Source organism: Tripterygium wilfordii, chromosome 14, assembly GCF_013401445.1.
Source record: "Tripterygium wilfordii isolate XIE 37 chromosome 14, ASM1340144v1, whole genome shotgun sequence".
Taxonomy (NCBI): Eukaryota; Viridiplantae; Streptophyta; class Magnoliopsida; order Celastrales; family Celastraceae; genus Tripterygium; species Tripterygium wilfordii.
In genome coordinates this window covers 747,892-969,559 of record NC_052245.1, presented here as the reverse complement: position 1 = coordinate 969,559, position 221,668 = coordinate 747,892, and the positions used below count along the sequence as shown (strand labels likewise).

At 38.1% G+C, this 221,668-nt stretch overlaps 38 protein-coding genes, 3 long non-coding RNA genes and 1 pseudogene across 59 annotated transcripts; 24 read left to right on the top strand and 18 right to left on the bottom strand.

Moving 5' to 3' along the window:
• The first annotated feature begins 6,152 nt into the window (after nt 1–6,152).
• On the top strand, nt 6,153–8,974 carry LOC120014339 (probable NAD(P)H dehydrogenase (quinone) FQR1-like 2). The gene is made up of 2 exons (XM_038866258.1): nt 6,153–6,846; nt 8,502–8,974. Exons 1-2 carry the CDS (start codon nt 6,305–6,307, stop codon nt 8,731–8,733), a joined length of 774 nt encoding a protein of 257 aa, XP_038722186.1. The 5' UTR covers nt 6,153–6,304; the 3' UTR covers nt 8,734–8,974.
• Nucleotides 8,975–10,579: 1,605 nt separating this feature from the next.
• LOC120015697 (UDP-glycosyltransferase 72E1-like) lies at nt 10,580–12,305 on the bottom strand. The gene has a single exon (XM_038868227.1). It carries the CDS (start codon nt 12,272–12,274, stop codon nt 10,757–10,759), a length of 1,518 nt encoding a protein of 505 aa, XP_038724155.1. The 5' UTR covers nt 12,275–12,305; the 3' UTR covers nt 10,580–10,756.
• A 5,677-nt stretch (nt 12,306–17,982) lies between these two features.
• LOC120014439 (BES1/BZR1 homolog protein 2-like) lies at nt 17,983–19,797 on the bottom strand. Its single transcript, XM_038866393.1, has 2 exons — nt 19,396–19,797; nt 17,983–19,299 (listed from the first exon to the last, which is right to left on the bottom strand). The coding sequence occupies exons 1-2, from the start codon at nt 19,618–19,620 to the stop codon at nt 18,613–18,615; spliced, it is 912 nt and encodes a 303-aa protein (XP_038722321.1). The 5' UTR covers nt 19,621–19,797; the 3' UTR covers nt 17,983–18,612.
• Nucleotides 19,798–21,055: 1,258 nt separating this feature from the next.
• LOC120014999 (multidrug resistance protein 2-like) lies at nt 21,056–24,766 on the top strand. The gene is made up of 4 exons (XM_038867163.1): nt 21,056–21,534; nt 22,578–23,201; nt 23,426–23,601; nt 23,924–24,766. The coding sequence occupies exons 1-4, from the start codon at nt 21,506–21,508 to the stop codon at nt 24,520–24,522; spliced, it is 1,428 nt and encodes a 475-aa protein (XP_038723091.1). The 5' UTR covers nt 21,056–21,505; the 3' UTR covers nt 24,523–24,766.
• A 546-nt stretch (nt 24,767–25,312) lies between these two features.
• LOC120015000 (NEDD8-conjugating enzyme Ubc12-like) lies at nt 25,313–28,579 on the bottom strand. Of its 2 annotated transcripts, none has more exons than XM_038867166.1 (6): nt 28,421–28,579; nt 27,270–27,376; nt 26,358–26,466; nt 26,081–26,159; nt 25,850–25,966; nt 25,313–25,770 (listed from the first exon to the last, which is right to left on the bottom strand). In XM_038867166.1, the coding sequence occupies exons 2-6, from the start codon at nt 27,370–27,372 to the stop codon at nt 25,633–25,635; spliced, it is 546 nt and encodes a 181-aa protein (XP_038723094.1). In that variant the 5' UTR covers nt 27,373–27,376; nt 28,421–28,579; the 3' UTR covers nt 25,313–25,632. The 2 variants fall into 2 exon arrangements, with proteins under 2 accessions (XP_038723094.1, XP_038723093.1); XM_038867165.1 differs by lacking the exon at nt 28,421–28,579 and adding an exon at nt 27,495–27,589.
• A 1,755-nt stretch (nt 28,580–30,334) lies between these two features.
• LOC120015486 lies at nt 30,335–33,604 on the top strand. 2 transcript variants are annotated; one of them, XM_038867939.1, is made up of 3 exons: nt 30,335–30,470; nt 32,111–33,229; nt 33,344–33,604. In XM_038867939.1, exon 2 carries the CDS (start codon nt 32,135–32,137, stop codon nt 33,224–33,226), a length of 1,092 nt encoding a protein of 363 aa, XP_038723867.1. In that variant the 5' UTR covers nt 30,335–30,470; nt 32,111–32,134; the 3' UTR covers nt 33,227–33,229; nt 33,344–33,604. The 2 variants fall into 2 exon arrangements, with proteins under 2 accessions (XP_038723867.1, XP_038723866.1); XM_038867938.1 differs by having other exon boundaries at nt 32,111–33,604.
• Nucleotides 33,605–34,212: 608 nt separating this feature from the next.
• Nucleotides 34,213–38,972, bottom strand: LOC120015171 (acidic leucine-rich nuclear phosphoprotein 32-related protein-like). The gene is made up of 2 exons (XM_038867408.1): nt 36,503–38,972; nt 34,213–34,897 (listed from the first exon to the last, which is right to left on the bottom strand). Exons 1-2 carry the CDS (start codon nt 37,613–37,615, stop codon nt 34,628–34,630), a joined length of 1,383 nt encoding a protein of 460 aa, XP_038723336.1. The 5' UTR covers nt 37,616–38,972; the 3' UTR covers nt 34,213–34,627.
• Nucleotides 38,973–46,162: 7,190 nt separating this feature from the next.
• LOC120014876 (U1 small nuclear ribonucleoprotein 70 kDa-like) lies at nt 46,163–52,079 on the top strand. Of its 2 annotated transcripts, XM_038866982.1 has the most exons (10): nt 46,163–46,352; nt 46,818–46,932; nt 47,029–47,108; nt 48,104–48,179; nt 48,262–48,326; nt 48,407–48,469; nt 50,111–50,192; nt 50,274–50,436; nt 50,726–50,785; nt 51,070–52,079. In XM_038866982.1, exons 1-10 carry the CDS (start codon nt 46,260–46,262, stop codon nt 51,776–51,778), a joined length of 1,506 nt encoding a protein of 501 aa, XP_038722910.1. In that variant the 5' UTR covers nt 46,163–46,259; the 3' UTR covers nt 51,779–52,079. The 2 variants fall into 2 exon arrangements, with proteins under 2 accessions (XP_038722910.1, XP_038722911.1); XM_038866983.1 differs by lacking the exons at nt 48,104–48,179; nt 48,262–48,326; nt 48,407–48,469 and having other exon boundaries at nt 46,164–46,352.
• Nucleotides 52,080–54,375: 2,296 nt separating this feature from the next.
• On the top strand, nt 54,376–59,405 carry LOC120014697 (sulfite exporter TauE/SafE family protein 3-like). The gene is made up of 12 exons (XM_038866730.1): nt 54,376–54,744; nt 54,870–55,029; nt 55,284–55,484; nt 55,842–55,906; nt 55,981–56,020; nt 56,578–56,639; nt 56,746–56,832; nt 57,071–57,121; nt 57,979–58,200; nt 58,525–58,618; nt 58,798–58,938; nt 59,038–59,405. The coding sequence occupies exons 1-12, from the start codon at nt 54,523–54,525 to the stop codon at nt 59,118–59,120; spliced, it is 1,428 nt and encodes a 475-aa protein (XP_038722658.1). The 5' UTR covers nt 54,376–54,522; the 3' UTR covers nt 59,121–59,405.
• A 1,456-nt stretch (nt 59,406–60,861) lies between these two features.
• LOC120015463 (protein LIKE COV 3) lies at nt 60,862–63,640 on the bottom strand. The gene is made up of 6 exons (XM_038867907.1): nt 63,425–63,640; nt 62,685–62,737; nt 62,339–62,448; nt 61,684–61,851; nt 61,387–61,611; nt 60,862–61,300 (listed from the first exon to the last, which is right to left on the bottom strand). The coding sequence occupies exons 1-6, from the start codon at nt 63,569–63,571 to the stop codon at nt 61,197–61,199; spliced, it is 807 nt and encodes a 268-aa protein (XP_038723835.1). The 5' UTR covers nt 63,572–63,640; the 3' UTR covers nt 60,862–61,196.
• Nucleotides 63,641–64,188: 548 nt separating this feature from the next.
• LOC120014726 lies at nt 64,189–69,771 on the top strand. The gene is made up of 3 exons (XR_005471615.1): nt 64,189–64,592; nt 66,328–66,677; nt 69,458–69,771. It is a non-coding gene; the product is annotated as an uncharacterized LOC120014726 (long non-coding RNA).
• Nucleotides 69,772–74,724: 4,953 nt separating this feature from the next.
• On the top strand, nt 74,725–77,889 carry LOC120014527 (cytochrome P450 90B1-like). Of its 2 annotated transcripts, none has more exons than XM_038866497.1 (8): nt 74,725–75,127; nt 75,226–75,550; nt 75,626–75,778; nt 75,864–76,118; nt 76,181–76,273; nt 76,352–76,430; nt 76,506–76,612; nt 77,254–77,889. In XM_038866497.1, exons 1-8 carry the CDS (start codon nt 74,925–74,927, stop codon nt 77,479–77,481), a joined length of 1,443 nt encoding a protein of 480 aa, XP_038722425.1. In that variant the 5' UTR covers nt 74,725–74,924; the 3' UTR covers nt 77,482–77,889. The 2 variants fall into 2 exon arrangements, with proteins under 2 accessions (XP_038722425.1, XP_038722427.1); XM_038866499.1 differs by lacking the exon at nt 77,254–77,889 and adding an exon at nt 76,769–77,247 and having other exon boundaries at nt 74,925–75,127.
• A 2,842-nt stretch (nt 77,890–80,731) lies between these two features.
• Nucleotides 80,732–86,770, top strand: LOC120015359 (succinate dehydrogenase [ubiquinone] flavoprotein subunit 1, mitochondrial). The gene is made up of 16 exons (XM_038867761.1): nt 80,732–80,988; nt 81,518–81,685; nt 82,091–82,178; nt 82,523–82,669; nt 82,780–82,920; nt 83,377–83,462; nt 83,546–83,638; nt 83,736–83,799; nt 83,954–84,097; nt 84,610–84,797; nt 85,160–85,334; nt 85,414–85,584; nt 85,725–85,794; nt 85,897–86,017; nt 86,100–86,137; nt 86,291–86,770. The coding sequence occupies exons 1-16, from the start codon at nt 80,878–80,880 to the stop codon at nt 86,391–86,393; spliced, it is 1,908 nt and encodes a 635-aa protein (XP_038723689.1). The 5' UTR covers nt 80,732–80,877; the 3' UTR covers nt 86,394–86,770.
• A 5,044-nt stretch (nt 86,771–91,814) lies between these two features.
• On the top strand, nt 91,815–94,367 carry LOC120015005 (SCARECROW-LIKE protein 7). The gene is made up of 2 exons (XM_038867177.1): nt 91,815–91,975; nt 92,093–94,367. Exon 2 carries the CDS (start codon nt 92,119–92,121, stop codon nt 93,943–93,945), a length of 1,827 nt encoding a protein of 608 aa, XP_038723105.1. The 5' UTR covers nt 91,815–91,975; nt 92,093–92,118; the 3' UTR covers nt 93,946–94,367.
• A 1,949-nt stretch (nt 94,368–96,316) lies between these two features.
• On the top strand, nt 96,317–97,094 carry LOC120015678. The gene is made up of 3 exons (XM_038868203.1): nt 96,317–96,498; nt 96,594–96,727; nt 96,822–97,094. Exons 1-3 carry the CDS (start codon nt 96,332–96,334, stop codon nt 96,893–96,895), a joined length of 375 nt encoding a protein of 124 aa, XP_038724131.1. The 5' UTR covers nt 96,317–96,331; the 3' UTR covers nt 96,896–97,094.
• A 771-nt stretch (nt 97,095–97,865) lies between these two features.
• LOC120014762 lies at nt 97,866–99,896 on the top strand. The gene is made up of 2 exons (XR_005471627.1): nt 97,866–98,282; nt 98,452–99,896. It is a non-coding gene; the product is annotated as an uncharacterized LOC120014762 (long non-coding RNA).
• A 4,230-nt stretch (nt 99,897–104,126) lies between these two features.
• On the top strand, nt 104,127–107,707 carry LOC120014761 (phosphatidylinositol transfer protein 3-like). 2 transcript variants are annotated; one of them, XM_038866813.1, is made up of 7 exons: nt 104,127–104,363; nt 104,997–105,068; nt 105,671–105,759; nt 105,867–106,043; nt 106,669–106,767; nt 106,848–107,093; nt 107,269–107,707. In XM_038866813.1, exons 3-7 carry the CDS (start codon nt 105,694–105,696, stop codon nt 107,491–107,493), a joined length of 813 nt encoding a protein of 270 aa, XP_038722741.1. In that variant the 5' UTR covers nt 104,127–104,363; nt 104,997–105,068; nt 105,671–105,693; the 3' UTR covers nt 107,494–107,707. The 2 variants fall into 2 exon arrangements, with proteins under 2 accessions (XP_038722741.1, XP_038722742.1); XM_038866814.1 differs by lacking the exon at nt 104,997–105,068.
• Nucleotides 107,708–108,405: 698 nt separating this feature from the next.
• LOC120014567 (60S ribosomal protein L6, mitochondrial) lies at nt 108,406–110,023 on the top strand. Of its 2 annotated transcripts, none has more exons than XM_038866549.1 (2): nt 108,406–108,563; nt 109,512–110,023. In XM_038866549.1, exon 2 carries the CDS (start codon nt 109,546–109,548, stop codon nt 109,852–109,854), a length of 309 nt encoding a protein of 102 aa, XP_038722477.1. In that variant the 5' UTR covers nt 108,406–108,563; nt 109,512–109,545; the 3' UTR covers nt 109,855–110,023. The 2 variants fall into 2 exon arrangements, with proteins under 2 accessions (XP_038722477.1, XP_038722478.1); XM_038866550.1 differs by having other exon boundaries at nt 108,427–108,563; nt 109,515–110,023.
• A 139-nt stretch (nt 110,024–110,162) lies between these two features.
• LOC120014566 (ADP-ribosylation factor-like protein 2) lies at nt 110,163–112,083 on the bottom strand. The gene is made up of 5 exons (XM_038866548.1): nt 111,934–112,083; nt 111,723–111,833; nt 111,242–111,404; nt 110,733–110,813; nt 110,163–110,402 (listed from the first exon to the last, which is right to left on the bottom strand). The coding sequence occupies exons 1-5, from the start codon at nt 111,996–111,998 to the stop codon at nt 110,265–110,267; spliced, it is 558 nt and encodes a 185-aa protein (XP_038722476.1). The 5' UTR covers nt 111,999–112,083; the 3' UTR covers nt 110,163–110,264.
• Nucleotides 112,084–117,598: 5,515 nt separating this feature from the next.
• Nucleotides 117,599–119,077, top strand: LOC120015663 (GATA transcription factor 18-like). Its single transcript, XM_038868187.1, has 2 exons — nt 117,599–118,266; nt 118,522–119,077. Exons 1-2 carry the CDS (start codon nt 117,820–117,822, stop codon nt 118,843–118,845), a joined length of 771 nt encoding a protein of 256 aa, XP_038724115.1. The 5' UTR covers nt 117,599–117,819; the 3' UTR covers nt 118,846–119,077.
• Nucleotides 119,078–121,248: 2,171 nt separating this feature from the next.
• Nucleotides 121,249–123,074, top strand: LOC120014066 (epoxide hydrolase 3). Its single transcript, XM_038865995.1, has 4 exons — nt 121,249–122,063; nt 122,507–122,596; nt 122,685–122,752; nt 122,841–123,074. The coding sequence occupies exons 1-4, from the start codon at nt 121,410–121,412 to the stop codon at nt 122,956–122,958; spliced, it is 930 nt and encodes a 309-aa protein (XP_038721923.1). The 5' UTR covers nt 121,249–121,409; the 3' UTR covers nt 122,959–123,074.
• On the bottom strand, nt 123,072–127,887 carry LOC120014065 (sugar transporter ERD6-like 6). The gene is made up of 18 exons (XM_038865994.1): nt 127,472–127,887; nt 127,323–127,385; nt 127,150–127,239; nt 126,899–126,958; nt 126,746–126,811; nt 126,577–126,642; nt 126,406–126,481; nt 126,250–126,314; nt 126,023–126,115; nt 125,798–125,878; nt 125,583–125,667; nt 125,101–125,147; nt 124,922–124,984; nt 124,733–124,792; nt 124,493–124,558; nt 124,340–124,399; nt 123,532–123,646; nt 123,072–123,432 (listed from the first exon to the last, which is right to left on the bottom strand). Exons 1-18 carry the CDS (start codon nt 127,652–127,654, stop codon nt 123,320–123,322), a joined length of 1,452 nt encoding a protein of 483 aa, XP_038721922.1. The 5' UTR covers nt 127,655–127,887; the 3' UTR covers nt 123,072–123,319.
• A 4,606-nt stretch (nt 127,888–132,493) lies between these two features.
• LOC120014587 (zinc-finger homeodomain protein 6-like) lies at nt 132,494–134,213 on the top strand. The gene has a single exon (XM_038866577.1). The coding sequence runs from the start codon at nt 133,307–133,309 to the stop codon at nt 134,144–134,146; it is 840 nt and encodes a 279-aa protein (XP_038722505.1). The 5' UTR covers nt 132,494–133,306; the 3' UTR covers nt 134,147–134,213.
• Nucleotides 134,214–136,681: 2,468 nt separating this feature from the next.
• On the bottom strand, nt 136,682–138,890 carry LOC120015704 (late embryogenesis abundant protein D-29-like). The gene is made up of 3 exons (XM_038868239.1): nt 138,479–138,890; nt 138,295–138,356; nt 136,682–137,682 (listed from the first exon to the last, which is right to left on the bottom strand). The coding sequence occupies exons 1-3, from the start codon at nt 138,676–138,678 to the stop codon at nt 136,877–136,879; spliced, it is 1,068 nt and encodes a 355-aa protein (XP_038724167.1). The 5' UTR covers nt 138,679–138,890; the 3' UTR covers nt 136,682–136,876.
• Nucleotides 138,891–139,431: 541 nt separating this feature from the next.
• On the bottom strand, nt 139,432–145,996 carry LOC120014825 (ATPase family AAA domain-containing protein 3C). The gene is made up of 8 exons (XM_038866899.1): nt 145,606–145,996; nt 145,387–145,482; nt 144,431–144,541; nt 143,435–143,744; nt 142,971–143,061; nt 141,638–141,980; nt 140,936–141,084; nt 139,432–140,235 (listed from the first exon to the last, which is right to left on the bottom strand). Exons 1-8 carry the CDS (start codon nt 145,882–145,884, stop codon nt 139,713–139,715), a joined length of 1,902 nt encoding a protein of 633 aa, XP_038722827.1. The 5' UTR covers nt 145,885–145,996; the 3' UTR covers nt 139,432–139,712.
• Nucleotides 145,997–146,773: 777 nt separating this feature from the next.
• On the top strand, nt 146,774–154,713 carry LOC120014827 (anaphase-promoting complex subunit 10-like). 4 transcript variants are annotated; one of them, XR_005471639.1, is made up of 8 exons: nt 146,774–147,056; nt 150,626–152,885; nt 152,972–153,032; nt 153,169–153,261; nt 153,391–153,461; nt 153,805–153,909; nt 154,000–154,203; nt 154,351–154,713. XR_005471639.1 is itself a non-coding variant. In XM_038866903.1 (8 exons), the coding sequence occupies exons 3-8, from the start codon at nt 152,707–152,709 to the stop codon at nt 154,067–154,069; spliced, it is 579 nt and encodes a 192-aa protein (XP_038722831.1). In that variant the 5' UTR covers nt 146,774–147,056; nt 150,626–150,726; nt 152,664–152,706; the 3' UTR covers nt 154,070–154,597. The 4 variants fall into 4 exon arrangements, 3 of the variants coding, with proteins under 3 accessions (XP_038722831.1, XP_038722832.1, XP_038722830.1); XM_038866903.1 differs by having other exon boundaries at nt 150,626–150,726; nt 152,664–152,885; nt 154,000–154,597; XM_038866904.1 differs by having other exon boundaries at nt 146,774–147,049; nt 154,000–154,597.
• On the bottom strand, nt 147,417–149,314 carry LOC120014830 (protein RADIALIS-like 3). The gene is made up of 2 exons (XM_038866905.1): nt 148,299–149,314; nt 147,417–147,545 (listed from the first exon to the last, which is right to left on the bottom strand). The coding sequence occupies exon 1, from the start codon at nt 148,574–148,576 to the stop codon at nt 148,319–148,321; it is 258 nt and encodes an 85-aa protein (XP_038722833.1). The 5' UTR covers nt 148,577–149,314; the 3' UTR covers nt 147,417–147,545; nt 148,299–148,318.
• A 149-nt stretch (nt 154,714–154,862) lies between the features above and the next one.
• On the bottom strand, nt 154,863–157,652 carry LOC120014826 (tubby-like F-box protein 5). Of its 2 annotated transcripts, none has more exons than XM_038866901.1 (5): nt 157,016–157,652; nt 156,299–156,683; nt 156,104–156,191; nt 155,826–155,955; nt 154,863–155,730 (listed from the first exon to the last, which is right to left on the bottom strand). In XM_038866901.1, the coding sequence occupies exons 2-5, from the start codon at nt 156,656–156,658 to the stop codon at nt 155,058–155,060; spliced, it is 1,251 nt and encodes a 416-aa protein (XP_038722829.1). In that variant the 5' UTR covers nt 156,659–156,683; nt 157,016–157,652; the 3' UTR covers nt 154,863–155,057. The 2 variants fall into 2 exon arrangements, with proteins under 2 accessions (XP_038722829.1, XP_038722828.1); XM_038866900.1 differs by having other exon boundaries at nt 157,054–157,649.
• Nucleotides 157,653–159,026: 1,374 nt separating this feature from the next.
• On the bottom strand, nt 159,027–161,201 carry LOC120014739 (pentatricopeptide repeat-containing protein At5g66520). The gene has a single exon (XM_038866779.1). The coding sequence runs from the start codon at nt 161,132–161,134 to the stop codon at nt 159,272–159,274; it is 1,863 nt and encodes a 620-aa protein (XP_038722707.1). The 5' UTR covers nt 161,135–161,201; the 3' UTR covers nt 159,027–159,271.
• Nucleotides 161,202–161,410: 209 nt separating this feature from the next.
• LOC120015607 (syntaxin-112-like) lies at nt 161,411–162,381 on the bottom strand. The gene has a single exon (XM_038868102.1). The coding sequence runs from the start codon at nt 162,348–162,350 to the stop codon at nt 161,460–161,462; it is 891 nt and encodes a 296-aa protein (XP_038724030.1). The 5' UTR covers nt 162,351–162,381; the 3' UTR covers nt 161,411–161,459.
• Nucleotides 162,382–162,445: 64 nt separating this feature from the next.
• Nucleotides 162,446–163,952, bottom strand: LOC120015608. Its single transcript, XR_005471793.1, has 2 exons — nt 162,851–163,952; nt 162,446–162,742 (listed from the first exon to the last, which is right to left on the bottom strand). It is a non-coding gene; the product is annotated as an uncharacterized LOC120015608 (long non-coding RNA).
• A 204-nt stretch (nt 163,953–164,156) lies between these two features.
• Nucleotides 164,157–166,832, bottom strand: LOC120015606 (transmembrane protein 53-like). Its single transcript, XM_038868101.1, has 4 exons — nt 166,143–166,832; nt 165,962–166,061; nt 164,934–165,124; nt 164,157–164,763 (listed from the first exon to the last, which is right to left on the bottom strand). The coding sequence occupies exons 1-4, from the start codon at nt 166,793–166,795 to the stop codon at nt 164,490–164,492; spliced, it is 1,218 nt and encodes a 405-aa protein (XP_038724029.1). The 5' UTR covers nt 166,796–166,832; the 3' UTR covers nt 164,157–164,489.
• A 239-nt stretch (nt 166,833–167,071) lies between these two features.
• LOC120014060 (pheophytinase, chloroplastic) lies at nt 167,072–170,009 on the top strand. The gene is made up of 7 exons (XM_038865987.1): nt 167,072–167,278; nt 167,354–167,458; nt 167,601–167,739; nt 168,355–168,525; nt 168,931–169,171; nt 169,342–169,433; nt 169,659–170,009. Exons 1-7 carry the CDS (start codon nt 167,173–167,175, stop codon nt 169,930–169,932), a joined length of 1,128 nt encoding a protein of 375 aa, XP_038721915.1. The 5' UTR covers nt 167,072–167,172; the 3' UTR covers nt 169,933–170,009.
• Nucleotides 170,010–170,175: 166 nt separating this feature from the next.
• LOC120014061 (protein RER1B-like) lies at nt 170,176–172,731 on the bottom strand. The gene is made up of 4 exons (XM_038865988.1): nt 172,584–172,731; nt 171,856–172,233; nt 170,679–170,859; nt 170,176–170,558 (listed from the first exon to the last, which is right to left on the bottom strand). The coding sequence occupies exons 2-4, from the start codon at nt 172,194–172,196 to the stop codon at nt 170,517–170,519; spliced, it is 564 nt and encodes a 187-aa protein (XP_038721916.1). The 5' UTR covers nt 172,197–172,233; nt 172,584–172,731; the 3' UTR covers nt 170,176–170,516.
• Nucleotides 172,732–177,254: 4,523 nt separating this feature from the next.
• Nucleotides 177,255–181,103, top strand: LOC120014524 (soluble inorganic pyrophosphatase-like). 2 transcript variants are annotated; one of them, XM_038866493.1, is made up of 9 exons: nt 177,255–177,409; nt 178,173–178,314; nt 178,537–178,565; nt 178,947–179,012; nt 179,494–179,601; nt 179,699–179,764; nt 180,279–180,399; nt 180,607–180,688; nt 180,813–181,103. In XM_038866493.1, exons 2-9 carry the CDS (start codon nt 178,185–178,187, stop codon nt 180,853–180,855), a joined length of 645 nt encoding a protein of 214 aa, XP_038722421.1. In that variant the 5' UTR covers nt 177,255–177,409; nt 178,173–178,184; the 3' UTR covers nt 180,856–181,103. The 2 variants fall into 2 exon arrangements, with proteins under 2 accessions (XP_038722421.1, XP_038722422.1); XM_038866494.1 differs by having other exon boundaries at nt 177,260–177,409; nt 178,167–178,314.
• A 6,037-nt stretch (nt 181,104–187,140) lies between these two features.
• On the top strand, nt 187,141–193,393 carry LOC120014831 (auxilin-like protein 1). The gene is made up of 8 exons (XM_038866906.1): nt 187,141–187,696; nt 188,117–191,777; nt 191,848–191,920; nt 192,027–192,100; nt 192,182–192,247; nt 192,342–192,431; nt 192,743–192,919; nt 193,254–193,393. The coding sequence occupies exons 1-8, from the start codon at nt 187,302–187,304 to the stop codon at nt 193,287–193,289; spliced, it is 4,572 nt and encodes a 1,523-aa protein (XP_038722834.1). The 5' UTR covers nt 187,141–187,301; the 3' UTR covers nt 193,290–193,393.
• A 300-nt stretch (nt 193,394–193,693) lies between these two features.
• Nucleotides 193,694–195,340, top strand: LOC120014832 (annotated as a pseudogene).
• A 178-nt stretch (nt 195,341–195,518) lies between these two features.
• Nucleotides 195,519–196,094, top strand: LOC120014833. The gene has a single exon (XM_038866908.1). It carries the CDS (start codon nt 195,665–195,667, stop codon nt 196,022–196,024), a length of 360 nt encoding a protein of 119 aa, XP_038722836.1. The 5' UTR covers nt 195,519–195,664; the 3' UTR covers nt 196,025–196,094.
• Nucleotides 196,095–197,007: 913 nt separating this feature from the next.
• LOC120015556 lies at nt 197,008–201,139 on the top strand. 4 transcript variants are annotated; one of them, XM_038868035.1, is made up of 5 exons: nt 197,008–197,334; nt 197,749–197,822; nt 198,207–199,012; nt 199,552–199,983; nt 200,703–201,139. In XM_038868035.1, the coding sequence occupies exons 3-5, from the start codon at nt 198,211–198,213 to the stop codon at nt 200,882–200,884; spliced, it is 1,416 nt and encodes a 471-aa protein (XP_038723963.1). In that variant the 5' UTR covers nt 197,008–197,334; nt 197,749–197,822; nt 198,207–198,210; the 3' UTR covers nt 200,885–201,139. The 4 variants fall into 4 exon arrangements, with proteins under 4 accessions (XP_038723963.1, XP_038723961.1, XP_038723964.1 ...); XM_038868033.1 differs by having other exon boundaries at nt 197,683–197,822; XM_038868036.1 differs by lacking the exon at nt 197,749–197,822 and having other exon boundaries at nt 197,008–197,226.
• Nucleotides 201,140–201,773: 634 nt separating this feature from the next.
• Nucleotides 201,774–206,494, top strand: LOC120014614 (GTPase ERA-like, chloroplastic). Its single transcript, XM_038866618.1, has 9 exons — nt 201,774–202,277; nt 203,149–203,294; nt 203,976–204,116; nt 204,190–204,303; nt 204,591–204,716; nt 205,120–205,218; nt 205,716–205,817; nt 206,017–206,097; nt 206,254–206,494. The coding sequence occupies exons 1-9, from the start codon at nt 201,902–201,904 to the stop codon at nt 206,338–206,340; spliced, it is 1,272 nt and encodes a 423-aa protein (XP_038722546.1). The 5' UTR covers nt 201,774–201,901; the 3' UTR covers nt 206,341–206,494.
• Nucleotides 206,495–207,644: 1,150 nt separating this feature from the next.
• LOC120014531 (lipid phosphate phosphatase epsilon 2, chloroplastic-like) lies at nt 207,645–210,434 on the bottom strand. Of its 5 annotated transcripts, XM_038866508.1 has the most exons (6): nt 210,039–210,434; nt 209,265–209,490; nt 208,597–208,670; nt 208,048–208,099; nt 207,849–207,939; nt 207,650–207,770 (listed from the first exon to the last, which is right to left on the bottom strand). In XM_038866508.1, the coding sequence occupies exons 1-5, from the start codon at nt 210,330–210,332 to the stop codon at nt 207,872–207,874; spliced, it is 714 nt and encodes a 237-aa protein (XP_038722436.1). In that variant the 5' UTR covers nt 210,333–210,434; the 3' UTR covers nt 207,650–207,770; nt 207,849–207,871. The 5 variants fall into 5 exon arrangements, with proteins under 5 accessions (XP_038722434.1, XP_038722436.1, XP_038722433.1 ...); XM_038866506.1 differs by lacking the exon at nt 207,849–207,939 and having other exon boundaries at nt 207,645–207,770; XM_038866505.1 differs by having other exon boundaries at nt 207,651–207,770; nt 207,849–208,099; nt 210,039–210,433.
• Nucleotides 210,435–213,760: 3,326 nt separating this feature from the next.
• LOC120015550 (lipid phosphate phosphatase epsilon 2, chloroplastic) lies at nt 213,761–216,058 on the bottom strand. Its single transcript, XM_038868025.1, has 4 exons — nt 215,870–216,058; nt 214,993–215,218; nt 214,496–214,569; nt 213,761–214,088 (listed from the first exon to the last, which is right to left on the bottom strand). The coding sequence occupies exons 1-4, from the start codon at nt 215,981–215,983 to the stop codon at nt 213,831–213,833; spliced, it is 672 nt and encodes a 223-aa protein (XP_038723953.1). The 5' UTR covers nt 215,984–216,058; the 3' UTR covers nt 213,761–213,830.
• Between the last annotated feature and the right edge of the window lie 5,610 nt (nt 216,059–221,668).

Here is a 221,668-nt window from a genome sequence, read left to right as displayed (position 1 = left end):
CGAGAATCGGATAATTTAAAGTGAACAACATTATTAATGTGTATCGGGGTGGATTTACAACAATTGCTATCTTTCCTTTTCTTCTTTCTTCTTCTTAATTAGTTTGGCTTTTGAGTTACTATGTAGAGTACTAGAACACAAGGCCAGGGTTAGGTAAGGGCCAAGTTGTATTGATTAGAGTTGCAGCAAGTCTTGTCAAGGGCCTATATGGTTCAGTTTATGTTTATCCACCTGCCACAACATGGTACGGAGGGAGGGGTATCAATGGAATCACTGGCTAGGACAAACAAGATAAAACCCAATAGGAACAGTGTAAAGATATACTTTCCTTTTCAACGGTTCAAATCATTTCTACGAGTACTATGAGTGATTGATTAGAAGTGAAGTGGGTCTTTCGATAGGAGGGAAAAAAAGAGAGGATATTTCATATTTGTTTCCATGGCATGGCTAGCTCCTTTGGAAAAAAACCAGTCATCAACTTAAAAGGAGGGAAAATAACTAAGTAGCAAACAAATTAGACTTTGACCACGGTATTGCATGCCCAACGTATGGTTTTTTGACCTTGGAAAATGAGTTTAATAGTAAGCAATAACTTTCATGGAGTATAAAATCAGAACTCATGCAAAGCAATCAAAGTTAATTACGTGAAAAACTTAACAAACCGACCGGTTTGACATTAGGGCTTTGGAAGATTGAGCAATTATATAATATTTTAAGCAAGTTAGGCATAAAAACGCTACTCACAAGTAGTTTTATTTATATGCATGCGTGTTAGTGTATATATCCATTATTATTTTTTCTGAATAACCGAGAAAGACATTATACAAACTTGTCATTTAGATATTCGATATGAAATAAATCTTGAGCCATTAGGACCGCACATGGTAAAGTTTGGTAAAAACTCAACACATGAAGTATTATTGTAAGGACAAATTTTGGCCGAAACAAACTCCTTGACATTCCTTCCAACCCTTTACAACAATGATATTGTCTGTTATGGGGCCATTAAACCAGGATTAACAGGGACAATACCCCACCTCCGTGGCTCGAGCCCCTTAACCTCGGTGGAGAGAGCCAGTACACAAAGCCATTCCTTCGTGGCTTAATTTATACATATAATTAGCTAATTATCCGATTCCAAGCAACTTCTCCGGCTAAAGCCATGGCTCCAGCTGAAGCCCTGGCCGAATAACAAGCCAAAAAGCTTGGCACAAAGCTTGACGAGGACAACTTCCACTCCAAAGAAAATGCACATGGGGTGCAACCACAGCTTCTTACGCGTGTCACAACCCGCCAATCACTTCAAATGGGACCACAATATTCTATCCATACACGTGTAAGCTTTCCAATAGATGTCGACAGTTTGACAGGCCCTGCCATCCAATCAGGACTCATCTGTTGACGTTTATCCAGTTAACGGTAGCCGCCAAAGACCACCAACACTCCCATTTAAGCTCAAGTCTTATTTTACACGTTAACCCCTCGGTTTCTGTCACTAACCCTAGTTATAGTAACCAAACACTTCTTTACTTGAAATATCCTCTTCTTTACAATTCTTATCTTCAAAAATCTGTGTACATTTGATTCAACATATACATTCATGCGTAAAAATCTTTCCTGCTACCTTCTTCTAGTGCATGAACTTCCAAGTGTTCTTTATTACAAGTTTCCTTAAAATGGCTAAGGAAAGGTGGCATACTTGTAGTGTCTTTTGTCTAAATGGGTATATTTTGGAGTGGATAAAGATAAACCTTGTGTGTTGTCAAGAGGAGGTGGCTAGCTAGCTAGCATTGATTGGGGTTTGAGATTTGTGAACATAATTAATCAACTTTCTTTGAGCAAATTTATCTTATTTTGTGTGGGAGTGCTGTGACAGCTTTCTCTACTTGCTTAATGAGGTTGTTTGTCTAGAAGAATGGGTAATCTAGTAATCAAAGCTTAATTTGTGTGCTTTTTTAAGGAAGCTAGAAAGGATAAGCATGTGATGATGAGTACTTAATTTGGGTTTACTATCACAACTAGGATTAAAGTAAACCCAAAGATGGTAATAAGGGATAAGGATGAAACTCTAGAGAGAGAAAATGTGAGAGAGAGAGAGTTAAGCTGGCAAACTTAACTTTACTTTGTCCTACATCTTTTTTTTATTTATTATTGAACCAGAAGTAGTAATGAAGATCATAAGCTGAAAAGATCGATGCGCATGGTGTGAAGTGGATTCTCTTTGGCTTTTGAGTTGTTTATGATTAATGGGGTTAATGAAAACTTTGATTCTTTGACTAATTAAAAGAAAAAAAAATTACAGGTCTTAGTTAAAATATTGGCTGTCATGTTTATCCCGACATGTTTCCCCATTTTCCAACCATTCATTAGATGCTAAACAACTATATATTTGCTCATCGGATTCTCTTTCTTTTTCTCTTTTGATTTAGCCAACTAATATTGTTCAATATTTAAGCAAATCCAACCAATTAAGTTCCAATTACAAGGGCTATACTTGGATCTCTGGAACCATCTCCTTTGCCATACGTCAAGAAAAAGGAGAATATACAGTACTGGTCCCAAACTGCTGGGGTTAGTGGCATGAATCTTATATATATATAGTACAATATTCTTCATCATGTTAAGTACCATTGAACACCTAATATCTCCACTAATCTGGTGGATCACTTTTTCTTTTGTAGTTTTAGCGAGATGTTTGTGTACGTTGTATCTCCCTCCGGACAAATGAACATCGATTATGGTATATTCCACTATCTTCTGTCAATTTTATAAATTTAGGGAAAAAGTAGTGCATGAAGTGGTGTTAATCTACATAATTTGTTTTCTAAATTTCTTTGTTAGTCATGATGCAAAGCCAACATAATATTTCTTCTCTGTTCTTCACACTTCACAGTGATGACATGATTACTACCCACCCATATCAACTTCACACCAAAAGGTGTTATCCAACAAGCCCGTGCATGCACCCTCCTAGCCTCCTTGTGCCCCCCCCACCAAATCCCCAAAACAATTTCAAATATCCTATCTAGCTAGCTATGTGTACATACTAAAGGCTATGACCTATATATATAGACCCTGCAGCCCTAAGAGACCATAAAGTTGTACTGAGACAGGGGTATATATGTGGGTGCCTCTAGATTTTTTTGATTACCAATCAATGTATTTAGCCAAATTTTGTATGTGTTGCATAAACCACTCTCACCATCCACCCTTGTTTCCCTCCTTGCCTGCGAAATCCTTCTCGGTTTGATCTTTAAGTGCGTGCCACATTATATTATAGCTAGCACAAGATTCTTGGTCACGCTTGGCTCTTTAATTACTCAACCCAATAGAAACCCTAGCTAATACTACTTTTTTATCCTATTAGGTTTCAACAACCCTTGAAATCCGCCTTGAATTGGGCCAATACATAAAGTGGATAACGACTCAATAGTCCCTCCATTTAAAACATTTAATTATATATTAATTAATTAATAAGCTCTAAATTCAAGGTGGTGTTAAAAAGTAATAGCTTGTAGAAAACGAACCTAATCCATATGTTTTTTAATCAATAACGATATCGTATAAGTTTGTCATTTGAACATCTGATATTGGCCTAAACTTTGGCTATCAAGATCGCGTGTACATCAATTTTTCACTTGACGACAATGTAAATTAGGCCAAAGTTCGGCACGTGATCACAATGATATTATTCTCAATGAAAATTGATCTCAAGCTCTTCCGAGACCATACAATCAATTTAATCTCAGAGATATTTTCAACTAAACTCCCACCCACGTGATTGTTAACCGGCAACTTACTAATTGGTGAAAAAGATGTAGTCAAATACTTTAAAAGAAAGGCCATGAAATGAAAGTGGGGGGATTTTTTTTCTGGTTTTGTGGGTTGAAACTTGAAAGTGAGCCTTTCTACTTTTCTATTGGAAGCCAAACACCTAGGCTTGTCACTTTCTATTGAAAACCAATCAACCTATAGCTTGTCACTTTCAGTCTTTCAATAAAGTTGAAAGTCACATACACTTACGCATATAGCATAGCATAGCATAACAAAACACTAGCAATTAAAGTGAGATTATTCGCCACACTTAAAAGCATGAAATCTCTCTTAACAGCTGATTGAGTTGTGCTCTTTTTAGGGTTTGAAATTATATAATAATCAAAAGATTCGATGCTTGATTAAAGGGTTAATTAATTAACGCCAAGACTATATATTCTATGACTAAAACGTACAAAACGTGTAGGGTAGACAATCAAGTGGGTATGTGGCGTTAATTGGACCATAAATCCAAGCTGTTTGAGTTAATCACTCTAGCTTTAGCACATGCTTAGCACAGATTTCTTTGGTTAGAAGTTCTATCACCTTCTATTCGATCGATCTTGAGTTTGATTATGTACAACATGTGTCTGCCCGCTACGGTGGCCGTGTGGGTGTATGTGGTAAGTAGGGATTTTCGCAGAGCATTTAGGGTGGCGTGGCTTCTCAGGTGTACCAAGATCCAGAGACAGTGGCATATGACACCTTTTATGTGCCAGTCTCTCATGGTGGTCCATGCCGTGGCATCACGAAGAAAGGAATCGAACTCCAAAATGGAATCTTGATATCTTGAATTTTTAATGAATGGTAGTTGGAAACAACTTTCAATTTCTTCATTGCTAAAAATGATGTAGGACTACTAGTCACGAATAACGTCATGCAAGATGAGATCAAAAGTTACCAGCTCGTTATCGTGCGATATTTTACAGGGTGACTCGAATCGACGTGGTAGCCGATCAAGATTAGCCTCACGTCATTTTTGTCAAATTTCATTGTTTAAACATTTAAATTAGAGGCATTTTAGTTCTAAGGCTTAAACCTAGCTTTAGTCTCAATCTTACGGTTTTGATTGCGTCAAAAAGAATCGAAATGACATTGCTTCTAATGACTAGATGTTTTGCGAACAAAAAAGGAGGAAAAAATATTTTGTGGAAATAATCATAGAAGGTAAACAAAAATCTGTCATGTTACTGCTTAATTAAGTAGCAGACCAGCAATAGCTACTAATACTATTAACCAAAACAACTACCTGTTGCCTGTCCTCTGTATAATAATAAAAGTGAAAAGTTAGTCTCTACAATCAAGATTCAAGAGGGACTCATCTTACTAATTTCAATGGTCAGGCCGCTGGTAGTAAAAATTAAGTAGCATGTGAAGGCTAGGGAGCTTTTGTGTCAGTTCCAACTCATTCTACATACAGCTATGCGCAATCACTCCCGTACGTGACAGTTCCTGGACAAAGAGAAATAGAGATCCTTGCACCCAATCCTTCTCTGCCTCCGTAAAAACTTGGAATATTCTCATGGGATCAAACCCATCACACCTGAAGGCTTGGACCAGTGATTCGGTATGCTGTTGAAGAATTGGGCTAAAAGCCTTGTAGTTTAAGCCCATTGTAGGGTCGGCCCGGCCTAGTTTCAGATTGGATTAATTCTGAATACTGGGTCAAACGCCTCTTTAGCCCGTTATTGTAGTACTAGTATGGTGGCCTTATAAATTTAAGCCCATCTAGGGCCCGGCTCGCCCTAGTTTCAGTTACGATTTTTTAGCCCAATCCAATAGGAGATCGAGCCCTTTTAAAAGAGACAAATTCCAATTAAATTTTGACATAGTAATAGCTTATTACTTAAAAGTTAAAACTTGATTCAGGCTACGATGCTGATGCTGATGCTGTTCGAACCTCTTCTCATTGTAAAAGAGGTAGTTTTATAGTTGAGGTCTTTGAAAAGGGAGGAAAAATAAGACAAAAGGGAGGAAAAGGGGACGGAACTTAATGTAACAAAGTCCAATGCATAAATGAACAAAAATGTTAGAAAAATTAAATATAAAGAGAGTTACAATTTCTCATTTTACTACCAATCTAAGAAAAAAGGGAAAAGGTAAAAACAAATTTAAAAGAAAAATAAAGAAGGGGAAGGAGAAGGGGAAGGGAAAGGAAGGGAAAAAAAAAGGAAAAAGAAAAAGGTGAGACAAGAAGTTAGTAGTAGGTGAATGCAACAAATCTCAAGTGTCAACGCATCCAGACTTCTTACGAGTTGCTTAATCGGCGTCGTTTTACTGGTTGAGTACACGCGTCATAGACCTTTATCTACCGAACCCGGTTTCCGTCTAAATCCATTTCAAAATGCCAGTTCATACTCCATCCTACTTGGACTTACTAAACTTCGATTGAAACCCCCGTAGACGCCAACAAACGAAGAAAATTCTCTCCATTTCATCTGCAATTCACAGTCCGGAGCCCAATTCTAGTCAGGAATTGGGAATAATTTCGATGGGGAAAGGCGGTGGCTGCGTCCCGAGCAAGAAGAAACAACCCTCAGGAGCTTCCAAGGACCCCCAACACAGCACCAGCAACGCCCCGATCCCTCACGATGACCGTTCCGATGCAGCGAATGCTGCCACTGATTCAGCAGCTACGCCAACGGTAATTTCGAAATTGAAGATATTTATCGTGTTCTACTCGATGTACGGTCACGTGGAAAGCCTGGCCAGGAGGATGAAGAAAGGCGTGGACGGCGTGGACGGGATTGAGGCAGTGCTGTACCGTGTTCCGGAGACGCTTTCAAGCGAGGTCCTGGAGCAAATGAAGGCTCCGCCTAAGGACTCTGCGATTCCGGAGATTACGGCGGCAGAGCTGGTGGAGGCTGACGGTGTCCTGTTTGGGTTCCCGACAAGGTATGGGTGCATGGCGGGACAGATGAAGGCGTTTTTCGACTCCACTGGGCAGCTGTGGAAGGAGCAGAAGCTGGCCGGAAAGCCGGCTGGGTTCTTTGTCAGTACTGGCACGCAAGGAGGTGGCCAAGAGACCACTGCGTAAGCTTACTTTTCGATTCTATACTTGTTTAATTTGATTCAATTTTACTGGTTTACATGATATGAACATTTAGTAAATGGAAGCTGGATTACTACAATTTGTTGTCATCCGTTTCACTTCCTTGGGAGTTGGGGTATTTGATTCCCAAATGACAGTGGTTAACAATTGAATGGATAAATATACAATGGATTGAGGGTGTCACTTAGCTGCATTTTTTTGTGCCGTTGCACATGCAATCGTCAATAATCATCTAGTATAGGTGAGTAGAGAAGGTGGATCACTATAGTACTTCCAGAGAAAGACTAAATTATGTCTTGCTGCATATGGAAATATATATGTGAATTGACGTGACAAATGCGTGTCACTTACGTGTTGAGGAAAATATAAGCAACATCAACATGGAGGATTATATTTCTCGTAACCATGGAAATGTATTCTACTTAATTGTTGCCTAAAGTCAGTCTTCGATAGAGATATAAGCTGGTGTATGGTCTATTACTTATGGTTGATGATGCTTAGTTTCAAAATGACTAAAAACACTTACGTGATACTTTTAAGATGTCAATTTTTGACAACTTATGTAAGCAAAAATGCTTGATGATTGGTGGTTGAATGGAATTAGCTATGGCTTGACACCTCTTCAACTTTGAACACTTGATCCTAAACCCTTTCTAGCTTTCATTTTTGTTAAATTACTTTCCTCTGACAAGACTAATGATTCTAACAGGTATTTCCATTCAGATTTCTTTTAAATCTATGACAATGACATGACTGGTTCAAATTTCAAACCCAAAACAATTCTCTCCTTTCAGTTTTCTGCCTCCTCTATCTCTACATTGGCCTCTCATATCTCAAGTTGTTCATTTCTTCAACATTCATGTGTTATCTTCATGTCTACAACTGCATGGACATCTTAGTCTTCATCGCTATTAATATCAAGAACTTGAATAGGTCTTGAATCTGTTGTTCTGTCCCTTTGCTGTATGCCGGCAGCAGAATGGCTAGTTTCCTGTGACCTCCTCCTTTTTGATATTATAATATAAACTAATATTTCTTGGTTTAAGGTTAAGACGCTGTGTCATTCCCAGCACACATGACCTTTTTTTAGTAATATCTGTAGCATGGACATCATTTCTAGTGTAACTGTCTGGGGCTAGATTTATCCAATTTACCAATATTGTTGTGGAACTTTTTCTTTCTACTGTGAATGAAAGAATGATTTGCAGCCAATACTGTTGACCCTTCTTCATATGAGGTCATATTGCCAGACAATATGAATTGTACCGAATAAATACACCTCTCTTTCGACTTTGACATTTCAAGAACTTATGCACTAAGTTGAGAAAAGAAGCTACTCCAAAAGAGAAAAAGACACTTTGAGCTTCAAATGAGCTATTCAACCCAAAGTGATAATTTATTTTGAAAATAAAATGTCATGTTGTGTAGTTAGGTACTTAGGTGCATCTTCTGCTGGGAGAACTGGGAACTAGAGCTTTTGTGATGAGGCGCTGGATAAGGGTGATGAGGCGCTGGATAAGGATGATTAGGCGTTCTTATGCTAGACTAAATATTTAAAGATCGGCACAATCTTCGTTCTTGAAAAATGGAACTCATTGAACATTTCTCATTTAGTTCTTTCTTTTTTCCATTGCAGTTGGACAGCAATCACCCAGTTGGCTCATCATGGAATGCTATTTGTTCCCATTGGCTACACCTTTGGTGCTGGTATGTTTAAGATGGACTCCATAAGAGGGGGATCTCCGTATGGTGCTGGTGTTTTTGCTGGTGATGGCTTGAGAGAGGCAAGTGAAACAGAGCTGTCATTGGCAGAACATCAGGGCCAATATATGGCTGCAGTTGTGAAGAGGCTAGCCCAGCAGCCTTGATGATGTGTTCCTGATCTTCAAAATACACCTTTCATGCCTCTCTATTTGTTCTCTATGTTTTGTGATTGGTCTTGGGCATTTCATCTGTTGCTGTCGAATATGAAGAATATTTCCGTCTGAAATACTGTTCATTCTTTTTTTCATTTTTTCTTCAGTCGATTCTGATTGCAAAAGATGTACGTGATTGAAATCCTTCTAAATCGTGAAATAAGATGATAATATGAGTTTGTTTTCTTTGTCACTTTCAAGTTGGGACTCAAGGTTAATGTTACTGTTTATTTTTTTACTGAGTTGCTTTGTTATGACTAGTGGGTGTTGTACCACACCAATCTCATCAAATTCTACAATGATGCTCTCTTAATAGTAACAATGGCTCTGTTTGATGAAGTGGGTCGCGAAGCGGGCCCACTTCACCAAACACCCCTATACCATTGGGCGGTATCAACAGCAAAATGTGGCGGTATCACCCTCCTAGAAAAAGCTCTGAAAATGGAGTTTTTTTTGGGCCATTTGGTGTTTAGGCGAGTGTCCCATGCCTTTTTGCATGGCTCTCATGCTAAAAGATATTCTCTTTATTTTTAAAAATTTTTGCTGTGGCCTGTGGGTTCCATACTTTTTGCATGGGTCCAACGCCAAAACATGCTATTTCTTTTTCTTTTTCTTTATAATTTTACTGTGGGTCGATAACTATTTATTAAATATATTTATATATTGTATATTTATATTATACATATTAATATTAAATATATTTATATTTATATTAAATAGATTAATTTATTAAAATGAAATAAATATAATAATTTATATTAAATAAATAAAATTAAAAAAAATACAAACAACATATATTTTACATAACTTAACCGTTAACAACACTTAATAGCTTTATCAAACACCTCACAACTTATTTCACAACTTTAAGCTCAGTATTTTCCTCACGGCTTAACAGCTAACGTTAAAAATCAACACAACCCCTCTATCAAACTCATACAGTAACTCATAACTGGTCTATAGATCCAATTGTTCTTGATCCTTGCACTCTCGGGTGGACTCTTGGACATGCTAGCCTGGGCCAATGACCAGCCCATGCTAAAGTCCATTGTGTGGCGGAGATGGGGAGATTGAGAAATAAAGGGTAGAGTTTTACTTGTTATGAAATCTAATTCATTTTTATGTGGGTGTGGGAGCGTGCGTGCACATGCAGGTGTTTGACTTTTCTGACGTGAGGGGAAATTTCTTTATAGGAAGGGCGAATCTTTATCATCAAATGATTACTCTAACATTTCCCTTCATGTGTGGCCATTCGTACCCAAAGATGCAATGTCACAGCATTAACTTAGTTGGAATGACTTCATATATAAAGCCAGTGAAACTGGTTTATTCTTAATAATGAAAAATACTAATTGAAATTCGATGACAGTAGACTGAGCCACATGCATCTCACTGTCTTCAAAAAGATTCGAGCTTTTTGTAATTCTTTGTTATCTTTAAAATCAATGCACCAGAATTCTATTTACTCGACTATAGCAATTATCTCTATCAGAGTAATTTTGGGTAGGACTAGGGAGGTTTATGTAGGTGGGTTGGAGTAAATGAGTATCTCCCCTAGTTCATTACTTTCTTGCACTCATAGGTTAGATCCATGTTCAAACTCATCCTAATAACTCATGTTGTGTTCTTTTCGTATTAAGTGACATTTATTCCCTCTACTATTCAATGTCGGACTTTAATTTTCCATTGAATTTGAAAGATTACATTTAACAAGATGATTGTAGTAATGAATAAACTAATGAATTACATTAACAAATATAATTTATTCTTTATTATTTAAAATACACAAACGCTTCCTTCACATGCTTAACAAGCAACACTAAAGCAAACTAACACAAATTACTACAATATCACTGAACCTTGAGAAGATTAACAAATCTATTCAAGCCAAATGAAAGAAACTAATACCAAACCAAATTATTATTTAAAAGCTCACATTACTCTTTAATTTTACTAATTAATATAACTCATGACACTAATAAGCTGCGTCGATTGCTTGTGCACGTATCATGTGCATGGCTCGAGTATCCCAGGCACCATGATCATTTGCTCTATTTCCAGACTGCAAGCTAATCACACAGTCCTCAGCCACTCGAGACAGTGATTCATCAGACGAACCACCTTTGCTCACCGCCTCAAGAGCTTTGCCTTTTGCTTCCTTCATTCTCTTCCTTATCACATATCCTTCTTTATCCACCATTATCCTTCTCACCATCTTACTTATCTCCTCCCTCCTCACAACTCCGTCTGGTCGTGCCAGCGGTCGGACAGCTAAGCCGAGATCTTCGGACAGTAGAGTAGCATTCATTTTCTGCTCTGCGTACAATGGCCATGTTATCATTGGCACCCCATTGAGAATACTCTCTAGGGTTGAATTCCAACCACAATGAGATAAAAATCCACCGACAGCTGGATGGGCCAAAATCTCCACCTGTTGGGCCCACATATGGACGATCCGGCCCAATTTCTTGGTGCGGGTCATGAACCCATCAGGCAAGAAACTGGCCGAGCCGTCTGGGCCATTACCCGCATTAAAAAATGACCCGGATACATCTTTATCCACGGGTGGGCGTAGCACCCAAATAAACCTCTGCCGGCTCAGCTCCAACCCGTAAGCCAGCTCGATTGTTTGCTCGGCTGAGAGGGTCCCACCACTGCCAAACGAGACATATATCACTGACTCAGACGGTTGCACGTCCAGCCAATTCAAAACTTGGTTATCCAAAACAGGAGGTCCGATCTGTCTTGCCAATGGACCGATTGGATAAACTGGAACCCTAGTGACCCGACCCAATAAGTTCTGATCTCTCAAGGCCTCGAATGTTTTGGGCTCCAGATCTTCCCACGTGTTCAACAAAATCCCATCAGCCATGCAAATCTCACGGCCAATTCGAATATACTCCTCATAAACTTGATCAGTCCGGTCCAAATACGCATCCAAGGTATCATCGAACCGGACCGGTTCACAACCTGGAATCTTCAGAGGTTTCTGACCGTTGATGTGCTCATCTTCCACTCTTTTATCAAGAGTTGGCACATATATCGTGATCGCAAGAAACCACGCATTAGAAGCAATGAACACGTACTTCAACATCTCGAACTCATCAGCAATAGTCAACGCTTCGGTTCCGAACAAGTCAGCGATGAGAACCGTCGGGCGATACTCCATTGAAAAAATCGTTGACCGAAGTCCTGCTAAGGATTCGCGCATCATGACTATAATCTTCGTTACTATTGATGCCGCAGGATCCACTAGGCCTGTAATATCAACGAGTGGGAGTGAGATAATGTCGAGGAAATTAAGGTTTGGCGAATTGAGAAGTTGGGTTTGTGCAGAAGATGAAGAATCAGTTGAGACAACAAAGATGGTGACGTGGAAGCCATGATGGGTTACTAAGCGCTTTCCGAGCTCTATAACAGGGATCAGGTGTCCCATGCCGGGACTAGCAAGTATTGCTGCGTGTGGTTTTGTGTTTTGCATGATTAGAGACATAGAAGAGAACAAGTAGAAAATAATAGGGACCTTAAACTTTGCAGTGTTTGTGTTATGTGTAGAGCTTGCTTTGAATGGGTATATATAAGGGACTGAGGGGTCCTTTTGAAGCCATTGGGTTGTGAGAAATTAATTATAGACATGATGTAATTTACTCTTGATTTCCTTTTTTAATTAACATGAATATTTGAATTTTAATTTGCTCCTTAATTATAGACATTAAATAATTGACTTTCATTTACTCTAATTAAAAGCATTTATACACTTGAAAATATGGAATAATTGCCTATTAGTATAAGCAACATTTTTATTTGGCTGTTAATGACTATTAATTGCTCATAAATAACGAATTAAACACAATTTTCAAATCGGTCTGACCACGGTTTTCACAAAAACCGCACGTCCAACCTGGTCTAACGCGGTTCAATGCATATTTCGGGTCAATAAGAAAATCGAGCCGTCAGATTTTAAAATCACGCTTCAATCTAGTCCGTCCAGTGGGCTGGGCCGGGTTTAATAACACTGGTATCAGACTCACCCCAATGAAAAATATGAGGTCACATAAGTAATGTATTAGGCGAGTCAAAATAAAACTATGTACCAAACGCTCAGGCCCCATAAAAATGTATCAGGCTCAGTGTTTGAGCTTAATATTGACTCTTGTCAAGAAGGCAGATTTTGTTAAAATCCAAATCACTTTAGTTCTAAAAACACTTTGAATTTTGACTCCTTTTCCTAAGAATCTCTCGCTTAGCAATTGAGCTCCCTTTCGTGCCTTAAATTCGAAGGCAAAATTCATGCATCTCCATGTCTTTACTAATGATGTTGTGATAGAACGTTTTAATAATATAAAAACTCATAGATAGTGGTGGACCCAGGAATTTGATTTAGTGGGGTACAAAAGTATTGCAGGGGTTCTTGGGCAGTGCCCCCAGAATTTTGTTGTTGGGTTCTATATGTAATCGATTTATAATTATTGATTGCAAATACAAAAACACATTAATAATAGTTTAAAGCAATAAGAAAATACATTGTAATTATGACAATATCATTCAACATGTCTCCATTTTTTATTTGTAAAGCCAATGATAATTCATATGTAATCTCCAACATAGTCAACATTAATTGCAAATTGAAAACAAAATCAAATGATTACAAGTATCTCAAAATGCCATGTGTTTGAACTTTTTTTGTTGAATCTGTAGCTTGAAACAATTTCTAGGATTTATGAGGTTGGGTTGGGTCTAAACTAGTTAGTGGATTGAGTAAAAATTAATAGATTGAGGGCATCAATTTTTTGATTGGGGGCCTTACACTTTATTTGACATATAATTAACTAATTATAGAATATTTAGTATTAAAATTATTTTTTTTCACTGGGGGCACGTGCCCCCAGTCCCTTCCACGTCGGTCCGCCTCTGCTCATAGAAAATAATTTGATAAATAAAGATGCAGTGTTTTATTACTTAAAATTATTATTAGTGATTATTTTTTTACCATATAAATTATCCAAAAAATTTTTATGAGGGCACAACTCTCGGACCCCGCTATTTAGTTGTGCCTCTAGCTAGTTTGGATCTGAATTTGCCACGTCATGTGCCGAGCAGTTGTCGATAATGCTTCGGACCTAAAATATGACAACATTATTTCATGCAGATTTTTTATTATGCAATTATACTTCATATCAGTCAACGCCCAAGCAAAGAAGACAGCCAACCAACCACGTGAGCACGAGCAGTTTACCGCAATTCGATGCATGGTCTTGTGGGCCCTGCTTAATTGTTTGATTTAAATTATGATAGATCCAATGTTTTTCACCTCATAGTTCAATTCAATGTTTGATGTCAGTAAGTAAATTTGGTTATCTGTTGCATTATTTCAGATTTTACTTGCTACGTCACATATTACGACAACCAAGGATAACCAAATTGGTCTATGAATTTAGGGCGTAAAAAATCTCATTTGTGATTGAAAGTTTGATTCCAAATTGACATAGTTATTTTCAAATGGTTTGCACTGAATCTTAACCCAACTAACCTCTTGAACGGGTTTACACTTGCCTAACAATCATGAATTTGATCTTACTAGCTTGTTGAAAAGACACGTATGCTGAATTGTTATATGCTACCAAAAAGAATCATATATTATTACGTATGAATCAACAAATTCTCGAAAGTATTCATTCGGCCCTATCTAGATCATTTTCTTTGTTGTTATCTCGATCTCATAAATCACAACAATGCAAAACGTATATGAAGGGAGATAACATTATCTATGATTCCATATATATGATGCAATATTGCTTTATGTATATCAATACATTCTACTCAAATCAAACGCGTGTAACATGATATTGTATGGTTCACGTTATTGAGTAGACACACACAAGGATGCTAATGTCTATATATATATAGTCAGAACTAATGTACGTCAATTTAGGGGATGAGGTCGGTTGGCAATGAAGCAGATTCTATGGAGGTCATGTGCATTATTAACTGGCGGCTTATGTTGTCTTGGAGCCCTTGGTGTGGATCATGTACAAGTCATATTATAATTTGGACTTTACTGGAAGGTCCAGTATTAATTTGCTTTTGATATTCTATATTTATGTTGTGAGAAATATTATAAAAAAAACATTATTAATCTATTTAATTTGACAGCTGAGCTTGCATGGGCTAGTAAATAATTAATCGCATGCAAGTTGCACCTGATCGACATGCTCGTATGCTACGGCCTACGACCTTGAAAGAAAGGAAAATATCTAGATCTTGATTTATTTTATCTTAATATTCTTGGATCTAGACCTCCATTATTTATATATGCATTATTAATTTAATATTTAATTGACGATCGAAGTTCATTGAACAAAACTCACTGATATTAAAGAACCCTGTTGAGTTTTACATGACCATTGACCAAGACCTTCGAGATGCAAGCGAGTCTCGGGACCGTCGGCCGTCGGGACCATTATGCAATACCCCACAAATTATGTCAATTTATATCTCTGCCTCCCTGGTAGGTTTTGCACCTTGATGATGGGAGAGAGTACTGAGTTTTACTTGACCGAGACCTTGATAATGGGAAAGAGTATTATTGAGTTCTACATGACCAAGACCTTTGAGATGCAAGCGAGTCTAATTAAATCAAGTTTAGGTCCACATTAGATGTACAAAGGACAAATTTGTATGGCGTCACTAGAGGACCACGTAGAGATCAATTATTAGGAGAGTAAATGTTGATTCCTCTAACCCACGCTCTCACCCACGATATAACTTATTAGTAAGGAAAGACCCATGATCTCTCGTAATTGACATCTCTAAACTCATATAAAAGCGTCGGACCCTCCACCATAAGATAAGCGATTTCAACTATTGCACTCATGCATACTTAATAACAATTTGAGAGAAGAGAGCTCCGATCGAGCACTCTTTCTTTTTGACTGTTATATTTACTTGAGCGTCGGAGAAGTTTCCCCTAGCACACCCTCGGGGCCCCCACAGTTTATGTATTTCCTGGTGCAGGCCAGTTCTTAGCTTAAACAAGATCATCATACCTTCAGTCTCAACTCTTGTGACGTCCTCAGAATCAGAGTTAGTTTTGAACGACATCAACTCCTTAGTCCTTACCATTAGGTCACCCCATCACTGGCAAATAATTATATTTTTTAATTAGCCTTGAAGCCGCCAATTAGGAAATGAAATTTACAAGTCTACTAATGTTGGTTTTCCTTGATGGAAAAGATGACTGATAGAGAGATGAATATGGCACAATGAAAAAAAAAAACGCGAGGAAGAAGATATTACGAATAGAATTCCACTTCGGTTGGGTGTGACCCAACCTCACCTCCTTACTATAATGAGATAATTTTTTAGAGTTTAAGAACCATTAAGTGAGACAAAGAAATAACAAAGCCATGCTGACTCGATATATTTATGAGAATTATATAACTTAAAGTGGATAATATTGTTGGTATGTATGGGGGTGTGAATTTATGACAAAAGAAAGATTGGAGAAGAAAACTGAAAAAGAAAAGTTATTGCTTTTTTTTAAAAAAAAAATTTATTCAAGTTTCAACTTTTGTTGTTTGGTAACAAGAAGTTGGATCTCTTATTCTCGTTACAAAATGTAAAGAACTCGTAAATTTAGGCATTTTAGAAAAAAGGTCAAAGTCAATGACCACTTATTCATAAATACCTTTTTTTGGGCCGCTAAACTAAAATTATTTTTTTTGAGTCAATAAATAAAAGCCCATAACACGAATCATAGAAGGCAAGCCTAATAATTTTGGGCCAGCGTGACTATTTGCACGATCCATAAACAGATTACAGGCCCACAGCTCTTCTTCGACCTTTGGGCCTTGACTAAAGCTTTGATCAAAGCCCAATAAATCCGATACGGTTTTTTTATTTATTTATAATCATAATAAGTCCTATGTATTAAATTATGCCCGGTGTGATTGAATTGGTCAAGAACGAAGCCAGGAGTTGGAGGGTCTCCTTGGTGTGTGTTTTTTTTTTTAATTTTTTTAAATACCACTTAATATTATGTTTGCGATTGGAATCGAATATTGAACACATATGTTTAATCCAATCGATTACCATTGGCTTGGCAACAAGAAGTAGGCCCTCCCTGGTTTGAACTGCCATTGGTTCCAGTTACATATGAATGTTCAATAACCAAAATTTGGGTCAAGATGTCTTGACCAAAATTCAATGAAAGGGAATCTAACATCAGGATATTTTACCATTATTCATTGCATTACAGACAAATTGCAATAATACAAAGACCAAAAAACAGAAGTTCATGACAAATCCAAGAACGAAAAGTTTATAAAATATGTAGGAAAGATGAAAGTACTAGTCGACGATAACCCTAGTATATAGCAGAGCTATGAATAATTGAGAAATAAAGTGAAGAAGACATTAGTTCAATGCCCCCATTAAACACATCACATGGGAAGAGCCCCCTTCACAGAGTTTTCATTCCAAGATGCTCTTTTGACCCACAAAAGCCAACAAATACAGAAAGCTTAGTCAGTTCTACATTAATAGGTACCACCTAAGAAACCCAGCCATCAGACATATAAAGGAAATTTGCTGATAATTGTAATCTGCATTCTTTCTTCTTTCCTTTTTGGTGTTTTTTTTATTTTTTTTGTGAAGAAAATTCGTTTATGGGGTTATTGTAATGAGCTAAAGAAGTTGAACCTAATCCAACGGTCGCAACACTTTTTTTTTTTTAATTGAGATCGACATCATAAAGACTTGCACTTTAGACATCTGATATGGGTCTTAACTCGGATTGTCAGGTCTACGCGCACAAAAGTTTCTCACATGATGACAGAGAAAGTTAGGCCAAAGTAAAATGTGTGGCCACAAATATATTACTTCCAGTGATAATCGAATTGGTCTTTCAAGTCCATACGATTTGACCCAAAGAGATTTACCACTAGACGATAGCCCAAGTGGCTCCCAACCATCTCAACACAACACCTAATATATTACCTGTTTCTGCGAAAATCATAAGAAACCTAGCCAGTTGCAAAAGTCAACTGAAATTAGTATTTAATAGGAGGCGCAAACGGACCTCCCAGAAAGTAGCTGATATGATGGACCACAGCAAACACACTCGTGTAAGTTACCAAAGGAGTTCAATTAAGAAACCTAAACAAAATTCTAAACAGTCTCATCCTCAAGGCTTTAATCATATGTTCGGCATGGCCATGGCTATATGAATCACATAATAATATAAACTTCAGGATTGATGATCACATCAGAATACTCTCTAACCAGACTAGGAACGGGCTACGTTACAATCTCTTGTGCACAAGATGAAAATGATATGTCAAAGTATAAGAACTACATTGAAATAATTTTAGTTTGCATTACCCAGAATGAAAAAACAGAACCTTAGAATTTGAGATCACAAGACCAGATAGTCACGATACTTGAAGAGATTCCGACGATTAATGAGGAATTCAAGACATTACTCTCCAACGTAAGCAAGGGAAGGGAGAAAGAAAACTCCAATCACCTGCTTCATGCTGATCTTCATATGAAAATTTGGGAAATGTGGTCCTTCCATGAAGATTTGTCTTGCTCATGAGCAATATTATCTAGTAGCTTCAAGATCCTAAAATGGCTCCAGAAAACAAAACACTGTACATATGAAAACCAAATATTCACTGCATCAAATATAAAAGTAAATCAGAGCCTCCAATAGCAGAAATAGCAAGAGACCCATCATGAAATGCTACGCAATTGGCACTGTTAAGCCCACAGAATGAATTGCATGGGTTTTTATCTCCTTAATTCCCAAGCAGTTTCAGCACCAGAACCTCAACTCCCCGTCTTTCTACTCCCGAGTGTAAGCTCCAGATCATCAACACCAATTTCATGAATTCTCTCACCCTCCCATGGCTTCATCCTACCATTTTCAAACTCGAACTCTGGGCCCCTCCCCTTCTCTGCAGCAACATCCCGGAAATCACTCTCCAGAACCAAAGGTTTGACAAGATTAAATGTCGGTGAAGGCGGAGCAGCCAGAGGCGCTACCGTCTGAAAACTCATCCAGCGACCGGAGTCAACGGTGGACGTATCAGATTCGTCGCACTCCGGTATCGTGGCCGGCTTGAGATGGAGACGGCGTGAAGGACTCGAAGGAGCAGAGGCGTTGAAAAGAGGATTTAGATAATCATTTGAAAGCGATTCCCAGTCAATTTTTCGCTTCGAACCCGAAGTAGGGGAAGAAAGCGGAGGAGTTACAGGGGCACTATTGGAAATTCGAAGAGGAGGGAGATTATTCGGAATGGAAGCAATGTTACGAAGAAATGGTAGAAGGTACATAGACGGGTTGGCATCGAATCGGGTCGGGCTGGGAAATGAAGATGATGTCGGACTGGCATGGTAGGAAGGTACAGGGCTAGGGAACGACGAGGATTGTGGACTTGGTTGAACAGAAGAGCAAGCGCTGATGTTCACCGAAGTTCCTGTCATCTCTGCCGGAGATAAAGATGGCTTGTATGCCTAATTGACAAAGCATCACCGGAAAATTAAACTCACCAGAAAACAGAAAACAGAGATCGAGATGAGAAATCAAGCACAGAGAGTGAGAAAGCAAACCTTTCGATAAGTGGTGCCGTCTTGTTCAACGATCCAACCAGCCTCGGAGCAGAGAGCCTTCAAGACCTCGTTATTGTCGCAGTGCTTAGGAAGCTTGTAGTTTCCTTGAGCTCTAAGACCTGAGTAGATCTTAGCAGCTATGGCTCTTCTCCTCCGCTCCCTCCTCTTGTTGTTCTCTCTTTCCTTCCATGTTGGCATCCTCCCCGAAGATCCACCGCTGGTCATCTTGCTGCCACCACCAGTAACGCCTCTCCTATCAGCGGAGTCTTCGTCTTGTTCTATGTAGAGAGGAGGCGTTACATAGACTTCATTTTTGTGCTGCTTCTGATCAGTTTTTGTTCGTGATGCAGTTGAGAGAGCGCGGATCGTGTGACAAGAGGTTTTGGTTCCCACGCAAATGGACGTGTCTACTGGGGCCGTATCCTGTATGGGTAGCCCTGGGCCCCTGTGCGAGGACTTCAGTTACGGTAAAGGTAGGGTGGCAAAAAAAATGGTTCTAAGTTGAACAACACTACATATCTATGAAATATTTACATGATCAAACCTAAAATCATAAATATTTATATATTCAAACCTTAAATCGATTGGATTTTGAACGTTCTCAATTGATCAAATTTAGATTGATTTTCAAATAGGACAACATCCACATCAAAGTTAAAGTTCGGACAAATAAATCAGACAAGATTTTCATATTTGAATTCAAATTCGTTTTTAAATTAGAAGAAAATTTTGTATTTAAACTCAGAGATTTTGAACATATAATTTATGTCCAAACTTATTTAATTTAAATCTGACAAATTTCATCATTCAGATCGAACAGTGTTTAGTGTTTTGCCATCCCTAATTAGATGTCCAAACAACGAGCCCAAATATTGGGCCCCACAGAAACATTTCTCAGTTCTTGTCCCTCTTTTTAGTTTTACTAGGTCAGTCGGCTCCACACGTGCGAAACGGAATCCCACAATAAAACAACACACAACAGCCCACCTGCATGCCTTGAAAGTTGAAATATCGTTGCACGTGATTGTGGTCCCGATCAAAGGAAAAAAAGTGCACGATTGGGCTCAGCCACGGCCCATAATGACTCCAGCCAGCAAGGTCATGGTCTTCAACTTCAAGCAAAATAATTAATTAATGAAAAGACTTCCTACACGTGCGAAACCGAGGCGTGCTTGCCTGCAGCTTAAGCGGGGTCCACTGCCCTTGTAGTCTCACTGGTGCAAGAAAACCAAGCACGTGGAGTGCACAAGTATGGGTAGGAGGCCTGAAAGTGAGGCCAACGCTGTTGGGCCTAGATATGCAAAAGGCCTGACACTTTAATTGGCGGTCCGGCATAAGCTCTTTGGGCTGTAACTCTAAACTTTAAGACCTAGGAAAGCCCATCTACTTGTGTCGTTTTCTGCGCGGAGCCGAAGCCCGAAGGTGATTGTCTTATTGGATCTTCTCGGAACTAAACTGGGCTGTCTCAAGCAGGTCCATTGAAGCCAGCCCAGGTATATGGAATGGATCAGGCCCATCAGGGGTTGTATAATCTAAATAAAACGCAGCCGTTTCAGACATTTGTAGACTTGCAGTTCCCCATCACACAATCACGTGCACTAATCTCCAAAAGCGGAAAGTCAGCAGAAGACATATGACAAATAGAAATTGCCAACGCAGGATTCGCCGGAGTTTCCATGTTTAATTAATCTTGTCATTTGAATCTGCCCTTGCAAGACAGATCTGATGATTCAAACCCCAGAAAAAAAGCTCTCACCTTTCTATGTCAGCCGTTGAAGCCAATACCGCGGCGCGCATATTTTGGAAGTACCTCCCACACTGTCACACAGATACTCCAGTAGTCCAGTTCTTCTAAGGCGTTTCGTTGAATTATTCGACAGTTTTGTTTTTTCTCATTACGTTTCCTCCAATAGAATAAATTTCCACACTGATATTTATTGTTTAAATATTCATTTGGGTCAATTCCTAATGAGTCCCTAGCATTTTGGGTACCACGACGAGGCAAGTGGGGGTCCTAGATCCGCCATAGATATTAAGAAAACGTTATCGATTGATGGGTAGTAATCCGAACCACTTCAAATTCTGATCTGCTCATCAATTCAAGTCTTCTATGTTTCCCAGTAATCTAAAAGCTATGAAGTAAGTTGTTTTCTTCTTCTTTCTGGTACTTTTTCGTTGCTATGTCTTCTAGCTTTTCGAAGTGTGTATAAAACATTCCTAGTTCAGATGAATGGTATGTGGAGGGGTTTCAGTATTGAAAGTCTTGGAAGATATGTTTAACTCTTCGATGAATATTAATCTCTGGGAAACTTTGGCTTGGTTGCTAATCGATGTGGCTGTTATTTGTATCATTGATTTCAATTAGGTCGTTAATTTGTCTTTTTGAATGACTCTTTGTTGCTCTTACTTATATTTATATACTTAATCTGCTGCTAGGAGCTTAAGTATGTTTCAGTCGTGTAACTATTCTTTTCAAAGCTAAACCACTTCCAAATAGAGGATATGAAAGTTGGGTGTCCATGATTGTGATTGAAATGGCCATTTTTCTTGATTCGAATCCATCTTAGAGGTTCAGATTGATTGGATTTATACAACTCTGCATCATGAACTTTGAAATAAGGCTATATTTTGTTGCTTGAAGAGATAGCATAGTCTCGTGTACAATTGCAGACCACACCACGACTAGTATATCCATGAGAATTTTGTCATTCTTAGAGGGGATATATCTGGCACTCTTGAGCATGATTTTTTTTGTGCTGAAGGTACCTCGTTCAGCTTATATGGTACCCAGTGGCCACTAAAATGTCTGTAGGTTTCTGTTTGCACCTCCTTGGTGAAATAAAATTTTACCCTTTCAAAAAACAAAAAACAACAGCAGTAGTTTAATCACGTCAGTACTTTCCCCCCGATAACGTTATTTTGTTTTTGGATACACAATTTTCTTGAATTTGTTGAGCTTCATTCTCATTCATATTAGATGATGAGTTACAAAGCCTGCAATGAGCTTTTATATTGCTTCAGATGCTTCTTGTATCAGATTATTGTGTCTGATGCATGGGTTGTTTATTCCAGAGGATGGTGATATTATTAATTTATTCACGCTGTTAAGTTTCCTGATTCTAAGTGCTTCTCTCAGTGCATTGATTTTCGTCTCTCTGTTGGTAATATTTCGCCTCCTGCAGAACAGCGAAGGTTTTTGGAGTTTCTCTTTCCCTCATTCTTATCAACATGGCTGCTATAATGGAGCGTGCTGATGAAAACCTCCTTCCTTCTGTTTACAAAGAAGTTAGTGAAGCTTTCAATGCTGGGCCATCTGATTTGGGTTATCTGACATTCATAAGGAATTTTGTTCAGGGACTGGCATCACCCTTGGCAGGGGTTCTGGTAATTAACCATGATCGCCCTACTATTCTTGCACTGGGCACTTTTTGCTGGGCATTATCAACAGCTGCAGTTGGTGCCAGCCAGTATTTTTTGCAAGTTGCGTTCTGGAGAGCAGTAAATGGTTTTGGACTCGCAATTGTGATACCAGTTCTGCAGTCTTTCATCGCTGATAGCTATATGGATGGTGTGAGGGGCACCGGATTTGGACTGCTAAGCTTGATTGGTACCTTGGGTGGCATAGGAGGTGGTGTTCTGGCAACATTAATGGCGGGCCAGCAGTATTGGGGCATACCAGGATGGCGTTGTGCCTTCATCTTGATGGCAGCATTGAGTGCACTAATTGGGTTTCTTGTTCTGATATTCGTCACAGACCCAAGGAAAGCAATCAGTGTCAGCCATGCTTCCGGTGAGGACTCTGATAGGTATACTTGCTCACTTGAGATGCCCCAGTATTGCTATGTCTTTCAATGCTTACTGCTACCTACATCTCTTGATATTATTGCTTCAACCTCATGTATCAGTTATTTTATCTTGTTGCTTTCTGTTTTCCATTTTCATCTGTTAATAGGACCTATTGAGCTTAGAAGTACTTGGCTGCTTATCTTTTCATTTTCCAGTTTTGTTGACTTGATGTTTTTGGCTTCAGGGATTTGTTGATTGAGAAAAGCAAAGCTAGTGCATCATCCATCTGGTTGGAGTCCTGGACGGCTACAAAGGCTGTTATGAAAGTGAAAACATTTCAGATAATTGTTTTGCAGGGCATTGTCGGTTCTCTACCATGGACTGCTATGGTGTTCTTTACAATGTGGTTTGAACTAATTGGTAAGCACCCATATGATCTCTAATGCCCTCATTAATGGATTGATTGGGAACACATTTACATTAGAGACATTGCATCTTTAGACCTGATGTTAATATGGAACACGGTGACAGAACACCCATATTCCCAATATGCTCAATGGAAGGCAGATACAGATTATTCATTCTTTCCCTATATTATTCCTTATTCATACTTCATCGCTTAAGTACAGTAGACTAGTAGATGAAACATGGTACGAATTACAAAACACTAGATAATATACATTTGGTGATGCTGATGGGTTTATCTACTTGTATAAGGATGTCTTTCGAGTATTTTTTGCAGGTTTTGATCATAACGGTGCAGCGGCCCTCCTAAGTCTTTTTGCAATTGGATGTGCAATGGGTTCCCTCGTTGGTGGATTAATAGCAGATCGATTATCACAACTTTACCCATACAAAGGCCGGATCATGTGTGCGCAGTTCAGTGCTTTCATGGGCATCCCATTCTCATGGTTCCTTCTAAGAGTGATCCCGCAGTCGGTAAGCAGTTACTATACATTTGCCACAACTGTATTTTTTATGGGCCTGACAATCAGCTGGAATGCGACTGCTGCAAATGGCCCCATGTTTGCTGAAGTGGTGCCTGCTAAACACCGAACAATGATCTACGCATTTGATCGTGCTTTTGAAGGATCATTCTCTTCTTTTGCTGCTCCTTTAGTAGGAATTCTTTCAGAGCAGATATTTGGCTATGATTCCAAGTCTATTGATCCAGTTAAAGGGTCTGTGCGCGAGGCTTTTGCATTGTCTAAGGGCCTTCTTTCGATGATGGCAGTTCCATTTGGTTTATGTTGCTTGTTTTATACTCCACTATATAAACTTCTTAGGCAGGATTGTGAAAATGCTAAAATGGCTGGCTCGAAAGAGACAGAGATGATATAAGTAAGTCATAAGAGACCTTTTTCTTCTGAAGAATTGAGCCTGGGAATGGTAGTTTTGTCGGGCATTTTCGATTGTCTTCAGCTACTAACACTTGATTCAGACAACAGAGATTACCAGAATGGATTTGTTACATCTGTAAACATAATAACTAAGATTATTTACAAATTGACAAAATGTTTGTTAGTTGATACTATAACTTATTGCATACAAGATGCAAGACCAACTGATGTGGTCGTTATTCTAATTGTTCAATTCCACATACTGCTCTGCATTTTTTGTCTGACTGCACAAAACCTATGTTTATCAACCAGAAAGAAAAAAAGGTCGAGTTTACAAAGACATTACTCTTCAGATGCTCATTCCTTTTGATGATCTGTATGGAGGATGTATAAGATCTCCTAAATGCCAAAAAAGCAGCAGTGACTAAAGAGCTCTATTATGAGATCAGAAAAAAGAATGAGAAACAGGTCACGAAGGGAAATCTGTTGCAAAGCCAGCTATGAGCCATCTATATAATTGCACCCGTTTCTGAAGTCAGTCATTATTGTATACCTGCTTCCCTATCCAACTTGTTCACCACCAATACAGATTGAGAATCAGTCGAGGGCACCACGTTTCAACTGTGTCTCAAGTGTAACCGTACATGCACCCGAGAGGGACTCAAAATCTCGAAACATTGTCAAGAGTGCTCAACATTATGGTAGTAGTTGACAGCGTTGAGCAGGCAACATACTCTAACGTGAGGGATTATGAGCGCAAGCTATGTTCAAACGAGTAAATTGAATGCACATTCATGCACACATACAGGGAGAATATCATTCTGTAAGCAAATGCCGAGAGTCCAGTGCAGTCTATCCTGAACTGACAAAGATAGTATTGAAATGCCAGCATACAGGGGCAGCCACAGAAGCACAGGTACTGTCATTTGGCTTTCATTTGCCTAGTCCTTAGGAATATATTCCCCGACCAACAACCAGAAAATAATAAATAAAAAAAAAAGGATGGAATGCAATTTGCAGATTAGTTTTACAGGCATCTCAGCAAAACGACAAATGTTGATCTCAGCACGACGACAAATGTCAATGGGCACTTAGTGCCATCATGCGAAACCTACATACAACGGGGGAAAAAGGTTTGCCCCACATAACCTCCAGCCATAGCTCTTCTCACATTCGCTTCAAACGTCTTTGGGGTGTCCCTCAACACTGCAGCAGCATCATGATTAAGGGGATCCTCATGATTTGGTTCCTGCATACAATTAAACAAAAATTTCAAGAATTGCAGCCACTAATTCGAGAGATCTACCTGACTAAGCAGCAAATAATACCGTGAAAAGATGATACAATCCATAGATAACAGTATTTATATTGAGAACAGGTTTCCAATCTTCCCGTAAGATGTTGAGGCACACGTTCCCTTCCAAATCAATATTTGGATGGTAAACCTGCAAGTATGAAGCATGTGTGCCCAAGAATAAGAGAAAACCAATCTATAACATGTATGCATAAAAGCAAGGAAAAGGGATTTCAAGAAAAATAAATATGATCGGGCGCTCTACCTTGGTCTTGCACTTAACTTTTGGAGCCTCATGTGGGTAGATAGGAGAAACCTGGAAAGAGAACAAAAATGTTCCCCCTCTGAAAAATTAAAGAATATCAAGCCAGATTTCAATTGCTCTCATTCTACAGATATATTGCATGAAGCACTAATGAGAACAGAAAAACCTATCTTCTGTGTAAAAAGGAGGCAAATGCCAACGTTTTAAATCTGCCAAATTTGAACATGGTAGTTTTAAATATCAAAAGGGAAAGAATCATGAAAGGAGAGTTCCTCACAGATAATATCCTTCATCTGGCCGAATTGAGACCTCAAAGTTCATCAGGTCATCCTTGCCATTGGGGAAAGATATGGTGCATGAATTAGGTAGGTTCAGCTCAGTAATATCTGTAACATATCAGAAATGCGACGAGGTCACAAAGATTTTATAAAAGACTTGGATATCGAAAACACACCCACATATGTATATAATACAAAAGCTTCTCGCCTTGTAAAGTATTAAACCTCTTGCATGAAGGCTTATTTTCCTTAAACCTCTATCACCCTTCAAAGAAGTATCAACTCACTTTGATTTCACAATAGAACTTGGATGTCATGATCCATAATAAAAAATTGGCATACTAAACAAAGAGACAAGTGATAAAACAAAAAAAAGGATAAAAGATTATATTATCTGCAGAGCCATTTTTACATTAATTTCATATTAAACTTCCTAAATGCATCAAGATCACCATTAAATGGCTTGTTCAAAAATATATAAGTATTATTGAAAAATCTATTAGTATCCTACAAATACATAAATCAAGACTACCAATATCCAAGCACACAATGCACCGGAGGCCTAGAGAAAGGGTAAATAGACCAATCGAAGCAACATGCATTTCAGCTTGGTTTGAACTTCTTTATTGACTCTCTTCCGTGTAATTTAGACAAAACCAAATTCTCTTAGATCCAAAAATGAAACCAGAGAAATCTAAATCGCTTAACAAATCGTCTCACTCTTTTCAATCCATCCTTCAACATTTTCATCTCCATCCATATCCCTTCTTACAAAATTCCCCTCACCATAACTGGCTCTTATTTCTCAGCATAGACTTCAGACACGAAAATTTCATCACGTAAACATCAAAACCTAGCGGGAAAATCCTTTAGCAAAAAAATATGCAATGCAGAAAAAGTACACGTTGTACCCCTATGAAGACGCAATTCTCCCGCAGTTTGCTTTTTCACAGGTGGTCCTCCATTGGCTCGTTCAGCACGTTCTCTTTCCTTTACTTTGAACAACTTGATCATCGTCCTAAAAAATAGAAAGAAATGGAAATTTTCCATATGGTCAGAAAGAAACTTAAAGCATTTTCTAGTCATTAATTAAACAAACAATAACATCCAAGGCATATCAGATGAATTAAAAAGACCTGAGCAGCAAGGAAGGTCTATCCCTTGTATTTATCCCAAGTTCAAATCTCTCTTCTCTTGCTTTTAAGGTCTTATCCATAAAGAAAATTAATAAACAATTCAAAACACAGTTGCCACTCCACATAATAAACAAATAAGCAACAAATGAAAGAAACCGTTTCTCCTTCAGTCGCCGATCAAATACCTTAATAGATTAATGATGGAAAATCTTGACCAATATTACTAATAATCGGATGGTCAACCATCAGCTTCCCATTTTGGGAAATAAGATTATCAAAAACGAGACACCTAAGTACCATTTAATCAGCATTTTGTCCCCCAACTGTTTTGAGGGTGAACTGGTGAAGACACAAAGAATCAAAGATTGAACACGATCAATTAAATCAAGGAAACAAAAGAGAAATCTTAACTCCTTTTATATTCTTTTGACTCCACTCTCCTCTCTTAACAATACATACAACTATTCGTTCACAAGCTAATTCCGGTTTTTTAAAAGAACGTCTTAATCGGAAGTGCTCGATCATCAAACCCCTCCATTCATCACTGAGCAGCTCACGCAAGAAGATTAATCTCGAAATTAGCGTAAAGCTAGTTCACCAGAACACGATTAAGCTTCGTTACCTTGTACCAAAATTTTCCAGAAAACGTTTATGAATCATATTGATGGGGCCAATAATTCATTTTAAATGATTCTCTCATAACTAGAACCGAAAAAGAGTGGATTTTCCCCAAACTATTCACTGACTCGACTTCTTCCCAACAACAAACCGTGAAACTTTCTCACAATCAGTTCAACAAAACAAACCACAACATATCGCAACGACGAATCAAAGCATCTGAACTATAAGAAGCCAAATACGAAAGATGAAATTAAAATTTAGGTCAAAAAAAGGAAATCGAAGGTATATATGTAGAGAAAACCAACCTGTTCGAAGAAAAGCCCGGATAGAGATTACGATTGTGGATAAAACCGATATTGGTGGAGATAGTAATAAAGAGGAGGAGTACGCAGATTTGGAAAGCGGAGGACGGTAACGTGGACCCGCTTTGAGGTTTTGCGGCTTGTCAAGTGAAGGAAACCCCAAAAGGCAAAAATGTTGCTTTTGTGGTATGCTACACAAGATAAACGCTCTTCAACCGTTATAAATTGGCTCCGTTTGGTAGGGCGGTTGTGTTGATTTTCAACACTAACTGTTAAGCTGTGAAAAATAAACTGAGCTTAAAGCTATGAAATAAGTTGTGAGGTGTTTGGTGAAATCAAAAGTTGTTTAAAGTTTATAAGCTGTATTGAATTGTGCATTGTTTGGTTATTTGCCAAATAAAATAGTTGTCATTTTTAGAACACCACATAAGAATAAATTGACAATTTTTTCGATACAAATAAACCTACATGTACACATTTAAATTAAGTACTACAACATTAATTAAATACCACTCTAAGCACTCATTGTCTCTACCTCTGCCTCCCACGTACAAGTTTATCTGTAATCTTATCCCGAACAGAGGACATGGTCCTGTCATCGTTCAAATCATCAACACCAATAACAACATCTTCAGTAGTTGGTTCTTGAGATGAACTACTTGCCCCTTCATCCGTTTCCGTAAATTATTCATCATTTGTCACTCTCAATCGAATGAAGTTGTGAAGTATCATGCACGCAATTACAATTTGAACCTGGGTTTCATAAGTGTTAGATGACATCTTCCTCAATATAGGAAACCTATTTTTGATAACCCCAAAAATTCTTTAAATTACACTTCGGAGTGACGAGTGTGTATAAGAAAACAAGAGAAACTACGAACCATGATTACTTATTTTAGCTACTGAAACCTTAAAATTGATTTGTGCAAGTTAAAGAAACCAAGGAACCAGATTGTTGTGTTGAAGATCAATCAATTGTTAATCACCAACTTCAAAACCATAAAAGTCATCACAAGTCAGATAAGACAAACCAATAACAAATCGAAAATCTATAAATTGATCAACGTCACTATCAGGTGCCAAACACGAACTTTGACAAATAAGGCTTTTACCAATCCGCTCTGAAATAATCTTCATTTTGAAGATTATTTTCTACAGCGATAAAACTAGCGGTATGAGAACGTTACCGCTAGCTTAATTAAGTCGTTTGGTGAAGCGTTGTCCCAAAGCGGGACCGCTAGATGTTAAGCTCTCCTCAACGCTTCACCAAACACAATTGTTTCTTTGTGCAGAGATTCTATGTATACGGGCCTAACCGTCTGAGTTTAAATTGATATTATAGGGAAGTGAGATAAATAACGGGGCCATTATGAAGAAGTTTTGGGAGTTACGAAGGAAACCTCAAAGCTCATATTGCTCGTGGATTGAGAACGGGAGTTGAACTCTATGAATCTAATCTCCCGTTGCCATTGTTCCTCACTGGCTCAGTGATAGAGCGATCGGCTATTAACTGACTGATTGTAGATTCAAATCCTATCTGGAGAGATTTGATTCCGTCCATTCGATTATAAAAAATTCGTAGAAACCGAACCAATTGATTGGTCAATTATATTAAAAAAAAATTTTACTAAGAATTGAAGGATTGATCATTGAAATTCATGTCAAACAACCGACACCGTTGTCCGTTTACACGCCTGCATTATAGTAAGTTTCATACTTCTACCACGGCCAAGAGGACCTCTTATTTTTATGGACCTATCTGGGCCGAGCCGTCAAGCAATGGTAAGCGACTTTAACAATAGCCACTCATATGGGCTTTAGCCCAAAAGACTGTAGAAAGTAGAAACCTAATCGTACGAATACGGATAGGCCCAAAATTAAAAAAAGAACAAAAGGGCAAAAGTTGAAGTAGGTCACAAGCATTCGAAGTCCTTGTAGATTGTAGACTAAAGAGAGCAGAGACGACCCTCTGCAAGTCAAAAGCCTTATTTCTCTTTCGAGGTCCAGATCAATCGCTTGTCTAACATTATCAACCGATTCCAAATCCACAGAGGTAAGACTTCTCACCTGTTCTGTTATTCTGTAATTATCTGTAATTCTGGCTTTGATATTGTCTACACTGTTATGCGTTTCTTCTCTCCATAAAAATTTGTACGATTGATTGGTCTAATTATCCTGCTCGTGCTTTTTATCTTGCATAGTTTATGTCTTAGTGTATGATTGGGTTATGGTGTGATTAGTCTCTGAGAGACTGTAAGGAAAGGTAAGAAACAAAATTTATCAGTGAATTGATTGTTAAGACAGACTAACCTAGATATTTTGCAGTCGGGGTCTTGGTGATTGCTAATCGTAAAAATTTTTAAGGTTCAAAGTCCTTTTCTTTTTCGATTTTCTTGGTAACTAAAGCTTTTGAGTGTATAAATTTTGATCAGAATTGGGGGGTCAAACTATTGTGATTGTGGTTGTGTCCCTCTTCCTTTTGAGGTACTAATCTTAATCGGTGATATACTGACATTGTTCAGTGGGACTTACAGCTGTGGTTAATGTTATTGGTTTTGGTCAGAACTCAGAATTGGGACTCGGACTATTATTGTGGTCGTGTTCCTCTTCCTTTTGAGGTGCTAACTTAATCGGTGATATACTGACATTGTTCAGTGGGACTTATGGCTGTGGTCAATGTTGTTTATTTTTATATGCTGCTGATGAATGCCATTATTAATATATGCATGATGTGCATGTGTACATCTATGTCTGTGAAGTCAACACATATCCGCACATGCTGGCAGCTTGGCACAGACACAGCATGTGCCACATATTGGCTTGGACGGTTCTCTGTAAATTTGTTATGCAAATCTACTGAGGGAGTCCTGTCTTGATGGTGCAGTTTCTTGACAATTCTCATTAGTGGTTTAGTACTTGGTAATTCTAATTGTTCGAAAATGTGATTTGAGCCAATGGTGATGAATGTCGATGCTTATAAGACATTGATGAAATTCTCTTAAAAACAATTGTTTCTATATAACATTCTCATTGTTGTAATTATTTGAACTCAAGTATTTAGTTGTCTTACATGTTTCTACGAGAGTATCACTTGTGCTATGAAGGAAAAGTTGAAAAGTGATTTCTCCAATTCGAAACCGTCCCAAATAACCATCTTGGAGCTTTTATTTCGAGAATTAAAAAATACCATAATATGTTGAGCATATTTTCCTTTTTAGTGGTTACTCGATGTGCATAATAATTTTTTGTTGGTACCTGGTTAGTTATTAGTTCTCATTACATGATGCAACTGTTGACAACCATGTATCCTAAGCTTTCCATCTGGATCAAAATAATGCTAGAAAGGGTTCTTTGAAGTTCCGGTTATTTAAGTTTTTGATACAGCTGTTTCCTCGATCTTTGTAATAGTAAGTACGTTGTTGGTTTTTATTTGGCATGTATATTGAGTTTTTGTTTGTATATCTGGACTGAAAGCACACCGGTTAAAAACCTCAAAGTTAATTCTTCCAAGATAAATGAAACCATTCATCAAAAAAGATAAATGGGAAACTGAATGCAATTAATCTCAAATAAGGTTTTTATGTGTTTCTTGCATTGTCATGGGAACAATTATGGAATTTTCTCACTGAATAATGCTTATATTTTTTCTCATTGATGCTTGCTTGTAAGTTGTAACTTGAGGCATGGTTGCAGTGAGAAGTTTCTCTGGATTCGAAAATGGATTGGGGAAAGAGACCTAGCAAGTTTCTAGCAAACAAAAACAGCAAAATTTACATGGACCTCAAAGACATCATACGGGAAAACGCACTTCCTTTCCTTCCTGCGAAATGTCTATTCCGTTGCACTTCGGTTTGTCGAGAGTGGCAGCTCCTGATCAGGACACCTTTCTTTGTCCACCAGCAGTCAAATTCTTTCCATGACTTCTCGGGTTTCTTTTGTCAATCCCAATCTAGCTCAGCAGCATTTTTCATTCCCCTGGATCCAATGGCCTATGGTGTTCCAGACCCCTCTTTGAAATTTTTGCCCGAACCAGTGGACATCAGGTATTCTTCAAATGGTCTACTTTGCTGCCAGGGTCGTACGGGTTACAAAGCCTACTACATCTGCAATCCTGTTACCCGGAAGTGGAAGATGCTTCCCAAACATACTTCTGACCATGGGTCTGACCCTGCTGTTGTTCTCATCTTTGAACCATCATTGCTGAACTTTGTGGCCGAGTACAAGCTGGTTTGCGCTTTTCCATCTGAGCTAGATGGATATGAGTTTGAGATTTATTCTTCTGCAGATGGATCTTGGAGAGTCTCTGGTGAGATTTTGTTCGGTACAAGAAAGATCCAGCCCAGATCTGGTGTTCATGTGGGCGACATTGTTTATTGGCGGTGCGGCTATAATATTATTGCTTTTGATCTTAAGATGGAGCGATCATCACTCCTCTATGGCAGTGGTGGGGCTCTGGCTGCAATGAATGGGAAGCTTTGTTCGGCTTCCACACGTGGTCAAGTACTAGTTATTAATGTGCTCTCCAATGCCTACACTAATACAATGCAAATGCACAGCGAAGTGAGGACCTGGGAAGAGAGACATAGAATACAGTTGGATAATTCAGGGATCATTGCAGTTCCAAACTATGATCCACAACATGAAAATAATGGTGTGGTTTTCATATCATTAAATGGCGTGGTAGTGATGCGATCTAATGAGTCTCTTTATACCCATGACTTGAAGACTAAAAGCACAGCTCGTGTGGCCGGAGAAGTTGCTGCCAATGCAAGGGTTTTTCCGTACGTGAATAGCCTTGTGGAGATATAGTTGGTACCCCTTTCTCATATATATATATTTTCCTCAGCCACAATGCTTTCTTTCCTAGCTATATAAGTTTGATACAATCTTGGTAATATCTTATTACTTTTTATTTCGGCTTTATAGGTTGTGTTGATTCAGGTTTTGCTGTTGGCATGCTCGATAGCTTACAGCTTACGTATTAGATATTCTACATATAGACTCTTTGGACATTTAGTGAAGAATGGTATTCTAGCATAATGTGGATAATTGAAGTGGCTGTTATTTGATATTTCTGTGAGACTGTCAGTAGCTATTACTTATTAAGTAGTTTTCTTTTTGAATGAGCGTGGTTTGTAATAACTTTTTCTTTTCCAACTTCGCAAGTTGCCTGCAGTTTAGGTTGAATTTATTCACTAGTGAATTTCAGCATTAGTGGCGAACTGGTTTGTTTTCAGATTGAAATTTTGCTAAGCAAAGGTTGAGCGTTAGCCGTGTGAATATAATAAAATCAAAACTAATATGCACGGCGAGGCAACCAAACTGGGCCACAGCCCCCCAGCGGGGATTCATTGACTGAAAACTAAAAAGTGAAAAGCGATCCACTATAGAGCCTAAGCTAGCCCAGGCCTCAAAGCGAGTTGAAGGGCTTTCTCCCTCAATCAACCTGCAAAAAGGCCCAGGCCTGGTAATCCCAAGTTCCCAATGCGTGATGCGTCGACGTGTATCTTTGTATCCAATAGTTCAGGAGGCAGGAGCATGAAGGCATGCTCAAAAAAATCAACCGTCGGATTCAATCTGCGAGGGCAAAGAAGCCTCTTCTCAGATCGGATGAGACATGACTGGAGCTCTCATCACTTCAACCCGGCAAAACCGTACTAGATTATTTCCTACCACGTTCTCTACCGACACTGCAGAGCTATAAATAAAGTGGCAACCAATAATTCCGTGACAAGTAGGATCACAAAGCACTAAATAGGTGAAACGCTGACTTGATTCGAGGATAAGAAGAAGACCACACCTATAAGATACTCCATCCACAAAGCGTTTTACAAAGCCATTTAAAAATTAAAAACAACTCGGACAAATCAAAACTAAACAAAGGTTTGAGTTTCTTTTTCCCTCCAATTCAGTTCTCTTTAGAAAACAGACCCCCCGCAAGCAGGAGATGAGCGGTAAAAACCCCTTCATAACTGCCATTTGAATATTACAAAGAGTAACGGCTAAGGAGGAAAGGGCAGGGGCAGCAGAAAAAAAAAAGAAAGACTAACGACATTTTGAACTGAAAAAGAAGATACAGTTTCTTTACCTACACCTTGTCCAAAAAGATCATCCAAAATCACTACCAGACTACCAACCAACCTACCTAAAAACACGTTCCCTTTTTTCCAGGCTTGAAGAAGTTCTCCCGCTTAGATCACTGACAAAGATTCAATGATGTTTCTTGGAAGAATTTGGATTTCCACCATCATCATCTTCATCATCATCAACATCATCATCCTCCTCATCACTCTCATCATCTCTCTTTCTCTTTCGCTGTGAGGAAGAGGAGGGCAGGACCATCACTTCATCGTCATCCTCAACATCTTCCTCTTCAACTTCTTCTTCTTCATTACCTGGTTCCATGTCACTGCCACCAGCATCATGAACTTCAGATTGCCCTACTGGTTGAACCAGGTAACCTGCCCCATTGTCTTCGTCCTGCAATGTAAGAAATTCTCTGATTAGTCTACCAGAAAGTGGGCCATATAGTTTGCAGGAGTAATAAAATAACAGTATGGCATCTACTCGGAACACATAATTAAGCCCAAAAAACTCCAAGAAATTAAACAAACTTTTAAAAACAGAATAAATCATCGGCCAAATGCCTAACAGCTACTGGAACAATAAAACACCAAATGGTAGTAATTACCTTGCAAGAAAATATCATGACAGCAGACAAACAAACACTCATTACAACACCCCCCACACCCCTGGGGAAATACTACCAAAGATGAAATCCAGAACAAAAAAAAATAAAAAACCTAAAACAATTGAGAATTGACCACAATCAAATATTCAAATCTTCCATTTTTTTTTTCTTTTTTTTTGGACTTCTAGAATCCAAAGAGACAAATGAATGATCAGGAACCAAAATCAATAACTGCTACAACAATCAAGTCATAAAATATATGGCACTTAATGATCAAAGGTCAAAAATTTCCACATCAACCGGCAACCTTAAAACTTTTAAGATACTCTACAATCCAATTTAAAAACAAATCATGAAAGCAGAACTGGAAAGCTGACCAGCAACCTGCATGCCTACCAATTTGGTACTGATATTCATATGTATCATGCAATTTGTACTTCTTTTTATCATATATAGCAAGACACAAAAGTTCAAGAGAAAGAAAGAAAAAAGATAGATTCAAGAACAAAAGGAAAACATCAGATATTAAGTGTCAAAAACCCAAAGTCCCAAACACACTGATCAAGCTCAAAATGCAGCATCTATGAAAAATATGGAAAGTGAAAGTGTCAATCAGAAGGGGGAAAAAGTGTGGACAAGTAATTAACAGAATATGCACCAAAATCCAACAATATTTCTAAAACACTTAACAAGAAGATATATACAATTTGCATCCTTTTTTTCTATCAAAACTTTAGCTTAAAGAAACAAAAAGAAATTCACATGACAAACATAAGAACTGAAGAGTTTTAAAATAATTTTATCCTCACCAACCACAGAAAAAGTGTTGATGACACATAACCAAAAAATTAGATAATAATATGTTACTTTTGAAGAAATAAAACCCATAAATGCAGCCTGTATGTACCCTTTCACCCTGTAAACTATGATAGTGCCTTTAAATTAGTACATATTACCGTTCCGGTATGATATGCACCCCTTCATAAAACAATTTGTCTCTTCCAAATATACTGCCGTTGGCAAGCCAATGGAAAAACCAGCACTCATCAATAGCAGGCTCATAGATAAAAATTGAGCAAACACAAGACATTAGAGCATATAAATGACGCAGAAACTGCTAGTAAAAATTAAGACACAAATATCCAAAGCGTCACCTGCAACCAACTAGTGAGGACCAACAAGATTAATGGCCTTCATCTTGCCCTTCCAATGACAAATCATGTATGTCCAACAGTATGCAAACTATGGGTTTAACTTAACCAATAACTTAAAAGGTTCGGTAAGATTAACAATAAAAGACAAACCACAATTATGCCAAAAAACAATAAACCATAAAGAACCGGAAGAGCAATAAATCAATATCAGTATGTCAGCTGTGTTAAAGAGAATCTCACCTCCTCTTCACCATCTTCTTCATCTTCAAAAACACCATCATCATCGACCCCCTGCTCTTCCTCTCCAATCTCCCCGTTATCATCCTCATACACATCATCTTCCCCTTGCTCATGGCCATCAATCTCCCCTTCCGTGCTAGTCAACCGCCCTGTACTCCTTGGTTCCCCGAAATCACCCTCCTCATTATCCACCTCTTCCTCTTCATCCTCCCCGTCATCATCTTCATCCCCGTCATCATCCTCATCTTCAACCCCATCTTCATTGTCGCTGTCATCAATCTCATGAACCTCAACTACATCTTCATCATCCCCATCCCCCTCCTCGTCGATCTCCTCCCCAGAATAATCTTCATCCCCATCTGCCTCCTCATCCTCATCACTCCTGTCCACAGCTGCAACATGGAATCCATTTGCCTGATGGCTGGCTCCATTACTCCGTCTTGCCGTCTCTGTCTCCTCTTCATCTGCATCGCTCTCTTCATCATCATCTACATCAACAATCCCATCAACACCTTCTCTGCGGCCGTTAATCATCCTGTACGGCCTATCTTCTCCATCAATCTCACCACTGCCAGGATCATCCTCATCGTCCTCGTCCTCTTCCTCCTCATCTTCATCATCCGATTCCGGCCTTTCATTCTCCTCCGCATCCATTTTGTCCAAATATTTCAAGGATTTAATCAACCCGAAAACCCTAGATCGGTAATCCTTTACTCTTGTAACCGGGCACTCGTAAAGATCGAGTGAAACAAGCCTTAACTGTGCGAGGGGAGCGAGATCTTCAATATACTGGATGCGATTATTGGAGAGGTCAAGATCACGAAGAGACTCTAGACCAGCCTCAACCAGGAATTCAAGTCCACCAGCGATGCGATTGTCAGAAAGAATGAGTTTCTGTAGGTTCCGGAGCCGAGGGAACTGCTCGAGCGACGAGACCCCGATGTTAGCGATGGAGAAGTGTTGAAGGTTCTGGAATCTCTCGAAAAAGCTCGGTGGAGGCAACCGGCCCTGTGCACACTTCACTGCACCATCCAAAGTCAGGCTTCGCGCGGCGGCATGGTCTGTTTGGCCGTCAAGCGCTGCCTCCACGGCCCTCTCCCAGATCTCATCCATCAATACAAAACCTATATATACTTGTGCGTTTAATGGATAAACCGATTCAACTCATGCAGCCCGAGGTTCTTAATTTGTGCTCTACCAAACACAGGACTGTACTAATTTCATGGCAAACGTCGAAGTCAGAAAACTAAACCCTAACCCTAGATTTGGCGATCGAAAGCAGACTTTGAATGGCTTAAAACCCTAATTTTCCAGAAGTATGTACGCTTTCTCTCTCTAAATTATTATATAATTAAAGTCCTACTCTTTCTCAGTTTCTCTCGCTGCGATAAGTTTTGACAGGGCGGATAGGGATGAACCTGAAAAGCAAGCTGCTTGGCGGTTCGTGCCTAAGTAATCTAGGGGGGCGTAGTGGTGATAATTTGGGCCGTTAGATTCTGCAGTTTTTGATCGATGACGTGGAAAGACGGACGGTCTAGATGGGTGGTAGGTGTGTTTTGTTTCAGAGGAATATACCATTGTAGTTTCAAACAATCACGTAGATGCCAAATAAATATCGTCCGCCGAAGCTTCTCCACACAAACCCCTCTCGGTTTTCACTCGTCAAATTCCCAGTCACGGCGGTTCAAAATCCAAACATGCAAATTCAGCCGAATCAGGAAACCATATTTCGTCGACCGATGGAACTCGCCGGGAAAAGTGTGCTCTTGATTGCAGCCACGGCAATCTCTGAATCTGAACTTGCATATGCCATGGCTTTTTTCATTCCTGTTGAGTAAAAGGAGAAACATTAGACGAGAGAGTAGGTAAATGAACATGATCAGCCGATCGAACTGTAAATTTCCCATTTACAGGAGCCCAAACCAATCGATCATCAGTAGACCAACTCCCAATTGGAATTTTCATGATGTTCTGTTCTCCACTATGTTTTGAATTGGGCTATTGAGATTAGGAGATTGACGATCTGGATTTCGAATAGGCAGGAACTCTGGTTGGTTTGGCACCCAAGGTTGGGTCCAGACCAGGACAGAGATCGACTCCAAAGAGATTGATCGCCAAGAGCCATCTTCCAAGCAAGTTTTTGACGCCAGAACTCTATTGAAAAGCTCCATCTGTCGAGTGCCAGGACCACCATAGTGCTTAGGTTTACGAAGGTCATCCCAAGCCCTCAAATAAAGATTATGTGATTTATCATTATCAAAGCCCCCACCAGAAATCTCCTATCCATCTGCTTCCAAACCTTTTTTGGTAAAATAAAGGATGACATGGTGTATGAAGGAATAACAGCTGCGACATGCTTTATGATGCCGTCCTTCCATGTTTAAAGGCAGCTATCTTACCAGAATCTCTTTCAAGAGAGCCTCCGATTTCGAATGATGCCGTCCTTCCATGTTTAAAGGCAACCCTGAATGTTTAGGAGAACTTTCTTTATACTTCAAAACCTCTCTAATGTTGAATAGAGTGTTAGAAGAGTCAAAGATTTTATTGAATAGAGTGTTAGAAGATTTACCTAAGATTTAGTTATGGAGTCAAAGATTTATGTTGAATAGAGTGTTAGAAGATTTATCCAAGATTTAGTTAGGGAGTCAAAGATTTACCCAAGATTTACTTCTTTTTCTTGTGTTTAAGAGATATGTACATGTTATATATACCTCCGATTGAGAGAAGAATAATATTGTAAAATTCACTCTCCTAAAATTAAGTTGGTATCGGAGCAGGTTCTCTTAACATACTACCTCACCATCACCGTAGCTACTAGGGGCCGACTGCTCCAACCAGGTCTGACTATCCGACAGAAGCCGATTGCTTCTTCCATAACAGGTGCCGATTGCACCATTGAACCAGAATCTCATCCAGAAATTACAAACAACTCATGACTGAATCCGGTGCTCTTATAGTTCCACCTGTGGTGACGCCAACTCAAGAACCAACCTCTATTCCTTATGGGATCAAACTGAATGGCTCAAATTTCACTCTTTGGTCTTAGGTGGTTACTATGTTCGTTGCTGGACGGGGAAAGATGGAATATCTCAAAGGTACGACCTCGAAACCTACTGTTAGTGACTCTACATATAACAAGTGGATGATGGAGGATGCTACTGTAAAAGGCTGGCTTATTGGCTCTATGGAGGCCGATATAATGAATCTTTTTATTCGTTTACCCACTGCGAATGATGTTTGGGATGCTATGTCTCAAACATATTTTGAGGGTGTTGATAGATCTATTTTGTATGATCTGTCTCGAAAAGCTATGGCAACTAAGCAGGCAGGGCGACCTGTGGCTGCATACTATTCCAATCTTAAGGTTATTTGGCAGGAGCTTGATCATTGTCGTCCAATTACCTTTACTCAGCCAGATGTGATTAAGACTCGAATGGCTGAAATTGATGAAGATCGAGTCTATTCTTTTTTGGCTGGGCTTGATGATATATATGATTATGTTCGAGGAGATATTCTTCGTACTAATCCTCTACCTGGACCTGATAATGCTTTCTCAACTGTGAGACGTGAAGAACTTCGTCGGAATACAATGATGTCTTCAGAAGTTCCTCAGATGGCTATGGCAGTTCGAAAATATGGAACTCCAACAAGTTCTTTGTCACTTTCAGTACCTACTGGTGGTAAATGTACTCATTGCGGCAGCACCAAACATACTGTAGATACTTGCTTCAAAAAGCATGGATATCCCGAGTGGTGGCAGGCTCACAAAGAGCGATTACAGGCTCGAAAAGGTGGTAAAGTTGTGCTATGCACCTCACTGTCTCCCGTAACTGTTTCATCCTCATCTACAGTCCCAGTGGCACCGACTCCTTCTTCAATGGATACCATGGATTCCACTACCCCAGTTGATATCACTCACTCTGTGGTAGATCCTACTCTTCTCCAACAGTCAGGTAGTGTTGGTCTAGCCCTTCTTGCAACAAATTCTGAAAAAGATCCCGGTTGGATTCTTGACTCTGGTGCGACTAATCATATGACCTTTGATGCGTCCTTATTACATGATACTTGTTTACCAAATTGCTCTACTGTCACCAATGCCAATGGTGTCTCATATCCGGTTACGGGCGCTGGAAGGGTTAACTTAACTCCTTCATTATCCTTGGAGCACACTTTATTGATTCCTGCTCTTTCCAATAATCTTTTATCTGTGCCACAAGTTACTACACATTAGTATTAATATATCCTACTTTTTGTTTCCTTCAGGATCTCTGCAGCGGGGAGATAATTGGGCGTGGTACTAAGAGAGAGGGATTATATTATGTGGAAGATGTCAATATGGGACGATCTCTATCAGCAAAAGGGTCATCTCGGGCATCAGAAGATCAGATTCGGTTATGGCATCATCGTTTGGGTCATGTCTCCTTTGGTTGCTTGAAATATTTATTTCCTACTTTATTTTCTACATGTGAACCTTCCAATTTTCAGTGTGATACATGTGCTTTGGCCAATAGTCATCGTGCTACTTATTCTGATAGTTCTAATAACAGAGTTGTGCCTTTTGCGTTGGTTCATTCGGATGTTTGGGGACCTGCCCCTGTTACTACTTCTACTGGCTTTAGATGGTTTGTATTATTTATTGATGATTGCACTCGTATGACTTGGCTTTACCTTATGCGTCATAAGAGTGATGTGGCTGCTTGCTTCCGCACGTTTCATACCATGATCAAAACACAATTCTCTGCTAATTTACAAGTTCTTCGATCTGATAATGGTGGTGAATTTGTAAATCAGGAGTTACAAGCTTATTTTCAGACTCATGGAATTTTGCATGAAACCACTTGTCCTTATACACCACAACAGAATGGTGTTGCTGAGCGTCGAAACAGACAAATTTTGGAGATTACACGTGCTGCCCTTATTGGAGCCCACATGGCACCACGTTTTTGGGAAGAAGTTGTTACCACAGCTGTATATCTTTTGAATAGGGTACCCACTCGAGTTCTACAATTTCAGACACCACTTGATAAATTGGCATCCTATGTAACACTGCCATCCCACCTCACACTTCCTCCCCGGGTGTTTAGTTGCGTTGTGTTTGTACATTTACAGAAACATCTCCGCACGAAACTTGATCCTTGTGCCCTCAAGTGTGTATTTGTCGGTTATCATCCTTCACAAAAGGGTTACCGGTGTTTTCATCCTCCTACAAGTAAGTTCTATGTTACTATGGATGTCACCTTTTCTGAACATGAAATGTTTTTTTCTTCACCCAATTCCACGCTTCCGGGCCCGAGTGGTGATACTGTTGCTGAAGCTCCGAATTGGATGGAGTTGTTTCCTGATCCACTGTGTGTTGAAGTTCCTAATTCTAAAATTCCCGATACTGTTGCTGAAGCTCCCTCTCTCTCATCTTCGCTAGTACCCACTCCCGATACTCCTCGTACAGATCCTCCTGAGGTAAGCATTGAGTCTGATGTTAATACTAACAATATTTGTGATAATACTTGTGTCTCGATTGAAACTGGCAGATACGTACTCCCACCAAGAAGTACTCGTGGTGTACCACCAGATAGATTTTCACCAGAGGTTGTGCGAAAAGTGAAATATCCTATTGCTCAGTATGCATCCACTCACCGACTGTCAAAGGAATGCCGAAGCTTTGTCAGTAATATGACTGCCATAGATATTCCTACTAAAGTGCAAGAGGCGTTGTTGGATCCAAAATGGGCAAGTGCAATGACTGAGGAGATGACAACACTTGAGAAAAATCAAACTTGGGAATTGGTGGAGTTGCCGAAAGGAAAAAAAGCTGTTGGTTGTAGGTAGGTGTACACCGTCAAGTGCAAGCCTGACGGTTCGGTTGATAGGTATAAAGCTAGGCTTGTGGCTAAAGGATTCACCCAGACGTATGGGGTTGATTATCAGGAAACGTTTGCTCCTGTTGCAAAAATTAATACGGTTCGAGTCCTAATATCCCTAACTGCAAATTTTGATTGGCCTCTACAACAATATGATGTAAAAAATGTTTTTTTACATGATGACCTACAAGAAGAAGTTTATATGTCTCTGCCCCCGGGATATGAAGCTCCAGGTGATCAAAGTGTCGTGTGTAAACTGAAGAAAGCCTTATATGGGTTGAAACAATCTCCTCGAGCTTGGTTTGGTCGATTCCGACTTGCTATGAGAAGATTCGGCTATAAGCAAAGTGATGCAGATCACACTTTATTTTTGAAAAGAGTTGGTGATAAATTAACAGCTCTCATTATTTATGTTGACGACATGGTAGTGACAGACAATGATTCTGAAGAAATGCGTAAACTGAGAGACTATTTGTCAACTGAATTTGATATGAAGGATTTGGGAGGATTAAAATATTTTTTGGGCATTGAAGTTGTTCGTTCTGAGCAAGACATATTTTTTTCCCAACAAAAGTATGTGCTTGACTTATTAACAGAAACTGGTATGCTTGGATGTCAGCCAATTGGATCTCCTATGGAACAAAATCATGGATTGGAAGAGTCTTCGAATGAAACTTCAATAGACAAATTACGATATCAAAGGTTAGTTGGGCGTTTAATCTATTTGTCTCATACGAGGCCAGATATTGCATATGTGGTCAGTGTTGTGAGTAGATTTATGCACAATCCTGGTAAACAACGTATGGATGCAGTTATTAGAATTCTGAGATATTTAAAATCTGCACCGGGAAAAGGCTTACTCTTTTCTAAGAATGGGCATGCAGACGTATGGGGCTATACCGACTCAGATTGGGCAGGTAAAGGAGATCGAAGAAGATCAACCACCGGGTATTTAACTTTTGTTGGAGGAAATCTGGTTACTTGGAGAAGTAAAAGGCAAAAAGTTGTCTCATTGTCTAGTGCAGAAGCCGAATACAGAGCAATGGTGAAAGGTATTTGTGAGTTGTTATGGCTCAAACGGCTTATGGGGGAGCTGAGTTTGTCCATTAAAAGACCAATGAAATTGTATTGTGATAATCAGTCAGCAATTAAAATTGTTGAGAACCCAGTGCAACATAATCGGACTAAACATGTGGAAATTGATAAGAATTTCGTGTATGAAAAGCTAGAAGAAAAAAAATTGAAGTTCCGTATATGAAGACTAAAGATCAGTTGGCTGATGTGTTAACCAAAGCAGTGTCAAATTCAGTGTTTGCTGATTCACTTGTCAAGCTGGGCATGTACGATGTCTATGCACCACCTTGAGGGGGAGTGTTGAATAGAGTGTTAGAAGAGTCAAAGATTTTATTGAATAGAGTGTTAGAAGATTTACCCAAGATTTAGTTAGGGAGTCAAAGATTTATGTTGAATAGAGTGTTAGAAGATTTATCCAAGATTTAGTTAGGGAGTCAAAGATTTACCCAAGATTTACTTCTTTTTCTTGTGTTTAAGAGATATGTACATGTTATATATACCTCCGATTGAGAGAAGAATAATATTGTAAAATTCATTCTCCTAAAATTAAGTTCTAATTGCTTGCTTGACTCTGACTTGGGAATTTTTGGTAAAGAAAAGTGAGTATTTCTCCCATTGATCTCCTGTCCAGACCAGTCTTGATATTTATCCAAACAAGCTTTCATAGCAGAAACTAACTTCTAAGACTTCCTTGGCCATGTCAAGTTTTACTCACCAAGCTCGCTCCTTTATGCTTGGGAATTAGAGCAACATCAGTATGATTCTGCTGCTTCAAAAGCTTGAAAAAAGTTTGCGCCATTGCCGCTATATCGATCAGCATGGATAATGCTTGTAAAACAAGGCTATTTAGACCACAGGTCCTGACCGGGGGCTTGTTGGAGCCTATACTGTGAGAGCTTTTGTAGTTGTAACCAAAATACGATTGGTCGACTCGCCAGTCTCCAAACACATGGACTCCAGCCGAATACATTTAAGCAAGTGCACAAAGGTTTAAGGCCCTTGGCCATCAACCTTGAAGACATGTGCTCAAGCCTAATATCCTTTATTTATTTTGTAGGTCCATCAAGATCAGGGTCCATAGACCATCAACCGCTCATATCATGTGTCATACAATCTAACATTCCTCAAACGTCGTTGCAACTTACGTCATGCCTCTTGTCCACAACAAGAGGCATCACACCAACTTACAAACTGACATTTCTCATCATAGTCTCACAACCGCTCAACATAGCACCAATCATCAACCCGTTAGGCGTCATTCCAACTTGTGCTTGTCCCATCTATTTTAACTGTTGGACGTGTAGGGAATTTACATTCGTTTTTAAAATTAATGGATATCTCCCTTGTCATATCATCAATCATCAATCAATCATCAATTTATATATATAAAATGGAGGCCTCAAGGATACTTCCCCTTGAATTGTGGAGAATAGCAAAGAGAGGGGTAAAAAGCTACCCCTTAATTGTGGGAAAATCATCAATGCTAATAATAAAGACCCACCAAATATTAAATAAACATAATATTAAATATGTTAATTATGAGAAAATCAATGCTAATAATTGTGGAAAAGTATTACAAAATGCTGAAGTACTTTAGAAGCTGTCACATTTGCTTCTGTATAGCTCAAACTTTTGTTACATGTAATAAAATAAAATAAAAGTTGTGTCAATAAACGTTTTCAATCATCACGTCTTTTCCACCTCATGTGATCAATCATATGTTACAATTCAATAATGTCATGTTATATATAGCAGTGTTATTATCTTGCTACTAAATGTACTCGCACTATAATTAAAATCTTTGTGAAGTGTATTGCACTTCAAACTTAACCACTTTTAGAAACCTTTTAGTCGCATGAATATATGGGGACACATATTTTCGCTCTGTTGACGCTACTGAGTACTCAGGTTTAGAATGAGATTCATGATCTGTCAATTTACTATTTTGCATAGAATGTTGTCCATACACATGTTCTTGATAATCTTTGCCACTTTGGAGAAAAAAGCAACACAAACAAGAATTGCTAAACTCTTAACATATTTTTTCCTTATGCATCAAATTTCTTGCTCCCTTTTAGAAAATTATTTCTTAGAATATTAAGAAAAATGTATTGTAGTTATTTGTTCATCTCACAATTATCTCTATTTTCTACAATTCAAACTCTGTTGTTCATTATGATAACAAAACATCGAAAAATTGTCAAAAATCTTTATTTTCTAATTATGTGCCGCGCTTCGCACGGGCACGCAACTAGTTTGTGATATATTGAGGGTTAAAATGGGCACAACATTTAGAGTGTGTTTGGATTGAGGGATTTGGGGGGAAGGGAAGGGAAGGGAAGAGAAGAGAGGGGAGGGGGAGAGAAAGGAAGAGAGCAGAAGAGAGGGGAAGGGAGAATATTTTTCCCTCTTCCATGTTTGGATAGATAAAAAAGAAAGAAAAGAAAATCTGTTTAATTTACTAATTTATCCTTATTTTTATGTTAAAATATTATGTACAAGGGTAAAATAGATATTTAACTTACAAATGACTTAATTAGTAATCTCTTCCCTCCAAATGACTCCATTTTGGAGAGAAAGAGTTTTAACAAAAATTCAACGAAATCTTCCTCCCAAATCTCCTCAAATCCCTCCCCTTAAGTTTTAATAAACTATCCAAACAAAGAATTATCTCCCTTCTAAATCCCTCAATCCAAACACACTTTTAGTCAAATCCCTCAATCCAAACACACTGTTAGAGTTACATTGCTCTCTTCATAAATCATAACCTGGTCGCCCAAACCCTGATTCCACCAAAACCGTAGCTCATCTCCGATCTATTCACGATGGGGGACGACGCGTTCATGCGCAACCAAAACCCCGCTGTCCAGGCTCGGACCAAGGCCCAGAACCGCGCCAATGTTCTCCAGCTCAAGCTGGTAGGTTCCGTATCTCTATTTTTGTTTTGTTTTTGTGTTGATCAAACTAGGATTGATTATTTTGTGATTAGATTTGTAATCAGATAATGTGAATTTTCTCGTGTGAGCTGGAGATTGTTTCCGTTTGTATGACAGTTAATGGTTCGAGTCCAGTTTGATCTAGCGATTGTTCTATCTTTGATTTACACAGTTTAGATTTTGTTTAATAAGTTCGGACTATATTTTTATCTTTGTTATTGGGGCTTTTCTCCCTTGGTTTTGAATGGATGATTAGGTGTGGTTGGTTGTGAATGATTTTGTGCTTTTTATTTTGTTGAATAAGTGACTTCAGGCTGTGATGGCTCTCTGTTTGTTCAATGTGTTGCCTTGCCTGATTGAGCCTATGAATGAAAGAAGCAACTGCACTCACTTTCGTGTTCTAGGTTGCGTATTAAGAAGATTTTAATCTTTCTGTTTGTTGTGCAGATTGGGCAAAGTCATCCAACTGGTTTAACGAACAACCTCTTGAAGCTCTTTGAGCCTCGACCTCCATTGGAATACAAACCACCTCCAGAGAAGAGAAAATGCCCACCGTACACAGGTTTTTTTCTAAATTTTAGGATGAAGTTTATTTCAGTTTGGCGTTTTTTAGTTTCATATCAGATCTCTAATTTTTTTGTTATTTATTTTTGGACAGGAATGGCTCAATTTGTGAGTAAATTCGCCGAGCCAGGGGATCCTGAATATGCTCCACCAGTACCTGAAGTTGAAACCCCTGTATGATTGCTCTTCAAGGACTCTGCTTCTTTCAAGTGCTTTATACTCAGATTGTTTTTTTTTCCCTTTCTTTTTGGCGGTTGAAGATGCTGATGGTGCTGCTATTAATAGTCTGTGATTTGTGTTTCATATTCTATCATGCAAAGTTGATGATGGCTGAAGAATCCACATGGACGACACATCGTACATTTATTATTTTGCATTAATTCATTTTAATATGATCCCAGTCCCTTTGTTTTGTTTAGGTGGTACATAAAAACTTTCCCTCAGTTATGCTCTGCAACATTGACATCTATGAGCGTGTACCATATGCCGAGATGTGCTAGCCTTAGCAATAATGGTCTTTGTCTATTGAAAATGGTTGGAAATTTTACTGCAAATGTGCTAGTGCTCGTTTTTTTGGTTGACTTTCAGTGCTGTTGAAGCAATACTGAAAGCACTAATCTTATGCTTAGGCTTCTTCTATTGTCTGTTCTATTTCTTTATTAGATCATTAAGTGCGTGAAGGAGATAGTGCCATCTAAAGGACATTAAGAGAGACCTCAACGTGCGAACCTGTGTTATTCCTAAACTAACGCATCGCTTTACATTTTGTGTCCACTAATCTTGGGAAAGATTTATTTTGAAAGATTGCATATCTTATGTTGATAATATATCCTTGCTTATCCTTCTACCTCATTATGTCTATGAAATTCAATGTAGTGGATTCTGCTTTTACAATCCATTATTTAAGGTTTAACATCATTCTCATGATTTTGCGCTAGACGTCTGCACCTTTTAAAGGTTGATCTCTGCCACTCTACATGGGTAAAAGGTGCTAGTTAGTCTTAGAGTTAGTAGTATTTTGGTACTTGATATTTAAATGTTGGGAATTTGAGATGCCACGTGGCTGGACTTGTTTGAATTTCAGAGTATCCATATGGTGAACTGCATTGTTTTATCAAGAAATGGCTTCAGGTTGTGCTCTGTGATTTTATCTCATTATCTGTATCCAGGCTCAAAGAAGGGCTAGAATTCACAAGATACGTCTTGAGAAGGGTGCTGAGAAGGCTGCTGAGGAGTTTAAGACATGTAACTTGCCATGCATTCTGTAATTATTAGTGTACCCGCAGAGTTTAGGTGCGGACTAACTTTGTCTTGATTTCCTGTGTAGATAATGCAAACAATGATCCTAATATTTCAGGAGATCCATACAAGACATTGTTTGTTGCTAGACTTGTAAGTGAGATTTTCTCATATCACTTTTGATGTTTCAAGATATATTTTACTGTGCTGACTTATTGCTGTTCCGCTTGCAGAACTATGAGACAACTGAAAGTAGAATCAAAAGGGAGTTTGAATCTTATGGACCAATAAAGCGGGTAGGTATTTTTGAGCACCTCAAGAGGTATTTGGTAAGAGGTTTATGTGGCAGTTTGCTCTCGTCTCTTTCTCTTTTTAAGGAACTTTTGGTTCTATATCTCACATTTTTTCGTGCTTTAAAATTGATTTGTAAGTTACACGATTTTTGTTAATTCAACGGAATAAGTTGACTAGTTGGGTTGGGGCATTTCACATCATCTATACATAATCTAACACTCCCTCTCACGTGTGGGTTGGGCAATTCAACGGCCCAACAAACGAGGCCCAACACTAGGGCTACTCTCAAACAAGACCCTCACTTGGGGTAATAACAAACACACACAAAGACCCACACTTGGGGTTTATATTGTGGAAGCTAAGATTTGAACGCAGGATCTCCTGCTTCGATACCATTTTAAGATTAGTTATTTTGTCATTTAACTCAATAAGTTAACTTGTTGGGTTAGGGCATTTCATATCATTTATACATTTTCTAACAATTTTATTTCTAAATTTCAAATCATTGTATAGCTTTTCAGGCACTACACTTTTTGTGACATAATTTGCTAAGCTTCATCTATGTGGAATTGCAATAAAAAAAGTACGCAGATATTTGTTTTCTGGAAAGTTATTGTTCAATTCGATTTTCTGCAAAACATAATGTGGCGATGTGTCTTTATGAAGTTCTGTATTTAAATGCATGGGTAATTAGCGATGCATGCTGGATCTTTTGTTCTGCATCTATGTGAACCATGAAAGGCCCACATTTTAGCATCTCCCTTTCTATAATATGATTGGTGGTGTCTATGAGGGATGGAAATATTAGCCCGGGTAAAACTGCTTGTTTGCTGGTAAGGGTATCTAGGTTTATTTCATGATCTTCCATAGCTTTACCTTTAATATAATTGGGTTAAAAAGCCATAATGGGCCAGGATGTTGCTCCAGTTTCGGGGATTGTTTCACATTAAGATTTATCAGGTTAAGAACTATCTGGTAAGGGGGCTGATACTCTATCCACCAAAGGTACTTTTAGTTTTCAATTATCATACAATTAATTCCAAAGAAGATGCCTCATCCTGCACAGCAAAGCTGAAACTTAAGTTGAGCAGAGCAGTGATGTGCTGTGGCTTTTTTGGCGTCTTTATTTTCAAGCAACAAAAGGAGATTGACATCTGTTCTTCTCCCTGCACGGGGTAAAACTTGTTGGGCGTATTAGTATCTCTTCCTCTTCTATTTGAATTTTCCGTACATGCATTTCTTGCTACTGAAATTTTGTATTTTTGACTTCAAAGGCAATCAAAATATATCAGCAGTGTTGAAGATGTTCTGGTATTTTTCTATTTTTAAAATTCTAATCCCTGGTAAGGGGATATTAGTCTGTCAACAAGTGGTAAATTTTCCACGATACATCCATTTTTCTCCAACTCTAGCAATGGTGGTGATGCATCTCGCGATGGGAGTCCTGTCATTAAAAGGTGAGCACGGCTAATGAGGCGTACCGCCTTTCTGCCGTGCCATTTAGGATTTATTTAATTTTATTTATGTAGAGTTGTCAGTTGTGGAGAATGAGCAGCATCTTTTATGAAGATTCTTTGTAGAAGAGCTGTCTTATCTGTAATTATAATTTATTCATTTGTATTTTCTGTTCTGAGGTTTTGCAGGTTCGACTGATCACGGATAGAGAGACCAATAAGCCCAGAGGCTATGCTTTCATCGAGTTTGTTCATACTCGAGATATGAAAGGTAGGTTGAATGATAATGGATCATTTGCGTCCACTTTTTTATTACAAGTAATTCTAACAATTCTTTTAATATTTTATGCAGCTGCATACAAGCAAGCTGATGGGAGGAAAATTGATGGCAGGAGGGTGCTCGTGGATGTGGAACGTGGTCGAACTGTCCCTAACTGGCGTCCGCGCAGACTAGGTGGGGGACTTGGAACGACCAGAGTTGGAGGTGAAGAAGTTAATCAGAGAAATTCTGGGAGGTAGTTACACAGTTACTTGTGAGAATGCTTGATGGTTTTGTATTTATAATTTTTTGCTAAAGAGAATGTAAATTGAAACAAACCTTTTTCCTGATAGAAAAGAAGTTTGAAATTCACGCCCAAATAGTTCTAAATTCGAGAGTACTACTCTTGCATTTAATTTTAATGTACTGTGGAGAACTGGAGATACTCTTTCTTCTGCTTTTCTGGTTAAACTGTAAATACTCTCAAAATTAGTGTGATGTTAGTTGGGTTGAGCTGTAAATAGTTTTTATTCATCTTTTGTCAGGGAGCAACTTCAATCTGGGGGTCCATCTCAGACTGAGGAGCCTAAGATACGAGATGATAGGTAAGATTCACTAATATTCTTGTTTATGGTTTAAGTTAGTTGGTAATGCTCGTATTTAGATTTAGATACATTTTGTCTTGAAATAATTAAGTTAGCATGATTATTCATCTGTTTAATTGGAATGGTCGCGTAATTGTTCATTTGTTTCGCTTAAGAAACACAGACAGGTAAACGGTTGAAGTCATTGAGTGATGAAACTATATTATGAAAGTACTGTAACTGTCTCTAGTTTAACACTCTAATGGCATGTGATTGTGTTTGTGATTGACATAAATCAATGTCAGGGATAGAGAGAAATCACGTGAGAGGGGAAGGGAGCGAGACAGGGAACATGAGAAGTCCCGTGAGCGCTCCAATGACAGGCCAAGAGATCGTGATTATAGAGAGGATAGGCATCACAAAGACAGAGACAAGGAGAGAGAACGGGGTCGTGATCGTGATCGGGTACGTGACCGTGACCGTGACCGTGATCGAGATAGAGACCGCGGTCGAGAGCGGGATCGTGCTCGTGATCGAGATAGAGACCATGGACGAGAGCGTGACCGTGATCGTACTCGAGATAGGGAGAGGGATTATGAAGCTGGTGAAATGGACCGCGGTCTTTCTCGTGATGGAGAGCCTGAACATGATCGTGTTGAGTCAAAACATGAACGTGACCGGCATGGTGAAAAAGAGTATGATCATGCTGAGCCAGAGGATGATCATGGGTGGTATGAACATGCTGACTATGGGCACAGGAGGTCAGATCTGGAACAGGACAAGCACTATGATCGCTATGAGCATCGAAGTCGGGGACATTATGACCGCATGGAAGTTCAGAGTGATGATGATCGTTATGCCAACGAGGATCATAATCGATATGATCAAATGGAGGAGGATGATTACCATTATGACCATGCAGCACCTGAATCACGTGTAAGGGATAGGACTCGGGAATTGGGACGTGAAAATCAGCGCTCAGAGAGATCACTTTCCAGAGAATATGATCACTGATGTTGCTTTTGAGCTTGCAACTGTGCTGGCTACGTTATTGAAGATACTTTATATTTAATGGATTTGAACTCGTGTTTTACAAGGTGTGCAGGGAGTGGGGTGTGGTCTCTGCCCAAGGTATTATTAGCTTTGGATTTGCCTTCATTCATGGTTTGCTTTCTGGGTCAAACTTATCTCGTTTGTTTGAAGTTTTTTCAAGACGTCTGTTTGAGAGTATTCGCTCTCAATTTGGTTATTGTTTTTGATCTTTAATGAATTGCAGTTTATTATATATATATGATGTGGAAGACTAACTTGGCAAGGTACAAATTCTTGATTGGATATGAGGCTCAAAGGTGTAAACTCCAACTGTGTGGCATTTTAAGGGCTCAATCATCCAAGCTATACCATATCTGGTGGTTTTTGAGAAGCTACTATATGTGTTGGATTTTGATTATTTTCATGGACCTTGGAGTCTAAATTAAGGGCCTCGCTTTAATATCGATGCACCATACTGGTCTTGATTGCTTGTTTGTGTTAATTTTTTTGCTCCTTTTTGTTTAGTTATGAGAATTTGTGATGCCGCAGTTGCTCACTCTTTAGGTTCTGTGATTACGTTTATCTGAACAATGTTCTAACCTTTTTTTTTCTTTTTTTTTTTCTCAATTTTAAGTGTTTATGCAATCGATAACTTATTTTGATTCTCAGGTTCTCTCCCCCCTTAGACGGTAATTTTAGATCGTGGGCTTGGAGCAACTCCATCGGCCCCCAAAAAATGGAGGAAATGCTATTTGGGGACTATTTTTTTGCACCCAATGGGTGCCTAAAATGAGGGAAATCATTCTCCCCCAAATCTTGAGAATCTCCCGAACCTCCCCCGGACTTTTTGATTAAATCAGCGGGATGAGATGCTCCTATTTTGGGGGCAAGGTTGGAGATGATGTGATAATGGCCTAGTTTGGTAAAGCTTTTTAAAAATAACAGATATATTAGCAGAAATGACGATAGCAGAAATGTTGGACAATTTTAGTAGTAGATATATCTGTTTGAAATAGATTGAGGGAGATCCTGTGCACTATGAACCAAACCTCCAACCGTGCACCTTTTTGGGCACAAATAATTAAATATTTTAATAAATCATGATATTAGCAAAATATGGATGAATTTACCGTTTGATTCTACATTTATTTTTAAATAAATTTGTTATCTAGCACTCATCCTATTGTTTGTATTAACACATATTATCAATTTTCTTTAATAAATTTATTTGTTTTCAAAGGGAAAAAATTACCATAGCATTCATCATGATAAATACTACCACTCATTAATTTATAAAATAATTATTTTGTGCACTGGTTGGAGGTAAATTCAAATAGGTTACTCAAAGATAGGTCACTTTTGTATTTAACCATTTGCTATTGATATTAGTTCCAAGATTGGTAGGTAACCCAAAATCCATAGAGGTATCAATATGGTACATGAACACATAAGCAAACACCGCAATTGAGATCACCTTCAAATCATTCACTTAAGAGGATATTGTTATGTGTTGTTTGGAAATGGATGCCATAAAAGATAGAAGCAGCCAAGAAACAATGAAATAACCATGAAGTTTCAACTTTTGCCATTTTTCATCCCGAGAGCGCAACCACTGCTACCGACTCCCGTACTCGAACAAAAACCGTTTGCTATTTCCACGAAGTTTCTTACAAGGCGTGTTGGTGTCCAAAGAAAAACTAGTTTTCTTCTAATGCACGACTTATCGGATTATGGATATCAAAATTGGAAGTATGTTATATATATCACCTGCAACAGACTAGTGCACCTAGTGAGGATGTAAACGTGTTCAATCCTAAAATTTCCAATCAAGGATATTCAACTGTTTCAGTAGTAAATACAATTTCATGTTCATGTCTTCGAAACGTGCATAGAAAAATTAAATAACCGGCATTGTGCAAGTGGTAAATGGGCTGTAGAAGAAGGCTAAGCAGAACAACTTTCAAGTGATGGAAGTCACATGTAATAGGAGCAGTTGTTTGCTACTTCAGCTTCCACGAAATTGCAAGGAGCATATAAAGTATAACAATGCAGACAAAACTCATATATAATTCTCATCCATAAGACCATAATATAATGGACAAGATTAGAAACTTGGAAGCATTGAAGGAAAGGAAAGCCCATATAATACTACTCTTCAGACTTCAATACCAGCTTGGGTTAGTGAAAGAAATTTCCTAATTACTTTATTATCAGGAAAGTACTTCTAAGCACTTTCAAGAATATTTTAAAAATCTAAATGCTGATTTTCAAAAGGAAATGATGGTCTGGGGTTTGGTCCAAATTCATCAACTCAAAAGTCAAATCTACAGTATCTATCATTCCACTGCTACGGATGCAGGCTAAAGGGCCACTTGTCATCATCACTAAAGTGAATAAAAATTTGTACATGTTTGTTTTTTTTTTACATTCACCAAATGCAGAAAAATCAATAGTAAATAAGATTTGGAGCCACATTCAATAAACACTTCAAGGTAAATGTAAAAGAAAAATGCAGTCAAATAGCATCATTGAAGCTTCTGACACTTGGGACAAAAGAATTATAAATGCACAGCACTAGGCAGATAGAAGAGAGCACTCCTTCAAGGCCAGCATATAAGCACAATAGATTGAAAGGAAAGCTAACCTTTTATAGCTAGACCATTGAAGACCACAACTAGTTCTCCCTCCTACTCTCCTAGCTTATAGATTCCCAAAGACCACACACAATGGCTCAACTGGGGATGAACCAGAGAACTTTAGCAACAGCTGCAGTATGCATGGTGTTACTATGTCTACTCGTGATGAATGATGTGGCCAGTGCAGAGAGATCACTAAAAGATAAGGAACCAGAAGTAGTTTTCAAAAGAGAAATGAAACCGGGAGTTCTAGCAAGAATATCTCATTTCTTATGGCAGAGTGGGGAGTCTTCTTATGAACCTGTTTGGCCAGTAAGTTTTCTATGATCTTCCAAATGTGTGCCATTACTGCCTTAATAATCAGCAGTACTCTGCTTGTTTTCTAATTTTGCAATAACAACATACCTCTTCTGATATATGATTTATTGGTTGAGCAGGACATGAAATTTGACTGGCGGATCATAGTAGGATCAATAGTTGGATTCTTCGGCGCAGCATTGGGTAGTGTTGGAGGTGTTGGAGGTGGTGGAATTTTTGTTCCAATGCTCACACTGATCATTGGTTTCGATCCCAAGAGTTCTACTGCCATTTCCAAGTGTCAGTATTAAGCCATCCTAAATCGCAAATTCCATTCTAGTTGAACCTGAATATGAATTTTTCACTCAGCATATGGGGAGAACTATGTAGTTTACATTAACATTCCTGTGTTACTGTAAATCTCAATGCACGTAACAAGACAAGGCAAAAAAAAGGGCTATGCATATAGTATTTATATGAACAGGTGTATCTGATTCTTTAGAGTTAGCATATCTTATTATATGCAATATTTAAACTTTGATATCTTATCACAGGTATGATAATGGGTGCGGCAGGATCTACGGTCTATTACAACCTGAGACTTAGGCACCCAACACTGGACATGCCTCTTATAGATTATGACCTAGCTCTGCTCTTCCAGCCTATGCTCATGCTGGGAATCAGTATTGGAGTTGCCTTCAACGTTATGTTTGCTGACTGGATGGTCACCATTCTGCTTATCATACTCTTTATAGGTAAAACAATACTGACATATCCTCATTAGTCAGTTGCCATGACGAATTTTACAGTAAAGAGACAGAACTCTATTGACATAAAATATGGACTCCCTATTTCGTTATGTTTAAGGCATGCCATCAGAGAGTTTCATACTTTCAAATTTATTTATTCATGTAAAAGGGGATTATCATAAAATCTACGTCACACTCGTTGCAAATGGTTTTGAAGCAAGTTTTTAAGTTGCAGAATCAATGAAATCGTTCAGCTAAGTTGATATTTTTCACAAGACGCACTAAGTGTTCCATACGTGATTTAAGTTTTTTTCTTGCGATTTTTTAAAGCAGTGAACTGACTCAAAACATCACTAACGACAGGTACATCAACCAAAGCATTATTCAAAGGCATAGATACATGGAAGAAAGAGACAATGATGAAGAAGGTAAGTGTTGCTCATGCTTAAGTTTTCAATTATTAATCACAAGTGAGACATCTGAAATTATGTCTGACTTTCAGGAAGCAGCCAAGCAGTTAGAATCAGAAACCAAACCAGTAGGTAAGTGCCTAAATAGCAAAATTTTCACTTATAAGCAATAAATTGAACCTTACAAAAAACTATATATAGATGTTCATAGGAAGGAACATCTATGGTTTCATTTCAACTTTATTCAACTGATTTTTCCTCATCCTTGAATAAGTTTACGATAGAGTTCTTAAACTTCATGTGTTTCAGACAGGCAATCAAACATCAACTTAAAATGAAGCCTTACAACATAACATAGAGTAGCACATAATACACTTAAACCTTCATCGAGATAAATAAATCATATAGCCTAACCCTAAATAACTGTTCCCTCACACTGTAGGAAAAAGCCAAAGCACATTCAATGTTTTCCAAGCAGCCATATAAGAGGAAAATGTAAGAAAAAAGTCTCCTACAAAATATGAGTTCCACTAGTAGCAATCATCGAGTTCATGTTTCTTTGTGATCCCATTCAACTCTTATTAGGAGAAGGGAAAAGCTTGTTCATCCAAAAACAGCAAAAAATTACTAGTTAACCCTGCATGGAAATATTGGTTTAAAATGGTTTCTACTGACTTGCTTAATTACAGACAGTATTGGGCAAGATTACAAACGACTGCCAAGTGGTCCAGGTTCTTTACAAGACGATGAGGTAAGTCCAACAACCTAAAGTTTTTCCTACAGCAGTCCTCTATTGAGAAATCTCAATGACACAGTTGCTATTGCCAACTTTGTCGAAACAACCTTCAATTTTACAGGTTCCCCTACTACGGAATATTTACTGGAAAGAGTTGGCATTGCTTCTTTATGTGTGGGTGGGTTTTCTGATTGTTCAGCTTGTTAAGGTGAGCAAATACTCCAAAATATCACATAAAGAAGTTACATAAGGTCAATTTTTTTCCTAAGTTCTCCATACAAGAGAAAATTATCATAGTGTAAATTATTAGTTTGGAACTGGTTAACCATAGCTTCACAGACCAGTACCAGGCTCTTCTTTCTAACCAATTTGCCAGTATAGTTGTTTGCAAATCACCAATTAGACAACTCAATTTTACTAACGTGGTATCATATATCTCTTGGCAGACATACGTCAAAACCTGCTCAGTTGCATACTGGATTCTCAACGCTTTGCAGGTAAAATCCTCAACCTCGCTTTTGCATGATTTCATTCATATAAACACCTATGATAGACACACAAACGTGCATGCAGTAACGTAATTGCAACCAGATAGTGACTTCACACCTGATAATACTAGGCTAAAACAACCTAAATGAATTCTAGGATGGAAGCCCACCTCGAATGCAAAAGGTCCCTTCCACCAATTGCACCAAATTTATAGATTTTGAAACCCAGCATTCATTTTGTATGTTCAGAAACAGAAAAGGCAGGCTCATGTAAGTGCTAGAAGAAGAGAGAAAAATGTGGAACGAAGGTCCATACTGTGCCATAAAGGCTCTGCTTCCTGGTAAAAAGTTTTTAACCATACCTCAAAATAGTAATCAATTAATCATAGTTGACAATGGAACGAGGAAAACTAAGGTAGTCACTCACTGCGGCAATGAACAACATGTAATAGTTAGCATATGTTGCATTTACAGCCAAGTCAATCAGAATTCGTTTCTATGATTAGATTAAACTAAAGGTCTAAGATATTTTGTAAAGAGAAGTGATAACGAAAGGAAGTATCAAGTTTGACCTAGTCAATAATAATGTTCTAGCTAAATGAGAAATCACCTGATGCTAAACAACAAAGCTTTAAGAAATGTCAATAAACTATAGATATAGTCATGTATCGCATAAGAATCCTGATATGGTTGATGAATTGAATGACATTGGTGTAAAAAATATCCTTATTATCATATTTTACTACAAAACATAGTAACATCAAGCAAGGCCTGAGAAGCTTTGCTTGAAAAGCAGAAGACAGATAATTTAGTTATTCATATAATCATATATCACCTTTTAAATATGCTGGTTTCACCTTGTGAAGGTTCCAATTGCTGTCTCCGTCACACTTTTTGAAGCCATATGCTTATATAAAGGGACAAGGGTGGTTGCATCTAAAGGAAAGGAAATCACAAATTGGAAGTTGCATATGATTTTTCTGTACTGTTGCTGCGGGATAATAGCAGGAATGGTGGGTGGACTGCTAGGGCTAGGAGGTGGTTTCATCTTGGGACCTCTTTTTCTCGAATTGGGAATTCCTCCCCAGGTATAATAACAGTTTACATACAGTCACTTGCTTAATGAAGTCAGGTAATGGATGAAAATGATGCCAAAACGACTTTCAAAGATTAACATTATAACTTGCAGGAAAAAAAACATATTATACCATTTTCAATTTCCAGAAGTCATTCTGTGGGAATATGTTGAGAACCTCATCATTTTTGTGCCAAATAAGGTTGGGTCAAGGAACCAAGCTTAGTCCCTCATGTGTTCACTAGACACTTGGTTAATCTAATCCCCACATTCTGAGCTGATAGCATCAGATACACTAACACCAGCTAATGGGGAAAACATTGTTGCCCTTTTGCAGGTAGCAAGCGCAACATCAACCTTTGCAATGGTGTTTTCCTCCTCAATGTCAGTTGTACAGTATTACCTGCTAAAGCGTTTTCCAGTCCCATATGGTATGTGACAATATGATATTGAGACATCATAGTTGTATATGTGGTTGGTAACAAACACGAGGTCTCTACCTAAGGATTTTGATGTCTAAAATTGCTCTAATAGTGTTGCATTGAAGTGAATTTTAGTTATCATCTCTACCCAATTTAATCTTTTAGCTTTCATTTTACTTTTTCTGCAGCCGCTTATCTCGTTTTAGTTGCAACAATCGCTGCCTTCACCGGTCAGCACGTAGTGAGAAAGATAATTGCACTCCTTGGCAGGGCATCAATAATCATCTTCATACTGGCTTTGACGATATTTGTGAGCGCAATTAGTCTAGGTACTTGGCTTCCTAGCCTCTTGTGATTTAAAGATAATGCCTAGTCGGTTTGATTTTCTATAGAAGTTAAGATGCATGACTAATTATCATATACTGCAGGTGGAGTGGGCATAGCGAATATGATTGAGAAACTAGAGAACAATGAGTACATGGGGTTTGAAAATCTCTGCTACAAATCCTAAGTATCTCATGTAAAAAAATAGCAGTGGAATCTCCCGTCACAGTGCATTTCATTGCCATCCACTTTTTTAAAGGCAGATAGGGTTACGATATGTTCCTGGACATTTAATTCTCTGCCAATAATCTTCTGCTAAAATTTTTGGCAAGGATTTATTGTGTTTCTTTTCTTGCAATTTTAAATGATGTTTATTCTGTACAAGTTTGTATGATTTCTTTTGTACAGAAATCAGAATGCACAACAATAAGGCATATTAAGGCTTTGCAATGAATTTTTACGTCCTTTTTTACTTGCTCTACTTCTTCAACAACTATTCGTGAAATACACTTCTTGACTACAAAGAGAATGTAGAGGGAAATTCCTATCGATTGCAATAACTTGAAATTAGTTAGTGGAATTAAAGGATACGTACTATGAGGAGCTTAAACCATGAACTAGGGAAATAGCATTGCGGGTAGAGCTTTATATACAGAACAATGAACCAAACAAACACACAGACTAACAGACGCAATCCATTTAGAAACAAAAACATGTCAAAACATTTCAATTCGAAAATCTACTCACATAAGTCGATTATACCAATCCAGTGCAAGTCTACCACAATTTCTAACTAAAAAATAGCAGTCACAGCCATAGCATTGCAGGTAGAGCCTTAATCCTTATATACAGAACAATGAACCAAACAAACACACAGACAAACAGACACGCATACAATCTAGAAACAAAAACATGTAAAAACATATCAATTCAAAAATCTACTCGCATAAGTCGATTATACCAATCCAGTGCAAGTCTACCACAATTTCTAACTCAAAAATAGCAGCCACAGCCATGGCATTGCAGGTAGAGCCTTATATGCAGAACAATGAACCAAACAAACACACAGACTAACAGAGACGCAATCATCTAGAAACAAAAAACATGTCAAAACATTTCAATTCAAAAATCTACTCACACAAGTCGATTATATTACCAATCCATTGCAAGTCTACCACAATTTCTAACTCAAAAATAACAGTCACGGTCATAGATCATAACAAAAAACTAGAAGTGAAGTGCATGTATGGATGTCAAATGGCAAGTGGAGAACGTACCAGGAATTCGTTTGCTCCCGCTAAAACACAAGGATCGATCACCTCCAGCATCCAGCGGCCACCGCTCTGAAACGAGTTTCTCGATCTGTTTGGATTTTACGGGTAGAGACTCGAGACCGCTAGGTTTTTTTGCAGGGAGGGAAGTTCAAAAATCTCCAATTTGGCTATTTAAGAGTTGCGTCCAGCGAGAAGTTATAAGATGGATTTCTCATGCAACCACCGTCGGACGTAGCGAATGCTGCCAAAAGCTTCTAATTTTTCTTCCGATTATCCAGCCCAGCTTCAATTAAATGTAAATGAAAAATCTGACGGATTTGGGCTTATGGCTCAAAAGTTAGTCAAATGGGCCGCATTGGGTTTGGTCTTGGGCTGGGCTTGATCAAACCTGGGCTTCCCACATTTTCCCTTCATGATCCAAGAGCGCCTCTCAAGGGTTCAAAGAGCAAGCTTCCCTTTGAAGGATTTCAACTTGCTTGCTTCTAAACACAGAAAACAAATACAACTTGTAATTTATAGAAGAGCCGTGCACATGAACATAGAGTTGTGCTCTCACACAAACAACAAGTAGAAATCACTCAATCGAAACTGTAGACGCTGGTAATCATCTCTCTACATCGGTAATGAGAGCGACACTCCTGTGCTTCAGCAAACTACAACAGAAAAAGTATGAAATTCTCAAAAGGAACACTAAACATGAGATAACTCAGCCAGCTGATAGTCATCTCAACGTCCTTACTTATATCAACCATTAATTACAACTTACAATCTACTGAATCTAAGAAGGAACAAGACAAACAGGGCCACCGTCATTGTCATTCGGCTCCCTCTGTGATCTCAACACCAACCATGCAAGGCAGCATGTCATTCAAGAGTTTCAATAACGTGTTAAATAATTTTCCATTCTATGTTGTTGGAGCACTACTGCCTGAGCACTATGCCATAAATTTTAGATGTAAATGTAATTGGTATTTGTCTTCTAGGAACAACTAAACTTTTGGCACTGCAAATTTGCTGCTTCTGCTGAGGATGTCTGGCGCATCCAATGTAGTAATTATCTGAGGTATTGACATGCCACCTGAAATGACAATTTCTGGTTCATGGAAAACCAGAGACAACATTAACAATACTCAACGGAAATAAGTAGAATCACGTTGTGAATTAGATAAGAGATCTTACCTATTCCTTCTCGAACAGAAAGATTAGGTCTCATAATATCCTTTGAGCTGATAAGGAACATGTCTCCAAGATACAGGTGATTGGTGGGAACATATACACAAGATAATTCCTCTGCACCAGAACTTCCACGGAGAACAACAGTAGATGTGATGAAACCTAATGCATATTCTCCAATACGAGGATGCCTTATGATGGCCACTTCCTTGAAGGCTCGGGAACTTTGGTCTGGACAAGATGGCACTTTTAAATATGGGTTTGTAAGTGAAAAAGCTAGAGAGAGAAGTCAATTGTATTAACCTGGTGATATTGCTGCACTAATCTGTTTAGAAGCAGAGTAAATATAGCTAACGAGGGGCATTTTCTTAATAAACCATTCTCCCAGGCTAAGAACAGAAGCTCCCAACCATGAAGACATGAAGACTCCAATCAAGAAGATGAAAGTGATGGAGGTTACAAATCCAAGGCCTGTAATTGGTTTCAGAAATTAAAAGGAAAACTATGTTATTCATGAACACAAAGAGCGCAATAAAACACATTAGCATAAAAGCACTAGCAATTAGATTCTTATCATCCTAGAGTTGAAATGAAACCCTTCTCTGGTTATCCCTTACCACCTTCTATGAACTCCCACAGGAATCAGGAGGTAAGACTATTGCTCTATAAAGTATAACCATCAAATTCATTCATAGCATCACAAAATTTTGCCAACATAGTATTAATCTCTACATCACCAGTTAAATATCCATCAGATCAAAATTCTCAGGCAAACCTCGAACTAAAATAATTTGTGTGTGCAATGATTAGTGATGAGAAAATACCTACTAAAATTACAAGAGAGTATCAACTATTTCATCATGGTGTTTACATGATGCATTAGTCAATAATTTAGGCCCCGAAACACGTGTCAAGCAACAAAACCACCTGCTAAGATTACAAGAGAGTATCAACTAACCAAATGTATTGACCCCCAGGTGAGTGTAGATAGGAGAGAAAATCCCATCCACGAAATGAATAAACCACCAAGTAATGTAGAACGTGATGGCTAAAGGAAGTAAAATGACACTGCAAAACAAAGTGAAATTCATGTCACGAATGAAACACGTAAAAATATCATCAGTTATACACTTATACGTTCTAAACTCCCATTGTCAAGGAGGAAGAGAATTAAAATAAAGCAGGTAGCAGTTAAAAAATCAAAGCTGCTCAAAATGATATAACATATGAAGTACTATGGCCAAATTCTAATGAGTTAAGTAACTGAAGATGAATTGAAGGAAATAAAGCAGGAAAGAGCTAACCATCCTGTCATAAACTTTTTTGAGGCCCAGCTACGAATGACTTTCGAGAATGCCTGAACAGAATCAACACAAATTGCTAATCAAACTTTACCATTTGAGGAAGCCATATTTCTAGTCAAACTTAATTATAATTAAGAGAATTAATGCTGCATTTAAAGCCATCTCATGGCGACTGAGACTTAATGCCTTTTAAGTCTGTATCATAATCTATGAATCTATAATCAAGTTGCACAAATTCTTAAACTCCTAAGAGAAAGTTCCCAAGGGCTAATATAAAAAGGAGGGAATAGATATTGCAGTGTTATTCACATACAAGAAACCAGTAATCCCATCCACCACAAACAGAGACATGCAAGTGCCACAAAGTTCGGACCAACAATTCAAAACAAAAGCTCTGGAGCTCCTAGGAATTTTACTGCTTTGACAATGTTCTTTTGGGAAACAGATATGACATTGCCTGAACTCAAATTAAGACAAAATCATTGAATAAGTCAAAGTAATAGAGGAGAAGCATAAGATCATTCAATTCCTAGATTAGAAAAGAATATCTACTAAGTCACAAGCCACAATCACTGACAAATATGGATGCCGTAATTCTAACAATGGCACAAAAGGAATCTCAAAACTTTAACCAAATAAGAGGTATTAAGCAACTTCCCCCTCATTCTCTGTGAGTAATTTCATATGTCAAACCGATAACCCTAAAAAATTGGATTTACGGCAGATAACGAGGAGTGAACCTCTTTGCCAGTGCTGTGATGAGAAGACGAAGCCTGTGGTAAAACCGAGCCAGAGGAGGCATTGCTCGCTTCATTGGCAGAGATTTCTAGTCCTGCAATCGGAATCAAGCACTCGAGATCTCTCTCCCTCTCTCTCGTTGTCCCCATTTCTCTCTCCTTCTCGCTCTCTTTCGCGTTGCGAGCTGCCGCGAATAACGAACTTATGCTGTGATGAAAACGCGGGCCCTAATTACCTGAACTTTACATTAATAAAAAAAAAATATGAATTAGGAAAGAATTAGCATTTAGGAGATCAACTTGGGCTTTCTTGATTATGGGCCTACCCTAGATGGATATGAGTAATTTTTAGCCCATGCCTTTCGGTATGTAGATGCCTGGATGAGCGGGTGGCAGGGTCTGCTGTAATAAAAACTACAAGAGACCCGCTGTAGGTGATTTGAATCATAAAAGAATTTTATTTTATTTTAAAAAAAACTATAGATGTGTAGTTTATGATCTATCAAATCAAATGATATATTTTTTGTTCAAAACAAAAATCAAATTCATCGCGATCCAGACACCGAATATTTTGAGTTTATATCCGATGGTTTAAAATTGTTAAGCATTTTTCATGTAGCATATAATTTTTGTTTTGAACAAAAAATATATCATTGGATTCGTTACACCATAAACTACATATCTATAATTTTTTAAAATAAAATAAAAAAAATTTCACCCTCAAATACGTATTACAGCGAGCCTGCTTAACTTTATTACAGCAGACCCCCGGCACTCGACCCATTCCTTTTTGGTATCGGGCGGTTATCGACTATGGCGTTATTGGCGCTCTCGTTCCCCATTGGCACCAAAAAAAGGAAAGCAAGAAGAACACCGGAACAGTCCACGACGGAACAAACTACACCCTTGTCTCCGGCGATCTTCTCCGGGCTCTGGCTTCGATATTGCGGAGTTTGAGTCGTCTGCTCATTGTTTGATTGTGACAACTCTGATTTCAGCTTAAGAAAGAGACCGCCAATCGGTGCTTGAAATTCGGCCGGAGAAAGATTCCAGTCGAAGGGATGATAAATCTAGCTAAACGTGTGGAGCATCTCCGAGACCACCAGATCCTGTCCCAGCACAAGTGTCCTGCTCTCACTATCTTCTCTCCTAAATCCCATATCGTTTCCTGGTATACTCTCTATTATGGTGCTACTTTTGCTGCTTCTTCTTTTTATCAAAGAAGTACGTCTATTGGTGTTCTTTCCTGTCTGCATATGCTTTCTAATTTAAGCTTGTAATTTAGGATTCAGTAGAACTGAGAGCGAATATAAATTCATTGGTGATTTCTTTGTTGAGATTGGATAAACAATGGGTTTTACAGTTTTATTGCTATCAATGGTAGTGAGTAGTGCAGAGTTGAGAGTGCTGTTTTTATGTTTTTGAATGGAAGGTTATAGACGGAATCCTTTTATTTTAAGAAGGAAACACCTTGAGTTAATGTATTTTTCATACATGAAATTCAATCCTCATTCTTTGCTTCCTAGTTACCAGAACAATATGATTACTTTTCTTCCCTTTTCTACCTTGCAAACTGTCCATGAATATTTTGATTGGTCATTCATATTACTGTTGTGTGAAAATGCCCCGCGGTATGCAGAAGTTGATTTATTCATGTGCGGTGATCAAAGAAGAAAGTATCTTATCCAAATAAAAATTGTTGAAAACTAAATTAAACCAGAAAAATTAATGGCTTTGAAAGTTATTATTATTATCACCAAAGTCTTCAAAACAAACGACGTGGGGGTCAGCCAAATGTGTTCTTACGAGGTGATTATTTTCTTCTCCCCTAACAAAAATATCAAGCTCGTTAGCATCAGCAGCAGCAAAGCCTTTATACGGAACACGGTTGGGGTCTCAAAAATGTTGTCATTCAACTATTCAACGCAATTTTCTTCTGCTCCCTAACAAAAAGTATCAGTTCAATGTCTTCAATTGTTTCCCTCCCAAGATAAAACCTCATTTTGGAATAAAACTGATTTATTTCAATTAATTCTTTTCCAATAAGTGGGGTCATAACTGTACAGTCCTTCCTCGATCAAATTCATGCGATTGTCTTTGCAGGGAGCATCTCATAGTGCAGTGGAAATTCACTACTTTCAACATAATCTATTACTATGTAGATGCAGATCTTTGTTGACCAAGACAAATCGCTGGTAAGCTTTTGCACCAATTGATTAATGTTGAGATTAGGTCAAAAACATTATGGATGAGTTAAGTAATAGATAGAGGGCTATGAGATTTAAGCTGAGGATAGGTCTGATGGACAAGGATGAAACTGGGTCAGTATGTCTAACCTTTTTCCTTGGACATGATGAATTTTATGGTTATTTAGAAACCTAATAGACGGTGGGGGTGTGGAGCCTACTAGACTATAAGGAGAGGTGAGCAAGGAGTAGTTTGAGTTCTGTTGGATCAAAAATTGTTTGCAATGACTGCAGCACAATCGCTTTGTGAAGTTGGTTTTTTCTTTGCAGTTTTGTAAGCTATAAAGCTTTCTTGGGGTTGAAATTCGGCATTACTTGGTTCTGTACGTGCCCGGACTTAACCTCTCTGGATGACACGAATCCATGATTAAGAGTTGAGCATCCCACTCGACCACTTTAGGTCCCATGCATGTGTTACTTTGTCGCAAAATGTGTTCATAGTTCTCTCTAGTTTGGATGCTCTTATTTTTATTCATGTTTCTTTTTCCGCACTTCTGCTGAATTCCTTGCATCCCTGTGGTTTGTAATTAAAAGACTTATTTAGATATATGTATCTTCAAAGTATATGGTTGCTTAATCGTCAGTATTGTAAGTATGTCAAAGTTTGTATGATGTTGATAAAAATCAAAGATAAACAACAGTTATGTTAACTTCATGCAGGGTTGATGTAGCTGTGGCTATCTTTTGGGCCTTGGTGTTCAGCATCTTGTCATATCATCCTACTTAACCCTGTACTTCAGGCGCTTCTGGCTTTATTTTTTCATTGGTGTTTCCTTCCTATACGCCTAAGAAGTTCTAGGCAGGCACTGAATCGGAAGAGGGAAAGAAGATTGTTGTTACCTTTGTCCATGTGAATGTTCTATACTCTTAAGTGCTTGCAGAAGTATCTCGTTTCTTGCCTGGGTTAAATACACCACTTTCAATCATGTGCCTTATGCAAGTACATACATGAAGCTTGGAACACTGCTCTTAGGCAATCAGGATTGTCACCGCCTTCTCTAAGGTTGATGGTATGATTCTGTTTTATATTTCTTCCAAATGCATATGCAAATCCATTAGAATTAGATAAATACTGCTGTTTTGACATGTTAACAACATACATTTGAGCCGAGCTAAGAGACAATCATCTGGTAATCTTTCCTTTCATTATCTTGTAAATTCCGTACTTGTTCAGGAAAGTCCACTGGTACTTTGGTAGATGTTCTGTAGGCAGTAGGTTGACCGATTTTGTATGTTTGAATTTGAAGATTCACTATTGAATGGTAAAGCAAATCTGAAAAACTGAGACATTTATGATGTTGGGAGAATATTAATGAAGATGGTCTGGTCTAATCAGTCTCAAGAGAGGAAGAATCCTTAAGCGCTTTCATAATAAATTTTTTAAGGGTTGTTCGCTTTCATAATACATTTTTTAAATGGTGTTCTTAATGCCCTTTTTTTGGACTGGCATAATTTGGTGGAGTAAACGCTATACAAGTAATTAAAATTAGCAGATAAAAGACTAACACTTCTGATGCAGCAATAAACTACAAAATGATAAATCTTTGAAACGTCAATCCTGATATGCAGAACCACTGAGATGCTAGTTTTTTTATGTTGATGTTGGTTGCATGTGTGAATGATCAGGATTCCTTTGTGATTGAAATTATACAATTGTGCGCACAATCCGATGTAATAGATGTATAGTAGTTTGATGACCCCCCAAACTCCAACAATGGTTTACGAAATTGGAGAATATAGTCATCTTGGATTGGTATGGTGTTACTCAGAAATATGGATTCTATATGAAATTACGTTTGGGATTTTATCTCTGCCATTATCATAAATCTGTTTTCGTTGTCTTGCTAAAAAGAGAACATATTTCCTATTGTGGAGATGGATAAGCATATGTTCTGGATCTATGATGAAGTCTGCACCCATTTTGCATGGATAGAGGGTTCATGGTTTGTTTTGTTGTTTTAAAATTAATCAAAAAACCAAATTGACTGTGAAAAGAGAGATGAAAATATATTTAATCCGGAGTAAACACCGATTTTGCTTGTTATAAGCAGACCTATCTGCTGTCATGGTGGTCCAGATAGGGACCATCTGTGCTGAATGCTGATCATTTAAACCTATCTCAAGAAAACAGTTATCTTTAGCTGGCAAAAAAGTAAAGGAATATATTTAGTGGAGATGTGCATGTGTGGGATCCAGTGGCATGATTACTATCTTTGAGTATTTAGCCCTCCAAGGCCGCATTCTGTAATAATGCAAGGGCCTTTGCTGGTTTCTATACAAGTATGAACTTCTTTGACAGTCTCTGTTGCAACTTGGATATGATGAATCCTAATAATGGAAGGAATTGTTTCGCTTAATGGGATTAAGATTATGCTTTACTCTCGTTAGATTTGGTGGTGGATCTCATGCATTGTGTTATTCTGATGTACTCTTTTTATTCTGCCTGATCATATGGTTTAAACATGTATCAGTCGGACTTCCCATATATTATGATATGGATCTACTGGTTGCTCTCTAGTTCTAGCAATATACTGTTTATGAAAGAAACTGTTTACAGCTGCATGTGTTTTGTACTCTTGAATCCAGTTAATCCTTTTTCCTGGTAGGATCGTAGCAGCTTAAAATTTTCGACTAATCAGCATTTCCTTAGAAACAAAATGGTGACCGTGGACTACACAACGTTCCCCTTAGTTACTATGTTAGATTTTCTGCCTGGGATCATGGAATCTCATAAGCTTTCAATAATACAATTAATTTTTGTAAACCAGTTACTCATTATAAGGTTCATGACAAGAACTTCTGATGGTCATGGCATATTGGCATGTGTGCAAAGTGTAAAGGTGAAAGTAGTGGCTCCAGAAAGTATCTTTAGCAGACATGTAAAGCACCATGTTGGCTCTAAAGGATGCTCTCTTTATAGGTAAAAAATTTGGCTTCTGGTATTTACTGTCCCTTTACCTCAGAATTGTGATTCTAGTATTGGCAAGAATATGTTCCATAAAAGTTTCTCTAAGTGACACTTCTATTCCAAGCATATTACTTTTTAGGTCTTATTCCTTTAGTTGCTTGTCAAATTATCCGAAAGTGGAGAAAGTATCATGGAATCTGTTCTTTAATCCATGTTTAGGTTTCCTGATGGTGATGGAGGAATGAGGATCTATCCAAAAGAGCCCAGATTACTACTTGAGGAGCCTTTCCCCGCTTAATGCGAAAAAGTTAAAGCCATTAGGTTTGGATTGTCATAAGATAATTAGTATACTCTGTAGCATAAAAAGCCAATATTCTCGGCTAAATGATCAATGCACTTGCAATAAGTTTTAAGTATATTGGTACATTAACTCAATGTAATCATTCAAACCTTTAATTAGTGTACCAAAAGTATATTAACCCCTCAGATTAAGTGTTGCAAATGTTGGTCTTCATCCCAAAGCCCCACAGAGCATTCTCTTTTAAGTTTTAACTAATTAATGACTCTGGGTGATCTAATTATCTGTGTAGGGACTACAGCTTGCTGCCTCGTGCGACATATAGCGGAAAGACCCTTTTTCTTTGGCTTTATTTTTCTTTTCTTTTCTTGCTTAGCTTAGAGAAGTTCTTAAGCTCACTATAAGCTAACAAAAAGCTTGTAGGGTACTGAATTCGAATAGAATTCAACTGTTTCCCCGAAAGGTCAAACTATGAATCTACACCAGTCAGTTATAATGCATATGGACATTTATTTAAGCTCTGCCCAAGGATTGCCAGCAGTCCTCAGCCTTCTTTTTGACTCTCTACAATTGTCTTTTTGTAGGGCTATGTTGCATTGATGATGTCTTGCACGAGGGTACCATATTGGACCATTAGAAGAAAAGGATGGGCACCATGTGATTCTCGAGCAGGTATATTTAACAGTAGGTCTTCAAGGTTATTATTTGCTTGACTCTGGATGGCTTCAATTATGAACCTATATTTGTATCTTTTCTTATCTGATGAGAAAATTGAGGCCAATATCATAGAATTTTCCCCCTCCCATAAAAAATGTCATGGCACCCATGTTTTAGTCATGGGTTTCTAAAATTTTGAAATACTTGTGCACATGATTAGTGAAATTCAGTCTGTTCTCTAGTCACTATTGTGGTGTTTGATGAAGTTCTGATATATGTAATGTAGGAGTGTTTGTTCATTATAGTTTGAAATCACAAGGCATCCCTTTCCATGAAACAACTCTATTGCGGGACCTGGGGGGGACCTCCTATGATTTGGTGTACCAAAATTTTTTGAAACAATGTAGAAAAAATATAAATGTGTAAATATTTAGCATAACAAATCCAACTATATATTTTTTTGTTCGAAACAAAAATCAAATTCATCCCGATCGAAACATCGAGTGTTTTAAGTTTATATTCGATAGTCTAAAATTGTCAAGTCAGATCGCAAGGAATTAGATTTTTGTTTCGAATAAAAAATATATCATTCTATTCGTTATACAAAGTAATACACATTTATAATTTTTTCATACACCAAAATAGTGCACAGGTTATCCGCCAATCGCTCTATTGCAGTGCTTGAGATACCTTAGTTGACATTGCCTCGATGTTTGCGTCTTATGGAGAATTAGACTACTCACTCCATTTGTAAAGAAAAGAGGCCTTTTTTCTTCTTCAAAATCTTGCTGCCGCTGCATTGTCAAATACCAATAGTCAATTAAGAGCAGCTAATCTTTCTTTCTCTAGAGATGTTTTCCTTTATAACATCAAGATGGTCCTTCAAAACCAACCATTTTGATGGCTACTTAAGCTTTGAGAGGACAATAAAGTTTTGCTTTGAGAGGCATCATCATTCATAGAGAATAAAACAACACAAGTAGAAGTTTGGTCAAAGATTGTGACTCCTTCCCCTGCAGTATGTCATAATGTAGTCCTGTAAATTCATTGAGCATTGTGTAGCCACGTTTTCTGCTACAACCCGTGCGTGCGCAATGATTGAGGTCCCGTATGCATGATGAATGTGAAGGTCCACAGGGCCCTTTCTTTTTTTCTTTCCATTTCTCCTTCTCGAGATGCTGATAATGACATGCACAAATAAAATTTTCCTTTCTTCGAAAATACTTCTCTTGTTCATACTCCTTTTTTAATTAACCCGAACCCTTCGTTGCTGTTGACAACTCAACATAGGGAGGGACCTCTGACTGACAGAAGTTGGACTTATTAAGTTACTGCTTGCGTGTTTTCTATGAATTCTTCCTTGGAAGTTTTAATAATATAGGTAACATCAACTATCAAGCCAAGTGGTCTCATGATACTGGAGTACTCGGATTTCACAAATCCTTCCTATTATTATAGTCACAGCCTGTGCCTCACAGGCGGTGCTGTGCTTTGTTGGCTCGATTTTTGCACTGTTGTTTTTTCTGCTGATCTGCTGTTATCGTTCCAACGGGTCCAGGTATCATCCGGACACCTCTAAGTGTTGTCCCGACCAGTTTGAGACAGATTTACAAAATTTGTAAATAGAAATTTGGATCGGCAAGTTTGTCCCGGTTGTTTAAATATAAATTTGTAAGGGTTTCGACCTAAAATCCGCAAACACTTTGAGAGAGAAATACACCTTTTGTGAGTGAGAGTGCTCGACTTTATTATATGTGATGGATTTCTCTATTGTATCTCTTCTCGAACATAGTGCAAACATCCTCTATCTCTACCGTTTGTTCGTGTTTGTAGCCTCTACGTAGAACTACGTAAATCTAATGTGTCTTTACCATTTACTTTGATTCTCTATACGTTTAGCATTTGGGTGTTGATTTGGTCAATCATTTTGTGCTATTGTTGTGAGTATTTGTGGATTTATCATCGGATCATCTGCCTTACAGTGCATAATTGAAATGTCTTTAAGAACTGTGATGTGTAGATGAACGTCGAAATAAATGAATATGGACCCTATTGAGGGGGTGTTAAGACTGTAATTAAGAAGAAGATTGGCACTGTGTACGTTTTCATTCCTTTTGTAGGACATACAAAAATACGCATCCCATGACGACAGGCTCTATGCGGATTGATGAAGCAACTTTAATTAGCAGCAAAGGTTGACTGTATTCTGTAAGGTTGTGTTTGGTTGACAATGGTTAACAAAATGAGAATTGGAACAAAAACGGCGACATGTGTAGGAATGATCATATAATAATGAGAATGGATAATGCAAATGTTAAAATGTCCAAAAACAATGAGGGAATGAGAGTAAAATATGAAGTATTAATAGAGATTTGATAATTCAATCCAAGTGTTGTACTTGACCAAATCATAATTAATTAATCCCATGGTAGATTATAGTTAAAAGGAGCACATGCGCTGGTTATAGAGATGATAAGGGTCTCATAAATGAGATTCAAATCATCCCAATGATTGATATATTATTCTTTGATTCAATCATCAGATTTTATGGGTCATTATACTTGCATTAATAAAAAGATAAGATAACTATGATCCATAACATTTTTGCGCTAGTTATCTATCACCCACAAGTCATAATCTCTATTGCTCAAAGGAATTTGAACTCGTTAACCCCAGAAAAATGGACTGAAAAGGAATTGATTTGGTTGATTTTGGTAATTTGAATGGATAGTCCATCTCCCAATGGCTTTAAAACAATCGATGATGATTAGACAGGTGAGTGATTACTGTAGTAAAATCCTAGATACTTGTCCCTATTGAAGATCTTTAGCTAGACTTTTCCGGTTGTTGCCCTGCAAATCCTTCAGTTCAATTCAAAGGATCGTCTCTCAAGGCCCCTCTCACTCTCTCTCTCTCTCTCTCTCTCTCTTGTTTATACAGGCTTTAAAGTACACTGGTGGTTGAGCCATTTAAATCTCCCACCCATGCATCATGCCACGTGTAAGATACCCATTTGCCAATGAGAGCGGCAATGATTGGCAATGTTGGTCACCCGCACGAGTGGTTGGGATATGAGGGTTTGTTTTTTGGTTGGTTAGGTTAAAATCTTAGCTAATGAAGATGGGCTGGGCCCCTCTTAAAGATAGGATCATAGGAATAGGATATATTTAGAGTCATATTGTTATGTTAAGATAAGCAGCGTGTTTGTATTTGCAGGTTTTGTGCTGCATTGCATTCCTGCAAGAATTGAACTTCCATTTTTCAAAACATGTGAGCTGGTAAAGTTTGGTAAGATAAGTTGGCAGATTAGCTTTCATATGACCGGCAATAATGCACTCACGTGAACTTACTCTCTCTCTCTTTTTCGTTATTTATATTTCTCATCTAGGTTTATGTTTGTTGATGGAACTCTTGGGTTAAATACATTAAAGATATTGTTCGTTTTGAAACACAGGCATGTATGGATTTGTTTTTCATGGATCGATTCTACTGGTACTTAAACCCACAAAACAAGTCTACAGTTTCATTACTAATATTTCCTCTTAAAGATGGAATATATTTATAGATGACAAGCTTTGGTCTTTGGAAAATAATTATTGGGAATTTTAGAAGCACCCGTGCAACTTCGAAATTGATGGGGGGAAAAGAAAGAAATATTACTCATGAAGTGGCTGCATGCCAGCTTGTGTTCGCTTTGGATACACTGGCAAAACAGGGAGAGAGACATATATGCATGCTTGTGTTTCTTCTCTTTTTCATGATTAAAGCTCGGCTAGTGCACGAAAATGGTCCTTCTTTGCCACAAAAGAATCTCTCAAGTCAAAAAAAGAAAGAAAAAAGACGTGCCTTGATAGCCATAACATGCATTACAATCGTGGAACTAAATTGATAATAATAATTAGTATTATTAATATTTTAGAAGACCTAAACTCTTAGAGTTGGATCACCCAGATCTATAGAAATATTGCACCAATATATATATATATATATACACACACACACGTAAAGGACCAATAGAGCAATATGTACGTATAATCCTTGAATATATATGTGTATATATATTGTGGGACCTTGCATCATTCATGTCGTGAATTTCTTCATGATTAGAACAGCTCAAATGAGACTGTTGATAAATAATGGAGGTAGCAGTTGGTATCATCACTGATCAATTGAATGAAACAATTTACTATACGTACATATGACTTTCCAACTTCCAAGCAATGAGAGCCTTATATATAATATATTATAGTTTTATTCAGACATCTCTCAGAAGCATGATAAGAATCTGAGACAATTATTGATTCCAACAGCAGAACCTTGGCAGAGAGAAGATAAAAATATATTTTTTACTTTGACCACAACATTTTGTAAGAATAATACGTACTTCTGGTAAGAAATAAAGAGAGCATCATATTCAGAAAAAAAGAAAAGGAAAGGACGACATGACTAATATTATAGTATTAGTCATGGGAAGTCAAAAGAGGACAAAGATGTAGCTTGTAGAAACAACAAAATAACGTTCAACGGATAATGTACGAGGATTTTTATTTTTGCCCTGCCTGGGAAATCAAGAACGAATGGACGCTAGACTGAAGCCAAGCACTAGCGACGAGCGGGTGGTTTCGAATCCCATGCTGTTAGCCTGTTACTGCATACTCGCGCCTCATCTGTTAATTTGGTCCGTCGACGTTTTAGCGGACAATATCTTCTTGATGAGTTGTTTGTATTACATTTATACGATGCTCTTATGAGTAAGATCATATCCGACTTATAATGTGGTACTAGAGTATAAACTTGATCCCAATAACCTTTCGTGTTCACTTGTTGAGTCTCGTATAATTGAGCCTATAGGTGCGGGGATGTTAAGATTATTTATATCTCATATCGTTTAGGTATAAGTTATCGATGTAGTTCGTAAATAAAGAATTAATCTCTCTCAACCAAGAGAGTCATTTTTAAGAATAAAACTGTATGAGTTTTTAGGCTAACAACCAACAATACCTCTAAAATGATTTGACTTGGCTTATATCTTATCATATTTATAACATACTACTTGTCACACGCTTGTGCAATGACCACTTAAGAAGTGACAGAAAACATTAAGTGAAAAATAATAAAAAAATATCACAAACCTATGTGACCGAGGACAGCAAAAAAAGCTTATAAAAGCAGCCTATTGGGTTCAAGCCTTTCAATAAGTTCGGTCTCATCAAAACCCTTCTCTGTCTGCTCAAGTGATAAAAAAAGCAAACAACTCTGTATAAACAAAACGTTCCTTTTCGGTAGATAGAGAAGCTTAACAGAAAAGAAGTAGGTCTCTAATTTCGTTTTTGGTTACGACTTCTGAGTGTGTACACAACCAACAGAGAAAGAGAGAGTCTCAGTCAGGCCTCCATGTCTGACTCGGAGCTTTTTCTCTGTCTTCTTCCTTCGATCTTAGCTCTGTCTCTGATTTTCATTCTTGTCAAAAGAAAGCAAACCAGGCTTAATCTTCCACCAGGAAACATGGGTTGGCCATTTTTGGGCGAAACATTTGGTTACTTGAAGCCTTACTCTGCAACTTCGCTTGGAGAGTTTATGGAAAATCACATATCAAGGTAGCAGAAAAGACACCAAAAGATTCATAACCCAGAAAAAATTTTCATTTTTTTTTAATAATTTGAGTATGATTGTAGTTTTGATTCAATTTATGCAGGTATGGAAAAATCTACAAGTCCAATCTGTTCGGCGAGCAAACAATAGTCTCTGCTGATGCTGGATTTAACAGATTTATACTACAAAACGAAGGAAGATTGTTTGAGTGCAGTTATCCAAGCAGTATAGGTGGGATTCTTGGAAAATGGTCTATGTTGGTTCTAGTTGGAGACATGCACAGAGACATGAGGACTATATCTCTCAATTTCTTGAACCATACCAGGCTTAGGACTCATCTTCTAAGAGAGGTTGAGAAGAACACACTGGTTGTTCTAAACTCTTGGAAGGACAATTCAGTTTTTTCAGCTCAAGACGAGGCCAAGAAGGTAATTCACTTTTTTTGCTAATCAAAGAAAGAAAGAAAAGTTCAAAAGCTTATAATCAAGTAATTAAATTTTCAGTTCACATTTAATCTGATGGCCAAACACATCATGAGCATGGATCCTGGAATGCCCGAAACAGAGCAATTGAAGAAAGAGTACATCACTTTCATGAAAGGTGTAGTATCTGCTCCTGTGAATCTACCTGGTACAGCATACAGAAGAGCATTGCAGGTACCTACAGCTTTAATCAATACAATCTCAACGCGCAATAATCAAATTGAAATTTGTTTTCTTATGGGTGCTCTGTTTTTTTCAGTCTCGATCGACTGTGCTGAAGTTCATAGAGAGAAAAATGGAGGAGAAAATGAGAAAGATGGAGGAAGGAGTAGAAGAAAAAACAGACGAAGATGATTTGCTTGGTTGGGTTTTAAAGTATTCCAATCTTTCTCCAGAGCAAATCCTTGATTTGATTCTAAGTTTGCTTTTCGCTGGCCATGAAACTTCGGCTGTGTCAATATCTTTGGCTATCTACTTCTTACAAGCTTCTCCCACCGTTGTTCATCAATTGAGGGTAAGCGACTTCAAGTTTATGGCAGTATTTATGGAAATTTGCACTAATTTCTCCTGAAACAGGAAGAACATCTGGAAATTGCCAGAGCCAAGAAGCAGTCAGGGGAGCTGGAATTGAACTGGGATGACTACAAGAGTATGGAATTCACCCATTCAGTAAGTTCTTTGCCCTCCTAACCATCTTTTTTGAAATTGTGATTGTTGAATTTATTTCCATCTTTAATCTTTTTGAAGGTCATCAACGAGACTCTCAGGCTGGGTAATGTGGTGAGATTTCTTCACAGAAAGGCTATAAAAGATGTGCGGTATAAAGGTAATTTACACACGCATATACACATACATGTTGGCAAGCTCAAGGTTAAACTATTTTACTTATGTTTTGAAAAAGGTTATGACATTCCTTGTGGATGGAAAGTTCTACCGGTGATATCCGCAGTTCACTTGGATTCTACAGTTTTTGAGGAGCCTCATCAATTTAATCCTTGGAGGTGGCAGGTCAGTTCAAATTTCAAAACTAATCTTGTAACTAATTAAAAATTCATTATCATTGTTCCAATTTCAAAAAAAAGAAAGAAAAAGAAAAGTTGTACGATGATAAGAAGATTCGTAAACCCGATCAAAATACATTCATCATTTTTTTTTGTAATTTAGGGACCCTTAAACCACTACATTACAGCAGACCCCGACCACCCGTATGAGATAAGTTTCTTAACAAACATTCCATCTTATCAGAGCCGTTGGTATCTGTCTGTATCGATCATTACTCGGATGAAATAATAATGAAGTGTCATGGTCGAAGTGAAGAAATGTTTGTATGTACGGAGTGGGGTAGAGAACTGGATTTCCCCGTATCATCAAAACACTTGCCCTCGTGCGTGTGGGGGTTGGGGATGATTAATGCTTCCATGTGAGAATGTACATGCTGGGGTCCTCACCTGCACGTGCGTCCCTTCTGTCCTTTTTATTTGTATCCAGACAAAACTTCAAGAACCATTTCCCATTTGTATGCATAATGAGATTCCGACACATATGCCTTTACACTCTGTTTATCAAAAATAAGAAATTTAACTATGGTGGAAAAGAATTTGGCTAAGGCTCTGATGTATAATTGTACAAAACTAATTTTGTTGGTGAAGGGAATTACTTCGACCGCGGCGACGAGCAATCAGTTCATGCCGTTCGGGGGAGGACCGCGGCTCTGCGCGGGTTCGGAGTTGGCTAAACTTGAAATGGCAGTCTTCATACACCATTTGGTGCTAAACTTTCAATGGGAATTAGCGGACAAGGATCAAGCTATGGCATTCCCATTTGTGGAGTTCCCTAAAGGCCTACCCATTAAGGTCCAGCGCCAAAAGTTTGCATGAGAAAAGGCAAATAATGGAGACCAGAAAAGTGACCTCTAGCTCTAGCCTGTGCTGCACTTGGATCGATATATATATATAGATACAAAAATAGTTAATGCTCCTTTGTACGTGAATGTGAAGATTTTGAGTATCTTGTATGTTTTAACGGCATATGTAGTGTATATTAATGTTGTTTTGACGTTATATGTAAAGCTCACATGAGCCATGCATAGCGAAGACAAAACAAATTAGTGAACAAGACCACTGCAGAGAAAGAGAAGTGAGCACGGGGTGCCAAGAGTGGACCACTTCTTCCTCTCCATCGTTTTAATTATCTTGTAAATTCTACTTCTGGTCCCTCCATATTTGGGAGAATAAATAAATTTTCTTTTAAAGATTGATGTATATGCCCTTTTTTTTCCCTTGTAATTTGATTCTCCTTGAAGGCCTTAGGCGTTAGGCAATGCATAAAATGGGACAAAACCATTTTTTTTTTGAAATACCATTGAGAAATTAGTTTTTCATTGGAATCAAACATTGAACATACATATGTCTAATCCAATTGATTGCCAACTGAGCCACCGCTCGTTGGTAATGGGATGAAACTATTTAGTGATAGTGAAGCCACACAAAATATGCTGGTGTGGTATATATATCGGAACCTAATAGAATGATACCGATAGTATGGACTTCATCTATATGAAGTTATAAGCCCACGAATTTTAACAATGAAAGTGAAAGTAAAAATTCCTTTTAAAGTTGTTGAAAAATTTTATTGGTAAATTATACTGATAATGTATGATTTTGAGTCTTGGGTTATTGAGAAAAACATAACAAAAAAAAATGTATATAGCATAAATACAAATTTATGGATTCAATATAGGTGTTAATGAAAGTATGATCCTACATATAAATGAATGGCGAAAACGAATACAGGTAATTGATCCCCTTTGATTTTCTCATAAACTCATGCAGTAACCCTAAATGGTTGGGATAAAGGCTCGTATGATGATGACCATATTAAAAGTCAAAAATTAAGCTTTTTTATTTTTAATTTGATATCACATGGCTTATCGAATGAGCTCTAAATTCTTTTACGTTTAAGCATTAGTATAGATTTGAAAGTGATATTTTCTGTTTTCTAGATCTCGTGATTGGAAGATGAAATGAAGCTAAGAGAGGCACAAAAAGAATTGGGTTGTCGTTAAGGAAGTTGGCCTGTTCTTTACTTAATTTCCCTTTACAAGATGAACGAGGCATTTCTTGAGCTCTCTTGCTTAATGCATATCCTTACGTTGATATTATTGTTTCTGGTCCCCAATATCAACAATTTCTTGTAACCATGGCCGGCACGAGTGGTTCACCTTCTTTTTTCCATGTGACAACCTTCCTTTATTTCTTCAGATAAATGTATAAGTATGAAAAAGAAGGGCAATGATACGCCCCTCTATCTATTTTTTTAATTGGTGGGGGACATCTAGATAATTATATCAATATATGGTGGGAGTTGGAAGGCTAGAAGATTATATATATTATCGCGATAGATTAATGTGAAGAGGAACTGTATATTTGACGGATACATATATTGATCTACCTGTTCATTAAAGTAAATTTCCTCGTCAATAAGCCGATTGTAGCAGTAGATGTTAACATATATAGATAATTTTGATTCATAATCATTAGTAACGCATTTTCTTGGAGGATAACATCCTGTAATAACTCCCCAATTAAACGTGCTTCTGCAATAGTATTATTGGGATGGACGACCTTCAAAGAAGGCAAAACCGTGTGGCCCGACGTATTCACGATAACTGGACAACCCAAAGCTTATTGAGATGGTCATTCTATCAAAAGGAATATTGAACTGGCTTTCGCATCCTCGTCAGGTTTCCTTTCACTTTCTATGTCTTGATTTATATCGTGATTCCTTCTCGATATTATGGTTAGCAAAGCTGCACGTTATGGGTTATAATGCGGGCTCTCGACAACATTTTTTGAGAACGACTGGACAAAACTAGAAGATCCTAACCGATGACGCCATGGTCGTTTTTCTATGACAGGGAGCTCGAACCTATCTGTTTCGTTGTTACGTGTAAACTCAACCTATCTTCTTCTTTTCTTTTTGTGTGGAATCCGCAGCCACTAACGTTCATATGTGCAATAGGTCAACCCATCGGGCTGCATACTAACTCGAAAACTATGATACCAAGCAATTTCATGGAAAATTCACGTGTAAGTCATGCCTTCGAGGAGGAATGAACTCTGATAAGAGAGTATGATTACCATACACCTTACCATCAGGACAACAGCATAATTGGCAACTCAACCTATCTGCTTCGTTGTCACAAGTTCAAACTATAAGGTCGCACACATTTCGGCGTTTAGTGGTGCAACGAAAGGCCCATTAGATCGTCCATCCTGCTTATTTGGGTTCGCAACTCGGCCGAATAATATTCTATTATTGGGCTTACGCACAATTGGGAGTTTTTCTGGGGCCAGTGGGCCACGGGGAAAAGGGTGAAACTGTGAAAGAAATCAAAGAATTACAACGCTCGTTAACAGAGGTTGCAAAGCCCAAGAACCATTGAACCTTCAATGGACTAATACTGTTTTAGTCGTAGGCCCTTAAGAGGGATTGTAAAGCCCAAAAAGTTTCTACCTGGGCTTCAAATTTCGGAGGCCCAGTTTATGTTCGCAATCATAAAAGTTAAAACTACCAAACAGCAAAAATTGGAAGGTTTTGGCATCTAGTGGTAGCCATAAGGCCACCGTGGCTTGTGTTTCTCGCCAATACGTAGGTCAAATGGTCTCCCATTTGGGCTTCCCATCTCACGTGGCCTCACTCCGGTCGCAAAACACGACCTAAACTTTTGTAACCGCGACCATAAATAGCCCTCATTTTGGGAGTTAATTACACCGGTGCTTGTTATAATTAGGTTTTCTTAAATTACACTTAAAATTAAAAAATGATTAGTACTTCATAAATGGACCGCGAAAGTGCTTGTTTTGTTAAATGAACTAATTAATTTTAATCATGGAGAATTATTAAATAAGGATATATGTTTGTCACTAAAAATAAAATTTTATTTGGGCAGTTGGTGTATCGAATATTAAATTCCTCCACACAAAACACCCACCTTCATTTACCTAAAATGTCGATAGTGGCAATTCCGTAATTCCATTCTAAGATTAGGGGCACGGATGATACTTGACCGAATCACATGCATCAGCCATTACTCATAGGCGTAATACTAATCTCCACCTTTTCGCATCCCCATTCCCCTCTATTAGGTTTCTGGGACATCTCGTTACACAGACTCCATATAGAATATATATATATATATATAACAAAAGTGCATCGAGCAGATAGCAGAGCTAGCTAGAGAACGCAGAGAGTGAAAACGAAGAGGACAAGATATGTGGCGGTGCGTTGCTCGGGGCCTTCGCGTTCCTTCGTCTTCTTGCAAGAGATTGGTCTCTAATGACTCCGTTAGATCTCACATTTCTAGAGCTTTCTCCACTAATTTGGTGCGATCTCTCTCTCTCTCTTTGTTAGAATCTTAGGGTTTTGAATGCTTAAATCGATCTTTTGTTTGATCATTATGTACGGTGTTGTCGATTTTATCATTCTGTTTCTGCTACTGATTATCGTGAGATTCGGAGACGATCGTACAGTTAAAATGGGCTTAATATGTATTTCTATTCACTTGATCTGTTTTTGTGAGCTGAGGAAATGGACGATTTAATGAGAATTTATACGTTTTGTTTTATGGTCGAGTTCAGCCTGGTTATTTTTCCAGGAAGAAGGTAACTCTCGGTTGTCTCTGTTGAGAGGAGTCCTTTATTTAGCTTATGAGCCAAATACTACAATACCTGATGTTGATTAGTGTTTTAACCTGCTATTCTATCGTCCTCCATTCTATTGGTAATCAAAACAGAGGTTCTTATTCTTGGCTCAAAGTATGGTTGTTCATTTTTCAATTGCACGTTATTCGTTTCATACTAATGTACTTATGACATACATTTGGGATTGATTTTTTGCAATCATCTGTTTCAGACTTCGGAAAAACCATCCTACACAATTGTAGATCATACTTATGATGCAGTTGTTGTAGGAGCTGGTGGTGCGGGGTTGAGAGCAGCCATAGGGCTGTCAGAGCATGGCTTCAACACAGCTTGCATTACCAAGCTTTTCCCGACCCGGTCTCACACCGTTGCAGCTCAGGTATGAGGACACTTGGATGAATGCGTGTGCTCAGGCTTATGTTATTTATTTTACAAACATCTGTATAGTCATCTTATGTTATTTTACAAACATATGTAGACTCATAAAATATAGATGGCACTTTGAACTTTCGCGTTGGTTGGATTAATGTTTGGACTCTTTAAAATTCCAAGATATAAAGGCATATGCCCTAGTGATATTTTATGGAGCCATATTTGTGGACAATATCAGGGCCCTGGTCTTTGACCTAATGACAGTAGAAATCGTAGATGTTCTCTATATTGGGTTCAAGTACTTTATCTCGAATCAATATTACTGCACTACCTACATTTCAGTAGTTTCTTCATGTAAATTTCTTTGTTGCCCTGCCTTCATCTTAGTTTTTGATAATGATATTCTGTACAGGGTGGTATAAATGCTGCACTGGGAAATATGACTGAAGATGACTGGAGATGGCATATGTATGATACAGTCAAGGGAAGTGACTGGCTTGGTAAGTTATTGCTTGTATGCCAGGTTTCAGTGATTGTTTTTGGAAAAATTATATTCCTTGAAATCGTTTGTCACTTTTAGAATTTTTTCCTCTTATTGGTTTAAAAGATTCTTGATGTGTAACAAAAGTACTTTATTTTTGCACTGTTTTAAGTTCATGTTTGTATGCTGGGCAGTGCCTCCATGGATAAATTTTCTTAGTTAATGTCCAGTCCACAATGTTTCTCTGTCTGTTATTGGCACGGCTGGTGCCAGGACTACCGACTTCACTTTCACGTGCATTCTAATGTATTTGGTTGTTTGCATGTTAATGTACAATTGTGCATTGGTATTATCATTTTATAGGTGATCAGGATGCCATTCAGTACATGTGTCGGGAGGCACCCAAGGCTGTGATTGAACTTGAGAACTACGGGTTACCGTTTTCTCGCACAGAAGATGGAAAGATATATCAGCGTGCATTTGGTGGTCAAAGCCTAGATTTTGGAAAAGGTAAGAAGAACCAAGATATTAGTTTGATGTTGAAGTTTTGATGCTAGTGGTTCATGTGATTTATGGGTATATGTTTCTGACTCTCTTTATGCTATTTTGTGCTGTTATAGGTGGACAGGCATACCGTTGTGCATGTGCTGCAGATCGTACCGGCCATGCCCTGTTGCATACTCTCTATGGGCAGGCTATGAAGCATAACACACAATTTTTTGTAGAGTATTTTGCTTTGGATCTATTGATGAACAGTGATGGTTAGTTAATGCATCTGGTCTGTTATTATTGTTTCGTCTCTCCTAATTTTTTGTGTAATCTGATACCCATATTGTCAAATGCAAGTTTTTTAACCGAAAAGATATCAAGAAGTATCATCATGAGTCCCTCCCCTCTAGAAGTAACGTTCACTGGTGGAATCTTCTGATAAACTCCAGATTCTCGAGGTTCAGACTGTTCATCTGTTAAGTCCTTTTGCTATGTTTGTCTGCTCCAGGTGTCAAGCCTCGCATGCATGGTCCATATGGCTCTGTAGAGCCATTGTTGTAAGATATACATTCGGGGGATTCATAATTGGTTGTGCGTAGTGCTAGCTGCAGCTAGATTATAAATTCCGTGCGCAATTTATTTCATTCCCTTTGCTATGTTTTGGTTCGTCAGTAGTTCTCTATGTGTTTCATATGGATTTAATCCAGGTATTTGTGTATGTTGTCTAGGTAGCTGCCAAGGAGTAATTGCATTGAATATGGAAGATGGCACATTGCATAGATTCCAAGCTGGTTCGACAATTTTGGCCACTGGGGTACCATATTTGCCACTTTGTTTCCTGATTTCCTTAAACAGCAATGCCTATGTGTTAGGTGTAACCTAAGTATTTTCTTTCAGGGCTATGGTAGGGCATACTTTTCTGCGACCTCAGCGCATACTTGCACTGGAGATGGCAATGCCATGGTTGCTCGAGCTGGGATTCCTCTTGAGGTTTGTTTCAATTCTTTCAAGACCATGAAGTGAATTTTAAAGTTAGTTCTATATAATGCCTGCCCCTATTATCTTACTGGTATAAATGTCTGTGCAGGATCTAGAATTTGTTCAGTTTCACCCAACAGGTATATATGGAGCTGGGTGCCTTATCACTGAAGGTTTGTGCTTCTTTTAGCTTGTGTATGGAATCCTCTGTACTGGAAGTTTCACATGTTCTTATATTTAATTCAGTATTATCTTTGGAAACTGCATCTTTCATTTACTTTGAGTGTAAAGTGGTTTTGATTCTTATTATCTATCTCCAAACTATAGGATCTCGCGGTGAAGGTGGTATTCTTCGAAATAGTGAAGGTGAACGTTTTATGGAACGATATGCTCCTACCGCAAAGGATCTTGCATCAAGAGATGTCGTTTCAAGATCTATGACCATGGAGATTCGTGATGGTCGAGGTGTAGGTAAGATGTTCTGCAAGAGCCTGTACTATTCTGTCCTGGCAGATGACTGGGTGATATGGTGCTTTCGCATGGTAGATTTATACCCTAAGCTTGCTTAGGCAATGAAACTAATGCAATCATCGCTTCAATGTCCCTCGCAATGCAAATGATTTCTCTTTCTTTTCTTGATTAACATATTACAAGCGAACATGTGGCCCGGTGGGTAAGAGTTGCAGTGGTGCAACCTAGAGGTCAATTCCTAGAAACAACTTCTCCACATAATTATGGTCTGCATAGATCTTACTTGTCCCAGACCCCGCCTATTGCAGGAGCTTTATGCAGGGGAGTTGTTTACCTTTACCTAATTAACTTGTAGTCGCAAGAGTAATTAGTAGTAAATTTCTTTTTAAGTAGACTCATTTAGGATTTTCTGTTTGAATTTAAAATTGTGTTGATATTTGGGTACCTGGTCGGCTTTGGATACCTGAACTTTCCTTGATTATTACACTAATTTGGATGTTAATTTGTCGTAGGACCTTTGAAGGATCATATATACCTCCATTTAGATCACTTACCTCCAGAAGTACTCAAGGAAAGGCTTCCTGGTATCTCTGAAACTGCTGCGATTTTCGCTGGTGTGGATGTCACAAAGGAACCAATCCCTGTCTTACCGACAGTGCATTATAATATGGGTGGAATTCCCACCAACTACCATGGAGAGGTATGAGCTGGAAACAAATCATATTGGTTTGTGTTATGACATCAGTTGCATTCTATAAGTTAAATGTTATGCGTTTTGAGTTGGGTTATTTCTGTGCATGGTTACGTATAATGATATTGTTATTGGTTTTTCTATATACTTGGCATGAATGCATGATACCTTAGCAAGTTAGCATAGAAAGACTTGTTATAAGGTTTCAAATTTTCAATATTGGATTTCACGAATGATATCCATAAATAATTTGAAGATTTTTAAAGTTCTGGAAATGGAAGATCTAGTCATGCTTAATCAAATGTGCTATTTAGTATTTTCTTGTTATCACCCATAAAAGACTGATATCATCACTGCAAATTTGTACCCAGGTGGTTACCATTATAGGTGATGATCCGGATGCAGTAGTTCCTGGGTTAATGGCTGCTGGGGAAGCAGCTTGTGCATCTGTTCATGGCGCTAATAGGCTTGGTGCAAATTCTCTTCTTGATATTGTTGTGTTTGGCCGAGCTTGTGCAAACAGAGTGGCAGAGATTCAGAGACCAGGTATATCTTTTACAGAGTTTTAATTGACAATTCACCGATGAATAAGAAAGTAATTTGGCCCTACTTGTAATTTGTGCAGGAGAGAAACAGAAACCTTTGGAGAGCGATGCTGGGGAGAGGACTATTGCATGGCTGGACAAAATAAGGAATTCAAATGGTTCCCTTCCTACATCAAAAATTCGATTGAACATGCAGAGAATAATGCAAAATAATGCTGCTGTTTTCCGCACCCAAGAAACATTAGAAGAAGGTACTCGAAATAAGTTCACTCACCCCACCGCCTAAAAGATGGAGAGAGAACCGGGGGAGTGGTGAATGGGGGGAACTGTTGGGTGATGATATTCAATTTCTTATTTGTTTCTTCTGACTGTTACTTTCTTGCTTCGACAGGTTGTAAGTTGATTGACAACGCTTGGGAAAGCTTCCATGATGTTAAGTTGAAAGATAGGAGTCTGATATGGTACTAATTTTATTTCGAGGATGTTGCTAATGATCTTATTACTCTCCCCCCTTTTCTATTTTATCTTCTCTCTGAGGTTGAATTCGTGATATAATCCCACAGGAACTCTGATTTGATAGAGACAATAGAGTTGGAAAATCTTTTGATAAATGCTTGTGTTACAATGCATTCTGCTGAAGCCAGGAAAGAGAGCAGAGGCGCACATGCTCGAGAGGATTTTCCAGTTAGTGGTTCCCTTTTTGTGTCTATTGTTTCTTTGATGTCTCCATTCCATGTACTAACTCAAAGTTGCTGTTGCCTTGCAGAAAAGAGATGATGAGAACTGGATGAAGCACACTTTAGGGTAAGTCATATTTTCCCTACACGTTAAAATCATGAAGACAAAAATTCTTGAACTGAGCAAGCAAAGTTGATTTGAGTGGATAGCCGGAGAACATCAACTGAATGATTCCACTTATTTAGTTCTGTTGACGATCCTGTGCTCATTTGATTGCAGGTATTGGGAGAAAGAGAAAGTACGACTAGATTACAGGCCAGTTCACATGAACACATTAGATGATGAGATGGAGACAATCCCACCAAAAGCTCGTGTTTACTGATACATCGGGTCGTGAAATTGGATTGCAGCATCAAGTGTAGATGTTGTGAACTAATTCATTTACTGAACTCGAAATGGTAATAATAAGAAATAAGTTGTGGACTTGTGGTACACAATTATGGCCAAAACTGTTGCACTCTCCATTGGTCAAAGCGATTGAAATTGTGGAGACATTGCAATTGGTTTGTAATTATGTGCATTTTTGAAATTTAGGTGCAGCAATAGCTCTGCAAATAGGTTTGAAGTTGTTTCTCCTGCATTATTTAGATGATAATAAGCTGTTTAACTTGTAACGGGAAACCTACTTTTGGGTTCGCTCCCATCTTCTTCAGCTTTCCTTATTTGAATACAAGGTTCTGGTGGCTTTGGGTCCTTCTATGTTTTCTTGCTGTAGACCGGTTATCTGACTAGGGATTTATGAACGAGCGAGCATGGCGTAAGCTCTTCACAAGGCTGTGGAATGGTTAAAATTATCCGTGATTGTTTGCATGCCATTGTAGGGTTTTGGAAACTGAATTCAAGCTTTCAACAAAACTCTTTGCTGCATTACATTCAATAGCGACTGTACAATTCCCAAGCTTTGGTGGGTGCGATCAGAAAGGACATTACACTGACAAGCATAATACACATGAATGGTAGTGGTTATTCATTCATCTATATAGTATAGTTGTGTGGTGGGACAGAGAAGGGACACTGAAATATTTGAGGTTAAATACATGTAAGCCCAATATTGCAAAAGAGAAAGCCTGGTCCTTGTCAACAATTGAGTCGTTATTATATTCATATAATATGCAAACATCATTACAAGGGATAAAGAAAAGCAATCATCGAGTGCAAGTGGCCGTTCTGTCTTGTATATTTTATCCAACTATTGCATCACACATAACGTTGATTATTATCAAACGACTAATGGAGACAAATTTGAAATGAAAAAAGTGTGTGGTCTAATGAGTAGTTATTTGATTTGTCAAAGGTACAGTGTTTCCCACTTTGAAGAAACTTGGTAATTTAACGTCTCTCTAGAAATCGACTCCGATTAACGACAACCATAAAGCATAGAACACTAATGTAGGTATTTGCAAACACAAAAAATAAGCATATTATAGGTCAAGATATTGTTTAATAGCGAGTTTGACTGGAAAACAATAATTTGTCATCATATAGTGAATTTAATTAAAATAATCAATTCAACTGAGTTTTTATTTATTTATTTATATGTGTAGTAGATCTAATCACTTGATGATAACCTATTTAGTTAATCTCCCTATTGCAAAATCGTATATATTCAAGAGGTTCTGTTTCATTGAGAGCAATAGTCATGTGTCTACGCGAGCAAACTTGACAGCTCGAATTTAGTCTCATATCAAATATGTAAATGATAAATTTGTATGATATCGTATTGATGATAGAATAAAAATATGTGTAGATCTGAAACATCTAATAAAACTAATTTGTCACCCGTTTATCAAAAAAAAAAAAAAGATTGACAGATAATTTAACTTCATCTCTTCATAATGTTTTAATTGTTACTGGCTCCATATGCTGTCATGCATTAAAGTAGCTGGTTGACATGTAAAGACAAAAGGGGAATAATAATTTGATATTAGTAGAAAGTACTGGAGCCGGGTCTCAATTGCCCGTAACGGCTACTTATATTCACATGTGCAAAGAAGCTTCTGGTGTACCAAACAAGAAAAACAGAGTTATTTTTATTAAGATATCCAAGCGGGGGAATGAGCTTCAAATTCCTCACAAGCCGGGTGTCATCTAGTTAGTTTTCATTCTTATATTTTTACCTTGTGATCAAGGGTTCAATCCTTGTGGGTAGTATTTATGTGAGTGTATGGGTTACATGTGTGTGTGAGTTTGAGGGATACATGTGCGGTGGATGTATGTATTTCTATTGTTAGATAAAGAGAAAAATCTAGTTTGTCATCCTTCAAAAATAAAAAATAACAAAAAAAGGAAAAGAAAATAAAATTACCTCATAAGCATTATGCGTATTTTGCACTTTTTAAAAATTTAAGGTGGGTTCATGAGTTTATTCCATACACACCAAAAATATAAGTGATTGCGGGTTTTCATATTAAAAAAATCGATTGTGGTCATTTTTTGACACAAAAATAACCGATCAATTGACGGTTTGATCGGTTTTTTCAGAGTTTCAATCAGTCCTCAATAACATATATTCAACGATAATTGACCAATCGTTTCGGATAGGCGATCGGTTTGATCAGAACAGTTAATTTGGACAACTCTTAAAAAAAAATAGATATGAACTTATGAGATAAAACCACTTCATCAATGACAATGGTGACTTCGAGCATGAATGGCTTGTGAAAGTAGAATTCAGTCAACTAACTTTATCTTGTCTGCTAGATTAGACATAAATTTAGATGACACATTTTGATTAGAGAGGCTTAATTATTTTCATCCCCTTGGCTACAAAGGTCATTTTATTCGTTTTCTTTTATTTTGTCATTGTTGTGAGGACATGGAACTGCATGGAATAGAAAAATTCATGTTTGGTTCAAGATGACCATTTCTTCCTTACTAAATCCGAAGAGATCCTGAAATAATACTATCAAGACCAATTGAGGGTTTGTTGTCACCTACTTGAGCTGCGATGGAGACCTGTGTGCTTGTTGTAGTATTGTAGACTAAATTATTGGTCAGTCAACATGGTTAAGGAGAACAAACAAAAGATGACAACTATATGAGGGCGAGAAACGCAAGTATAAAATTAGGTGACATCATGTCACTACAAATAATACACCGAGGAAAGAATCACGAGCGGTGTATTACTTATTTGGGTCAAACTGTATGTATTAGGAAGGTCGGTCATGAATTTGATTGTCACTGAGAGTAATATCATTGTAATCACTCCTTGGGTTTTGACTCAATTTACCAGGTCATTAGGTGTGAAATTTGTGTGCGTGAATATTATCGACTAATAACTCGATTTTATATATGATTTAAATACTTGGGTGAGTATTATTGTTATTGTTATGATTATTATAATAAGCATTGCTAGTAATTGTAAGGTTAAAATATTATATATATCCTTGGACTTTCACATTTTTCTCGATTATGTCCTTAAACTATTTTTTTTCTTGATTCTATCCTCAAACTATTGTTTTTCATATCGTTTATATCCCGAGTCAACTTTCCGGGGTTGACTCCGACGAAAACGCTGACGTGGCACCCACTTTTTCTTTTTATAAAGAAATTCAATTAACACGTGTATAATTGAGGTGGAAATTCTCAAAAAAATTATAAAAAATCCAATCCCGAGTCAGCTTTCTTGATGCCACGTCGGCGTTTTCGCCGGAGTCAACCCCGGAGAGCTGACTCAGGATATAAATGATGTGAAAAACAATAGTTTGAGGATAGAATCAAGAAAAAAAATAGTTTAAGGACATAATCGAGAAAAATGTGAAAGTCCAAGGATATATATAATATTTTAGCCGTAATTGTAATGCACGATAGGTAGATCTCCAAAATTGTTATTATAAACCAAATGACAGATAGGCTGTTGTAGTTTATGGATATGACCTATTTTTGGCTTATGTGGTTACTATGCAACGGATTTTACCTCTTTTGGGTTCACCTAACCCCTTCACTAGTCATCCAATTTGTCAAAAATCTTGAAATTGTGTTAAGAGCTGTAAAAAGTCTCATTTCGATTTGATGTAAGTCAACGATGTGATTTATAAATATGACCCTAATCTTCAATTGAGTAGTCTTTTAGAAGGATAAAATCACATGATCTTTGAGCCCAAAATGTAAACATTACCTTAAGTGATTTGGGACAAAATATTTTTGTCGCATACTTCTTCTATTCTCCCTACTTTCTTGAAATTATAACAAATTTGACGATACGGTGGAGTCCATACACAACGAAATTAAGGTGGCATTTGAGGCACTTGAAGAGGAAATTCTTCTTTATATATATGGAATTTGAGAGGGAAAAAGATGGGCTACATTTTTATTTGAATTTGGAAAAACCAAAAGAAAAGCTTTGACAAAGTTGGTCGAGAATGACGTATCGACTTGTTATTAGGGATAGAACTTGTTTAATTCTGAGATAACGAAGAAGGCGCTAGAAGACAAGACGAGTTGACTCGGATGAAGAGAGAAGAGTGAAGACACCACCTAGCCGTGCCAAATCTGAATGGATGGTTGCTTTTATGGGCTGTTGCATTTCGGTTGGTCTAAGATTGCCTTCTCCTGGGCCCCACACCTACTCCAGTTTTCCTCGTTAGTCCAATGCACCGTGGACCCACATTCGTCCTCTTGTGGGTCCCTTAACCGCCCATAAAGGACGGGACCTCATATTTGGCAACGCTAGCTAGCACTTGGTCAATAAAATACTCATCTCCTCTCATTCATTTTCACCTTTCTATTTTCCTTTTATTTCTACTTTTTTTTTTCCATTTTTTTTTTATCATCCTGACTAGATTCTACAAACTACAAAGGTTTAACTTAACAAAGATATATGTAGTAAGAGGAGGCGGTGGATAAGGTTCTCCATCTACAATTATTCCTCATTGGAAAATTATTTACTTATTTAGGATGATCTTTCATTGTTAATTCTTGTACTGTATTTGAGTATTTCCTCAAAATTAAAAACAAGTGTATATTTATAAGGCTGAATAAGACGCACACGGTGGTGATCAAATCCTTTATGTTAAATTTCGCAGACAACAATACGTTTCAATACATATCCCAATTTAATTATAAATATAATCTCAATGATAGAATCGAACGTGGATATATGCGCCTAACTCACACATAACAAGATCCGTCCTGCCACCTATGCAATTCCGAGCGAATTATGTGCCCCCTCAGCCCCATTCTTTGACGGTAGGATTACCTTTTTTTTTAACGGTGATAACTGCTGTACTTGTACTGTCAATGTCAGTGACAGAAGTACAGGTTGTCTAGGGCAGTGAGGACGGTAGATCTACAAGAGCGACGGCCACGATTTGTTTATCATTTTCCAAGAAGATCACAGCAATGACGTCATTGAAACGGCGACATTGACGCGTCGTTTGAAAAATCAATTGTCATGTCCTTAGCCTTAGGTGGGTTCGTGGGGCCCAGTTCAGTCTCAAGGTCCCCGCGTACTGTGAGGGAGTGAAAGTAAATATGAAAAAGTGGTACACGTGGAAGTTTATGACCTAGTGTTGTCATATCGAAGCATCGGGTCCCACTATCGCATTGGCCCCACGTCATCTTCCCGGAACAACAACCCCTACTCGAGGGAAAAAGAGCTGTTAGTATTTACTATTCCTCTCTCTCTTTTTTTTTGGCTTTTAATGGAGAAATTAGTGGGCCCCCGTCCACTAGTTCATTTGGAAGGATTTTTAACTTTAATTTTTCTTTTTGGTAAGGCTCATTTGGCAGGACTTTAATCAGCTCTTATTATACTGCTCTTTCTGAGGTTGGGTTTTCCTACTCTGGAGTCCCTACTGGCCTACTCACCCTCACACTCTCACTCTCTCACCAGCCATAGCTATAGCTGCTATACAGCTAAAACAGTCTAAGTTGCGATTCTGTTGCGTCTGAGCCTTCAGTAGTGTACGTACCTTACCTTAACCTCACCTTACTACTCTCTTGTTTGTTTCGAGTATAAACTATAAAGGACTAACAGGGTACTTTCACTCTACCCTTGTTTCTGCGATAATGTGAGTGCAGTTTTACCGGCGAGATTTGGCCGGAGAATGGCATTTATGTGCACAGATAGTGGCAATCTAATGGCAATCGCTCAACAAGTCATGCAGCAGAAACAGCAGCAACAGCAAGAGCAACAACAAAGCCATCATCACCACCACCAGCAACAGCAACTTCTGGGTCTCAACCCCTTTTCTCTAAACCCTTGGTCTAATTCTACTCATCAACCATCGATGTCTGGTTCTCCCAATTTGGGATATGCGGTGATGGGTCCGAGTTTAACAGACCCGTTTCAGGTGGCTGGCGGTGGAGATGCCGGAGAAGCGGGGTTTCAGTTCCCGCACATGGAGAACCATACGGCTGGGTTTAGATTCTCTGATTTTGGTGGCGGGGCTGGTGGTGAGTTCGACTCCGACGAGTGGATGGATAGCTTAATGGGCGGTGGAGACTCAACGGATAGTTCTAATCTACCGTCTAGTTGCGACGGGTGGCATAATAGTGCAGATTTTAATCTCCTCGGACCCGATCCATTCGTCACCTGTCCGAGTCGGCTTAGTGTGGGTTGCTCGCAATCTTCTGATCTCAACCGAGTCATTTTCTCTGAAACTCAGAACAGTAGCCCTATCGCTCTCCAACCTCAGGTCCCATCATGGGTCCCATCTCCGCCACCGCCTCCTCTCCAAGCAATTGCGAAAGACACGAAGCCAGTGAAACCCTCGTCACCAGCCGTAGGAGTAAGTTCTCCGGAAATCGAGTCGGCGCCGCCGCTCTTAAAAGCCTTATTAGACTGTGCTCGAATGGCAGAGGCTGAACCGGAGATGGCTGTGAAATCCCTGATTCGAATCAGGGAGTCCATATCAGAGCAAGGAGATCCAATAGAAAGGGTTGCGTTTTACTTCACTGAAGCACTGTGCAGTAAATTATCAGTGCGAGCAGAGAGAAGCATGGCTGTGTTGGAGAGTGCATGTGAGGACTTCATTCTGTGTTATAAAGCCTTGAACGATGCGTGTCCTTATTCAAAATTTGCTCATTTGACAGCAAACCAAGCAATTCTTGAAGCTACAGAGAGCGCAAGCAAGATTCACATAGTTGATTTTGGGATCGTTCAAGGTGTTCAATGGGCTGCCCTGCTACAGGCTCTGGCCACCCGCTCCTCGGGTAAGCCTGTCAGGATTCGGATCTCTGGTATACCTGCGCCCGCTCTTGGCTACTCCCCTGCAGGTTCTCTGGTCGCCACTGGAAACCGGCTTCGCGATTTCGCTAAGCTTCTTGATTTGAACTTTGAGTTCGAACCGATCCTAACGCCTTTTCAGGAGCTAAGCGAGGCGAATTTTCGGGTCGACCCGGACGAAGTGTTGGCCGTTAATTTTATGCTTCAATTGTTTAATTTGCTGGATGAGTCTCCGGCAACTGTAGAAGCAGCTCTAAGAATGGCCAAATCGCTGAATCCGGAAATCGTTACTCTTGGGGAGTATGAAGTGAGCTTGAATCGGGTTGGATACCTGAATCGGTTCAAGAACGCTTGGAGGTACTACGCTGCTGTATTTGAATCGTTGGAGCCAAACTTAACCAGAGACTCTTCGGAGAGACTTCAATTGGAGAAACTACTATTTGGTCGCCGAATTGCTGGAGTGATTGGACCAGAGGAACCAGGGGCCAGAAGAGAAAGAATGGAGGATAAAGAGCAATGGAAGGTCTTAATGGAAAATTGTGGTTTTGAATCGGTTGCTCTCAGCCATTATTCAATGAGCCAAGCTAAGATTCTTCTATGGAGCTACAATTACAGTTCCTTATACACTCTAATTGAATCTCAATCAGGGTTTCTCTCTCTAGCGTGGAACGAGGTCCCTCTTCTCACTGTTTCGTCATGGCGTTAATGGGTTTTTTCCTGCCTCAATTTGGGGTTTGGTTTCCACCTGGTAATTTTTCTCTAGCGTGGAACAATCTAAAACCGTTTATACACCATTGACGGTCTCTTTGGACCTTCTGTGTCAGCATGAAACCCAGTTCTTTTGTTGGCTATAGTTGTTGATTACATTAGAAAAAACCTTTGTCACCTAGTAGTTCATGCTGCAGCTTGATCTTTGATTTTTCTTTTCCTTCCAATTTCGTGGTTTTTTCTCTAGGTTTTTTTGTGGGTTTTTTAATATGACCAATTGTAAAAAGGGAAACTGAAAATTGAAGATCCAGAAAATTTTCCTTCCCTTTGTGTTTGTATATAGTGATGATCTTAATTTCATTTCTTATGACCATGTAGACATTTTTATCAGAAATTATTGTACTTTTCTTCATAGCTTTCCTTTTGGATCTATTCAAAACTGTGTTGGTCACTTAATTTTCCTGCTTGGTGTATCTGCACTCAAGGCATATATCCATCCTTCAATGTTGATCTTGACATCTGATGTACTTTGCAATTGCAGTTGCTCTTACAAAGAGAGCAATGTAATGTGCCATAATCTTGTTTGTTTCTTTTTTTTTTTTCCTAATCATCTTCTTCAACATTTTCTATCTTCTTGGCTCTGGTATGATTCATGGAAGCCATCATTTTCCTTAACTTGTATGAACTAGAAAGTGACTTGAATTTGTATAAGGGCCCATCCTGCATTCCCTGCTAATCCTTGTTTTCTTATCAGTGGGCTTTTTATCTATTGATCGTGGCTTTAATGCTTGTCCCTCTCATACTGCAATCAACCGCTCCTTCTCCACCTTCTCTTCCGGCTCCTCCTTGAACAGCTGTGGGCCAGGCCTTGACGACTTGACATGGCAGACAAAAGTTTTGCATAATACAGTTGTTTCTTGTCCAACTATTACATTGACTATTCAGAATGTTGGGGACTTTTGATACTTCCAAGGGTCCCCAAGTACGCCCATTGGTGCGCACCTTGTGGAGTTTGTATCCATTCCTGTCAATCTCTTGCTTGCAAAATTTTCTTTCTAAGGAGTGCAACCAATTTGTCAAGCGTATATTTATTTCATGGTTCAGTTTTATTAATCAAAATGCGTCGGTATCATACTTTGTACATTTTCAACTTGAAAGGCAACTAATAAGTTCCTAATTTTGCAAAGAAATTGACCCCTACCTATTTGAAAGGGCAGATTCATTGTTCAAGAATGGTCCCAATCTATTGCACAACGAAAATGGCATGAGGTGTTGAACCAGTGGATTTTAAGTTTACAATTAAGGAGTTGCTTTATATTTGGTCCCTGTTGCCACTTTCCGCTTGGGTTTTGTAAAAAAACTAATGTAATTGCTCCAGTTTCATGTGTTCTGCTGATTCTTCTTTCAGTCTCTTTTTAATTATTTTCATTCAAGGTATAGCGATTACAGTCTTCTTTGGTTTCGAATGCCTTAAAAGTCTTGGTGATTTTTGGTATTAGAATTGATAAGTATAGCTAGCTAGAGTGGAGGACCATCCTCATCCTAATTATGCATTCAGTGTGTCCAGAGAGTACTTGTACTGCAAAGGATCTTGTGGACCAAACAGTGCTCTAGCTATAGTCCCCGTAACTAGAGACGGACCACTCTAGTGACCACATTAAGCAAATGAAGGTAAAAGTTAAAAAATTACTATATATAACACATCATGCTGACTACAACGGTCACAGATTTGCTAATTCCTTCTGATTGCTAACATCATGCCTACTACAACGGTCGGGTGGTCCCCGCTTCTTCTGACACGCGGGTCCCTGCTATTTTTACAGGATTTGGGTCCCATGTGCATGTGCCACTACCTGTTCACTGTTTTTTCATTTCTTGTTTTTAAAATTCTGTTTTTTTCATTACAAACCTAAAATTGGGCCGGGCAAGCCCAAATATATAGCAACTTTTCCTTCTGTCTGGGCCGGACGTTGAAAATGGCCCAGTGCACTGTAGAGGAATTCGGTTGAAGACTTAGGTTTCAATGGGCCGGAGATGCTGTGCTGAGAGTGAGACCGGACTTGCTTTGTAATACATTTTTCACACGATAAGACCAGGCCTTAATGGCATTCTGGGCTTAATTGCTAATTTTGGTATTTAAAATTTTCAAGATTTATTTTGAAAAAACATTACAGTACTTTGAATTTAATAATATGAAAATTGGTTGAAAAATAAAATCTTTGCCTTACTTCACACAAGAAAAAAAGTATGACACGTATGTTCGGATCCAAATCTATGCTATCCTACTCTGCCACTTGTCGTCTTTTGCTGCTACTGCAACGTGCCTACGTGTTACCAGTCCCTCTGTATAAATAACAATCTCTAGAATCTTAAAGAAGGCAAAGATGAATTACGCAATCAGATCAATTCGAACAACTCCACCGGCCGTCTTCCCTTATCATTTCGGTCGGAAGAGTTGTGCTGTCAAGCTTAGACGGGTTACCACTTTGTCTGCCGCGCCGGATAGTGAGCACAGCATGGACAAGACAAACGACCCCACCGACAAAACTGGGTCGGTACCTACCTGTTGTGTATTGTCAGGAAAGATTAATTTGTTTAGTTATAATTTGTGGTGTTTATTGATTTTGTTGATTGTTTTTGGTGAAGGGACGTCATGTCTCATTCGTTTGGAGAAGGGTATGCGACGAGGTCAGACGAAGAAGGATTTGGTGGGATATATGTAGGGAATCAGTCCTCATCTAAGGCTGATCTTGACAAGGAAATCCATGAGAACCACCCCGGTAAGCTTTTTTATTTAATTAATATGTCAGATTGGACCCTTTAATTCTCGGAACATTTTATTAGATTGTGTAAGTTGTGTCTTTTGACTTGAAGCTTATGACAAGACACAAGGGAGTGAAGTGAAGGAAAAGGAGAAGGCAAGGCACCAGAAACATGAATCAACTTGAGTAGTTGATATATATCTACATGATCTCCATGTGTACTAGACTTTGTTATTGCTGTTATTTTTTTTTATCCTTTTCCTGGGGATTAGTTTCTTTTCGGACAGAACTACGTACTAATGTTTGATTAGTTTATGTGGTGGTGAGGATGTAATTGTGAGCTTTGACGTTTTTATTATGTATAATTAGCTTCCTTTTTTGCCGATCCGAGTAATCACAATTCACAAGGCTTGACAACGCATCAGTTGATCAGTTTTTTTCAATAGATATCGAGGTGGTAATACACAATTTTGCGTTTGTTGCTTATAATCTTGACCATCAACGATATTCTAATCTGATCAGTGGATATAATATTGACCACCAAATCAAGCCACCTCACAGCTTCATGACGACAATGGTACACGTACACTTAACGATCGACATCTGGTTAATGGGCTTTTCAATTTAACGGGCTTGTCAATTTGGTGTTCAAGTCCAGCTCCTAGATGGTACAAAATAATTAAGCTTCAGCCCTTAGGGTATTCGGGAACAATGATGGAACAATGATGCACGCATTGCGGTATTGGGTTGATTATACAGTAACTTTTATGGAAGACTGCGTTGGAATCGTTTATTAGTTATATATATATATATATACACACACATACATACATATATTTGAGGTTTTTAGTGATTATTACTCCACAAGGATGCCAAGAATAATGCCAAACTGTTTTTTTTCTAACGTAAACAGTTTTGTTCCTAGAGAAAAAAAGGTAATACATAAAAAGTTTGTTTTAATATTTTTGCTGTGGCCTCTTACGGTATCAAAATGAATTGATTTATATCGGGCTTATCCCTTCCTCGGTCCATTCAATGGGCCTTATTTACAACTATCTCGTGGGCCGGATGGTACTGGGAATTCGGATGGGAATAAGTTACCACTTACACGTATTTGCCTACCGGACAAAAGAAAGGGACAAATTGAATACGATAAGCGTAGGAATAACGCAGTGCAATATTTGACTTGTTGCCACGCCAGTTCATAACAGCCGTCCATGACCAAGCCACCGCCTTTGCTCAATAAGGCTCCAACTAATCCACGTGACCGTATGAGAACCGTTTGATAATTTAAATCGTTATTAATCGTGTACGTTCATTTTACGGAGAACCCTCTATATTTAGGTAGGGTTTCTTCACAGTTGTCTTATCGTTTCATTTCCGCATCTGCATAATTTCTTCCGTCCGTCTTCTCATCGGAGTTGCAAATGGCCTCTCTCTTAGGATTCTCTTGAAAGTTGTAGATCGCTTGGCGATCTACCTATTGATGGGAATCTTGCGTGTGTTGAGGCGAGTCCTACTTTGAATGTTGGATCTGGCCGGACAGTATCGAGTTTGACAGATCTTAATGGAGGTATGCTTTCCATCAGATCTGCTCTTGTTTTATCTACGTTAATGTTTTTATATCTTCTGTTTCAGACTTGATTTGGAGATTCTTCCATTTATTCTCAGTCGTCGTTAATGTTTGTTTCCTTAAATTTTGATCCGTCTCTGAAATCGTGATCGGTAACTGATTGTTGCAGGAACGTGTTGCCGATCTTGACTCTATGGTTGCTCTGGAGATGCAGGTGCACCGTCGGTATGCGATGTGGATCCATGGAGTGGTTGATGTGTTCTTGATCACAGAAGAGGTGCTTGTGGATGCGGATCTTCGTCATGTAAATATGTAACGAGCATAGGAAGATCTCGTATTGAGGATGTGCTATTTATCTTGCAAAATTTTGAGTTCTCCTATCGTTCCACGAGGTTTAATTTACAATTTGGATGTAAAAGATATCGGGATGTAGGAGGCCTAATTTCAGGGGGCCGAATCCTGTACGATCTTTGTCATCCGACCTTTGCCATGACAGGTGCGCTTGCATGGCAGGTCACCCCTACTTAATAATAATTCTCTTTGTTTTTCGAGGGGAGATCGCACGGGGATTGCCCGGGTTCTCTCCTCGCGTGTTTGTGGGTGTGGTGTCTTTCTACTCTATATCCCGTCACAACAGCAATTTTTCGCGGTACTTCGTAGGCTAATGCAACGAATTCGAGGTCATCACTCATCATCATCGGCAAAGAATACTCGAGGTATCTTCAACAACCCATAAATTTCGCAATGATTTCAGATATATTTTGTCATTTTGACATTACTGCGCCAGCCAACAATTAAGAATGGTCTGAAACAGAAAGGAAGTAGTTCGGTAACAATTGATTAATTTGGCTAGTGTTTTTTTGTTTGTTTGTTTTGGTAGTTCCTAATATCGTAGATGATCAACGGTCAAGGATTATCATTGTGGGCTGAAATTCGATTATTTACCACTCAAATCGTTCCATTATAATTTCTGTTTTTTGCGTTTTACTTCCAATACGTAGTAGTCTGTTTGGGAGGTTCTTAATTGTTAAATCAAGTGTTGCACAAATTAATGCATTTTGTTTCATTTTCAATTTTCTGGGACTGTATATTATTACTCTACCCTAATGATTCCTTGCGAGGGCTGTCTGTGTGCGCGCATATAACTGAATTGTTTCTGAGGCTCTGTAACTATGTACGAAAGTGTGGATCCGCTGGTGTTTCTCATGGTTGGTAGCGCGTGGTTTAGAAACTCTCAACTGCTGTTGCCTTGCTGACGAATTGTAAGTGTTGCACGGTGCTTCTATGGTAGGATTATGGACAAGGTGGTGATGGCTTATAGAATTTTTCAAGCTTATTAACTGTTTTTTTAAAGGAATTAGGTTTTAGAGCGGTGCTCGGTTATTGTTGGTAATTCTCTCTCGTTATGTTCATATTCTCTAGTCTTATTTTTAAATTAGAATTAGTAATTGTTATTATTCATTATTAGCCCACAATGTTGGTAAAAGAATCTATGGTCACGATTGTTTCCCCATTTGGGCGTTGGTCACTACGTTAGATTATGTTATTTGTTAAAAGGATAAATTTGAAACACACACATCAGGAATATACTATACTTGAAAGCTTGTGTAGCTATTTTAATTTCCAGTTTAAGTCATTGAAATTTGCCCCGTCTACGAATGGTAGAAGCTTCTGATTTTCGATCATCTCGAGAATCCTTCATGATTTCTAACTTTTTCGCTAGAGATTTGTCAAATAGGAAGGTGGTGGGTTTTTTGGATGGTGTGTCTTAAGCTAAACCATTGATTTTGGAGGGTGATGGTTTGTAATATTCAACCAAGATTAAGTGGGTAATTGAATATTTTTTTTTGTATTGATTCGAATTTTTTAATGGCAAGGTAACCGGGTGATTGAATTTATTTTTGTTGAATGGATTGGAATGTTTCTACTGTGTCGTGTGCGAACGTTTGGTGGAGCTGTTTTTTTTTTATTGATTTTTAAAGCTGACTTAAATAAATAAATTGTTATTATAAAGGAATAAAAGTTAAAAATTTTATATAAATAAAGAAGTGATCTATCATAGAAGAATTATAAAAAATTTGTTTTATTAAAATTAAAATATTACACTCATTATGAGTGGAGTTAACGTTATTTTTTAGAACATAAATATTGAATGGTCTTACGTTATTTTTTAAAAAATAGAGGGACAGATCATCATTACAATGGTTTCTTTTTTTTAAAAAAAAGAATGTGTAGTCCGCTTTTTATAGGCTCAATTTTGGAGCCTACGATAAGGTGATCTCTGGTTTTTTGAATGTTCTTTTTGTTTTGAACGAAATCGCCGCAACTTGAGAATTCATGCCCCCAATTTAGTTAAAATAATGAATTTATAGGAGCCATTTTCCGAATCGGTGAGCATAGAGACTGGTGCCGCTAACGTTATAGATCCCATGAGGTTATTCGTGAAAAAGGTTGTAGTGGCACTTCATTTTGTCTGATGGACTTTTTATAATTTGCAAATACTGTTGTATAACAATAGGGCCACGAAGCCAATTTTGCATATTTCTTGGTGCTGGAGCTTGCTGTGGCCGCCTACTTTGGCATAAACCATTGACGATGAAATGCTGTCTTGTGATTGATGACAGTGGGGCTGCTGTCCAATTGATTTTCAAAATCTATAAGGTATCTGTTTAATATGGCTTGTCAAAGATCTGTAAGCTCAAAGTGGTTTAGAGCGCTTGGACCAGTAATTGGCTCCGAGGGGTTGGTGGTTCGAATCCACCCAGATCTCATTCTCTAGAGTGCGGTTCTTTGTATTCAACTCTACTTGCATAAACATCGTTCAAATTCCAAAGAGAGAAGAACGAAAATGGTTTTGTATCTTGCAAGGAGGCCTTCCCTTTATATATACTTGTGAACGCCTGGAAAGACCTCTTTTCCTAAAGTTTCTGTACATTTAGACAGATTCGTTCAGATTTCTGGAGTAAATGCGAAAATTTTGAGTCTTATATTTTAGATATGTGTGTGGTGTGTATTTTAGACAATTGTTTTTTTCGCACTCACAGATGTAATGGGGGCTATGACAGTGGGTTTAGTCTACTCACCAACAACACTCTGCGGGAGGATAAGTAAAGCTGAAAGAACTGATAGTCTAGTTAGATATATACTGTGCAATTGTGCATGGCAAGTCATTGCCCAAATTGTTGATAGAATCTTTCCATTTATGCTTTTGTTGATATTCCTGCGTTTGTCGAGTCTTTCATTTTACCTAGACATTACGAGGTCTAATCACATAATACAGTCTTGAGTACATTTGCCACGCATTGAGTTTGTGGCTTTTCCAAGAGTTAATCAAAGCTGAAGCTGAAAACTTCTCTATCTACTCTCACGAGTCTTGCATCTTTTTTGGTTGAAGTTTCTTGGTCATGATTATGGCCTGCAATTCTCACACACGTACATACAGAATTTGCAGATACAGCTTCTGATGCAATTAGTGGTCCTGTTATGTTACTTTGATGAGTCTTTCATAGCCCGTGTAAGGAAATATCATGATTGGGGGGGGGGGGGTCATGAGTAGTTGGTAGGGTGGTCCTCGTACAATGAATCTACATGCCCCACATATTCACTTTAATTCAATAAAAAATAATTAAATCAAGCAATCAACAATCAACTTACTAGGAATTGATCTTACTTTCCTCTCCAAAGACTAATATCTGCCTCCTTGTCTTATGTCAAATCAGGTTTCTCCTTTTTTTGGGGAAACTGCTCACTGGTTGCTAATTAACTGATATATATTTGGTTCTAGACCTTCTTTCTTTTTTTTCTTTTTTTTCTTTTTGTTTTTTTTGGCACAAGTAAAAACAGATTAAAAGCTACACCAGTCCAAACCAAGATAATAATCTGGATGATCATGATCACTATTCAACCAACATTGAAACTTCAAAATAAAATGACTGGGAATATTGCCGGAGAGTCTCCTAGCTGCGGTCCATTTGGCGAAAGCATCTGCCTAAGCATTCTGATGCCTGCTAACCTTTGAAATAGTCCAGCTTCGAATCTCATTCAAATTGAGACTGATATCTTCAATCACATTCTCTATCTTCCACTGACAAACCAAATCAGGTTGAGACACAACATTAACCACAATTAGAGAATCTCCCTTAAACTGGACCTCCTTCAACGCCCCACCCCCCATCCCCCAACCCACTCACCGCTTCACTTTCAAATTTCAACGGAGGAGGCCCATTGCAGTGACATTTCACAATCACATATTATATATGTAATATAGAATCAAAACACAAATATTTACATATGTATATTATTTTCTTCAGTTTGTTTTTTCTTTTTTAATAGAACTTCAGTTTGCTTTAATTTCTACACAAATAATTGAATTTATTTGCGCAAATATACTTCTAGCTTATATTTTAAAGGTATGTACTTAATTATTTCACTAATTAAGAACATGCAAAAAGTTTAATAATAATCACAAAAATATCGAATATTGTACCATTAATTTTTTTAAGCAACATTAATAATCGTTTATTAAATCACGTGAGATGTATTTGTTTGTCTAGGAAGACTAATCCATAGGACTTCATCACGACTTTCATTGAGGCTAATGAAGTTTTGTTGCATTTGTAATGTATCTTGACTCTCCAACCTCTCTCTCATTTTAAAATTCCAGTAACGTCTCTCAACTCTTTCAGATCTATTTGGAGGAGGTGGATATATTTATTCTCTACTTCCTCCTCATTTACAACTATTTTTGATCTCATTCTTTATACAATTTTTGTTTTTTCATGTTTTGAGTTTGAATAAAATTTGATTCAGGATTTATTCTCTCAAACTCTAAATCCCCTTCATCTGTAGCGGATCCTCGATCATAGGCGTTTATGATGTATTCTGAAGACATATGTTTGGTTCATAGTGATGAGACTCCAAGATCTGATGGAGTAACTTCTATTGTTGAAGGGGAAGCCAAGATCCTTGATCTAGAACTATGATATTGTTTGTTTGATTTTTTTTTTCATTCTATGTAACCTGGTGTAGTTCGGTTGTTGTTCGGTGTTATACGATGTCGTCTGGGACTCTGGGAGTGTCTGCCATCGGCCATTGTTTTGTTTGTATTTTTCTTTAATTCTCATGTAATCTATCTATGTGGTTGCTTGAGTGTCTTAAAATCTTAAATTCTCTTATCCTATGTGTAAATAAATATAATCCAATACATAACCTTTTAAAAAACAACTTAAAAATAATAATTTTCAAATTACTATTCCTGTGTGAAATTTCTCATTTGTCCAGCAGGGACTTTCTCCTCGATTTTCGTGCTTGTCATGGTGGTCTGTAGGTGCAGACAGGGATGAAATAATAATAATTGAAAGAGAAATAATAATTATTTATATTAATATATAAATTTCAATTTTATAGTTATTATATTTATTTTTTTTAATATATTATTATAAATTGTTTTCAATTTATTTTAGAATTTATTTTTACTACTTAAATACAGAATACCCCTACACGTAATTTACATAACAATCTTAAAATCATATATGCTATCAACAAAAGTGACACCAAACATCTATTAACATTTCAGGAACCATATATGTTACCATTTATTACTATCATTTATTATCTATAATATATGCTACAATATATGTTACTGATCAAATTATCTACCAAACGGAGCCTATATCGACTACCCTTGTACAGAACAAAATCAACATTTTACTTTTGATAATAAATGTCCGAGTTGAACATATTTGTTTTCGCTTTTTTTTTTTCCCCTTTTTCTGGAAGAAAGTATAACATAAAAAATTGTAGCGAAGTATATATATATAGAAAAATTCTGAAGGCCAAGCTGGAGACACGAGAGTCACGCTAAAAGCGTGTATTGGATGCATTGCATTCTCTACCATTTTCGGGCACAAATGATAAATGTGAAAGGACAAAGCGGCGGCATAAACTCTCCCGCTCGCTCCCTCCGTCCCTCCATTTCCGTTTTATGATCTCGCTTCGACCTTACCACCGTAACACACGCTCTCTGTCTCTCCATTAAAGCTTGGGTAGTAAGTCTCCCCTTTGCGTGTCTCTGTTCGTCAGGTACGTAAAGTGACATTTGTCTCTCTAAAGAGTGTAAATATCAGTTCTGGCTCCTATTTATGTGAATTAGCTGTACTTTTTTTATGTGATTAGAGGAGATCTGTCACTGGCTGACTGATAAGCGATGGATTATCTATTTGTGCTGTATGTGTACGTGTGTATGTGATTGAGCTTCTCCGGAAATGGTTAATCCTTGCTTGAACTACTTGATACAGTGTTTAATGGATGTTAAGCGTTCTGATTGTGTTTTGAGCTATATTGCTGCTTCGATGTTGCCATGGAATCTCTGATCCGGTGGTAATTCTATCTGCTTCTTCTATATTGACCTTGAATGTTAGGAATTACGCCTGATCCTTAGTATTGTAGATAAGTATTTGATTATAGTAGGTCGACAACGGGTTAGAAAAACTTAAATGGCACAGCAGGATGTCTTGGTCTACAAAACTGGGTATGGATTATGGTTCCGATTTGCATAATTAAGTTAAATTAGTATATTGTCGATGTACATAGTCTTTGCAAATTTCAAACACTGTCCTGATGATTAAAGACTTGTAGATTTGATCAATCTGAAGTTTGATTGTATTTTCAATCATCCTGGTTTTTTCCTAATGGCCACAATTTCTTTTTGTGTAGATGGTCAAAGGAGCAAGTGGTAGCAGATTACGGCTCCTCTACGCAGTTTAAGTTGAAGGATTTTACATTTAGGTAGACTTAATTATATGTTAGTTTAATTTTCCCCCTTGTTCATAACACAGATCAGACAATGAATGAATTTTTGCCTTAACCTATGACCACATTTTGGCTGGTCAATGAAGTGGAATGGAATTAGTATCCCTTTATAAATTTCATACATTATTAAGTTGAAGGAATCCAGATATTTAAAACAGTTAGAATGTGTTTGAAAAGAAAATCATGTTTCATGGTCAAAGGTAGAATTGGGAATCTTTGAAAAAAGGATTAGTCCTGCTATTTTTCTGTTTAGTGAATCAAGCTTGACTGGTATGGAATTGCTATTGATAAGAAATCATGGAATATAAGACTGCAATACATTTTTGTGCTTGGTGATTGTAATTTCCCCATTTCAATGAGCATCCAACTTGTGGTCTTAAGATGTGAGATAAATCAATAATTTCCTCTCGCGCACTTGCTCAATTCAGTAGCTTTTCAAGCTTAATGTGAACGAGATATGTTACCTATTCAATCAATTATGTAATCTAGGGTCAATTTGTGTGTTTTACACATTGAGTACAAAACACACACTGGACACAAAATGGGAAAGATGTCTTAACAAAGATTATTTGCTGCAGGTTGAAGTCCATATATAGTCAACATGTATCTTTGGAAAAGACAGCCTCAGAACCATCAAGTGGATGATTCTGACAATCAAGATGCAAAGGTAACATGAGGCTTGAATGAAATTTCATGCTCAAGATCTTATAGCATTATCTCTTCATAGGTTTATATTGTGGTATAAGAAGGCACTGAAGATTTTTCTATGATCAGGTTACTGAACTTAGGGCTGCTCTTGGACCCTTACTTGGGCATAGTTCAATGTTCTGCTCAGATGCATGCCTGAGAAGATATTTGAAAGCTCGGGACTGGAATGTTGAAAAGGCAAAGAAGATGTTGGAGGGGACACTTAAGTGGAGGGAAACTTATAAGCCTGAAGAAATTTGTTGGGTAGGTCATATGTTTCTTAAATGCAAGTTGTCTACGGTATATAAAAACAAGAAGCATATATACATACATACATACATATATATATATATATCTCATCGGTCCTTGGTTACTGTTTTCTTTATTGTCCATATCATATCCAACTGCCCCCAAGTATGCTCATACGGTTCTATTGCATTTACCTGGCAACCACTACGTTAACTCCATAAGGATTTAGCCCTTTGTCCAAGTCAAGATGTGGCTTATGCTAAAATGCTCTGTTTGTATATACATTTGTCCTTTAGATGTGCTTTGCATCTTTTCGTTGTGAAATACCTCTGGATCTAGTGTTCATGTTGAATTTCAATTAAATTTATAATTTGTCAGAAAAAGATAAGACATGCTGTGTGGTATGCATTTGTGGTCACAATTCTAGTGAGGTTAGAATTGGTAACTTAAAACCTGAAACAGAGCATACAATCTCTCCACCAATAGGAATGCATAGCATTCTTACTTTCTTAGGCTTATTTTTTCACACTATATAACAAACATGTTATTTGGGACTGAGTTTATGACAACCTTCTGTGACATTCTAGTTTATTAGATCCATTTGAGCCTCCACTTATCATCTAGATTTGTTGTCGTCCAGCATGAAATAGCACATGAAGGTGAAACTGGCAAAGTTTTCAGGGCAAATTTTCGTGATCGATATGGTAGGCCTGTTCTCATCCTAACGCCAGCAAAGCAGGTATGCACGAAATTCTCTCAGGCATGTGTAAAGAGAAATTATTTGTAAATTGGCAGCTGTTGACTCTGTTACTTTTGCAGAGCTCGGATGATGCAGAAAATAGTATTCGCCATTTAGTCTATCTACTGGAAAATGCTATCCTTAACCTTCCTGAGGGTCAAGAGCAAATGTCATGGTTGGTAGATTTCACAGGGTGGAGCTTGGCCACCAATATCTCTGTCAGAACAGCTCGTGATGTCATTAACATTTTACAATGTCACTACCCAGAAAGACTAGCCATTGCAATTATCTACAATCCACCTAGAATTTTTGAGGCATTCTGGAAGGTCAGTTCAGCTTCAACACTCATTTTAGTCTTGCAGATTATAGATTTAGCTGAAGCACTGATCCCCTCCAAAGTTTTCTTAGATTGCATTATCACATAAATCATTGCAGGCTACTGAGTGTTTCAGATGATAACTTCTTTGTTCTTTGTTCTTTTTTTCACTTCGACTTCTGCAGGCCGTCAAGTACTTTCTTGACCCGTTGACATTTCAAAAAGTGAAGTTTGTTTACACAAATAATAAAGAGAGCGTGGAGCTGATGAGATCGTTGTTTGATGTTGAAAACCTTCCAAGCGAGTTTGGAGGAAAAGCCACCCTTACATATGATCATGAGGAGTTCTCGAGGCAGATGGGGGAGGACGATGTGAAGACTTCTAAGTTCTGGGGAATTGATAAAAAATGAGTCACACTGCCAATGGCCGTTCAGGGGCGGAGGTGCCACCGCTTGCTGCTGCACCACTCTCATATTGAATTCCCTTGTCTAGTCCCTATAAATGGCTGAAAAATAAGTACTTTGTAATGCTGCATATGCAATTATGCATGGTAAATGATTAATCTTTCTTCTATGAGAATATACTCAAACTAGCATATGCAAACCCCACTATAGTTTTGCTGCACCTGAGATCCCTGATATGCTACTCCTTTATCAGATGACCCCGCAGCCCGCAGGGACCCCTGATAGGGTAGCTCTTAAATATCAAGTAGCAACGCCGTTGCCTCCATGCGAGCATTAAAGAAAGTAAGTGTGGGGACGGGTTGAACATGTGACCTCTAGAGTTACACAATTTTACCACTGGGTCACACTCTTCTGTAAAGACATCACTTTGAATGAAGAATTAAAACTTCTTGTTGAATTAAGAGAAGGAATAGCCGGGGAACTGGGCAACATGTTCCCCAGTAAAGACATTGCTTTGAATGAAGAACTAAAATTTCTTGTTGAACCAGAAGAAGGAATAGCCATGGAATGTACAATAAAGAAAACATCGCATAGTGTGCGGAATCAATCAAGATTCCAGGGAAAACTGGCTGGCATATATACAAGATTTATCTCGATAACTAAAGCACTCATTTGAACTGAGCTGGGGACGAGCTTATACATAGACAATCCACACTGTATCACGCTATATTTTTTTATTATAAAGGATGGGATAGGGAGACTCGAACTTGAAACATCTATGAAAAATCACACACATGAATGTCATCTGAACTACTGGTGGTTCTAAACATCACGTTTTATTGCTCGACAGTCTAATAGTTTAATTTTATGATGGGTTTTAAAGAATACAATTGAGTGGCCCATGTCTCAAAGCCCAATGAATAAAGCCGAAAAACTGAAAACCCAATGAATCCAGCGAATCAAGATTCAGGACTCCAGGAGAGGAAAGGAAAACCCTTCCTTCCCTGTCGATTGTACAGTAGAGAAGCGAGCACTCGAGACCTCCATCTTCAGCCCTCACTTGCAACGCCCATCAAGTATGAACTCAACCCTAAACTTGCTTCTTTCTCTTCTTTAGCTTCTCTCTCTCTCCCCCCCCCCCCTTCATTTAACTTGTCCATGGTCGATTGATCTAAATGAAGTATTAAGTTTCATTTCTTTTGTCTGATTTAACATGTTAATGGTGTTGATTCAATCACATGAAGTATTCTTTTTTCGGAATGTATCAATCTTTAAGATTAATCGGAGACATCTTAGTCAGTCTGCACACTTTGGTTGCCTTGGAAACATGAGAACAGCGATTTTAGGTTCTTAGTTGATGATAGGTTTGTATTTTTCTCCAATGCAATGAATTCACATACTCGTTTATTTGCGAAACGGGGCTTGAAGTTTGTTGTTAACTGTCTGCTACGAGAGAATTTTGGTTTGTGACAGAGTTGGCGTTAGTGCTCACAAATTGTTCGACAAAATGCTTGTTCTTGTGATGCCGTAACATTTTCTTGCTATATTTCGACCTCCTTTGGTGGCATTCAAAACTCTCCTTTGTTTGATACTTGAATGTATCCCTTCCACTTTATCAACTTTTTTTTTCTTGAGTGCGTCGCTTCAAGTTGGATTCTGGAAAGACCTATTGACAATTGCTTTCTTTTGTCCTTATAGTGCGGGAGTTTTGTGTATCTGTGTGTATACGATGTTACCTTAGTTTGATAACCTACACCTTTGATTTACTGCTGCTCATGGGATCTTTTATTGGGTTATAATCTGAATCATAATGCAATGTATAAGTGAATTGTTTTTTTAGTTGATGTTCAGTCAATTCACTCTATAACCTTTTAATTTGGAGTGAATTGTATTTTCATCCGAAATTACAGCTTCTCAGTTGACAACTTTCTATAAGAAATACCATGTTTAAAGAGAATGTGTTCATTTGAAATTAAATATGCAGTTCCAATTCTTTATAACAACTGATTCTTTTATTCATTCAGAAGAATCCAGGATTTCAATTGACACTTAACTACAATGGAAGCCAAGTTCTTTCGTTTTCTGAAGATTGTTGGTGTTGGATATAAAGCCAGGGCTGAAGCAGAGGGACGCTTATTATTTCTCAAATTGGGGTACAGTCATGAGGTTGAACTAACTGTTCCTCCGGCTGTTCGTGTCTTCTGTTTCAAGAACAATGTAGTTTGCTGCACTGGAATAGACAAGCATAGGGTGCACCAGTTTGCTGCTGCTGTTCGTAGTTGCAAGCCTCCTGAAGTTTACAAAGGCAAGGGCATAATGTACACTGATGAAGTTATCAAGAAGAAGCAAGGGAAGAAGTCCAAATGAGGGCCAATGTGTTGTTACCTTCGAGGCTGGTTCACAGTACTTCTTTCTGTAGAAGCTATTTTCATTGTTGAGCCCAAAATGAAAGGATTTTGTAGTTTGAAGCTGTCTGAAATAATGTTTAAACGTTGAACAATCATTCAAGTTTTAGTCGCGATTGCAGATTCCTGTCCGTGTACTTAGGTTACAAGCAGAAATATTACTTGTACATGAAATCTCATTTCATGGATCGGTGGCCGCATGTTCTAAAAAAAAACAAAAGAAAACAGCCCTTGCTTGCCATACAATAAATTGGAACACTCATGTTCACAGATGAGCAAGTCCAAGAATATTTTATATTTCTGATACACAAATTCCATATAGCCATCATAAAGCATTTGAGTCTGACGCAACAGAAATGATCCCCACATTGATTAGTCGAGCATATAAATCCGAGAGGCGATGTCCTGAACCAACCAGTCGAATCCCTCAAGCAAGCCCTCACCAGTGTATGCACTACAGCCCACAATTTCCCAATGTCGTGTTTTGTCCAGATTTTCCAGGTTCAGCACCTATAAGTTTCAATGAAAGCCATCTCAGAAAAGAAAAAGAAAGTTTTTTCTCATGCAACAAGGAATATAGGTGCAATGAGACAGGCAGTGAAATTGAAGAAACCGCGCAAGGGAATACCATAACAAATATCAACTCCAACCATCACAGTATGTGCTAGCTTATATAAAATTAGTTTGCATATATTACTCTAAACTCTAAAGCCAAACTGCCACAGCAATTTCCATTCAATGAGAAACCAAGTCCTCGCAAATTCAAAATTGTTATAAAGAACACACTGTGTTCAAAAATCACAAGCAAGCGAGCAATACTTTATCCATGCGTAGGTTTACCTTAGCAATTTCACTGGGTGTTAAAGCTCCTTTGATGTCTTGCTTATTAGCGAATATCAATAAAGATGCACCTGATAGCCTCTGTCAGATAAACAGGAGAGTTAGGTTTTCATCTAGCATATTCATTAGAGCAAGCTGCCCACCAACCCACATAGAAAAAACAATCTAAACTTTCTTTAAACAGTCTCATCTCTCAGGCATTGCAATAGGGCAAGTTTCAATGCTTATTTGCGAATTTTCAATATTTATACTGACTATATGCAGGAAAATAATTCCTTTACCAGGAAAACACCAAATTTGAAGCAATGTATGTCAACATAACAGTCTGTTCCAATAAACTTTTGAGAAACCGAAAATATCCAGGCAGCAAAGAGCTTATAAAGAGTCATTCCATGCTTGACTCAGCAACATGCAGAAAATTTTAGACTGTAGGCCAGCCTAATCCAACTAAGTGTTTGTAACAAGAGCAACAGAGAACAAAAAAGAATAACCCTAAAATCATAAAATACCTCTTCCTTCAAAAGGTTATGCAGTTCCATTCTGCAATCATCTAACCTTCTAAGATCTGAACTATCAACTACCCACACCAAACCATCAGTTTGCTCAAAGTAGTTCCTCCAATATGATCTTATCGTTTTTTGGCCTCCAACATCCCATATATTTAAGGTATACCTGCAACGTCCAAACAAATTTGTATCCCAACATTCAGCACATCAGGATAAATAGAACAGATGAGATCTCAGACTTGAGAATCTATCTGCAAACAACACCAGCACCACAAGACTCTGAAGTCACAAGAATTTATATTTTAATTTCTCAGCAGTCGAACCAAGTATCATAAAAGATACGCTCGCTACATGCTTGAGAAATTGCCTGATGAACAAAAACACCACAAAACAGTACCAAATATACAATTGCGCTAAGAAGAATCAAAGAAACACAGAGAATTAGTATTTATCAAGGTATAATTTGTGTTGACAGAGATCTCACTTTTGGTATACGATGGTTTTGATATTGAAACCCAGCGTGGGACTGATGACACTAGTGTCTTCTCCGTTTATCTTCAAAACAATCGTAGTCTTCCCAGAATTATCAAGTCCCCTGAAACAAGAATTAGCTTTTCATTCCCGAATCAACAGAAACAAACGAGAATATGTGTGATAGTGTATGTCAAAGGAAGGAGTTGGAAGCTAGTACATACACCATGAGAATGCGCATTTCCTTCTCTTTCTTCTTGATTTTCCGAATAATGCTTAGAAGCCCCATGACTACACAGATCAGATCAAACGGAAGAGAGAAAGAACAGTGAATTTGAAATTCTTGTTGACAGATCAACGGACTTGTGCTTCGATTTGTTTTTCTCCTTTTGATTCCATTTTCTTTTATTGGGCTTAATGGGCTTTGTTATTGATGGATATTCACTATCCTAAATCCTATTCCTTCTCCAGGATGGGCCGAAAGTTAAGTTGTTGCGGGCCTAGAGGCAACATCCGAAGTCTCCAGGAATCAGTTTCGTAAGGACTAAGGCCCATTACTAGAGAAGCCCAAAGAAGCATTCAATTGAAAAACCTAAACAACAAGCTGGCCCAAGCGCAAGTAAGACCATTCGTTCATCACTAGAGATGATCTCACAAGCCCAAAAGAGAACTTCATTCAAAATGAAACATAAACTATTTCATATAGTTATGCCCACAACTTACCACAATTGACTTAAAAAAATGTCCCGTCTAATAATTTGTAATTTTCATATATAAAGACTTGTATTAAACGAGATGAATAATGCTTGAGACCCCAAAATATGAATCTCGTTTTGTCTCGAATAATGTTAAGTGGGTCTTACATGTGTGTTTATGATCAATGGATTTTCACATGCCACGCAGATTTTGGGGGTAAAATGAGAGTCATATTTTGAGAGTCTATGACATTACTCTAAACGAGATTGCAACATTGGAGCAGTATTTTTATAGCTAGAGCCTAGAAGTGTCTATTAAGACTTTATTCCACATCGGATTGACACAATCCAACTGAATGACATATAAGTAAAGATCTAATATTTCTCATAGAACCAACGAGTTTTTTGGACCCAAGCAAAACAAAGTTGTGCAGGTCTTTGGTTCAATGTGGACAATATTTGTTTAAAGTGTTTAGACTGGATTTTCTAATAGTGTAAAAGAAGGTATACCAAGTCCCACAAGACAAGCCATTTGGGTTCGAACTTATTTTTTGGGCAATCACACACTTTTCCTTGAAGTGAAGGGAAGCAAAAGACGCACCCGATCGAAGAAATAGAGGAAATCTCACTTGGTATTGGAGATCCATCTATGTGTAGGCCCACATATGGAATAGCCAATATACAAAGCAAAAAAGTGTTGAATGAGTCTTCAACGTTCCAAGGCAATATATTTACTCTTTTTCTCAAAACTAATACTACTGAAAAGTGTTGAATGAATCAGGACCACACAGCTCTCAATTCTTAATTAAATTACTTGTTTATTAATATTATTATTCTTGATCTACAAAAAAGGTTTATGAATATTCAAAGCATAAAAGAGAAAAGGAGTACTAATTGACCGCTTGTAGGAGGAGGTTTGGAGACAAATAAACAAAAGAAGGGTTTACGTAAAGAACATGCATTGATTTACTGTTCGATGACTGGATCGATCCAAGCCAAAGATACTTCTCCCAGTTTTGGGGCATTCATTAATTCTTTAGATTTTGACCAAACATGAATAAATTCAATCACGGTATTGATATTAATTAATTGGTTAATTCAGCCTAATTTTCCAAAGCAGTATTCACATCACTTTTTTTTTTATTGATTAATTATATCGTCAAATAAATATTCTTCTTATTTTTTAACCGAGAAACCACTCAACCCAGTATGTCATTTGAATAGCTGAGTGAACGTAAACCTCAAATCACCTTAACAAACCACATCATGCTAACGATAAGAAAGACTGGATTGAAACCTATGGGGATGAAATGGGGTTTATAACCCCTCATCGGAAGTGGAGAGGCATACGGAACTAGGAACTAGGAAATACTCACAACTTGTTCGAACTTTCGATCTTAGCCTCATCCATCTTAAACCCAGAGATATAACTCTGGTTTATCGTCAAGGAAATCAGCATGTATACATACAATTAACCTAACTAAAAACAAATTAGTTTCAGATTAGGTCACAAATGTGGAGTACTACAATAGAAAAGAAAAGGAAAAAGGGAAAGTCTGAGATTTCTTTAGGGTGCATAGGTAGGGTATAGTGGGTTAGACCTCCATAGAGGAGACAATTAGAGGTTACAGCACTACAGTGTCTCTCCTTAGATGTCATCATACTGACACGCAACTTAAGTCTTTCATAGGACGGCTCATTAGCATTAGCTGGGGTTCTATTTCCCCCTCCTTTTCCTATTGTGTTTTGGTCCATTGGGTTCTCAATTATCTCTACTTTTTTCTTTTTCTTCGTTAACAACATCACTAGACCAATCCCAAACAAAATAAAAATCCATAACCCCTTCAACAAGAAAGAGAAAGAAAGTGCTAGAGAGAGAAAGAGAAAGGGAGAAAAATAATAGGGGGGGGAGGAGACAAACATTCCAGTTGTATCTTGTTGCTTTTGAGGAATGTGTTAATTTTTAATGTTTATTCTTATTCAAATTGATTCGTTTTTACTATGTTTTAAATTTAATTTTTAATATATTTTGCATGCATGCATGAAAAAAAATCCCTAGACATCCACGTGGCACCTTGATTAGTGATACGAGATTGATTTGTTTAATGATTATTAGCATTAATTTGATTTAGATCATTTGGGTCTGCAGATACGTTCTGCCTGACCTTGGAAAATGGAACAAGACCCAACCTTGGTCCCACCAAATCCAACGAGCCACATAACATCATGATTGATGTTCAAGCATGTAAAATCCTTAATCATTTTGCGCTTGGTTTGCAGGATTAAGCAAATCCCAGGTCGTTTCCCATTAAAAAAGAGTATAACTCAGATCTTCATTAATTACTCGAATTTATAGGCATTAGTGCTTAAAAACGATTTCAGGCTCATCTTTCCCGTTTCACTCCACACAGCGTGTCAGCCACGGTGAGTGGAAATTCAAGTCGTGTGTTTCACGTAAAATGGGATCGCGTGTAATGTATTTGCATTTGGATGTGGTTATGGTTACGCACCGCGTCTCCCAAAATATAAAAATCTCACCCGTTGCTATCTCATTGTTGAATTGGACACTCAGAGTCAATCCAAATGAATTTGTGGTTTACATATGTCACACATAGTGCGCATAAAATTCTATGCATACAATTCAATAGTTGAGATAATGAAAATATCAGTTATTGAGATCTCTAACATAACTGTAGTGTCTCGGCCCCAATCGTGATAATTTTGAGAGTAAACACCTAGTTTAAAATTGCTAAACTTGGTCACACATTCTTTAAATTGTGAACAATGTTACGCAAATTCATCAAATACAATCTTTCATCTTTGAAAGGGACCAAAATATTGTTGGATTACGTTCTATAACTCTAGACGGGTGACCTGCCGTCAGAAGGATAAGAAGAATGATTTACAGAATAGAGAAATTTAAAATTAGGGGTGAGTGAGTTGAAAGAGTGGTAGTAATTATGAATGAGTAATAAAATGTGTAATTATTATTTACAAAGCGAATATGAGACTGAGAGGAGCATCTCTTGGAAAGCGGTGGTACTGGTCGTCCCGTTTGTCGAACTATATGGTTCACCAATCTCTAGACGATCTGATTCTCTCTCTCTCTCTCTCTCTTCATGTTTTTTTTGAATCTTTCGATCGAATGGGGTCGGGACTTCAGAGGAGTTTGTTTGTTCGGGCTTGCTATGATGAACAACGTGGGGCCTACAACCTTTGGTTTTTTCAGTTTTTATTGTTGTTTTTGTTTATTTTTGACCTTTTTCTTTATTGAGAGTTTCCATCTTTGACTCAACATGGACTCACTCTCTCTCTCTTTAAGCCAAGTAGAGATCGAGGGGAGGAGAAGTAGGGATGTTGCTTTGATGATTGCTTAGTACCTTGTTTGGGACACCTTTATCTCTCTTTTTCTTCTTTATCTTTTGTGATTCTTGTGGGTTTTCCGTCAAAATCTCCGGATCTTCCAAGACACAAGCTATGAGAAAAGCTTTTTGGTTTGTTGTGATGGCAAGGTTGTGTAGATTATCATGACGAAATTTTGGCGTTTGCTTGGGGTTGATCACGTGAATCCAGGGGTACGATCGAATTATATCAAAACTGACTGTTATATGATATTACCATATAGATAGGTAGATTGTAAAGATTGACGGATTGGATTTGGCCTATAACAACTTACAGGAGTACAGAGGGATCGGGTACTGTGGTGGTCATTGCTATTTTGAAGAAGTATACATTTCATATCATAGTGACACATGTGTGTGCAGGGGTTTGCATTAAAGCTTATATATATATATCCCGATCACACCACCCTCACAAAGAGTTTGAACACCACATACATACACATACACATACACATACATCTCAATCATTCAAAATAAAAAGTTAAAAACAAAAGCTATCAAACATGATGCCATAAAGACTTCAACATGCAAAATTAATGACCTATACATATAGCTCTATAGAAAGCTATGGTTAATGGACCTCTTTCATTTGTATTCTAAATAGTTAATATAGTCTGTTGCATTAATTGAGAACATGTACAAATTCTCATTACATCAATCTTATCGCATAACAGCTATGATAAGGATCTCAACAATTAACATCCTAATTAGTATTGAATTCTGAGTACAAGATTTCTTATGTATTATATGGAGCTCACAAATTTACTTTGATTATGTGCGTTCAACTCAGCAGTTATGATAAATGAGATACCAGCTACTGAGATCTTTATCATTCTTGACCGTAGAATACACTGCACAGTTTTAATCTTGACGGGATTATTATTTTGCATTCATATTTTAGATCAAAAGCATAATGTGTATTAGTTGATTTTTTTTTTTAATTTGGTAACCAATAACAACTCAACAATCGTGCTCTTTGAATGGTCCACAAAATTCATAATCGGGTCGGGCTAGTTATGGGCAAATCACCTTGACAAGTTAGTTGGACCGAAGCTTAGGACAAACACTTGAAAATAGTTGTATCAGCTTAGAATCTAACTCCCGAGGTGAGATATACCCACATATGAAATTGAACACGGAAATGAAAGAAATAACATATGAAAAAGCAATAGCGAAATTTATTAATTGTTGTATGCTAAAAATAGGTCTAAATCTCAAAAGAAAAATAAAAAACACAATGAAATTAATGATTCGTGGGTCATGGAGGTAGCTGGTCAGGGGTTGTGCTTTGAATATACTAGTCGCAGATGCATGTGATGCATGCAGCGAATGATCATCGCGTGGATATGACAGACGACAGGAAAGCGCGTGGGGATCAGAACAAGAGAAGAGAGAGAAGACTATTCCATTTTCCTTGGGAGGCTTGCAGTCAGTCGCAGAGCACAGAGGGAGAAAGATAGAGAGAGAGAGGATACGGACAGAGGTTTTGATGTGTGTCTGAGACTCCAATACCCAATAGAGGTCCTCGTGATCGGCGAAGAGCAGATCCATGGAAGACTGTTCCCGCTAGTCACGTGGGCTCTCTTTTGACCCAATTACTCTCTCTTTCATTGTTACTAGCGCCACACACACAAACACTCAACGCACTCACTGACTAATTTTTCTTCTTTATTAAAAATATATATTTACGAGTATATTTTACTATAAATACGTACAGTTAGATGTCTCCAATTGCATTTCACGACAACGTGGACTGCAGGTGCTGACTGGTATTTCGCCATTTTATTAGCCTATAAAGCTACCAGACAAACACTTGTTCTCAGTCCTCTCCCTCTTCCTCCCTTCATTCAAACACTATATTATTACATATCGCTCTCAGTTTACTATTTGGCTCGTACTCTCTGTCACACTCACCTCCTCTTTAACTATAAACTCCACATCACCCTCTTCATTCTTCTCTCATTGCCCACCTCTTCCTTCCTTCCTTCTTCTTCTTCTTCTCTTTCACTATCAAATGATGCATAGGTGTCAAGGGAACATGGTTGGACCATGTTCATGTGGTTTGTTTCACAGCCAAGGGAACAGTAGTTGCTTCTCCATGCTATTCTCCATGCCTGATCATCAGAAGTCTTATGAAGAAACAACCGATATGTATTCTTTCACGTCCTCTTCAGTTGATTGCACACTCTCTCTTGGCACCCCATCGACTCGTTTAAGCGATCAAGATGATAACGAGAGTCAGAAAAATCGCTGCATGTCTAACTTGTGCTGGGACATTTGGCAGTCCAAAGGTTCCTCAGCCTATCCACCAACTCACAAGACCAGCAGTCGTAGTGGAAGCAACAATGGTAGCAGCAGCACTGCTAGCAACTCAACCAATGATCCTCTCCTCGCTCGTAGATGTGCCAACTGTGACACCACCTCTACCCCTCTTTGGAGAAATGGACCCAGAGGCCCAAAGGTATGTACTAACTAATTCAATCAAGAAACTATACACACACCTATAGATTCTACATGAGCGAAATTGTTGTGTATATTAATAATGATAGGGATCCCACTATCCAGCTGCTGAGCTGAGGAATTCATTTGGATCTTGTCCGTCAAACTCAGCAGCAGCTAGGATAATCGGGATATCAATTGTTGAGATGTTTATTATTTTCCGTCTATGCAGAGTGTGATTTTGATGTTCTTTTTTTTGTTTTTGGTGATGTGGCAGTCATTGTGCAATGCGTGTGGAATTCGGTTCAAGAAGGAAGAGAGGAGAGCGACAGCAGCAAATGGGAGTGGAAATGGAGGTTCATCAGGAGTGATGGAGCAGCAACAGAGTTACAATCCATGGGTTCATCATCAATCACAGCAGAGTTCACAGAAAATGGCATGCTATTCTCAGACAAATGAATTCAGGTTCATAGAAGACAGTAGTAGCGATCATGTTGACTCAGCTGATCATCATAATAACACAGGCATTAATCCATTCCTTTCCTGGCGACTCAACGTCACAGACAGGCCAACAAGCCTTGTCCATGACTTTACAAGATGAAGAATTCATTATATATATATATATATAAATATATATTTAACGTATGACGATCGATGTTGATGTGGAAGATGTTGTTGATGGTGATGGTTGTGATGGATATGGTCTCGTCAAGTCAAAAATTCTATTTAGCAGTTTCTTTTCTTTATAAGTATGATGTTTCCTTTTCTTCTCCGTCTCAGTTACCTAGATGGAGTGAAAACGGGATAATTCCATGTTCTTTGTTTACTTGGCACCTTCTTTTTCTTTCTCTACTTCTTTCACTTTTCTCCTCATCCTTCACTTGGCTTTCTGTTAGGTCTATTTCTCATTTTCCAGCTATATTTATATATTTATATATATAAATCAACCTTTTCTTGGTTCTTTTTTGTTTTGTGTGATTACTAATTTATATAATCAAATTAAGGTTTTTTTTTATCTGAAGAGATTCGTTTTTGGTTCTTGGGGTACCCTACCTTGTGAATTTCACAACAACTGCGAGGTTGTGACACCTGCATGACGATTCTCTAGATAAAACACAAAGTCTCCAATTACTGTGTTTTTGTTTGATCAGTGATCAGGATCATTGTATTCTGCTGGACCAGACCACCACTGTGTAAGCAGCGTTTCAGACTATGAAAAGTGAATTATTAATGTATTCAATATATATATATAGTACTTGAAACATTTGAATACATTAACCATGGCCTCTACAGCGGGGGAAAAAACATATATCGCGATGCAGAAAGTGCAAAAACAATTAATAATAGTATTTTCTAGCTCTGATGTTTTTTCATCATCTCATCATGTGATAGAGCGGTAAAAGTATAGTAAATTAATCATGTGAAAATTGATATTGAAATTGAGTGTTATAAGTACTGCCACATAATAATACTTGGATTTCTACAATTACCGAGGAGAGGTCCGAGAGGATACAATGGAATAGTTGTCAAGGCCGTTCAATATGCATGTGTTCAATTGTTGTACAACCCAACACTTAATGTTGGTGCTATGTGTGTGTGTATATATATATGCATTAAATTCCTGACTCTACAGGTTAAAAAATACATCGATGTGTGTAGATGTTGCGCGGCAAGTTTCAAGAATTTCTCTTATAATTTCAACAGTCTAAGTTATGTTTTAGAAAAACTCAATCGATCAAATGTCATTTGAATATCAGACATGTGTATAGATCATGTTGTCGTCTTCTCCGCACACGGATTTAACAGACTGATTTTACACTTTAAATTCATATCAAATATGTAATGGACAAATTTGTATAGAGTTAGTCACGATTATCAAAAAAATCAATATGAATCACGGATCATAGCTGCGATCACTAATCATTAAGAGCCTGACGCACTGTTAGGACAAGCCCCATGCTATTCAAAACAGATAGATCCGTCCAAACTGGCCCACACCAATATTCCGGTCGAAGTACATGGGACCTCATTTTGGGCCTCAAAAAGACTTTCTTTTGGGCTCATTTACTGACTGGGCTATTCAGGACAAATACTGTCCGAACTGGCCCATACCAATATAACTGTCAAATCACAGAAGGCCCGCCTCAAATGAAGTTATCTTGGGCTCATCCTACGGACCGGACTACTCAAAAACAAGTATATCGGTCCAAAACTGGCCACACCAATATTGCGGTCAAAGCACCTTGACCTCATTTTGGGCCTTCAAAAGTCTTTATCTTGGGCTTTTTTATGGACCGGGCTACTCAAAACAAACCAGTCCTAACTGGGCCATACCAATTTGCGGTCTAAGTAGACCTTATTTTGGGCTCTTCCTATGGACCGGGCTCGACCATCCAAAGCTCCCTTATATATTAATTTTGTATTTGTATTAAATATGTAAAGTATACGTGTTTAATATTTTAGTTCAAGAAATCAATATTATATTCATCTATTACTAACTACAAGACAACAAAATATTTTGGTGGACATCCAAAGCTAACCTTGGACAGTAAATTTAACATTTTTTTTGGTTCTCTTATTGCAATTGAAAAGTCAACCACATTGCACAAACATCAGTTAGCCAGGGTAGATGGTGCAGTTGATCAAATTCAAACAACCTTGTACATGAACCCGTAAAAGAATTATGGTTAATTGGTTGTAGTTAAGCAACCCCACTTGTAACATAGTTTAATGGTGAATCTCTTCAGGCTAAATCGTATGGATTCGGAAAGGTCATGACTTCAATTTTCACTTAGAACAATACATTTATGGTCATGCGCTTAGTTTTGTTCCAATTTATTTTGTTATCATGTGTCTGATGTAGTTAAACAAGAAAATAAGATCAATGTCGTGCAAGGAACTGTAATATCAGCAAACTTGAATTCATATGGGCTAAAATAAAAAGGTTTGACAAGTTTTAGTTTCAAAGTAACAAGTCATGGGTCATCAAAGCTAGCAATAGCAATTCTTGCATTAAATCTCTCATTATATGAAAAGCTTTCCTTGAGTAGCAACAGATAACAACCCCTCACCAAACCTGGTTTTCCCTTCTTGATATAAATCCCTCTCTCCCTCTCTCTCTCTCATCTACATCAGGTTGCCTGAATCATCACCAAACACAAAGACATGGTGAACCTGGTGGCAGCACAGAAGCCATTACTTCATAGGCTAATGAAAATGGCAGGAGTGAAGCACCACACAGTAGAGATTGAGCCAGGCACAGTCATGAACTTCTGGGTTCCAACTGAAACCGTAAAAAAGCCCAAAAAAGGGGAAAAAGAGCCCAAAATCTTGTCCAAACCAACCAAACCTGTACTTGTCCTAATACATGGTTTTGCTGCAGAGGGAATTGTAACATGGCAATTCCAAGTTGGTGCCTTAACTAAAAAGTATTCTGTTTACATCCCTGACCTTCTCTTCTTTGGCAGCTCAACCACTGACAAACCGGACCGGTCGCCCAAGTTTCAAGCGGAGTGTTTGGTTACTGGTTTAAAGAAGCTAGGGGTGGAGAAGTGTAAAGTGGTCGGGTTTAGTTATGGAGGGATGGTGACTTTCAAGATTGCTGAGTTGTATCCTGATATGGTTGAAGCCATGGTTGTGTCTGGATCAATCTTGGCTATGACTGACTCTATTAGTGAATCTACACTGAGTAGTATTGGTTTCACTTCGTCTTCTGAGCTGCTTCTGCCTTCCTCTGTTGAAGGTCTTAAGGCACTTCTCGCTGTTGCTACTTATAGAAAGTTGTGGTTCCCCGGTCGGCTTCACAAAGATTTTCTTGAGGTATGCTTATTCTGTGACTCTCATCCTTAAAATGTACATAATTGTGTTAGATTTTGTATTAGCTGTTACCGTCAAAAACATTACATATTATTTGTGATGATTAAGTTAGCAGATTAGGTAGGACTTGCTTTTGTTGCTTTGTTTTGGGTGATAGTCTAAATCACTTGAACAAACCGTATGGACTCGGAAGGTTCTGAGTTCAATCCCATTGTGAGCAATACCCTTGTGCTTATGTGCTAGACTTTTGGCCGCTGACCTACCAGCTCAAGTTTAGACTCATACCAATTACCCAAAAAAGGTAGTTGAAAGTCTTTATTCCATAAGGAGAGGCTGTAAGAGAGGTCTGATTTAATTTGTTCATGTAATCAACTTTTACATTCATTTAGTGGATATCATATATTGAGTTGGCACTAATTGGTGGATTATTGGAGTGACAATAACAGGTGATGTTCACCGACAGGAAGGAGAGAGCAGAACTGCTGGAGGGTTTAGTCATTAGTAACAAGGACGAAACCATTCCCAGCTTCAGACAAGTATATATCAATATTGCATCTTTTTGTCCCTTTCTTATGATTATAATTGGCACTAATTCATGTCCCTTTCGATCTTCCTGTTTTGAAGAAAATCCATCTCTTATGGGGCGAAAATGACCAGATTTTCAACCTACAGCTTGCACAAAACATGAAAGAGTATGTCCAAAATACTCATATATTTATAGCTGCTAGTCATGGTCCCAACTACCGAACTAACTATATTGCTCGATTTCACTTGAAACAGGCAGTTAGGAGACAATGCAACCTTTCAAGGCATAACAAAGGCCGGGCATTTGGTTCACTTGGAGCGACCTTGTGTCTACAATAGGTGCCTCAAGCGTTTCCTTGCTTCCCTCCCATAGATTTGTACACCAAAAACATGCACGCAAGACCAAAAATTACTACATATTACTTGTAATCTGAAGCAATATTGCCAACTCTTATGAAGTAGAAATGGGAAGTTCTCTGTTGCTGATGACTTGAAAAGCATCTCTTATTTCTTTGGCCAAAAAAATGACATCGGTAAACGAATTTCAGTATCCCTCTTTCTTTTCTTTTCTTTTTTAAACAATAACAAAGCAATTATGATGGCAAGACCCACAACATGAGGCACAAATACAATGATCGTAAAACATCAACGCACGGCAAGTGAAGAGTTATGCAAGCAAATTGATATATACTCAAAAACCCATCGGAGGATTCATACGTGCCTTGGCAAAACCTTCATCTGAACGACAACTGGATTTCTTCAAGAGTTCTTCCTTTCGTTTCGGGAACCCAAAGAGTCACAAAAATAACAGTAAATGCGGCGACTGCAGCGTATATAGTGAAGGTCCCTGTTACAGGAAAGATATTAGCCCAGCTACAGAAAAGGGGAGAGAAGGATGTTACTCAAAAACAATTGACTATGTATGTGGTAGACAGGAGAGAGGCACCTCCGCTACTCCAAGTCAAAAGTAAGTTTGCGGTCATGGTGACTACCCAGGATGACAACCAATTTGTCAATGTTGCTACGCTTCCAGCTAGACCCTTAATATTTACTGGAAGTATCTGAAAATGGTGAAATTAAAATGGATCAGTCCATTGTATTAATTGGCTCATACCGTTAAGTTCATTACACGTCAAATATGTACAAGGAATGAACAATTCGTACACTTTGCCATTCCAGCCACGATACAATACTAAAAATATTCAATGGTGAAACAGAAACTCTCGCATATGCAGGCAGAGAAAAGAAGTATTTAACATGTGGCAGCACAAAAGAAGACTTACATGAATAAGAAAACATAGAGCAATAACAAAAAAAATTCTGAAAAAACAAATATAAGATAAAGGTCATTCAGATTTCGTTTTAAAGTTTCTCTACTATCAAACTACAACTTGTTAAAGAACTACAGTATCAACAGTTACCAGTAAAAAATGAATGCCATTCAGATTGTCACCCATTTTCTTCCTAATAGATTCATCTCTTATTTTTACCCTCTTGTTGCTGAATTCCAGCAACATCTCTTTCTACTTAAATAAAAGAAAAATAATTTAGAATACTCTCTTTTTTTTCTACTGTGAAAAGTCTTCACAATGTGCAAGCCAAAAGAAGTCATGACAATGTAAGAACTAATAGCACTAATTTGTAATCTATTCAGAAAGAGAAAACATGATAGTGGTTTCAACTTTCAAGGGTTTCTAAATTAAAGCAACGCTTTCTATTAGTGGGATAGAACAGTAGTGTTGATTTGTGCACACCTCAGACATTATTAGCCAAGGAAGAGCTCCAAGTCCCAGTGAGAATGTAATCACCATAGCCTGGGTAAAATATTGCCAGTCAGACAGGATCCTTCATAAACATTGAATAGAGAAAGACCTATAAATCATTCATCTCATACACAGATGTCATACCACAACGCCCACAAGTGACAGTGTTCCCATGATGCTATATAAATGGGAATCCTCAGGTAGATTGCCCTGACATCAATAAAAAAGAAGAGGAAGAGCAAAAAGAAAGCACCATTCAGTAGTCCTAAGATGAAAAGCAAAGAAAAGAAATCCACATGCTTGATTCCTCACTGTAAAATTGTGGCTTAGAAAGACTTTACAAGCATATGATTAATAAACCTACATGGACAGTAGAAAAAGTACCTTCAAATAAAATGCAACTGCAACCAGGAGCAGGCTAATAGTCATTCCAGTTGATGATATCTGCAAAAGTCATTTCAAATTTTCAGACTTGTCTGCAATTGTCTTTTTTTGTTAAAGGATCAAATTCCATCTCTTTTTTTCCCCTTTTTTTTGAAAATAAAATTCATTTGAAGAATTCATCAAACGCACTATAAGAAGCAGCCTGCGACCAGCCTTGTCCACCAACCACGTAGTGACCCCGGTGGCAATGACCTAAAAAAATTGAAATCCTCTCAATTCATGATTCTGACCAGCATTTCTTCCAATTTTGAAAAAAAAAAAAAAAAAAAAAAAAAACTAAACTTTGCATCTACAACCTCCTACTTTACCTGAATTGCCCCCAGTCCAAATGTGGCAGCATCACTAGATTTTATCCCTGCCAAAATCATAACTACCTAGTTACAAAAAAAGTTGGGATATAGGAAAAGAGGCCAGGTATAAAAAAAAAAACAAGGCCACAACAACATTTACGATAGTCTCAAAGAGTAATTGTTTTTTAAAAAGAACTTCTCTTTCAAACTTATGAACAGCATAAGCCAAGTTTTAGACTATCAATTTGATGTCATACCAGACAAACAGAGCATCATAAAGAAACTCTAGCAAACGTAAAAGAAAATGTATCTTCTGTTCTTGGTTTTATGGTAACAAGGGCATAACCCTTGTTGGATGTCAATCAGCATATAATCCATGTATGCTCTCACACACAAAATCCACATTTTCTATGGTAGTACATAGGATGTGTTTGATATACCAAGTATCTACGCATTATAAAACGAATTCTTCCTACTGTTCAAGGAAAAGTTGTTCTAACCAGCACTTGCGAAGATATTACTGGAGTAGAATAGAACACCATTGATCCCACTGAATTGCTGGAGCATTAGTAATCCAATTCCTACCTGAACCATATAAATTGCTCTTAAGAACCATGAGATACTGAATTTCAAACAAGAAAGCAAAAAAATATATGAATCAAGTAGGACAGAATATACACAATGAAATACGATATGTCATAACAAACCAATCTACCATCAAAGGATACCAATATCTTTTTCTCTTGAGATCTGCAAAACGGATTGTTGTCTTTCTGCCCGATGATGCTACAGATCTCTGCAGCAGGTACACCAATTAGAAACTTGAGTTATTCTACAAAGAATTCAATTCCCAGCTTTAATCTCCAGCTTCAATCTCCAGCTTCAATCTCAATTAAATTGAAAAGTTCAAAATGCCAAACATATTCCATTACCCAAATACCTTGATTTCATTCACTTCAACAGAAATGTCTGTATCAAAACCACGCAAAACTTGCAAAGACGTTTCAAAATCTTCAGTCAACCCCATTTTGGCCTAGACCCCAACAAAAATATCCACTCACCCATCAAATAGACAAAGGAAATAAAGAGGATTCATGAAGGAGATCGATCAGGAAAAAAATAGGAGTTAAAAATTCTATTAAGACACTAGTAAATCACTTGTCTTACCAGCCATCGAGGAGATTCTGGTATGAAAAACAAGCCAGGGATCAATATTGTGCATGGTAAAATTCCTATATTGAGGTGTGAAAGCTCATTAGCATGATTGTGTCCAAAATCTCCCTCGGATTAATTAACAGATTTGAGAGGGGCCAGAGGGCTTACCCAAAACTGCAAGCACTCTCCAATTGACAAAGAGTCCCAGCAGATAAGATAACATTATTCCAATCGTAACAGAGAGCTACAAAATGACAAGACAAAAAAAATCAGAAGACTACTAAATTTTTAGAATGTAATAGAACTTGCAGTTTAAACTGGGTAGGAAGCTCAATTAACCTGGTTCACTGATCCAAGGGCTCCTCTCATGTTTTGAGGAGCTATCTCGGCAATATATACAGGCACCTAGACATGATTAATGGAAATTGTGTGGTTTATGCCCTTTCACAAATTTCAATGGAATACAATAGTAAGATTTTTAAGAATATAAATAAACCATTCTGGTTACCACGTAAGAAATTATACCCACGCCGAACCCTTCCAACAACCTTCCCATAAATAAAAATGAGGAGTCCTACAAAATCATTAGCAAATATCATTCATAGTAAGAGGTTTTGATCAGAATCATGGGTAAAAAACCAAATCACCATATATCACTTACTTGTGCAAAAGATATAGCGAGCCATCCAATTATATTGGGAATTGCAGCAATCATTAGTGACTGTCATTCAACATAGCAATGTATCTTTCAAAAGTTAGCGGCCTAAGCAATTCTCAGTCAACAACATCAATGCACAAACGTAAATCAAACTATTTAGAAAATGAACATCGATACTGATTTTCTACGTATTTTTTTCCAGTTTGTGTGTATAGATCATTGAACTGATTCGCATTTTAATATCCAGATCATACCCCTTTCCGGCCAACATACTCCGCAATCTGACCACTAGCAATTGCCCCAACCATAGCGCCCACATTCGACAATGAACCAAACAAAGAGAACTGCCATCATCAAATGTTGCCTCAATTTAAAGCTGGAGAAACAAAAGTATAGAATCAGAAAAACCAGGAACCAGAGAGCAAACCTCTGAAATTGATAGGTTGAGGTCGTTGATGATTCCAGATTGAGTAGGGGAGGAATATCCGCACTGCAAGAACACAATAAACCAGAAAAATCAACAGACGAAAACACACGTGGAAAGATTAATTTGATAGAAAGAGATGTTGATGTTACAGTGAAGCCGAATTGGATGGGACCCAAGGCAACGATGAGTACACAGAGAACGACAGATATGGAGCCATCACGAAGAACCTGCGATCCCATTGTGCTGCTGGACTGTCGAGAACTCATCCGGTACCAGCTCCCGGTGTGGAGGAACGGCTTCCGCAGATCCTCATTCTCGTCCCTGGAACTCATTTTCAACGACCAGAGATAGATTTCGGCAATGTGAACACCAACTGTTCGATATAAGTTACGGCTGTTCTGGAAGAGGTGCGGAGGATCTCTGGTCTGCTACTAGCGATCGGATATTCTGATAAGGACGCCGATGCTGCAATGATATTAATGGCATCCGTGTCGTCTTCTAGACAGCGGTGAAAGAATCCTCGTTGGCGTTTGTTGTTGTTATCCACTTCTTTTGTCGTATTTTCTATTAGTAGCAAGTTTAGCGTGGGAGAGATATGGATTTCTTTTTCATTTTCTTTTCTCATTTTTCATAAGCTATTAAGCTATGTAGAGATATATTATTAATACAAATAATATGTAAAATATTAACAATTTCACCTTTTTGGAACTAATTTCTTTCCTTTTTCACTCAGTACCGACCCAATCCAATATAAACTCCGGACAAATTAGGTCAACGACTCAACGTAAATCTCGGACAGCCATAAGGCCCATAGCAGTTTGCACCACACGGGTAACTATAGAAGTTTGGGCCTGGTCTTGTTTTCCTTCTCCGAAAGTGGGCCTGGCTAGGCTAACTGATCTTCAACCCGAAGTTTGAACAAACTATTAGAAGTATGGGCCTGGTTCTTGTTTTCCTTCTCAGAAAGTGGGCCTGGTAACTGATCTTCAACCCAAAGTTTGAACAAACTATTAGAACTTTGGGCCTGGTTCTTGTTTTCCTTTTCCTTCTCAGAAAGTGGGCCTGGATAACTGATGTTCAACCCAAAATTTGAACAAACTATTGGAAGTTGTAAAATAAACTCTTAGGTATTTGACGAAACTTAAAACTATAAAAAAAAATATTTAAATTTAATTTAAAAGATAAAAAAAATATTTTATATAATATTATCTTAATAAAAAAGAAGAAATGAAAAAAAACAAGCGTAAGCTCTAAAATAAGCTTCAATTTAAAGCTTTTTCCTAGAGCTTATAAGCTAGTTTATGTGGGATATTTGGCAGAGCTTATTTTGAAGCTCATAAGCTTGAAAATAAGCTTTACCAAACATGCTATTTAAAACATGTGTAATGTTAGTTATTGAGGTTGAGAGCAATAATGAGGTGCAGTTCGTTGTATTTCATATCAGAGTTTCTAATTAACCGGACAAGACTTGAGAGGCACCAATTACATTTGCAAATAATTCTCTATCAAGTAAGTAACAAGGTCCAATCAATTTGAATTTCAGGCATGTGGATGTATGCCACATAGTTTGACATCTTATTAAACCTCTTTTGTGGTCACATGTTGAGTTTTGACACCATTTAACATGTCATCATGTGAGAAACGTTATCACGCGTAGCCCTGACGATCCAATTTTAGGTTTATATTGAATGTATGAAAATCAAATTTGTATGATATCGTTATCGATTATAAAAGAACTTATTAAACCTGTGTTGGAGTGGAAAAGAAAGTTTGGGACACCCAGGTCTGCAAAATACGCAACAAAGTCAGGGTATAATTCAATGAAAGCATCAAAAGAGAAGATTAAATGTTGGAAGAAAGGATTGGATGGAAGCAATTTATGGTTAAGGATCCATGGCAGCTACCTCCCATTATGAAAGTGCACACATGGACCCCCTTTTTCCACTGTTGCTTTTATGTGAAGTTGAATAAATCTTAGTATTGACATGACAACTCAAGGTATTTGTGCAATATTTAGTGCTCATAATCTAGTGTTATTGATAGAATAGTTGACTGGTTCACCGCCCATTTCACTAGTGCATTGCTTGGCATGCACCAAGCAATGGAATTGCTACCTTTATAAAGTGCCAATTAAAGCAATCAAGGGGGAGGATTTTGAATTCATTCACGCTGCTTGAGTAGTGTTGGTAAGTTATAGAATGTGAATTTCACCCAAAAATAAATTACAGAGAGTTAAAGAATACCACATGACTTAATTTATGTGATGTAGTTAGGCGGTAAATGATGGGTTTTCTTGGAATGAACAAATTGGATGATAGCCTGCCTAATTGACAAGTTTCTCTAAAGGCAAATCATATGATTTGAAAGGTCCTAAGTTCAATTTCTAGTGAAAACATTATCCTTGTAATAATGCGTTGGGTTTTAACCTAATTTATCATGTTATCAAATGAAAATCTTATGTGCACGCAAATATGAAGAACTTCTTGTTTCAGAGGGTGAATCTATCAAATTGGATCAGCCATTAACGAGTAATCCTAACGTTGGTGGATTTGGTCAAGGGGATGCGGAAATAGTACTTCAAGACCCAATCCTGATATAGGCTCCTATCGTCAGGTGGGTTTTTTTAGATCCTCCCGTGATCACTTGTTGGGCAAAGAATGCATTAATTTTACTTATTAGACAGGCATAAACGTGCAATCCCAATAAAGGGACAGGACAACATATGAAGAGTAGTGACACAATGCCCGTATCACTTTTTCATAAACACAGATCTAATTCTACTCAAAAGCATAATAATAGGAAGAGAGAAAACGAGTTCCGGTAAAAACCAAGCAGGGGGGAGATAAAAAGCAAAAGTCTTTGTTGGATTCCAAAGTTGCATACATTTGATGGCATACAGCGCACACAGCCGTACAGTAGGCATAAATCCCAGCAGCGCGTGCATATGGTGATGTGACAATGATCCAATATATTTTTAGATTCGCTTGTCTTGATTATGGTTCGGGGAAAAAGGCCTCTACCCCCAACCATGTTATCCTTGGGTTGGGTCCGGCCGTCCGGGACCCTGCACTCCACAATCATGCATGCTTTTGGCCTATTTGAGATTTATATAATTTTTAATAAATTATAAAAGATAATAAATGCAAAGTATTTGGTGTATAGACTATCATTGTATGTTTTTTTAAGACAAAAAAAAAAATCCATTGATAAATAATAACAAGCCAAAGGAGTTTGATCCAACAGTAAAAACTAAAAAATGTTTCATATTTGTAACAATAATTTGTCAAGAATTCAGTTTTTCCCTAAAAAATACATGATGATGATCTTAATACTAAAGATGTTATATTTATCATTTTAAGCATTTTTTTTTAAATTGGTGGCTCAAAATCAAATAGGCCAAATGCAGAAGTGCCCCCCATTCGGTACTATTATATGCCACGCCATAGCTTCGTTTCTTCATAGATGTCTTTTAGCTAGCGTCCAAAATTATGTGGGTCTCCCTTCCACTTGGATTATATGATAGATTAGTTTAATTTCAAGATTAATTACTTTTGATAAATTTTTTGGGAGGTTTTGAGGTGGACCTAAGTTAAGATTTTGTATCAAACTTTACTAAGTTAGGGTTCTACTTTACTCTAACCACTTAGACGAGATACTGAATCTCTTAAGGGTCAAACCACATGGATCGGGAGATCCTGAGTTCGATTCTCAAGGAAATCAATATTATACTTTTGTGGTTACGCGTTGTGTTTTGACTCAATTTATTATATTGTCATGTGAAAAATTTTGATGCATGCAAATCTGATGGCCTACGTCGAGGCTCATTTTGAAGCCATCATTCTTGATTAAAAAAAAAGTTCTAGCTTACTATGGCAAAGGTTATTGATGATATTTCTGCCATTTTGGTCTAACTTTTCTTTTTTAAAAAAAACCATTTTCACCCTCTGGGACAAACTTTGTTTATCTACAAGTAGTTCATAATTCCTCTACAAAAAAAATATTATTTCTTGAATACTTTCCCTTATCATCAACTTAGTTAATCGTCATTATTAATCGGTAATGGTCCATCAACAAATACATACGAAAAATGGACAAAGCAGACAAGCATTATTAAAATGAGTATTTAAGATTATAATAAAACTATATAATAGTATATCACAAGGATTAATTTAATACCAATATATCTCGGTCCACCCATCTCATTTCATTTTTTCACTTTTTTTTTGGCCGGATCATTTTTTCACTTGATGACAGCAAGTTAGGCAGAATAAATAACAGTAATTTAATGAACCGATGATTATATAATTTATATTATATGATCGTCAAAATCTAGATGACTTGGTGCTTGGTTGGGCTTCTTCCACGCGTTGAAAGAATCAGCTGACACGTATATGCATAAATAGGGAGGGCATCATGTTCGACTGGTATCGATAGATAACCCTTTTCCAATTTTATTTATGATGTTTAATTCTAGGTAATTGTTATTGTCAATACTCAAAATCTCATATCGATATGGTATAATACAGTTTAGTGGTTCATAAAGAAAGCTTAACTGTTCTCATACTAAAGAGACATAAATAAACTTCAATGGTAAAATTGATGTCTCCACAATGAATCAAAGCTTAAAGAAGACAATATCTCTTGTGGACTTAGTACGTTTGACCCTTGAAACACATTTTCAGCACTCAAATATCAATGACGGTGACCCATGAATGGACACATCGGTCTTATATAACACGGTTGAGTGGTTTATAAACAAAGCTCATATCATCTCATACTAATGACACGTATAAATAAACCTCGATGGTAAACTTATGTATCCACAATGAATCAGAATCTAAAGAGGACAATATCTCTTGTGGACTTTGCAAGGATCTTAGTTTGTTTTGATTGAGAATTTCAATAATTCCCACTACACACAGAAAAAGATGGTTCAGAAGATAATTTTGAAAATTTAATTGGAAAGATAATGGAAGATTATGAAAATGTAAAGTCGCAACTCGCAACCGTTGCTTTCTTTTGATTAAAAATAATTAAATGTAAATTTGAAAAGATGGAGAGATAGAGAGAGAATCTGACACACAACAAGGACAAATGCTGTGTTGTGGGGCCAGCATTTTTAACCCTTTTAATTCCTTTCCCCGCACACATCACAACAAAAGTCTCCCCCCCCTGGCCTCTCTCCCCCACCCTGATCTACCCCTTCTTTGTCCACTAATCCAGGTTATACAAACCAAAACCCTAGAAATCTCTAACACTGATCCTGTGTTAGAGGTCTCATTAGAGACTCAGCAATATTACTCTGGAGGCAGGAAGGCATGAGCTTGTCGGTTGTTCTGTGAGACTCATCACTGTTTTTCTTTGGCAGTACAAAGCAAAGCAAAGCAAACCCACCTGTGTTCGGTGTTCCTTTGATGGATAGTCTTCATTGGGTTAGATGGGATGTTGGGAAACACAGCCTTCTCACCCATCTCTGTCCTTTCTTTTTCACCTCTTAATTTCTCTCCTTTTTTTCTGACAAATTAAGTTCTAACATCTCTTCTTTAAACTGAGATTAGCCCTTCTTATAGCTGGTCATCAAACCTGGATATACTGCAATTACACTTCTCTCTCTCTTGCTTCAACTCTATTGTTCATAATTACAAGGTAAGTTTTTTTCTCACTTAGCTCTTGCTTCAAGGGACCCAAATATCAGTTTTACTCCCTAATTGAGTTCCTAGATCTTAGTTTCTTTTTCTCCTTCTTAGAGCTAGAGGAGAATAATTTGTGGGTCTTGTGATTATCTCTTTGATTAGGAAGTATTTTTGGATCAATTAATGATTCTGACTTAGCTAGGGTTGGAAAGTTTACAGTAAAGAGGAGGATTTAATCATGGAGATGATTACAATGATGAGACAGTATATGCTTTTTTACAATAAAAAGTAACTCGGATCAAGATTCAGATCGTGCTTTGGTTTGTTTTAAACTAGAAACCATCCGATCTAATGGAGTTTGGAGGAGGAGGAGAGGATAAGAAAATAAGGAGACCAATCTCTTTAGGTTACAATGGAGAAGGAACAAGTACCCATCATCATCAAACGATCAATCAACCCCAGCCACCGCAAGATCTGAGCTCACCTCGATTAATCGTGGTCACGGCCGCACCAATTGCTACCGGATCAATCGTAAGATCACCGACCGAATCAACCTCAACAGTCCGATATCGAGAATGTCAGAAGAATCACGCGGCAAGCATGGGAGCACATGTTGTGGACGGGTGCGGAGAATTCATGCCCAGCGGCGAAGAAGATACAACAGAATCATTGAAATGTGCAGCGTGTGAATGCCACAGGAATTTTCACAGAAAAGAGATTAATGGAGAGTCCTCGTCAACGCAGTATCTAACGACCAATTCTTACTTCCCTTACCACAACGGCCAAAGAGACAGTACTACTACCATAGCTGCTCCTCCTCCCCAATTACCTAATTTTGCATCTCATCATCAATTGCATCATCATAGGCGGCCTACTGCGCCGGTGATGATGGCGTTCGGGGGTGGAGGGGCGGCGGAGTCGTCTAGTGAAGATCTGAATATGTATCAATTGGGAGGGCAGACGACGATGCTGCAGCCGAATAGGAAGAGATTTAGGACCAAGTTTAGTCAAGAACAGAAGGACAAGATGGCTGAATTTGCTGATAAATTGGGTTGGAAGATTCAGAGACGAGATGAACAACAAGTGCAAGAGTTTTGTTGTCAAGTGGATGTTAAAAGGCAGTGTTTTAAAGTGTGGATGCACAACAACAAACAAGCCATGAAGAAGAAAACAACAAATGTAAGAGACTAATATTCCACATCCCCCAATTGTTACCCACATATATATATTGATCATATATAGTTATATATATATAGATTTGAGATTTGATTAGTTGATGATAATTCAGAGATCTTGAAGTGCATAACCGAAGGAACTAGATGAGAAAATATAGGTTATAAGTGATATTCATTACCACATTCACTTGATAATTTTACCCTATTAATCTATATGAAAATACTAAAGATCATGATTGATCCCAGTGTTTCCTATCACAGCTATCCTAAATGTTGAGATGATGCACGTAATCCATATAAAATTGTGTGCGTTCATGTCGAATAGCGGAGACCTTGATTTTGTTTATTAGTGTTAAAGCTAGCAGAAAGATAGAAATGGAGAAGTTAGTGAGGTTCATACTTGAAAATATCGGTGTTTTTTTTTTGAATTTTAAAATATTAGTTTTATTATTATTGACTGAATAAGTTTTGTACTTCTTCCTCTAAACTCAATTATAAGACAAAGGGCGCTGATTTTATTATTTGACGGGATAAAATAATTTTTAAGGTTTGCTTGCCCTACCACAGATTTTTCATTTAGTTTTTCAATGCAATTAAAGCCGAATTATACGGGATATTTAGAATGATTATAAGTCTCTCTTATGATCTAGTGATAATAATTCATGTGTGAATGAAATTGATAGAACTGATGTTAGCAAATAATGATACGTCACTCTCAACAGTCCAATTCTAGGACAGTTCTTCATTAGCAATGGCAAACCAAATCCTTAGATATCATATATCTAATTCTCATATTTTCTATTTTTTAGAAAATGTTTTTTTTCCTTTCCGTTTTCACTAATTTTATATTTTCCGTGTTTTCTAAAATGTACAACCAAATGTGTTTTTAGAGTGTTTTTTTTTTCTTTTTCGAAAAACAAGAAATGCATGAAAAACAAACATACGAAAAAAGCAGTAATTTCGAGATGGTACATGAATTAAGGTGTTAATCTAAATCAACCTAGCTCCATAATTATTCGGGAGAGAGAAAAAGTGAAATATGAGAAGTTAAATTTTGTTCCAAGCCAATTATATGATCACTAAAATCCTCAAGATTAGCTTTATGTTTGAATTTAACTAGTTCCATGGATTTTATTTTCAAAGTGAAAATAATTAACTATCATCAACTCTTATGTCAAAAGAAATCAATTACAGAAGTGCAATGCCAACATATAACACGAAATATATAGTTTCCAAAAAAAAGAGACTCATCGTTTAGTATATGATTGTGCAAGATTAAAAAAAAAAAGAGTAGAAATTAAACCCTAGCTGCATCCGCTCTCTCTCTAAAGTTTATCTCAACCAAAATTTCTCTTGCAGTATAGATCCGAGGAGGAGACCACGCTCTGTTTTGTACAACAAAGAATACACAATGTTTCTTCACCACATCATTTTCCATGAAGATGAAATCTTATTCTTCTTATCCATCTATATTGAATTTTTCACAACACCGATTTCGCTAGTGTGTTCTAACGAGACATATTTGTTTGGTGCACAATAATGCGAATACTCTTAGATTTGAGGGAGATAAGTGTTTTTTAATGAAAGAGAAGTCAAAAATCTTGATCTAATCCATGTGTTTTGTTATTATGGAATGAAGTGATGTGTTTAAGTCCATTAAAAAAAAAAGACTCATCTTTTAGGGAAATATAATATGACAAAAAAAATTATCTATTTAATGGATTTGATCAGAAGATTTGGTCAAAGTTTTAATGACAGGAGCATTCAAAAGTTGATATGATCTGATGAGAAAGGAAGTCGGCTTCAACTTTCAAACAACAGATAAGCTCTCACATGCAATGCAGAAACAGTTACATGAAGTAGGGATGTTCAACATAGGAAGAAAAAGGGTATGAGGCAATTAATATAATGGACCCTCCAGGGCGCCCAACAGTAAATATATATAGACAGTATTACCTTCTCTCTTCTTTTCCCTTTCCTTTCACCAAATAGCTAAAATTATTATTGAACTAAACGACAAAATTTACTGGATGAAACGACAAAACATGTCAAATTCTCAATATATAGCATCCACGCCGAGGATTTTGGTAATAAATTGACATTTGATTCCTATTCTTTTGTCCAGTTATCTATAGTGTCTACTAATGTAATTACCTGAGAAAATTTCCTTCTACTTGCGGCTCCTGTGATTAAGGACCCTCTTTAGGTACTAGTCTACTAGATATATATATTTCACCAAAAGCCAATAACGCAGTCAAAAGTATAGCATAATTGGGTTTTCAGTATTGAAGATTCAATAATCCCAAACCACTTGGCCATAACGATTATGTCTCCAAACTTAAGGCATAAATAATTTCGATCTTATATGTCTCCAAACTTAAGGCATAAATAATTTCGATCTTATATGTCTCCAAACTTAAGGCATAAAGAATCTCACCTAAGGTAGAAAGTTCGAGTTTAAGTTGACACCATTATTTTCAAGTGGTTTAAATTGAGCCTCGGCTCAACTAATCCCAAGTGGAGAATCAATTAAATGTAAATCCATTGGTCAATTACTTTCAAAAATGAATTGCTGTCTTTAACAAAAAGAAAGAGCAAAATTTTGGGGAAAAAACGAAGTAATTCCTATAACAAAGACAAAGCCTAAGATCCTTATAACAGCACGTTATTAGAAGAAATCAAAGAATCCAAAACAAGCAGTTGCAGATGACTCACATGGACTAAGAGCTAGTGTATCTTTCAATGCTCAAAGCTCCGCGGTACTCTTTCTCATGCTCTCTCCAATATCTCCTGCAGCCTTTGACACCTTCTCTTTGGCAGCTTCATAGTTACTCTTGGCTTGATCGCTCATAGTATCCTTTGCGGACTCATAAGCATCTCCCATCTTCTTCTTCGCTTCATTGTAATAGTCGGCTGCTTTCTCCCCACCATGTTCCATTGCATCACTTGCCTTATCGGATGCCAAATTCATAGCATCTTGTGCTCTATCTTTCATGTAATCTGCCTTGTCCGCAGCCGCGCTATGCCAAGCTTGAAAGTCCTCATCCGAGTGCAGATAATTCGAAGCCGTGTTCATTGCATCGTGTGCCCCATCTTTAATGTAATCTGCCTTGTCCGCAGCCGCCCTGTGCCAAGCTTGAAAGTCCTCATGGGAGGGCATATAATTCGAAGCCATGTTCATAGCTTCCTGTGCCCTATCTTTAATGTAATCAGCCTTGTCCGCAGCCGCGCTATGCCAAGCTTGAAAGTCCTCATGCGAGGGCATATAATTTGAAGCCGTGTCCGCAGCATCTCGCGCTCTTTTTCTTCCGAACTCCATTGTATCTACTGCTCTATCTTTAATGTAGTTTGCCTTGTCTGAAGCCGTGCTCAACCAAGTGTCATAATCCTTGTCTGCTGCGAACATATTTGAAGCCATGTTGTAAGCATCAGCTGCTCTATCTTTTCCATGATCCACTGCTTCTGTCATAGTGTCTTTGGCATCACTAGCCTTGTCAGTAGCCATTCGTATACCTTGATCCACCTTCTCCGACGCATAACTCGAAGCATGATCTGTAAAGTATATAAATGTAATCAGGTGCAAAATCCTCAAGTTTGCACAAAGAATTATCGACATTATCGAAGTTCCAATGACTCACTTTTTTCATTGAAATTTCATCCAAATCTACCATATATCTATGTCATGTTTGCAATTCGTTGGTGTCTAATACTATACTTTTTTTTGTGTAACCGAGAAATCTCAGACCAACATGCCCACTGGAGAGCTGGGACAGTTTAGACAAGGCCGAAGAGCCCTTGCGGGAACCTCCCATGGCCATGGGCCTTTTGGCCAATGCAAGGAAATAACGCCTAAATTGTTGGACGTGTGCGACCTCCCACATTTACAAGGAGTTACACAATCAACTTCATCATCCCAACCAAAACAACATTTACAAGGAGTTATACAGTCAATTTCATCATCCAACCAAAACTTCATCGGTGTCAACACACAATTCCAAATTGTCTCAACGAATGCAAGCTATTAAATTTGAATTGCAAGGCACAGTGGCACACACACATTATCCATTTAGCTTGTCTATTTTTGTGAGAAAAAGACATAGTAAAACAAAATAATAAGAAATAAATTGAACAATCAAGCAATTAAAGGATTATATGCAGCATTACCTGTTCTGTCCACTATATTCTGAGCCCCCTCTCTTGCATTGCCTTCTCCGTCTCCAAATCCCCTGATTCCACCATCACTATATTATGTAAGTAACAGATCTATATGTCTATTCAATAGAATATTGTACTCAAATAGACATTTAATAGTATATATGTATGTTTTTGACGGTACGTGTAATCTTACTCGGAGATTTTATCAGAAGCCCAGGTAGTCCAGGAGTCACTCTTCTCCTTGGCATCGTCAACGGCCTCTTCTGCTTTAACTTTGACATTCTCTGCAGCCAGATTCATTCTCTGCGCCGCATCCTCTCCCCAGCACCAACACAAATCCACCGACACCGCCAGCCACCACAATACTACCGCCATTACCAATCTCTTCTCCATCGATCACTCTTGATTTCTGTGTTTTCTTTACAGTAACTGGAGACTATGAACGCTGTTGGTTGTTTCTATTTCTACGCTGGGGTCTGAGAAACCGTTGGGGATTGGAAACGTGGCGTCAAGAGAGAGCTACGTGGCGAGAATGGGGGACTATTTTGTGGGAGTTGGATGCTGGGCTTGCGACACGTGTGTATTCAAAAGGGTTTCTGTTCGTCGCCGCATGATACGCAACGTTTTGAATGAGTACACGCAGACTGCGAGTTTTGCTCGTGTAAAATAAATTGAACGGAAATGGAAAGAATAAGGGCAAAAGCGTAAAGGAAATATGACCTTGGGCCGTGATTAAGGTTGAATTAAGACCCAGAGCCTCACCAGAGGCATTGGTTGGGCTGGGAGTCCACCTAGCGGGCCGGAACATTACCGGTTTTAAGCTCACTGATCTGACTGGCCTAATGAAGCCCAATATCATAGTCGGGCCTGGCATACGAGGCTAGAGATTGGCATCCTGCCCTGAAGAAGTCTCCAAGTCGGTCGCACTCTACAACTGAATGCAATTAAATGGAAAATAAAGACTAATTAAATAGCAAGTTAACAACCCATAACCATTTGGGAGATAACTTAGTTGGTGAAATCATATTGACTCAGGAAGAAATTCTAAGTTCGATTCTCATTGTGATAAAATACTATTGTGATCATGCACTGAACTATAACTAATTTATCTTGTCATAAAGTAAAAAACTCACATGCATGTGGATCTGATAGTCCACATTTATGCACACATCTAATGCCCAAAAGGCAATCTTGTACAATGTCGTTCTAGACTATCAACCCGTTTTTCCTGGTTCAAATATTGGGTGACAGATTTCATGAGAAGTTAGGCTAAGGAGGACTTGTATCAACTCTGCTGAACCCATCTCTCCTAAATGAGTGAAGATAGTATAAATTATAGGTATTGATCAAACATTATATGAACTTCAAAATTCAAATAACAAAATTCTCTTAAGAGGAAGAGCCGAAGAGTTCAAAAACCTCAGCAGCTAATTCCCCATATGAGTTGGTTGACCACCTTCAGCCGCCAATTTTATTCGTTGATGATGTTCAGCAACTTTATAGTCTACAACCTCCCTGAACAACTGGGGACGCAATACGCAGTCAGGGCTTCCGTAGACAGTGGCTTGGACACTTGCCATGAGTTTAGCTATCTCACGGCCAGAGAACCCTTCTGTCTTCTTAGCAGCTTCTCGAATCACTTCTTCAGAAACATCTTTAACAGTGATCTTCTGCGGAGGCTTCTTGAATAAAGAGCCCAAGCCGGACTCCTTGTCGCCTTCACCTGAAAGGTACTTGTTCAAATAAAGCTTCAGCAATTGAAAGCGTTCTTCTTCACCAGGAAGAGGGAACTCAATCATTTCGTCAATACGATCAGCAACAGCACTGTCTAGATCTCCCGGTCTGTTTGTGGCGAGGACGAGAACTATATCTCTTGATTGATCACCAGTTCGAAAGAGCAATGCGTTGAGAGCACTTCGTTGGGCTTCACTCATATGTGTACTATTGCGCCTGCATCAGATCAATTGTAGCATTATAACCTTGTTCCAGGATTTAGTACAAATGACTCACAGTGGCGAAAAAATATCAATCCCGAAAAACCAACTACAAGCATCACAGTTGTTCTAGACCTCACAACAAAGCCTGTCATAACCTTGGTTATACTCTAAATTGGTCAAATGGAGTTCACAAGTGTTCATTATTAAACCACAACAGAAAAGGCTAAAGTAAATTTAAAACATTACAGTTAAAACCACAATTTGTATAAGTCATCCTTACACAATGCATTGTAGGTTAATACCTGCAACTGAAAGCACCATGAGATGTTATATAAAACAAGAAGTATGACTACAAAGTTAATCTTGACAAAAGTCGCGTCTTCAACCACTATCCCAAGTTGAGGTGTTGACAATGGGTTCTAGGTATACTGGCCTCTTAAATACGCACCACACAACAATCAAGAAACATAGAATATGACAACATTGAAATTATTTTAAACCTACACTAAATGCAATATTGTACATGCCATGTCATGTATATCAAAAATTCCAACGAAAAAGAAAACAATTCTCTTAGTTTAGTCCATAAACAACGGTAAAGTTATTTTAATGTTTATCAAGTATCTACAGGCCCAATATGTTTCCTTTACCAGATTAACTATCTTCAGAATCCAGATTTGCCTAGCAAAGGGATATTAACAAGTCCAACTTACTCGCATAGGAAAGCATCAGCTTCATCAATGAAAAGGAGTAAACCTTTTCTTGACTTCTTAGCCCAATCAAATATTTGATGGATTTTGGTGACAGCTTGTGCCCCCAATGGGGCAACGTCTCCTCCTGTCATCATGGCATAATCTAGACCCTGTAAAAGAAGACTTGAGATTAAATGACAATGAAAAAAAATTTGCGGGAAAACTTTTGAAACTAAGAACTTCCAAACATTTGGTCTGTGCCCCATACAGGGAGGCATCCTAAACCAATAGGTCAAATTTTATCAAGTAGTAGCCTGCAATCATCTATTTATCTGGAAAAACTGATGCAACCAAGTCCACTTACATAGGACATTGTTGACAGTTACTATAAAAGAAACTGAGCTCCTAATATAAGTAATGAAGTCTCAGAAAATTGTCATATTTTCTGACAGATGCCATTCCCTATGTATTATGAAACTATGAAAAGGCAAATGCCTCAACAATAATTTGATGCCTAAGGAATGGAATGGAATGCAATTTCATTCATGCAGTCACACTTCAAGAAGTCCTGCAGAGATCAATCCCACCTCAAGACATGAGTAGAGGAGCAAGCAATTAAACAGATCACGTTAACCAATACCTATCTATCATCCTGCCCACGTAGGGTTCTACTATACTAGAAGAAGTACATTAATAAGTGCAATGCATAGAAGTCCACCATACCGATTTTCGAGCTATCTCCTTTGCAACCATAGTTTTACCAGTGCCAGGAGGTCCATAAAAGAGCATATTGCGAAAGGGTGCCTGGTGAGTCTTGGTGTTTGCTGTAGCTTTTGCAAGATGCTCTATTCTCCTGTGCAATGAGGGATGAAGAACAATATTACTGAAACCTTTTTTATTTTCTGAAGGCCCCGCAGTCCCAGCTGCAGTGCTGTATTTCAAAATTTTGTTCTTTGCTTGAGATGCAACCCCTAACAATGGAAATCTAGCAATGGATGATTCTCGAATCAGAGATGGCTGGCCCAGTATCCGATTAACGTAACCCCAGGTAACTCTAGCACCTTCCCTGTAAGTAGAGCAGAGATTTTGAAAAGTAATTTAGATTAGTAATTCAATTAACAAAAAAGCATCATTGACCAGGTTCTACATAAAGGTAATAAAGTTAATGCTCATCATCACATCCAATCTATTACGGTTAAGGCCATGTATTCCCCCTTGGTAAGTAAACAACAACCGTGCATAAGGCTCCCACAGTAGGGAAGGTCACGTACAAGCAAGATATGCGCAGACATTACCCAAACATAATATGTATAGATGTTGTATCTAGGAATTGAACTTGTGACCTTGCAACAACTCTACCACTGGATCACATTTACAACCCAGAGCGTTGTGGGCATTGGATGCACAATACATCCTAATGTGGCTAACAAAGAAACTACTGGGGTTGACATTTTTATCTGGTACCAAACATGCTTGATGTTAAGAAAAGATCCAAATAAGTTATTTCTCTGATAACAAGTGGAATGATCAATCCAATCTTTGCGACTTTGCAAGATATTATCTAATTTCAACTCATTGAATCTCTCTTTCTTTCCTCTTAAAGGCACTACATAAATTTGAGTCCGAGTTCTTCACATATAATGTGAAACCATTTACCATATATTCAATGAGGGCTAAGGTATCAGGATATGAATCTCATTTTTTAACATTTCAAGGCAAGTTCCACGCACAACTGAAATCATAATAACACCCAAAGTCCTTCCAATATTTCTTGCAATAAAGTTATTTATCTCCATGTAGAAATCCAAGCCTCCCAATAGCTCAAGCATATTTGCCATAATAAAATAAACAAGCTAGTTCATTGATAGTGTATGAATAAATAAATAAAATATAGCTAATTGCAATAAGAAACATAGCATTCACTCCTGGCTGTATTATTCCTATTCTACGATTCCAGATCGACCAATTTTGGAATCTTTTATAGCGACAAATGCAGTGGCTCCTCCGAATAAATAAGTTATAAAAAGTTAAACTGCAAGAAGGATGGGATGTAAACCTAGAAGTATAAACTCCAGCTGCTAACGCAGTAACTCCTCCAACAGTCATAAGCAACTTACTTCTGTCATTCAACAATGTCCTGAAACCCCCTGCAAAATTCGCCGGAAATCAGTAATAGCATAAAATACCATCTTAAAGTTTAGTCTAATAAGAATAATGGGTGTTTTAGTGAATATATAGTTCAACCTACAAAAAGATAACCTTTTTATAAAACAACAAGACAGGCAAAAATGAAGGCTGACAGAACATTGCTCGAGAATCTTTTTCTCCATATATGCTTCAAATAATATTATTAGCTTCCACAATTTGTGTACCAAATGAAGCATTGGACTCAATTAATGAGAAACCAACCAGGAGTGGAGGAGATGTGGGTAAGCAATCCCAAACCAAAATAATTTGAATTTTCAGTTGGCCCATAATTCGAGAAATTAAGGATTTAATAATAACAATCATATTACATGCCTTCAATATGACTAAATGTTGTATTAATCGCGGCGAGCCATTTCTCTCTTTCACCGTGAATACGTTGTCTGAGCATTTCCCTATTATGTTCCTCAGTAAGTTTTGCTTCATGGGCACGGCCTTCAGCCTCAGCCATGGCTTGAACTCTAATGGTCTCCCGTTCCATTTCTGCTCTTTCTTTCTCTGTCTGCCGATGCTGAGCTTGGATCTGCTCCTCCGTAGCTCGTCTTGCTTGCTCTTTTCTTATGGAAGATTCTTCTTGCATTTTAACCAATTCAGTATTATGGCGCCTTTGAGACTCATGATCTTCCTGCAAATGATAACATGACAGTAAAATGTAGCTGCCTAGCCAAAAGACCAACTATTTATATATTCAGCCTTTATTTAATTCAGATGAGGTAAATAATATTTACAAACATTTACGGTGGTTACGAAGTCTTATATCTATCTTTCGCGTAACAATGAAATCTATCTAACTAGAGTTATCCGCACTCCTAAGGATAATTAAATGTGATTCTCTTTTCACCATATTCATTGCTATCTCAAAACTCATACCCTCCATATACACGACAAACTCTAAAATATTTTCTCCATCCTCATTGCTATCTCAAAACTCATACCCTCCATATGCACTATCAAAGTTTCAATTATCTCTCCCTATATATCCATTTAAATGTCCTAATAATATTTTCTCCCTACTTGGAATGCCCTGAACAATGTCATGAATGCCCTTACTCGTTTATCACTACACCCGAGGTCTGATGCAACGCTTCGCTATTGAGATACATTTGTGCCAACTCTCGCTCATTTATCGCTGCTCCAAAAAAATTTCTCATTTTGATTCATGTTCATAGGTTTAACAAAAAATTTATGCTAGCTATCAGCCAACCATGACCCTCCTCTTTTTTCTGGGCTTGAGACCGGCTACAAGCGCAAACATAGTTAACTTGTGACATTGTAAATGTTTAAGAGAATTGTTGAAAATATAACACTAACCTGCATCCTTTTTCTTGTCAACTCATCTTCATATCGCAGCATTTGTGCCTTTGCTTGAGCTTGTTTTTGCACCAGATTTCTCTGCTCTTCAGCCAATTTCCTTTGCCTTTCCTGCCAATCATAGTAAATCAACAAATTTCCAAATCAAACAATGTCTCTGAAAACACGGATGGCTCATAAAGATAATATTGTCTACAGCTAAAAAAAACTTTCCTAAATGAAATAGAAATATGCTGTGATATTGGCTGCAATTTGCACATCGACTTTTAACGTGAGGAGTTACACAAGTGCAATGCGATATAAGACAAAAATACCCTAGCTGTATGCCCAATTATAATAGAACACGGAATATCTCCACATTCTATCACACATGGGAAACTACTAGCATGTCAAAATGGCACAACTAAATGCTTTAAAACCAGCCCTCACAGGTGCCCGTCCCTCGCTGGGTGGTTGATACGAACTTCCAGCTAGGAGGCCCTGTTTCAAGCCCCATCGCAAAAACTTTCACGACCTACTTTATGTACAGGTGAGGGGTCACTCCCCGACCCCGCTCACTGCGATAGCCTTGTGAACGGATGTTGTTTATTAGTGGCCACTCCAAGTATCTGGAGTTTACTTGCCCATTACTATTGATCCAGAATGGTGGCCCTAGGCTACCGGGGATTCCATAGTCTTATAAAAAGAAGAAAATAAACTTTAAAACTTATCTTAATAACTAAAAGCATAGCAATTTCTTTGGATGATATGATTAAGCCCTCGTATTGAAAACCATCAGCCTTCTTAGCAAGATAGGAGGATATTACCTATGGGGAAAATTCAACTAATACTACTGTAGTGCATACCAACAAATAGTTTAAGAAAGACATACATTTAATAGTTGTGTTGTACAACTCAAATTAAGGATGAAACAGCTAAATGGAGCTCAACGAGCATGAAATAATATAATCACTCACGATGTCAAGTTGAGATTGAATAGCTTCGTAATGTGCCTTCTCAGCATCCAACTCTGCCAAGCGAGTTTTTTCCTGCTTCCTCATCAGGTCAAAAACCTGGCAATAGAAGTACACTTAACTAGCTAAGCCAATTGAATTTACTTCAAAGTAATTCAACATTTTATGATTCAGCTTTTTATTGAAAGAGCTAATAACCAAAACCTGAAATTAGGGTCGAACCTGTTTAGATAAAGGAGATTTGTTTATATAACGAAGAGCTTTGGCACCTCTCTCCAGTGCCTCCGGGTCCAACTCTAACCTTCTTGGCTCTTCAGGTTCGGATTTTGCATTCGAAGCTTCGTCCTCTTGAGACGGCGATGAGGAAGTAGAAGAAGAGAATGGATAGAAGCGAAACGGCGAGTCAGCGTACGCGTGGTTCTGAAGCGTGGATGCGGACGCAGCCGCGGCGGCTATGGCAACACAAGATGATAATTTAGAGAAAGCCATGGAGATAGTCATTCTAACCCGCAACAATAATCACTGGAATTTTGACGCTTGGATTCAGAATCACAAGGGCTTTCACTATATGGCGCGATAGAGCATAAACCCTAATTCTGGGTTTAAAGTTTAAACGGAACTGCTGAAACATAATATACTTTTTTGTAACCCCCCCAATTATTTATTTTTTTCTTTTTATTCTCTTAAATTAATTTTTGACCCCTCAGAATTATTTTACAATTTCCCCCATTGATAAAGGACAATTGAAAGCATAAATACAATTTGGGTACTCCTTGAGTCAAACCAAAAGAGAACCTAAGCTTTGGAATTTCTAGCCATATGATGAGCTATTTTATTATAATTCCTATATGCATAGTTAAAATCTTCCATGCCCAGAAATTCGTTTCGTAATTTTATTACATCTATTAAAAGACTAAATTTAGAAAAATGGTACATTGTGAATTTGATAAACGAAATCATAATTGATGAGTCCATCTCCAATTCAATATCTTGTAATTTAGAGTCCATATATATTTACAAGCCTTCAAAACAACCTACATCTCAACCATAATTGGAGAAAAGACACTCTTTCATAGAATCAGCAAATATCATAAACACGGAACTATTTGAATCACGAACTACTCCACCCATATCAACTACGCCAACCTCCTTAAAACCATTCTATCAACATGTAATCGATTTCTTGGTATGCCCCTGATTATGTTTTGAAGGACTTGGACTTGAGCATATATAGCTTTCCTCTTAACCTTCCCAAAATTATATGGTATGCATATTGTACGATATTGGGGTAAATTTATGAGAATTGTAATAAAATGTTCCCCAAATTTAAAGAAGTTTAAAAAATTCAAATTTATTTAATATGAAATTCTGAATGCCGAATGATGAAAAAGAGAAATGGAGCGAAGTTCCCGCCATTCCACCAGCAGAAAACGCTCCCTAAAATTTAAATCCAATCCCGATTTGGTTTTCCATTACTGTCTTCCTTTTCAGCTTCTCTGATTTCCACTTTTGTTTCTCTCCTTTCCCCGATATTCGCTTGCCCTAATTTGCTTTCGAAGCGTACGTAAGTATCTCATCTGATCACAATTGCTTCCGGAATGTTTCGGAGCTCCAGATCCGACTTCATGCTTGACTTTGCGGCACGTAAATACAAGAAACCTAGAAGGTATCAGGTCAGCGTCCGTTCCCAAACAACTATTTTGATGGTCATTTGATTTGTTTTTGTTTTTGTTTTTGTTCGCAAATTTGTACTATATATGAAACGATAACTGGTCAATCGTGTATCTCTCTTTGAATCGAAAGGTGTCGTGTTTGATTTGGAATATATATCGCAAGTCGATGCTTATTGTGTTGGTATAATTACTATTTCTAGGATTTGCAATCATGATTCCCGTTTTTCTCAGAATGCTCGAATTTAATTCTGTAGTAATTAGATTTGCACCTCCCGATTTAACTGAACAATGCGGGTGCATATATAAATCAGGCACTTGGATGGACATATATAGTAGGAAAGAAGAACCATAGAAATAAAGAATAGGAAAGAAGGAGAGCAGCATATATAACTAAGATATTGGTACATTCAAGCATTTCATTCCATATAATCTTTCTTCACTATTTTACTGGTGAGGCCAAGTTGCTGGACGTTTTGAGGCCACTGGACCCTGCGAGCATTTAAAATAGAAAGGAAGAAAATGTTTTAGCACATAGAATTGAAATACATGCCAAAATTTGTCAGTCTATGTACTAATGTAGCCAAAAGGTCCAGATAGATAGGTAAAACACTTGAACTGCATAAAGACAATCTAGTAAACAGAACAGGTTCCACTTGAATGTAGGAAATTATAAAATATTGAGTTGGGTTGCAAAAGAATAGTAAGCATAGGACCAGTAGTATGTTATCCACAATGGGGTACATTTAGATATCATGTGGGGCTTTCCTGGACTTAGGGACAAGATAAGAGGTTGAACAGATTGTGGTCAGCTAAGTCCTTTTGTCTTTATTATATGCAGTAAGTAGTAGGTGTAGATGATGGTGGTCTTAATAATCATTAGTAGAAACTGATGCCCATTTATAAGTAGTTGTTTAGACATTTCCAGGACCCACAGCATGAAATACATTCGAAGCTCTGTAATGGTGGTGCATGGTTAATTTAATTAAGATCTCCAGCTTTTCATGATGAATGACCAATGCCCGTTTATTAATGCGCAAAACCATTATCAATCTGAAATAAATCTGGGAACTATTAGTCCAACATTTTTCAAAATGGCTGATTCAAGGATGATAGTATTCCTACTTGCATTTAACTTATATAAAGTGTTTATGTGTAGCTTATGTACAAGTGAGCTTAAAACAAGCTGAAAAGTGGTATGGTTTGGCTGTGATAGCAGGTAGAGTAACTAGAGCGGTGCATTACCTATGTTTCTCTTGCCTGCCTCAGTTGTTGTTCCCACCTGATCTGTAATTGGGGAATGGGACTCGGCCAGACTCAATTTCCCTGACATCCTTAATGAGGATCTCATAATGCCTCTTCACTTCCTCTGGAGATTTTCCACCAACAGCTTTGGCCACATTCTGCCAGCGATCAGGTGTATCCTTGTCATACAAGGCCAAGGCCTTTTCAAATTGTTTGTTCTGTTTAGTTGTCCATGAGGAACTAGAGCTACGGGAAGAAGTAAGAGAGTTGGATGCCATAGAGAAAAATTCAACTTCACTTTAAGAGTTGTTGAATGCTAGGTTTATGTTTATAGGCTCTAGATGATAACAAACTGGGGGAAGTGTCAAAGCCTATTGTCGAACTGAAGAGCGACTAGATCGAATCCCACCAAAAGAGAAAGAAGGGAAAGATGGATTGTTACAGTCAAGGAAGATGTTTGTAGTCAAAGAATGGTTTGGGAGATACAACCAAGCGAGCTCCTTATAGACAGGAAAAGGATGGTGGGGTTGTGCCAGTTGGGGGAATATATCCTCCTAATTCTAAAGGTTAGAAGAGGAGTGACCCGGCCTCTTAGGAACCACAAGAGAGCAGGAAAAGAACAGTGAGTGAAATAGAAGAATCGGCATTAAAGGACAGGGTCTTTATTTTCGTCCAAGACAAGCAATATTCCTTGCTTATTATCAGTGGCAAGTGGGATTTCCTCCGTTAGTTGTTAGTTATTCGTACCTTTGAATTATCTGGAGCTATCTCACGGGTGTTTTCTTCTAGCTATAGGATCAGTACATCAATTATCCAGGGCTTTGCTCGTTGCATCAATTCAAGATATAATCATTCCATTAAGCATATAACGACATCGTTCTGGTGAATTTTGAGGCTACTCAAACTGAAAGGAGCTTTTAGTTGTTTATAAAGATGGTTCCGATTATCCATCTCACCTATCAAGTAGTAGAAGATCCTCTGCCATGCTCTGTTGATATTTTTTCGCATCTCAATTTGAAAAGGTGAGGCTGCAAAGGGATTTTCTCTCGATTCTCCAGCTGTTCCATTGAAACTAATGACTTGGACTTCTTGTTTGGCTGCATAAAGAGTAGCACCACCTAGTTTATCAAGAAAAAAGTAGCACCACCTAGACTCATTCTTATGGTATGAGGAATCAGGGTCATATGCCTCTATAGTAATTGAATGACTAGCTGCAGGTGTTATCTGCTCAATGTTGATATATGTATTTTTAGCATAATTAAGGTTTTAGAAAATGTATATGGATCATTCAGATTTGTCATTGGACAAACGGGGAACCAAAAGAAAAGGAGTATATAAGAGCAATCTTAGTAATAAAAGTAACAAGACATCCTTTCCGAATTTGGAACCCACTTATTTGCTGGGTTTCATGCATTCTTGCATCCTGCTCTGCTATTGGTCCAGGGCATGTCAGTAATGTAGTTGTTGCTGTTGACTAGGTTGAAAGGAACTCTTAGCCTCCATAATATTGAAAAATGAGGTACGATCAGTTTGTTGAGTAAGGATGTAAAAGGGACTAATGACTAGGGAAGCACCATGCAGCATGATTCAAAATCAAGAGACTAAATAGTAGTTTGAATCAAGAATAACTTGTTTTTCCCGTTAACACTTAGTAAAGGTACATATCTACTTTGAATTACATTAATTTGCTATTGTTGTATTTGTGATTGCCTACTTTCCAACTTCTGCTTGGTTGAGCTATCCAGGTGGCCTCATCTATAATGTACTCAAAATTACTAACGAACCTCAAGTAGCATGGTTAGCTTTTTCTTCATGTTCTGTTGATCATTTGACAACCTTTTTGATGCTGCCATCTCACAAAATGCATCTGCTTTAGCTGTTAGTCTTCCTGCAGATTAAAGCATCAATGCCTCAAAGATAAGATGGATCCACCGATTATGCTAACTAGGGTATGATGGTTCCTTTCCAATATTGTTGGAATAAAAAGATGTCTTGGCTTTCATAAATGAATACTCTTGCGATAAAAGAAAAATGAGACCATTTTAGTCATATACAATTGGGTATATTTGCTTTCAGTAAGATGTCGTGCAACTCATTTGAATTGTTCTGTGCCTTCACGTTGACCATTTTCTTGATGATGATTTTTATAGAGTGTGGCTCTTCATGTTTTGATTGTTCCTTTCATTTTTCCTTTGGTAAGAACATTGTGACTTTTGCTCTTCCACTCACCATAATTCCCTCTGTACATGGACTGAATTCCTTGCCAGAAAGTAAATAGTTGCTTAAAATGTGAGGTATATTCTAAATGTGAGATAATATCTTGGCAGATACCAAGAATCTAATCTGCCTACCGAGCAAGCTGGTCGGTACATTTGCAAATGGAATTCTTCCTATCCTTTTCCCCCAGATCTAATATGCAAGGAAGCAGGTATGGAAGTTGAATTTCTGCACACTAGAAGCCTTTGCTGTTATATGCAGTCTCCTTTTGATTTTCTTTTTTATCATCGTTATATGGTTTGAGAAATGGAGCATGAAGAATGTCGAGTGCCTAGTATTCTTCTACTTTGTTTTTTTCCCCCTTATATCCCTGCAGCCAGTGCAAGGTCATTCTATTCTTCCTCTATAAAGTGAGTTGAACAATGGTTGCACTTTTCCATTTTTCTGCTTTATAGTTTTGATAGGGTATAGTTTAGTGAACCATGTTTGACACCAGTAGTTGCTAAAGGAATTTCCTAGCTAGGAGGCTTTTGGAGAAGTGGAATGGGGATGCAAACCTTATTGGTTGAGAGTGACTTATGACAATGAGAAAAGCATCTGTATCCAAAGTGGTCTTTAAGGTACATCATCCTGCTGATATTTGGAATCCTTATCTCTTCAAATCCTGATATCTAAAAGTAATATGCCCATAGATTCTTCTCTTCTTCTTTTTTCACTCTTGTGGAGGGTGCTCCAGGACCTCATTTCGACTTTTTAGTTAATGTCATAAGGAGTATTTGCAACCTAAAACTACAAGCTTACACTCATACTAGAGTCAGTTTACCAGAGAACTCCATCCTCCTGGAGTGAAAGAAATGCACTAGTTACACATATCAGCCGGCTTTTTGGAGGTTTGAGCGCTCCGCAATTCGTTTAAAATTTAAATATAATGGTTTGGGAGATGTGCCACATCACACAATAATTTTATTTTTTCATTTTTAAAATTTGTTTGACTTTTTCTCCACTATTAAATTCAAATTGTAAATTCTAAGGAATTGTGGAGCCCCAAATCCTTTGTGAGAACCACTCATAAAAGGAATCTTGGTAGAAAAAGAGAAATAAACATTTTGGAAACAAGAGGCATCTATATCCCAAATGTTAAGATGGATGAGAAATATTCATATGGATCATGTGGGGCCCACGATTTCATATGAAGTGTGCATGCGAGGGTTCCCTAAAGATGAGAATATCGATGTATGCGGTCCATATGCATATTAATTGGTTTTGTAGGTCATCATATATTTCACTTATGGGCTGGACAGAGTCCTGATCCTCTGTTGTGTAAAAGCTTAAAAGGACAAGGAACTCTTAGAGTCTGAGTATCTCTGACTCTTAGGTGACAATAGTTTTGTCATAAAGATAATCACATAATTGCCATGATGTGATTGTGTGAGTTAGTGATATGCGTTCTCAGAGCAATTGCAATTGTATAATTTTATTGGAGCCAACAAAATATATTAGGAAATGTGTTTTATTGATGTGATTGGGTTAACAAAATATATTGATATAATGATATAAATTTGATGACTTGATTTTTATGTAATAGAGGTGGGGCACAGCATTGATTTTTATATAAAATGTGTGTGTATATGTTGAAGTGGATCTCATTTTGGACAAGATGAGCCAACATAGGGCTAGTCAAACACCATTATCCCATGCTTGATCCATTAGAATCGAGACAATAAAAAAACATTATTGTGTTACAATTTAAGTTCATGGACCAATAATTTTTTAATATCTAGAATGCATGCACATCTAAATCTTAACCATTGCATTTGCTCTCAGTGCTACCGTCTAGCCAATGGCCACCGTAGGTGATCGTAGAAATACAATCTGAGACTGAGACCTCATCCAGCTTTTGTTAAAAAAAGCAGCCCACTGGGCCGTTTTATTGAGCCCAGTCATCCTCAAATCTGTTTTCCTAACACTCTGCAAGCCCGTGAAACGGCCCAGTAGCCCATGAGCTAGTGGCCTCCATAAAACTTTGAATTTCAATTACGCAAGCACTACACGCAACACTTCTTATTTTCTGTTAAACGCAGTTAATACTTAATTAGTGGCATTAAATACCCGTCTCATGCGCGAGTAATTAGCGTTGTATATTTTTAGAAATTAAAATGAAAAATCACAATCCAAATTGGGGTTTTGAGAAATGGCGACGGAGTCATCAGAAGGAGAAGATGAGGGGAAGATAACCGGAGGGAACCGGCATCTGATTGTGGACGACGATCTTAGAGAGATGGGCAAGAAGGCTGCTTGGAGTGTCAGTTCCTGCAAGCCCGGCAATGGCGTCTCTTCTCTCCGTGACGAAAATCTCGACACATATTGGCAGTAACTGCACATTTATGTCACTCTTCAATTGCTTTCTTTTGTTTTTCAAAATCTAGTGAGGAGATGTATATTATTATTGGTTTCAGATCAGACGGTGCACAGCCTCATTTGGTGAATGTTCAGTTCCAGAAGAAAGTGAAGCTGCAGGTAATGTGTTCAAAATTTCACTCTCTCTTAAAAATTGGCTTTAATCAGTTTGTTATTGCTCGGTTTCTGTTTACTTTTCACTTGGTTGATTAACAAGAGCTTATTGGATTTTCTTGTATTGGCTTTTATTGTGAAGTTGGTTGTTCTATATGTGGATTTCAAGCTTGATGAGAGCTACACACCAAGTAAAATATCGATTCGAGCTGGTGATGGATTTCACAACTTGAAGGTATATTTCCAGACTTTGTAGGCATTTTGGATTGGATTGTTCAATAGTATGACAACAAGCTTGACAAAACAGTTATATAATGTTTTCCCCTCTAATAGCGTTTAACTTTGTTTTCGAATATTCTTATAGGAGATTAAAACAGTGGAGCTTGTCAAGCCAACTGGTTGGATTTATATATCATTATCTGGAAATGATCCTCGGTAAGTGGCAAAGCACAAATTATCCATTTTGTTATTACATGTGTGCAAATTATCTTCATATTGCAATCCTTTTTGTTGGTCATGAATTGTTTGTCACCAAGGCTAGCAGACTGGTTTTTTTTTTTCTTTGGTAAATTGCTTATTTGACCCTTTTAAGCTCAACAGCAATGCTAGTAGTTTAGTTTTATGAAGTAGTAAGTGAAATTGCGGCAGGTTGTTTATTGAAACATGAGAATAGCTTTAAGCTGCATGTTCTCTGTTATGTAAACCTTTGGGGAAGTGGTGCACAGCTTGAGGAAATTCTTGGCTAGTTAATCAATCTTTTATCTGCATCATTCGGCAGGGAAACTTTTGTCAACACCTTTATGTTGCAAATCATTGTGCTGTCGAATCACCTAAATGGGAGGGATACTCATGTCCGCCAGATTAAAGTTTATGGGCCTCGACCGTATGTCTCGCCTTTGTTATTTTCCCTTCTTTGTTCGGTTTGCCAGTAATTAGATTTCCACTGTGACTTATTTTAATTTCTTCATCGCAGAAACCCTATGCCGCACCAGCCATTTCAGTTTACTTCTCAAGAATTTATTACTTATTCTTCCATGAGATGATGATGTAACCCCATAGACGAGAGAGACAGCATGTCATACTGGAGAGGATTATGGCATATAGTTTAGAGCAACCAGATCATTCAAGGATCATGAAGAGGTTTCCTAATTCTGGACATGTAAAATCTGTAGCATTGGTATGTTCCTATTTCTCCGGGAACTCAAGTCTACAAATTATTAAAAAAAAAATGTTATTATATGTTTCCTTATGTTTGCGAGGACAAGCATGCAAATGGGGCCATTTCCTGATTTTACTCTTCCTAATCGCATTTTCTTTGCTTCAGAGATTTACATTTGCAAGTGAGAATCTACACAATTCGCACTGCAATATGGTCTGATGTTCTGGGGTGATCTTGCTTTGGTATGTACCTCTTTTATTTTATAAATTGCTTTGCAAAGTACTTGCCCTTAGCCCCATCTAGTCATATAGGTACCTTAATTGTTTCTGCAATGTGTTGTGCTTACATTATTTCAAAGAGACTTGTGTAAGTTTATTTCGAAGGAATTAAGATTAAGAAACCTGTTGTTCGAGCTTTTGATTGTCATCATTCCTATTACTCCTCAGGTCTTAGACAGGCATATGATTTTATTCTTGGATATCAGATTGCATGGATAGAGGTGGCCCTTGTGGCATTATTGACACAAAATTAATCTATCTTAAAAATTTAAAGCTCACTGCATATCATTTTTACTGCTGCATTGGAAGAAGATTTGCCTGGTCCCTTGGAAGATATGCAGAATCCGTGAAGATTATGTATGTTAAATAATACTCCTTGAAAGGTGATTAGACCTCTAATACTGCCATGAAAATCCAACCAAGGTTAAGTGATTTGGCTTCAAAAGGTCACTGTGAATAAAACCCGACAATACATAAAAGAGACTGCCCACAGACGTCTGTGGATGGCCATGTACAGTGCTGTAGATCTTTTACATACAAAATAGCGACGAAGCAAATCAGCATACCAAGATATGATCTCTTGGAACTTGATTATCATTCACAGGCTGGTTTGGTATCAAAGCTGCTCAGGCAAATTGCGAAGGCTTGAAACGCTGAAAGGGGGTACTGGTAATCCATGGTGAAGATATCTTTTCCAATTTTACCAAATTGTAAGATTACCTTTTCTTGTTCCTCAGGGGGAACATTGTGGGATGGCTCAACAGCCGCCGCAAGCTGGAAATTCTTTACAGAAGCCACAGTAACACGTCCTTTGAAATTTAGGCACCAGCAGTGCAGTTGCTCATGCCATCTAGGAGCCTTATTTTTAAGGATCAATGGCTCAACTGAGCGCTGAACCACCACTGGTGACCCCAAGGAGCTTACAGATCTGATATCCATGACCGATTCCTTTACTTTTGAGCCTGGTATAGGGGAAACCCGTTCATCAAAAGATTGTGAAAAGGACGTTGGTGTTGGTGCAGTGCCCCCCTCTTCGATAGAAGATACAGGAATAGAATGCATGACACAATTCATTCTTCTAGGTCCTCTTGTCCGCAAAACATTTAGTTCATATGAGATTGAGCCTACAGTGTAGTTACATGCCGGAACTGTTGGAGACACCTGCTTAGTCTTGATCCTGCGGTTTGTGCGGCTAGTCGTTTGCATTGCTGTTTCACATGGAGGCTGGCTGTCAAATACAGTGAACTTGGTCCCTAATAAGTTAGACCTGGGAAAAGTAAGCTTGTTAGTTGCAGCTGAAAAGAAAATGGCACTCTTAAACCAAATTGAGAAACATAAGAGTTACCAACCGCCAAGGCTCACCTTAATTTACCAATATATGTGTTGCTGGCCCGAGAAAAATCGTTAGAAACCAACGAAATCACAAAGTCTGTACGTGCTCGCTTCCTGATCTTTCTGGCAGCTAACAACAGTTTATCATTCTCGGCTTCAGCTGTCAACACATTAACATCAGAACTAAATCCACTTTGCAACCGATAATCTGATGATATACTAAAACAAAGACGAAGTAATATCAATCATGCCAAGATTCACAGGTCAAAATTTGTGAAAGAAGTGAAGATAAGGGCAGAAGCACTTACAAGGCGCGAGACCAAAGTACAAATAATAAGTGGAGGTAGTTCTATCTCTTCTGATAAAGCACTGGATGGGAGACTCGCGAGGACCCGGCTGTTTACAAGCACAAAGAGAAGGAAAAAATACACACTTAAAAACAATGAGCAAACCATGATAATGGGGAAAAAAAATCTTGAAAACTAAAGAGAACAGAGTGTTACCTGCTTTAATGAGATGGGGAAAGTTATCTTGCCACATTGCTCTGGAGTTGTAACAATCTCCTTTGTAATTTCCCTCCACGACTTACAAACTGAAGCACAAAACATAACAACAGCACGGGCAGGCCATGAGGTCTCACTCTCCTCTATCCTTCGAATAATGTCCAGAAGCAATTCCGGTGGGAGGTTCGCCCACTGCCCCTGATCTATTGATTCTACACAGGGTAGTAGTAGTTCTTCATCAGGCGCGATATATGACTTTGTACGGCCACTCCAAGTCTTCCTTTCAAACTTTTGTTTTGATTTGCTTCCCATTACATCTGTAATCTCCTTCAATTTACGTACAATGGTTTTGAAAACCATCTCGATCGAGCATAACAATTATTTCCTGCAATTTTTAATAACCAACATGAAGGATAGAAAATGAGAACAAATGTATTGAGTCCTAAAATCATGATTATACTCTGAAGCCCAAGGTTCTACAGCGTTCAAAGAAATAAATCCTCCAGATCCCTTAAACCAGTTTAAAGCTTCTAAATTTCAGAAAATTCTAGACATATTCATACAACAACTAGACCTAATCAACAACAAAAGGGGAAAAAATCAATCTAGGAAACCCTCAAATCACAGTCACAGAAAAATCAAACAATAACCACAAATTGTTCAAATTTCATAAACCCTATCTGACTATCAAAATCTCAAATATAAATGGTCTATTACCCCAATGGACAACCCGAAAGATAAAAAGAACAACGAACCGGCCAATTTGAACAAAATCCACCAGATCGGTCTAACGAGAACCGGCCCGGAAGACCCCGGTCCAGAAATCAGCCGCGATAAGAAACAAGTCCTATAGCCCAAACCAAAGGAAAGACGCCTATGATAGAGAGAGATTGGAATCGGAGAAACACGGCCAAACTAGAAATCGCCGACCATGTTCTCCGATTCAGCTAGTCGAACCCCACAATTGCCCCCTCATTTGCAATCTCAAGCCGCCGGGCCTCCGCCGTCACACAACCACGACGAGCTAGGCTTTCGTTAACAGTACCACAAATCTCTCTCCCTAAAAAGGGATCGAAGCGCTTTCTTCATGGCTTTTGCTGTATTTGGATTTTGGACCAGGTAAGGTTATTTTAATGGAGAACATTTAATTTATTAACGTCGAGAACTGCTCGTTGTGTTCGGATCGACACGTGGCAGTTTGAGTTTCTCAAAATCAAATCAAAACCAGATTAGATGGGGTGATTACGATGCATGAATATCTTCGCGTAAAAACCTTTCCATTATTTTGTTTGGGAAACATTTAAATACTTTATTTACAATCCTTTATTTTATTTAGTGTAAATATATTTCTACGCTCTACCAAAAAAATATATATTTCTACGCCGAAAGTATAAAGGGCAAATCAAGATAGGTGTTGTCTGTTTTATTGTTTAGTATGTTTGGATTCAATTTCGAACAATGTTAACCAGTTCGGTTTTTTTTTTTTTTGTTATTCTTGAATTCTGATGCCTACTTTCTTTGGGTTCGATTTATAATTTTCTAAATATTATCATGATGTGAGATGTAATTTTGTCATTATAAAATGAGTTATTGGGGTTTATACGGTTATATTCTTTTTTTAAAAAAAAGAAGCATAGGGATCATCCAAAAAGGTTAAACTTTTTTAATTATTATGTTGACTCTATGTCTATGAACGCGTGCGCGGACTTCCGCACTTTTTTGAATCCGCATTCGAGGGCCCGTGAAGGTTAATCAGATTAGATGAGCTGGATATGGGCTCTTAAAAACTTCAGGTTATGTTATCCATGGACATTTTGGGCCCACAAAATACTGCAAGGTCACGTGACGTGAGTGAGGTGTGAGAACGTTAGATGAATGACTTGCACGTGAAAAGCCATGAGGTTTTGGGAACGATGAGATGATTATGGAGCCCCATGCCCCCATGTCTTTTTTGTTGTCTTGTTTACAATTTTTTTCAAGACTGGCATTAATTATTATTATTTTTTCTTTTTTGCAAGTGTGGCATTAATAATTTAGTGAGTAGCGAGTGATCGTGACAACATCAGCTAACAAACTTCTGTACGCATAAATTTAACGATCCAAGTTTAGGTTTATATTGAGTATTTAAAGAATAAATTTGTATATTATCATTCTCAATTACCAAAGAAAGAGTGATCGTGACAAGTGAAAGACGTGCATTTTATAACAAACTAAGTTTGTTTTGGTTTGTTTGTGGCGTTGTTGTTGTAGTTGACTAGTTTGTTGGTCTTGTATATTCAATTTTTCAGTTTGTTTTGGTTTGATTGTCAAGGTCTTGTTTCTAATTTAATATATCAAGACTAGCTAAATGCAACCATTAGTCTTACATATTTACGTTTGAAACCAAGAAAGCACATTGAATTAGTTAATATTTCCTAGTTGTTAGTTCAACAAAGAACAACATCTTAGACTGCCTAAAACTGGCCTGGAAAGAGAGAATAAACGTATACGTTAAACAAAGCTCCTTTTGTCGTTTGACTTGCGAGTCAGAACCCAAACAAGTTTGCTGGACTGGGCCGAACACACAAACACAAATGGATTTCGCCAGGCTACCCAGCTACCACGCAAATGAAATGGCGTCGCCCATGCTTGGGCGCCCAAAAACTTAAATGGGCTGGGCCCATCATAAACATGGGTTTACTGTTGAACTAAAGCTTTGACCCTATGATCCATTCTCTTATGAAACAAGGTTGCATTGACTGATTTTTTTTCTTGACGTTTATTATCTTGTATCTCTTTTAACATGGCTAAAACAAATAACATCATGCATGCACAAGATTCCGGCTGTGGACGGGTCAGAGACAGGCAAAATGAACGCAGACCATAACCCACAAAATATGTGGAGAGGCTAATATGTCCCACATGTTAGTATTGGCCTCCTCTATTATGTCATTCCTATTAAATTCTGTTGGATATTGCTTCTATTTTCCTTCTTCACCAGTAATCTCCACAAGTACATTTTCCATCTCTAAAATGGTGAAACCGTATTCTATCCCTCATGATCATTTCCTTATCATAAATCTTGGAGATGAGCCTTGCTACAGTATGACAATCCTCACAGATCCGAAGATTCTTAACAATTCGAAGAGTTGTTCCTGGTTTCATTCTTCTCAACCCAAATGCCATAGCCAGCTTTTCACTGTGGTGATGGATAGCTGTTTCTTTATCCTCGTCCTCAAGATCATGCAATAAGCTACCTGTTGCTGGTTTATATCCCTCTTCTCTTAGTCTCTCTGCAATTTGGTTCCACTCGTGGTAGATCTCTTTCATATCTGGGTGAGAATTGTCCCCAGCAAAAAATTCATGAACAATCCCATTTATACTGATCGCACTGCATCCAGGAAGCTTGGCTAATCCTCGTACTTTCATCTTTTTTCTTACTTCAACTGCTTGGTTCCATTCCCCCGCAGCAGCATGAATACTGGCTAACTGAATATACCGACCGCCATGGTCTGGATCTACTTCAATAAGGGTTTTTCCTATCTGTTTTCCCAACTCCTTATTTCCATGAATTCTACAGGCACTGAGCAATGCTCCCCAAATGACAGCATTTGGTTTCATGGGCATAGTCTCAACAAGTTTCTTTGCCTCTGTTAACATTCCCGCTCGGCCTAGTAAATCAACCATGCATCCATAATGTTCTATTGTTGGCTTTAAGCCATAGCTTTTCTCCATGCTCTGGAACAACGATTTTCCCTTGTCAACTAGTCCTGCATAACTACATGCTTTTAAAATTGCAGTGAAGGTGATCTGGTTTGGCATGATTCCTGCTTTCTGCATTTTCATAAACCAATATAAAGCATCCCTTGCCTTCCCATTGATTGCAAGACCAGATATCAATGCCGTCCATGCAGCGACATTTTTTCTTTCCATTTTCAGAAAAACTGCTAGAGCTTCTTCCACATCACCACATCTTGCATACATATCTATTAGAGCACATCCTATGATTGGATCAATCTGGATTACTGTTCTGTCAATATATGCATGAATCCATTTGCCTTGATCCAATGCTCCAAGATGTGCACATGCCGAAAGTATGCACGTCAGGGAAACATCGTCAGGTTCGACGCCCACAGTCTGCATTTCCTGAAACAAGTTCAATGATTTCTTATACTGGCCTGCCTCAACATAGCTGGAAATCATTGTTGTCCACGAGACAACATTCTTTTCTGGCATTTCCTTAAAGATCTCATCGGCCAATTCAATATCACCACATCTTTTGCATCCATTTATCATTGTATTGTAAGTGACAATGTCCCGGTGGGGAAGTCGGCCAAAGAGGAGATGTGCGGATTTGATGCTGCCTGCCATGGCGTACCCATGAACCAGGGAATTTGTAGCATAAACCTCTGAGCCAAACCCAAATTTGATGATGTGAGCATGCATTTGTTGAATGATTTCCAAAGCTGATAGAGTTGAGCAAGCCTTGAGCAGAAATGGAAACGTGAAAGCATTGAAAGGAACTGAATGATGGAGCATCTGATGGTACAGAGGCAAGGCTCGTTCTGGTTCATAGCTGTTGGAGTATCCTCTAATCATGGTGTTCCACATCAAAGTGTTGGGTCTCTCAAACCTCTCAAATAGCATTTCAGCATAGGCCAAGTCCCCAGAGTTTGGAGAAGCACAGAAAACTAAGAGCCTGCTCATTGGAACGGCATCTGCAACAAGGTCTGCTTTGATCATTTGGGAGTGGATTTGCTTTAGTTCCTCCATGTTTGAACATCTATCAAGCAGAGACCAGGTATCCGCCATCTTTGGTTGTGACAAAGAGGTGTGTAATGAAGCAGACAACGCCATGGAGTTGGCACTTGAAGATGTGAAGCTACTATGAACGTATTGAGAAAATGAAGAGTTTGGCTTCAGCACCTTCAGATAGGCACTTTTAGATAAGGTTTTTTATTCGCCGGAGATTTTTTTCCTTGTGATTATTTTAGATTTTTTGCGGAAACTTCCAAAATGCACTAAACCTTGCATTTGTCAAAAAATCCTAACAAGTCAACAACCACCTAAGTAGTGTAAAGACTAAAGAGACCTTTCCTAGGCTAACCAAAGCTCACTAGACATGAAAACACAAGACCACAAACCTCTCTACAGTTCCAACCCTCCCACAGCTGCTCTTCTATCAGGTAGCCAACATGGAAATAGCACAAACCAACAGTATAATCACTGCAACAGCCCAAACCCAGTAAATCCATGTCTTCGTCTTCTTCCTCATCTGATTGGCATAGTAAAGACTGTTGGTTCCACCACTTATATAATTGCTAGCAGTTGCCACATTCTCTTCAATATCATTTATTTGTTCCCCTTGTGCCTCAACCAGCACAGCCATGTCAAGAAAAACTTGATGAAGCCTGGTCAAGCTTTTCTGTATGTCCATTACAGCTTCTTGCCTCTCTTTACTTCTCAAATCTGTTTTCCCTTCACATACTTGAACTCTTTCTCCTTTGGAAACCATGCTTTCAATCATCTCTTCACTCGGTACCTCTCCCGTGGCAGTGTAGTATTTTCTCTTGAGGTCTTCCTTTTGATCAGCTAAAATCTTATATCTTAATGACTGAAATTCAATCATTATCTCCCTAAGCTTGACCCTCAAGCCATTTGTAACTGATGTTCTAGTTCGATCAACTGGACTTCCTTCCTTATACAAGTCTGATTTTCTGCGATTGGTTACATTGGCTTTGTCAATGGCTGCTAGACTTGCCTTGACAACCTTGCCTTTTCTAAGAACAGAAACTATGTCTGATTCCATCCGATCTCTTAGGCCTCGAAGAACTTTGGCACTGTGAGTGGACTTTGTTTCTTCATTAAGATTTTGAAGATCAAACAAGAGACTGCCTATCTCTTCCATGGAGGCCTTGACTGGTGCAACTTCTTGAAAGAACCGAGAGAGGTTCTGATCATTTGTGGGATTGAGTCTGCCTGCTTCAAGGTCATGTTCTGCTTCAAGATCTTTCTGGGCTAGGTTCTTTAAATCCACATAACTTAAGAACGACTTCGTCATCAAATCATTCATCTTTGCAAGAATTTGCAAAACCCACCTGCCAACAAATAAAGAAATAATTGAAATTGACTATACCCTAAAACAGATTCAAGGTTTGGATCAACCTCTCAAGATTCACGATTTTCTATGGACTTTATTATGGAACAGAAAACATAGTCACGGGACAAGGGTTTTGAGACAAAAGAGATACACATCAAGAACAGTAAAAAAAGGAGAACCCCATCAAGAAAAACAAGCAAAACTTAGATAGAGCGTGTGCTACACAATAGAAGCCATGAAAACCATGAAACTTATGATGAAACAGATAGTTAAAGATAGGCTTGTGTGAACCTTGGAGAAATTGATGCCTCTGCTCTGCAAAAGCTTCTGAATTCCTTCTCTCTCTTAGTGAGAAATTGAGTGCTCTAGACATATGAACAATCAAAGCGAAAGAAAAAAAGAGGGGAGAAAATTCAATGTGGATTTTCAGCGAATAAGTAGTGATCAAATAAGAGAGTAAAAACGAGAACGACCCTGAAACAAATTCAAAATTCGGATCAACCACTTGAGATTCTTGCTTTCTTTAAAATATATTCTCCGAGAGATCTGGATGGAATCAAATATAGCACGCATTAATGAAACCAAAAAACAAACCATCAAGAATAGCACGCAGAAACGAAAAGGCATCAAGAAAAACATGCAAAAAGAGACGCAATCAAAAGGGTTTCAGGAAGACGAAACAGAGTAGTGTGCAATCTAATAAGAACCACGACAACCACGAAAAGAAAAAAAGTTGAACCCGGATTTTCGTAAACCTTAGAGAAATCGATGACTGCTCCGCAAAAGCTTGCGAATTTCCAACGATTCGTCTTCTCCTCCTCCTCCTTTATTCGTCCCTGTGTGTGTTTGTGGGTTATGAACAGTAAGAAGCTAGAGTGAGAGAAACTTTTCAGAGAGACTATTCAATTGGGATCATTGTTTCCGTTAACTTCCACCCATTATATATATTTTGAATAAATTCAAATCTTCATTGTACACAAATTTTATAGCCGTTATATCGTAAAGACGGTGCGCGCCTCCGTCAATATAGGAACCGAAAGATCGATCCCCATAACCATATACTACACGACCCCCGTTTTGATGCTTCTATAAAGATATCTTTTAAATCCTGCGCCACATTGTTTAGCTGTAATATTTCTTTCACATTGGAGGACTCTTGGCCTTGGGAGGCTGATTCTAAAAACCCTGTTTTTTTGTCAACATGGGACTGTCGCAGACACCAACCACAATCCGATCCATTGACAGCTCCGCCGCGGCCTACCTCCATAGACAAATTCGAATATCGGAAAAGAATATTTCAATAGAGAGTCATAGAGAGACAGGAGTAAGAAGAGGGAACTTGAGGAAAAGGCGATGGCGGTCGCGTAACCGGTCAAAGGTTCCGCCGAGTACTACAGCACCGTATGAGTTTGGAGGAGATATTGTTGAATTTACCACTGGCTCATCCAGTATTATTGCCATTTTTTTGACTTCGAAGAAACAAACTGAGACGGAAAAGAAGAGTATCCTTCTCCAACTGCCCCGCGCGAGGCTCACTGCAAGTCTGCAACGAGCGCAGGATTTGGACTCTCTGATGGGCTGCCACTCTGTTAGTTAGGGTTGGAATATCTGGGCCACCCATGCCTGTCTCAACTAGTAAATTCTGGTTCATTGCTAGGACGAAGCCAGCCCAAAACAATTTCGCACGCCAGGCCCAGCAAAAAAAACTAATAAGGAATGGCTGGAAAGCTGACTTAGGCCTTGCTTTGGGCCCCTTTGGTCCACATTATCAACAAGAGATGCTCCGCCAACTTTCATAGACTAATACGAAGCCCAGTAGGAAAGAAGTTGTTACATATTGAATTGACAGCATTTCTTACCCTTTCTAGCGACGATTCTGAGAACAAATACGCTACAAGATCAATTCGATACAATCCTAGCCCTCGGCAATAAACTTACAAATCAATTCCATATTAACTTTACCGAGCGCGAGGCCATCCAACTATGCGAACTGCGAAGAAAACACAGAGGTGGTCTAGTCGACTAGTCTTGTGTGCAATAAAAGGGTACTTATTTATATTCCCAACTCATAAGTGAGAAATCAAATGACTGCTGAACGAGACGATTCTTCGTTCATTGGTTTGAGGTTACCTTAACAGTCGCAAAACACTCTTTCAAGAAGTTATGAAGCTGTGAGGAATAAGCGTCAGGGAAAGTCCGATAGTGATCCACATGGGGGGATGACTTGAAGTTGAAGGAAAATACCTTCTTCCCCATCTTTCTTTGCTCCTCAACAAGTGACTCGATTGACCAAAATGGAATAACCCTGTCACCGGAGCTATACAAGTAGAGTTGTGGACAAGAAGGCTGGTTCTTCGAAAGGATGGAAACGATCTTTGTCAGCTTCCTGCAGAATAACAAAAGAAAGTGAATATGATAAGAAATTGTAGATCAATGTTGAATATTTATGTAGTTAATGCCCGAGGAACAGCCAATTAGTTGTCATTGTCATGGATAAGCATCAGAAAAATCATTAAAAAGTACATATCTGCAAAGTAGGAGAAGCATAATACTTACTGATCCACCTCAGGCAACTTTAGAACTACAGAGAATAGCTTCTCTAACATTGACAGTAACACGGTTTCTATTACTGGAGGTTCCTCTTGCACTTGACTATCTGATCCATTCATTTCTGGGGTTTGAACCATGGGTTTTCCTAAAGAGCTGCGTTCCTTGAGTATAGCAGCAGAGAAACCACCAGCCCAAACCTACCAGCAAGGCAGCAATCAAGAAAATTGATAATATATTAATCATCAACCGCTCTTAAAAAGGAAAAAAATTTCCAGCAAGAGCAAAAATTGGGGAAAGAAATCAAAACATGTCAACCAGATCTAGAATGAATAAACATTGAAACTTTCAAACAGAGTTTTGGAAAATGAGGTCAAAGAAACTTGAAATGTTTTTGCATTCATAGACTTAACCTAGACTTCAAGCAAATATGTTCTTCCAAAGGATAAATAAGAGGAAACACACAAGCATCTATAACCAACTCTCAAGTCTTAACCATAACTGCAGGGCTTCAAGCATATTCTTCATGATCTCTATAACAGGTAAACTAAAACATAAAAGACATTTGACTTCACTTAAGCTTACATGCCAAGAGAGAGCCAAACATTCCCCCTAAAAAGCAAGGTGACGATGTAATAGAGCCTTACAGGATTGGTGCGAAAGTATGATGACATTTTGGTACAATAATACAATTAGGCTACCGTATAAACAAAAAGCTTCATGCCATTGCAAGCCAGACCAGGTCACATCCTGAAAAAAATATGAACCTTAAAGATCTTATTCTGTATAACAAAGGCACCCATTTACATTCAACTATGCAACGTGCAAAGCAACATTAATCTGAGAAATCCTACTACACCTGTAACTTCAGGAACATCACTCCAAATCTAGGCACAGAACATCATCCACAAGTAGGAAATGACGAGGTAAAAATAATTCTTTGAACAGCATAACACGTGCTAACAATCCAAACAAATTCATCAGCTGCTCGGCATTTGCATCGACTGCACATGGAGAATAAAACCAAAAAAAAGTACCTTTGGATTCAAGGGATCCCCTCCTCCCGAATCACAAATGAATCCTTTAATCTTCTCCACCAATCCCTCTCTGTGTAGAATATCAAGAATATAACCATACCTGCAAACAACAATACAGTCCAATATTCCATTAACATCACCGGATTGATCGCATGAAGAATCCCCAGTGAACCAAACTTACGCAAGCCAACCCATGTTGCTGAAACAGTGGAAAACCAAGCATCGCTCTCTTCCATCGTCCTCCCTCTCCGATACCCACGAAGTAAGCTCGTTCGCCAACTCAGTGATCCGCCTCTCCACTTTTTTTTCCAAATCAAACCCTAACAAATCCTTCGCGTCAACAACGAAGGTAACCGCGTGCATATTCCTCGCATTGTACCACTCTACGTACCGTCTCAGGTGCCTCTTTTGTGCACCGAGCCAACCCAGCAACACCACTGTAACAACTGGATCATCATTTTCTAAAACTCCGACATTCGCGCCGTTGACAGACTCTGGAGCTCGGTTCCAGGAGAAAGAGGCGTCGGTGGGGTTGGATTTCGGTGAGATGGAGATGAAATTGTCAGGTTTTATGGGCGAATTGAAAAAATGCGAGAAAGCGACAGAAATGAAGGAGGCAAATAGGTTTGTGTTGGGAGAGGGTGAAGAGTGGACGCCAGTGAGCGAGAAAGTTTGTTTGCAAGCGACGTCGTTCCGATGGATTCGTGGGTTCAGTACTGATTGGTGAAAATTGGGAGGGAAAATGAAGGCATGACCGGCGGTCATGATGACAGTTCTGAAGAAGAACTGGTTGAGAAGACTGGAGGAGTTGAAGATCCTAACCGGAGCTTCCATGGAGGAAGAATCGGAGGGAACAATGTAAGAATCAATAAACAGTAATAATTAATTAATTAATTTCTGTCATAAATACTGAGTTGCATTGGGCCTTGGCTTAATCGACGGCTGCGTTGACAGAGGCTTCTCATGTTGGGCCTAGAAGGGCCAATTTGGGCCTCTTGGATCTGCAATGATTTTTGGATAGTGGGCCACAAGTCCACAACTTGGGCCTGCTCCCGTACCGTACGTCTACCTGGCTTGGAATGCGCCACACCTAGCCAAGCACAAGCGAGCCACAAAAATCCCACGTCGTCTCTCCAACCAAATATCTCATTCTCAACTCTCCTACGAGACAGTTTTTCCAGATTCTGTTCTTCAATTAAGTTCTCAATTCCATGTCTTCTTCTTGTGCGGTTTCTCCTTCTATCAGCTCTGAATTTTTCAATTTGTCTTCCACTAGAAGGTTTCTTGGACCAGCCAGATTAATTCATCATCACCACAGTAAGTTAAGAACTTCCAATGCCTTCTTTATGTTTATGTTTTTTTCTTTCTCATATGCTCTTTCTTTACTTGAAGGAAGCAAATGTGAAATATCAAGCAGGAGGGAGTTTGCTTTGAAGGGTATTGTGGCTTCTGGAGTATCAGTCATTGGGTCTTCTTTCGTTAATGAACCTGTTCAAGGTCAGTTTCTTTATTCTATCAATTTAATGATTAATGCATGTTAGGCGCTTGATTGGGTGAAATTTTGTATGAATTTTTCAAGTTATGAAGCTCAATTGGTAGAATTTTTTGTGTGGATTCATACTGTAGCTTGGGTTTATAGGACTGGAGAGGTTGCCATTCAAGCCAGATGGCTATAATTTTTGGACATGGCGGGGCCACAAAATACATTATGTTGTTCAAGGGGAGGGCATGCCAATTCTGCTTATTCATGGATTTGGTGCTTCTGTTTTTCATTGGAGGTTTGCCATTTTGTGCCCATTTTTTAAATTAAAATATCAGATATGATATGGATCCCAGCTGCTGAGTTGTACGCACAGGATTTCATATGCATCATGTGGGACATGTGGGGCTCACGAATTCACTCGGATCATGTGCGTCCAACTTAACAGTTGAGATAAATGGGATAGCAACTGCTGGAATCTTTATCATTTTCGTTAAAATATTCTGTAGCCTTTTGATTGTCTGGTTTTAGGTATGAATTCTATATGAAATGACGTCTTGCAATGGTTTTCTGTGAAGCCTCATGTGATGCCGCCGGAGGGATAATTTTTCTGTGTATTCTGTCACAGAAGAGAGATGGTTTCTTGCTCCCTGAAAATTTTCAGAAACCGGAAAACCACACGATTGTAGCGCTTAAACTTTGTGCTTGTTCAAGATTTAACCGATCTTATTGTCAGCAATGCTAGACCTTATAAGGCAGATTAATAAATGCATTTTTTCCATCAATGGGGATATCTTTGGCTAGACTTCCTTGTAGGAGATGATGCCTTTTTTGATGATACTCTGTTTAATGCTTATTAAATTCTTATATACTTTGAATATATCATCATAGTCTTTCTCTTTCATTTGTGCAGGTACAATATACCTGAATTGGCCAAAAGATACAAAGTTTATGCTGTAGACTTGCTAGGGTTTGGGTGGAGTGAGAAAGCAATAATTGAATATGATGCCATGGTATGGAGAGATCAACTAGTGGATTTCTTGAAGGAGGTAGTCAGAGAACCGACAGTTTTAGTCGGAAACAGGTAAATGAACAACAATAACAGAAGTTACTTATCAAGGAAAGAACGTAAAAGCAATATGAGGCAACTGTTTAGTTAATGCATCTGACCAAATTTCAGAATAGAGGGGACGCGCCCCCCATGAAATCTCTTCGCCTCACTCAGAGGTGAGAATGGGGGGGAGCTGGGGACTACACTATCCTTCTGGTTCATCAAAATTTCTTTTCATGGGGCATTTGCTTTTCTTGGCAGGGGCCAAGTAATACGAGTCTCGATGTCCTGACTAAACTGCATCATGCCTTGGCTTTAAGTTGTTATTCTTGATAAGCTATTTGTCAGTCCTGCTTAATTTTCTATATTGAATGTGATTTTTATACTGGGGTGGAATCCCCAAAAAATGATTATGTGACTCATGGTAATGTTTTCTAGCCTTGGAGGGTTTGCTGCTTTGGTTGCCGCAGTCGGCTTGCCTGAGCAAGTTGTTGGAGTTGCACTGTTAAATTCAGCTGGTCAGTTTGGGGATGCAAACAGAAAACCCAATAAGTCTGAAGAGACAGTCTTACAGAAATTCATCCTAAAACCGTTGAAGGAAACATTCCAGCGTGTTGTTCTTGGACTTGTGTTCTGGCAATCAAAGCAACCTGCTCGAGTTGAATCAGTCTTAAAGAGTGTGAGTTATTTTCTAACTTGTTACACAAGACTGCTTGTTTCAAAGCACTATAAGCATAATGAACTTAAAATGATTTTCATATCTTGACTAAATTCTCTCTTTTCTTCTAAATATATGTTTCTTCTTCCTGATCTTCTTGCGCAACACATAACAGTAATTTGTGCAAACAGGTGTATATAAATCCCTCAAATGTTGATGACTATCTGGTGGAATCAATAACAAGACCAGCAGCCGATCCAAATGCTGCTGAAGTTTATTACAGGTATGGATGTGGTTCTCCATTCCGTTCAAATAGAAAATTTCCTTGTCACCTTCAGAGAGTTTAAGATTACAGAGATTTTCAAATTTGGGGAGTCCTGTATCTTGATATTATATTTCTCATTGTGAAAGCATATATATAGATTCATCATTTTAGTTTCTATCATCTAGGCTAGGTTCTGAGTCTTTTCCTGCTGTTATCAATAATAGAATCACTTGATTTCCGCAGGTTAATGTCGCGGTTTATGCTGAATCCGAGCAAGTATACCCTTGACAGTGTTTTAAGTGAACTGTCTTGCCCACTATTGTTGCTTTGGGGTGAATTGGATCCGTGGGTTGGTCCTGCCAAGGCAAACAGAATCAAAGAATTCTATGCAAATACAACTCTTGTAAATTTAAAGGCTGGGCACTGTCCCCATGACGAGGTTCCAGAAGCAGTTAATAAGGCTTTACAAGATTGGTTATCGACTCTAACGCCCAAAGTCCCTCTCCAAGCACTCTGAAATTGTACAAAACCTTTTCCTTTGAATTGTGCTTGCAAAATAATTGTTCATCAAATATATACTCTTGATTCTTGGTAGTTTCTACAAATCCATCCTGTAAGACTTGCAACTTATGATAGTGATGAGATTTTTGATAATTTTACCAGAGAAATCAGTGTTAGTGTTAATCTGTCACTGGGAGAATACGGCAGCTGTTATATTTAAGCGAAAGAGAGACAGAGACACATTGAACAAAATTCAACCGCAAAGAAAAATCAAGATATTGTAGCACCAAACTAAAATAGGAAGTCACGCGTATATGTACACAAGAAACAAAAGCATTTACCCAAGTCATTTTTGCCTAACTATACAAAAGTAGTGCATTTCAAAAGTTGATAACATTTCTCTATTGGAAAAGGTTCTCAAATCAAATCAAAAGTTGCTCAAATCAAATCACTGTAAGTGTTGGCACAAAAGGACATGTTTGTATGGAATCAATAAACCTTAAGCTTGCAATCATCAGAGACTTCAAATTCCAAATTATGATTCAAATCCAAGTACTGAATAGTAGTATCCAGTTACCACTGTCAGCAACTTTGTAGCTTTTAGTCGCTACTACTTGCAGATGACTTCTTACCACCATACCTCTGTCAAAATCAGTGAAACAACTTTTAATTTCATGCATAGAAAAATCACCTGAAATTGCAGAAAAGCAACCGAAAACAAGAAAGAAACTTTGAAATTTACTAAACTAAAAGCTTACTGACCTTTTTCCCGATATCGATGGGAACATACTTGTATTTAATCATGTGTAGAATTTGGCGTTTCATTGTGAGGACAAACAGAACAACCCAGTAAAATAACAATATTGGCCAGAAAACAGGTACATCAAACACAGAGAAGAAGGTCATGCTAAATGCAATAATAAAAGCCTTTGTGATGGAGTACCTGAAACAAAGAACCAAATTAACATTAGAATAAAATTCTGGATAAAAAATCACTATACATTCATGGAAAGCCAGACTACTCCACAAAGTGCAATGCGGAAAAGGACCTTAAACCTACAAGTGGATTTGGATTCTAACCCATATTATAATGAGTAATGACAATCCCATAACCATGAATGATTGTGTGAGAAATTCCACATCCTGTTCCACCCCACCTCACCCAAAAACTATGAAGGCCAAAATGTCAGCTTCATTCAACAGCGTAGGCATTCATCAAAAGCGATCTAAAGTAGAGGGTGGACCAGTGAATGGGGCTCCAGCCACCATAGGGCTTACAGAGTATCATCTTAGTCCGAAGTTTAAGTGTGCATATTAAGAATCTTGAGAAACAAAGCTTATCCAAACCAGAGGATCAAACTGCAAAGACGATGTTAAAGGTCCACTTGATCATAATAGATGCAAATTGTAACTTAAACAAAGTTTAGCCAAACAAGGGGAAAAAAGAACCACAATAACTTTCTGCAGGGGCCAGCTTAAAATGAGCATGGACTTGCAACTAAATAATCTACATGCATCCATTATTCCATTACACTATTACAAAAACAATGTATAAGCTCATATGTGGGATACAATCATACAACCCATGCCCCCATCAGGAAAATGCCTGTAACATACCAGACCAATTTTCTAAAGACTACCAATATAACAACTGGGACAAGGTCTTTACTAAAAATGGTAATTAATATATAAGACTATAACCATAAACATACTAGATTCAGTTGCCCCAATAGATGCTTCTTCAGGGATGTCCCATATTGCAATATCAAAAGGAGTAGACAAGAGAAACGAGATGAAAAGTGTACAACAACAACATACATTCATGTGAAATCACATACAACGAAACTGGTGTACAAATTTGCCTGAAAATATCGTAGCAAAACTGAACAAGATAATTAGAGCCCAAGTGTACTGAAAGGAGAGAGGAAACTTAAATTACCAGAACTTAAATTCAGGAAGGCGGCGGATGAAAGGCTTGAAGTCATCAGAACCTCTGGTTGGCAATGAAGCACCATCCAAGGCTTCTAGCTCTGGATCAACTCTCGGTGAAAGAAACCCAATCAAGAGATTCAACACATAGATTCCCAGACCATATGACACAACATAAAAGCCTTGAACATAGTAAACTCGCAAAACATATATCATGGCCACTGCCAATGTCCCTAGCCACCTCTGCAGTGGATGAGGAGTAGACTTATCCAAATAGTGCTGAAACAGCCTTGAAAAATCGCTTCTCCATTTGGCAAAAGGGGCAGCATTATCATTTTCAGAGGCCTCCATGATATTATGGATTGAATGCAGCTTCTATACTAATAACCTGAAGACCAATAAGATCATGGAGAACATCAGAAATCAAAATGCAAAATCTCAAATACATTAACATCAGATAAACCATTAACACCAAGGACAAAATTACGTTGCAAGAGGCAGATGTACATCAAAGTCGTTGAATGCTTAGATACGAAGTAAAAAGTTCACCGTTAACAAGCATGTCTTAGCTCGTTCTAGATTTTTCTCACAAATGAAACATACGGTATCTTTTGACAATGCCAACGAAATAGACGCTATGAATCTCAAAACGAACGCGTATAATTGAAGCTAATTAGGGTTTGCAGACATACGAAACAAATATCACGAAAAAGGAGATTATGGAATGGGAAATTTCACCTGAGAGGTATCTGTGACGTTGGAGGACGAGGGAAAGGACGAATTTACGTCTTTCTGGAAATCCGGAAATCTTAGAGAGATCGAGAGACGGAGAAGTAACCGCGTGAGGGGCAATGTAACTTACGGCGTGTTTGCTTGATTACAAAAACATGCCTGGAAGACGAAATGGGCCTGCTTTGGCCCATGGATAACCCAGTCATTTTCTAAGCCCATCGTATCATTTTGGTGTCCATAAGCCCATCAGATAATTAGTTCTAATAAAGAAATTACAAAGTAAAGTACTGGAGCAAGTTTGGGAGCAAGTTTGGGCTCATTGATAAATCTTGCCCTCAACTGAAGTTTAGAACAAGCAGTGGTGAGAATAAATTCTCGTTTTTGATTGATAATTTTATTGCCTCACTAATTATTCCAATTCCTACTACAATTGAAAGTACGCACTCAAGGAAACTAATTTAAAGAAACCAAATTAAAGTACTAATAGGAATACTAATACTAATAGAAATACTAACGTCTAACTTTAGCCACTTTCAGTTAACTTCTCTTGCCTCATTGCTGATATGGCAACACCGTTATCGTTAACCTGCCCATCTTCAATTCGCATGGCTTGCATGGCCTCTTTCCCGTCCTTGCGTTGCTCTTTCATCTTCAATCGACGAGCCCTATTATATGCATTCTTGAGCCTTCTACCTTGGTCTTCATCATTCCCCCCTCCTTCAAGAACGAGCTTGTCCTCAAGCGGAAATTCAGGGAATTGCAATTGGAACATAGTAAGGTCCTCCCAAGTAGCCTCACTCTCGTCTAACTGTTCCCATAATATTAGCACCTCCCAACGAAGTCGATTTCCTCGCTTAATTTGGCGGTACTCTACGGCCTTTTTCGGAGAAAGCAAAACCCGACCCTCCTGGTCCAACGGAGGCAGTATACCGCTGCTAGTAATATCCTTACCAATCTGTCGTTTTAATTGAGAAACATGGAACACAGGATGAATCCGGGCATCAGAAGGAAGCTCAAGTCTGTAAGCAACCCCACCAATCTTCTGCAACACCTTATAAGGCCCATAATACCTACTACTCAACTTGTAAAGAGCCTTTTGAGACAATGATTTCTGTTTATGTGGCTGTAGCCGTAAATAAACCATATCCCCTACATCAAAAGTTTCTTCTCGCCTATGCAAATCAGCATACGCCTTCATTCTATTATTTGCCTTCTCCAAATTTCTTTTAAGCTCCTTGAGTAACTCATCCCTTTCACACAAGTCACGATCCACTTCATCATTGGGAGATGACCCTTCGACATAACTAGGTAAGTGCGGGGGAGCACGTCCATATAAATACTCAAAAGGAGATCTTTTAGTAGAGACATGATAAGTGGTATTATACCAATATTCCGCCCAAGCTAAAAATTCCTCCCACCTCCGAGGATTATAGTGAGTGAAAGCTCGTAGATATTGTTCGAGAGATCGATTAGTTACCTCAGTTTGGCCATCGGACTGTGGATGATAGGCCGAGCTCATGGATAATTGAGTTCCTTGCAATTTAAACAACTCGCCCCAAAAATTGCTAAGAAAAATCCTGTCCCCGTCCGAGACAATGGACCTAGGAATCCCATGCAACTTTATAATATTGGCAAGGAACAACTGAGCGACGGACTTGGCCGTATAGGGATGCACCATAGCTACAAAATGAGCGTACTTTGTCAGTCGATCCACCACCACCATTATTCCATCGTACCCATTCGATCGCGGCAACCCTTCAATAAAATCCATCGATATGTCCTCCCAAATTTTATTGGGCACGGGTAGGGGTTGAAGAAGCCCACTAGGCCTTCGCGAATCACTTTTAATACGTTGGCATACATCACAAGCAGCTACATACCTTTGTACTTCCCCTTTCATGCCCGGCCAAAAGAAGACTTGAGCCACTCGTACCCAAGTGCGGTAGACCCCAGAATGTCCGCCAATGCAAGAATCATGGAAGTGATGTAGAATTTTTGTTTTCAAGTCTGCCACATCTGGTACGAAGACCCTTCCCTTAAACTGTATCAATCCAAACCGTAGCTCATAATCAGGCTTAGCCTCGGGCTGGGCAGTAATTTGAGATATCAAATCCTGGCACTTTGGACAAAGCTTGGTACACTCCCGGATCTCATTCCAAATTGGCCAACTAGGACCAGAAACTGCCCGCAAGACCGGACCATCCTCCTTTCGAGATAAGGCATCGGCCACAGCACCAATGATGGAAACCCACACGTGCCCACAGCACGAATCAACCCCCCTTGCCAACCAAAGCCCAACCGACGCCCTTACGGGCCGGCTGTAACCAAGGCCCATGGGCTGAATCCCATGAAAACCTTGGCTGGTAGGTTGAGAAGACCTACCGCTTATAAGCTAGGGTCGGTACTCCTATTTTAACGATGTGGGATTCCCATCAGACCACCCCCCTTGGGCGGCCGACGTCCACGGCGGCTACGCTCGCCTGGCGGCTGCACTCGCCCGACAGACGGTAGCCCTTTCCCGGACGGCAGCCCTCTCCGAGGATGCACGACCTCTCAATGAAAGCACCAATGATAAATCTTGCCCTCAACTGAAGTTTAGAACAAGCAGTGGTGAGAATAAATTCTCGTTTTTGATTGATAATTTTATTGCCTCACTAATTATTCCAATTCCTACTATAATTGAAAGTACGCACTCAAGGAAACTAATTTAAAGAAACCAAATTAAAGTACTAATAGGAATACTAATACTAATAGAAATACTAACGTCTAACTTTAGCCACTTTCAGTTAACTTCTCTTGCCTCATTGCTGATATGGCAACACCGTTATCGTTAACCTGCCCATCTTCAATTCGCATGGCTTGCATGGCCTCTTTCCCGTCCTTGCGTTGCTCTTTCATCTTCAATCGACGAGCCCTATTATATGCATTCTTGAGCCTTCTACCTTGGTCTTCATCACTCATACCTAACAAATGCTCGAAACTTGCATTAAACCTATATATTTTAGGCCATATTGCTGCAAGCCTGCAAATATAGTTGCCGACCACTAAGTGTAGTGGCTAGCGGCCGGCCAAATTACGTGTTTCTTTCAATTGACACGCATGGGTCTCCACTATCCAGTGATTGTGTCTAGTGAAACTTGGATATACAAATCTTTGATTTGGGGGAGAAAATGTTAATCAGTATTTTTTGTTCTCACTATCCCAAATACTGAGATTGACGCATATAATTCATGTGGAAATAGTATACCCTAAAATAATCTATATGAAATCGTAAGCATCTAACTCAACTTTTAAGATAGATTGGAGATCAGTAAGATTGTTGTTTGGGCAATATATGCTAATATCCAAAACCCAAGTGTAATAAAATCCAACTCAAAAATTTACAGAAGTATTGTTCGCTTTGGATTTCAAGGTTGGTACGATTTTTTTTAAAAGGACTTGAATCTTGACTTATAAAATATTTTAATTTCTCTCAACTTTCCAGTGTTGTACATTTTATCTTGACACCAAGTAGGATTAACATATATTCCTAACACAAATATCATATGAACCTCTTAAGTACATGCTATTGCCTATAAATAGGTATTGGGATCTCTCTAATCTCTAGTGCTCATTCTGCCATAATCAAAATGTTGGGCTCCACCCTCCTCGCCCCCACATGATATTTCTATTACCATTATCAAGTCAATTTCAATGTATTTGGGATTGCAATACTCCTTCATAGACAAATTTAGCCCCAACATATGTTTGTTGTACCAAAATTAGGGTAGGTAACTTATGCTTGAACAATATTTGACTCGGTTGACAATTGATTGGGTTAGACATATGTGTATATAAGGTTCGATTCCAATGAGAAAACATATTTCTCAACGGTATTTCAAAAAAAAACAATATTTAAATTATAGGCATCCATGTTCTTCAAAATTGTCTCTCTCAAGTTTCAAGTAGAAATACAAAAACATCTAGATATACGTAATAATTATATGAATAAACTATATTTGGGCCAATGGGATGCCAATTCGTATTTCCAGATCTCTAATGACCTGGCCTCGAGGCACACAACCCACTCTATGTGATTTTGGGCCGGGCCGGGCCCAACGCACTATCAGTCTTTAAAAAAGTACCGATATTGGATATTCTATCTATGTTTTTTATGGAAAAAAAGTCGATACGAATATACAAATGGAATATTACTTTTTCTTTGGTAAGCAAAAAGTTGCTTTTTATACATTTAATATGGGCAAACTCATATTTTCAAGCAGACGGTCACAATAATCTCTCACTTAACAATAAAAATAAGTTGATCAAAGTCCAACACATGATCATAAAAATATTACTCCAAAATCAAAACTCCCAATGCAAACAAATTTGTGGAATGCGCGAGAATATTATTGATCATTTGCTTATAATGCTAGTAATAATAACCGAACTGGCAAATATGGATGATAAAAAATCGATTCTAGCCTACTAGGTCGGGTCCAAATTGAACAATCACACATTTACTAAATATTTACGTGTATGAACCCTAATCCGAATTGTATTTCGAAAATATTTAATTGATTGATATATTATTGTTATTTTTAAGACATAAATAAAGTTCGGACTTCGGACACATCTTTATTTTCTGTTACCGTCCGATAAACGTGATTCGCATCCAACGGTTTGAGATTCTGCGTAGACCAGGCGCTGAACGATGCCCAAAAAACGTCTCTCACCTTCATAAACAAACAAACCTCAAGAAGCTCTTTCTCACTATATTATACAAAACGCATTTCCTGTACATGCACTTGATTCTCTAGCTTTACTTTGCGTTGCTGGTGCCTCTCGTCTCTGTGAGTTTGGTTTTACGGCGTTTTAATGGCGTAGAAGCTTTTTTGCCTTCTTCGTATCTTTGCCTTTTGCTTGCATTTGTGCTTTTTCGATGCGTGTTTGTTTGCTTAGAGAATCAGTATTAGTGGGAATTATGCGAATAACGCTTTTAGAAATGGTGTTTATTGGTTAGTTGATGATGTATTCCAATGGCTTTTGCATGTCTGGGTTGCGAGTAGTGTTGATTACTTGATTCTGGATGATTTTTGTTCTGGTGGGTGTTTTGAGGTAACGAGCACTAATCCTGGAATCAATATTTGTTAGTCATATGTTTCGAGTATTTTACGGATTTCTCTGTACATTTTTCTACTGTGTCACGGAATAATCAATTGAGGCTTTTATTTTCTTTCAGGTAATTTTGTGAAGATGCTTTTGATTTCTGAACTAATTTTGTAGTTGTGTTCTCATGTGTAAATCTGCTGTCTTTGCAATTAGGGAAATCTATCGTCGTTAGAACATTTTCCCTCCAAATTGTTTAAGCAAATAATGTTATTATCTGGTTGGGTTTAGTTTAATCGCCATCGTCATCATCTAAGCCTTTCTCCCAAGCTGTTTGAGATTGGCTACATAATTCCATAAGATAGTAAAATAGTTTAGTTCAGTGCTGCTTCAATTTGTATCATTCATGACTACTTGTGTTTTGGTCTATGTGCTTATGGCCTTATCAGAATGATTTGTATTTTCGCAACTAGTATAATGAACATGTTGCATTTGATGAAGCTGCAGTGAAGAGTCAAAATGGAAAACAATTGTGGTGAGGTGAGTGTGAGAAACTCAGGGTTTCCTCGTGTAGCCCTCAATGAACGGATTGTTTCTTCGATGTCACGCAGATCTGTGGCTGCTCATCCCTGGCATGACTTGGAGATTGGTAACACTATTTGTCTGTATATGTATAGAGAGATGTAGATATACATATACGCATGTTTGATTTTATTTTTGTCGTTGAGTTGATATAATTCTTGAGTGTTATATATGTTGGATTCCTGAGCTAATAGAATAACAAATACTCACTTATCGATTGAATGCTTGTTTTGTATTTCTATATGGAATTTTTGGCTAATTATGGTGGTTGATTACATGATCTATGCAGGACCAGGTGCTCCAGCAGTTTTCAACTGTGTAAGTTTTGGCTTCTTCATCTGTTGCCAGTTTTTTTCCTGTAACTTGCTAATATATAAGTATAATGTTCTTTGGGCCATACAAGCTTTTTGATATGTCATTTGAGCTCTCACTCCTTGCATCCATATCTTAACTGAAGTTGCTGGTTAGTCATGAGAGTTAATATAATGTGTAAAGACAGTAAAGAACCTCTCGTGTGGAGGCTCTGCATTATAATTTGATATTTAAGATAATAGAGAAGTAGACTTGTGACCACTGAGGGGTTTCCATAATGTTTGCCTATGTAAAGCTCGCACTATGTGAAAACTTTTGTTTGTAAATTATGGTTATGTCCCTAGACTTTTCACTTTACCAAAGTGCTAAAGTAATCCTCTATCACAGGTGGTTGAAATCGGAAAAGGCAGCAAAGTTAAATATGAACTTGACAAAACAAGCGGCCTTATAAAAGTTTGATCTCTTTCCTCCCTTTTTTTATTTTTCCTCCAAGCTTCATAATATATTTGATTGTCATCATTGAAATGCATTGCTGGTGTTGACAGATAAGAATTGCACATATGTTTGAGACTTAAAATACTGATGATGTGCACTTAGTTGCATTAATATAAAGTACATTTGATTTGGTTTATTTAAAAACTTTGGTCATTGAACTATGCATTTCAACTGCTTATATGCCTCACTTGAATATCCTGAAAAAGTTTTTTTCGATTTCACTGTAGATATTGAAATAGGAACTTCTCTGCATAGTGTGGACCATTCTATTTGTACAATTGCAAATCACGGTTATGATTCAAGATCCATCATACTCCCCTTTTGTGAAGTAGATCTTTAGTTTGTGCACTTTTGCTAGGTTATCTGGACCTTATGTTAAACCTATATATGCTTCCGTTATGTGAAGTAGATAACTAAAGATTAACTTTCTCATAATTAGGTTGATCGTGTTCTATACTCTTCGGTTGTTTACCCCCACAACTATGGGTTCATTCCCCGCACAATTTGTGAAGACAGTGATCCTATGGATGTCCTCATACTGATGCAGGTAGCATTTTTCGGAGTCACCAGAATTTATTGCGAGGAACGTATATCAGATCTTTCCTGTGAATGCTAACTGATACTTCGATGTTTCTATCCCATAGGAGCCTATTCTACCTGGTTCGTTCCTCCGCGCTCGTGCTATTGGTTTGATGCCCATGATTGATCAGGTAACTAATTTTGACTTTTCCTCCTGACTTTTGGATTCTTGATTTCAACTGTATGAATAAAACATGAACACCTCATTAAGATGCTCTTGGTTATTATCCAATGATGTAAAAAGATTGCTCATTACAGTGGGTAATGGGAGTCTGCATGGGTCATCTTCTTCATCATTCTGTCAGTCTGCCAGTTGTTGAGGTTGTTAACAAAAAAGAAGAAAAGGGCGGAAAATGAAAAACAAATATAAAATTAGGCTTATGCATTTTAATAGAAGTTTTAGCCAAATGTGGTACAGTGTGAGAACCAGTAATTGAGGGAAGCATTTGATGATTCTAACATTAAATTTTAATTTAAATGGTACAGAGGTCAGTGATGTATCAAAATAATGGAACTTTGTGTTAATTTACCTGCAATAATCTCAAAAATATATTAAAATCTTTACATATCCCTGGATTTTTTACTCTGAACTGATTTAAGATTGTTTAGAATAAAGGACAAACATAACAAGTAATTTTGTTGCAGGGTGAAAAGGATGACAAAATCATTGCAGTATGTGCTGATGATCCAGAGTTCCGCCATTACAAGGACATCAAGGAGCTTCCTCCACATCGCCTGGCTGAAATCCGCCGCTTCTTTGAGGACTGTATCCATTTACATACAGAATTGCTTACATTTATTCATACATCTTGTTTGACGAATTGGAGTTGTGATCTGCTTCTGAAGAATTGCTACTCCTAACAGATATGGACTTTACGGCAGTTCCTATGATTTTAATGTTAATCATAAAGCCATGGTTACCCTTTATAGTATGTACATGGTGCACTGTATATCCTTCACTCATTGATCACAGACAAGAAGAATGAGAACAAGAAGGTTGACGTGGAAGACTTCTTGCCAGCCGAAGCTGCAGTTGACGCCATCAAATATTCCATGTGAGTTTTCAATCCGTTATATGAACTTAAAACTTATCTCTTCTTGTTCAGACGTTGAGCAACACAATTTTCTTTTAACTTGCAATCCGTCATCGTCTCTCATTCATCATTGTTCCTATTGCAGGGATCTGTATGCATCGTATATTGTCGAATGCTTGAGGCAGTGACAAGTTTGATGACTAACTAAAGAATGGCTGTGATCACTTACTTATTATATCTATTTTCCATTCCTGTTTCCTTTCTGTCTGCAAATCTGCTAATACTCTTTTTAAGTATTCAGGCATTACAGTGCTTATGCTACACTTTGACATGCTATCCAAGTCCTTATCTTGGCAGTTTCTGAAATCAAAATTTATTGTAAGCTGGGTTCTGATTCTTCTGAACCTGAAATGATGGCTATAGTTTCTTGTATCTTGGTGCAGTAGTTTTTTCATTAGTCTTCATGTGCTAAGTGTTGGAATATAACATGCAATAAACCAATTAATATTTATATTGCATGAACAGTGAACAAGCTACAGAAATAAAACAGTAACATTAATCAGAAACAGTAACATCAGCATATATGAACTCAATAATTGATGTTTAAATTAAAATACCAAAAACCGTAAACGATGCTTAAATTAAAATACCAAAAACCGTAAACAGTTGATAGGAATAGTGGGAGCGAGGTACGCCTTTCACGAATCTCCTTAAAGAGAAATGTCCAGCCACTGGTGCCAAGCTCTCCGGACAGACTCTTCCCAAGATACAACGCTCCGCAAACCACTAGTAAGCAGCACTTCAATACTAATGGACTTAGACGAACCAATTTAGAATTGCACTCTCAAACAGATTGAAGACAAGGAAAGCGAGACTTAGAAGAGCAGCAAAATGACAGAAGAAGAAGAAGATTTTCTCTCTAATGAAGCTGCTGCCAAGGCTCTCCTTATATAGGAGGCTTAGCAACAAAAACCCAGAAAAATCAGTGAGAAATCACTGATTTTCGGGCTGGCAATTTGACCAAGCAAGGTTGCAACCACCAGCCCATATCTTGGGCTGTTGCAACTGCTCTGGTTGACCAGGTAAGATGCCTGAACAGTCCATATTCAATGCATTTGGGCCTCTCTTATGGGCTTATAACAAAGTGCAAAAATGTAAGAAATTATTGGGCTAAGTCTGCGAAGGGCCTGATACGCACGCACGCTCGCCTCGCCACGCCCGACCGACCGGCTAGGCTCGGCGGGCGGGCGCGCGCGTGTGTTTGAGTCCAAGTTCATAATGTGGAGCCTCTCACTCCTACAAAAGCTTGGGTGCCCTTGGGCCCAAAGTTTTACTACAACACTTGGGCTTATAAACAACACATCCACATGATATTTTTCCAATGTGGGATTCTCATACACACACTTATTGCACTATGTCCATCATGCTCATCATGGTCACTTTGGAGTCTTTTTACATTCAACCAATAAATGATTTGGTCACACTAATTGCTCCAATTTATTGTCCTTATAACAAGGATCAATTGCCCGTAATTTTCATTCAATAATTATTATTGAGCTTTCAATTAATAATGGTCAAACTATAGTTGACCCTCATTTTCCAACACTAAGCACAGGTGTTAATGAGCTGAAATGGATTTTAGTTCGCTTCAGGAATGCTTCATTAGCTGAATCTGAAATGAAACAGTGATATGGGAAACTAGTATGTGGGCTTGGGCCTCATGTGGTAAGTACAAGTTTTCATGGGCTGAATTGGGCTTTAGTTCTCCTCAGGTATGTTTCATTAGCTACATTGAGGGTGAAACTGAATCTATAGTTATCAGAACTACGTCGTATTATGTCCTGAGCGTTTGTAAAATTTAATGATAAACACGAGGCAAAATATGATTGGATTGTCTGCGTGCAAAGTAGCCGTCGCTGTAATCAATTTTTATCAAAAACAGAGAAAGTAAAGCTAAATAGAAAACGAAAGCCTAACATCCAGCCATGGAAGCTTGATCTGAAGAAGGAAGAAGGAAGAAGTCGAAGGAGAAGAGGAAGAGGAAGAATGGGAACGCTAGGAAAAGCAATCTACACCGTCGGATTCTGGATCCGGGATAGAGGCCAAGCCCTTGATCGCCTCGGCTGTGGATTCCAAGGCAAATACTACTTCAAAGAACAATGTGCGTACCTCTTTTGATCAGAGTCTTATAGTCTTCATTGTACAATTCTGTTTGGCTGAGTTTTGAATGATTATTTGCGTTTTGGTTGATTTGTTTTCGCTGTGTCGAGGCATCGCCGATGACGGAGGAAATCCGGCTAAGTTTCTTAGCAATCTCACAGAAGAAGAGATAGCCTTCATCTCCCAGTCAGCCATAAGTTACTCCAACTTGGCACAGGTACATGCCGCAGCAAATGCTAAGAGCTTTGATGAAATTGAGTTTGAGAAGGTTCTCCATAAGAAAAAAAAATCCTCGCCGTGATGAGGACTATGATTCATTGCTTGGTGTTGTCCGCAAAACACCACAGGAGCTAATCCTTACTGACAATAATTTCCCAGGTAATGTGCCGAAAACTGCCTAAGCTGGGGGCTCCTGCTCTAGAGATTCAATGTCATTGGATAACTATAATATGCTACTAATGCAAGAGAATGGCTGCTTTTTATAGGCAAAACCTGGAACTTGGCCGCGGAGAAGAAAAGCTTAAGCAGCTGGAAATGGTCTCTCAAGGCACAAAGTAATCTGTAATGTGCCTGGAGGCTTACCATTCGTTTGCTTCTGTTGGCATAAACATGCACAATAATTGTTTTCCCTTAACCCCAAACCAAGTCCTTAAAATCTATAATTAACAATCCAGATAATGATTTGAAATCATGGTTTAAGTCATAATTAAGGTGTTTTCCATATTTGACGTTTAAGCGTTGAAGCCAAGGAAATTACCCTAAACCCCCTGTAGTAAATTGTAAATTATAAATTATAAATCAGTCCGACCCATTTTATCTATTCTAAACTGGATCCCTGACTTGAAAAAAAGGAGAGGGAAAATAAATTGAAAAATCATTTTTCTCCTTCGACATTGGGCAGAACACAATTTACTCCTTTCGGCTTTCTGTATTTCACCTGCTCCAAAGCCACACTTTGGGCCGCAAACCAGCGGGGTATACATGGGCCTGGCCCAAATACGGCCCATGGAATTCTATCCGCCAAAGAAATCCAAAAGAAAATAGAAACAGAGAGAGAGCGGACTATGTTATCCCATTCCCACTCATTGGCTGAGATTTTTCTGACCAGGATTTCGTCCAAAATGTCATTATCTTTTGAGTATAAAAAAAACAAATATCATATACAGCATGGATACTTGAATCTGGTTTTGTGTGTCCCCCACTAAAACATGCCAACCAAAAAAATGACAGAGTACATTCACTGTTAGAAAATTCAGTCAAAATACTATAATTAAATATTTATTTGTTTTGGGGTCAAAGGCTGACACTGTTTTGTTCTTTTTGGACCATCGTCAATGATTCTTAAATCCAAAAAATACATTCATTGTGTGGGAAAGACTGGACTTTCTATGTCACTCAATTGAATTTAACTAATGCAGCTGTAGTGTGGGATACAATTTTAACATTGTCGTGGAACACCAAGCCTATGTAAAACAAAAACCATGTAACACAAGTGATAAAACCACCGATATGTTCAATGAGTCAATCAAGGATGTCTCAGGAAATCTTTTTTTTCCCCTATAAACTCGCAATAATTAATTTTTATGGGTGACTTTAAATGTATAATGTTTTTTAAAAAAATCATAAATATGATTGTATTAACTATTAAGTTACCTAATAAATTAGGTAATTAAATCTCGTTCTTGAATCACTATAAAAATGGATTACAACCAACATGATTAAAATAATAAGAAAAAATGAAAAACACAAATACATCGAATGATGTCGTATTAAAACACATTCTAAACAAACTATAATTCCATACACAATAGCCAATATTGCGGTTAATTGACATTGAAGACTTTACTTATGAGAAGTGAATAGCTTTGGAATATAAAATTGTTATCAAGAAGTTTGTATTCATAGGCTTCATAGTCAAGCAATCTTTACAACTTTCATTTGTACAAAACGCATAACGTATAATTAATTATCACACAAATAATCAAATTCATTTATTAATCATTAAAATAAACATATTGATCATAAAAAATATATATTAATAAGTGCAAGAATGATGATTTCTAAAAGCTTTTACAAGACGTGACTTGCATAAAGTGGCGAACGGCCAAACACAATGGCCCCAGCAGGCAGCAGACCACATATTGGTCACATATAAAGGGCCCAACTGGGATTTCAAATTTTGCAACTTTTTTTCTTCCTTTTTTAATTTTTTTTTCTCTTTGATTTTTTAAAAAATGGGTAATCTCTCTTTACTTTTTTTTTAAACAGAGATGACATATTTAAATCCTAATCACTAAAATAATACACATTATTTTTACCTTTACAATTAGTGACTCGAGTGTAAATGGTAATCTCTTTGAATCTTAATTTGAATAAATTAAATTAATAAGTGAAAAATTAAAAGGAAAGAGTCGTGTTACTTTTTTACATTCTGGCTAATTGTGGGCTAAACTGGGGACAAAAAACAAAGTAATCAAAAGAAGATATTGTCTCATTGTTCAACTTAATCTAGATCTCGTCACATAGAGCCTTATTTTGTCCCTTTTTGTTGTTGTCATGTCTTCTAAATGAAAGGAGTGATTAACTAGCAAGGATTAAGTAAATCTTTATAAACATTACTGTAAGCGTTGTTGCTTATGCATCACATTTTAAGATATTCTCACTAATCATTGTTAAAGTCCCACATCGATCGGTGGAGACCAAACAACATGATTTATAAACACGACCCAACATAATAATCCTCGAGACTCAAACCACATCGATCGGTGAAGACTAAACAATATGATTTATAAACACGACCCAACATGATAATCTTCGAGGCTCATTTTAGAAGGACGGAGTCCCACGAGCCTTTGACCCAAAATGTGAACAACATCTCAAGTGATTTGGGCCAAAACCTTTATATTCCCCGTCTTATTCTCACAATCTTCTAATTATATCGAGAGGGTAGGCATGTGTAGTTGTGTACTGAATCATTCATTTGGCCAATGATCAGATGAAACAAACCTTCTTGCAATGGTGTTTGACTACATTTTGATAGGTGCATGGAACTGTGGATTAATATATCCTTAATTTTTAAGTCTTGTAGGGTCTATTAATTAATTAATTAATTAGGGTCTCATTAAAAATTGGACTACAGTTCTTTTGAAATAATTAACTCACTATGGATTTGAATGATTAGGGGTAGGACCACTCAGCTGGAATTAATTCATCTACAACACATTTTTCATTATTGATTCTATACTGAATTTTGGGGCCTGTGGATATTAAATTTTATAGAATTCTTATCATCCATTTAATTAGTTTAGTTGGAGAGAGACATTTTTTTAAACTAAAAACCACACATAAGTTTGGATTGTGTATATTTGATATGAATTTAAACTTAAGCCGTCAAACACGCATGTCCATCAAAGCCCAGACATGGCTATAAGGATATTACTATCGGTGAGAATCGAATTCAGAACCTTTAAAGTGCATACAATTTAGTTAAATAGAGATTCATCAGTAACTTAGGCTAAGTGGTCGAGAGAGCACCTTTTGGACATAGTTGGAAGTAGAACTGTTTAAAAAAACCGTGTCAAACCGAATCAACCTCCAAACCGATTTCTTGGTCGGTTATTGTTAAATGTATGTTAGTAAGGACCGATCGAAAAAAACAACACAAAAAAAACGTCAATAACCAACTGAATGGTCGGTTAAATTTATGTCAAAAAATTTACCGTGTACACCCATAGTTGAAAGTTACATCCGAACAATAAAGATTAATTTCAAGCAACCTCAACTACCTTACCTTATTTACAATTAAGTAGAGATTTAGTTCATGTATAAAAGGACCATTTGCATATATCCATCAGTTCATGGTCCAAATTGAGACGTCTTAGCAACCAAATAGCTCTTTGTTGTGTCACGGGGGTTACCAGTTATGGTCCAAAGAATTAAACACACAATACGTCCAAATAGGCCCTGACTCGCTCCTCTTGTCCTTATTCATATATATCTGGTTACATGAGGACTAGGTTTAACAGTCCCATTAACATCTCTGGTTCCCAAATTCGGACAACTTGTCAACCCATTTCATGATTCACAACACAGCCCCCCACCTTTCTGGTGGTAGACACCAGTTCCATTCACGCGTTGTCACCGGTTACCGGATACACCTGTCTGTCATTCCTACCAACAACTTTATTTTCATTTTCAAAATAAAATAAAATAAAATTCGCATGCAATAATTTGGGCCCTATTTTCGTAATTCACTCATTGGCTCTTCTTTTTCTTATTATTTTCATTTTTAATATATATATTTTTTTGCTCTTTTTCGTCTGCTCTCCTCCTCCTGTCTCGGCAGTCTGCAAAGACTCTGCTCAGAAAGAGAGAAGAGAGAGAGAGCGCTGTCCGACTGTCCGCTGAAGAGGCAAAGTACTCGAAACGCAAACGCCCTACACGGGTAACTCAGAACCCTAGAGGCTTCATTTTCATGGAAAGCTACCCACATTCTCGACAGACAAGCACACTCTCCAAGAAAACCTGCAATGGCGCTGCTGCAGCGGCTAAGGGCATCGCCTACGACGACGTTTTCGGTGGCCCGCCGAGGTTCGGGATGCCTCAGACACTCGCTCCGCGCGTGGAGGACTACAGCGAGATATTCGGCGCTTTTCACGCCTCACGCGCCTCCTCGATTCCCGTGCTTGACCTTCCCTCGGTTGAAGATGATGCTGAGGTATTCTTTGATGTTCGGAGCTCTGGTTTCGACTATGGGGAGGTCTTCGGCGGATTTGACGCCATGGATTTTGCTATGTCGTATGAGGACTTGCTGAGGACGGAGGAAACCAACGGTCATGGCGGTAATGCAGATTTTTCTGAAGAAGACTGGTATGCCCACATTTTTCGTCAGGGTTTTGCATGTTCGTTTCATCTTCTTTTTCTTAATGGTTTTTAATATCTTTCTTATTTTCGTTAGAATACTTAAAATCCATGAAATTGTGCGATTAACCTAGTTGAGTTTTTGTTGGCTTTGTTCCGGCGAGTTTCTGCGATGCGATGTGTGGACTAAGATGTTGTCGAGACTCTCGTTGCTGTCTTCCGACATTCATTTAAATTTCTTTACTTCATTTGATGTTTCTGTTTGAAGTTGCCTCTGTATCTGTTGCCTTGTTTTTACTTCTTTTCACAAACTCTGTACTGATTCAGGGGTTCTATTGCTTCTTTATTAAGTTCAAGGGAACAGTTTCTTGATTAATTTTAGCCCTAGTATGGTAAGGCTCATATGTTTGTTTTGTTTTCTCATTACAGTACACCAGCAGCATCTGAGTCCTTGTCAGAAGTTTCAGATGATTCTGCAAAGAACTTACGCTTCTCAAACCAAGGGGTTTATGAGCCAGTTGAGGACACTACAGAGTTCAGCATATCATATCATAGAGCTAATCAAGGAAGCAATGCAGATATCTCAAATGGGATTACTCAAATATCTCAGTTCCATTCTTTTCCAGGATATACTCTTCTGGTTGATAAAAACACTTGTCGGAGTGGAGCAGGCTTTGAGAATCCATCTACGGAGGTTACGGAGAATAGTAATCTTAACATGGATTTTAGTGGGGAAATGAAGGGAAAGCACCTCAGGAAAACTTTGTCATACTCTTGCAATGGTGGTACAGACATGATGACGTTTGGAAATGACCTTAAACCTCAAAAAGAATACAGAAGAAATGAATCTCTTCCTAATGAGATGTTTGTTAAAGTTTCTGATGTCAGCCTTCGAACTCAGCCCTCGCGAGTGCCTCCTCCTTCTAGACCTCCACCTGCATTAGACATCGGAAAGGCTGATTCCAGTAGAGCTTCTTCAAGTTCTAAAAGTGCTGTTTCTGAAACAACTGCAGGTGATAATTCTCCAAGATTCTTTGATGTAGATATTGATGCAAGTTCATCTGCTGCTGCATCCGCGGCTGCTATGGTAGAAGCAATGGAGAAAGCTCAAGCTAAACTGAGAAGTGCGAAGGATTCACTGAAGAAAAAGAGGGAGAATTCTCAAAACTGTGCAATAACAGGGTCAAAGAAGGATAGGAAAGGAAAGGTTGACAAGACTTTTGAAATATCCAGTTGTATGAGGGATGAGTCACTGCAGAGTGATTGTGCTGGAGACCTCAGTGGAATGAGATTTTCGATTAAGCAGGAGAGATATAAGGCAACACGTTCAACTGATGCAGTTCAGGGTTCAGTAGTTGGAGAAAAAAGACTAGATGGGGCTAAAGCGTCTCCACTGCCAAAGGATAGCAAGGAATTCTGGTCAACTCAAGAGCCTGATAAAATTGACATTGTTGATGAATGGAAAGAAGCAAATCAATTTTTCGAACTTGTGAAAGTAGATAGATTGAGAGAGAAATTTGTGCAGACAGATGGTGCAAATATTTTGTTACCAAATTCAAAACAGCAGGAGTGTAAGAAGAAGGAAAAAAAGTCAGCCCCGGAAGCATATGGGTGCCGGAGAGAAAATGATAAGAAATCAAACCCAGTTGGAGAGTCTTATGAATTGGAGGGATATGAGAGTGAGGCAAAAGTACTGAAAGGAGCTTATAATCATGAAGAAAACAGTGTTATGTCAGAAACAGTCGAATGGATACGCACACAAAAGGAGCATGAAAAGAAGGTGAACATAGCTCAAGAAGCTCTTGAACATGGAGAGGATGACAAGATGTTCATAGCAGACCAACAACCTGTTGAAACCGTGAACAAATCTACTGGAGCTGATGAATCAGAAGTAAATGAGGATTCAGCTGGGAAAGAGAACAAATATGCATTTCATCAAAGCATGAAGCTGGAGAAAGCGCATCTAAAGGAGACCAATAACTGTATGGAAGGTGAAAAGAGAAGCAAGAAGTCACGTCAAAGGCGAGAAAATGAAGATAGCCAGCTTCAGGATTTTAAGGGGGAAGAAAATGAGAGAAAGCTTCTCAAGGCTCTCAAAAGAGCAGAGGAGCAGAAAAGACTGAAGGAGGGTTCTGAACAGGAGGAAAAAGAGAAGATGATCAACAAGCTGCTTGAGCAGGAGGAAAATGAGAAGAAGCAGATACATACTCATCGTGACAGAAATCAAGAGCAATCAAGAAAGGCTCTGGAGCTAGAAGAGATGGAAAGGAGATTAAAAGAGGCTATTGAACTAGAACAGAATGAGAGGAAACAGAGGGAGGCATGTGAAAGAGAAGAAAATGAGAAGAGAGTAAAAGAGGCTCTTGAGCTTGAAGAGAGTGAGAGGAGACTGAGAGAGGCCATTGAATGGGAAGAGACTGAGAGGAAACAGAGGGAGGCGCGTGAAAGAGAACAAAACGAGAAGATGCAGAAAGAGGCTCTTGAGTGGGTGGAAAATGAGAAGAAACAAAGAGATGCTGATAAAAAGGGGGAGACTGAGAAGAAACTTAAAGAGGATGCTGAAAACGACGGGGAGAGATTAGAAGAGTTGTTTGAGCAAAAAGTAGACGGAAAACTTTTAGGACAACCACAGGAGAGAAAAGAAAGTGAAATGGAGTTACGGGAACCATATGAAGAAGAAGAAACTGGGAGGACATCCAGGGAGTGTTGTGAAGGGAAGGAGACCAAGAGGATTCTTGAAAATGCTTGTGATAGTAACAAACTGAAGGGAGGGAGTGAAATACATGAGCAGACAAAGCAAAATAATGAGCAGAAGAAAACAGAAGTGGCTCAAGGAATGCATGGGCACTTGGAGGGGGAGGGCATCAGGGTATTCAATGAGAGATGTCTGCTAGATGAACACGTCAGATCAGCTCAATTTGCTGTCAAGCATGAGGATAATAGTATAGAAGTGGAAGCAAATAAAGATGCCTTTGTTTGTGAGAAAAAATTAGGGGAACCTATCAAAGCCAGTTCAGCACGTAGGAACTCTGAAGCAGTTGAAGTGGAGAATATGATGGTTGATGGAAAATCTAAAGCATCTAGCTTGTGGGAAGGTGATGTGATACTTAAGGAGAATGTATTCAAAATGAAAGATGTTGCAGAGTCGCTTAACATGGATGACAGTGTGAATAAGGCAAGGGATGACGATGTTGGACAAACAAGCAATGAGAAAATTAAAAGTGTCTCTGAGATGAACTTGGAGATTAAAAATCGAGGAAGAAAGTTTGTTAATGAACGGGGAGAAAGTAAAAACAGTATAAAACACACCCAGGTTACAGTAAATCAGGTGGACAACAAGGAAATGCTCATGTCAACTCGAGTGGTGAAAGAGTCAGTTGAAACTGGAAGAAAAATAGAAGCAGCTGAGCCAGCTCTAAGTCAAGTTAAAGGAAGTTCACGAAAAGCAGCATATCAGGTTAATATTGGTCAGAGTGCTGAAAGAAAAGAGAAGAATTTTAATGAGGCTCGTGCATCAGAGGAGAAGGAAGCTGCAAGAATGAAAAGAGAAGGAGAACTGGAGCAGGAACGTCTTAGATGGCTAGAAGAAGATATGGAGAGGGAGAGGGAAAGAGAAAAGGATAGAATGAAAAGAGAAGGAGAGCTGGAGCAGGAACGTCTTAGAAGGCTAGAAGAAGAGATGGAGAGGGAGAGGGAAAGAGAAAAAGATAGAATGGCTGTAGACAGGTCAGCATTTGAAGCTCGTGATAGGACATATGCTGAAGCTCGTGAGAGGGCAGAGAGAGCTGCTGTGGACCGAGCGACTGCTGAAGCTAGACAAAGAGCATTGGCAGAGGCTCGTGAAAGACTAGAAAAGGCATGTGCAGAAGCTAGGGGTAAGACGTTATCAGAAAAGACATCCATAGAGGGCAGGCTCAGGGCAGAGCGCGCTGCTGTAGAAAGAGCAACTGCGGAGGCTCGAGAACGTGCGGAAAAGGCAATGGCCGAAAAGGTTACTTTTGAGGCTAGAGAACGAATGGAAAGATCTATTTCAGATAAGTTCTCTGCTTCCTCCAGAAATGGCGGAATGAGACCAAACTCTTCATCCTCTGTGAGTATACTAAATTGCTGTTTTATGACTTATACATATGCAATAACATTCTAAAGGATAGAAATTGCAGGATTTGCAAAATCAATTTCAGAATGTCAACTCTTTTGGCGGTTCAGCATATTCATATTCTTCAGCTTATGGTGGTATGTGCTTCCTGAATTATGAGTAGTTCTACTTATTCTCTGCCAGCTAAATTTCTTTAGTTCTGTACATTCTATCAAGCTTTTAAACAGTTGTCTTTTTTCGCAGATGAAGTTGAAGTGGAATCACCTCAAAGGTGTAAAGCTAGATTGGAGAGGCATCAGCGAACTGCTGATCGAGCGGTATAATTTGATTAGGTTGCAAGTTACTGATTTATTTGTTCAAATCTGCAAATAAACCCTAGCATTCTGGAATTGTTGCAGGCAAAAGCTTTGGCGGAGAAGAATATGCGGGATCTGCTTGCTCAAAGAGAGCAAATGGAGAGAAATGTGAGCAGATTCTGATGATATCTCTTTAGCCCTGAACTGTTATCGTATTCTTCATTAACTATCTTTTCCTCTGTTGTACTTTGGTTGGTTTTAGAGATTGGCTGAAAGTCTGGATGCTGATGTTAGAAGGTGGTCAAGTGGGAAGGAAGGAAACTTGCGTGCATTGCTTTCGACGTTGCAATATGTATGTATTTGTTTTCCGGTTTTCTTTACTGTTGTTAGAAAAATGCATTTTAAGATACGGCAGGAGTCAGCAACCTCTCCCCTCAAAAATCTTAGAGCCAGCACGTTTTCTTACATGAATGGCTGTGTCTCATAGTTGTCATACATCATATATTCATAGATGAAATAAATGAAGAAAAATACCTCCACCACATACTGATCAGGTTTTGCCAAGAAAGGGAGTAGATACTCCAATTTACCCCTTATAAGTTTTCAACCTAAGGTATACCATACTCCAATAGGTTATTTGAACCAAGTTATCCTCATTGGCAGATCCTTGGGCCTGATATGGGTTGGCAGTCAATTCCGCTAACAGAAGTTATAACGTCAGCTGCTGTAAAGAAAGCTTACAGAAAAGCTACCCTTTGTGTTCATCCAGACAAATTACAGCAACGGGGAGCGAGTATCCAGCAGAAGTACATATGTGAAAAGGTCTTTGATCTTCTAAAGGTGTGTGTTGCGTTAATTTTATGTTCTTCGGTCACTTCTGCTATAATCAAAATTTACATTACACATACTTGAGAGAGAGTATAATCTATCTTGATTCATATGCACCTTTTAACAAAATACGTTTTCTTCTACCACTGGCTATGCCGCTCACATTGAGAACTTCGGTAGCAAATGCAAATACCTTTCTCAGGCTTCCTAACATGAAGGGGTCTTTGTGTAGTCTGTCTGTTTGAGACCAGAAAGTCGAATTTCTTTCAATTGTTGTCAGATAGTTGCATATATTAGCAGCCTGCTTGATGGTTAAGTATGATTATTTTGGTGGTTGATTTCCCAGGATGCTTGGAACAGATTCAACTCGGAAGAGCGGTAGCACGGGCGTATTGTTACTACTAAGTTACGCGCTCCTGTAAATTCTCATTTCTTGCAAGTAAATGCATTTGATGTTATTTATCATAAAGAAAGTAATTTATGTTCGCCCTATGATTCTAGTTATCTTTTTCTCGGGTAATAGGTTTTAACCACCATTATTGAAGGAAAAAAGGTGGCTGCTTTATGTTCAAAATCATGTAACACCATTTTCGTTGTTCTCAACAGAAAGATGTAAAATTTGTCAAACGAAAGGTTACATAACTATTTTATGCAGGACTTTTGGTCAGTGAAAGAGAAGTTCCAAATACTTTTTCTTGAGGAGTCATATACAAACAAAGAGGGAAAACGTGAAAGTAGTTTCTTTGTCCAAAATAATGGGAGTTGAGATGGTGAATTTAATCGCGTTAACTCTTAGTCCAGACGGAAGGAAAAGTCGTGAGTTCAAGTCCCATGGTGTTTTCATTATCACTTTTTTGCGAGATGGATTCTCATCAAGATGATTCTCTTCAAATTTTGCACCAATTTATAACAATCCCTATCTTACATATACGTTCGTCTACTTTACCATTCCATGGCCGGTCATTCGAAAAATACTTCCGTTTTACAACTTACAGTGCGCGGTTCCCATGCCCGCCACTTGTTCGACGAAGCGCCCCATAGAGACCTCCATTTGCTCACCACTCAACTTGCCTACGACATCCGTAACGGCAACCCTCGTGCAACATGGGATCTCTTTCGCCGCATTCATTGAGAATCTACCGCGCTTAGTGCCTAAACTTACACACCAATTCCTGGTGCGTGCTCTGCTTTGCCCGGCTCTGAGCGTGGTAGACAAGTTCATGGTTTAATGGTCAAGACGGCTGCAGAATCTAGACCCGTTAAAAACTGCCCTCTTGAACATGTACTCCAAGTATGGCTACTTGGATGACTCGGTTATGGTGTTTGAAGAGATACAGGATAAGGATATTGTGGCGTGGAACGCTATGCTTTCTAGTTGTTTGTGTAATGGGTTTTCTGAGGAAATTCTTGGTGTTTTTGCAGTAATGAGGATGGAAGGAATGAAGTTTAGTGAGTTTACGTTGTGTTCCGTGCTTAAAGCTTGTGCTCCATTAAAGGCTGTTCGATCTGGTAAGCAGGTGCATGGTTTAGCGGTCGTGATGGACTGGGATTTGGTGATTTTGGTAACCGCTCTTATTGACTTGTACTCAACCCTTGGATACGTAGGCGAGGCCATGAAAGTGTTTTCCAGTTTGGGTAGATGATGCAATGCACAATTCTCTAATTTCTGGGTGTGTTCGGAATCAAAAGTATAAAGAAGCTTTTTTCAGTTATGAGTAGAATGAAGCCAAATGTTGTTGCGCTTACTAGTGCTCTCTCTGCCTGTGCAGAAAATTCAGAATTGTGGATCGGGAAGCAGATTCACTGTGTTGAGCGCCCGATTGCTGTTTGACACAATTTGTTACAAAGATGTAGTCTTGCCAAATGCTGAGCATGATGCATGCTTTATAGATAGCTTAGGCAGGGCCGGTCTTATAAAGGAGGTATGGCTTTTGTACCATGATATGGCTAAGTATGGTGTTAAGCCAGCAGCTGAAGTGTGGACGGCACTCTTGCATGCTTGCACTCTTAACTTGGATATCACAAGGGGTGAGTTTGCGGCAAAACATCTCCTGGAATTAGAGCCAAACAAGCCTGGAAATTATGTGCTACTGCCGATATGGACATAGGAGGAGAATACATTTTCCATTTCCTATGAAGCAAATGCTGTCATTTTGAGGTTTGACGCACAATGAATATGCATTTTCCTTTCTGAATTCTTATTTAACGAATATGGGTAGTGAAATCTTTTTGATGCTTTGGATTTAGTGATATGAGCATGAAAAGTTAGCTGACACGGGAATTTGCATGTCCTAAGAAATTTCTTTTATGTGGGTTGGATTTCACCGTCTTTTTTGTCAAAGATTTTCTCACAATCCCTATTGAGAAGTCAAGATTGGTGAGCCTTTTTCCATTATCCACAGATAGATGGTAAATAAGAAAAAGGGGAACAAAAAAAAAAATATTGTCGGTTTGAACTGCTCAAATAGAAGCCGACTATGACGATTGCACATTTGCTTTGACAGGTTCAACAAAATTTCTCCAAGGTGGTTGGGATATACAGAAGATCTGGCTTTATTTATTGTCCAAGCCAAAGAGACGTGAGTTTCTTTCAAAGCTATTTCTCACACAAAAATACATATAAATGAGACAATAAGCAAGTTGTTACTCATAATTAACGTATTTTTCTTCAAATAATGCTCACCTACCCCTTCTTTTTATTTCCATAAATGTTTTGTTGAGGAGTTCAAGTCGGCATTTTCTTTGTGTCATCAAGCCATGTTCAGAGCTTTGAGCACCCGCAGAAGCAGCAGCAGCTATGAGCGATTAACTGATGAGTCAGCAGTTAGTTCTTTTGAGTGGAAGTTGAAGAGGGTCACAAGCTTACCAGCTCGAGTATTCGGTTCATCGTCGAAGAAACTATCCCCGGAATCCACGTCCACACTTGATTCTCAGGCGAAGAGCACAAAGAAGAAGGTTAACAAGAAGAGTCATCCAATCTTTAGTCTCTCTGACAGTTCTTCTTCTGGTAAGAAGAAAGTAACTTCTAAGCCAGAATTCGCCAGGTACATGGAGTATTTGAAGGAAGGGGGGATGTGGGATGTGAATACTGATATGCCTGTTATTTACTTCAAGTGAAGAAGCTTTGTGTATTAATTAATTAATTAATTAATTACAGAGAAATAATGAGGTTTTTCTTAGCTTTCAAGCTTTCTATGTTCAGAACCTTGTTGATCTGCTACTTGATTGACAACTGATTATTGAAGATGAATTGTAATCGGTCAAAACAGGCATAGGCACATCATTAGTCAAAAAATCATACACAAATTTAGCTTATAAGATATATATAAAAAAAAGTATTTTTTAATTGGAAATCTCATTTATAGTTGATAACGGGCTGGGCCTACATGTAACACAAGCCACAGTCCATCCCAGCCCGTCCAAGAATCGGACAGGAAATTATAGAGGCCCATTTAAAAACACTTTAAATGTGCGCACATGATCCATGATCAATTCTAGTATGGACGGACGTGATCCATGTGAATTGATGGTCTCATATGTCATACATGATCTATGTGAAATTGTGCGCATCCGTTTCAACATTTGGGATAGTTAGGATAAAAAAACACTGAGATTCATAAGAGTAATGTTTTTAATTGGAAATATCAACGAGAAATTGTTTGGTTGACAATCGATTTGATTCTGCATATGTGTGTCCAAAGTTCGATTTCAAAGAGAAACAAATTTCTCAAGGGTATTTAAAAAAAAAATTTTAATTGGATATCATATGTACGGTTGAAAACGGGCTGGGCCTGAATGTGACACCGGCCACAGCCCAGCCCAGCCCGTTCAAAAAAAAACTAATTCTCTAACCATCCACATTCCACACACAGACCATGCTTATTATCCAACATCATTCTAAATGCTTATTATCCAACATCATTCTAACCTTTTGGTACCAACTTCCCAGCCTTGCACCAGTTGCACCACACGTCCTTCCTCCCACTATCGAAATTCCAAAACTACCCTTTATTTGACTATGATCTTTCATTCAAATCCCGTGCCATTACAAGACCCAAGAAATTTAAATTAAAAGACCGAAAAAAAGAAAAAAAAAACAAAACAGGAAGAGGAGAAGCGAGGAGGTCGTGATTCAAATATTCGCGGAGACAAAAAGAGGGAGAATTGGCCAACACTCATCAGAGGCGGTCGTTGCGATAAAAAGCTTGGGAGAGGGGTTTGGTTTTTCATCCCCCACCCCTTCCTCTCTTTTTGGAAGATTCTTATTCTCTCTCTGAAAAAAGAACAAAACTATGTCGTTTCGTCCTTTACCTTGCCGGGTACGCTCTGGTTTCTCCACTTCTCTTCTCTATTAAACGCGATCACAAAGATATTCACTCGTCGCTTAGGTTACCACCGCCGCCAGAACATTTTCTTGTTCCTATAAGGTAAGATGATTTCTTTTTTTAATTTTTTTTTTGTGATTTTTCTTTGGCTGCTGTTTGGTTGCTGAGAAAAAAAATTGAGAGAAGTAATGAGCTGTTAGATTGTGAATCCTTTTTTTCTTTATTTTTTTGCCTGAATGACCTGATGATATAGCTGTTTTTATGCGCGAGATTTGTGGACTTCCTGGTTATATTTTTTTTGACCATTTCTTAACTGCAACACGGATTGTTAGGGTTTGGATGCGGGAGAATTTTTTGATTTCCTATATCGTTTTCTGTTTATTACGGAGCCTGTGAAGAAAGCTTCCTTTGTTTAATTTTATTGTTTTTGGTTGAATGTTTCAATTTCAGGTTTGTTCGTTTGAAATTATTTGGTAGGATTTAGGTTGAGTGACGGTGCTGTTTTCTTATGACCAGGTCTTAACCGTGGCACTTTTAAGATTTTATTCAGGTTATTAGGATTACTTCTGGATGTGAGCCAGTGATTAGAGGTATTGAACAAACGAAGTTCTTTGTTTTTCATCGGTTTGATTAGACGAAATTGGTATCCTCTGTTTAATTGTCAGACCGGTTTGCTAATTGGAAACTAGGGAAGTAATCATATTGATGATTCTTTTTACCATTTCAATCACATGTTTTCTCAGTTGAATAAATTGAACGCTTGTACATATTCACTTTTTTTTCCCTCTACTTCAAGAGATGTTGTCCTAGCTTAACATAGCTCACTACTTTGTTTATATACCTTTTCTCTTTCTCTTGAATGTCAGTGTCTGGTTTGTCATAGTTGTGAATGGTGTTATTGTATATAGTTTAAGTAGTAAAGAAAAAGGGTTTGAGTGAATGGTCTGATTTTGTTTGATTTTCTGATGATACAGTGCCATGCCAACGTTCACAGCTATAGCTTTGGATAGGTTTTTAGAACCTGGGGCTTCCAGATCAGTTGACAAATCTGGTCCTAATTCACGGCCTATTCCAAATCTGAGATCTGCTAACAATTCCAAGCTGGAGAGGGGAAATAGTACGTCAGTAATTGAGAGGAGACCTCCACGCCCCCAGATATCACCAGCCCTCTATGCTACCCCTGAAACAACTCCTCTCCCAGATTCACCTTCTTCATTCCCTCCTTCTCCATACATCATCAATCACAAGCGTCGTGGGCCCCGGCTTATGAAGAGTGCTTCTGAGGTTGATGTCTTGTCTCGAACGAAAACACTTGATAATGATGTGGTCAACGGGAATTCAGATGTCGCAGAAACTAATACTGTGGATTCAACTAAAAATGGTATTCTTACTTCTACAATTCCTGGTTCTAAAATTCCTGATAATGATCAGGAGGAGCGTGAAAATGGAATTCACGATAGCCACATTGAAGAAGAGCGTCATGATGGTGTAATTCGTGGACCGGTTGTTGTTCAGCATGCTGTGAATGGTGTCCATACTGGAAAAATAGGAAGCAATCATGTGGAACTTGGGAGCAGTAACATGCATATTGACTTTGACAAGGGAAATGGCATGGTGAAGCCTGCTGTGTCAAGTCCTGAAAGAGATCTAGACTCCGATGATTTCTTTGATCCACAAGATTCAATGAGTGTCACAAGCAATACAGATGAGGACATTTCTGGGGCAGAAAGTTCGCTAAAGCTAGCTACGCCAATAGGAGAGTTTTATGATGCTTGGGAAGGTACTTGGACTTTTCTTCTTGATTATTCTAATAGATGTCCTTTTTGTTTTTTGTTTTCTTTGTTTGGAGGTGGGTTATATTGTCATTGAATGAGTTGGTGGAGGGTTTATGTTATTTATTTTGGGGTCTGTTGGTGCATACTTTAATTGGTGGGAGTATAATGATGGTTCACTTAAATGAGGTTTCAAATTTTTCTTGTGGTGTGATCATTACCTATTGGTGTCAAAATAACATCAGTAGTAAGAGAAGACTTGGACTCTGTAAGATTCATTTAGAGTGTAGTATTGGATAGGAAATGGAAAAGGGGTATGAGTATCATAAATTTACACTAATTTCTTAAATTGATTCATGTACCCTACTAGATGTTGTTTGGGATAAAGGTTTTGATGCTGTTCATCTCAAATGACTTGGACTTATCCATATGCGTCATACATATGCATATTACACATGAAGCTCAAGTGTGAAATCTATATCCATGTCAGTGGTTCTATTCTCAACTTTGGCTTTCCTGCTCACAAGTCTCTTCATTTTAATTCTAGAACTGTCATCTGAGAGTGGGCTACAGACTGCTGTTCGCAATATTGAAGCTGAGCTAAGTGAAATAAGATTGAGTTTATTGATGGAGATAGAGAAGCGGAAGCAAGCAGAAGAAGCTCTGAATGACATGCGAAGCCAGTGGGAACATATCAGACAACGACTGGCCCTTGTGGGTGTGACGCTTCCTCAACCTATTGCTGTAGCAGAAGGGGAACATACAGCTGCTGAACCTGCAGAAGAGCTATGCCGGCAAGTTAATATTGCACGGTTTGTGTCACATTCTATTGGAAGGGGCATAGCAAAAGCTGAGATGGAGGCCGAGATGGAAGCACAGGTTGAGGTAAAGAACTTTGAGATTGCACGTCTGGCGGACCGACTTCAATATTACGAGGCTGTGAATCGGGAAATGTCTCAGAGAAATCAAGACGCTATAGGTGAGAACTTTTGATGTCTATTATATAGGAGAACTTTGGATGTCTATTATATAGGAGAACTTTTGAAGTTGTTCTACGTGCTAACTGTTTGACTGTGTGATTTGTTGGACACACTTTGTCAATGTCCATTATATCTTGCATGCTAACTGTAATTCATTGTCCCTTTCTATTTTATTTTTCATCAACTTAACCCATCGTATGATATGCCATAGAAATTTGTATGACTTGCATTCTTGCATTAAACATGCAAAAAGGGATGGATGGATATTTGTCAATAGGCTTTTGATTTATTTATTAAATTGATTTTATTTATAATGTAAATTGGATATTTGTCTCTATGGCTTGCTGGTATGGCCATCTATTGGGAGTCTTGCTTAGGAATATGTTATGGTGCATAGTGATTTGGTTTCTGGATGGTGAAGTTGGGTAATATCAAGAAAGCAGTAGTTCCTACTCGCAACATCGGATAAAATGTGATGTTGATAGAATTAAGTTAGTGGTCCTGCTATTATATGACTTTATTTTGGAGTTGGAAGTTGAAAATAATGTGCATCTTTCACTGCTTTACTTGTTTTGGTTTTGTAAAAAGTGCAGGGATGAAAACTTGGGAACAATTTCTCGTACCCTTATTTGTTAGAATGTTAATTTACCAGCTTCAAGTAGGCCAGACATCGGTAGTCCCTTGATTTCGTCCTAATTGTTATACTTGTTTTGTGCAGAGATGGGGCGGCGTAATAGGCAGATAATGAAACTAAGGCAGCGTTGGGTCTGGGGCTCAATTGCTACTGCCATAACTCTTGGCACAGCGGCCTTAGCATGGTCTTACCTCCCCTCTGGAGATGCATCTGTTTCCAGCAATGGGTCTCAGGCTTCTGAAAGTAATGATGCAGCTAAACAATGAGCGGATCCCAAAAAGTGGTCTATGACGCTGTTTTGTAGAAGAAAAAGATAATAGGAGATAATAATTTGCCCTCCCTGTGAATAGCAATATCTTGCTCTTATGAGTTGCATTCTGGGTATTTATTTTTTTCATCTGAATAATTAGAGCACCACCGCCGTTGTTCCCGTCAGAGGTTATAAATTGATGATTGGCGTCTAGTTTTTGGGCTTTTATGCCTGTATGCATGTTCTTGGGTAGTTGATTGCTTGATTTGGTTTGTTTAGTGCCACGAAGGAGTTTTTTTCTTGTTAATTATCAGGTGCCGACGGTGGAGGGAAGCGCAGGGTCCGCTGTAAATTCATTACATTGACAAATTATTTATTTTTCTAAAAAATTTGTGTTTTGAATGAGATTATGAGTATTACTAGTCTAACGAGGGGTGGTAAAAAATTGATTCTAGATCGATTTTGGGTCGGATAACAGTACGTGTTTATAAAATATTTAAATATCTAGACTCTAATTCGGATTGAATTTTGAACGTATTTAAATAATCGAGATTGGTTTAAATCTGGATAAGTAAATTTAACAATAACCTAATACGGATTAAGGTTTGGACAAATAAATCGGATCAAGATTTCTATGTTTGAACTCGGATTCGATTTTAAATCAAACAAAATTTTTGTGTTTGGATTTAGATTTTGGACGTCAGACAAATTCGATCTACCTAAATCGGATATAGGTTTGTCACCCCTAAATCTGACTGTATATGATATGACATGAAATCTAGATCTAGATTGTTGAATATAAATTTAAAATATTTAATGTATTTTTATATGAATTTGATTTTTGGGATAAATTCGAAATATTATACATAAAAAGGGGGAAAAAAAATAGATAAAAACGTTGGATGCGTCAGATGTGAAACGACGATGGATTGAACGGATTTTATCCGGTGGACAATAGTATCTCAAAACTGAAAATGATGTCTGATACAAGGAACTGCTGCGGTTATCAACGACTCTGAAGCAGGGTCCGGTAATGGAGCTAGTACTAAATCTGTGTGTAAATATTCGCGTAGAGAACAATCCAATCAGCGCCAGAGATTACAAGCTTGTTCACGCGGGAAGAAGAAGCCGACTCCGACAGGCTCAATTCCGATTTAAATCCCGAAACACCGACATTGGTACGACGACGTCGACCACCAGTACCGTAAGCAGATATTCTGTATCTTCGAAGAAAGAACAACTCTGGATTAGTGAACTAGAGGACGCGAGACTCGAAGAAGAAGATAACGATGGTTATGAACTCGACTCGGGATTTTTGTCGTTGAGCGAGAAGCCCGACAGGAATATGGCCTTGCTAGACGACTACGAGATTGAGGAACTTGATTACAGTGACCCTAACCACCATAGCGGTTCGTCTTTTGACTCTCTTAGTTTGGTTGGCAAAGTTGTCAATATGTCCTTTTAGCTTTCTAACTGTGCAAAGATTTTACATATTTTGTGACTGCTTGTATGCGTGAAGCATGGATTCTTATATATTTATCATTTAGGTCTCAGTGAATATAGAAATTTTGAGTTCAATTTCATTCTCCTTTATTGACATTCCGTGAATCTTTGTCTAGTGTTGAGCCTGGACAAAAATTCAGAATTAATTTACGTTCTTTTGAATTTTGAGTTGGATATGTGCCATTGGGCGATTCAATCAAGGAGGGAAGCATATGCAGATGGATATTTTGACCAAGGGTTTAATGTAATCCTCAAAAGCTTGTCTTCTAAAAGATATGTTAAAGTTGGAGATATGAAAGTTTTGTCGAGGTTGCAACATTTAAGTTAAGGTATTGCCGTATTGGAACTCGCATACAGGCCAATAGCCTAGTTTAGATGTAATGATCTGTTAAGTTTTTAGCAGGAATTATAGAATTCCAGTCTGATAATGTTTGTCTTTTTCATAGTCCTGTCTTGGTTGTTTGAATTGATGAACTGGACTGTGCTTCAAATAAACTGTTATGGCCATGTATTAGCAATGTAGTTTTCAAGGTCTAAGAGTGGTCATTCTTACTTGTAGTAGTTTTCTGTCTATGAATATTGTTTTTGAAGGTTAGGTCAGGGAGAAAGATTTAACAGGCAACAATATTGATTATTTGAAATTAAATTGTAAAAAGTACTAAAATGTGACAGAACTTCCATCAGATTGCTTCTCATGGTGCAGACTTTAACTTGTGTACATTACGTCAAGAATTTATTTCTTCCACAGAAATTTCACATTTGATTAGTTAAATGCAGGATATGTTGCTTTAGTTGGCAAGCCAAATGTTGGAAAGAGTACACTTTCAAACCAAATGATAGGTCAGAAGTTGTCTATAGTTACAGATAAACCTCAGACTACAAGGCATCGGATTCTTGGAATATGTTCTGCCCCAGAGTATCAGGTTGGTTGTTCATTACCAATTTCCTCTTTCTTTTTATTTTAACCAGCTTAATTATTTGATTTTAGTCACTTATTTACATAATCAACTATGTCTTATGGATGAAGAACAATGTAAGGCCATGAAGCATATAATAATTTCAAAAATATGGAGAAGATGAGACCATTGATGATGAGATTGTCCATTTGATGACTTCAAACTAAAACTCAAAAAGTTGTTCCTAACATTTCGATTGTCACATTCCGTTATATATTCAGTGGTTTCTGTCATAAAATTTCCCGTTGATCTGGTAGTGGCAACTTGCAATGTGTAAGTAAAATATGTTGAGCTGTCTACGGGATATCTGGGAGCTGCTTAGAACACTTCTGTATCTAACAGTACAAAGCTTAACGATATGGTTCTGCTCCGTGCTTAATGTCAAAAGGGTCTAACAACATCATGTTGTAGCCTCTCTGTATCCAGGAATGAGTTTGCGACATTCTTTCAAGCTTCTGCTATTGTAGTAGCCTCATATTTTTTCTGTATATATTGATATGTATAGATAGTGTATAACTGTATATACGTCCTAATTACCACAATAGGTGCATTGCCATCAGGAGCAATATGACTTCATTTTACGTGGTAATATTATGTCACACAATGAGACAGTTAAGTAATATTCTCTTAACCTGAGACTACTTGCAGATGATACTTTATGACACACCTGGTGTTATTGAGAAGCAAATGCACAAATTGGATTCTATGATGATGAAGAATGTCCGTAGTGCTGCCATAAGTGCCAACTGCGTTCTAGTCCTTGTTGATGCATGTAAAGTGCCTGAGAAAGTATGCTTCTATGTTTGTGAAGTTATTTGTGAATTTTCTTTATATTTTCCTGAATTCAACTATCTGTATTTAGATTGACGAAGTGTTGGAAGAAGGCATTGGAAACCTTCAAGATAAGCCACCCACATTACTGGTTTTGAATAAAAAGGATCTGATCAAACCTGGGGAAATTGCAAAGAAAATCGAGGTTAGAACTTCTTGACTGATGATGTCTCAAATAATGACATTATCTGTGTCACCAGTTATTTGTTGGGAAGGAAACATAAGTGCTGCCTTGGTTTTGGAGGAAAAAATGATTTGCCACCATACTTCTTACTAATTACATCGGATTTCAGCCCATTAGACTGTTAGTCACATTTTCATTACTGTACTCATATTGATAAGATTGCCAAAATGGTCTTCCACAGTGTTATTTTACAATTTCTGCTTCTTTTGGTTGCTTTATATCCTAATTAGGTGCAACATTGGTTGCAGTGGTATGAGAAATTTACAGATGTAGACGAGGTGATCCCTGTGAGTGCCAAGTATGGTCATGGAGTCGACGATGTCAAGGATTGGATACTATCGAAACTTCCAACTGGGCCAGCTTATTATCCGAAGGTATACGGAATTTGACGACATTTGTCTTTTGTTCTCTTTGGTTTGTATAGTTTCAATGGAAACAGGTTTGTACTGAATAGGAAATATACCAGAAACATGGATGAAAGAGGGCAACTCTGAATTTGTTTTCCAGAGGCATGTCACATGGTTATGGATACAACCCTGTTATACATACATTGCGTGACAAGTCTGTTTCTGTCCTAAGGCTCTTTCTCTTAAGGATGGCTTAACTGAAGTTATTTTTACCCTGGTATCAAATATTAGTAGTTTTCTTATCAAATGCTTGTTTTTGATAAGTTATCAACATGCTTTGTCTTTTTATGAAACTTTTAAATTTTTTGAAAAATATTAGAATGCTTTTGATTTCTTTGCATGTTAACACTTGTTGCTCATGTATTCTCAGGACATTGTTAGCGAGCATCCAGAAAGATTCTTTGTAGCTGAAATTGTGAGAGAAAAGATCTTCATGCAATATCGTAATGAAGTTCCATATGCCTGTCAGGTATGTGGATTAAATTTTCTTAAATTCCGAAATTTTGAACATTGGAGTGCTGGGCATGGTTATGTGCTCTATTTTCTCTCTCAATCAAGAAAAAGGAAAAGGTAAAAAAAAAATAAAAAAACTCATTTTCTTCTTTCTGTTGTTTATTTTCTTTCAGAAACAGTTAGACCCACTTGCCTTTTGGCAGTGGGTTATTTTCAGAGTTACTGATCTGTCATTACATTTAATAAAGTCATAAAACTTTTAAGGCTGTGAAAAGACGTGTACAATTCTCACAAGGAAACATATTATCCTGTGACAAATGGGCTTACAATGATAAGAGTATGTCTACTTAATGAATTTATGATGACCAGGGTTTCTTTGGTGTTCAAGTTATATTTCATATTATACTTTATGTTCTCCGTCTCTGTCAAATTTCTATTCTTCTTTCTCTGTTTTTAGTTTTCCTTTCGACTTTTTGGATTTCTTTACCGAAATTTGGTTTTGAAATTCTCCAGGTGAACGTGGTGAACTACAAAAACAGAGAAAATGCGAAAGATTTTATTCAAGTGGAGGTGGTTGTTGAGAGGAATTCGCAAAAGATTATTCTCATTGGAAAAGTATGATCCTGAACTATTTGTTAGGGAGATGAAAAGTTTGTAAAAAGGCTTTTGTCAGCAAGGCAATAGCTATGTAGCATTCAATCAAATGAAATGATTCTTTCTTCTGTAGTTTTGAACTTACTACTTCTTACTAATCTAAATACAATTTTCCTTATTCATGTTTGTCTGATGTCAAGTCTCTGCATAACCACTGCAGCAAGGAAAGGCTTTGAAATTGCTTGCAACAGCTGCTCGGCTTGACATCGAAGACTTCTTACAGAAGAAAGTTTATCTTGAGGTACCGTCTCTTTTCTTAACAATATGATGTCATTTGCACAATGTATGCGATGCTCCTCCGTCACCGAATGTTCTCATTATGTCTTTCAGTTACTAGCATTGTGCTTTGTTTTAGGCTCCGGAGAGATTAAGTTTTGGTAACTTACTTTTTGAACAGGTAGAAGTGAAAGTAAAAGAGAATTGGAGGCAAGATGAACGGCTTCTGAAGAATTATGGCTATGGGGGCCAAATACGAGCACTGTAACGTAATTTATTTTGTCGAAACTTAAGGTTATGTGGTTGTAGGATCATATAATTTCAAAATCAGTTTTTCTAATCCTGCAATGTTAATTTACAGTCAGTTCTGTTCTTTCCTGTCCATATGGTAGCCTTTACATCAAAACTTGTTACTAGTTATGTAGAGTTGAAAGTTGGGTATTGGGGGAAAAACAGGAAGAATAATTGGGCATTGTTGTAATCTCCAATGAAAATAAAGTGTTCTAAAGCCTCCTCCTGTCCTCCAGTCCTCTTTGGGCTTGCGGTTTGCTCTGTTCCTGGCCCAAGAGATTAACCCAATGGGCCGCCGGGTACTCCACTAATGATGCTGACAGGCGCATTAGTTGACCTGCCAGAAAGTCCTCCGATCGGACGGTGTGTCCATGTTTCACGCCAAATAACTTTGTGGGCCCAAACACTGTCGGTTTGAAATCCCTAGTTCATCAAATCTAAAACTATTCTCGCTTTTGTTAAAGCCAACTACAAAAAAAACACAAAGCAGTATTTGATAGGTCGACCTGCCGGATTATCTCCTTAATCAACTTGTTATTTAGGGATGCTCACGTTTCAACAATTGCAAAGAAGAAGCAATATTGATAGCTTTAAAAAACGATTTTTTATGGCAGATTGGGGCCTTCCCTTCTCCGACTCTGAGCCTTCTGTTGTGGGCTTCATGGCATAGCCAGCCCAAACCATCCTACATTGCTTAATCCCATAAATGTGATCTTTTTGGAAAACTTTAGTCACACCCCACCTTTTACTAAAGACACCCCAATTTGAGTTGACCATCCCTTGTAAAACTCAGTTGACGGGGTGTCTTTAGTAAAAAGTGGGGTGTGACTAAAGTTTTCCGATCTTTTTTGGGTTGTAACTCTCCTTGGGCTCCGTTATGGGCTTTATCACAGCCTGATTGATCCGGCCCAACATATTTGATCTTGGGCCATTCCCTAATCTGAGCCTTCTTTTTTGGCTCATTGGCGTAGCCAGCCCAAACATCCCGCACTTTGATCAAATGATTCGCTTCACTAGGCCTCTGTTTTGGGCCGTAACTCTCCGTGGGCTCCGTTATGGGCCTACATTATGCTTGATTGGTAGTACAATTGTGTTAAGCCCGTTAGTTCTATTGCTTCAGAGCCGTTCAGAACATATGGGCTTAGTCATTGGGCTGCATTACAATCAGATTTCTAGCCCAAAAGCGCGAGTACTCTCCTCGATACCGGAGCTTAAATTCTTGCTGTAACTCTACTCTACCTAAAAGCGAATAATCTTTTCAAATCAGCTGTCATATTATTCAGTAAAAACTGTGAAATAATTGCTTTTCAGCTCACATTTTCCCCAGTATGTGTGAAATTCGGACTTCTTCCCTAAACCAATCACGGATTACATGCAAAATAAAGCCTAGGCAACACCCAGCAGTCCCTGAAACAACAATAATCTTTTCAAATCAGCTGTAATATCATTCAGTAAAAATTGTGAAATAATTGCTTTTCAGCTCACATTTTCCCCAGTATGTCTGAAATTCAGACTTCTTCCCTAAACCAATCACGGATTACATGCAAAATAAAGCCTAGGCAACACCCAACAGTCCCTGAAACAACGACGATCCGAACCCACAAAGAGGAAATAAATAATTTGAGAAAAATAGCATTCCACAACCAGAACCAGAAAATGGAGAAAATTGAACCCAAGATCGCACCCACAACTACTTGGCTGATTGTATGAAATTGTTGTGAGACCCGTAGCCAACACTGCAAATCACAAGTGAACAAACATGGAGCATCAGTGATTACAGTCTATTTAGACATTATAGCAATCTGACCAGAAAAAAATAGGGGTTTAGACCAGCTAATTAAAGAACTATCTGTAAATAAAGAACTATGCAAAATGATCCATTTGAGCTGTGAGAGATTGTAACTGTAATACTGAAGGTTAGGAATAGCCTCCTTTCTTTGAAATCACATATGCAGGAGAGAGCGTCTAGTCTTTCTTGCAAAGTGTTTGTGTTTGTGTTCGCACTAAACTGGTTCAACTCTGCACTAACTGATTAGGTTAGGGCTCCTCTGCAATACTGCAAGGGAAGAAACCCCCCAAGCCCCCAACTGGAGTAGATAAGAGCGGGGAAAGTAAAACGGTAAACTAGACAAAAACTGTGTATCAATATCTTCGAGTAATGAGACACAGAATCAGCATCAAGAACATCTATCATGAACTCATTTTGCTAAGAGGGAAGAGACGTTACACTTACAAGATAAGAACCAATTGCTAATGCAAGCACACTGGCGCTCAGTGTAATTTCATTCACTCCTTGCCACTCCAAAACTGCAGCATCACGTACCAAAATGAACCAGCGAACATTAAATATGATAGCAAGAGATAATGAAACAAAACATCAGTTGATACCAAGAACACCAAACATATACATTGTTGGTGCATGCAGTATCCCAACCCGGAAGGGGAAAAGAAATAAAGCAAAAAAAGAAGCTTGTGCATATCAAGCACAAGATAAGCATGTAATACTTGAGCTTCAGGTTTTTATTTGAATCATCAAAAGACAGTGTTTTTCATGTCTTTTGGCATCAAAAAATAGGAACTGATGAGGAGTGTTAATGTTTCAAGTGGTTCATTCCTCACCACCTTGGCCTCAATAGGTCATTTGCTACCCCTGGAAACAATATGCTGCTAACTCTTACAATTTTTCCGTGTTCTTTCCTTTCACTACTGCAACAATTTGGTTTTAAATTAATCTCATCATGTCCAGAGCAATGAGAATACATTTAAATAAAATATTACAAGACCTAGCGCTTCGACAAGATAGCATAAATATGTTCACTGAAACTGAGGAGTTCATTAATATAAATACGATAAGAAATTAAGTTTCATTGCACAAAATTAAATAGGGGAAGGCAGAATTACTTGATATAATAATGAAAAACACAGTGAAGGCGATGGATTGTGCATGTGAGGACGGCATCCCAGGGTCAGATCTTAATGTGGAAACAGGTCGCGCTTGGTTCAGGACCCTTTTGAGAGCCAGTGATATAACAGAATTGATGACAGACCCCGAAGCAGCCCACAAGGATTCAGCATCATGCCTCCAAAGCAGGACAGCAGCAAATAGGCCAGCTACAAGCCACTTACTCTGCAACCAAAGGCAGGTATGGTGTTCATCCAACAATATTATAATTTCCCAAAGGTTGGCATGTCATGTGTCAATAAGCAAACAGAGAAGCACCATCAACTTGGTTTGTAGAAGCCATTGCTACAGAGAGGCACATCAGCAGAGCTCTGAGTTCCTTAAATGCAATACAAAATCCTATTTTCGTATGCTCATGCCGACGTACGTATTTACTAAGGGTTTCAACATCAAAAAAGACGTAAGAAGAAGACAGCATCATATGTCTGGTAAAATTATGTCCAAGAAGCTACCAACTAAAGCTGTGTAAGCAAACATTGGAAAAGACGATAGAGTAACAAAAACTGTCATCCTAATCACTTCTTGATCAGAAAGACTGTGAAATTATGCTAAATTGCAGACCAATAAAAAAAGCCTATTTGAAACCAGCACAAAAACACATGGATTATGGATATGTTAATTACCGAAATTTCTTAGTAACAAAAGGGAAAATAGAAGCATTAATTGAATGAAAAAAAAAAAAGAACAAAAATCGGGAAATATAGCACACAAACCAGGTTATTGAGGGTCGATTGTAACCCATGAGCCGTGAACCCAGAGGACCCATTTACCAAAGCTTCTTGCTCGAAGGCTCTTACACTATCATCGCCGCTGTTACTCCCAAACGCAGACGTTTTCACTGATTCAGTCATTGACTTCCGAACAGCTTTCATTGAAACAAATCCAGCAGGGGCGGCCAAATTCGAAGATGGGAACTGAAGATACGAAATGGGTTTGTGAGGCCTGATCTCAAAACCACGACGGCGAACAAATTTGAAAGTGGAAGCCGTTGTCGTTGTTGCGGACATGTTTGAACAAATAGAGAGCCGGTGGAGACGAACACATGGTGACGCGTTTCTTATACCAATGAGTTTGATAGGGGTGACGTTGATACATTGTATTTTTGTGGCGTAGAGAAGAGAAGTACTAAATAATATCTAAAAGCATCCTTATAGAGAATTTGGGTTGTTGGCACCAAAAATATTATAGAGAATTTAGGGTTGTTGGCATCAAAAATATGTTCAGCCTAATGGGTTTAGAATATGTGCAAAGTTTAGGTGTAACTTATTATGATTTGGAATATTACAATCTATAAATACATATTGGAGAGGAAGAGAAGCCCAATTGTTGAGAAGCATGGCCCAAGAAGTGTGTTGAAAGTGACCCGTGTAAAGTGGAAGAGGTTGTGACAATTACAACAAGGTGATCCAGATGGCAGCACATGAGAGAAATGAGGAAAGTTGTTGTGAGAATGAGGTATTAACTTCCAACTTATAAGATCACGATTTATGGAAGGAGAATTTCATGCAAGACAGAAAGTATAAAAGCTGATAGTGTAGGAAACCATAAGTCTTGACACACCTGCAAATCATTACCATCTTGGGCCATCTTGGGTCACTTTTTGGTGATAATAGGGGTTAATTATACTTTTCATCACCAAAGATAAGGATTGTTCATTTTTAACACCCAAAGATTTTTTGTTACAATGTCATCACTCATTTTTCTAAAATGTGACGTTTTAAGTATTCGGTCAGAATTGCTCCAAAATCTGACAGGTCAATACTGACATGGCATTAAGTCCACAAATTTAATCAACAAATACTTAAAGGGCAAAAAAAAAATGAAAAATAAATATTTTATACATTGCCACGTAAATCACCAAACTCCCAACATACCCGTTCTCTTTGTCATGAAAAAAAAAATTCCTCCTCCAGCGATGACGGTTCTCAATAACAGTTTGCTGCCTCCTGCCTCCGAAATCAAAATCTACAGTAACTATTTCTCATTTTGATGAGAAATCCTTAATCAAATAGACCCGATTCGCAGATCGCGCTCCTCCTCGGCTCCTCAAAGATGAATCTCAATCAAGCGAACCTGTAAAATGGCAGCGGTGTCATTGAGATCTAGCTGGGATTCATCTATCGTCAAGATATAAACTCTGAGACGAGATTAAAACTTGTGCCGACAATTCTGGAATGGCCTGCCAAACAAAGTTCCAAGCAGGGAGTGTTTCGACGAATTCCAATACTTCATCGTGTTCCTCCAAGGGCGGCCGTTGAGCCATTTTATGGGAGATTTTGAATGGCCAGCCAGATAAAATTCAAACACTGATATGAAATAATGCTAAGAGAACTTTATTGATGCTTTTTTTGTTAACACTTACACGTTAAACACAAGCTTACTTATACAACAAGAGCCTCAACCACTTAGTACTTTTACAAGACTTTATTCTTATCAACAGTGATAATATTTGTTCATAACCTACGGTAGTAATAATCTTTCCATGGATGAACACATGTGTTTGTTGATCATGATAAGAACAAGTCTACCAGTCTTCATTAGTTGATGATGATAACACGGGACCAGTCTTGGGTTGTTGATCAGTTATCACTTGTTCTTTGAGCAAGTCTTACTTGAGCCAACTCATTATTCAATACATTTCAACAAACTGATAATCACCTTATCTCTCCATACGATCGCTTGAATTAATCATGTGAGGTAATAACACCTTATCCCAACAAGTCATCTCCTTATCTCTCCATAATAATACCTCACATGATAGACATTGTTTTTTTATCATTCGACATGGGATTGTCATTGTCTTTTGCCAAATAAAAACAATGAACTCGTGATCATTTTGTAGAGATTAACCATTGAATCTGGTGTAAATACAAAGAATCACAACCACCATTCTCTTATTAGAACAACAAGGGGAGAGAAGTTGCAGATACGAGAGAGTAGAGGTAAGAGAGAGTAAAGTTAGAGAGAGAAAGTAGCAGATAAATTTGATGGTTTATTTTTAAAATTTTAAATTATTTTTTCGACGTCATCATTTAAATTATGTTTTTAAAAACACATCAGTGTTAACTGTATAAAAAATGTCACGTGGATGTAAAATTGATTGACCAGTTGCCACATATGCATTGACCCTATCCCATACTCTAACAAACAGCATTGCTACTCGTCCCAACAACTAAGATCTCAGTGATCTTAGTTGCTGAGGTGTATGGAAGAGATTAAAAGTGCAAGTGGGATCCATCACTTGCACTTTTAATCTCCTCCACACACCTCAACAACTGGGATCATTGGGATCCCAATTACTGAGACAAATAGCTTTTATGCTGTAACAAATCTAATCGGGTACTTAGAACGTCTCATTTTGAAGGAATGAGTGATGACTTTATAACAAAAAAAATCTTTGGATGTTAAAAGTGAACAACTCATATTTTTTCAATGATGAAAAATATAATTAACCCAAAGAATTTGTCAAAAACTCTGCATCATATTATCATGAGATTCTCTATTTTACAAAACATAAACATGAATTACCATTCACTTCATTAAACATAAAATAGTATTTTATATTATTTTACTCTCAATTCTCTCATCATTTCCCCTCCTCTTTCCTCTCTCCTCTCTCCTCACTTTTTTTTTCTCTCCCCAATTCTCTTTATCTCTCCTCATTGCTCTTTATCTCTCCTCACTTTTTTTTTTCTCTCCTCACTCCTCTCTCTCTTTCTCCTCACTTTTCCTCTCTCTCATCACTCCTCTCTCTCCTCACTTTTTTCTCTCCTCCTCTCTCTCATACAACATCTCTATTTCCCCAGATCATGAAATCAAGCCAAAGAAAAATAATTAAACTTCATCAATTTTTAATAACATTAATTTATTATTTTAAATAATATTAATTTATTATTTTAAATAGAAGTAATTTATATTAATAGAATAATGAAATGAAAGAGAAAGAAATATTATTTTAATGCAATAGAGAATATTATAGATAATCTGATTCAGTGTTGATTGGATAGATAATCTAAAAATAGGGGCAAAGTGACATTTTATATTTTAGGGGAGTCTGTTAAGAGAAATTGATGCAGGTGCTCTAAACTCCAAACCCTAAATATTCATCCAGAATATCATTCCAATGAATTGCACTTTTGTAAATACTAAATAGTTCTAAAAAAAATTCCAGAATGTTGCACTGAAACCTGGACAGAAAATTTCAAACAAATCGAAGTAATACTGTTTTATTATTATCGCACTCCAAGATCAATTCTTGACTCCGCCCCTATATCAATTAGAGCTGTAATTTTACATCATATGTATAACTTCATTATAGATTCCAGAAGCCAACTCTAATAGTTGGGGTTAATAAGACGATCATGGTGCATGATTTGTTTTCCCCCCTTTTAGCCAAAACTTACCATGCGACCAAGAACATAAGGAACATGTAAGATAACCAAGTAAACTTATGATAATCCACATTGCATCTCTGACTCTAAGAGGATCCCAAAAACTTAGCAGTTTTACATATTTTTCAATCTATTAATGAGGTTCCACATTCGTTTGCAAAGCCAATGACGAATTATAAATAAAACAAAGACTAAGCAATGTCCAGCAGCAGCAAAAAGAACCACAATTTGAACCCACAAAGAGGACATGAGTAATTTCAGAACAATAGTATTCCATGACCAAAGCCACAAAATAGAGAAAATGGACCCCAAGGTTCCACCCACGACAACTTGGCTGACTGTATGAAGTTGTTGTGAGACCCGTAGCCATGTCTGCAAAACACAATGAGAACAAACATGAGCTTCCTCATCATTTAAGTTTGTATCATGTTCACAAGATCACAATTTCTTTTTAACATAATAATTATCAGACCAGAAAAATATAATCGTCAAAACCAGTCATGGGCAACCCTTGGAATTTGCTACAATTTCAGCATTTCCTCTTCCAGACGCTCTAATTTTTCTAACGTATGTTAATCTCCAGTTTTTCTTGTAAGGAGTTCAATGTTCTGTGCAGGTTCTCAATTGTTCTAACTGATTATATAGAAGAGAGAAATTAACATAACAAATTACAAGGGACCAGAAACTAATAGGATTAAGCAATATGATATAAGCAACAAATGTAACCACAAACACATACTGGACCAATTTCTTTCGAGAAAAAAAACACATTCACTTACAAGATAAGAACCAAATGTCAAGACAAGCCAACTGATGATAAGTCCAATTTCATTCGTGCCTAGCCACTCCACAACTGCATCATCAGAAAGAAAAGCAAGCACTAGTCAACTATTAGACCAATGCATGCCAATCATAATCTAACGTGAAAAGTTGTACTTGCACTTCAAGCATGTATGTGTGTATTATTTTTCATTGTCTTTCAGCATCTAAAACTTGAAAATTATACAATTTTCCATTCTGCAAACATGTGCTGCTAACGCTAATGCGTCCCAGGAGTTGCCCTTAACCAGTGCTACAATTGGGTTCTATATTAATCTCTTCATGCAGCAGCAGTGAGCATAATTGAATAAAATACAAAAAGACCCGATGGATATATATAATATGATATAAATATCTTCATTTAAACTGAACAATAACCAACATAGGCAAAAGTTAGCACTTCATGAAAAATATAAAATCCCTCCCCCCACAATTGAATAGGTGACATCACACTTACTTGATACAATAACAAACACAACAATGAAGAAGATGGATTGTGCATGTGAGGATGGCATCCCAGGGTCAGATCTCAGTGCAGAAACAGGTCGTTTGTGGTTTAGGACTCTTTTGAGAGTCTTTGATAGCAAAGCATTGATGACAAACCCCATAGCAGCCACTAAGGCTTCGACGTCATGTCTCCAAAGAAGGACAGCAACAAATAGTACAGATACAAGCCACTTGCTCTGCAGCCACATGTAGCAATGTCATTACACTATGGATTTCTATCATTTCCCTGAAATTGGTATTTGATAAATAAGAAGACAAATTATCTCAATTCACTTGATGTATTCGTGCCATTAAGTACAGCTAGGAGAACCCGCAAGATTTGAATTCACAAAATAAAGAATTTAATCCCCTTTTTCTTCAGATAATTTTTTCAGCTAAGTATGTTTTTAATAAGGGATCTTATATTCGCAGGCATTTGGGAGGAATGGTATGAAATCCAATGTTTAATAGCCTTTCGTTAACTTAGAAAACCTAATAAATTTGAAAGCACTCAGAACTGATCTCAAATACATCCCCAATCACTTTTCTAAAGTTCTCAGGAACGTAAATCTACCCAAAAAAAAATTCTCAGGAACATAAAGAGTGAAATCCCCAACTTTAAAGTCTGAATTCTCAAGAGCAAATTGTGAAATTATGCAAGCTCAAGATTCAGCAAAGAACGAACTGAATCCAATTTTAATTCACAAAATAAACGCAAGATAATTAGTCAATATACTTGTGAAAGCAAGTGCGGAGAGATAATTGTTAACTTCCAGAAGTAATTACCGAAAAAAGGGAATATAAATATTATTCAAAATAAGGAGCAAACATAGAGTATCTCGACAAACCAGACGATTGAGAGTCGATCCTAGGTCAGAGGACCTACTAATCGAAACTTGTTGCCGAAAAGCTCCAACACCACCATCGCCATTACAACTCCTGAACACAGAAGTTGTAATCATGGCCTTCGACACAGCGGAGTGTCGGCATCGCAGACGTAAATGGAGGGAAAAAAAAGAGACGAAAAAGCAGAAAAGGCCGAACATGGACGGCCCCATCTATAAGGACTTGGACAGTCTATTTAATGTTATTTTCGGGCTTACGAGAGCCCAGCCCAAAATGAAATCAACAAAAGCAGTCCATCTTGCATGTCGCTAGCTTGGTACGAGTTGTTCTAACGGTCCAAAATTTACGTTCACTCAATTATTTGAAAGTCACGTTGGAATGGGTGATTACTTAGTTACCAACAAAAACATAGAACAAGAAGTTTCTACAAAGAATAACATCACTAATGATAAACTTGTGCTGTGTGTATGTAGAATGCTTGTAAGATTTGAAGCAACGATAGTTGCGTATCGAATCTGTTCGACATTGATTAAATCAAGTTTGTATATAAGTTATATGTTCAAAATTTGGGTTCAAACATAAATTTTTTGTCCGGTTTCAAAACAGATCCAAGTCCAAACACATAAATATTGTCTAATTTACTTGTTCTTACTCTAACCCAGATTAGGTTATTATATGATTTACTTGTCCAGATTTAAATCAATCAAGGTCTGATCAATTAAGTCTGAAATATAATATAAGTTAGGGTCCGGACATGTTTATATTTCATAAACATGTGTTGTTGTCTGATTTGGAACCGATTTTTTGTCACCCTAACCAATGTTAGACATTTTTTTTAAATGCCGAAATAAAGTGACAGCCAAAAAAACGCCGTTTCTTGTGTTGACCATCAGAACAAAATATTTATGTCGAGAACCAATCTTGAACACCAAGAATGATAAGATCACGGAACTTAATTTCACCGATTGCAGATTCCATGGAAACAAAATTTCCATCACAAGATTAAACTAATATATTCTAAAATTGTACAGATAAAACCTTTATTTTCTTTTCTTTTTCTTTTTGCTTTTACTTATGCTTCCTAACCCTAGCTAGCTGCTAGAGTACCATTTTCAACTTAACTAGTGTACCTGGAGCGAATAAGAATAAAGCTGAAATGAAGAAGATGTGTGGCATAAATCCAACTCATAGATTTTTATCATGTTTGAAATTTAGGGTCCAAGTATCTGGAATTTTAGACAACCAAAACAGCTTGCAGCATATTGAAGATAGATAAGACTGAGTCGAAACTCATACGAGTAAAAATGAGACTCTTACTTTTTCTCCGAAAATGAATTGAAAATCCATGAGACTAGAAAAAACTATAGGAAAAATATTGTCAACTGGATCAAACTTCTAACCTTATCGATTTGCATCCATTGTCAGTCCATAGAAACAACAAATTGAGCTATTGTTCCATGATTTAATATTTGGTTAATCGTCAAAGGTAAAAAAAATATGTATAGACAAATCAAGTGGATACTGGATAGATGTGAGTGGTGGGTGGGGGTCCAGAGAGAGACGACTGACGCGTAGTAAGGCATGCACACAAGGCAGGAGAGAGGAAGAATATTGTGTGTTGTGTGTGGGTATTTGGGAGAAATAGACGGTAATTGTAAGAGTAAGGGGTGTCCATCAAGCCCTGTCAAACTCCCTCTCAAAGTACACATCCCACACACTCACCTGCTCCCCCACCCCCTTCTCCCACAGTCCCACTCTTATACTGTCCATTTGATAAAACGGAAAGATTAATTTTCAATGTCAACGGAGGAAGAGTTGTTAAAAAAAAAAAAGTGAGTTTAAAGCTGTGAAAAATATTATGAGGTATGTGGTTAACCAAAAGCAAACTGACGCTAATGGAAATGTTATTGAAATAAAATATTATAATATTAGATTTTATGATTTTGTTATTAAATTTAATATAATAAATATAATTTTTTATTACAATTAATCTTAAGTATAAAAATATCTTCAAATTTAATTAAAATATTAATTAATAAAATATATTTTAATTATTAAATGTAATTAGCATTATGTATTATTAATTTACATATTATTAAATAAAGTTTTATTACAAATAGTGGGGCCAATATGGGCCCCACGTTAACTTTTAAAACTATTATTTAAGTACAAATATGTGGGGCCAGTTGGGCCCATGTTAACTTTGAAAAATAAAAAATAGATAATAAATGCAGAGTTTCTAATTGGGAGCTTATGAAACAGCACAGCGGTTCGCAAAATGGGACCGGTAACGGATCACTTTGTGGGCTGCTGTTCCAAAACAAACACTATATCATTACACGGATATCGTATACTCTACATTTGAATCTAATTGTTTGGGAAAATTGCAGAGCTTCAAATCCTATTACCAACGCATACATACACAACTCCTACCAACAGCAGAGTCACAGGGACAGAGACCCACTCTAGTTCTACTCTACTATATATAAACTAATTTTACGTACCCCATTCAAAACCCAGTCAAAGCAAGCCTGCCAGCAGCTCTCTTGAATTTCAGTAGTTGTTCAACCATTACCCATTATGCGTTAATGTTTCTTACATCTAGTGAAATCCAGGATTGACCAGATCATGCATATGCATGAACCCCAAATTCAAAAAACCAAATTTATGAGCCTTCACATCAAATGTGCATATATATAATATCTGCATCTGATGTTGTTGTTGTTTGTTTCAACTTCCTTGTAACATTTTACCCTCCCCACCAGAAATTTATAAATTTACACAATCGCGTGTCTGACAATTCACATCTCTTTATTTCTCTGCCTGCACACCCGCTCTGTTCCTCCATATAAGATTATAAAAACAAGGCCTACTTAACTAATTGAACAAGGCTGGTCATCGTACAGTTAATTTCAGGGCCACGTGATTACAACAGTACACGCCAAACCGATGCTTGGGCTATACGGGCGCGAACCACTGAAACGCCGTATATTGCGCACGCATGGTTTCTGCTCTCTCCTCCACCAAGGCCACCATGCTTCCTTCCAAACCCATTATTTTAATTAACTGCACTAATTTAACGTAATTCGAGCTGTATAGTGTATAATTCAAGGATCAGGACATCCAATAAAGGAAGTAGAATCACGAAAAAAAAAAACACTGTTCAAGTAGAAAATAAAGGAATGTTTTGGACCAGCTCAATACAACGACAGTAGATATTTGAAACCAGAAATTTGTACGAACCCATGACCCATCCCGTGAGAAAATATGTGAAGAACCAAAGGACCAAAACGAGCACTGCCACTAGGAGGGGGGGAGTTATACGGACGCTACACACACGTGAAAGAACCTACACCTCCGCATCTCATCGAATCATGCACACGCCATTGCAAACAGACAACACAAAACCCCCAGTCTCAGAAAGCAATGACCAAAAAAAAAACATTTATGATAAATGAATAATCTACGTGGCATGCCTTTGTAGGTCCCACATAACTGGGCCTTTGACCCATGTCTGTTTCTTGACCCGGGTCCCGTTTGATGGGGCGTGTTTTCGAGGCGTCTATAAAAGGCAAGGATTTGTCGTTGGAGAGGGTTCAGTACTTCTTCCAAGTTAAAATAGTTGTTCATAGAGAGAGGGAAGGAAAAAGAGGGATAGTCTCACGCTGTGTTAGGGTACGTCGTCGTTTAATCTACACTACAGTCTACACTCTCTGTGTGACTCTTTCTCCTGAAAATTCTCTGTATAAGAGATATTTCGTTCTGCTCTGTTTATATTTCTCTGTAAGTGAAATGGATTTGTTTGAAGTTGATAACGTCAAGGAAGAGAAAACTAGCGCAATAGAGCTTGGGTTCAATCGGCTTCGAAGTGTAGCGAAGCTGTTTCGATTTGTTGAGCTGTGTTTGGCTCTAGTTGTGTTATTGTGGATCTTTACTAGGCTTCCTTTCGTGGTCAGAATCTCCGGCGAGTACTTGCGACAGCTTGCCGGGATCGTAGCGAGTCCTCTTTTTGTGTTTTTGCTCTGCAACGGAATCATCGGTGCACTCTTCGCTAAGTCCCGCGAATTCTCCGCCGAGGCAGAGATTTACGAGGAGTTCATAAAAAATAGTGAGAATCGTGGAGTGAAGTCGTTGTCAGCGGATTCTGCTGCTGTTGATGGTCATCTGTCGCGTGAGGCAGAGGAGATCGTGTTCCAGGACAAAGAAATCATCTGCCAAGAGAGTGCGACTGCGATTTCGATCTGTCACGGAAGTCAGAATAACATTGAGAAGGACTCCGATTCGGACTCGGAATCAGATTCGGATACACCGAAACCTTATCGAAGATCGAAATCGGAGAAGTTGAAGAGAGAGAGCTCGGACATGGCTGTTGAGAAGCTCCGCCGATCGGAGACAGAGAAGTTCCTGAAAAGCGTGAATCCGGAGGAGGATCTGCTTCCGAGCGAAGATTTGAGTGATGAGGAGTTCCAGAAAGCCGTTGATGCTTTCATTGCGAAGCACTTGAAGTTCCGACACCAGGAGTCCATCGCCATTGTTCCAAACCAGGCTTAATTAGACTGCAATCACGAACAAAAATTAAAAAAAGAAAAGAACGAAACGCAGAGTTTTGTGGATAAACGATCGTTGCTAATTGCTATTCCTTCCTTTAATGCTACTAGTATATTGCCATGTACAGTCTTAATTACTTTACCAGGAAAGAAAATGGCAAAAAAGAAGCTTGATGGTGGAGTTGAGCTATGAAAGCGAATCAAATTCTTGTCCAGTTTTTCTTTTCTTTTCTTTTCTTTGTTTTGTGTTGCAGTGAAAGGGAAATCTGGGGCTCATATTTGATAACCCATATTTGGTGTTCTATTCATTGATGTATTTGGATTGGACATTGATTAATCAAGTAACAGTGCTTTTTAAATCCATGGTGGTCAACAGAGATTCACTATTGTTTAGGAGATCATCATATATAAGGAACACTCTGCTCTCTGCAGTCTGCACAGGCTTATACATGGGTTCCACGTTAGACAAGAAGAACGACAACAATGATCTTTTACAGATATGTGATTCTTTATGTTGCGAAGATGATCATGAAACATCTAACTAACAAGTGTATGGTTAGACTGTTGAAAATCGAAACCCAAACACATGAAAGAGTTTGTCCGCTCAGGAACCGCAAAATTTGTTCTTCATGTAATGTCGTCATTAATTTTTAGGTCAAGAAAATGCGTTCAAGTGTGAGAGAGACAAGATTTTTACTTACATACCACTCGGTTGCGTTATACCAATCCGATGTATGATATTAGTCTGGACACTCCCTCGAAGTTATGGTTTAAGCTATGCCTAACCCAACGAGTGAACATGTAAAGTCTATATCCAAATGGATCAAGACTTTGATTTCATATCATGTTGGAAATTCAAACTCAAAACACATCAAGAATATTGTCTCCTTAAGACTATGAACTCTCGTGGATTTGTTCTTAAACCCAGAAAATGCTTGCAAATTGTGAGATGTGAAATACCTTTACTTATATAAATTTCTCAATGGTAAGATATGTCTCCTTGACAAATAAGGCCACTTTTCAATCATTCTCAAATAATAACAAAACTCGATTAACGCCAACAGAGAATTAAATAATTACAAAAGTTTCCATAGTTTGCTTCTTCCATGAGTAATTGATAATCTAATCAATCACACTAAAGTTTTCCTCATCTATTTGCACAATCAACCATTGTCCTCAAATAACACACAGAGAATTGAGGAGATTTACCTTTAAGCCGCAGCAGAGTTTTAGTTTAATTTGTAGTGGGAAAAA

Bases quoted from the DNA above. Each gene is read 5' to 3' on its own strand.
- LOC120014339 (XM_038866258.1), top strand. From the start codon at position 6,305: ATGGGGAAAGGCGGTGGCTGCGTCCCGAGCAAGAAGAAACAACCCTCA. The intron at 6,847-8,501 runs GTAAGCTTACTT...TTTCCATTGCAG, and splicing joins GGTGGCCAAGAGACCACTGC to TTGGACAGCAATCACCCAGT.
- LOC120014566 (XM_038866548.1), bottom strand. From the start codon at position 111,998: ATGGGGCTTCTAAGCATTATTCGGAAAATCAAGAAGAAAGAGAAGGAA. The intron at 111,405-111,722 runs GTGAGATCTCTG...TGGACGTTGCAG, and splicing joins AAAACCATCGTATACCAAAA to GTATACCTTAAATATATGGG. The intron at 110,403-110,732 runs GTAAACCTACGC...TGAAACTTATAG, and splicing joins CACCCAGTGAAATTGCTAAG to GTGCTGAACCTGGAAAATCT.
- LOC120015359 (XM_038867761.1), top strand. From the start codon at position 80,878: ATGTGGCGGTGCGTTGCTCGGGGCCTTCGCGTTCCTTCGTCTTCTTGC. The intron at 82,179-82,522 runs GTAAGTTATTGC...ATCATTTTATAG, and splicing joins CAAGGGAAGTGACTGGCTTG to GTGATCAGGATGCCATTCAG. The intron at 82,670-82,779 runs GTAAGAAGAACC...GTGCTGTTATAG, and splicing joins AAGCCTAGATTTTGGAAAAG to GTGGACAGGCATACCGTTGT.
- LOC120014531 (XM_038866505.1), bottom strand. From the start codon at position 210,332: ATGTCCGCAACAACGACAACGGCTTCCACTTTCAAATTTGTTCGCCGT. The intron at 208,671-209,264 runs GTAATTCTGCCT...GTGATGCTGCAG, and splicing joins GTTTTTCATTATTATATCAA to TTTTGGAGTGGCAAGGAGTG. The intron at 208,100-208,596 runs GTAAGTGTAACG...TGTGATTTGCAG, and splicing joins TAGCAATTGGTTCTTATCTT to TGTTGGCTACGGGTCTCACA.
- LOC120014833 (XM_038866908.1), top strand. From the start codon at position 195,665: ATGTTCAGAGCTTTGAGCACCCGCAGAAGCAGCAGCAGCTATGAGCGA.
- LOC120015556 (XM_038868036.1), top strand. From the start codon at position 198,211: ATGCCAACGTTCACAGCTATAGCTTTGGATAGGTTTTTAGAACCTGGG. The intron at 199,013-199,551 runs GTACTTGGACTT...TTTTAATTCTAG, and splicing joins GTTTTATGATGCTTGGGAAG to AACTGTCATCTGAGAGTGGG. The intron at 199,984-200,702 runs GTGAGAACTTTT...TGTTTTGTGCAG, and splicing joins GAGAAATCAAGACGCTATAG to AGATGGGGCGGCGTAATAGG.
- LOC120015171 (XM_038867408.1), bottom strand. From the start codon at position 37,615: ATGGATGAGATCTGGGAGAGGGCCGTGGAGGCAGCGCTTGACGGCCAA. The intron at 34,898-36,502 runs GTGAGATTCTCT...CTTACATTGCAG, and splicing joins AAGAAGATGGTGAAGAGGAG to GACGAAGACAATGGGGCAGG.
- LOC120014439 (XM_038866393.1), bottom strand. From the start codon at position 19,620: ATGACCAGCGGTGGATCTTCGGGGAGGATGCCAACATGGAAGGAAAGA. The intron at 19,300-19,395 runs GTTTGCTTTCTC...TTTGTCAATTAG, and splicing joins ACGGCACCACTTATCGAAAG to GCATACAAGCCATCTTTATC.
- LOC120015606 (XM_038868101.1), bottom strand. From the start codon at position 166,795: ATGGAAGCTCCGGTTAGGATCTTCAACTCCTCCAGTCTTCTCAACCAG. The intron at 166,062-166,142 runs GTAAGTTTGGTT...TGTTGTTTGCAG, and splicing joins AGCAACATGGGTTGGCTTGC to GTATGGTTATATTCTTGATA. The intron at 165,125-165,961 runs GTACTTTTTTTT...CCTTGCTGGTAG, and splicing joins GGGATCCCTTGAATCCAAAG to GTTTGGGCTGGTGGTTTCTC.
- LOC120015000 (XM_038867165.1), bottom strand. From the start codon at position 27,574: ATGGATAAGACCTTAAAAGCAAGAGAAGAGAGATTTGAACTTGGGATA. The intron at 26,160-26,357 runs GTGAGGAACTCT...TTAATTTTTCAG, and splicing joins CCAGATGAAGGATATTATCT to AGGGGGAACATTTTTGTTCT. The intron at 25,771-25,849 runs GTATTATTTGCT...AATTGTATGCAG, and splicing joins GATTGTATCATCTTTTCACG to GAACCAAATCATGAGGATCC.
- LOC120014827 (XM_038866904.1), top strand. From the start codon at position 152,707: ATGGCGACGGAGTCATCAGAAGGAGAAGATGAGGGGAAGATAACCGGA. The intron at 153,033-153,168 runs GTAATGTGTTCA...TTTATTGTGAAG, and splicing joins AGAAGAAAGTGAAGCTGCAG to TTGGTTGTTCTATATGTGGA. The intron at 153,462-153,804 runs GTAAGTGGCAAA...ATCATTCGGCAG, and splicing joins TTATCTGGAAATGATCCTCG to GGAAACTTTTGTCAACACCT.
- LOC120015678 (XM_038868203.1), top strand. From the start codon at position 96,332: ATGAATTACGCAATCAGATCAATTCGAACAACTCCACCGGCCGTCTTC. The intron at 96,499-96,593 runs GTCGGTACCTAC...TTTTTGGTGAAG, and splicing joins GACCCCACCGACAAAACTGG to GGACGTCATGTCTCATTCGT. The intron at 96,728-96,821 runs GTAAGCTTTTTT...TTTGACTTGAAG, and splicing joins AATCCATGAGAACCACCCCG to CTTATGACAAGACACAAGGG.
- LOC120014527 (XM_038866497.1), top strand. From the start codon at position 74,925: ATGTCTGACTCGGAGCTTTTTCTCTGTCTTCTTCCTTCGATCTTAGCT. The intron at 75,779-75,863 runs GTACCTACAGCT...TGTTTTTTTCAG, and splicing joins CATACAGAAGAGCATTGCAG to TCTCGATCGACTGTGCTGAA. The intron at 76,119-76,180 runs GTAAGCGACTTC...CTCCTGAAACAG, and splicing joins CCGTTGTTCATCAATTGAGG to GAAGAACATCTGGAAATTGC.
- LOC120015607 (XM_038868102.1), bottom strand. From the start codon at position 162,350: ATGAATGATTTGATGACGAAGTCGTTCTTAAGTTATGTGGATTTAAAG.
- LOC120014567 (XM_038866549.1), top strand. From the start codon at position 109,546: ATGGAAGCCAAGTTCTTTCGTTTTCTGAAGATTGTTGGTGTTGGATAT.
- LOC120015663 (XM_038868187.1), top strand. From the start codon at position 117,820: ATGATGCATAGGTGTCAAGGGAACATGGTTGGACCATGTTCATGTGGT. The intron at 118,267-118,521 runs GTATGTACTAAC...GTGATGTGGCAG, and splicing joins ATGGACCCAGAGGCCCAAAG to TCATTGTGCAATGCGTGTGG.
- LOC120014614 (XM_038866618.1), top strand. From the start codon at position 201,902: ATGGAGCTAGTACTAAATCTGTGTGTAAATATTCGCGTAGAGAACAAT. The intron at 204,117-204,189 runs GTATGCTTCTAT...ATCTGTATTTAG, and splicing joins CATGTAAAGTGCCTGAGAAA to ATTGACGAAGTGTTGGAAGA. The intron at 205,818-206,016 runs GTATGATCCTGA...TAACCACTGCAG, and splicing joins AGATTATTCTCATTGGAAAA to CAAGGAAAGGCTTTGAAATT.
- LOC120014739 (XM_038866779.1), bottom strand. From the start codon at position 161,134: ATGGCGTTGTCTGCTTCATTACACACCTCTTTGTCACAACCAAAGATG.
- LOC120014826 (XM_038866901.1), bottom strand. From the start codon at position 156,658: ATGGTTTTCAAAACCATTGTACGTAAATTGAAGGAGATTACAGATGTA. The intron at 155,956-156,103 runs GTAAGTGCTTCT...ATGTGTTGACAG, and splicing joins GTACTTTGGTCTCGCGCCTT to CTGAAGCCGAGAATGATAAA. The intron at 155,731-155,825 runs GTGAGCCTTGGC...TACTTTTCCCAG, and splicing joins ACATATATTGGTAAATTAAG to GTCTAACTTATTAGGGACCA.
- LOC120014999 (XM_038867163.1), top strand. From the start codon at position 21,506: ATGTTTCCCAGTAATCTAAAAGCTATGAA. The intron at 23,202-23,425 runs GTATACTTGCTC...TTTTGGCTTCAG, and splicing joins TCCGGTGAGGACTCTGATAG to GGATTTGTTGATTGAGAAAA. The intron at 23,602-23,923 runs GTAAGCACCCAT...TATTTTTTGCAG, and splicing joins AATGTGGTTTGAACTAATTG to GTTTTGATCATAACGGTGCA.
- LOC120014825 (XM_038866899.1), bottom strand. From the start codon at position 145,884: ATGACTATCTCCATGGCTTTCTCTAAATTATCATCTTGTGTTGCCATA. The intron at 145,483-145,605 runs GTTCGACCCTAA...TTCTATTGCCAG, and splicing joins AATCTCCTTTATCTAAACAG to GTTTTTGACCTGATGAGGAA. The intron at 141,981-142,970 runs GTTTACATCCCA...CTCTACTTACAG, and splicing joins GCTGGAGTTTATACTTCTAG to GGAAGGTGCTAGAGTTACCT.
- LOC120015005 (XM_038867177.1), top strand. From the start codon at position 92,119: ATGGCATTTATGTGCACAGATAGTGGCAATCTAATGGCAATCGCTCAA.
- LOC120015486 (XM_038867939.1), top strand. From the start codon at position 32,135: ATGGATTGGGGAAAGAGACCTAGCAAGTTTCTAGCAAACAAAAACAGC.
- LOC120014065 (XM_038865994.1), bottom strand. From the start codon at position 127,654: ATGAGTTCCAGGGACGAGAATGAGGATCTGCGGAAGCCGTTCCTCCAC. The intron at 126,116-126,249 runs GTAAGACAAGTG...GTTGGGGTCTAG, and splicing joins CAGAATCTCCTCGATGGCTG to GCCAAAATGGGGTTGACTGA. The intron at 124,793-124,921 runs GTGCGTTTGATG...TGACTTTTGCAG, and splicing joins GTCGCAGGCTGCTTCTTATA to ATATCATCAACTGGAATGAC.
- LOC120014830 (XM_038866905.1), bottom strand. From the start codon at position 148,576: ATGGCATCCAACTCTCTTACTTCTTCCCGTAGCTCTAGTTCCTCATGG.
- LOC120015697 (XM_038868227.1), bottom strand. From the start codon at position 12,274: ATGTCTCTAATCATGCAAAACACAAAACCACACGCAGCAATACTTGCT.
- LOC120014066 (XM_038865995.1), top strand. From the start codon at position 121,410: ATGGTGAACCTGGTGGCAGCACAGAAGCCATTACTTCATAGGCTAATG. The intron at 122,064-122,506 runs GTATGCTTATTC...TGACAATAACAG, and splicing joins TTCACAAAGATTTTCTTGAG to GTGATGTTCACCGACAGGAA. The intron at 122,753-122,840 runs GTATGTCCAAAA...CACTTGAAACAG, and splicing joins CTTGCACAAAACATGAAAGA to GCAGTTAGGAGACAATGCAA.
- LOC120014061 (XM_038865988.1), bottom strand. From the start codon at position 172,196: ATGGAGGCCTCTGAAAATGATAATGCTGCCCCTTTTGCCAAATGGAGA. The intron at 170,860-171,855 runs GTAATTTAAGTT...TCTTTGTTTCAG, and splicing joins CTTCCTGAATTTAAGTTCTG to GTACTCCATCACAAAGGCTT. The intron at 170,559-170,678 runs GTCAGTAAGCTT...TGATTTTGACAG, and splicing joins CCATCGATATCGGGAAAAAG to AGGTATGGTGGTAAGAAGTC.
- LOC120014524 (XM_038866493.1), top strand. From the start codon at position 178,185: ATGGAAAACAATTGTGGTGAGGTGAGTGTGAGAAACTCAGGGTTTCCT. The intron at 178,315-178,536 runs GTAACACTATTT...TGATCTATGCAG, and splicing joins CTGGCATGACTTGGAGATTG to GACCAGGTGCTCCAGCAGTT. The intron at 179,602-179,698 runs GTAGCATTTTTC...TCTATCCCATAG, and splicing joins ATGTCCTCATACTGATGCAG to GAGCCTATTCTACCTGGTTC.
- LOC120015704 (XM_038868239.1), bottom strand. From the start codon at position 138,678: ATGGAGAAGAGATTGGTAATGGCGGTAGTATTGTGGTGGCTGGCGGTG. The intron at 138,357-138,478 runs GTAAGATTACAC...TGGTGGAATCAG, and splicing joins GCTTCTGATAAAATCTCCGA to GGGATTTGGAGACGGAGAAG. The intron at 137,683-138,294 runs GTAATGCTGCAT...TATACTTTACAG, and splicing joins GAATATAGTGGACAGAACAG to ATCATGCTTCGAGTTATGCG.
- LOC120014697 (XM_038866730.1), top strand. From the start codon at position 54,523: ATGGCTCAACTGGGGATGAACCAGAGAACTTTAGCAACAGCTGCAGTA. The intron at 57,122-57,978 runs GTAAAATCCTCA...CACCTTGTGAAG, and splicing joins GGATTCTCAACGCTTTGCAG to GTTCCAATTGCTGTCTCCGT. The intron at 58,939-59,037 runs GTACTTGGCTTC...CATATACTGCAG, and splicing joins TGTGAGCGCAATTAGTCTAG to GTGGAGTGGGCATAGCGAAT.
- LOC120014761 (XM_038866814.1), top strand. From the start codon at position 105,694: ATGTATCTTTGGAAAAGACAGCCTCAGAACCATCAAGTGGATGATTCT. The intron at 105,760-105,866 runs GTAACATGAGGC...TTCTATGATCAG, and splicing joins CTGACAATCAAGATGCAAAG to GTTACTGAACTTAGGGCTGC. The intron at 106,044-106,668 runs GTAGGTCATATG...GTTGTCGTCCAG, and splicing joins AGCCTGAAGAAATTTGTTGG to CATGAAATAGCACATGAAGG.
- LOC120014876 (XM_038866982.1), top strand. From the start codon at position 46,260: ATGGGGGACGACGCGTTCATGCGCAACCAAAACCCCGCTGTCCAGGCT. The intron at 48,180-48,261 runs GTAACTTGCCAT...TTTCCTGTGTAG, and splicing joins TGCTGAGGAGTTTAAGACAT to ATAATGCAAACAATGATCCT. The intron at 50,437-50,725 runs GTAGTTACACAG...ATCTTTTGTCAG, and splicing joins AATCAGAGAAATTCTGGGAG to GGAGCAACTTCAATCTGGGG.
- LOC120014060 (XM_038865987.1), top strand. From the start codon at position 167,173: ATGTCTTCTTCTTGTGCGGTTTCTCCTTCTATCAGCTCTGAATTTTTC. The intron at 167,279-167,353 runs GTAAGTTAAGAA...CTTTACTTGAAG, and splicing joins ATTAATTCATCATCACCACA to GAAGCAAATGTGAAATATCA. The intron at 169,172-169,341 runs GTGAGTTATTTT...TTGTGCAAACAG, and splicing joins TTGAATCAGTCTTAAAGAGT to GTGTATATAAATCCCTCAAA.
- LOC120014831 (XM_038866906.1), top strand. From the start codon at position 187,302: ATGGAAAGCTACCCACATTCTCGACAGACAAGCACACTCTCCAAGAAA. The intron at 191,778-191,847 runs GTGAGTATACTA...TAGAAATTGCAG, and splicing joins GACCAAACTCTTCATCCTCT to GATTTGCAAAATCAATTTCA. The intron at 192,920-193,253 runs GTGTGTGTTGCG...TTGATTTCCCAG, and splicing joins AGGTCTTTGATCTTCTAAAG to GATGCTTGGAACAGATTCAA.
- LOC120015550 (XM_038868025.1), bottom strand. From the start codon at position 215,983: ATGATTACAACTTCTGTGTTCAGGAGTTGTAATGGCGATGGTGGTGTT. The intron at 214,570-214,992 runs GTAAGTGTGATG...CTGATGATGCAG, and splicing joins TGTGTTTGTTATTGTATCAA to TTGTGGAGTGGCTAGGCACG. The intron at 214,089-214,495 runs GTAAGTGAATGT...TGTGTTTTGCAG, and splicing joins TGACATTTGGTTCTTATCTT to ACATGGCTACGGGTCTCACA.
- LOC120015463 (XM_038867907.1), bottom strand. From the start codon at position 63,571: ATGGGGACAACGAGAGAGAGGGAGAGAGATCTCGAGTGCTTGATTCCG. The intron at 62,449-62,684 runs GTTAGCTCTTTC...TTTGTTTTGCAG, and splicing joins AAAAAGTTTATGACAGGATG to TGTCATTTTACTTCCTTTAG. The intron at 61,612-61,683 runs GTTAATACAATT...CATCTTGTCCAG, and splicing joins TAGTGCAGCAATATCACCAG to ACCAAAGTTCCCGAGCCTTC.
- LOC120014587 (XM_038866577.1), top strand. From the start codon at position 133,307: ATGGAGTTTGGAGGAGGAGGAGAGGATAAGAAAATAAGGAGACCAATC.